At 42.8% G+C, this 280,133-nt stretch overlaps 8 protein-coding genes across 13 annotated transcripts; 3 read left to right on the plus strand and 5 right to left on the minus strand.

Moving 5' to 3' along the window:
• Positions 1 to 12,101: 12,101 nt before the first annotated feature.
• On the minus strand, positions 12,102 to 13,757 carry sst1.2 (somatostatin 1, tandem duplicate 2). 2 transcript variants are annotated; one of them, XM_085795625.1, is made up of 4 exons: positions 13,616 to 13,757; positions 13,350 to 13,528; positions 12,351 to 12,569; positions 12,102 to 12,249 (listed from the first exon to the last, which is right to left on the minus strand). In XM_085795625.1, exons 2-3 carry the CDS (start codon positions 13,524 to 13,526, stop codon positions 12,363 to 12,365), a joined length of 384 nt encoding a protein of 127 aa, XP_085651751.1. In that variant the 5' UTR covers positions 13,527 to 13,528; positions 13,616 to 13,757; the 3' UTR covers positions 12,102 to 12,249; positions 12,351 to 12,362. The 2 variants fall into 2 exon arrangements, with proteins under 2 accessions (XP_085651751.1, XP_085651752.1); XM_085795626.1 differs by lacking the exon at positions 13,616 to 13,757 and having other exon boundaries at positions 12,118 to 12,249; positions 13,350 to 13,531.
• Positions 13,758 to 21,670: 7,913 nt separating this feature from the next.
• col4a3 (collagen, type IV, alpha 3) lies at positions 21,671 to 60,004 on the minus strand. The gene is made up of 52 exons (XM_085795627.1): positions 59,660 to 60,004; positions 55,010 to 55,066; positions 52,675 to 52,764; positions 52,109 to 52,153; positions 51,721 to 51,765; positions 50,517 to 50,579; positions 48,569 to 48,622; positions 48,397 to 48,423; positions 48,067 to 48,141; positions 47,745 to 47,807; positions 47,616 to 47,651; positions 46,531 to 46,578; positions 45,691 to 45,765; positions 45,045 to 45,089; positions 44,879 to 44,941; positions 44,736 to 44,780; positions 44,437 to 44,490; positions 43,322 to 43,363; positions 42,864 to 42,945; positions 42,678 to 42,713; positions 42,322 to 42,486; positions 42,150 to 42,242; positions 39,712 to 39,807; positions 39,439 to 39,509; positions 38,373 to 38,561; positions 38,117 to 38,285; positions 37,947 to 38,039; positions 37,326 to 37,430; positions 37,112 to 37,206; positions 36,604 to 36,754; positions 36,137 to 36,250; positions 35,865 to 36,032; positions 33,385 to 33,474; positions 33,140 to 33,274; positions 32,513 to 32,611; positions 32,334 to 32,423; positions 30,926 to 31,065; positions 30,347 to 30,473; positions 29,219 to 29,299; positions 28,644 to 28,745; positions 28,493 to 28,540; positions 28,227 to 28,412; positions 27,478 to 27,608; positions 26,818 to 26,890; positions 26,580 to 26,651; positions 26,351 to 26,476; positions 26,178 to 26,276; positions 25,160 to 25,372; positions 24,382 to 24,559; positions 24,163 to 24,277; positions 23,754 to 23,926; positions 21,671 to 23,115 (listed from the first exon to the last, which is right to left on the minus strand). Exons 1-52 carry the CDS (start codon positions 59,747 to 59,749, stop codon positions 23,034 to 23,036), a joined length of 5,004 nt encoding a protein of 1,667 aa, XP_085651753.1. The 5' UTR covers positions 59,750 to 60,004; the 3' UTR covers positions 21,671 to 23,033.
• Positions 60,005 to 61,403: 1,399 nt separating this feature from the next.
• On the plus strand, positions 61,404 to 118,859 carry col4a4 (collagen, type IV, alpha 4). Its single transcript, XM_085795628.1, has 47 exons — positions 61,404 to 61,542; positions 66,080 to 66,237; positions 66,997 to 67,039; positions 87,592 to 87,663; positions 91,574 to 91,708; positions 91,826 to 91,870; positions 92,046 to 92,162; positions 93,074 to 93,142; positions 94,142 to 94,177; positions 94,260 to 94,322; positions 94,476 to 94,511; positions 94,794 to 94,835; positions 95,001 to 95,081; positions 95,201 to 95,245; positions 95,380 to 95,442; positions 95,778 to 95,822; positions 97,165 to 97,218; positions 97,355 to 97,415; positions 97,564 to 97,668; positions 97,782 to 97,937; positions 98,077 to 98,166; positions 98,331 to 98,491; positions 98,596 to 98,668; positions 98,779 to 98,885; positions 100,892 to 101,075; positions 101,189 to 101,257; positions 101,346 to 101,453; positions 101,547 to 101,615; positions 102,439 to 102,588; positions 105,215 to 105,376; positions 105,520 to 105,687; positions 105,766 to 105,909; positions 106,182 to 106,289; positions 108,041 to 108,219; positions 108,355 to 108,418; positions 108,532 to 108,606; positions 108,713 to 108,820; positions 109,058 to 109,165; positions 110,230 to 110,301; positions 111,583 to 111,711; positions 111,819 to 111,926; positions 112,004 to 112,159; positions 112,319 to 112,567; positions 112,657 to 112,773; positions 114,353 to 114,541; positions 115,488 to 115,771; positions 117,524 to 118,859. Exons 2-47 carry the CDS (start codon positions 66,179 to 66,181, stop codon positions 117,779 to 117,781), a joined length of 5,016 nt encoding a protein of 1,671 aa, XP_085651754.1. The 5' UTR covers positions 61,404 to 61,542; positions 66,080 to 66,178; the 3' UTR covers positions 117,782 to 118,859.
• Positions 118,860 to 122,557: 3,698 nt separating this feature from the next.
• LOC146976117 (exocyst complex component 3-like protein 2) lies at positions 122,558 to 176,307 on the minus strand. Of its 2 annotated transcripts, none has more exons than XM_085795629.1 (15): positions 175,847 to 176,307; positions 141,251 to 141,769; positions 140,364 to 140,602; positions 129,783 to 130,033; positions 129,396 to 129,662; positions 129,114 to 129,232; positions 128,846 to 128,960; positions 128,479 to 128,589; positions 127,912 to 128,012; positions 127,101 to 127,217; positions 126,809 to 126,944; positions 125,984 to 126,106; positions 125,545 to 125,700; positions 125,328 to 125,449; positions 122,558 to 123,892 (listed from the first exon to the last, which is right to left on the minus strand). In XM_085795629.1, exons 1-15 carry the CDS (start codon positions 175,903 to 175,905, stop codon positions 123,601 to 123,603), a joined length of 2,727 nt encoding a protein of 908 aa, XP_085651755.1. In that variant the 5' UTR covers positions 175,906 to 176,307; the 3' UTR covers positions 122,558 to 123,600. The 2 variants fall into 2 exon arrangements, with proteins under 2 accessions (XP_085651755.1, XP_085651756.1); XM_085795630.1 differs by lacking the exon at positions 175,847 to 176,307 and adding an exon at positions 162,541 to 162,733.
• A 1,910-nt stretch (positions 176,308 to 178,217) lies between these two features.
• Positions 178,218 to 184,246, minus strand: LOC146976118 (claudin-1-like). Its single transcript, XM_085795633.1, has 6 exons — positions 184,064 to 184,246; positions 182,455 to 182,710; positions 181,633 to 181,797; positions 179,365 to 179,443; positions 179,117 to 179,230; positions 178,218 to 178,597 (listed from the first exon to the last, which is right to left on the minus strand). Exons 2-6 carry the CDS (start codon positions 182,669 to 182,671, stop codon positions 178,501 to 178,503), a joined length of 672 nt encoding a protein of 223 aa, XP_085651759.1. The 5' UTR covers positions 182,672 to 182,710; positions 184,064 to 184,246; the 3' UTR covers positions 178,218 to 178,500.
• A 1,912-nt stretch (positions 184,247 to 186,158) lies between these two features.
• parlb (presenilin associated, rhomboid-like b) lies at positions 186,159 to 191,813 on the minus strand. Of its 2 annotated transcripts, none has more exons than XM_085795635.1 (10): positions 191,718 to 191,813; positions 190,560 to 190,776; positions 190,339 to 190,479; positions 189,368 to 189,416; positions 189,190 to 189,285; positions 188,925 to 189,074; positions 188,742 to 188,812; positions 188,118 to 188,219; positions 187,937 to 188,034; positions 186,159 to 187,150 (listed from the first exon to the last, which is right to left on the minus strand). In XM_085795635.1, the coding sequence occupies exons 1-10, from the start codon at positions 191,792 to 191,794 to the stop codon at positions 187,027 to 187,029; spliced, it is 1,125 nt and encodes a 374-aa protein (XP_085651761.1). In that variant the 5' UTR covers positions 191,795 to 191,813; the 3' UTR covers positions 186,159 to 187,026. The 2 variants fall into 2 exon arrangements, with proteins under 2 accessions (XP_085651761.1, XP_085651760.1); XM_085795634.1 differs by having other exon boundaries at positions 190,560 to 190,779.
• Positions 191,814 to 192,445: 632 nt separating this feature from the next.
• Positions 192,446 to 198,722, plus strand: LOC146976120 (nucleotidyltransferase MB21D2). Its single transcript, XM_085795636.1, has 2 exons — positions 192,446 to 192,827; positions 196,119 to 198,722. The coding sequence occupies exons 1-2, from the start codon at positions 192,575 to 192,577 to the stop codon at positions 197,381 to 197,383; spliced, it is 1,518 nt and encodes a 505-aa protein (XP_085651762.1). The 5' UTR covers positions 192,446 to 192,574; the 3' UTR covers positions 197,384 to 198,722.
• Positions 198,723 to 205,884: 7,162 nt separating this feature from the next.
• On the plus strand, positions 205,885 to 268,652 carry LOC146976121 (fibroblast growth factor 12-like). 3 transcript variants are annotated; one of them, XM_085795639.1, is made up of 5 exons: positions 205,885 to 206,376; positions 249,548 to 249,658; positions 263,422 to 263,525; positions 266,579 to 266,777; positions 268,334 to 268,652. In XM_085795639.1, the coding sequence occupies exons 1-5, from the start codon at positions 206,349 to 206,351 to the stop codon at positions 268,480 to 268,482; spliced, it is 591 nt and encodes a 196-aa protein (XP_085651765.1). In that variant the 5' UTR covers positions 205,885 to 206,348; the 3' UTR covers positions 268,483 to 268,652. The 3 variants fall into 3 exon arrangements, with proteins under 3 accessions (XP_085651765.1, XP_085651764.1, XP_085651763.1); XM_085795638.1 differs by lacking the exon at positions 205,885 to 206,376 and adding an exon at positions 227,747 to 228,026; XM_085795637.1 differs by lacking the exon at positions 205,885 to 206,376 and adding an exon at positions 243,485 to 244,969.
• Positions 268,653 to 280,133: the final 11,481 nt, after the last annotated feature.

The raw sequence follows: 280,133 nt of genomic DNA on the forward strand, positions 1-280,133 counted from the left end.
GAACATGATGACAGTGAGTGTTTTCTAGCACAAGTCAGTGCAGTCTGAAGAGAAGCTGCTGGTCAGTCAACAAAGTTTCATCAGGTCATACATACGTAGGTTTCAAACCAAACAGAGCCAAAGGCCCGAAGGAAAACCCTTTGAGATCATTCTGTACATTTTTTGGTCATTTTTGGTTGTTTTGTGTGTCTGTTGTTGTTTTGTGTCTCTTTTGTTGATTTTGTGTCTCTTTTGTGATTTTTGTGTTTCATGCCTCTTTTTTTGTATATCTGTGGTTGTTTTGCACATCTTTCTGAAAAGCGTCATAAACATGTTTAATAAATGTTTCCCCCTGTGTTGCTGTCTTCTGTCAGTAACAACGCTGCTGGTCACATCAAGATGGCGTCATTCCTACACACACACACACACACACACACACACACATACTTCTCACTGCTCACCTCCGCAGCTGCTCATTGTTTTTCCTCCCTATATTAAATAATCTAAAGAGAGAAATGAAACATGCATCTCCCTGGAGTTCAGCTCTGACATTACGTGACATTACTAATGTGAGGTTTGACTCACAGCTATTGACCCACAGAAGCTGCATGAGACAACTAAATAAACAGCACAGAGTTTCCTGCTGGATCTGCAGCTCTCAGGAGTCTGTCACGGAAGTATTTCACCATAATTGATGACATTAGTGATTATACAGGGCATAAACCAAAGGTATGTTTAACATAGGTTAGGCGGTGTTGAGACCTGTATTACTGTAAGAGAACACAGTCTGCAGCCTGGCTTTTGGTATACAGTCTGCACTGTGTACTTCTGTGGTTATGGTCTGTGGAGTCTGGTTGTAGTTAGAAAGGTCTGTTTATAGTCAGTAAATTCAGGTTCATTAGCAGGTGTCAGTAGAGTTTGCATCTGTTCGGGAAAGTTTGGATGACTCAGCAGAGTCTGGTTCTTGTTTTGCACAGTCATAGGTCTGTGTCTTTGTTTCTTTTGTAACAGAGCATCTGAAGACAAGGGTAGAAACTTTACTTTACTTTACTTTACTTACGTTACTCCTCAGAGTGTGGAACCCTATGGAACGTTCTGTGTTCCAAAGACAATGTTCCACAGCCTGTGTTTTAACTCGGCTCCCTGTCGAGCCCTGATCTGCAGTGATGCTGTAGACTCTGTGGGAGTCCCAGTAATGAAGCCTAACTCTCAGCAGTCACTCTGTTTGAACAATCTCCCACTGTTACACTGCAAACACTAATCACACCTCCGCTCCGAGCAAAACACACTAATACAACATACATCTCTTTAATGTGCTCTGGTTTTTACTACAAACTCCTTTACACATGGACATATTGCAGTCTCCACGACTCTGAAAATCATTCTGCTGGGTGGCGTCTGCTCTGTGCACTCATCAGCCAATCAGACAGACCTCTTGCTGATGGTGATAGAGGTCACAGAGAAGCTCTGTGATTGGCTTTTCCATCACACCAGACCCACGAGTCACAGGCTGCGGTGTCTGGTCGTCTCCCTGACTGATCAGGGAGATGTTCCATCAAAGTCGCTAAGAACATCCAGACTATGGTGAATTAGTGCGAATCCAAACCAAGCCCCGACCTGTTACATCAAGTGAGATCAGCTGGCTCCACTTGAAGCTAATTCAAGCCTCACCTGTAAGCCTCACCTGGTCCAAGCCAACACCAGTCGGGTGCCTAAAGCAAAGGAAACGCACGGACCGAAGCTTCTCCACAGCGGAGTAAAGGCTCCTTATGGAGATTTATAATGAATAAGGAATGTACAACAAGAAAATGAAACTCTGCTACTGTTAACAGGGTAACAGGTCTGGGACCCAGGTGGAGCTAATCTTAGCCACGTTAATGGAACTGAACTCTAACTAAAATAAGCGAGACTCGGCCATTTAAGCCAGATTTGAGCTAAGCGAGCTTGACCCCCCAGGTGAATCACCTTCTGACAGTCGTCTCTCACATGAGTCAACCTATTATCTTCATCATGAGCTAATACTCAAACTTTCCATTTAGTACGTTTTCTACTATAGCAAAGCATTCTGGGAGAGCAGTGCATGGTAGAACCCCAGCACGAACAGCTCAGTTGATAGATAGGTAATCAAGTGGCAGGTTAAGACATGGACCTCATGCTCAACCCTGTCTGTTGTGGTTTATTGACATTGGCACAGTGAGCATCCTAGCAAGAAGGCTGTGGGTTTGATTCCCAGGTCTGGGGGCTTTCGGTGTGGAGTTCACATGTTCTCCCTGTGTCTGCATGGGTTCTCTCTGGGTTCTCCAGCTTCCTCCCACTGTCCAAACACATGCACGGTAGGTGGTTTGCCCCTTCAAGATCCTGCATGGATTAGCAGTGCAGCCGATTGAAGGGTGGATCTTGACTTTCACTCAGGCTGAGCTGTTTGGCTGAGCAACATGGGTAAAACTGTTGCAGAGTGAACACTTTGGAAGTGAGATGAGGTATTAGTCCCTGAGGAGGAAAAGAACTGCAGGTGTGGAGGTGAACCAGGTGAGGGAAGCCACGCCCACACACACAGACACACACACACACACACGGGGGAGGGGGGAAACAGCAACACTAGGTGAGAGAAAACAATATGATGTGTGACTTTTGTTTTGAGATCCAGGAAACCGACTCCTCTCAAATCTGGAAAAATGACATACTGGTGGTGACATCTCACACCACCCTGACCCAAAAACTACACCCGTCATCACCATTTGTCTCCCTGTATCCTAGCAACAGTTGAGGTCCATCTCCCGCTGCTGTCGGTAAAGACCATTTACCCTCTCAGGACTCTGTGGTCCTCCATGTGGTCCACGGGTACAGGACCTCAGCTGTCTGTTGGGTAACTGCGGAGGACAGGACACATTTCACACCTGTCAAACTTTGTTACCACGGAAACCATTCAGAAACTTGTTGGATTATAGCAACTGTTTGTGACAGCTGCTTGGTTCAGCCTGTTGGTCAGTGTTAGAGGATGACAAAGAGACAGTCTGTAAAAACAATCTGTGCCTTTCTAAATAAACCTGAGACATCCCAGTGTCCTGGTCTACAGGTCGGTGACTGATCATGTGGACTAGTTCAGCTCCTCAGGGGACATTTCATGTCTTCTTCTGAACTGTCACTTAAAGTCATTATATCATCATTGATCTTCCTTCAGGCATTGAATTCATAAGACCTGGAGGATTCTGTCACCCCTCACCTGGCCACCAGAGGTCACGACAGTCCCCCCGTCCTCCAGACTCACCTGACGTTCAACCTGCGCACCTCTTTCCTCTCATCACATCCACCTGCAGAGTGACTGCAGTCTCTGTGAGGGTGCTGTGGTCATTCTGCTGTCACCATATGCTCATCTACAGTCGGTGTATCATTGGTCTGCAGCACTTGACTGGACACACTAATGAAATGTCTTCCTTTCAGTCAGGTGCCCTCTGCTCTATCTGTCAATCAATGACCATCAGTGTCCTGGGTCTTCTGCATTTAGTCTGTCAACCATTTCCACCATGCTATCTCCCTCTCCCTTTCATTAATGGCAGCAGCTTTGCCTTTTTTTCAGTGATAATATCTTTAGATTCTTCATATGACGGCTCCATCAGCCGCGTTTGTTCAGCCACTGAAAAGAAAGGTGCTCTTACTTTCCACTCTGTGACTCTTTTCATTCATCCATTCATTTGAGCTTCTCATAAACCCCATTGGTCCATACACAAAGCATGACTGTGCAAGTCTGTGTTGAGTCAGCCTCGATTAGATAAGTCTGGACTGCGTTGGTGGAATGACTTGAGGCTTCATTAGGAGATTGTGCTAGTTTAAGTCTCAGGTGAGCTTGGCTTTGGGTAGTGTTGTACTAAATGACTTTTAGTCATTTAGAAATGCACACAGTTACTCCAAAAAGACAGTTGACAGTCTACATCTACTATGACAACTATGTGCTGCCGTGTGCAGGAGATCACTGCTGCTGCAAAGACGTTGTTGGTACTGGAACGGATACGTTTCTCAGGTCAGGAGGTTGAAGAAGTGACGACCTAGACTGAGTGTAACTTGGGCACATGTGAAGCAGTGTATACAAGAAGCAGAATATCAAGTTGGTTGGTTACAGTAAATCAATTGGACAAGAATCCAAAAAGACATCTGGAGCATTAAAAGACAGAACAGCTGCAGCAAAGACAAGAAGGCCACTTGCACTATTTCATCATCACGTTGTACAGTATCCACCACTGGTAGTCAAGGCTGATGAGGCCTCATCAGAAAGGTCTGGGAACTACAGTACATCTATATTATCATTTAGATGTATAATATCCTGCTGTTAAAAATGTATTGTGTTTTTTTCAGTCAGTGTTCAGCTGACCTGAAGTACACTAAAGGTTGTGGTGCTCCTTTCAGATTGGTACAAAACTTCCTTTGTGTGGGATAATGAAGCAATGATGATTCTCATCACAATGTTCAGCTCAAAGATGAGGTTGCTAAGCTTTAAGACAGCGTGTGTCTCTGTGTTGTTTAACTGTTAACATGTAGTTCTGTATCTGTAGCTCTTTGTTGAACTGAGATACACTCTGGTGACCGAGCTCTGTCCTTTTAGCTGAAATACAGTGACTCTGTTATAATTGAGCCTTGGAGTCATGTGGACAACAGATACATTTTAAAAACCAAAACACATCAGTGTAGTCCAATCCTGAGAGTGTTGACATTGCGGGAGTTGGGGAGCCATGGTAACAAATTACTAGGCCAGGCCAGGAACATTGGTGGGGTGAGAAAGACACTACAGATCTTAAAAGCAGCGCCTGACACTGGACTGCCAGCAGATCAACAAGGAGAGATCTGCAGAGCTCAGGTAGAGGTAGAGGTTGACAATGTCTTTGGAAGACTGAGAGTAAGAAGGTGGTGTGGCCTCATCAAAACAGGGGGAGGGATTAGACTCTCAGACTCAGCATTTAGCCACATTTTGGTTACCTTGATTCTTAGAGAATCCTCTGTTTAGTTGTTCTTTAAATGTGTCCCTGTTTCAATGGTTTTACATTGAAACAAGGAGTAATGTGTGTATATGCGTAACAATTACAATATTGTTTTACACCCTAATTTGTACACAGATGTGCACAATTTATACAACAACCAAAGAGCAGAGTGCAACTGGTACCAGGCACAGGAAAAGGACCATACGTTCTTCATCCACTGATCCTGAGTGTAGACTGGTTCTCATATTCATGTTCAGTGAGACACACACATTGATGGAGACCACACAGGCTTCAGGTCTGACCAGGTCTGGTTAGAACCAGGTTGTGGTTCAGTGTTTTTTGAAGTGATACATCAACATGTGGAATTGAACTACCAACCTGCAGCTGTTCCCAGTATCTCTTCAGGCTTCACATGCAAATATAGTGTGTGTGTGTGTGTGTGTGTCCTCGTTACTTCCCCTCCATTAACTGAAACTCGACTGAACCCACATCAGCTCATTTACATCACACAGCAGATCAGTGATCTAGATCCTCCTCATGTTTCATCCTCCCTTTTCCTCTTCACCCCTTTATTCCTGCCACCTCAACATCTTTCCTAATGTCCCATCTTTTCTCCTTGCCTCATCTCCTATCTCCTCTTCTCATTGTACATGTCTCCTTGTGTCCTCCTCTCTTCATGTTATCTCTTCTTTCCTTTCCTTGTTTTATGTCCACTCTTTCCTCCCTGACTCTTATCCTTATTTCCTTCCCCTCTTCTCTCCTCCTTCCTGTGGGGAGGACATTTTCTCTGTGTCCGTCTAAACAGTTCTCCCAGAATCCCGCTGGGCAGTGGCAGGGGGTCACATGGTGTGTGCTGACCTGCTAATCATGTGGATGAGGTGAATCAGTGCGAGTCGGTGTGTGATGTGTGGTGTGTGTGTTTGTGATGGACACTCACCTGCTGAGTCTCTGCTCATTGATTAGTCCAGACTGACAGACACATTCACCTCCAGCCGTGCGTTTGATTGGTCGACCCACAGCGAAGCGTTTTATTGGATGGCTCCTCAGTGGGGAGTCTGCATGACGCAGGGCCTCCCGCTGCCCCCCCCTCCCTTGACTTGACCTTTGAACCCATTAAAGGTTCGTTTCACATATATTTACATGCTAATGATGTGGACCAGGAGAGGACAGAGTGACCGAGAACAAACATCATGTCAAAGAGTCTGTTGACAAGATGAGCTCTCACGTCTTTCACGTCGGAGTTTCTGCTTCTTAGCATCATTTTCACCCACCGTCTCACAGAGATAATGACTATCATCATCTTTATGTGTAGAGTTATGAAGGGTTTTACACAGGGCAGCAAAAGAGGATAAAAAGGTCATATCAGCTACATAACATCAATGATGAAGGCGTACAGAGTAGGTGAAATTATGTTTTGAAACAGGTACGAGTGTCACAACACAAAACAACAAGACAAAAACATCTTCGAGCCCTTCTGATATGAAAATACACTAACACACAGAGGTTGACAGCTCACTGCTCAGAGAAAAGATGAGTATGTGTCAGTCTGATTAGTCAATACAATATGTGACTGTTTAGCTCTCTTTTTTTTTCAATATATTTGGCGTTTTTGCCCTTTTTATTTGATAGCACACAGTATAGATAGACAGGAAAGGGGGAGGCAGACAGAGGGGGAATGACATGCAGGAAAGGTCTGCCCGACGCGGGATTCGAACCGCGGACGTCTGCGTTGAGGACTGTAAGCCTCTACATGGGGCGGCCGCCTTAACCACTGCGCCACGCACCGCCCCGTGACTGTTTAGCTCTCTTGACCATAAGGTCATGGGTTTGATTCCCATGTAGAGATCACCCCCAGCAGCAGTGGGTTTCTGGCTATGCCGAGTGAAGACGCTGCCATTAGCATCTACAATGCGATATTAGTAACATAAAGCTTTCAGCTATAGCTAGCAAAACTGACTTGGTTATTCACATCTACTTTAATATATGGATGTTGCATGAATGTTTCATGCTCTCCAGTCAAAACACAAAGGAAAACTCACACAAGCACTTAGGAGCAGTGACCCATTACTCTATAAATGTGTTAAAGTAGCAAATACAGCAGTAATCTTAATACTGTGATTATTTCTCTGACAATAATTGTACCAAGAAAATCTATAATTGTGACATCCCTATTCCAAAGCTGTTTAATTAAGGTGAAAATGGAGCATTTTTAAGGTGAAAATCTTGCATAGTTCCTCTTTAACACTCTGCCATAGAGTTTACCTTGCATTGTTGATGCTAACAGTGTTAACAGCGTCTTCCCTTTGCACAGCAAGAAGTCGATTCACCGGTCAAAACCACCACTCACTCCTCCTCAGCTCCGCCCTCTCGTTCATATATGGTTTCTTCTTATGCCTTCAATTGAATATTGCAGATGGAAATAAAACGAGCTTGAAATAAATGTGGCGTTCGGAAACAAAAGTCTCCAGAAATAAATTCATGTGGTATTTGAAGAACAGAGCGACCTAACGGTGTATCGTCTTGAAATTTCCGACCAAGTAGCGGACTTTACTTTCACTTTTGTCGATGAATATTAAATAAAAAAATAATAAATAAATAAATAAATGTTACATTTATTTATATGAAATCCAGATTTTTTTTCATTTAAGGATTCATTTCATGTTTTTAATTATTTATTTATTTAATATTGATTAAAAATAGCATTCCATACTTCTTTCAGGTGTTCAACCTGAGCTGAGTCAGTAACTAATCATCATCATCGTCATCATCATCATCATTGTCATTCTTGTCAGTCTGCTCCATCAGTCTGAGTGTCTCTCAACTGTTTACTTCCTGTCAGACAGTGTGAAGCAGCACTAACAGGATTTAGTGTGGCAGCAGCAGATATCAGACCATCTTCAACTTTTACATTCACTCCTTACATTCAGTCAGTCACACACATACACCCTCACACACAGTTTCACCCCATGAGAATGCAGATAGCGGATATACCTGAGGTGGAGGAGGGTGCTCTGTGTTCATCACAGGTTAAATGATCTTTACATACAGAAAAAAAGCAATATTACTTAAATAAATACATGTGGGACCTCTAGGTTAAAGTACACAAACCACATCACCAAGAAAATTAAGTTGTTAACGGATCCATTCAGAGCTCAGACAGTGGAAAAGTGTTGAGAATCATCTGACCATGATTTCTGGTTGAGTAAACACTGACACAATCTGGCTGCTGCTGTTTTTCTTTCTTTCTGTTCCTCTGTTCTTTTAGTCAAATGGACAGTTAATTAACTCTGCCTATGCTGGTCCAGTGGTTTCATATCTGGTTGCTGGCTTCTTTGTCGCTTAGCTTGATGTTTCTTCTTCTTCTTCTTCTTCTTCTTCCTCTTCTTCTTCCACACGACTTTCACCTGGAGAACCATGTTTCTCATGTAACACTGATGCTCTGACACATGTGCACAGCCTTTTCAACTCCAATTCCCTTTGGTCTTCAACCACCTGTCCCTCATGAAAACCATGGGCAGAATGTGCTTTCCTAGCTCCTAGCCTAGCCATGTTAGCTAGTGCCATACCTTGTAAAAGCAATGATCTTGCCTTAGGGTTATTCAACATCGACCTGCTTTCCAACAGTGATTCCTACTTGACAACCTAATGATGGATTATAAATTTGATTTTCTGTGTTTGAGGAAGCCCTGGCAACAACTGAACCAGGGTTGGTTTACACCCTTCTCTCATAGGAGCAAGGATCTCCCCACAATCTACAATGAAAGTGGTAAGCAGACCTATATCTTCTATACCTCTGCTGTCAGTCTCAGGCCATAAAAATCAATAGTCTAACTCCTACTTGCAACTGTTTACCAACCACCTTAAATTCTGAAATTTATTGATTATTATTCAGCTAATAACTCTCTTACAAGGGAGTTCATGCCATGCCTTGACAGCACCAGTATACAGCAATTCATAGACAATCCTATACTCGCTCCAAAGCTTGTGTGTTGCTCTGTTGCTGCACCTTTTGACTCTATGGCGATCTGACTTCTCCATGTGTGACCACAAACCTGTGTGTTTTAATTTATTTAATATCTGGACTAAACCCACATTATGCAAGCAGTTTTTTTCTACCTGCTTGCTGTTGATAATCTCCCAAGGAAAGATAATTTGTCAACCTTGGATGAGCTAGTCTCACTCTACAATGATGACCTATAAGATGAACCCTCAGCTCTGAAACGTCCTTCTACAACACATTTCACATTCACTCCAATTATTCAGTTTTTTATGCCGTGTACCTATAGGTATTTGACAATTTTGTGTTTTATGCCTTGTGCTTATGTTTTTACTGAGCGTTGTAAGGTGTACGCGTTATTGGTGCCTTTAAAAGCACCTACAGTATAATAAAATATATTATTATTATTAACACGATGTAGAGGAAGGTTCAGCCTCCTCCTCATCACCTGTTGTTAATCGTCTATAGAGCAGAGCTGACAAACATGACGACTCTGTGCCTTGCTGAACGGCTTCTCAGCAGGAATCATTCATCACGGGGAGACTGTAACCAACCAGCTGACAGAGTGAGATAACACACACACACACACACACACACACACACACACACACACACACTGCTATACCTGATAAGAGTTCAATCTGTTTTCAATCATTTTCAATTTATTTCAGTTTCAGCTACAGAAGCTGTCAGTGCTGTTTACTGTTTACTCCCTGTTCTTATTAAAACTTGTTTATTATTTATTTTCATATTCCAATGTTTCAGAGCCCTGACATTTTTAAACTGAAGACTTTGACTCAGACTAGAAATCATCGTCATCTGTGTTGTTGATCTGAGTTCTAATATATTTGTTTAATAACAATAGAAACACATTTGTGTGATTTATACTGTTTTGCGAAATGCGCGTTATTGGTCCAGTTGTACACATGGAATAAATCACACAGACACACACAGTCGCACACGCACGGATGCACAAATGAAATAATGAAAACACATAAACACATGAAACAGAAATCTGGGAGTAAATTAAAACACAAACACCTGCTGAGTGTGTTTAGTTTTTAATTTCTTGCAAAACAAATACACCATCCCTCTTCTGCTTCTTCCTCTGAGACTCACCACAAGACCACCCACCCCTACCTAACAATTACCACAACACACAAACTTGCAACATCAAATTTAATATGAGGGTCGTTTACAGTTTTTTTTATGATCATAACTGTTAATGCACAACATACAAACAACACAGAGTTGCCAAAACAGTTTGAGCGCTTAAGCACAACTTTGAAAACAGGGCCTCGTTTTTCAAAACACTTCACTCAATTAGCAGAACACCTCAGATCTTTTGTGAGATGAACCACTCTTTTCCACTGATGGAAATGAAACACTAATTTATAAAACAAAATAAAGCAACATACACAACATATTTCGTTCTATGGAAACACACTTGTTGCATATGACTTAATGATGTATGAACCAGTTACACACTGCTGTGCTTTACCTAAAACACTTCTCAGTGATTAGAGTACTGTAAGTACTGTAAGTACTGTAAGTGAGGTACACATAGAATCCAAATATACTCTAAATTCACCAAACAGGTACACAAGACCAATGTTGCAGCCTGATGAAAATATTATTTTATTTCTCTCCATAAACCCAAATCAGTCAACATGTAAACCAAACATGCCCCAGTTTTATTGACTGGATCTTCCAACTCCTGGGCAGAGTAGACATTGGTGTGCTAAGACAAGATAAGAAAGGATAATCTTTATTTGTTCCACAATGGGGAAATTTGTGAGTATTATGTTTAATCATTTCATTGATGAAGAGCGTTTTGAAATACTATGTATTTAACATTGTAAAAACACCAGGTGTGTCCCCCTAGCTCCGCCAAAGAAATTGTTTTGAGGGAGTTTTTCCCCTTTCTCTTCTTTTCGAATGGTGGTTTAGAGGATGAGCTCATTGAAGCAAAGTCTTCCTCATCCACAAAATCAAAAGAAATGTCCCCTCTCTCTTCTGTTGGTGTGGGCAGCTAATCTGGGTCATCGTCACTCAGATCTGCATCTGAGTCCTGAGGATTTTCTGGCACAAGGGTCAGAAAAGTGTGTGGTCTTGCACTGTAGAATGTTTTTGTGTTCATCTCTAATGTCTAAAACAGAAAGAAAACAATTCGTATTACAAACTATGTGCTATTAGAGTGCTTGTGATATGGTAATACACAAACATGTCAATTTGTTACTATGGAATGAATCGTAAAACTAGTATTGATATTAATTCTACACATTTATTCTTGATACTTGTCAGAAATGTGGCAGCAGTGAATACTCATACTGACAAAATATTTTTCATCAAATTTGAATAAAATTGAATATATAATGCTATAGTGACAGTGAATCAGGTTAAGACAGTGATAACAGGTTGAGTTAAGCTCAGTGCATTATTCAGTGAGATATAGTAACTCAACTGTGCTTTACCACACACATAACCTTATTACTGTAAGGTGATGCCCTGAGTTGATCAGAGTCAGTGTCAGGCTCTTTTCACATTATTATGGACTTACAAAACAGTGATGGTTGGGGCGGTGTTTAGCTCAGCAGCCGCCCCAGGTGTTGAGACTACAATCCTCACTAAAGAATTAATCCCCCTGGGTCATTTTAATAGATGTAATGTAACAATGCTCAGAGTCAGTTTTCTGAAGAAGTAAAATAGCATTTGTCAGAGTTAAATGTTGTTTAGTGATCTTTGATTTCCATTACTACTGAAACAGGCGATGTAGCAGTCTCTCCTTTAAGTCCCTGATTGTACCCCTGCCCACACGCACACACCCCCACACACAGCACTGTTTAACGTGTTCAGCCAATATTTGCTCTCTCTCCATTAAAGGTTAATTTGAGTCAACCTTCTCTGTCTGATCAAACACTGAAACCTGCTGTGGTTTCCACACACACACACACACACACACACACACACACACACACACACACACACACACACACACACACACACATCATCACTTCCACTGCTCCCAGTACCCCAGTCATGCATGCTGGAGGGAGGAGAGAGCGTGAACACTGGGTCCTTCTTGAAGTCAAACAATCACTAATCAGTAATTACTATCATTAACCAAGTAAGGATGGACAGAGGCGGAACCACAAATTTTGATTTCTCTCTTTAATCATTAATTACATTAATTATTCAGGTATACTGCAGTCAGACAGCCACTGATTGGTCCGTCGAGCGGCTCAGGTGAAGGTCAGGTCATCAGGGATTGGTTACTAAGCCCAGCGAATGTGGGACCTCGGCCTGGAATTTAAAAAAAGAAGAAGAGATAAACAAGAACAGGTTAAAAAAAACATAATATAAGTCATGTGGGTGTGGATTACAGTAAATAGACACTTAGATACCTGGACAGGACATTAACAGGAAGTGAAGCCTTTCCAGTAGAAGTTCTTGCACCCAGCTTTGCGTTCACGGGGGGGCAGGTTGTTTGTGGCATCAATGGACCGCTCCAGGTTCATCCTTCCTCCAGTTGATGTGGAAACCACCTCAGCTTCCCTCTGGGCATCGGCTTCAGGCAGAGACATCTGGGCCAGCAGGTCCTCCACTGCACGTTTACTCCACTCCTGGACAGAGCAGAACCAGATTAAAGAGGTCACAACCACACTGCAGGTGTTCACAACTACAGAGCTATGTTGTGAGGTTGTGTTTTCTAGAGTTCCAACAGTTACAAACCACCTTTGTGCAATTTATGCAAATACTTTTTCTGGAGTTTGAACACATCTCTGCCCCCTTGTGGCTGGAGGCCAGAAAATATACACATGGACTGTGGATGCTTCTCTCCACACTGGCCACAACAAATTTGCTCCACACTGAAAAACTTCACATAGGTTTCTCTGGTTTTTGCATCTTCTGACAAACATCTGCACACAGCTGCTTAACCACATCGGTCTATGTGTTTCACGCATGGAGCTAAAGCCAAATCTGCTTAATGTCTGTATTCAGGCATCAAAGGAACTACAAAAATGAGGACCAAGAGTTTATACATTAGAGGAAAATCTTAAAATCTAGTTAGATGTCCAGACTGATCCCATTCTACAGCAACCTGCTTACCTCGGCTTAGCAGAGAGAGAAATAAACTGGGAACAACTAACTAGAACAATATCCTCCTAGGAGAGGTTTCAAGCTCATGATCAACATGTTGTAGAAAAACTGAATGTAAATATTTGTGCTGAGTTATGGACTGCAAAAGGTTTTGCTCAGGATTTAAAGAAGTTACTGTTTGTAGCCCAGAAATGTTCAGCAAATGTTCAACACATTGACTGAACAGAACCAAGACAACCTTTGTCAAACTGTCCAACTGCTTCGTACTACTACAGCAAAATCAAACCACAGGTCTTTCTCACCTGTGACAGGAGTCCTGCACCACGAGCTCTTTGCAGCAGCCGGTGATGACGCAGCTCCAGGTCCAGGTCTTGGTTCTGGAACTGGTCCAGGTCTCTGTCAGGCTGAGAGGAAACGCTTGGACTGCACAAAACCAACACCACGAGAACAAAGATGGCAGGACAACGAACACACTGCATACCTGCCAAAAAAAACAGAGAAGGAGAAACTTGTACACCTGAGGATGGAGATTCAGTAGAAGAGCAGAGAGAGAAGATAAAGTTCCTACTGTCTGCTGGTCTGATGTGGTCTGCTGGTCCTGATCCTGATCCTGGTTCTGGGGTTGTCTCTGGTCCTGGTCCTCTGGGTGCTGCTGTTTTGAAGCCTGAATCTCCTCCTCCACCAGGTCACGAGGTGCAGTGTGTGTGATTGACAGCCGGCGGGCTGCAAGGTGATGAAGGAACGCTGACATTCAAGTTAAACAAACGTCCATTAGTCCTTATTGACTTTAAATGGAGCCTGAGCAATAAAACAATAAAACTATCAGCAGCAGCAGCGTCTTCCCGCTGCCGGCATTCATCTACAGCAAATACAACGCCAGAATGTTGGGCTGAAGAGGAGAGGAATTAACGGAGCATTCAGAGGATTAGCAGACTTCATTAGCACTTGCTGATATCTCCATTAAACAAAGAGGCAGCAGCAGAGAGTCGCCCACTCAACATTTAGTTAGAACAAATACAACTTCATACTGAAGAAAAACACTTATCATATATTGGTTTAAAATGTTCTGCTGCGGAGAGACTGAGTGGAAACGACATCAGGGAATCCCAAAAGTCCTCAGTCACACAGCAATGACTTGACCAACACAATGTAGAGAGAGAAGTCAAACTTCTCTAAGTAGCTACAGTACCACCGGAGATTGATCACCATGAGATTCAGCTCATCTACATTCACCTCTCTCCTACAAATTTAACTTATATTCAGATGGTCTAAAGCATCACATAGATGGAGATATGATAAGCAGATGTAAAACTACACTGAGATGGTTTTGGTTCTTAAAAACACTAATATAGCTTCTAACAGATCAACACGTCAAAGTGTAAAATTCTGAGCTTTAAGGTGTTCGCACAAATAAAATGAAGGCATTGAAAACACTGCCATAAATTAACTCAGATTTAAAGATAGAAAGTTATGTATGCTATATAATGTAGAATTGGCCTATTTTGACCTGGGTTTGATTTTCCTGCTTATATGTCTGAAGATGATGACAACACACACACACACACTGGTTAATTGCTGATTAATTTATGACACTGTTTTCGCAGATTCATCAGGTTGAATGCCTGATATTTAATCAGATTTCACATTTCATGGTTCATCCTCCTCACTCTCTTTTTAAATGCTGTTTATTTTTCTTCTCTCTCAGCTTGCTGCTTTTTTTATGTCTCATGTACTGTGTAAATAAACTAATAACTATCACACTGGGTCTAGATGAAATCCACCAAACGAAATGAATTTTCTATCACTGGACAACTACACAACAGAAATAAACAACACAAACACATTAAAGGTCCCCTGTAGTTCATGATCAGCAGCTATGCTCTGCTGCCTGCTGTGCTTTCCCTGCTGTTACTACATTTACTGAAGGGAAAGATCTGAATATTATTCCACCACTGTACTGAAATCATGTGATGAGTGAAGGAAGCCCATGGGATACAGCTGAAAGCCAAAGGAAAAGCACAAACTTTTGCAGATTGTGTGTGGCTCCCCTCTTTGAGGCACCATCCCTGCATCACTTAAGACTGTGGTTATCAAACCTCTCCTAAGAGAAACCTAGACACCGCTGCTCTCAGTAATTACAGGCCAATCTCAAACCGCCCATAGGCGAGCTAATTGAAAAAGTACTTTTTGCCTTTATTTCCCCCAGAGGGGATTATTTCAGTACTCTTCTCTCTGGTTTACCAAATCAGACCGTTAGACAGCTACAGCTTAGTCAGATGCTGCTCCTTGGGTTCTTAGTATAACTAAGAAAAAAGAACATGTTACTTCAGTTCTCAGGCCTTTGACAGACTTAAAAGTTTGACTCTATGACTCACTAAAGTGATCTGGGCCCTAAATATATTGTATAGGAGCTCAATATGTCTCTAAGTTAGTGGAGCCCAAAGTTTAAACCAATCAGGTCAAAGCAGAGTTCAACCATTATGTTGCCCCCTGCTGGAAACCAACTGGAACCAGCTCCCACTGGAGATCAAACCTATAACTGGCTTTAAAGTTAAAAAAAACAACAAAAAAAACCAATTCTCCTCCTTCTTCACTCAGTCTCTTACGCCTTAATTAGGTATGATCTATTTCATAATCTGTGTTTCATATTGTTTTTATAAAACACAGATTTACGAGCCTCTGGTTCTTGATGTATTCTACGGCACAATTTGGCTCCTGACTCATATAGTCAACTTCAAATTTACATGAATTTTATTTTGGGGGGGATTTTATTAAAGGTGATTAAATTAATTGCATTGAATATATCTAATGTGTAATTTCAGTAATAGAAAAATGTTTTGTATCTGTCCCAATATTCTGGTGAACCCTGTTATAAAACTACATAAAAATCTGTTAAAAATAATGAACATGTGACCTGCACTCAGTGATAATTTAGGACAGTAAGGGACGTCAAACTTCTTCTCTCATTATTTTGTGCAAAATGTTGAAGATACACCACAGCAGATTAATTATTTGTCACATCTGTTAATACAGTATTGTAGTTGATCTCTCAATCAATTAAAAAAAATTAAAATAAAAAGACACAGTTAAAATGTGTAAAATTCAGTTACCACAGCAGAGTTTACTATACAAAACAGTATTCAGTAAGTATTTCTCAATATTATACATTATTTGATATTAAATTATCAATAAAGCTGTCATAATACAAACACGTTTGTAAAACAAATTGCAATATGAGTACACTGATTTCATTTGAGAAACTGGACATTGCTGCAAACTAGCCCTTGATGATTTTACCTCTTCTCTGTGAGGAGGGAACTTGATTAATCATTCAATCATTTTAATAATCCCATCCTGTCTAATACTGGACCCAGTCCAGCACAAAGATCCAACAGAACGGCTGTAGAGAATCTAAACCAGTTTATTATCTGCACTTCATCATGAACCAGAACACGATTTATGGAGCGGAGCCTGGGAGCTAGTTGAGGCAAAAAAAACTTGATAGCTGCATTGCTTTACTCATGTAACAAGCTTCACTCAATTTCACATGTCCTCTCAATTTCACTGCAGCAATTTTACCAGCAAAAATATATGAAATCTAAAGTCCTACATGCGGATATATACACAGTAAATTAATAATGTATGTAATAATAATGCATATACAGTATGTGTGGTAAATTGAATATGTGAGGGCATTTAATATCTGTAATTTGGCTTCAATTCACAACTCACACTACGATGAGACAGTTTATGAGAATGCTTTTCATTGGCTTCAGCTCAGCGTCTAATAAAATCATTCTGGACAATCTACTGTAATCAGTAAACCACTGGACTTGGGCCTCTCCAACTCCATCTGCACTTGGGTCAAGGGCTTCCTCACAAATTGCCCACGTTGTCAAACTACCACCCTTAGCATCAGCATATGTCAGTGCTGTATGATGACTCTACTCACTGTACACCTATACCACTTGTACAGTACACCACGGTCCACTTGAGCAACACCATCATCAAGTTCGCTGACGACTCAACAGTCATCAAGCTCACCTCAGGGGGCACGAGTCAGCATACAGGAAGGAGATCCGGAGACTGGCAATGTGGAGTGCAGCTTGACACGAACCACCACAAAACCAGCAGAACTTCAAAAGGGAACTTTCTGAGAGTGTTTAACTATTGATGTTTCAAACGAATCCGCTAGGGACATGGGGGGGGGGGGGCTTTTATGAGATCTTGCAAACCTTGTTCACATGTCTGGGTCAGTTAGGCCCATGGTAATATAGATACTTCATTGACTGACTATCAGTGCGGCCGCCTTCCTGGATGGGTACCCGCTTTTGCATCCAGTGCATTCACTTCTATTGACGAAGGAGGTGTACAGGTATACACAGGTAAAATAATCATAACTCACTGAATCTTCAACCAATTTTCATGCAGTTTGGTTTGTTAGAAATGGCAGACATGTAGTTATGATACATGATGCTTTTGTGCATTAAAAATATGGGCTTCCATACCAAAATACTTTATGCTTCTTGGGAGCTTGTTTGAACTCATTCATGCTTTCTGTTGATTCTGTGATCAAAATCAGATCCATTTAGGTGCACATGTATATTATTGGAAAACATGTCACCATAGTAAGCACCATACATCTTTAAGTAGCCTTTAGCGACAAGCTTTTAGTGGCCTCGACCAACCAAAAACAAAGATCTGCCTGCTACAGGAAGCTGAAGCTGGATGAGGAGCGGCTGCTACACACTGACACTCAGTTTGATGGCTTAAATGGACTGAATCCGCATGAAAAGTTGACCAACTGACAATCATTTGATAAGTCACACTGTGATTCACAGTGAGACTCACTTTCAAGTTATTGCAGTTGTAGTTGATGAAAACACATGTTCCACTTACATACAAACAGAAAAGAAACATACAAAGAGTTAAATACACCAGGGTCTGTAAGGTCCACAGCTGGATGACAACATCCAACAGCACAAAGCCAGAGGTTAAAAGTGTGAGTGTGTCAATCTACTCTCTGAGCAGTGTGGTTTCCTCAGATCTGTTTGTTTTTGATGCAGCTGAACTGAAACAGCAGTTCACAGTCGGCCCCTGGTCCTGTGCCCAAACTGGCGTTTGCTCCATTTGATGTATTTACTGGTATTTTATGAGACACTTTGTCTGATCTCTCAGAGTTGTGTCTTACAGATCAGTGTTTCATGTTACCTTAGTTTATTATGTTTTCATTTTTATAAATTTGACTGTATCTGACACTTCTTATTCTGATCATTGTGTTATGTCTGCATGTCATTGTTGCTCTGCATGTGTCATATCTCAACACTGTGTTCTGCTACTTGCACAGTGTATATTGTCGCTCTTTCTTTATGAACGTGTAATTGTGGACTTTGGTTGCTTCTGGCAGAAACAAAGAAAATGTTTGAATATTAATAATCAGTGTGATTGATTTCCCATCTGTGAGTTCAGATGATTAATCTTTGTTTCTGAGCTTTGGAGATAAAACTGATTTGACTTCTTCCTCATCTTCGTCTTCTGCGAATACTAATAAACAACACATTAGCGGCAGCTGGTTGCCGCGGTAACACATTAACAGCAGGCAGCCGCCACTAAGGAGCTGCTGGCATGAACACACACACAGACACACACACTCTCTCATGATGGGAAAGTGATGACATCACTCTTCCTCTCTGTGATGCGTACAGTTTTTCTTTCCACACTGAGTGAAATCACAAGCTGAAAATAACAAGAAAATGTAATTAACGATCAAGATCAGACATGACTGAGACAGTGACTAACACCATCCAAGTTTGATATTTTATAATAGGCTATTTATCAAACACATAGATCTTATATGTATGTGTGTGTGTATGTGTGTGTGTGTGTGTGCATATATTACATTTTATGGTACATAATGTGACTAAAGATATTATTCACTTGTGTAGAAATCCCACTTCACAGTCTGATGTACTATGTTAACTCTAGTGAGAGCTGATGCTCATGCATCAGACCAAAAACAAACAAAAAAACAAAAACAAATGCAAGAAGAATTGTGTTTTCCGGGATGAACTAGAATCACAGCATAGTCTGCAATGAAACTGGTGGAGTCTGTGTATATCATTGTGGTGTGAAGTGGTAAAACATTTGCTCGCAGTTGTTTTTCTGGGCTTTTAGGTCTGTTAAGCCTCTGCAGTGAATACTGAGGGTGCAGTGAAACAGAAGGTAAGTGATACTCAGTCACTTAACTTATTTAAAATGTTTTGTACAATGTAAAATAATCTTGTACGATTAGTTAAAAGTTAAACACGGGTTCCCTACATTGAAAACTAGGCCTGAAGATCAACTTCCTGAAATCTTGATCAGGCCTTAAGCCCTGCCCACCAACTACTTACTCCAAGGTGAGAGCTGAGAGCCTCAAGATGATTGGAGGAAACATCAGGGACACTCAGTTAGCCTAGTTAGCAACCCTGATTTGTTTATGTTTTTTATTAGCAGTGGGTTACACAGTGTTTGGTTGGGATTGGCAGAGCTGGGTCCAGTTCCCTGGCCTGGGGTCATTCTGGGTGGAGTTTGCATGTGTGAGGAATCAAACCTTAACGCTGAATCTGGTCTGCTGGTTCCATTCTGGCCGGTTCGTACTGTTAAGAATCAAAACTGGACCCCAAAATGAGTTGAGCAACGAACAGATAGAGAGTGAAAGCAGAGACCAGTCTTAAAGCAGATATCAGTGGAATATTTTTGTTAATATAAGTCCTAAATAGTCCTATTTTCCGTCAGCAATCACTTACATGAAGTATTTCAGCCTAAACACGAGTCTCTCCGTCACTCTGCTCTGCTGTAACCCGAGGAGAAAATTTTCCTTGTGGGATACAAGTGTTATCCAATGAGGGGAGAGAACGGCATGAAGGGCTGTGTGTGCAGCCAAGGGATGCGCGTGAATGTGGTGACGTAGCACGAGGACCAATTGATGCCTGACAAGGGCGGGGGCTGCTAACTCATGGTGCGTTCAAGGAAACTCGTACTTTGTGTTTTTCCTTCCTGTGAAGTCATACCAGTTCGATCTGGTACGAGTTCACGGGTCGGAAGTTACGAGTGGCCGTTATAGGGAACTTTCACAGACAACAGGACGGTAAAAACACGAGCTACGGGTTACCTGGAACGCTACCAAGTCGTAGTTGTGACTTGAAGCTGTAACTTACGGTTTCAAAAGCCTGCCTTGAACACAGCATTAGCCGAAACGGCCGTGCCGATGATATCTGCTTTAAATACTGTGGCTTGGTGTTTTGTTGATGAGGCCGATGAGAGTCAGGTGTCTGATTGAGACCACAGACAGACACAGTGTCAGCGCACACACACACACACACACACACACACACACAGTGACATGACACCCTGCTGGTTTTCAGCAACACTCGGTCACGGTATTAACTGGTTATTTCTCTCCTCATGTCTTATATTATATAAAAAAAAAACATCTTATGGCTGTTAATCAAGTTAAAAAGCATGTAGGCAATCTACACAATAAGGTAATCAGCTGAATACACCTCCCCTCATCCTTCCCTTTCCATGTCTGGAGAACATGTGATGGCCTTCAGGTAATGTAAACAACAACATGAAGTGCTCTCCGTTTGGTTTATCTGTTCTGGTTGGCTGGAAGAAGACCCAAGCTAATTATACACTAATGAAAATATAATAATGAATGTAGTGAACCTACAAACTGATCCTTTGAGTGACATTTTTGACAAGGACTAAAGAGAAACCAATCTAACCTCTGTAAAACACATTTAATTAAACTCAACAAGGATCATTTTCACAAACAGAAAAAGGTTATCATCACGAGTTCAGAAAATGTAACAATAACAGCACGAGTATGTACATCTGAAAACAACAAGCACCTAACCCTTTAAACTGATTTGAACATAATGTGATCAGACTTTGTAAACACTTCATACATCTACGGTCTTTATTAGATTATTGTTTGATAACGAATCAATCAGATGTCACTTTATAACACAAGACAACAAATCCCAGCATGCATTGCTTTAAGAGGCATCCAATAAACAAGGCTCAGATTTTGTTGCTGTGCAGAAAAAAAAGTCTTGATCTTGTATTGCTGTGTTGTAGTCATTAACTAAAAGTTTCCTCTGGGCTCCTCCAGGTGGCTGTTAGAGGAAGTACAGCTTAGCAGGCTGCTGATTGGTTGCAGTCTTCTTCTTCTCCATCCTGTTCTTCTTCTCTGTGTTTCAGCATTGTCCTATTTTGGCAGAATGGGGGTACTGCAGCTCCAGTGATGGCAGTAGTACAAGTGATTTGAGAGTAGCAGTACAGCCGTTGGAGGCTGTAACCGGTCACAGATGTAGTACAAAGTAGTACAAACAGGGGGAGCACTAACAGGTGTATTACCAGTAGTAGTACTTACAGTATCAGCAGCAGTAGTACGACCAGTACCAGTGCTTTTAACAGTCGAAGCAGCAAAAGTAACAGAAATAGCAGTAGAAGGACTTTGAGGTTAGAACTATTAGTAGATGATAGTAGCAGTAGGAGAAGCAATAGAAGCAGAAATACCACCTGTTTCACTGTCTAATTTAATATCAGAACTCAATGCATGTATAATGTATAATACAGAAAGTTCCCCTGCACTGTAGCAGTAATAGTAGGTATAGTAACAATGGTAGTACACTACACATTAAACTACCCAAAACACTGTAGTAGGGGTGATCACAGCCTCATCAATACCATAAGAGCAGTGGTGGTAGAAGCAGGATAACATTTGTACTTGTACACACTCATTTATTAACACATCATGATTTTTCTGTTGAAAGGCACACATGCTCAGAATAAGTAGTTTTACTTAAAGAGTCATTGTACCGTTGGTACTTTGTTCGTTTTGTTGTTCACAGTGCAGTCAATTTTAAAGAGGATGCACAGGAGTGTTTGACATGAGGACAGAGTCACTTTTTGAAACAATCTTTGTCCATCAGTTACAGCTGTTCATACAAGTATTTGCAGTAGTAGTAGTAGCAGCTGTGTACTCACACCAGCACTAGTTAGGCTACTGAAGGTAACACACTTAGAGGTGTCAAGCCACAAAACAAAACTGGGTTTAGTAATGAATTATTGATGACTGATTAAGAGTTTAACTATTGATCAAAACGTCAATAGGAAAGCAATGTTTTCTCTATGTTGATACATCCATTATATATATATATTTTTTTTACTTTTGTTTTTGCACCGCTGTGCACCCAGCTCGGATATTTCCAGTGAGGAGTCAGACATTGTGACTTTAAGAGGTAACAAACCACCTAATTGACAAACTCGAAACTACAAGACGCTCGTTGACATAAAAACTACAACTTCAAAAATGCATTTCATCAACATTCAACTACAGAGCTCATGCCACACTGATGGGATATTGATTAAAGCATCTGAGTTGGAAAAAGTAGCACCCAAATGAAATCCAACATTAACATTAATACGGTCCATTCATTTTACAGTACCTATTTTAACAAGCTACTTCAAGTACTTAACATAACAACATAATCAGATGTAGGCTGTTTATCTGCTGTGAGCACATCATATCCAAGGGTTAGCATCAGGGCTAATTAGCTTGGGATAGTGTGGCAATAGGGCTGACTAACAGCTGTTCCGCCTGTTCTCCAGACACTGTGCAAAATGCAGCTAAATAACTCAGATGTGAGCTGGTAACAGTCAGATTACATGAGTTTCTGATTCTGGGTAAGTTTGGAGTGACATGTCTTATTGGCAAATTAAAGAACAATATACAAAAATGAAAACCGATTAGTCTTTGATTGGTCCATTCTTCAACACCAAGCTGTCCTGTGGCCACCCTATTGACTCAGTGCTGGTGTGAATAGACAGGACAGAGCAGCACTGTCGTCAGTAGTATTAATATCAGTAGTGTTAGCAGCAGCAGTATTTACAGTGGTAGTATCAGTAGTATGAGCTGCAGCTCTCCGGTCTGCTGGTCACAGCCTCTTCATACACACTTGACAGCGGCTGATCAAACTGCCTGGAAAGTCGCCACTGTCAGTCTGAGGCCTCGGTTTACTGCGAGATGAGAGACATAAACAGATATGTAACTAGATGTTCAGTCACCGAGTGCTGCAGTCAGAGTTACTGAGGAGAAAAGTCTGACACAGTGGGCTCCTAATATCCAACTGCTTCCAGTTCACAACTCAGAGACTAAGAAGACATTTTGTGTCTTTTTGTTAAACATAAAGTAGAGCACCACAATGTGTTTCACACCGTACATGAACATATCATTACAGGAGTACCTGAACATGTCGGTAAAGGAGTACTACACTTGAACATGCCGTTAAGGGAGTATTGTACCTGAACATGTCAACAAAGAATCATTGTACCCAAACGTAATAATAAGTTAATAAGTGGTTACCACCTTCAACAAACTGAAGTGTTCTGGTAAGCTTTGAACATACAGTAGAGCTGGTGAGCTCAATGCTGGCTGCCATGTCGTGCCACCATCTTTTCCATTCAGTGGCAGCGTGACCGTAAGGTAACCACAGAGACACCGACTCACGGAGAGAGATACCGGAGCGGTTGGCTCTGGGAGAAACGATTGAGGTTGGCATCACCAATTCCACAGCATAAAGAATACTATTCAATTGGAACCTCACCGCTACATGGAAGAAATTTCAACACAGTTTGTCTTTAAAGGAGTGTTGTACCTGAACATGTCGTTGGGGTTGAGAGCAGCGAGCCAGTAGCTGTAGGAGTCGGTGTAGTAGTTGCAGGTTCCTCTGCCGTGACACTCGATGAAGGGAATCTTCCTGAAGTGTTCCAGACAGGATCCAGGTGAGGCCAGGGGCTGACCCGACCCCTCTGCCCCAACTCCAGTTTCCTAGAGATCAACAGGGTCAAAGATCTAATTCTCAAACGCTTACATCATCATGGCTTACACTGATGGTGTGTCCTTATAAGCTAACAAGGGACGCTGTTGGTGTTGAAGCTCCAAATTCCAACTGAAGTTTTAATTCATTTGACAAGGTCGTTTAGAGACTCTCAGCTCTCACTAAGCATATTTGATTGAAAGATGGGAGTGGGCTGACACAAGGCAATCCAACAAGTTCAGCTCACCATGACAAAGGAGTATCCAAACCAGAGCCGATCCCACTGAGATGGACATTCAGGAATGACACTGGTCTGACTGTGGATGGCCATCACATTGGCTCTGGCCTCACATACAGTGCACCTGCAACAAAGCAACACACATACAGTACACAGCACCTGAAAACTGGAATCAAATAGTAACATGCATGCTCATGTTGGTGCATGTTGATGCTCATGCTGTTTTACCGGCTGATGTAACTCTCCAGTGCCTGTCCAGAGATGAATGGGACACTGCCTGGCAGTGTTGCATTAGTGGACAGCCAGTAAGAGTAGTCGTTGCGGGAGGCGTAGCGGCAGGTGCTGTCAGTGTTGCAGAACATAAAGGGCATGGTGGTGAACAGAGGGAGACAGCTGCCTAGTGTACCTGAAGAGAGAGACACGGACAGTCAGACAGTTTCAGGCAACAGTTAAAGACACAACATGAATGTGATGTGAGGTCGCTCTTTTATAAGTAGAGTAGGTCTGAACATTAGGAATATTGTACACTGCACTGCCTCACACCTTTGACAGTGATAGAACAAAAGAAATGCAATGACTCGGCTTCCTCCTACTCGTGCATCATTGACTTTTCCTTGATATTAATAGTTCAAACACATACAGTAGTATGCTATAGTATCAACACAATTCAAACGTGTTCATTTATACAATTTCATTTAAGCACTACACAGTGTTTTTTTTATTTTTATTTTTTTTTTTACATATGTTGGGTTTTTGTGTACTTGTGGTTTTCATAGTATCTGTATTTTTTTCTATATAAACCAGGGATGGAAACATTCGTTTCTATTTGATAAAATCATGATATTTTCCACTTTTTGTGGTTCTTATCTTATTTACTTATAATTTGTGTTTTGCATTATTCACCTGGGCAACTAAATTGTTTTAATTCTGACTTCAGATTTCATGTAAATAGTTCTTTATGCTGCTTTATATTGAAGTGGAGTAGAAAAGTTATGCTTCGTGTTACCCAGATCTTGTCCATGAGCTCGGTTGTTTCCGTTGATGAACAGCAGGGAGTATCCACTGTACACCTCGCTGGATCCTGCAGGGCATCTTGGGACCACAAGGTTTTGACTGTGTCTGGTGAAGAGGAAGCCATCTTTCTCTGGTGCGTCCACGCAGGGACCCCGCGGACCTCGGACACCTTTAGCACCAGACAGGCCAGGTGCACCTGCCAGACCTGTCAGCACAGGGTCAGCTCTGGATTAAAATCAGGTGATTCTCTGAGGACAGGAGGCTTGAGATCTGTGACTGATTAGCAGCCTTTAATAGTGTATTAAAAAAGGAAAAAAAAACACACGCACATTCGTGCCAAGAACTTTGGGCAGGTGCTGAGCCAAAGACGTCTTTGGCACAGCCTTTAATAGTGCAAATAGGCAAATGTTTGTGCAATTAAACTGAAAAATTAAAAACTCTTTACACCAGGGAACTTCAATGTCAAAAATGAAGAACCACAGATATTTGGTTTGGTCTGGTTTAACACAGAAAAAGTTCACAAACTATTTATCTACATTAATCTATCTGTCACTGGTCACTGAGACTCACTATTTTCTGTACCATTGACTGGACACTCAACTTAGTATTTGGTCTCAGTTGTATGTTGATGACTTAAAGCAGAAGTAAGTGGAATGTTTGTGTTAATATAAGTCTTAAATAGTTATATCTTCTGACAGCAATCACTTATATAGAGTGTTTGGTCTGAAACATGGGTCTGTCAGTCACTCTGCTCTGCTGTAAGCCGAGGAGAAAACTTTCCTTGTATCCTACAACCTTTATCCAATGAGGAGAGAGAACGGCATAAAGGGGCGGTCCTCTCTGTGTGCGCAGCCAAGAGATGCGCGTGAATGTGGTGACGTAGGGACGAGGACCAATAAATCCATGACGAGGGCGGGGGCTGCTAACTCCATCGGCTGACAAGAAGTTAGCCAAAACGACCGGATCGCTTACTTCTGCTTTAAAAGCTGACAGGACATCAGATTTCGTACCTTGTGCTCCAGGGAATCCTCTCTCTCCCTGATCCCCCTTCAATCCAGGGCGACCTCCTGGTCCTCTTTGGCCAGCCTGCCCATTTCTGCCCTTAAAACCTGCAGCCACAAAACACAACACTGTTTCTAAAACTGCTCACACTTGTAGCGTGAAAACTGAGATTGAAACGCACCTGGAGGTCCAGGTCTCCCACGCTGCCCTGGAGATCCCCTTGGTCCTGGGATTCCCGGATCTCCAGGTGGGCCTTTGTCTCCTGGAACCATGATCACCTTCCTGGTTACATCGTCCCCCCTAGGTCCTGCAAGGAACAGTACAGGGTTAGTAATATCACCAGTGGCAGTACGCTTTAAATTGTGGCAGTGCAATTAAAAGTTTGTCGGAGCAGAAGACCTCCATGTTACCTCTCCTCCCAGGTGGTCCTGAAGGTCCTCGCAGGCCAGTAAGACCTTGATATCCCTCATCTCCCTTCAAACCTGAAACCCACACAGAGAAAGTTTTATGGTAACCAAAACAACTGTGGTAAAAAGCAAAACTATGCGTCTACAGAGGCTGCTGGTCTCTGAAGACCATGGGCACTGACTGATGAAGGTATATGCAGCTGGCAGAAACAAATGTTTGTCAATTGACTGCAGTTCTTACCGACAGGTCCTGTGACACCAGTGTCTCCCATCGAGCCTTTGGTTCCAGGTAGGCCTGGGAATCCAGCATTACCCTGTAAACAACAACAATTGTATTATTCATACATTTTCTATACAGCTTACTCTGCACTTGGGTCACGGGTGAGCTGGAGCATATCTCAGCTGACCTTGGGCGAGAGGCGGGGTACACCCTGGGCAGGTCGCTAGTCTATCGCAGAGCTAACATATACAGACAGACTCCCATTCACACCTATGGGCAATTTAGAGTCGCCAATTAATCCTCTCAGCCATAACCCAAGCCCCACCCATCTGGATTCTCCATCCACCTTCCAGGATTTGGTTTCTCTGGTTTTACCAGAAATCTGCTGTATTTTTATCGGATCAAAAAAACTGTCGACCAATCAGAAGAGAGGATTATGACGTCTTCCGTTCTGATTGGCTGACACTGGCCTGTTGAGCTCCAGAGAGAAGCCTGAAAGAAATGTGTATTTTTAAAACCACAAATATATCTTCTGATGGCTCAACACACAAAACACTGAGTAATACAAGGAGAAATTGATTAAGCTAAGTTCTGAATTCACTATGTGTTCACAGTTTCACCATTTGCTTAAACTGACCAGACTGAGTTGAATTTGTCAGTGTAAATATAGGGTGTACTGACCGGCTTGCCTTGTGGACCAGGCTCACCAGGGAAGCCCGGTGGTCCTGAGGAACCTGTTGGTCCTTTAGAGCCCTTATCTCCTTTATTTCCAGGACCTGGAGGACCAGGAGGACCTCTGGTGCCTTGGGGACCTACAAAGACAGAGAGATGGACAGAAAGGTTCATTTAACATCTGTGTTGTTCTATGAATCTTTGGAGCCACATGTGATATCTGGTTGTGTGAAGATTATATTGTTTAATGAGTACATTTTTCCTGAGTCAGGTCCATAAGAACTAACTGGCAGGTCTGGAGGAGACCTACTGTTGAGTCTACAGCCATGCCAGCAGCTCTGTGAGACTTTGAACTATTTTTATGTCAAAAGCCAGATGAGGCAAATGGGAAATTGTTTTGAAGGTATTTGGTGCACCAGGTTCTGACATACTGTGTGCATGGGGTCAGAGATTTAACCTTGAGTCATTTAATCACATTCATTCAGGTGATCAATGTGGACATTACTCGGACCATCAGGTTTACCCCAACTCTACTCTACCTCTCAGGTTTCACGTGTGACCTAGGACGCATGTTCAATTTTAAGGGGCTACACCTCTCATGCACTCCTGGATTTATTGATTCCTCACACAGCGGATCCTATTCCACCAACTTTAGAAGAACATACTGTATGAATTGATCTATTCTAAACTTTTAGGGTTTAGGGATCAGCTACCCTGACCCTGGTGAGATGCTTCTCTGTCTGTTCAGCAGTAGTTACCTCTTGGCCCCTGTCCTCCTGAAAATCCATTTTCTCCTTTGCTTCCCTCGAAACACACTCCCTCCTGGCCAGGAAGACCGGGAGGACCAGAGGGTCCAGGAGGGCCAGAACAACCTGGGTTTCCTCCAGGACCAGTAGGACCAGGAGGTCCACAGGGACCAGGAGGACCTTTCTCTCCAACACATCCTGAGAAGAGAGAGAACATAGACGGTTTATTTCTTACTCCACAGTTCTAATTGAAAATGAAGTCGGAGCAGGGGGCTCACCCGTTGGACCTTTCTCCCCCTCTGGGCCCCGGGGTCCAATTCCAGGAGCTGAGGAAAGAAAAGTAGACTGTAGAATTTCATCCAATCTGAATGAGGCTGGTAGCTGGTTACTATCCAATCAGATTCGGTTTGATCCAGTCCAGTCTCTTACCCCCCATGGCTCCTTTCTCTCCAGGTGGTCCAGGTATCCCATCTTGTCCCTGGTTTCCTCTGGGACCTGCTGGGCCAGGATCTCCAGGAGCCCCCTTGTTACCTAAAAAACGCACAAGTAAGAGGATTTATCATTGTGTTTACATCAAAGGTCCTATTTAGACCTGCATCAACCCGCATCCCTAGTGATCTGATCACACTAATCAGCTCTAAGAATGTGCACACCTTGATTTAAAATGCATTTCGACCAACCACTTGCGACTGGACCTCACTATCTGCTTTATATCCTCTAGAGAAATGTCAGTAGAGGAGATGGTCCTCTAAAAGATGCTTGTAGAGAAGATGGTCCTCTAGCGGATGTCAGTAGAGTAGGTGGTCCTCTAGAGGACATTGGTAAAGTAGGAGGTCCTGGTTGGGACACATGTGGTTTGAATAATCTGATCTAAAATGCGCCCTCAATGCATCTTGGGTACATTCACTTGACCCAAGATGGATGTTAATACCAGGTCTGAACAGGGACAAAGTCGCACTACCTAATAACATTAACAACAGTAACTATAACACTTTTTCATGTACCTGGGAGTCCGGTGGGTCCTGGGGGGCCATTTTGTCCTGGAGGACCATCACTACCCTTTTCACCAGGAGATCCAGGTGGACCTGAGCAGACACGAACAGAAAGGAGTGATTTTCATTCAGCATGGAGATCATAATAATCTGCAGTCAAGTGTTTTAGTCAGTTTTTAGCTCAAATTTTGTGTGCATAGCCAGAAGAAAGAGTAAACTGACTGAATGTTTCCACCCAGTACTCTTTCTTTCTGACTATCCAGTCCCTGCCATTAAACCAAGGAGATCAACCCATTAAAAGATCCAGTCAAAGCTCAGACAATGAAAACCATAATGCTTGAAAAATTATGTTTGACACAAAGTGTTCATGATTGAAGTGGAAGAAATGTTGCCCAGTTCAGTCTTCTGCTCTGCAAAGACAAACTTACACTTTTTGGTTATTTTTCTATGTTTAGGAGGTCTGCTCGGTGTTTCCAGAAATGCCGTGAAACAAACAGGCTGTGCAGAAATGCCGTGAACCCTCGGTGTTTCCCACACATTCATTTATTCGTGGCGGCCCGCCACAAAAAAATTATGCCCGCCACAAATAGATTTTTCGACTTTTGGTTTGACCAATGCAATATCGTTCCGTTCATTCATCTCCGCACAGCGCTGTTTCTCCGTTATTGTTGTTCACACACACACAGAGAAGCGTGTATAGCCTGCTGGACATAACATGCAGTATAGGCTAAGTCTGTCAGGGTTAGGGATAGACCCAGTATTGAGAATTATTGTTCCCTGTCTGCCTATTTGTCTGTCTGTCTGTCTTTTGGCAGTTTGACTGCTCTAACATTACTATTGAATCGTTTTTTTTTTTTTTTTTTTTTTTTTTTACATTACTTTCAAATAAATCTTGGTAACTGTATCCATCACTGACTCACAAAGTCTGACTTCTGAATAATGTTAAAATCTACAGCATAAATCATTCTGTGGATGATTTACTATCTCTCTACAGAACACATGTCACACTATTCTGTTTCAAAAAAACCTGAGCTACAAACATGCAAAGATAAATTTAGGATGCATCAAAATTCACACTCAAGAACTGATTCTAGACAGCTGCAGCTGCAGATATAGGACACATAAACAGTAAAGAATCACCTCTGCATCCCGTAGACCCAGTGTCCCCTTTGGGGCCACAGGCACCACAGCTTCCTGGAGGACCAAAGTTCCCAGGATCTCCTGGTTTCCCCTTTACACCTGAAGCTCCTGGACAACCTGGATTTCCCTGTGAGGACAGAGCAGAGGACACTTCAGAGACCCTTTCAGGAGCATTTAAGTACAAAAGGTGTCTATGTAATCTATAAAAACAAAAGACAGCTATTTCTATTTAATAACTTGAATTATTATGTTTATTATTTATTTTATCCTTTTGGTGTTTAGTGTTCGAAAGATGAAAGAGATTAAAGAAAAATATGATAGAAAGAGGAAACAGAGCTGAATAAGAGAAAAAGAAACATTTAAGTGTGAAAAAACAAAACGGAAAATGTACAGTACATTTTATTAGAGACAAATGTGGCTGTGTAGGAGAGTTGACAGAAAAACAACTGAACTGATTCATTCTATCCAGAGAGAACTGATGGACTGAGGTGTGTTATATTTGATAAATGCTTTCATAAAAACAGGCATAAAAAGCAAGGAATAAAATGTTGTGGGTAAATAGTGTCATGAGTGAGATACCTTCTCTCCTTTACATCCTTTGGATCCTGGTCCAGGTGGACTTGGTTCTCCTTTGGCACCTTTAGGTCCTGCTGATCCTGGTTTTCCATCTGAACCACCATTCCCACAAGGACCTGGGGAACCTTTCTCACCTTTCACACCTGGGCGGAGAACACAATGAGATAGATAAAGAAAAACAGAGACAGAAGTATACTGTCTCTCTCAGACAGATTTAGTGTGAAACTGAAATTCTTGAAGTCTGTGTAGGTGCTAGCCAGCTAATCTCCCAGCTGTCCAGTTAACATACCAGCCTGCTCTCTGGCCTCGCTCAGAGGTACAAAGACTTCTGGATTTAACCTTCACAGATGTTTGTTACCTGGGATATCCCTTGTAAGGCAAAACCTGTCACAAAGCAACACCTCTTCCATTGGCTGATGACCTGTCTATTGCTTTGGCCTATACAGTCACAGTCAGCAGCCTCCCACAGGTCTGCATGCGCACTTGACTTGTGGCTTAACCACATCCTGGGTCTTATTCAGGGGAGTTTCTGTTTCTTGTGCTACAACAAGTTAGTCCTAGTGTCTTACTTTTGTCCACTTTTATATGCTGGACATCTCAGCCCCGTGTGTGGCACACACAGTCTTGAGTCACAATCTGGAACAGATGCTCCCCTGTGGGTTGGTGGATGCTAGATAAGATCAGTAAATAAATCTGCAAGAGAGGCTAGCGGATCATCTGATCTGCCCATGACCGCCTGCAGAGAAGCCAAACAAGAAGTGCCCAAAACAGAGACAGCAGTAGAACCAGTCACTGTGATATCTAAATCTCCCTGTCTGTGCAGAGAGCCAGCGTTAGCATTAAACTCTGACACTCTGTCATCCATTGCAAGTTACAAGCTAACAAACCACATAAACACATAAAAGAGGGTATCTGTTCTGATCCACCTGCTAGTCTCTGGTTCTGGACGCAACAGACTCCTAATCTGAGTCTGGGTCTGACTGAGGTTCAAAATAGTTCCTGAGTCTTTCTGATGTTTCGTCCTTGTTGTGTCAATTAATGGTTGCAAGTTTGGTAAGAGCTCAGTTGGCCCTCTAACCTATTCCTGAAAAGACACTATATGACCACAGCTCCTGATCATCCAAAAGATGCAACTGGTAGGACAGAATAAGACTGAATGTGTCGAGGACATGCTTCTATATGACTTTCGCGAGGTGTGGTCAGTCACAAAAACACACAGAACTTGACACTTCTCTGCTCCTTGTTAACGTGGAGCCAGCAGGGGGTGGGTGTAGCCAAGGCCTGAGTTTAAAACATGTCTGCAGAGGAACTTTAACCCCAAACCCCATGTCAACCTTGCAGATCATATTTGTGATGAGATGGAGAGACATTTTGTGTTGCGGATGGGAGTGGGTGAGGATAAGGAGGTTACCTGGAATCCCCATTTCTCCTGTGTTACCAGGGAGACCAGCAGGACCGGGGGGGCCTTTCTGCCCAGGTCTACTGGGGTCTCCAGGAGGTCCTGAAAACAGGTGTTGTGTCATCTTCAAGCTCCCAAATATGATCATCAAAATAAATAAACAGTGTTTCCAGGTACATAGCTGTATTCACCTATTGGACCAGGACTTCCAGGTTTGCCGTTGGTGCCATCTGGGCCTGGATATCCCGGGAAGCCCTTCTCTCCTTTAATCCCAGTGAAACCCATGGGCCCTAAGGGTGAGACAGAAGGCAGGCAGAGAGATAGACACACCTAGAGAATCTTAATGAAGAGGATCAACAGACATACTGATAGTGTCTTTTTATATCTGAAGCACCCCGACATTGATGTGTGATTAGTTCAAATACTTCTTCATGTGTTAACATCAGTGACATCAGTAAGTACAGTCTTATAATTCATATATTTTGGACAGGTCTTCCTGGGTGTAGTAGGCAATTACCAGGAAACAGTGACATCTCCATTAAGTTACTGCTTCCAGCTATGAGACAATTTAACATTTTAACCCCTGTAAAACCACAATATATTTTTTAAGAAAGAACATAAAACATTGAGTGCAGTGAGCTTTAGTGGTTAGCTTTGTACTCCGGTCTTTAGCAGGATGTAGCTTAATATGAAAGAGACAAAGGTTAAGAAATGTAAACTGACTAATATAAATAAAATATAAATAAAATGGGGACCGGAGTAAATCCCTGAGGAACACAGAGGATGTCCACTTAATAGAAAATAATAGAATCAGTTACCAGGACGCCCGGGGTCTCCTGGGTCTCCATATATCTCAACAAAAGTTGAGACTCCTTTTGGCCCAGGCATCCCTCTGTCCCCTGGAGGTCCCGTAGGTCCCTTGGAACCACCGATACCATCCCCTCCGACCTCACCTGACACACAGACAGACATATTTAGAATTAAAAAAGACGATGGATGGATGGATGGATGGATGGATGGATGGATGGATGGATGGATGGAGGGATGGAGGGATGAAAGAAACCTTTTGGTCCTGGTTGTCCTGTCTCTCCTGGTTTCCCATCATCCCCCGGCCACCCAGGAGGTCCTTGAGGGCCCGTGTTCCCTCTGAAACCTAAAACACATTCATGTTGGCTTTACCACCCTTGTAAGGACACTGCTTTAATTTACAATCAAAACTTGTTCTGAACAACATTTGTAGATTTTTTTTAGAGGATTCATGTTTGCAGCACCTCATTGTGTAGCATTAGCTCAGGCTGGGAACACACTGGATGCATAGTAAGAGTGACAGCTGGTGAGCCGGTGTCACCGAGCTACTGTGGAAAATCAAATGCACACCGACTGTCTCTGCTGCTGCAGCTCTGTCCCTACACAGAGTTTACAGGTAATTGGATTGTGTGGTTCATCTTGAGTATCAATTAATTTCTTATTCTTTTGACAGCAAATGTTAGTCAATTGTCACTGTCTCCACCTGCAGCTGCTACACTGGTTAAACACATTCAGATTCATCCTAGAAATAACTTTAAAGGAGTCATCACCCGGAAAACGCATTTTTCCTTGTTAAAACATGTATACTGGTGTTGGACCTCAGTGGAAACTTGCCTGAAAACCTGGGGTTTGAAAGTGGCTGAGTTTTTTCGTTTGGGCTCTTTGTTTAAGCCAGAGTAGCTCATGAGGCTGCACACAGCAAAATTACGAGATTTTGATTCTGCTCCTACGGTGACGTCACCGTGGAGACTGCTTTCATAAACACACCTCTCTTCCACCACCCCGACATCCGCCGCGCCGCCATTACGTATTGTTTTATTTCCCACTGTAGCGCTGTTATTTCGTCACTTTATTAAGTTTTAATAATTTTTCATGCGAGAAAGTAAGGGTTTAGATCCCCAATGTGCGGTTAGTTTATCCAAATGACGGCTGTTTAGAAGTTTTCTCCGCGTTGGGAGAAGTGAAGCTCCAGAGCGATCTGCAGCAAGCACCAGAGGAGCGGAGGAGTGACTGTCAGCAACCCGCCTGCAGCGCTCGTTTAGCCGGCCGAACGACATCGTCATGCCGCCGGAGGAAACGGTCGTTAATTTATTAAGTTTTAATAATTTTTCATGCGAGAAAGTAAGGGTTTAGATCCCCAATGTGCGGTTAGTTTATCCAAATGACGACTGTTTAGAAGTTTGCTCCGCGTTGGGAGAAGTGAGGTGCAGCCAGCTGCAGCGAGCACCAGAGGAGCGGAGGAGGAGTGACTCCTCAACCCGCCTGCAGTGCTTGTTTAGCCGGCCGATAACGACGTCGTCGTCGTGCCACCGGAGGAAAGGATTGGAGAGTGACTCGTCAGCAACCCGCCTGCAGCTGCTCGTTAACCGGTCAAACTACGTTGCCATGCCCGGGGAGGAAACGGTCGTTAATTAACTTACCCGCAGGTTTGTAGAGGTTTACCGCCGACTGGTTAAATTCTTTTAAGGAGATAAATGTTGGTCTCATTGATTAAATCTAACAATTGTAGCAGTCGTATTAGTTTGTTTGAATGAAAAGTGAAGCTTCACACAGAGCAGCAGCAGCTTTGCCCCGGGGCTCTGTAGCCTACGTACAGAAATCACCACATTTGCATCAATGAACCGATTAAATGTTGTTTTATTTTATGAAGTTATATAGCATGGTTACTGTACATGACAGAGCAGCATAGTATGCGGTTTCCAATACAGCCTGCATGTAGCCCACTGGGCTCCGTCCTTCCTGCGTCCAATCAATGCGCGCCTCATTACATATTAATACAATGAACATCCGGACCAGTCAAAACCTCGCGCTTACTCTCATGAGAGAAAGTTGCAGTATGAAAAAGTGTCAGAACAAGCTCTATGTTTGAATTAAAAAAAAAAAAAATGTTTCCAATAAGTTTTAAGAACTGATTCAAAGCCATTTAAGGGGGATTGGATACATAAAAAACCAGGTGATGACTCCTTTAAAACTTTGTTCTCTGTGTTGGCTAGGTGCTGCGTCTCAAGATCACGTGATGCTTGCACATCTCAGAGCCAGTGTGTCTGCTCTGCTCTAAACCATTAACATGGGCTCTGAATCAGAAATCTATACATCCCACAGCCGCCATGCTTATACTACCTAAGCTTCCGTTGCTGCTTCCTGTCTAATCCTCACTGGATTCAAGATTAATATAATGAATAATTCTGTTCTGTAAAACCATTAAAGGCAAACAGATAAATGCACTGCAAGATGAAATGTTATTGGCTTTTACCAGTCAGCAGCTTAGAAAATAGATGAATATATCAGAAAAAAACCTAAGACAGAAATTACTTCATTTGCAATTCATCCATCTTTTGGACTACAGTACAGTTTTCATGTGCTGATGAAAAATGTAATACATTTGCGTTGTTGTTTATTATGTCACTGCCCCTCCAGTTTTCCTTCCTTTCATTTTATTTTGTTCTGAAAAACATTTTTGTGAAAGAATATAGAAACAAATAATATAGCAGAAATATCATTGTCATCCTTCCTCACCTGGGCTTCCTGGCACCCCATCAGTCCCTTTCCGGCCCTTCAGTCCAACAGCCCCTACTGGTCCTGGACGTCCATTAAACCCTGGGGCCCCCAATGGTCCCTGAAGCCCAGGATATCCCACACCCGGCAACCCAGGGTTACCCTGTACCCCCTTTAAGCCGCGGACTCCTTCGGAACAGAGGCTGTGTTAGTTTGGGTTAGACTCTCTGTGGGACAGCACTTAGGGACTTGTTAAATGAATATAAATGAACAATCCTCCGCACAGTTGGTACCTGGGAATCCGATGACACCTGGCTGTCCTTGCTCTCCGTCAGCTCCGGGCTCTCCGGGGAAACAAATTCCCATCTGACCAACAGGGCCAGTTGGACCATCCAGACCACTATGACCTGCAAAGAAACTCCACTTCAGTTCAGTTAGCACATTTTCAGACTCTTGCATCAGAGTACGGAGTTCCTGAACTGTACTTGACCTTTCTAGAAACAGTTCTCAAGCTGTTTGTTGAAGGTTCAAGCTTAACAGGTACGGCAGCCAGTTAAGCTTTGCATACTGGGATGTGACTGAGTGAAATCAAAGCCAGAGAATGAACTGACTGACTGTGTCTGTCAAGCAACATTGACCAAATGACCAGCAGGTCAGCACTGTGTGCCGACCTGGACCAGAAGGAGAGCACATTTCACACCTGTTCCAACATCTGTCATCTTAAGATTATTTTAATGGATTCAAAACTTAAATGTGCTACCCTTGGGTCCTGGTGGTCCATCTTGTCCTGGACGTCCTGGAACTCCATCTTGTCCTTGAGATCCGGGGTTTCCTTGGCGTCCCACAGAGCCATCCTCTCCCCGAGGGCCGGGCTGACCCTGCTGGCCTGGGAAACCGGTTCCCCTGTCTCCCTGTGATCACAGAGACCAGCAGAACAGAAAAACAGTCGAAGAGATGATGACATCAGTTCACACTGCTCAACATGACTTCAACATCACAACACGAGGCAGAAAGTGGGGTGTTCTTATGAGGAATTCAGCTTCTTTCATAGAGAGTTACCAAAGCTCTGATATATCTGGATTTTTTCCAGTGGCAGCACGTCTCTCTGACTTTTTGTGTTTGTGGTTGATTGTCCTGCCAGAACTTTGAACACATGTATGAGATGATAAACAGCTGTGGGTGAAGATGATAACTCTACTCTCTCAAACCTGTTGGAACATTTACAGTCGTTTAATTCATGTCTTCCTGTTTGTATGAATCCATGCTACCTTTGGACCTGGCATCCCTGGTGGGCCCGATGGTCCCGCTCGTCCCTTGATACCAAAACTTGATAAACCTGGAGTCCCTCTAAGACCTTTGACACCTGAAAATGCACAAAGTACTTTTCATTATCTCTTTTTTGTTTTAAATAGTTTAATTCTGTGTTTCATATCATTTTCAGTTTTTCTCAATTGTTTTCTTCACCGCTGTTTCGACACTGACCTTTCACCCCTGGGAAGCCTGGGGGGCCCTGCACAGAGAATCCTGTATCTCCTTTTTCGCCCTTTGGACCAACAAATCCTGGGAAACCTGGAGGTCCTGTCCCACCTGAGAGCAGAAGAACACACAGGTGAATCAGGTGGTGCAGATGGAGCTGTTAACACAACAGACTGTCTCTACAGACACAGTCCCCACCACACATGAGTAGAAGCCCGTAGGTGATGATTAAGCAGGTTTTCTTTTGTATAAGTCTATATTTTGACTCTTAGGGAAACCATACAGGCTCGACCTTTAATGAGAAACATCTGTTTTGTAACAGATGTGTACTAGGACTACTACTGTTAAAACTGAAACACTGCATGTTAAACACTGGGAGTTTAAAGGTTTTCTCCTACGTCCTCTTCACAAAGCTGTTGTTTACAAAGGAAAAATTAAAACTCCTAACTATTTTCAGTTTACACACACATCTTCTCTTGTGCACACATTTTTTTCACAAAATGTTTTGTTCTGATCCTGATCACAGCGGGGAGCTGTTCTAAACACTGGGTGGTTTTTTTCAGTTTGACTTTCACAGATGATTCATTGTTTCTAAAATGAAAGTTGCAACAGGAAAACCCATCTCACCTTCAGGTCCTGGATTTCCAGATAAGCCATTATCTCCTTTCTGTCCTGGGTCTCCTGGATATGTTTTGATTTCACCTGGAGCACCTTTTTCACCTGAAACAACATGCAGACTGACTTTTAGCTCAGGTCTCCGGTCTGCTCTGAACCTGCACAGTCTCGCCTGGACTCACCTGGTTTTCCAGGGCCTCCTCTCTGTCCTGGGACTCCCACATTGCCCTGCCGTCCTGGAGGTCCTGGAGCACCAATACCAGGAGGTCCTGGAGGTCCTCTCTGTCCTGTCAGTCCTCTAGGACCAGTGCCCCCAATTGTGCCCCTGTCACCTTTGCGTCCCGGAGGCCCCTGGAGGACAGCATCGACAAACCACTGAGTCAAAGTTCAGCGACAGACTGACCCCCTCTCATACCCGAATGATGAATATTCACTCACAGGATTTCCTTTCAGCCCCAAAACACCTTTTGGTCCTGAAATTCCAGTAGGTCCGTCTCTCCCCTCAGAACCTGGTTTTCCTGGCTCCCCAGCGGATCCTTCCTCACCCTTCAGCCCCAGTCTGCGCATGACCCCCGGGTCACCTACAGGTCCTGGTTCCCCCGGGGCGCCAGGGAACCCAAAGGGGCCCTTGAGATAGACAGATATTTTTTGTTTATTTGAATCAGAAGCCTGATTAATCTGTTGGTTGCTTGTTGGGAGGAGGAGGAAGAAGAAGAAGAGGGGAAAAAAACTATATATGGAACAGACATGTAAACAGTCACACCAATGTCAATCAGAAAGACTCTCTTTAAAACACTATTTTGCCTGGACTATAATCTACCTGTATTCACAATTCACTTGTTCTCTCTCTCTCTCTCTCTCTCTCTCTCTCTCTCTCTCTCTCTCTCTCTCTCTCAGCCTCTCCCAGCAATCAGCTGACTTCAGGTGTTTGGCAACCAAATGTATCCCTGATCTCCATGCTCTCAATCAGCTAATCATGTTGTATGTGTCGTACTTTCAGATTTGTTCTGCTCTGTTTGTTGCAACCACGGTCTTCATATCCAGACTTCATCATCATCACATCCAGATCTCCAGCTTCTCCTCTTTGCATGATGTTTGCATCATGATGGAGTCAAATCACCAAAGACTGACATCACATCTCTCACTTTTCTTTTCTTGTTTTGCACATGGCAATAAAACTTTATTTGATAACACAAATGAGTTTCTCCTGGGCGAACTAGACTCTCCAGCTGCAGCTCTGAGACTCATCACTGTAGTGAATTCACAAGAACATACAGTACTTCACATTATTTACACAGTATATGGCATTTTAAGTACCAGTACATGTGTACCGGTTCTAAAGTCAGCTGAGATACTACCAAAAAATAAAGATTACATAAAGAAACACACTACGGGCCTTCTCTGTGAATCGGAGAACAGAGCCTTTAAAAATCTGACTGTACAACAGTTTGTGAGAAACCGACTGAAATGTAAAATGTTTAAAAATATTTGCTGGTGAGCTCACCGGTTGACCAGATGGTCCTCTGATACCTTTGAGCCCTGGGTTACCTTTACGTCCTGGAAAACCATCTGAACCTGGAAACAGAATGACATCACAGAGGCCGACAGGTTCACACTGAGTCTGGATCCAAATCCTGTTTTCTATGGCCTGGTTACTTTATTATAAGAACATTATTTGACTGTTTACAACTGTTGAGATTCAGTGAAAATTCAACTGTCAATCTGTCAATCACAGGGTCAATAGCTCAGATAATCACTACATCAGGTGAGTTCTTACCTGGCTCGCCATTTTTACCAGATTCTCCTGGTTTACCTGTGGGTCCGGGGGCGGCATAAATAAGAGGACAAACTGAGCACATGTCACCCGGCTCACCTGTGAAACACCAGTCAATTAGTAAATCAGTTAATTAGTTATCAAAAACATTATCCTAGAGATTCTTTTCTGATTAATTATCTAATTCCACTTTATCTTGTGCCTCTTATTTTACTGAGTTTTCCTCAGATTGTTTCTAAATATGCAACTCCCTCTCCTGTGCTGTTTAATCAGTTGTGTCTATATGGGAGTCAGTAACGTGATGCTAAATTTTTGTGTCCATATGGTTTAGTCAATTTTAAAAAGGTTGCAATTTAAAATAATAAATGTAGGCATACATTGAAGTGTGTGGGCACAGGTTTTTTTTCATATAATATCGAGTGAATGAAGCAGATGAAAGGTCAAGAGGTCACCAGGCTTATCAAGATCCATGATGAATCTATTCTAATAGAGACCAGCTAATATAATCAACTCTCATTTTTTGGGGATGCAATATAAAATTTCTGCTTTTAATCTATGTTAAGAGAATATATGAGAGAATATGGCAAACATATCTAAGTGGTATAACCATAAAAACTTGCTCCAAATAATTCAACTTGCATAAAAACACCAAAATTCCCAATAAAAGACCATATCAACTAGTTTTGGCACAATCTTACAGTAGAGTCAATTTTGTTAATTTGTAAAGAAGGCAATGTGATAGGACACGGTATCACAGAGAACGACCCCTGATTATCACAACTGCTGCATGACAAGAGAGCTCCTTAGAATTACTCATAAATTTATGTTTGTTGGGATTTGGTCAGGCTTAGTAAGTTCACAAAAACAGAAATAATTAGGAAACCTAAAAATGAATATTAACTTTGAGAAATTATGTTTGAAATACTAAGACCAAGGCCATGTGTCGATGGTAATGCCTGTCAAATTTGTTTTAAAATGAAATGGCAAATGGTGTAACCAGTTACACCATTTGACTCCTATTAAAAGCCTTTCTGTTAGAGGCCAATTTAGTCAAATATCAGTAGTTTATGATGGCAGGTTTGTTAGATATCAGTAGTTTATGATGTTAATTAAAGATGCATTGTACCAAAAATACTTTTGAACTTGTATGGTTGCTTTAAAATACCTATAAATCCAGTAATTCCTTTGAAAACTACTGGTTACACCAATTGACACAACCCAAAGTCAAGTGGTAACCAGTATTTTTTCATACAAAACTGACTATATACAGTAATTCAATATAATAATATACAGAATAATTCAATGCAACACATGTGTCTTAACAAATTTTACATAATTTGTCACACATTATTCAGAAAAAAACCTAGTGGTTTTAGGATATGTGCTGCTCAGTATTGCTGAAATGCATTAAAAAATAAATATGGGAACACAGCAAGAAATCTATTTTAATTTAATGTTACAGTACATTTAAATCCATCCAAATATTTTAAATGTTTCATTCTTTTCCGGGTCACATGATCATTTGACATTTTCAGGGGCATCTGTCTTACTTTTGTTAAAAAATGGTGAAAATTTAATTTCAAATTACATAAAACCTAGCCTGACAAACTAGACTATATCATTAAAATGTATAGTCTGGAAACGACTGGTAGACCTCGGCTCAATCCAGGGGGCGGGATGAAGGCTGTCTTTCAAACTGCCTCTGTAAGCAATACGGTAGCGCTACGACTAATCAGAGCAAAGAGCAGGATGACGTTAGCCTGACAAGCCAATTAAAATGTATGTCGTCATCGCGTTAAGCCCGCCCAACGACTCTCTAAACAGATCGAGCGCTGTGATTGGTGAACACAAATGGTGTTCGAGACTCAAAAAGTTCCTACATGGCTTGGGGCGGTGTTTAGCTCAGTTGGTAGAGCACCCGCCCCATGTGTTGAGGCGGCCCCGGTCCGAATCCCGCGTCAAGCGGCCCTATCCTGCGTGTCATTCCCTCCTCTCTGCCTCCCATTTCCTGTCTCTCTCTCAGCTGTCCATTAAAGGCAAAAAAGCCCCAAAAATATACTTAAAAAAAAAAAAAAAAAGTTCCTATGGCTCGTTTCTAGACCTACGGAGCAAATATATTTGCTGCCGCTAGGGTGCGTCTAGATTTCTAGGCTACATAAAACCAGCATGAATGCAAAATCTACATTTTAACAAATCCAATGGAAAACTTTTTATAAGTTGTTTATAGCTCATAATATAGCTCAATATAGCTAATAGCTCATCTTGCCAACCCTTATTTGTCACTGACCTATCCATTGTGTCTTCATTAAAAAGAAATTTTAATCCTAACAGGTGCTGTTGTACAGTATGAGTATAGAAACATGACAACAAATCAGACCAGAACATATACAGTCATCATGGCATGTTATCATCATAATGCCCCCCTCATGTTACCCACTCACCCGGCTGTCCATTCTGCCCTGTGGTCCCAGGAAGTCCATTGAGGCCTGGTGGACCTTTAGGTCCTGGAGGACCAACACCTCCCGCCTGGAAGTCTGTTAGACAGAACATTTGATGTATACATGCTCTATACATTTTTGTTTTTCTTTTTTAATAAAAAAAAAGTTTAATCACCTGGAACTCCTGGTTCTCCTGGTTCTCCTTCAGGTCCCGGAGCTCCTGGAACGCCAGACTTTCCTTGGGGCCCGTTGACTATGGGCCCGGGCTCTCCTAGGTCTCCTTTGGGTCCGGGATAACCAGGTGGCCCTTGGGGCCCTGGTGGCCCAACGATAACCACACCTTGAGAGAAGAATAAGAGATTTTATGTAAATTTATGCTGTCCCCAAAGAAAAAGAGAAACCAGCTAATGAAGTGCAAATGTCACATTTGACTAAATATTTCACAACACTGTGCAACCTGTTCACCATTGTTATTATTGATTTTATCTTTAGTAAAAAAACTCAGAGTGGGAGTGATGGGGTGAAATGTACCTGGCTCGCCTTGCAATCCAGGGAAACCAATGAGTCCTAAAAGAAGAAAGAAAGAAGAAGAAGTCCACTGCTGTGTTGAAAGGATCTGTCACATTACTGTACACTCTGTTACCACAGGTCACAGAGAAGATCTTAAGAAGTTAATGTAGACCCCCGGTGTTTTCAACTGATCAGTGTCTGTGGTACCTTCTTTTCCAGGGGCTCCTGGGGGTCCGGGGGGCCCAAGGTCACCACGCTGGCCCTTGAAGTATATGTTATTCAAGACAATCTGGTAAAACAAAAAACAAAATATATAGCTATCAGTTAAAAAAGGGCTGAGCTATAACGCAAAAATAAAATAAAATGGAGATAAATCGAACAGTAAAAGTGGCACAGTGGCAACCACAAACACAACACACATCCACTCGCTAGAGACACATCCACACATTAGATCATGTAAAAAAAAAAAAGGAAAAAGGAAACAAATAAATAAATAGACTTCGACTGTTGTAGCAGCATAAATATAAACACAGTCACAGTGTTATTACATGTTAACTTTTTGTTGTGTTTTGCTTTTTAGTGCAGACTTGTGGGGATGTCTGGGATAAAAACTGTGAAGAACTATTACTGTTCAATCACTGAGCTATAGAGAAAGTCAGACTCACCTCTCCTGGGGCACCTGGAGGACCACGTTCACCTTTCTCCCCCTGAAAACACGACAGAGCACAGTTTGTGTTGTCAGAGCAGGTTCAGATCTTTTCACAGTAGGAGAAACTACGGCATCTTGACACATGGGTTGGTTGTCACAGTGTCATATCTCCCACACAGGAGCGAGTTTGTCACTCACTGTTCCAAAGCTTTTAAGCTCTTGGCATGTGGTTTGAGTGACTGTCATCTCAGGTTTGCTCTTTTGCAACCCTAAAAGTGAAAAATCCAAACTGCACTATTTATTTGATAAAACTGTGATATGTAACCATTTTAAATGATGTTGCTTTTGCACTGGATATAAATGAGTAGAGGTGTATTTTGATACCTTAAGGTCCTGTATTGAAGATTGAAGTCTAGCTAGAAATACTAAAAGCATCACTCTCTGGGGTAAGCTGTCTCAGGCCTTTCAGGGCGAATAGCACAGGAAAGCATTACACTACACATGAAACAGCTTTTGTAGATTTCTTTGACATATTTTGTTCAGCAGGTCACAATATGACCAGGGGTGTGATGGCTATAATGATTAAAAATATATTTTTAATTTCAGCTCCATCTGGTTCTAAAGTGGCAATAAAATGGCTGAAATACACAGAATGACAGCATTTAATCAGAAAACATTAAATTGCATATTTTCAGACAGGAACGCAGTGCATGGAGTGCTTCTTGGGTGTTGCAGAAAAGTGTATCCCTCAGGTGCTCTTCAGTTGGGGAGATCCATAAAGAGTTGCAGACAGAAAACCGAGGCACTCGTGAGGGTACGACCAATTAAAATGCCTTTATTGGTACATGGCTAATCTATTAAAAGCGAGTCAACGCGTTTCAGCCAAACTGGCCTTCGTCAGGACAAAAGTTTGTCGCTTTTAATAGATTAGCCATGTACCAATAAAGGCATTTTAATTGGTCGTACCCTCACGAGTGCCTCGGTTTTCTGTCTGCAATTAAATTGCATATGTTTTTATAGGAATTGTCCAACAGGAGGAAGAAAGTAAAAAAGGAGTGAAAGCAAAAAGTGAGACAAGATGCCCTCCTTGCGTGTGTGTGCTACTGCAATAGAACTTAATACAAGACTCACCCTGGCTCCGTCGATACCTGGAGGACCGAGGTACCCACGATCCCCTGGGTCTCCCTGAAGACACACACAGGTTCAGTCAGACAGGATGTTTTTGTCAGTAGTTTATGAACACTACAGCAGAAACTGTCTGAGGATGTTTCAAGATGTCTACACATGTCGTCCATGTGACAGAGAAGAGAAATGTCAAGACAGCAAGAAGTTCAAGTTCTCTTTCACTGAGGCAACATTTTGTTATTACCATCTCTGTTAATTACCATTAACAGAAAGTTAAACAAGTCTCAGGCCCCAAGGTGAGTTACCTGGCCCCCCAGCTCTCCAACGAGTCCTTCCTTCCCCTGTTTACCCTGGAACACACACAGCAGTTAGAACACAATGAAGTGGTTTAGGTTTCTGCAGAATTTCAGATCATTACCAGTGAAAATGATCTCTTTCTCGCTCTCACCAGTGCTCCGGGGTCACCTTGCGCTCCCTTTTGCCCTTTCGGCCCCAGTCGACCGTGCAGACCCTGGGGGAAGACACAAATGCATCACTCGATCAAAAACATTAATCAACTACTGTTGTGAATGTGATATGAGACAGGGAGAGACTGAGAGACAGGTCTGACTTACAGGAAGTCCAAGACAACCTTTAGCTCCAACGTCACCTGGTTCTCCCTAAGATATCGTGAAAGACATTAGTGAGGATCAACAGAGAGGCTGACACAGACAGACAGACAGACAGACAGACAGACAGACAGACAGACAGACAGACAGACAGACAGACAGACAGACAGACAGGCAGACACAGACACAGACAGACAGACAGGCAGACAGACAGACAGACAGACAGACAGACAGACAGGCAGACACAGACACAGACAGACAGACAGGCAGACAGACAGACAGACAGACAGACACAGACACAGACACAGACAGACAGACAGACACAGGCAGACAGACAGACAGACAGACAGACAGACAGACAGACAGACAGACAGACAGACAGACAGACAGACAGACAGACAGACAGACAGACAGACAGACACACACAGACAGACAGACACACACACAGACAGACAGACAGACAGACAGACACACACACACACAGACAGACAGACAGACAGACAGACAGACAGACAGACAGACAGACAGACAGACAGACAGACAGACAGACAGACAGACAGACAGATAGATAGACAGACACAGGCAGACAGACAGACAGACAGACAGACAGACAGACAGACAGACAGACAGACAGACAGACAGACAGACAGACCTTCAGCTCTTTGGGTCCTTCAGCATAAAGTTTGATTCCTTTCTGTCCTGGAATCCCTGGAGGTCCACGATCACCCTAAAAACCAAGTACAGCTAATGATGATGACGATGAGGATGAGGATGATGAGGATGATGATGTTTAGTTTAGTTTATTTATTTGTTTCATTTATCGAAAAATTAAAACAAAACAACTCAAAAAAATAACAATACTGCAACTCCTGAATGAACGGGGGCAGAAAGAAGCAAACTTATGTTGTCTACCCCCTTTTTTTTTTAAAGAAATTCTTTCACAAATTAGATAACATGTTGATTATGTGCTAAGACATTTATTGTTTATTGTTTTTTCTCTCTCTCTTCTTCTTCTTCTTCTTTTTCTCATCATCTCATTCATTATTATTGTGTTGTATTATTCATTCATGTATGTATTTTTCCTTACTTCCTTATATTTACTGTTTAATCACTTACTTTTCTACTTATTTTTCATTACTGTTTAATTATTTCCTATGTTATTGTTTTTAAACTGTAACAAATTTGGTTTTTGAATATGTGGGTGAGGTTTTTATATAAGCCCTTTTGGGTTTCATACCTCCCCTTTGCACATCCCAGTCATGATGATTGTCCATGCTGTTTTAAATGATATTGTTCGTGCTGAATAAATAAATTAAAAAGAAAAAAAAAATTGTGACGATGATGATGATGATGATGATGATGATGATGATGATGATGATGATGATGATGAATGTCATGGTGAGGATGATGAGGGTGTTTCACAGTTTAAATAGGTTATATTTCTGCCTTCACATCACATTAACACATTCAGTTCTGAATCCCGTTAACTTACTGTCTGTCCCTGGGGACCCGGGATGACTGGACTGGGACCCTCCTGACCCTGAAACAAAACACAGTCTCATCAGGACCTGATATTGATAGACTGATCCAACAGCACATTGGTCACTCAAACATCAGGGGGAGTTGTGATGTGATTTTTGATGAATGAGATGATATTTAAATACAATCCCCTCTGTCCCCCCAAAGCCTTTTCAGATCACACGGTGATGGGTGAGGGCAAGATGGAAATTGGCACAGACAAAATACTAACTTGTCAACAAGTTACTTAGTTGTATGAACACTGTAACAACTTGTGAGCAAGATACAATTGAAGAGAAGCTCCAGTAAAAATACAGCAGATTTCTGGAAAAATAAAAATCCTACAAAGTTAGATGGTGGGTCTAAATGGGCGGAGACTGCTTTGTTATGATGTCACAAAGTCACATTTAAGTCCTGACAGCCAGTTACTGAATACAGGGTTTGTGCATTTGTCTGTGGAATGAGGTCTTGATGCTTTCACAGTATTAATATTGATAATAGTGAACCTAGACCTGCTTTGTAATTATTCTACACACAGACCTTTGTAAAGCTTGTTTTTCCCAAGTGCAGAGCCTGAAGGTTATTTCATGAATAGAGTTGTTCCGATCCTTATACTGAAACGTATCAGAAACACCTGATGATCTGCTACCACATAATTTATTAATTTCAATGTTTTTCAGATGCCAATTCTTCTTCTCTGCTCTAAAATAGTTGCCTACACAGAGGTGATGTCCGATAGTTTGGGAAGCATAGCGGGTTAGAGAAATATCAACAATTGGGGAAAATGTTCCAGTGGATAGCTCCGCCAGCAGAAAGTCAATACGCTCAGTCTATAAGGCTTTTGTAGGGAGGAGTAGGTCTTGTGTAAATCGATCATGTATCTGTTCAGGTTTTATCAGGGTTTAACCTGAGCCATACAACAATGACAGCACCATATCATATCAGCACATGGCAATAGTTCACACCTGTTGGTACCTGATTAGTACTCAGTATCAGCTGATACAGGTGTGGGTGTCAGGAAGTAAAACATAATGATCAGGCTGTCAGACTCCCACTTACCTTCTCTCCTTGCAACCCTGGTGCACCTGGCCTTCCCTAAGGAAAAAAAACAAACACCTGATGTCAATTCCTGGATGTGCTGATCATTACTGACATTTAAATAAAGTTTGTCTCAGATATGTAGCCTACAGGATTTCCAGAGGGTCCTGCTGGTCCTGGTAGTCCCTGTGGACCTGCAGCTCCGTTCGACCCCTGAAAAAAAAAACAGTAAATCAGAACACATCATTCATCAGCTAATCAGAGAGCACTGAGCACTAACTTGACTTTAATGAATTAATTTAAATAGAAAAGTATCATCTATACAGTTTTTATCATGTGAGTAAATTTGATATCTATCAGCCTGTACAGTCTACAGTGCTCAGCAGAAAAACGTGACACTAGTCATGGTTTCACTCCTTTTTACGCTCAAAAAACTGAGGACAATAAAATAAAATGTCTGACACTGACTGACCTCTAGTCCAGACGGTCCTTGTGGTCCTCTTGCTCCTTTAACTTCTGATTGAATGGAGTAGACCAGCGTGTCCCCCTAAAACCAGAAGTGAGCAGGAACAGTCAGAGGTCTAAAAATATGGTGTCCTGCTTGCTGAGGGCTCTGTGATGCTGTGTTGATACATGTGTTGATACATCTTAAAATGAGAGCAGGCCTTGTTGAAACATCAGCTTTGAGCATTGTACGTTATTTAAATTTGGGTGGATCAGTTTAAGAGAATAAATAATTTCCCATTCAACCTTCAACAATTTGTATGACAGTATGTGAAGAGGTTCAGGTGTGAACTCTTACCTTTGGACCTCGCAGTCCAGGCTGACCCTGAAAAACACAACATGCGATTAGCTTAGGATTTCTGCACTAATTAGCTTTGCCTCAGCCTGCTGTGATAAATCTAAATGACTGACAGGGAAAAACAGGAAGTCTTCACAACAGTCAATCGCTGCTTTGCACAGGTAGGACTTACTGGTGTGCCTGGAGGTCCTGGAACCCCAGGGTATCCTGGGTACCCAACATCCCCCTGAAAAACATCAATCAATCAATCAATCAATCAATCAATCAATCAATCAATCAATCAATCAATCAATCAACCAACCAATCAACCAATCAATCAATCAATCAATCAATCAATCAATCAATCAATCAATCAATCAATCAATCAATCAATCAACCAACCAACCAACCAACCAACCAAGCAACCAACCAACCAAGCAACCAAGCAACCAATCAACCAATCAATCAATCAATCAATCAATCAATCAATCAATCAATCAATCAATCAATCAATCAATCAATCAATCAGTGTGTCTGTGCTCGGTCTATCCTTTAAAGACTCTATCTACGCATCTTTATGCAGGCATAAATATCTGTCTGTCCATCATCAGATTATATTGTTATTGTTGATTAAGTAGCAGCCTGGGGAGTAAAAATCTTTCTGTAATGAGATATTAGATTATTAACTTTCAAATAATGTACCAGCAACAAGTGGCAGGAAGTCCTTATGGATTTACTTTTTTGGCAGTATATTAGTGTATTTTTTGTGGATTAGCATGATTTTGTTTTAACTGACAATAATAATGTAGATGAGGTAGGAACTCGCTGCTTTCAAGTGAACCAGATATGAGTTAAACATCCCATAGCAGCTGAGCTGAAGAAGCTGTATTGTGGATATTGTGATGAACTGGAGACTGGGGACACTAAGAAGTGTAGTCCCATGTTTTTTGTTTTTATTACAGAGACCTGGTTAAAGGACAACACTCCAGACTGTTGTGTGGATTTAACTGGTTTTACTGCTGTATGAGTGGACAGAGAGGGGAAAGAAGAAACATGTGAGGATGTTGAACTTTTGGCAGTTGGTCTTAGACCTTATTATTTCCGGTGGGACTTTTCTGTCCGCTATTGTTGTTCAGACCCAGCAGCAACCTGAGTATTTAATATCAGTGGATTTTAACCATGCCATGTTACCCTTTCAACTGACTGGCTTCACTCAGGATGTTGACTGTGCCACAAGTGAAAATAAGACACCTGATCTGATTTGTTGTATGCAAACATGAAGGAGGATTACACTGCTTCAGCTCTACCACTACTTGACAGATTAGATCTGTTTTTTCTTCAGCCTTTCTACAAAACTGAGATAGAGAGTCCCCACTTTCTCTCCCCTTTTTCCACATTTAACTCGCACATGGCCTAGCCCAAGGCCGCCTGTCTCCGGCTCCCTGATTGAACATCATATACATTTGATTGATAAATGTAATATTCAGATCATGCCAGTAGTCTGAATCAATGTTATTGTTTACCATAAGCTTGCACGTACTGCTTACGTCATCACGGTAGTAGAGGCGCAAACCGGATGTGATGTCTCAGGAGCAGGTTCTGTTATCCAGCAATAAAGCAACATACTGCGAAGCTCCGTTTCTTCATTCTAAACTAAGTAAACGATACTCATAAATACCACAATAAATATGAAGACATCGCTCACACACTTTGGTAATAAAAGTCTTCTGTTTTTCTTCACGCTGTTAGAGTGAGATTATATAAAAACGTCAGCCTCGCAGTGGTGTCTTGGAGACTGGACAACGGGGTAAAAAGTCTGAGACAAGAGTCTGGACTCACTCACTCAGGACTGTTGTTGAGAGACACATGCATCTCATTTTCCCATCAGACTGTCACTGTACACAACCTGTCTGTCTCTCTCTCCTCATCTTTCTATTATACAGGCAGAACAGCAGAAACCACCTGAATTTATCTATCTTTTTACTTCATTGATCAGCCAATCATTTTTTGAAATATTCAGTTTTTGTTCAATTATAGCACAAACCATTTGGACCCAGTCAAGAGGTATGGTGTAAGACCTCTGCAAGAAACCTGGTAGGCAGTATTCACAATGCCTTCAGTGAAATACAATGGTCATCCACCTTTGTCCCATTGCATCCTGGGAATCCTGGTCTGCCAATTGGTCCTTCATGTCCAGGAAGTCCCTGAAAAACAAGAAGTGTAATGTACCACACTAAGAAAAAATCGTTTTCCTCTCATTGGTAACTTCTACAACATGTTCCATACAGTTATTCGTGTCTTATTTTTAAACACTCCGTGTCTGAGTATTTTAACTTGTTTCTGATGCTGTTGAAGGACCAGTAGGATTTAGGACAGAAATGGCATCTAAAGCGACTTTAATGTGTATAGTCACAAGAAAATGTTTTTTAGATTATGAAACTCATAAGATTAGAATGGGTCATATCTACAGAGGAAGCTAGCCTGATGCATCAGCCGCTTATTTCATTACATTTCATATAGCGTCTGAACACGAGCCATAGGGATTCGTTTGCTTCCGGGAGGCGGTTGCTTACATTTGCTTCAACTAATCGCTGCTGCTTGGTGGTCACGTGTGCTATACACCGGTTAAGCTCATAGGTTAATCTTGAGCGCTTGAGTTCAACGTCATCGCCTTCACTTACCCGTCTGTTCGCTGATTGCAAACCGAAACGCATTGCTAGTGTCCTGACTACATGGTTGAGGCAAATGAAATTTGCCGGAACCAGTAGGCGGCGCTAGCCTGGCTAAGAGGAAGCAGGGCCTCATACACAAAACTTCCTTGTTGGACCACCATGTTTCTACAGTAGTCCACAATGAACAAACCATACACTAGCCTTAGATGGGGGCTTTGCATTTTATCTTACCTAAAGGTGAGGTATTGGGTTTATTGATATCTGAACTCAACACTAGATGGTACTAAATCTTACACACTGATCCTATAAAGATATTAGAAAATTCTATAAAAACAAACAAACAAACAATTATTTTAATGTACAAACTGGTAAGAATATTTTTCACTTGTTTTGCTTATACTGTAAAATAAACATTAGTTGCAGTTGAAATACGGAAATAATTTATATGTAACATGCCCTCATCGCCCCTGATGTGATCTGTGTATTCCTTTAAATAGTTACGTTTTTAAAAACCTGAGGTAAACTTTTTAAATGTGCTCTGAGGTAGAATTGCTTTGCTAAAGTAACAACATTGTGGAAATTATGGTGGCTGAAATATTTACTGAAACATAATGTATCAGGGCTTATTGCTTAAATTGTGAATTGTTGACTGTTATTGTGTAAATGTTCTTACCGGCAGTCCTGGAGGTCCTGGGAAACCAGGTTTCCCTGGAAGACCCTGGAGAACACAGAGAGGCAGACGATTACTACCTGATATTGACCTTTATTTGCTGTCTCCTTCTTCTATCACTGAGTGTGGGATGTCTGTTTACAGTCACGTTTTAAAGGTACCAGATTTGTCATTTGTTTACATTTCCCTAACATGCTGCTCTAGTCTGAGAAGATGCAGAAGAGGCTGAAACAGATCCAGATACAGACAGTTCCAGAATGACACTGAAGTCAACTTAAGATCTGAAATTATAAAATGAGAGAAATAAAAGCACCAGCGATGGACCAGTGGTTCACTGGGAAATTTAAAAAGGGGCAAGACATTGTTAAAAAATTAATAATTGTCGTCCTACCCGAGAGCCTTTCAGGCCTGGACTTCCTTGTGTTCCTCCATCACCCTGAGGATGGACAAAAGAGAAAAGGATCATCAGACTAAAGAATATGATCTGGTTTCACAAACATACGGTGGCCGCTTTAAAAAATCAGTGTAATTGTTGTAGTCTAGGGTTAGTGTATGTGTGTTACCAGGAAATTAAGAGGTGCTTGGCTGTGATGCTTCTTGGTATATACTGTATTTTTAGTCAGTGGATGTGTGGAGAATCTTAGGTCTGTTGGCAGAAACATGTACCACTGAGGTTTCATGTGATCTGTGTGATTTAATTAATGGTCATAATCCTTCACAGGAGAACTACTATTTTCATGATCAATACATCTGACAAGTATCTTCTTTAAGTATGCATCAACATCTTGTTTTGTCCGCCAGGCTGTGAAATATTATTTTGATCTGATGATGGGATTTACAGGAGTTTTAATGAACAGGAAATGACTGAACACTTGTGAGGTCACAGAGGCATTATTAAACATATGAATCTTAAGAGGTTACAAGTGAAATAATAATAACGATCAGGTGTTACTGTACCTTCTCCCCTTGTGGCCCCTGATGACCCTCGTTTCCGGGGTAACCAATCATTCCAGGAAGTCCATCTTCTCCAAAGTAACCAGGTTCACCCTGTAAGGGACAAAACATAAGTAAATGTAAAGCAAAGTTCAGAGGTGTATCAGAGATCCTGGCTGCAGCCCAGCTGCACTCAGGTGAACAGATGATGTTTCATGTTCAGCAGAGAGGAACCAGCTTTTCTTCTCCTGCTGCTGAACACACCTGAGATCACAGAGTCCACACCTGGGTGGTCTCCCAATCCACACCTGAGTCACATCAGACTGTAGCAGAGACACAAAGGCTTCAGACACCACTGCAGCTGAACGCAGATCTGAGGACAGTTTGCGTTTTACAGCAGAGTGAAGATAACAATAAAAGGAACACTGATGTAAAGATTATCTCTGTGCAATAAAATATATTCAGTTTGTTGACCACTGAGTCTACAGAGTGTGAAGAGCAGAGACAGAGGAGATAAGCTCACTCCGGCTCAGAAACATCTGGATCTTCTACAGCATATAATAAATTAAGTGTACTCAAGAGCTGAATATTAACTTCAGAGAGCTTAATTAATTTGTTATATGTTTAAGTTGTAACTGAACTAAAGTTCTCACCAAATACCTGCAAACCCACTAGACCCACATCCAGAAACCTGTACTACTGTATGAGACATGTTAAACATATCCAGTTTATCTACTTTCTCTGGCTTCAGTGAACCTTTTAAATACTGAACAGTGATCTATGGACTATGATTAATATTAATAATAATATATATATATATATATATACTGTATATAAATAAACAGTGTATGGATCATTGTTGGTGTAGTTTTTATCTCCAGTTCTGGTCACAGAGTCTCCTCATGTTGTTCTCAGCTGCAGTGGTGAAGAGGTGCATATGGCTTCATCACTGTCATGATCAAAGAGTGTGTTCAGGTCAGTGGACAAAGACTCAAACAGTAAAATCACACCCTGATCTATAAAAACATCTGCAGATCTTTGTTATTAAAGGTGTACAGAAATGGTCGTTTGTCCTGTTTGTCACGCCGAGTTTCCACGAGTTGCCGCACAAGTTTACCCGAGTAAGGAAAACAAATTTGATTGGTCGTTATCAAGCGAGCAGGATATTCAAAGCTTGCGTGTGTGTGTCTCAGACGTTTGATTGTGGCTGATGAATCGTGAGCAAGGTGACGCATAATCCGTGCGCCTGCATTATCCAATGCGAAAAAAAAAAAAAAACACACTTTCATCCCGGATTTACTCGTCTGATAGATGAGTTATTACACTAATTTTAAGACCCACAGTGGGATCAAATTCTATTTTCTTTTCTGTACACCTTTAATCACCCTATAATAAACTATTTTGTCCCTGTCAGGATCCTATGAGCTGATAAACCATAGTAACAAGAGAACCACCAGTGTGGGACTGAAAACACAGAAAGCTGATAACTGATCAGTCTTTCTCACTGAGTCTGTGTTTAGCAAACACGACTGATGGCTGTTCATAAGACTAAAGCTGTGACTGACAATCATTTTCAAGCATTTCCCTTTCCAACAGTTTCTATTTGTCTTTCTATTATTTACTATTCACTGTTCAGTATCAGCATGTTGTGTCACTGACTGTTACAACAGTGTTTTTGTGTGCAAAGGACAAATCCCCTAATACTGATAAGACTGAGCAGAGAAGTCAGGTAAATCGGAATCCCCCTCTCTGATTGTCTGCCCCCCCTCTATCATACATGTCCTGGACCTGTGCAGTGATAGCAGGTCACCACTGGAGGGCAGTAGACTGTAGCCACCAACTGATCCAGGGTCATGGAGGTCTGATGTTCTCAAAAACCAAGGGTGTCATTTCCAACAGGTGGGTGGGACATTTTCAGTCCTGCGGGGCAGAGGTGCGGGACCTGGGGGTCTGCTTTGGCCCAGGTGTTAACACCCTGTCCTAAGACCTGACAATTGTGAGTGCCGCCGCCAGCAGCTATGGATTACAGACATGAAATCAACAGAGACCTCTAACCCTCATGATCTAAAATGTGATTTTAGTGTTGGTGTGATAATGATTTTCATCATTCACTAGTACGGTCATATGTTTTTTTCTTCCATTAAACTACTTTTAATATGAAAATCCCTGCACTCATTTATCAAATATGTGCCAGATGAATGTGTGTTTATTGTACATGTCTACACATGACTGTGGCCAGTTGTCAGTTGTTTGTCACAACACAAACACACACAGTAGAAAACAGTCATGTACCACAGGACTGAAACACTTCAGCTCTGACTTCATTATGTCACCTGTCCCACCTGATCCTCCCACTCACCTTTTGACCTTTGACCCCATCACAGTGACATAATGACTTCCCACTGCAGTGACACACCTGCAGAGACAGGAAGGACTTTTTAAATTATTCTGATGATCCATGCAAATTTCAACAAAACACACATGATGAAAAAATACAATGAATAGTTAAAAAGAAGAAACAACTCTACAGAACTGACTCATTTATCAATGACATCCTCCTACAACAGTCAACTCTCAACTCATCCTGACTGATCAGACAGTCATTAACCAGTCAAATAGATTAAACCTTTATATGCTATATTGTGCATTCATAGACAATCATAAAGTCTTTTTTCCCTCTACAGGAAGATGTAAAATCATAATTTTTCAAAAAAGTTGATTTGAAAAAAAAAAAAGGAGCATCATTGTGCTGCAGCTCTGAGGGTTAGGGACTTTGATCCAGATCCTGATTCCCTCCAGTCTCAGGTCGGGTCCATATGTCAATATGTGTGATATTTGAGTCCATAGGTCATCATCTGGTCATCATCATCATCATCATCATCATCCTCACCACCATGATTGTCCATCAGACAGAGTATGAGTTTTAACCCAGACCCCTTGTTGAATCTTGCAGGGGTAACAGGGGTCTAATTTAGTCCAGACTTAACTTAAAGTCTGGTTTACACTGTTGTATTGTTGTTCAACATGTCTCCTCACGATGTCTTTATCTGACATATTTCTGAGGAGTTTAACCCAAACATCTCCATGTATCCTGCAGGTGTAACAGTGCTCTTCCTGAGATAAAGTGGACCAGCAGACAGAAGGCAGTCAGACAGACAGGCCGATGAAGGTCTGATGTTGTCTTATCTTCATTCCTGTCTCACATCCCGCAGGACGCCGGTACCAGGAGATGTCTCAACACGCCTTGCAGCGCGTTATCATGGTACTTGTTCCACATTCAGTCTTTAAGTTCAGGTGGTTCAGAGAGGGAGGAGCTGACCTGCAGACTCTCAGACCATAGATCTGACCCCAGAACGGTCCACACAGACTTCACTGTGAAGGCTCCAACATCAAACATTCATTCTCCTGTTTGTTCTTGATTCAGGTTGAACTAAAACTCCACAGGTCTCTGCATTATTCGAACGGTCCAGAATAGCAAACCCCTCAGGTGACAGATATGATTGCACCATCAACTCACAAATATTCTCATGGATGAAAAGTGCAGTGTTCACAGAGACCAGGTTCACATCCAGAGGGACACATCCAAAATCAGGTTCACATTCAGAGAGCAGGTTTACACACAGAGACCAGGTTCACATTCAGAGGTTCACACCAGGTTCACACACAGAGACCAGAGATGACTCTATCTTAAAATCATTTCCAGGACATTTCATGTGATGATGTTGCTCATACATCAGTGCAGCCTAACATACCTGCCTTAATCGCTTACATGTGTATTTAGGGTTCTAAGGGAACCCTATTGTTTTTGCTCAGGTTAATCATTATTTGTTGTCTGCCACTTGAGCTCAAATTCTTGTGAGCTGGAATGGGCTAGAAACATTAAACTTGGTCCAATGACTAGAAATGATGTGCATCATCTTCCCAAGAAATATGAGCCCAATTGACCAGATAGTGACGCTGTAAGTGAGGCTCAAAGATGTGGCTTTAGGAAGGCCACAGGGAACTGAAATACACATTTCTATTATAAATGAGCCAGATTGGTCAAAAAATATGGCTGCTATTGACCAAGATATCTTCGCAAGGGCGGGGCTTAAGAAATATTGGCCATAACTCCTTAACCCATTGCCCAATCATCACAAATCTTGGTAGATATATTCACAATGGGATTGGGAATATGCTTCCCAAAGCATTTTGAGCTCAACCTAACAACACCAAATTTGGTATTGGGGGACCAAGATACTAATTTCTGAGCAAGCAAATGAGCAAGATTGGTCGAAAAGAACTGGCCACGATCAACCAAAATATGTGTCACAACATTTTTGTGCATCGTCAGCACCAGAAGTGTCCACCAGAAGTGTCCAGTGTCCTGGAAAACCAATCATATACTAACAACGTAAAGGGACATGTGTGTTTAGTAAAAGACCCAACAAAATTACATTATCAGTTTTATATTTTTGCAACATCTGCCGATTTAATCTCAATTTGATGCTTTTTGCATATTGTGCAGTCCTACAATTAACAAGGACTGTGCCCATGGTGTATGGATGCATGATGCAACTTGTGTATGGATGCATGATGTAAACTTTGATTCTGTAAAACATCCAACCAGCACTGTGAAAACTGAGCCTATTCAAAATACCGTTGTCCAAAGCTTGCCAGATCAAATTATAAATATCTCCATAGACCAGTTTTTGTGTATGTGTGTTTGTTTTCCCCCACAAGTCATGGTAGAGTTGTTAATGTGCCTGCACGGGCTTGCCATTCCACATTTTGTCATAACTGTTCACTGTGTCTCTTCTTCCATATCTTTGAATTTGTTAACAGACTAAAACACTTGTTCTAGTTTTGATTCTACATGTGTCAGTCTTGGAAGAATCACATCTCAAGTCCTTACAACTTTTACAGTATTCAGAAGCTCAAGCTCCTTCACACTTTTAGAGTCTGGGCATTGACTTGGTCCTAAAGTTCTCGTGAAATTCTCCATTCTCGTGACATCTCTTCTATCAACATGACTTACAGCAGCAACGGACAATACACTTTGCCTCATCACGTTCTTCGTGCTGGGTGTGTGTGTGCGTGTGTGTGTGTGTGTGTGTGCGCATGTGCACGTGTGTATTTGGGTCAGTAATAACAGCAGCTCAGGACAAAAGGCTGAAACTGAAAACAGACGAACTAAAACAACAGACAGAGAGCAGACTGTCTGTCTGACTGCAGCAGTGGAGGAAGTTTCACACTGTGAAGTTCTACAAATCTGATCTCAGTAAAACTACAAGAGTAGTATATCACTGAGATGTACGTAAAGTATGACAAGTTCTCATGATGTCATTGTGTACAACATTAGTGGAGTCTAATTACTGTGAAGCTCCATCAATACAACAATTCATTGCAAATTATTTTCAGGAAACTAATAAGCTGAGAGGCGAAATGCAGTAGAAGTACAAAGTAAATACTTCTGTATGTCTAAACTCTACATGAGTAAATGTATTTAGTTATTTCCCAGCACTGTTCCGCAGTGTGCAGACAGACAGAGACACTGATTTTTATTTCCTGTCTCACATTCTTTCTACATTTTCTTATTTCCTCAGTAAACAGCAGAGATGTTTGGAACAACATGTACTGAGCATGCTCAGTAGCCTGCACTGCGGAAAGGTGAGACTGCACTCTGTCTTCACTCGGTTTTCAGATTAGAGGACAGTGGGACATAATGAAGACAGTGTGAAGACAGAGAGAAGTGAAGACTATCATGCCCACACTGTCCTCATTTCATCATCACTGTTGTGTCGTCAGTCCTTCCTAATTGTGTCCTGCATTCTGTCCTCACATCTTCTTCTCTCCCTCCTCACATCATCTTGTCTTTGTCCTCACACCATCTTCTCTCTTCCTCATGTCCTCACATCATCCTCAGTCTGTCTTCACATTGTCCTCACTTTATCTTCACATCAGCTTCCCCCTCTGTCCTGCAACAAAACATTTCCCTCACGAGGAGTCAGTCACAGATTCCACTGGACAAGGTGTGGTGTTTTTCATTGGAGCACAGCTGCAGCTGAAGACTTTTTTTTACTAGACTATAGACTATAAGTCTATGAAACATCCTCCCAAAAAACCCATCCAGCCAATTTCCTCATGGTCCGAGGTGGCTTTTTCCCTTTCAATACCAGGTACAGACAGCTCAGTCTGACAGTGTGCTTGAAGATGTCTCCAGGTGTTGTATATGTGAAAGCAGCAGCGTGAGGCCTGGAGCCGTGTCAAGTCTGATAATCAGGTGACGTCTGGAATACAAGTTTGAAAAGTTCAGGTGTTCAGGAGCAGGTGTGTTAGCTCCAACACACCTGCTCACAACATTTCCCATGATTCACAGCAAAGTGGTCATACCGACATCTCAGAAAAGTCCCTCTAGTACTTGTTGTAACATCAGAATTAATAATAATAATAACGGTCACGATAACAATAAGCTCCAGTAGGTGTGGCTAAGGTGTGTGAGCTGATGATGATGATGATGATGATGATGATGATGATGATGATGATGTTGAAGATGATGATGACAGTAATGATGGTGACACTGTCAGGCCTTTCAGTGGCACGCTCACAGTCTTTCTAACTTTGCTGTTAAAAACAATAAAAGAGAGCAAACACTACATTCACACACATCTGTCTGTTACTATGGAAACACACCCACACGCACACCCACACAAAATAAAGCATCAAACCTCTCCAGTGAAATCAGATCTTTACACACCACAAACCTCCACACAAAATACAGACTGGAATAAAGTTCACAATAAGAGCTCATTTAGGCTGAAGTCTCTCCACATCTTCATGTTTTCTTCTGTCAACAAAAACTGAATCTGGTCCAGGTGAAGAGTCAGTCTGTGCAGGTCAGTCTTATTATTCTATTAAACCTCTATTTACCCCTCTCTGTGTGTGTTTGAGTGCGTGCGTGCGTGAGAGTGTGTGTTTGTGTGTGTGTGCGCGCGTGCTTGTGTGTATGGCTCGAGGTGCGCTCACTCACCCTCTCGGCATGTCCCGGAGCGGCAGAGCAGCAGACCAACAGAACCAGCAGCGGGATGATCCTCCGCCTCGGGCCGCCCGGAGCCTCCATACATACGGACAGACGGCCACAGACTTCCCGCTGATCAAACTGACTCCAGGATGAACTCAGAGCGGCTCGGAGCGTAGGCCACTCCTCGGTTTGGCTCAGTTCGGCGCGGTTCGGCTCAGTCCACAGGGGGTCCGTGCAGCGTATCCTGTCCGTACAGAGCAACCTGCTGCAGGATGGAGAGTTGGTCCAGTGACAGAGTCAAAGCCACTACTTCCAACACAGGGACTTCTGGTCCTGCCCTTACAAAATAAAAGCCTGAAAACTTAACGCAGATCTGATAAGACTTGGTTTCCCTCTTCCACGGCTCAGTTCCTTTACTGACCTAGATAACTCAGTGCAAGTACAAAAAACAGCACTGAGAGGACTATAAAGTTTATGCCATGTCATACCATGAGGTAGCCTAGGCCACTTTAGTATAGGCTATACAGCCACATCACATTTTACTGAGGTCCTACTGTACTGCTCTACATCCACCTGACTGTTTACATGCCATTGATTTAACCACAAACACAGGACACATTATTACAGTGTTAGCTACTGTATGGATGAAAAAAAAAAATTCCAATAGGCTACCCTGAAGGCTTCATGGTTTAACACCATTCTGGAAAGGAGGTCATTTACTTTTGACAGTTTTTACTTTTGCTGATAATAATAATAAAGAAAAGAAAGGATGTAGCCTACTTTTTTTTGGCCGATCTGTTTTATTCATTTATTTATTTATTTATTTAAAAGGGACAATACACATCAATGAACATTCGTACGTGTGCACAAATGTAAATGCGTCAGAGTTAGCAATTTGCTAATTTGCATCCGTAGTCCCTTGGCAGGTAACACACAAACAGACAGAAATGCACAAGAATTATACAGTGGTTCACAACACACACTCACACCTATACATAAAATGCATTAGATATTGCATTAGAGCTGACAAAACCTTGAACTCAATATTTCAGTCAGGTTCATGGTCAAAACAACCTGAGCACAGATAAACCTGAGCTCCTGACTTTTGGATTTAGAAACAATTTTTCTTTGCTGATATTTTTTGCTAGATTTATTAATAAAAATGAAACAGAACAGCATTTGAGAAAATAATTGTTGAACTTCATTTGAACAAAATAACATGTCTCTACATGTTTTTTGTTCTACAGAGAAGAGATTATTATTGACAATAATTAAAGTAGCCTACTCCATTACAAACTCATCAACTCAAACAGCTGCAGCAGAAAGAGTAGCAGCCTGTCTATTTTTGAGCATCACTCTGTTTTTTTTTGTTTTATACTCTGATATGAACGCCGATGTCAGCTGCTTATATTCAGTGAAGAATGTGACCATATCCTACATCACTGTAAAACAGTAACCTGATTCATATTCCTAGACCTTTTTAATGCTCATGTTCTGATGTGGCTGATCTGTGCCTGTGATGTGAAGACTCGACCATCGTCATGGAGACCTACATGTTTAAAGCAATGAACTTCAGAGCAGCCTAAATATTATCACATCACATCATCACCGATGATCAATAGTTCTGATCAAATCATCAGCTGATAAAAATAGACTTAACTTCAATCAGCATTTCTTTCCCTCTCCACAGCTTTTATTGTGGAGGGTGGGCGCTTGGGACCGGAAGTGTGCGCGTGTGTCCCTGCAGGTGATTGCCGCCGTTTCGAAGGTGTCGGGTTGTGTGTGCAGCGCTGCGCTGCGGCTTCAGTTTAGCGGATAAAGTTGGGACTTTTCTGTCTGTGCGTCTGTGACATGAGAACTGACTGAGGCTCCAGACCGAGCGAGACCTTCAGGTAAGACTCACCTGTGCGCGGCTCACCTGAGCCGTTAGTCTGCTGTACGTGCTGTTTGATGCGGCTGCTGAATCTCTGATCATCGATTCCAATCTGCTGTGTAACCGTTAATTAACTGCTAACCGTGATCTAATGAGCTGCTGACGTCATTGACGAGTTAATTAATTAGTCAGTTAATGAGCCGCTGATGAAGCTGAGGGGGAGGAGAGAAGTAACGGAGTACTTTTACTCCACTACTATTCTCCAGCCTGGATCACTGGTGAGCTGCAGAGAGGATTATGGTCTGTGGTCGCGAGGAGCTTTGTTAATGTGTAGTACATTGGTTGATTCTTGATATTTAAAGAAAAGAAAAATCATAGTGAGTCAGAGTTTGTTCTGCAGCTGTAATAATGTTAATTTATCTTTGTGTTGTTTTTGTTTGTTTGTTGTGAAACATGAAACTGTAAAATACTGTGAAGAAAATGGCTGAGGTCTGACTGACTTGAAACACCTGCATCACAATCCAGCTGTTTGTTCACATTTTACAAACTGATTAAGGCTCTGTTCGAAGATCTTTATCATCAAAGTCAGTGCAGCTGTTGGACAGATGCAGAAGTTGCAGCCGGTGACACTCAGGAAACGGATGTGGACTTAAAAGTTTAAGTAGAGTCCAGGAGTAAACTCGTAAATTGTAATCACTTTGTCAGTTTTGGTCAGAACCAGTGTTTTACTTCTTCATAAGGAGTGATGCCTCACTGTAAAACCTGGATCTACCTGTAGGATTTATGACATCATCAGCAGCTTGGAGCCAATCAGGATGCAGTGTATAACTTTTGACAGTGGGATGTGGAAACTTGTAAGTAGGTCAGGAATCACTGACTAAAATCTTAACTCAAGTTCAGCTGCCAGAATCCAAGACTGATGTTGTGGATCACACTGCTGATAAGTTTATCTACTTCACTTTCATATACAGTACTACCAGGTGATGTTCTGCCCTCTGATTGGTGGAGATCAGCTTGTTTTACCTCAGTCATCATGCAAAATGATTCAGTGCAGATGACCAGGCACAGGTGAGAGAGTTCAGGATCCGAATCAGGAACAGGGACTTGATGAAGTGGGCAGCTGATGAAACAGGCCATTTTAAATAGCAGGAGAGCTGATGGTGACCAGGGATGGAGGGAAAGGTCTGAAGGTCTGGGACGTCTGGTAGCTGGATGGAGAATGGTGGGTCATGCACGTTTCAAGAGACCATGAAGGCAGTGAAAACAGAACGGATAGAAAGGACAGAACCATGACAGCAATCATGACCATCTGTTTTCAGTGATAATCAATATTCTCCTGAAAAACAGAACCTATCTATCATAAAGTGTCAGGTCGCTGTTAACGAGATCATACTCATGAACTTCATGAGATCATTGACTGTCACTGAACCTGCTTAATTACTGTCACAACTAATCTCTTCAACTCAATGCTGGATAGTTTGGCTAAACTGCCAGACAAACCCTTGTGCTGACCAAACAGCTGAACCTCAAGCATCTCAGTCTCTAGGTGGTCTTTTTGTGGTCTGAAAGTAAATGTACTGACCACAAGATTTAATCATGGGAGTCTATCTGATGGTGAACTAAATCATAGCATACTTTCTGACCAATGGGACAGTCTGTTCTCTGATCCACCGTCTTCTGTGACTCTATAGGACAAAAATAACCATTGATAATAGGTAGTTAGTGAAGTTAGTAGTCAACCAATGATGAACGATGATGATGAACCTTCTGTTCTGTGTTCATCACAAAAATCTCATGAATTGAACGTTTCGCTTGCTTCTCCTTTCATGTTTTCTGTCTTTTCATCATTACCAATTAATGACTGAATTCACTTTGAAACTTACAAAGGGAAAACTGGTCGAATTGACATTTGCAAAGGCATGAGCAGTCAGTGATCATACTAGTGATTGTCCCTCAACAACATCATCATCGTCCATTTGCATAATTCTTGCCTCTTCCCCTCTGCAGTGTGCAAGTGTCACACACACTGATGAGTGTGTGAATAGTAGAACAGTGCTGTATGAAATGTGTGCATTGGTGAATGTGGCTTCCAAAGCACTTGGAGTGTTTAGTAGGACAAGAGAAGCTCAGTTGCAAGTGCAAGTGCAGTCCATGTAGCATCCTCCTCCTCCTCCTGTCTCTTGTTAGGGCCACGGGGCCAACACACCAAGGCCTTGGCCTCTACAGCTATAAAATAGCTGCAGAACTGCTTCAGTCCTGCCACATCTCAAAGACCCGACCCGGTCTGATCCGCAGGTGTTGAAGCCTGGACCCAATGCAGCCCCGACCTCACGAGCATTCATTCTCGGACTGCAGCAAAAAAAAGAAAGAAAAAATAAGCCATTGGTCCGACGCGTCCCGAGTTATTAGCCTAAATGTTTTCAACCTGAACAGTGCGTCCTGTTGTGTTGTTCGGTCCAACCCGTTGAGAACTTGGACTGACACAAGGAAAGGAGGCTGTGGCCGGCGGCGGAGCACAAGAAGTCTAATCAGTGCTTGTAAATGAATGCTGCTCTGGATCCGACTCTTTCCTTCTATTCTTACTCTTTTAAACATAACCTATTATATATTTTCCATCTCTACTGAGCATAACATTTGTTCAAAATTAATTTAAAACCTGTCCCGTACACAGTAGACGCCTGTCTAAACAATAGCTGGGTCAGTTGTTTTGCCTCCAGCGAACGTCTTGACGTAGGCCATGAAGGGGTCTATGACTTTTCTCTACAGATTACGAATTGTGTCGCGAAAAACTGAGAACAATTTCTCATAGAGAATCAATGGGATGAGCAGTGTTGCCAACTTGGCGACATTCTCACTAAATCTGGCGACTTTCCAAACCCTCCTGGCGACTCGCGACAAATCTAGCGACTTTTGGATTTGTCACAAACCTTTCTGGTTTTAAGACTCCTGCATGAAAGCACGTATCACAGTGGGTGCTGCTGTGAGCCCCGCCCCCAACCCAGCTCCCAAAACAAGGAGCCGCCGCAGAGACAGAGACCCGCACCGCTCCACACCTCCTCCAACGCCGCCAATACAGATGTAGTGAAGAGGCAGAGACCAGTGGATCACTGCAGTCCAGTCACAGTGGTTAACGTTAGCTAGCGTACTAGTGTTAAATGTTAGCTTATATAACATTACCTGTCTCTATGTAACTTTCAAGCAAAATGTTAAACTGTGTGTGTGTGTTTTATGGGTACAGCAATGAAGAACATGCATTGCTGAATGTTAGCAGCAGGGGTTTGGACATGGAAGTGATTTGTGATGTCACACTAGCTGCCCCCATACATATAAGTCTCTGTCAAACACAACCACCACACCAACACACATGCGCACACCAACTAATTATTATAACTCTGTCTTGACTCTTGACCATAAGATCGTGGGTTTGACTCCCATGTTGACAGAGATGGTAACCCAGGCAGTAGCTCCCGTGGCCCTATCAAAATTTCCCAGAGGAAATCTTTTACTTATTTATACAATATAATGAAAAAACTGTTGATGGCGGACATAATGGGAAACACTGCATGTCTCCCAAACTTATCAGGCAGGTTTCCAGGATGTCAAGTAGCCTACTCACTTAAAGTAACAATTGCTGATGAGAACCGGTGTCAAAAAAAAAAAAAATTGATCACGGACTTCATGATCGATTACCATGGCAACGATCGAAGCTTCGAAGCTTCAACTTTTTTCTTCAGCCCTAATTTCTAAAGATGTCCCACAGCAATTATGACAAAATGTCTTCACTAGTTTGAGTGGAGAAGGCAGACAAGTGGTTAGGAGGTGATTCTAGTTTTGGCTTAAAATGAGCCAATTTATTTTTGTGTCTGACTAACATTAAAATATAAGATAGACAGATGTAGATGTGAGACTGGCCCCTTATAATGTAGCTGTGGATCAGTTTTTCTCTTGGTTCAGACCGAAGCACTGAAGCACAGGTTGATTTAGAAATGTTGTATAGACTCGGGCTCTCACGTCTCACACATTCATCTCAGTTGACTGATTCCAGCTGGATTATCCTCTCAGTATCAATACTGCTTTCTCTGATCCAAATAAAAATAAACACAGCGAAGACAGAAACTACTTCACCCACAGCTGTGACATCATCATCATCATCATCATCACTGGTACTTGTCTGTGAACTGGATTATCTGTAGTCATCTGGGCACGTGAAGGATCTAACAGCTGTTCTCAGACCAGGACCATGATGTGTGTCTGAGTGTCTCTGAGCTGCTGCTTTGTCTATGTCTCTTATTCGCTTGTGTAGTAGTCCATCCACCGCCTTGTTATCTCTTCATGGTCTATGTGTTTTGTGCCAGATGTTTGTCTGATGGCTGTTGTTTAGATGTTGTGCACTGTTTGCCATGACTCACATAAGCAGCTCTCAGACAAGTCCTGAACCTTCCTGAACTGAGTCCTGCTCCTCAGAGGATGAACCTTGACCCTTCAAACATGAAGTACGGCTCGGATTGTGGGCTCTGCTGTGTCTTCGGTCTCAGTGTGTCTTTGTGTGTCCACAGGACGACCACCAGCGTCGCACATCGGAGCGTCCTCATTGGCTGAGATCCAGCTGGAGGCGGAGTCAGTGACGGCTGTGTCGTGGCCAGGAATTCCTCTGCATGGGGGACAAGATGCTGCTGACTTCCTCCATCGCCCCCTGCAGCTACACCTGGCTCTGGTAAGTCGAAAATAAAAGGATGAATAGATGGTTAATGCAGTCGTTTTCAGCAGCTGGAGCAGAAACACATTTAGTTTTTCAAGTGACCAGAAACAAAATGAAAGGCTGGTTTGACAGTCAGAGACCGCCTCTGCTTGCATGGTAGCTATAAACCAAAATACACTCCTAGTCCCATGGCTCGAGTGTTGCCCACATTACAGCATGACTGTCAGACTGTACTTTCACATACGATACGATACGATACGATACGATACGATACGATACGATAAACTTTATTGTCCCGTTCAGGGAAATTTGTCTTGGACACTGTAGCTGCGCCATAAATGCCTTAATGGCCACAATGACAAAAACAAAAAACAAAAAGAACAATACACCTCAGCCATATTAATCCAACAGCATTGCACATATCCCATAACATAGCACATATTCCATAACATAACACATATTGCACACATCCCATAACATAACACATATTGCACACATCCCACAACATAGCACATACATACACCTCATGTGCTATGTTGTGGGATGTGTGCAATATGTGTTTTGTTATGGGATGTGCACATCTGGACAAAAACAGGGGGATAACAGTCAGAATCTACCCAGATGTGGAAGTATGTTTGCCCAACACAGCCCAAGGACCCATGAATATGTTAGGCTGGAAGATTCATTTTGCTGCTATGGGTGATGATGATTTATCAGTCAGAGCTACAGTCTGTTGGCCCAGTTTATAACTCGCCTGTATGTTTGCTCCTCCAGGTGCCTCCTGATGATGCTGATAGCTCCTCCAGCAGCTCTTGGGGTGAGTTCAGCTCTTGTGAAGGTGTTTTATGTGCTGCTAATGGGCTGTAGATTAAGTGTGATGTTGTTCAACAGTTTAAAGTTTAGATTCAATTGAAATTCATTGAGGTACAGTTACTAATCTTTCAGGGGATCAAAGGTCAAAGGTCAAAACCTCATAAAGTCTAAATTGTGTCTTATAGGCTACCCCATTAAATAAATCAGCAACGTACATTTTCATGTTTATTGTCAATTTTCAATGCAGGAAACTTTTCACATAGTGCACTTGTATAGTAAACCAGTGGTTTTCAAAGTGGGGGCCGCGGCCCCCTGGGGGGCCGCCAGGGGGCGCTAGGGGGGCCTCAGGAAATTGGAGGGAAGATAAGAAAAAAAAAGGAAAGACAAAAAAAAAAATTTTTCTAATTATTTTTTAATAAATATTTTAAATCTGATTATTTTTTTAAATCATAATTATAAAATATAATTTATAATAATGGAACATATAATTTGCCATAGTCATCTTTCTGATTGCCTACCAGTCAAAACATCGTTCACGACGCCATGACGTCATGTTTAGACCTGGCGGTTTGCGCCATTTATCAAGCTGCTTTGCTCCTCAAGCGAGCAAGCTAGCTCAAAATGGACAGGTTTTTGACAAAGAACAGGTCAACGGAACCGACCAACAGCCCTGCTGTGGAGGACACTGCTGCAAAAAAACCTAAGAACTCCTGGCCAATTAAAATCAGAAGGTACGATGCAGCGTACATTAAGTATGGCTTTACAGCGTACAGAAAAATGGCCATGATTGCCCGAAGTGTGTGCTCTGTCTGGAGACCCTCTCAAACGAGTGTTTAAAACCTTCGAAACTTCAGCGTCACTTGATGCAAAAACATCCGGCAGAGGCCGAAAAAACGGCAGACTTCTTCAGACGTAAAGAGGAGCATTTGGCCAGGCAATCTGCTGCATTCACACAGCAAGCCACCGTTCCCGAGCGGGCCCTGAAGCATCATTTTTTAGCTTCATACACATTGCTCGTGCAAAAAAACCTCACACAATCGGAGAGGATTTGCTTTTACCAGCTACCAAAGACATTGTCCGAGAATTGCTTGGCGAGGATGCTGCTAAAAAAATCGACGCTGTCCCACTCTCGGACAACACCGTCAGCCGACGGATTGGTGACATGGCGCAGGACGTATCTGCTCAGCTTTTGGAGCAGGTGAGAGCCAGCGAGTACTTCGCTCTTCAACTAGATGAGAGCACAGACATATCGAATGAGGCCCAACTGCTTGTGTACATTCGATTCATTTCCCAGGAGAGATTTGTCGAGGAAATACTGTTTTGTAAAGCACTTGAAAGAAGAACCACTGGGAAAGATATTTTTCAAGTTTTGGACGATTACATCGAGTCTAACGGATTGAACTGGGCCCGCTGTGTGGGGGTGTGTTCGGACGGAGCCGCGGCAATGACCGGCAAGATCAGTGGAGTGACCGCTCTCATTAAGCAGAAAGCCCCGCATGTAGTCGCCACACACTGCATGCTCCACCGTGAGGCACTTGTTGCAAAAAGGATGGATAACGAGTTGAATCAGGTACTACAGGAGGTTGTACAAGTGGTGAATTTTATTAAAGCCCGCCCCTTGAAACACAGACTGTTTACCCTGCTTTGTAATGAGATGGGCGCCCGTTTTGAGGGGCTGCTGCTTCACTCAAACGTGCGCTGGCTGTCACGGGGCGCAGTTTTGAACCGTGTCTATGAGCTGCGGAGGGAGGTTGGAGAGTTCCTCTCTTCTGAAAAGCATCAGCTGGCAGAGCGGTTCACTGATGCAACCTGGATCCGCAAACTTGCATACATGTCAGACATTTTTCTGCATCTAAATGTACTGAACCAAAGCATGCAAGGACGTGACACGTACATACTGCAGGTGCAAGACAAAGTGCGTGCTTTTTCCAAAAAGATTATGCTGTGGTCAAACAAGCTCCAGGAGGGAGTCACAGAGATGTTCCCACTACTTCACCAGGAGCTGCTGTCATGTGATGATTTGGGCTCCATCTCTCCATTGATCCAGTCCCACCTGGAGCACCTTCAAGGATATTTTAAAGACTATTTCCCTGACCTTGAAAACACACCTTTAAACTGGGTTAGGAACCCCCCTTTCCCCCGGTGTTGGTTCTAGTCTGGACATAAAGTCACAGGAGGAGCTGATTGAGATGACAAACTCAGGGATTTAAAACTAAAACAAACTTTGAGGCTCTTCCCCTGTCTAACTACTGGCTACATGTAAGAAAGGACTATCCCACCTTGGCTGACAGGGCACTGAAATGCCTTCTCCCTTTTGCAACAACTTATTGTGTGAGTCTGGCTTTTCAACTTTAAAGGTACTCAAAACTAAACATAGAGCACGTCTACATGTGGACAATGACATGCGTATGGCACTGACAGACATTAAGCCCAGGCTTGACAGACTGTGTAGGAGCCACCAAGCCCATCCTTCCCACTAGTGTGATCACTGTCTGTCACTTCCAACACACACACACACACACACACACACGCACACACAACACACACACACACACACACACACACACACACACACACACACACCACACACACACACACAACACAAGAGAGGTTTGGTTTCTTTTTTCTGTTTTTGTATCATCAAACAGTTTGTTGAAAGGTTTGTTATTCAGTGGGAATATAGTGTTGAACTTACAGAACCAAGTCAGTTTAATAGATTTTTTTTCTTTTTTGACTGAAAACTTTTGAAGACATAATGCAAGAAAGACAAAAAAAAATAACTCTTGCATATGTAAATATATTTTCTGAAGGGTAAAATGTATTGCAACATAGTGTCTATAATAAGAAAAACATTGTGGTGCAACAAAGATGCCCTGCCATACAAATCTTATTCTGTGTTGAAAACATGTTGTTAATATTATTCTCATGCTAAACAAATGTAATAATTACAGTATTGAATAGAGAATAAAAGTAACAAAAACGTTCTTAAAGTTGATGTGTGACATATTTTGTAGCATTGTTGGTGGGTTTGCAAAGGGGGTCCCCGGCCAGAAGCTAATGATTTTTGGGGGGCCTTGGCATGGAAAAGTTTGGGAACCCCTGTAGTAAACCACTACCTACTTGACCATAAATAATAGTAGTCCCAGGCATTTTAAGTTAAAGAGAACAAGACAAAAACCTAGAGTAAAATAAGTATATATATACTATATTTCTTAGGTTGTTTTCACACAGGCATTGTTTAGATCAGAACTTTGGGCCTGAGAGTGGTGTGTTTGGGTCACACAACAGTCACACCCTTGGCCCGCACCAGTGTGAAAACACCCTTATGAGAGAGATGGGCATGTGACTGCTCTGCCAGTAATTTGAATCTTGGCTTGGAGTCGGTGCCATTCATCTTTAAAAGTTTGGTGAACAGCATCAACTTTCCTTATTTTGGAGTAATCCATGCTGTCATCAGTCTCTCCTTTCTTATCTCTCTCTGGTGGATGTGGAACCTGTAATGTTCAGTAATAAATGGGACTAGTTAAGGCTGCGTAGTGATCTGTGATTGTAGGCTACAGGGACTGCAGTGTGAGCATGCGCAGTAGTAGTGTTTACGGAAGCAGTGGCGATTTCAGATCTGTACATGTTCCCGACTCGACTCTCATTAAAGTTCACAAACTGAGAACTATGACTGTTCATTGAACATTACATGGTGTCAGAAGTTAACCATGGCAAAGTTTCCACCGCCGGACAACTTCGACTTCACCCACCCGGAGCTGTGGCCTGAATGGAAGCAGAGGTTCCACAGGTACAGAAAAGCTACCAAGCTCGATAAAGAGGAAGAAGACGTGCAGGTCTGTACTCTGTTGTATTCGCTTGGAAGTGAAGTTGAACAAATTGTCAAAACCTTCGTCTACGCAAACGCTGAGGACGCTGATAAGTACGATGTCGTACTAGGACAATTAGACCGCTATTTTGTGCCTAAAGTCAATGTAATTCATGAGAGGGCACGGTTTCACCAGCGAGCACAGAAGCACGGAGAAAGTGTGGAAGAATACATCCGCAGTCTGCACGAGCTGGCCGAGAAATGTGATTTCGGAGACGTGAAAAACGAAAACATAAGAGACAGACTTGTGATAGGCGTCCTGGATAAAGACTTGTCACAGAAGTTGCAAATGATGTCGGATTTAACTCTGGACAAGGCATGCAGACAAGCCAGACAGTCGGAACAGATCAAAGGACAGATTTCAGAGCAGAGCGGAGCCACGGCGTTATGTGAGGTGACGCGCACACATAAAAGGGATTACTCTGTGCGGCCAAAAGGTGCATTCAAGCCAGAGAGGAGGGACCGCCAAGGAAACCACTGGTCGCCCAGGCAGCAACCTTCAGGTGCGATGAGCACAGCCCAAGGAAAGTGCTTGAGATACGGCAAGCAGCACGCCAGGGGCGATATATGCGCGGCCAGATGCGCGGATTGCCGCAAGTGCGGTAAGAGAGGCCATTATGCCGCTATGTGTCACACTCTTCAGGTCAGTGACGTGTTTACAGAGAAAAATGAAACAGAGAGATTTTTCCTGGGTGCTGTCACTGTAAAAGACACTAACACACCATGGCCAGTAACACTACAACTCCAGGACAGTGATGTTGAGTTTAAAATAGACAGTGGAGCTGACACAAGTGTTATTTCTCAACACACATATGGCACATTAAAGACAAAGCCCAAACTGGAGCATTCACAAGCCGTGTTGGATTGTCCAGGTGGCAGGCTCAAGAATAAGGGTAAATTCAAAACCTCCACTTACAGAAAAGGGACAAAATATTGCTTTGATGTACATGTTGTGGAAGTTCCTACAGTCAGTAACCTGCTTGGCAGAGAAGTGTCAGTGGCCATGGGCCTCATCCAAAGAGTGGAGAACGTGACTAGTGCACCCAGTGAGTCAGTGGGACTTCTGAGGACAACTCCAGTAAAAATAAAATTGAAAGATGGAGCAGTACCCTATTCTGTCACCACGGCTCGTCGGGTTTCTGTACCCCTACTCCCCAAGGTAAAAGAGGAGCTCAACAGAATGGTCAAATGTGGAGTTATCGAAGAGATAACCGAGCCAACGGCATGGTGTGCACCAATGGTTCCCGTGCCAAGAAAAAATGGACGTGTGAGAATATGTGTGGGACTTAACCGCCTTAATGAAGCTGTGGAGCGAGAAAAGTATATTTTACCTACCCTGGATGATATACTCCCCAAGCTGGCTGGTTCAAGTGTGTTTTCACTGCTCGATGCTGCAACAGGATTCTGGCAAATACCTTTAGACAGAGACAGTGCCAAACTTACAACTTTATTAACGCCATTCGGAAGGTATTTTTTCCACCGTTTCCGTTTGGTATCTCCACCGCTCCAGAAATCTTTCAGAGAGAGATGAACAATCTTCTTAAAGACCATGAAGGCACCGCAGCATATATGGACGACATTATAATCTATGGAGAGACACCTGAGGTGCATGACCAGCGCCTAAACAAAGTGCTGCAAACACTAAAAGAGGCTGGGCTGAAGCTCAATGAAGAAAAATGTAAACTGAGACAGACACAGATTAAGTTTTTGGGCCATGTTGTTGACAGGCGTGGTGTGAGGCCTGATATGGAAAAAGTGGAGGCCATAAGAAACATCCAGCCGCCACAGAACATCACAGAGCTGAAGCGGGTCATGGGCATGGTGCATTATCTGGGACGCTACCTGCCCAACCTAGCAGACGTCACACGCCCACTCAATGACCTTCTCAGGGCTGACAAAGCCTGGATGTGGAGCCCAGCACAGGAGCAGGCTTTCATAAAAGTCAAACAGCTCTTGACAGAAGCACCCACACTAGCCTTTTATGACATCAGCAAGCCAACAATTGTGAGTGCCGACGCCAGCAGCTATGGATTGGGTGCTGTTCTTCTTCAGAACCACGAGGGACAGCTACGGCCGGTAGCCTATTGTTCTCGCACCCTGACTGATGCTGAAACCAGGTATGCACAGATTGAAAAGGAGTGTTTGGTGGTTGTCTGGGCATGTGAAAAGTTCTCAAAATACCTGTATGGCCTGGATAACTTTACTGTGCATACGGACCATAAGCCATTGGTCCCGCTCTTCAACGTCAAAGACATCGATGCAGTGCCACTTCGCTGCCAACGATTACTCCTGAGAATGATGAAATTCAACGCAAAAGATGAGTATGTCCCGGGCAAACTGCTTGTAGTAGCAGACACACTATCACGCCACCCTTCTGCAGCACTACATCTGGACACAGTTGAACTGTTGGATGACATACATGCTCTGGAAGAGGACACACAGGCAGCATGGCCGATGTCTCGCTCACGTCTGGACGAGGTTAAAGAGCACACAAAGGCTGACACGGAGCTGCAGGTGGTGATGCAGTTTGTAAGTAAAGGCTGGCCAAAATATGCATCCAAAGTGCCAGACAGCATCAAACAGTACTATGCAGTAAAAGACTCTCTCACTACATGCCACAACTTGCTTCTTTACGGCGACAGAATCATCATTCCCAAAAGCCTGAGGTCAGAGATAGTGGAAAGGCTGCATGATGGTCACATGGGCATAGTCAAATGTCGCGAGCGCGCCAAACAGAGCATCTGGTGGCCGGGCATTGGTAAAGCCCTGCAAAAGTGGATTGAACACTGCAAGCACTGCCAAATAGCAAAACCTGCTCAAAACAGAGAGCCACTCATGACAACCCCGTTGCCGAACAGACCTTGGGAAAGAGTAGCTGCAGATATCTGTGAGGTGGACAAGAAAAATTACCTTGTGGTAACAGACTATTTTTCCAGATAGGGTTAGCCCCTGTCACAGAAAAACACGCTTGGGCACCGGTGGCCCGCCGATGGGCCGTCGGTGCCACCCTACCACCGGGCTTAACAAGTTTTCTGGGGGAAACCCTGGACTCCCATTCCCACACTTGAAGAAAAGCTTCTCCCACGGTGGCCGGACATGGCTCTGGTGAAAGAGGCAGACTCCAGAGCTAAGGCTGCCTATAAACACCACTATGACAGACGTCACTCCAGCCGCCCGTTGCCACCTCTCAGGCCAGGTGACTCTGTTGCTGTCAAACTCGACAGTCAGAAAGGATGGACGCTGTTGTTCTACATAAATACAACACCCCCAGATCCTACCTGATTCGCACCAACGATGACACTCTGCGCAGGAACAGGCGCCACTTGCGTCTACAGCCCTCACCTCTCTCTCAGCCTCAGCTCGAGGAGGAGGAGGAAACAGAGGAAACAGAGGAAAGAGACATGGCAGAAGGAAACAGTGAACAACGGCAGGATGAACCGACGACAATGCCAACACCAGCGGCTGTCACCACATCAAGAGGCAGAGTGGTGAAACAGCCATCTCACCGAAAGACTTTGTCACTTGAAATACCCTGCACTTACCCTGCATAAATACTTAGTCTAGGTTCATGTTATTGTGTTAATAAGACAGTAAAGCACTAAGAGAAAAGTTCATAATGAAAATGATACATTGTTATGATACAGAAGATTTATATTTATTTATTTCACAGAACAGAACCATGGTGATATGTGCTGATGGATGCTGATGTCAGTGATCAAATATTTCCAGAGCGATACCACACAATGTCAACACAATATTTTGCTTTATTTCCCACAGACAGTACATACGGTATTTACTTTTTAGTTTATTTTAACTTTTGTTTTTTAAGTTACTGTTTGAGGGCATTTTTCAACTTTATTTGATAGGACAGTGAGAGGAGAGAAAGGAAATCAGGGGGAGAGACTGGGGAATGACATGTAGTAAAGATCGTCGAACCCCCTCTTGGTGCAGACAATGCCCATAAGGGACGTGCTCTAACCACTTGACCACTGGGCACCCAACTTATTATCAGTATCATCTGACAAATGATTTGTGATTGAAGAGAAACTTTTATGCGTTTATCCTGGTGGTAGACAGACGGGGTGACATTTGAATGGTGAATTTGCCATGACACAGTTTGATGTGTATTACGTAACCAATACCTGCAATTTTGACACGTGGTCAGTGTCTGCACATATTCACACACACACACAAACACACACACACACACACACACACACACACACACACACACACACACACACACACACACACAGCACGATCAGCTGATTTGAAGTGCAGCCTCAGTGAGGAGATTTTTATCAGTGAGTGACACTTTCACAGGATGACAACAAGACAATCAGATTGTGGAGAAGAGCTCAACTCTGTTTTCGATGGATGCTGATGCGGGCCTCTGCAATGATGTTATTGATCCAATTGTGTCTCTCCAGACCATGGATTATTTCTTTGGTGAACATATGATCCAGAGGATGATTTTGATGTTTAACTGAGCTCAGCTCTTCTGAGAGAAACATTAGCATTGGCTTTGTGTCCAGAGCCGCAGATGTCATAGTCTTTATGTTTAATGTGCTGCTGCAAGTTTTCATTGGTTGTGTCAGTTGCTGTTTTGTTGCTTCCTGTCAAATTCTCATGGATGATAATATTTGTCTACAAATCGGTTTCTGTTAATTATTGACTGCTGGAGGAAGAGGTGTGATTGTACAATAACACAATCATCATCATCATCATCATCATCATCATCATCATCATCATCATCATCATCATCATCATCATCATCATCATCATCATCATCATCATCATCATCATCATCATCAACAACCTTTATTTAATCAGAGATACACCAAGAGGTGACAGGCATTTTGAATAACTCAGAGATTACAAATGCAAAAAGAAAACACGAAAACAAAACTAATTTCCTAGTGAAAACAATTTGAGCATAATGATTTCAACGATTTAAAGCATATTTCTAAACTGTGAATGCAATAAACACAGTGAATGCAATTGAATATATGGATACACTTCATGCTTAAGGGCTAACTATCTATCACCTCCCCTGGCCAGAATTTAAAATAGAGATGGTCATAGGGGTAAAGGAGTGCTTGTGCCTGTTGCTCTTAACAGGGGGGGAACTAAGTCTAAGGGCTTAAAGGTGGTGACAGCAGCATGTCTATATATCCCATCACCATGTATGTTCAATATCTATTTTTCTACTGTATGTGGGAAAGTAAAGTAGACTCTATTTTATTATTTAAGTTAAGTTATTTAAGTTTCACCCACAGCCTCAGTACAAGATTGTCCACATCAGCTTAAATGGTACAGAAAATTTGTCATCTATGCCTAATCTTTATGAAGCTGGGCTCTTGATTTCTGTGGCAAGCGCTAAACTGAGTCTTATACTTCACTTTATTGTTTAGTTTTTATACATTTTATGTACTTCTTGTTTTAATCAAGTAGTGAACTTTTCATGAATCAGTGTGACGGATGGCAGCAGAGTCACACTGACACCGTGTTCGTCTGCTACAGCCTCAAACTGCCAGGGACATAAACATCTGGTGTAGATCTCTTCTCTTCGGTTTGGGAGAACAACCTGTGTGTGCTGCAGGGTGTAAGAGAAAATTCACTGATGACTGACCTACAGGTGGGGGTAGAGAATCACCTGCCTGAGAATCTGTTGGTGTCCCACAGGGATCAGACCCAGGTCCTCTGGTCTTTATTTATTTATACCAGGGACTGACTGATGGAGAGGAGGGATGATGATGAACTGATCCAGGATGGACACATGATGTAGAGATGTCCCTGCAGAGGTTTAGAAAGATTGTCCTCTTGTCTAAACTTTTCCATCCTGCTGAGGTTGTCAGGTTCAGTCTGTCTGTGAATAGGCACAGCCAGCCAATCAACTGCACCGCTGTCTGTTCAGCCAATCGGTGTCAGTGTGGTGTCTCAGATAGAAGGATGATGGGGGGATGGCAGGAGGATGTAGGATTAATGGATGATAGTAGGGCAGATGGAGTGAAGATGGAGGATGCAGGGAGGACAGTGTGAGTGCGGACCGGTCCACAGCAGGGTCCTGACAGCAGAGAGAGCGGTGATGGAGGATAAATGGAGGACTGATGGAGGGAGGATGGTGTGAGCACAGACTTTCAGAACAAAGTCGTGACAGCAGATAGAGCGATAGCCACATTCCTGCTGCTGATAGCCACGCCTGACTGATAACCTCGTTTACACAACGCTGCAGGAATGTGGCTGCTACACAAACACTGCTGCATGCTGGGAAACTCACCGTCTGGGGCCCACAGAAAGAAAAAACATTCAGTATATCAACAGGGACCCTCAGTGTGGGACGTATGAGGGGACAGTGTCAGGTCCTTTTTAACAGGGGTTTCCTACCTGTCCCCCACAGCAGCATCCGTTAGTAGTGGAGGAACTGCTCAAATCCTTTACTTCGATAAAAACACCAATTTTTAATAGTTTAGTTTAGTTACTTTCATTGTCTCCCTTGGGAGAAATTTGTCTTGGACGCAAGATGGAAGACCACTCCAGATGGTAGACCACTACACTATTTTAGTTATTTAACCATGAAAAATCAAACATTTTTGCACATCTATTTCCTTGGCAGGTGCGTCGGAGGGTGACAATTAAGTCCAAATTCTTCTTTGTTAAGTTATTTAACCATGAAGTCCACCCAGATTCAAATCCCTTTTCAGTGGAACCCTACTCCAGATCCTAAACCACTACACTATTACTGGAACAAAAGAATGGAGCAAAACCACAGCAATATAGACAAACTCATTACAAGTATAGTACAGGTGTTAGTAAAACCCTGTTTTCAAAGAAGTTGGGGCACTATGGAACATAAACAGAAACCAAATGTGATGATTTACAAAACATTTAAAGCTCCCACTTTAATTGAGAGTAGCATAAAGACACATAAAATGTTAAATTTGATGTTGCAATACATGTTATAAAAGTGGACAGGGTCGTGTTTACTACTCTGCTGCATCAGCTCTTCTTTTAACAACTCTCTGTCAGTGTTTGAGACCGAGGAGACCAGTCGCTGTTGTGCAATAGAGCCTCAAAATGATATCACCATATTTCCAGGAAATTTGCATAAACGATATGTATGACAAGTCCCAGGGTGGGAAATTAGCACCCGCCACTGGCCAAATTCAGGTACATTTATGAAGTGGTGGGTGAATTTGATCAGCCCACAAGTCAAAGTGTTGGACACGAGATTTAGATTCAGTTCAGTTGTACAACTGACCTATTGGGGCAGCAATGTGCCTGTGAGCCAGCTAGTCTGCCATGGAGGTTATTCCTTTTGAAAGTTATAGTACATATCTTCAATGGGGGGGGGTCAACATGAACTCAGCTGAACGGAAATGTGGCGTTGTCCCTAATTTCCACACACTCTGTCTGCACAGCGGTTGCAACCGATGGCGCTCACCCTTGCTAACTGAATGTGTTCCAGAGCAGAGCGGGGCCCAGAGTTGCTGGAGACGCGAGATCACAACAGGAACTACAAGCTAACGTGATAACAGCCATGTATAAAGTGAAATCAACATGTAAAAAACAGGTTACCTTTTTTTCTGAGGTTGAACAGTGGGTGTAACTAATGTTGACAAATTGGGGGTACATTGACAGTGAAAAGGGCTGCAATGAGGGCACTGTCCTGCTCAGCATGTTATGACTTAAGGATAAATCTACAGTAGTGCACTGCTGATTGGGTGGAGGTGAGCAAGTTTGCACACACATTAAACCTTATTTCACTGAAGCAAATTAAAAATGCATATAATGAACCTTTGATGGTACTATTAGCTTTTTGTAAGACAAATTACAAACCATAAAAAAGAAAAAACACCACCAAATGTGTAAATTTATTGCCACAAGGAGGCAGCGTTATAGTGCGATTATAGTCACAGAAGATGAGTTAAATGTGAGTACAGAAGTAGCCAACGTAGACAGTGCTTTCTCTGGAAATCTTTAGTAAAAGTTACATGCCAGTTAGTGAGAGCGATGGTCTCGAGACAGGAGTCGTGTAGCTTGAATTGTTGTCAACATACTGTAGTGCACAATCAGGCTGATAGTTCCATGATCACCTCAACAACACATTTTTGGTTGAAAAATCTTCACTGATGCTAGTGTAGCTGATTTTTGTCCTGAGTTTGTCCTGACATGCGTCATACGTGGCAAGCAGGGATGCTCTTTTTGACCTGGGATGTTGTACCTTCGTATTTCAGTCACTCTATTTGGATTGGCAATGTTTCCTTGACCAAATGATAGTGCCATAGTCATATTGCAACTAGTCAGTGCTCCAGGGATGGGCAGTTGAATCATTTGTTTACTTTTGGGCCCGCACATCACTGCTAGTGTCTCCTCCTCACGTGCCCTCATCGCCTAGTTGTGCTTGGCTGTGTGTTTTTGCTTCATGTGTTGAAACAAGTTGTGTTTCCACCATTAGTGGAAACTGTATTCTTGCATGTTTTTGCAAAGTGTTGCAGACAGAATCACTTTCATACTATTGAGGTTACTCCCTTTTAGGTACTAAATACTAAATTTGATGATAATGCAACATTTTTTTAACATAAAAATCGTGGACAGTATGACATGGCATCGCGCCTTGCATGGCAGCTTCCGCCGTCAGTGTGTGAATGTGTGTGTGAATGGGTGAATGTGATGTACTGTAAAGCGCTTTGGGTATCGTATCAGGGAGATGAGCCGGTTACTGCGGCTGCTCCTCTGACCTGTGAGAGTCCTGTGTAGAGGGTGTTCGGAGTCACCCAGGATGGCCTTCAGTTTACACCCCATCCTCCACTTAACCACAGCCTCCACCAGCTGATGAGCCTGTCTAGTCTGTTCCTGTCCCTGACCCTGATGTTGTTACCCCAGCAGACAATAGCAAAGAATGTAACACTTGCAATGATGGACTGACAGAACCTGCGCAGCATTACATTACAGATGTCAAAGGACCTGAGTCTTCTCAAAAAGAAGAGCCTGCTTCGTGTCTTTTTGTACACATCACTTGTGTGTACAGAGCAATCCGACCTGTCATCAAGATGTACTCCAAGGTACTTGTATGACTGAACCCACTCAATGTCCACCCCATCCACAGTCACGGGCCACAAGGATCTTTTGGACCTGCCAAAGTCATCATTTCATTCATCATTAATCATTTCTTTGGTCTTTGATGAATCAAGCAACACGTTGTTCTTGTTGCACCAGTCTGTGAACGCCCCCACCAGGTCCCTGTATTCATCTTCCTGTCCCTTCTTCACACATGCCACGATGGCCGTATCGCCAGAGTACTTCTGATCATGGCAAGATTCAGATTTAGATGTAAAATCCGCAGTGAACAGCTGTGAAGAAGTAATGATAAAGAAAGAAATACCCACAATTGTCACTGAAATAACTTGAAACTGAAAAAGTAAAGCACCAAAGGATATTTTCCCAGAAGCTTTGTGGACAGATGAGACAAAACTGGAGCTTTTTGGCAAGTCACATCAGCTCATTACAGATACAAAAATGAAGCATACAAAGAAAATATCTCTGTATCCTACCTACTTTGAAACATGGATCAGGCTTGGTTATGTTATGGGGATGCTTTGCTGCACTTGGCACAGGGTGTCTTAAATCTGTGCAGGGTACAATGAAATATCAAGACTACCAAGGCATTCTGGGGCAAAATGTGCTGCCCAGTGTCAGAAAGTGTCAGAAAGCCCAGTCCAAGTCGCAGGTCAGGGTCATCCAACAGGGTAATGACCCAAAACACACAGCTAAAAACACCCAAGAATGGTTAAGAACAAAACTCTGGACTATTCTGAAGTGGCCTTTCATGAGCCTTGATCTAAATCCTCTTGAACAGGATGACATTTGTCGGGAATTCCCACGGGTCACGTGATTCCCGTGGGATTCCCGCGGGATGGGAGTGAAAATTTTATTGATCCCGTGATTGGGACGGGACGGGAATAAAAATCAACGGGAGCGGGCAGGAGCGGGAACGCCATTAATAGACAGTGAATGACAAACACGTGAGGCCAATGTGTGTACATTTGTAGCCTATTTAATAATCGAAACAGAGCGCGACAGATGAACACACACAGAGCTGAGATGCGAAGCGCTTGTCCCCCGGCCGCCACAGAGTCGTTAATTAATGGTATAACACTGGATGCGCTGGTTGATAAGTTTCGTTTTTAATGAGGAGGAAATAAAGAACTCAGCTGTGATTGAAAAGCATGAGTCGAAAGTTGTAACTGTGTAGTGGAAAGGGCTGCAAAGTAGCTACCTAATGGTAACTGGTTGTGGAAACCCTGCTTAACATTGTTTTAACATTAAAAAATTTTAATTAAAAAAAATCATCATTCTGAAGGTGTGGCGGCTTTTATTTTGCCGTGGCGGTGCCCCACGATCAATTACATGTAGCGGAAACCCTGGTTCATATCAGAGTTAATATCATATAATATCGCTGCTCATCAATTGACCCCCCACCCCGTGCGCACGGACCTTTGCCACCTTGGTCGCAAAAAAACCCCAGGGAAAACCTTGACAACAATGGAGGGAGGTGGAGGAGATGAAGCAGTTAAGTGTGAGCTACAGAATAAAGTCAGGAATAATGAATAAAAAATAAAAACGGGAGTGGGATGGGAGTGGGAGTAATTTTGAGTGGGAGCGGGATGGGATTAGGAGTCATTCAACAGGAGTGGGACGGGATGGGATTTATTTTTTTACTCTGGCCCGGGATTGGGACGGGATGGGATTTTTTCTCTGGGAGTGGGATGGGACGGGAGTGAAAATCCACTCCCGTGTCATGCTCTATGTGCCTTCTCCAGGAGAAGGCACCCTTCAAACCTTAGACAGCTGGAGCAGTGTGCTCATGAGGAGTAGGGCAGATACCTGTCGAGGTGCAAAAGTCTCATTGAGAGTCACACAAATCGCTTGACTGCAGTGATTCCCTCAAAACGTTGTGCAACAAAATATTAAGTTAAAGGGATATTTCAACATTTTGGCAAATTTGCCTATTGCCATAATTCCTATAGTCATAGCAGTAGGTTCATTACCTTTATTCTCGGTGCAAGCTATTTTGAGATCAGCGGGGGAGAGACGGAAGTGCATGGTATTTCCACGTTTCCCTCATCCAACTAAATACACAATCCAACAACTCCAAAACACTCTCATGGACAACCTGAACATTCGCCATGCTATGAAATAATAATAGTTGTATTCAGGGAAAATGCGTAACCGAAACTACATTTCAGTCACTAGCCGCTGCTTTCAAAAGCAAGTAATTCTGAGTATTTCATGTGTGGTAATGTTTCATAATACGTAATTATTTAATAGCGTAATGAATGTGCAGGTCACTACTTGTCCATGAGAGGGTTTTGGAGTTGAATTCTGTTGAACCACAGTTAATTAATTTTCACTAAAATCTTATTCATTATTACTTTTGTCAGTTTCAGGTTATTGTATTATTGTTATTATTAGGGTCCCCCCCCCCCCCGCACAATAAGCGTTTAAATTTAAAATCTTTAAAAATTCGGTACATGCTACAGTTTTGCAACTTTCAACTTTCACCAAAATGTCGCCCCAATACTGCTAAAACTTTTGTCCACTTAGGCTACCTTTATACGGAAACGATCTGAACAGAAAACGCAAAAGTGGCGTCGCATCTTCACTTCCGCGTTTAGATTAGCGTTTTTGGGGTGGAAATCAGCGTGCATACGGTGACGCAAAAGTCTGTGTAATTCAATGTTGTATGCACTTCAGGCGCCTAGGTGGCAGTGTGCCGCACAACAGTCCGCACGCCTATGTATTCTTCTTCTTCCTCTTGATTTTTGGCAGGCTGTACGCCGGCCGTCGTTATGCTGCCCTCCATGCCCACTACAGGTCATTGCAATTGGAGCAGAGGTTTTGCGTTTTCACCCTTTACATGGGGGACGCAACGGCGGAGCGTTTTTAAGATTTCCACTCTGGAAAACGCTGTCGCCGTCTAAACGAAAGGCAGAGCCGATGATATTTTGCTGTTTTCATCCGCGAGCGTTGTCGTGTAAACGGGGCCTTAAACAAATTATGAAGTCCATCACTCTTTTTTTTAAACTGTAAAACTTATAAAACCTATCTCCTCCCATTGTCACCAAACTTACTAGAGAGCATCTCCACACTGTCCTACACAAAACTTGTTTCTCAGATGTTTGATTAATCAAAAATTGAGCCTACAGTGCATGAAAACTTTTGACTGTAAACATGTACTACCCAATTCTTGCTAAATACATTTTCAATCTTCCTGAAAAAAATTGAGAATATTTTGGAGTCATGGTTGACAAAGTTTGGCAAATATCAGAAATTTATCTCAAAAACTGAATTTTCAAATCAGATTTTCTCTCATGAAGCAAAACACTTATCATTAAAAACAAATCACCAACATTCCCATGCTGTCTATATGCAATTGATGTATTATCAGATTTTTGTTTAGATGTTCACATTTTGACCATTTTTGAAATCTGCCTTGACAACTGCTGCCTGGCCTGTGACTCCCTGAGTCTAGTTGAGAAACCACACAGCGGGTCTCACTTCCAGACAATTAGCTCAGTGAGTTAGGAGTTGGTTCTTGGTGTCAGAGAATGTGGGTTCAAGACCTGACAATTGAAGCTTTGCGGACATAAAATCGATCAAAATCGAAGCTTCGACGGCCCGGGGGTGTGCACGATCGGAACGTCTGACGGGGGGGGTATTTTAGAGTTATGGTAGATGATGTTTGACGAATATCAGAATTTTACCTCAAAAACTGAATTTTTGACAGCATTTTGAATTGTGAACATGTGAACTTTACAGTCAATGCAAGAAGGGCATTTTTAAATACCAGTTATTTACTTCTTTCTTTCTTTCTTTCTTCTTCTTCTTCTTCTTCTTCTTCTGAGGAAATCATAATTCCCATGGGTGAAAACTCCCATACCAGATTACCTCAGCTGTAAACTCAAGCCAATAGTCCTGATGGTGGCGCTACAGTAAGCATCTAAAGTTCAAAACTTTGAAAATTCATAACAAATCAACCATACGTGCTACAGAATCACAACTTTGATCAAACTGTAGCCTCAATGTTGAAGAAACTTCTGTATATTTAAACCTATTAAAGATTATGAAGTCCATCACATTTTTACAGTGGTTTCAAATATGCCTGCACGACAGTGAATGGCTTACTCAACCTGTGAAGCCACTATTGAACTGCCACTTGCCAATTAGCTCAGCCAGACTTTGGTTCCAGAAGTTGTGGGGTCGAGCCTCAACTGGTGCAAAATGAACATTATAAGGTCAACTGTCTTGTCTTCCTATATTCTCCCGTTTGTTGCTCAGAATTGCCTAAATTTGCCAAAAATAGCCCGGACCTGACCCATCGCTGCGCAGCAGCTATAATTGTAGTTATTCTCTCTAACAAAAGGGTACTAACAATTTTGTCCATGTTTGTCAATGTAACAGAGGTGCACTCACTCACCCATAAAGCGCTAGTGCTAACCAACTTGCCAAGCGGTTGTCAACCTCTTGGTGAAGCAGTTAGCATCGTCGCCTGCCATGCAGGAGACTAGGGTTCGAACCCCACCTAGGGCAGGCCGTGAGAAACACAACACAGAGGGCCAGATATGATCATCGGCTACATCAACATTGATGATGCCTTCACAAATGTAGGCTACAGGTTACTCATGTCATGCACACTAATGCGCCCCTTACCGTCATGGCTGCTGGCTTTTGAACTGTGAAATCCCACAATTCTTTGAGCTTTCATGTTGTGAAACATTACTCTTAAACTGATGCACTATTTGCCAGCAGAGTTTACTTCAGAAAGGGTCAGCCTCTCTGTGATAAGGTGAACTTTTTATACCGAATCATGTTACTAACCTGTTGCCAGGTAGCCTCATTAACCGTCACATTATCCACCTGCTGTTTTCTTTTACCAGTCTGTAGTTGTCACTGTCTAAACTTAAAATGTGTTGCTGGCTGCATCAAATTCAAAATTAGCAAGTTCTTTTCAAAAACATAATCACATTTCTAAACAACTGATGTATGTGTCTTTGTGCTGTTTTCAACTGAATATGAGGTTTAAATGTTTTGTAAATCATCATATTTCTTCTTTATCTTTGTTTTACACAGCATCCCAATGTTTTTTTCTTTAATAGGTGTGTGCTTTATTGTTGGGCTGGTATTAATGATAATGTGTGTGATCGCATGATGCACATGAACATGTGTTTGGCTCCAACTGCAGCACAAATTTATATCTGATGAACGGAGGCTGCTTCTCGTGTCCTCATTCAAATGGTTCAAAGAGTGTGTGGGTCAGGAAAAATGAAGCATGATTGTCACTGACGTTATCTGATAAACACACACACACACACACATACACACACACCATCACCATCAGCTGTCTGCTTCCCGAGAATCTCAGAGATGCTTGTCTTTCCCTGCAGCGTGTTTACATTCCTCACTGTCTGAAAACACAAAATACACCACAAACACACAATCGCACTCCGCTGCAGTCTGAACATTCATACATATGTTTTCAGACACTGACCCAGTCTGCTCCCACAGCGCCCCCCACAACACACCCCAGGGCTTTATGTCCACAAACCACATGAAGATGTGGCTGGAAAACCTCCCATCAGCCCTCCACTGTCCCTGCAGCACAGCAGGTCCAATGTACCAGGACCAGGATCACATCACTAAACTGTTATAGTAGTAGCCTACCAAACCCTTGACTCTCTCAGTGAGCTGTGCCAGGGAAGCTGAATAGGCTTAGAACTAGCCCTCTATCTTTTGCCCATTATGCACTTTGAGAATAAAGTTGAAATGTTGAGAATAAAGCTGAAATACAATGTCGAGAGTGAAGTCAAAATTTCCTCCATCAAATTAGGAGTTTAGTACGACTGACAATAGCACGCATCCTTGGAGTGTATTCTCGACACTGTATTTCGACTTTGTTTTCTTGACATTTTAACTTTATTCTCTAAGTGCATAATAAAAAAAAATACTCCTCTCATTTTTTTCATGAGTGGCCCTAATACTCTTCCGTAGTTGAACCCTTGGTAGTGGCCAATAGGGATCCAAATAAATAGATACATAATTTGAGTTATTTCCTCAGATAGGCAGGACTTCTCTTACCTCTTGATCCCTCACTGCAGTTTCAGAGGTCCAGCTCGAACAAACCTGTGATGACTCTGTCTTCATCTTGATGACCTCCTTCACAGCTGTAATATCAGAGCATCTAGGTCATATTACTGCTGATTAGATGAACTGAATACAAACATGATCACTCACATCTTTTAAGAAAAAGAAATGGCTCAGACTCTTTTTGAGTGAATCTGTGTTAAAGCAGAAGTAAGCGATCCGGTCGTTTTCGCTAATGCTGCGTTCCAGGCAGGCTTTTGAAATCGTAAATTACAGCTTCAAGTCACAACTTACGACTTTGTAGCGTTCCAGGCAACCCACTCGTGTTTTTCCGACCTGTTTTACCTGTGAAAGTCACTATAACGGCCACTCGTAACTTCCGACCTGTGAACTCGTACCAGATCAAACTGGTACAACTTAACAGGTCGGAAAAACAGGAGTTACGAGTTTCCTTGAACGCACCATAACAGTCCTCGTCCCTGCGTCGCCACATTCACGGCGTCCCTTGGCTGCACACACAGCCCTGCATGCCGTTCTCTCTCCTCATTGGATAAAAACTGTAGGATACGATAAATGTTTTCTCCTCGGCTCAGAGCAGAGCAGAGGGACTGAGAGACCCGTGTTTCGGTCCAAACACTCTATGTAAGTGATTGCTGTCGGAAGATATAACTATTTAAGACTTATATTAACACAAATATATCACTTACTTCTGCTTTAAGGGCACCTAGATATTTATAGTTTGGCACCACCTCGATGTCCCTGATGGGGTAGATGTTTTATCAGTCAGTGGTGGCAAGTATACTGTTTTATGCTGCAGTCTGCTGTGGAGGCAGTATTAGACACAAGGATGCAAGGCGACTGGACAAACTAGTAAAAAAAAAAAAAGGTGGCTCTGTGATTGAAGCCAGGTTAGACAAACTGGGGGATGTGGTGGAGAGATTCACACTGAAGATGTGAGAGGGCATTCTGAACAATGCAGATCATCCACTTCATAAAACCTTGATGGACCAAAAAAAACCAGCAGTGGTAGATGGCTCCTCTCTCTTCGATGCAGGACAGAGAGATATAGAAGTTCCTTTGTACCAACAGCCATTAGGCTTTTTAAATCTCATGCAAATGGTAGATGATCTGACAGACAAATTCATTTCCCTGGGGATTAATTATTATTCTTGTTCTTATTCTTATTCTTATTCTTATTCTTGAGTGAGTGTGAGTACTCGCCAACAGTCTACACCAAGGCCCGACTCAAGGAGAGGGCAATGATCTACAGTATAATGTCGGTGTCACAGATCCAGATGATTGTTAACCTTGGATGAGTTGAATAGGAGCTCCTGAACAACACCAGTATCTGGCCATGGGGGAACACCAGTCCCAGCCAGGTGATGGTGGGAACAAATACACCTGCCAACACACACTCGGCTGTTTCAGACTGAAGCGACGTCATGTTGACGTCAGGTGTCGTTGATGCAGAGATGTCCTGAGAATGTGATGCTGATTTTTGGTATGATGTCACCCTAATGTTTATGTTCTCTCTTGGTTTCCAGGGCGACCACTCAGAGCCGTGCGCTGGGCGGGATTGCTCCACCTGTCAGTGTTTCCCAGCCAAAGGAGCGAGGGTGAGACTCCGCCCACTAACACACAGCAGTCAATCAGAGCCCAGCTGCAGCATGACATCATCACAGCTGTAGGCAGTTTCCTCAGTTAACAGACATGTGACACCTTTACTGTCCCAAACCACACACACAAACACAGTGTGTAATAAGGAGCTGTTGGATGGAGGAGTGCTAGTGTGGAATGTGTTGGAGTCAAATTAGCTGTGTCTTGCCTTAAACTGAGTCAGCAGATTACACACACACACACACACACACACACACACACACACACACACACACACACACACACACACACACACACCTCCCTAAACCCTAAACATGTGTTTCCAGAAAGATGAACAGGCGGCGCAGTGAACAGACAACAATACAACATGTTTGTGTACATGGTGCGGTCCACATGTTTCTAGAAAGTCCCAGTGTGGTCCAGATGTTTCTGTCTCCAGTATAGTCCAGATGTGTCTGCAACAAGCACAGTATGGTAGATGCTCATGTGTACACAATGTGGTTCAGATGTATCTGCACACAGTTACAGTGTAGTCCAGATGTTTTTGCTACAGTAACAGAATGGTCCAGATGTTAATGTGTACATGGTGTGGTCCAGGTGTATCTGCCACAGTTACAGTGTAGTCCAGATGTTTTTGCTACAGTAACAGAATGGTCCAGATGTTAATGTGTACATGGTGTGGTCCAGGTGTATCTGCCACAGTTACAGTGTAGTCCAGATGTTTTTGCTACAGTAACAGAATGGTCCAGTGTGTACATGGTGTGGTCCAGGTGTATCTGCCACAGTCACAGTGTGGTCCAGATGTTTCAGCTACAGTAAGAGTAGGATCCAGATGTTGTTGTTTTTTGGTCCAGATGTATCTGCCCATTGCCACAGTGGGGTCAGGATATTTGTGTATGTTGTGGTGGTCCAGATGTTTCTGCCACAGTCTCAGTATGGCTTGATGGGTCCAGATGTTTGAACTTGTGTCTTTTTAGTGAAAAATTCAGGAGCCAATCAAACGGCTCATAAAACATCCCATGACAGTCTGTTGTTATTATGGTCAGCTGATTGCGTAAATAACAATAACGATTATCTGACTGACTGTTGCTCAGACCACAAACAGAAACCTGTGTGTGTGTGTATGTGTGTGTCTGTCGGCGTGTGGGTGTGTTTCAGTGTGTATCTGTGTTACTGTGTGTGTTTGTACAGCTGGGGGCAGCAGACAGGCAGAGAGGATTGTGGGAAGGCGTCTGTCTCAGTGATTTCATAGTTCAGTAGTTTCAGAGAAAGAAGGACAGAGAGAGGACTATCAGAGATCACAGCTGTCACATCCCATCACACACACACTCACTACACATCACACACACACTCCCACACATTAATACCCTCACACTTCACATCACTGATTTTCACACACACACACACACACACACACACACACACACACACACACACACACACACACACACACACACACACACACACACACACACACACACACACACCACATCTCAATCAACAATCAGATTCATCAGTAATGTTCAGTACCAGGGTCTGCCACCTGATACACTTCATTGATTATCTAGAATCAATTAATTACTCATTTGATCGCAGGTTTGCTCAGGTAACAGTCAGATCCTGAATGTGATTAAAACCAAGAGAGAACAGTTGTGTGAAACATTTCTGTAGTGAAAACACAACGATCAGAATCAGAACTGTTTGTTCATGTTAAACTATTGAATGTTCTCAGATCCAGTGTCCGTCGGGTCCCACAGAGAAATCAGCTGTTTCTGAATTCATCCCAGGAGTTTCACAGACTTGCCAGTTTTTTCTGAATTGCTAAAATACTAATTCCTGTTGTGTGAATCAGTTGCTCAGTTGTCTATTCATTCCCCGAATCGAACATCCTTTTGGCAAAACCATAAACAATCCTCACACCATTTGTATTTATGAAAACACTATTTGTAAATCTCAGTGATTCCTTTTGCAAAACTCTAAACACAACTGTCATGCAATAAGACACAGTCGTCACTGTGATGCACTTGTGATCCATAATGCATAAATACAAGTGACAAAACTTAAACACAAATAAAACACATGTCATCTGTCAAACACAACGACTCAAAATTGATCAAACTTGTTTCTCATGATGTGAAAACCAATATAAACCACTTCAGAATGCAAGAAGACAAGAGTGATTATTTCTGATGGCATTCAGACTGCTGTCATAGACGATGTCTTTGTGCATGGCATGACAGAAAGGACAAAGAGTCCAACCAAACATCAGTAGATTCTGTGTCCATGCTACAGTAATCCAGAGATTTTAGACAAGACAACAGGTAGAGTGTACTTGACTGTACTGTTTTATCAATGAAAGTTACTGTATATAAAAATGATCAGTGACACATTATAGATATTTTACACATTCACTTTTTGTAGAATTGCATGACTGCCATACTGGAGTGCAGGACACCTGCACTACGTGAAGTGTAAACAGGACAAATGTAGCATGTGATGTTGATGAAGTGCTGTGGCCTGACCCAGCTCAAAGACCGGATGGAGCTCAATGACTCTGTGATCAATTGTGTACACACATACACAGTACATTTTCTACCCTTTACATTGCATTAGGCTGTAGACTTTCTGCACTGATCAATTTCAGGATGATGATGAAAATATTTTTTCACAGTACCTATTACTAAAGTTTATGTTTGATAAATGCAGAGTAAATGACGGAAAATGCATGTGCTATAGTGTAATAGTGTAATGTGATCAGCAAACGAGCTACATGCCCTGAACACTTTGTTTGCCTTTTTTTGATGCAGTGTGTGTAATGACTGCTCAGCAGTGTTTATATTTTGACCAATTACTTCAAGATCTGGCAACATTGCTACAGGTAAAAACTATTTTGAAGCGATGGTATGGTTTTTGCAAAAAGAATCAGAGGTTTGGTGAATGTAGTTTGAGAAAAGAGTTTTTAGAATTCTGAGAAAAGGACAGGTGGATTTGAAAAATTTGTTTCAACAATTGTGAAAAACTTTATGAGATGTGTAAAAGTGATGCCAGCACCATGCAACATTATAAAACAGTTCACCTGTTTCCTCGTATGTAAAATGTTCTCTTCAGTATGAACTCATTTTTGCCAGAGCTCCAGCTTTCTCACAGTGCCTGAATGTGGTCTATGGTACAAAAGAAATAGCCCACATAAAAACATATTCTTAGAATAAATGTAATGTAAAATGTATATTCTGTTAACTACATAGAGGTCCAAAATATTTCTTTTTTTGTTTGTTTTTTCAATTTTATGATTTTGTTGTAATTTATTTTGGCATCTTGCAGCCCCCAGTTCAGTTGAGTGACAGCTTCACAATCTCCCTCCTTTACAACACCTGTCACCTGTTGTAGTAACTGTATAATATTCTTTGATTGTCACACAACCTCCTCTCATGTTACGGAAAAAAATGAGAGAAACAACTTCATTTTAGTCCATTCATGTTGTTAGTTAAACTATCTTGTCCAGACTTAAACAAGTGATTTAGATCAGTTTTTGAATCAGATACAGTTTCCATGGGACAGAGACTGAGTGTGTGTCTGTGTGTGTGTGTGTGAGTGTGTGTGTGTGTGAGTGTGTGTGTGTGTGTGTGTGTGTGTGTGTGGTTGAGTGCGTGTGTTGTTGTTGTTGTGTCACACTGCCCTCGTGTGGTCAGAGAACGACACTACATCACTGCAGTGACGAACATTCTGAATACATGAACAGTATAAACAGACTGTACAGTAGTTGTGTGCTCCATCATTGTCTTCCCATTGTGTGTTTGACAGTTTTATTAGGTTCCATCAAGTTCTTTAGAATTACTAGAAGATTCTACCAGATTCTACAACATGTCCATGTCTAACATGTTCTGTAACTGTGCTGTTTGTGCTCTGCAGGGTTCTCCAGGTGGTTTAGGGAAGCAGGGCAATCAGGGACCCCCAGGATTCCCAGGTGCTCAGGGCCCTCCAGGAGAAAAGGGTCTGAGAGGAGATGAGGGGCCGCCAGGAGTTGCAGGACTGAAAGGAGACTTGGTGAATAAACCTGGTTCTGTTGGTTCTGGTCTGAATTAACAGTGTCTGTTTTTATGTTTTGTTGCTGTTCTCACTGGTCCTGTGCAGAACCCTGTGACTGTTGGTTTGTTCTTTCAGGGAAATGTCGGCGTTCTCGGTTTTCCGGGTTTAGAGGGAGTCCCGGTAAGAAACCCCGCCTCTTCAGTCTGCCATCTTGACTGATTTGTCCAATCCAAAATTTGCATACTTTTTCTACCTTGTTTAGCTACGTTCTTGTTGAATGCTACTGTTACAACCAAATTTCCCATGTGTGGTATCAATAAATAGTCCTGTGTCTGATCTGTGTTTGTGTTTTCAGGGACACCCAGGGCCTGCAGGAGGACCTGGTTTTCCAGGTCTTGATGGATGTAATGGTACCAGAGGGCAGAGAGGAGATCCTGGATATCCCGGAGAAGATGGGCGTAATGGAGGACCGGTCAGTGAGACTGATTAGTCAGTAACACTGATTAGAACTGTTTGTGTCTTAAAATTATCTTGAAATTAAAACATAGCTGCAAACATCAATCATCAGGGTCTGAGCAGTACTACAGTTTCCCTGAGCTGTTAAGACCCTGACAGTTCTAACTGCAGTTGTGTCTGTTTCACTTTAAAACAGTCAAAATGTTGGAGTGAAACTCCTAATCACTCTACTGGTCCTATATTTGAGAATCCTCAGATATTTGGAGACTTTGAATCCAACACTAAAAAGAAAGCAATTTGCAAAGACAACAAAAAGTCAGCAAGATGATTAATAACACTGTGGCAGTGATGCTTTTAGGTATTGAATGTATAGAGTCCATGGGACCCTCAGATGGTGATTTGAGACGGCCCCTTTCAAGTGGACAATCACTGTTGCAAGGTTTCAGTGTCCAATGTGCAAAACTCTCCCGCTTGAAAAGACAGCATATCTCAGGAAGACCTTGAACGAATTCCACTCATTCCACTTTTGCTCTCTTCCTTTTTTTGTAAGTTTGATGCAGTGTTTGGTCAATAATCATAGCTACACTTTTAGGGGAGGAAAAAAATAAGCTTAAGGAGAACAAATATTGTAGTGATATTATTCCCTAGTGTCCCTAGCACTAGTCATTGAGGGACTATAGACCCTTTCAGAGAGTATAAACAAAGACAGGTGTTACCAAGAATACTAATTAAGGCTCCATTCCATTTAGTGTACCAGAGCGTTTTCTAATGAGCCACACCTGTCTTTGTTTATACTCTCTGAAAGGGTCTATAGGCTTCTGTTATTTTTATGTGTCATGTGGTGTAAGTGTATGGATGTATTGTAGTACTATGTAAAATGTAGTACTGTATTCTGTAATCGCCATGGTAAATGTGTTTTTTCTACAGGGTTTTCCAGGACCAAAGGGATTTCCAGGAGATCCATCAACCTACTTCGTACAGTACCCAGGAGTACCCGTAAGTTCACCTGTTGTGGACCAGGACTAGAGACTTGACTCTGACACATTGGACACGGCTGATTATTGTATTAAATGACTAATGTGATGAATCAGTGACAACTGCCTGTCTCAGTTCCTCCTGGTAAAGTATTAAAGCAATATCACACGAGAGGGAGTGCTGTTGTACTGTATATCAGCACGGGTGTGATTCGGTTGTAGGCACGAGATAATGCCGCAGATAATCACCCCGTCTACCGTCGTAGACTAGCTCTGGTTATACTCTATATCAGCACTCATGGAATGTCTCTTGTTCAATCGAATTGCTCGATCGGAAACCGGTCGTAACCAACTGCTGTATAAAAAGAAATAATCAACAGGCCAAGTCCTTAAGAGCCTCAGTGACTTTACATAACACAGAGAAACTCACAGAGATTGAGACAGTACTGATGATCAGTTTAGGGGCAAGACCATTTTGCCTTTTGTGTCATAAAGTTTGAATCACAAAGTCGATTCAACTAAAATTGCTCATAGGTGTGAATGTGAGTGTGTGTGAAGTTGTTTGGTGTGTCAGCTGGGTTTTGGAAGACGTGAAAATCATAAACTATTCACTTTTTAATAAAAATGGGCAATACTTTTTTTTAAGTATATTTTGGGGCATTTTGCTAGTTGAGAGAGACAGGAAATGGGGTGGCAGAGAGAGGGGGAATGACACACAGCAAATGGCCACCATATTCTGGATTCGAACTGGAGCCGGCTGCAGAGAGGACTGTAGCCCCTGTATATGGGGTGCCTGCTCAACCCACTGAGCTATATGGCCCCCTGAAAAAACATTTTAAGATGCATCATGTATCAGTTTACCAGATACATGATGCTGCTGTTCTTTTTAAATGCTTTGTCTTTATGTAAAGCACATTGAGATGCCTCTATAAATAAAAATGCCTAGCCTTGCCTATAGATTGCCAATGTACAACACAGGTTATTGATAACATCAGTGCGTGTGTGTCTTTGTGTCTCACAGGGAGAAGGTGGATATTCTGGATTTCCTGGACTACAGGTGAGAACAAACACAAAACAAACAACAACATCTTGTGACAAATGAGTCAGTCACATCACTGACAGTGTGTGTCTGTGTGCAGGGTGAGCAGGGTCTCCCTGGTCCAGCGGGAGATGTGGGTGCAACAGGACTGGACGGGTCTGACGTGAGTCAATTGCTAGTCTTATTATTATTATCACATATGACATGTAATTCATATGCATGTAAGTGAAGTACAAGCAACTGTCATAATTATATGCTATTGTTGTGGTCGTTGTTGTTACATCCAATGATAACATATATCTGTGTATCTGTAAAGGGTCAGCCTGGTCTGCCTGGTTCCAGGGGTCCACCTGTAAGTTTCATATTACTGTACATATCTAGATCTTCATTCATAAGCAGTTTTTTTTTTCTGATGTCAAGGCAGCGTAAATGTGTGCACTAACTTCCTCCGACTCATACTCTGTTGTTGTTTCTTAATGTCACACACTTTGTTTTATGTCTGCTGGATTCAAATGGCAGCCCTTCTCTTTATTTACCCATTGTCATGGTGTATTTTGACTTGTTGCCATGGTGAATTGTAGTGTCTGAACTTCACAGATGATGTTTTTTTTTTATTCTTCACATACACATTCAGGGAGAAAAAGGTCGATCTCTGCCCGGACAGAAAGGAGATGAGGTACAGGTGTTTTTTTCTTCTGGCCACGCCCCTTTCGTGCAATGCTCTCCTTTTGACAGCAACTTAAATTATCACTTAGAGGGCGGGGCCTGAGAGTCTGAGAGTTTAATTTTTACAGATAGATATCTAGTGACAGTGGCTTGGTGTGATCTGTGTCATCCACAGGGGGATCAGGGCCCCCAGGGACCCCCAGGGCCATTTGAGTACGTCAATCCTCCAGAAGACCTGTACATCAAAGGAGACAAAGTGGGTGTTACCTCAGCCTGTTACAGTCAGTCACAATACAGCTTCTCACGTGGTTCTCATAAGGTTCTGCTACAGTCGGGTTGGGTTCTAAACAACGGGGGGTTCTGTTGGTTCCTCAGGGTCATCAAGGGCTCAAAGGAACCTGCGGAGCTCAGGGGCAGCCGGTAAGTCTGACCAAACATCTGTAACACCTGTCTGGAGGAACATGGCTTCAGTTGGACACTATTTATCTCTCTCTCTCTCTGCATGTGTGTGTGTGTGTGTGTGTGTGTGTGTGTGTGTGTATGGGGACGTTCAGGGCCTAGACTCTCTTACAGGTATCAAAGGAGAGAAAGGTGTTCCGGGGTTCCCTGGACCCAGAGTAAGTAATTACCTGTCTATCTCTATTGTAATTATTATCAGTATTGATCAGTCCCAGTCAAATGAAATGTAGTATACTTCTATTTTAAAGGAGATGTTCATTTAGAGGAATTAGCCAGTAGAGTGATTCCTGGTATCCCTGCCTACTGTCATGAAAATGATTTCTTGACAAGAGTGGAGACCCAGGGTTTATCTTTGCCTCAGCTAACCGTGACAAGATGAATGCTGAACCTTGAGTGACAGATTTACACAAACAGAGCAGAGTTAATCTGATCCTTTACATGGCTAATGAAACATGATGTCCATGTAAACATGTGATGTGTTCATGTGTTTTAGGGCTCTACTGGCGACCCTGGTCTGTTCGGAGAGAGAGGATTCAAGGTGAGTCAATATAGCACAGTGTAACAATATAAAAACTGAAAAATAAAAATAAAGAAACATACTAAAGGCATTTTGAGATTTTAGTGGGGAAGCAGAGGGAGGGGGAATGACATGCAGAAAAGGGCAGCCCGATGCAGGATTTGAACTGGAGCCACCTGCAGTGAGGACTGTAGCCTCTACACATGGGGGCTGCTCATCCTATAGTACTGCACCACTCAGCGCCGCATTTTGGGCTGATTATTCTTTAGAGAACTCAGTGGGATCATCAAATCAGTGTTTCACAAGATTTTGTCCTGATGCTGAATTATCCACAGAGGTGTGGTGTCCTCTCTAAAACAACCAGACCAGGTGATTATAAACAGCAAAACACTGAATAAACCTGTTTCACATTACAAGTCCTTGGGTCTCCAGTGCTCTCTGGTGAACACAGGAGGAGGCTTTGAAAGGGGCTGTGACCTCAGCTGTGGCATATGTGTATGCGTGATCTAAGGTGACCCTGCCTGTCAATGTTCTCAAAATCCTGTTTCTTTTTTTGTGGGCTTTTCTTTGTGGGGAAGTTCCCCTCTGAAAATATATTACATTGCTGCGTCCTGGATTCAGCGCCAGCATTGGTGATTATGATTGGACTTAAGAAACACATAAAAGCCAGAGTCTTTTCCTCAATAGCAGAATGGTAATGGAGCCAGTGCTGACACCGTGCTTTGGAGATAATGTAAGTCTCTGAATAAAAGTGTGCGCCAAACCATCCATCCATCCATCCATCCATCCATCCATCCATCCATCCATCCATCCATCCATCCATCCATCCAGCCAGCCTTGAGGCATTCCCAGATGAGATGAGATATACAATCTCTCCGGTATATTGTTGGTCTACCCCGAGGCCTCCTACCAGCCCAAAATATTCTCTGTTCATTGGGAAGAAGCAGCTCTTCTACTTAGTGCCCTCTCTGAATGTCCAAACTCCCCACCCTATTTCTAAGGCTGAGTTCAAAAGCCCTGTGGAGGAAACTCATTAATTTTGTTACTACCCAAACATGATGACCAACCTGAAGAGGGTTGGAACAAGGATGACCTGGTGAATAGAGAGTTTTGCCCTCGGCCTTGGTTTCCTCTCTTTACCACAACAGTCCAGTACAACACTCGCTTTACTGGTAATACAGATCTGAGCCGCCTGTCAGTCTCCCTCTCAATCTTATCCTCAGGATACTTAAACCCCTTCACTCAGAGCAGAGACTTCATCCCAAACCACAGAGAGCACTCCACCATTTTCTCCACCTGTCAGCCAATCCGAAATCAGGATTATTCTTGTTCTAAGGGTTTATTTGTGTTTATGTGGTTTCAGGGGATTCAAGGAAGCCCAGGTCTCCCAGGTCTGATCGGACGAGAAGGTCCTAAGGTCAGTCAGTTTGTCAATCATGTATGTTTCTGTGTATCTTCTGTAATGAATTGATGCATGATCAGTGTTGGAGGGCGTCTGAGCACCTGCTTAATTGATTGATTATATAGTGTGTCATGAATCTATTGGTTCCCAGGGCGTGATGGGAAATCCAGGGCCTAAGGGTTTTCCTCAAGTGATAGACATCACACACACAGGTATGGATATGAACACACTGATCAGCAGCACCTTGACGATTGATCACCAGATTCTGTTCCTGTCTCCTTGGTATCATGTCATCACTGTATGAGGTCATCAACAATTTATGTTGTTACCACTGGTGATGATGTCACCCAACTGTCCCAGGTGACGTTGGAGACCCTGGCTTCCCTGGACTGAGTGGCCCTCCAGGAGACATGGGGGTGATGGGAGTGCATGGTCCCCCAGGAGCCTCAGGCAGCTCCATACCTGGTAAGTACCTGCAGCCCATGAGCAAGGCAGCATCATGAGTACTGACAGTGACAGTGAGGGTGAAATGTGTTGAGGTGGCATGAGATGAATAAAATTCTCTGATGGTTCCTCAGGACCAGCTGGTGATGCAGGTAAGAGTGGAGCTCAAGGATGCAAGGGGGAAAAAGGAGACCCTGGTGAGCTCTATAAAAAAGAAACCACACCAGGAGAACCTGGAAAACCGGGACGTCCTGGATTTAGAGGACCAAAAGGAGAACCAGGAAGTCCAGGTACAACAAAATCTTGTTCACTCTTTACTTTCCGACACACATGGTGATGTCATTATCTAAAGGTGTATCATATTGATAATCTTAATTAGCACAGATCACTTAACTCTGTTGCCTTATGACTGCTTCTTTCTCTCATCAGGTTATTACTGTCTTCCTGGAGCCCCAGGAGAAACTGGAGATCCAGGTCAACAAGGACCCCCAGGGTCTCAGGGATACCCAGGATTTAAAGGTAATTATCTGGACTTATTGATTCTTGATTATTGTCTATTGAGGGATCTGTTTTATGGAGAGAAATAACCTTCAGTTTTCCTCCTGGATGTGAGGTTTAGTGGAAAGATCCGACGCTCAGAGAAACTCCACAACCTGACTTCAGCTCTCTGTTTGTGTGTTTAGGCTCTAATGGAGGGTGCGAATGTGGCCCTCCTATAATACTACCTGGCGATCCTGGCCCTGCTGGTGACACGGGGAGTCCAGGGCATTCAGGAATGCCGGGGGCCCCAGGGCTTAGCGGGGAGAAAGGTTTACCTGGAGATACTGGAGACAGCGGAAAATCGGTGAGTTACAAAACCACTGAGTCAGTATCAATAACCCAGAGGTGTTTGTTGTTCTTTTTGTGCTGCGATTTATCCGTTTTATTGATTATTGGTCGTGTTTTCAGGGCCTGGGTGGATTTCCAGGTGTCAAAGGATTAAAGGGTCAGAAGGGAGATTTCATTGTGGTGGATATTATGGGTGAGTTTATCACCTGCATGCATCCTGTCTCACCTGTCCTGAGCTCTGGACACTGTACAGCACTTAGGTCACTGTCATGTCATTGCATCAGTATCTCTGTTTGTCTCCAGGGGAGAAGGGAGACAGGGGCCCGACCGGCCTTCCAGGCAGACAAGGATTCTCAGGGAGAATAGGACGTATAGGGCCTCCAGGTGCCTCTGGAAACCCTGGTCCTCAGGTGAGTCAGTTGCTCCCAACACACTGGTCCAGAGACAATGCACTAAAGATCAGTGGTTCACTCTTTTGCAGCGCATAGTCCACTTGAAAATCTTTAAAATGTTGGCGACCCACATCCGACCCTAACAATACAGATGGGAGAGACCACCTGTCGATTCAACACCAGTCTCTCAACTCCTCTTAACTCTTTGTGTTGCAAACTGTTGTTATCCATTTTGATGCACCAGACAAGAGTGTTCCTCCTGGTTTGCATTTCCTTTTGTTGCATTTATTATCCATGATGTATTTCTTTCTTTTTTTTACTTGACAAAACAAGTCGGTTACTCTGACTGTGGCAGGACAGGCACATTGAATTAAAAGGCCAAACAAGAAAAAATGAAGTCACGTTTTCTAATACAAGTTGTCAAAATAATAACCAAACCAAAAGAGAGGGTGACTCTCTCAGCCGCCCATGTCTTAACACTCACACACCTGATTTGCAAATCAATGATGTGCCGATCAGCTGTCTGAAATGACACTTTCCAAAAAAGACCACGTCACAACATAAACTAATAAATAAGTAATCTCATCATTCTAATAAGTACACGTGCATCTCAATAAATTAGAATATCATGGAAAAGTTAATCTATTTCAATATTTCAGTTCAAAATGATATAGCTCCATGACACATAGACTGAAATATTTCATGTCTTTATTTTGTTTAATTGTAATGATTATGGCTTATATTCAATGAAAACCCCAAATTCTGTATCTCAAAAAATTTGAATATTATATCAGAACAATTTCAAAAAATATTGTTAATACAGAATTGTTGGTCTTTTGGAAAGTATGTTCATTTATATGCACTCAATACTTCTCCTTTTGCTTGAATTACTGCATCGTTTCGGCATGGCATGGAGGCAAACAGCCTGTGGCACTGCTGAGGCCTTGATAGCGGCCTTAGCTCTGCATTTTTGGGCCTAGTGTGTCAAGCCATTCCTGGATCAGAGACAACGTCAGAGGTGTCTTACCTGGGCTAAGGAGAAGAAGAACTGGACTATTGCCCAGTGGTACAAAGTCCTCTTTTCAGATGAAAGTAAGTTTTGCATTACATTTGAAAACCATGGACCCAGAGTCTGGAGGAAGGTAGAGCAAGGCAAGGCAATTTTATTTGTATGGCCCATTTTGTCCACAGTTTGTCTCAAAGGGCTTAGACCCTCACATCGACTGAGGAAAAACTCCCAAGAAAACCCTTAACAGGGAATTATTTGGAGAAACCTCAGGGTGAGCAAGAGAGGAGGGATCCCTCACCCAGGGTGGACAGACGTGCTATAGATGTTGTATACGGGGTAGACAAGAAGTGGTGGAGAGGCACAGAATCCAAGTTGCTCAAAGTACAGAATTTTGGGTTTTCATTAAATATAATCCATAATCATTACAATTAAATGAAATAAAGACATGGAATATTTCAGTCTGTGTGTCATGGATCTATATCAGGTATTAGTTTCACTTTTTGAATTGAACGATTGAAATAAATGAACTTTTCCATGATATTCTAATTTATTGAGATGCACCTAGACAGTATATATTTTTAGCAAATAATCATATTATAGTTTTGGCTCCAACACCAGGTTTTTGGACGCAGTCTTTTAACACACACTGAGGTGGTAGCACGTGTGTAGTATTTTGCAGTTTACAGTTTGTTTGTTTTTTTTAATGTTTTTGGTGATCACTTCATTTTAAAACATTTAGAAATATTCTTTAGAAGTCATGCTTTGCAAGACATTGAAAAGAGACACCCCATCTAACTGCAGGACTAGAACCATCAGGTTTTCTTCAGTATCACATGAGTTAGGGATGGATCTGTGTAAATACAGTATATGGGGGTCATTTACTCTGGGTTTTGCTTGTTCAAATTGTTGTTTTCATGAACTCTGAAGCCTATTGGGGATGCTACTGCACAGCTGGCTGCACCTCTGGCTGAGTCATGTTCCTGGTGCTGCATGTCTGATTCCTGCATCTGTCTAGGGTGACAGTTTTGGCGGCTTTCCTGGAGACAGAGGCTTCCCAGGATCAATAGGGCCAAAGGGATTATCAGGACCTTCAGGCTCTCCAGGAGCAAATCTAGTCGGAGCGATAGGACAGCGTGGGCGCCCTGGGGAGCCAGGATTGACAGGACCCGAGGGTCCCCCTGGGTTGAAAGGAGCTCCTGGTTAGAATCAATCTGAAGTTATTGTTTAATTAATACTTAAAATTTGTGAAATTTATTTTACTTATTGACCTCTCCCACTTCATGTTTGATGTGTGCTCATCCTAACCCTACAGGTGACACTCTGCCCTGTGTACCCAGAAACCCAGGCCCCCCAGGAGAGAAGGGAGACACTGGGAATGCAGGTAAATACCACCCGTAACATCTGCCAGTCTCTTCACCTGTCTGACCACCTGTGTGTCTGACTTGCTGTTCACCTGTTTGTTTGTCTAGGTTACCCAGGACTCCCTGGTCCTACAGGTTTTCGTGGGATCACTGGACGTGATGGAATTAAAGGAGACAAAGGAGAATCTGGACGTCCTGGAACAGATGGACGAGAAGGTACCAGAGCACACCTCATATGTGTCACACCTCTTGATGTCTGTATGTTGTCTATAACAGTATCTTTACATACGTCACCTCCTGCTCCTACAGGCCCTCCAGGATTTGTTGGTGACAATGGAGCAGAAGGAGAAGAGGGCAAGAGTTATGGAGGAGATCCAGGTACAGTAACTGACAACATCTGGATCCAGTCATCAAAGAGTTCTGGAGTAAATTGTTTGTGGTGATCTCAAGGTTTACCATTACTTGTATTAAATCCCACAACTGTGAAAGGAACCAAAGATCACAACTAACTCGGTAACACTTTACAATAACCCTAACCCTATAAGTCAGAGGGAAATAAAGGCAAAAATCTGTTAAAATTATTTGAGAATGGGCTCTCCTCTCATCTCTCAGATGTGTCTGGGGTTGGAGAAAGAAAACAGGAGGAAGGTCCTGAAGCAGGCCTTTGTTGCCAGATGAGCTTTTCATACAGGGATGTGGATGAGTGAACTCAACATCCTCCATATCCACAAACAACTTCATGGACCCTATCTGATGCGAATAGGCACAAATTAGTACAAAACAAATATTTTGCCCTCCCCTATTACCCTTATCTTGAAAAAGAGGTGGGGGGGAACTGTAATTAGTTTATTGGATGTTACATCCAAAACACTCAATTAAAATAAAACATGATGGATTAAGAGACCCTTTTGAACCAAGCACCTATTGACTCATTTTCTTGCCCTCAAAATAGCAAAAAAAAAAGAAAAAAAGAAAAAGGCATGGACATGCCTCAAATACATTTGCACCACACACTAAAGGCTCACAATTCACTGATCATACAGTTGTAGTTACTCGTATGTGAACACGAAGATCATGTGTAACAGAAGTTGTTCCTACACGCATGATTAAAAAGTTTATCTTCTGAGAACTTCTTCAGATATGAACATGTGAATGTAGAACAGACACTGACTCATCAGCTCTCTAAATGTGTGATCTCCAGGCTCTCCAGGGAATCGCGGGTTTCCTGGGCTCAAAGGCCCATCAGGGAACTCTGATGTTGGACCCTCAGGTCCTCTTGGCTTCCCGGGATCAGTGGGCTCTCCAGGACCAAAAGGAGTACCTGGTCCTCCTGGCATAGACGGACTTCCAGGTGAATGAATAGACCTGTGATGTAGAGTGATCAATCAATCAATCAATCAAAAAAAAAAAGATAAGGAAAGAGTGATGAAGATAAAAGGATAAAATAAAAAATAGGATTTTATAAATCAAAGACAATATAATACAACATGCTAAAATAGAGGAGATGTTTGGAAGTGAGTAAAACCAAAAAAATAAAGGTAGAAATAAAATAAATAACCAGGGAAAGGAACAAGATATCAAAAGGAAAACAATACAGAAAATAATGATTGAATAAAAGGACAAACCAGTTCAAGAACTTAAGATATATAAATAAACAGGAAGATAATTAAATTAAATTAAATATAAATATAGACCAAAAAGATTTGTCTTCAGTTTGCTTTTAAAAATATCAACATTTTCTGCTGCCCTCAGAAGCATCATTTTGGGTTTTTGTTTCAACCGTGGGTTTAATTCAAAGGCCACAACAGGAGGGTTCCCAAAGATTCATAGGAAAAAAAGCAAATCTAATAAATGGTTTAATGTACAGTACGTGCTCGGTTTAATAGACTGACTTTGTCATGTTTCCGCATCACAAATCTAGAAACTGTGAGAAGAGTGAATGATGACTGAAAGGACGTTTTTCATCTTAAAGCAGAAGTAAGCGATCCGGTCATTTTGGCTAACTTCGTTAGTTAGCAGCCCCCGCCCTCATCATGGATCTGTTGGTCCTCGTCCCTACGTCACCACATTCCCGCGCATCCCTTGGCTGCACACACAGCCCTTCATGCCGTTCTCTCTCCTCATTGGATAAAGCTTGTAGGATACAAGGAAGTATACAAGACGTTTTCTCCTCGGCTTACAGCAGAGCAGAGTGACTGACAGACCCGTGTTTCGGACCAAACACTCTATGTAAGTGATTGCTGTCGGAAGATATAACTATTTAAGACTTATATTAACACAAATATTCCGCTTACTTCTGCTTTAACTATGGCACAAACTACCAGACATTTCTCATTTTTGTTACTTATTGCATGATTGACATTTAAGGGGGATTGACTGATTTCCAAACATGTATGAATATGTTATGTTAGTATAGAGTTTGACTATGTGACCCGTTCAGCAGCTTTAGAGTAGCAATGACATAACCACAGGCTGTAGAAGTGGCTGACCACCACTTCTGGATAATGAGCCACCAGGAATATATCAATATCAATAGGGAGTGGCACTGTGGTCTAGTGGTTAGCAACAAGAAGGCCCGGGGCCTTTCTGAGTCAAGTTTGCATGTTCACTGTGTCTGTGTGGCTATCCTCTGGGTTCTCCAGCTTCCTCCACACCTTGCACATGAGGGCGACTCGTGCCTCTGTATGAATGTGAGTGTGTGTGAGTGGTGTTTGTCTACAACCTGTTCAGGGTATACCACGCCCTCGCCGTCTTCCAGTTGGGATTGGCTCCAGCCCCTGCAACCCTGCACAGAAAAGCAGTATACCAATAGAGACTTAAAAACTGGTATAATATGACTTTGTTTCAGATCTTTCTCAACATAAACTCTGTAGACAGAAGTACTGGACCACCTACACATTATACTTCCAGGAGCTTTCTAAATTTATTGGCATTAATATGGAGTTGGTGCCCTCTTTGCAGTTGTAAAAGCTTCCATTCTTCAGGGAAGGCTCAAAGATTTTGCAGTGCATCTGTGGGAACTTTTGTCACGGCCATCCAGAGGAGTACTTTTGAGGTCCGATACTGAAGTTGGACGAGAGCCTGGCTGTATTCTAATTCATTTAAGAGCAGCAGGAGGAAAAGGCTCACACACTGATCAAAAATGGCAAAGTCCACCTGAGATTGACGGATGCAACAAACATTTAATGGTCCATCAAACACTAAAAAAGTGCAACCATGGTGATAAAATAAAATAAAGAAACAAAAATTCAAATTCATCCCAGAGGTGTTCACTGGGGTTGATGTAACCTGGTTCCTTATCATTTGTCCAGTTAACCAAGTGGGGGGTGCTTTAATTTCGTAGACCAGGTGCAAGTGAAGCGCAGTGCAGGTGCACCGTGCCAACGGGGCATGTCCAGGCACACTGTGCACCGTGCATCCTGGCGCAGGTACTCCTCTTTCCCACCTCCGTCCCTCCTACCGGCACAAGTGGGAAAGAGGGAGTGGAGACGACGTGAGTGGGTTTACCACAGTCTACTTAGATCAAATGAGCTCCTCTCCTCACCTTTAAATGTGCTGCAAGCAAGGCACACTGCAAATTTGTCATGAACAAAGGACAACCCTCCAGGTAACACTGTCTGCACCTTTGCAGACACACCAAATCCGGCGACGGATGTCAAGTCGACAGATCCCATTGATTGAGTCATAAACAGGAACTGTGTTATGGGAAACTTGGTGTTATTCCCTCACACACCTGTACAATTGTCCAGGTGCAACCTGTTAACCATCTTAAAAACATGTCAGACAATTAATGAAGGATCAGGGTAAAAAATTAACAACGTAAAATATACAAGTAAAAGGAAGAAATAAGGGGTTGACTGTGACCTAACTGATTTCAGTATGATGATTTGATTTAATCTGATTTGCCACATTGATTTCTGCTGCTTCTCCTCTGCTCTGCTGTGATACAACCTTGTGTGTTTAATGTGTTTGTCCAGGAATCCAGGGTTTGACAGGAGTCCCTGGAGCAAAGGGCCAGAGAGGGCAGGATGGAGCACCAGGTGCCCCTGGTTCCCCAGGCCCCAAACCTGAACGTTGTGACCCAGGAAAACCTGGTTCCAGTGGCCCCAGTGGCCTTCAGGGAGCCATTGGTATCCCAGGTAAATTATTTACTACTTTACTTTACGAAATGTTACATTACATTTTTAAGAGCAGTAATTGGTTATAGTATTTCTTCAGAAAAGTATTAAAGAAAGTTTCAGAATCGCATATTAATCTATGATTACATTATGTTTCATTTTAGGTTGTCTTGGGGAGAAAGGTGACATTGGAGTGCCAGGTCCTCCAGGTACTGGCCCTCAAGGCCCTGTGGGGAAATCGGGTTCTTCCGGTGTTCCAGGATACCCTGGGTCCCAGGGCCGTCCTGGCCCCGAAGGAGACTCTGGACTGCCTGGGTATAATGGTCAGAAAGGTGAGCTCCTCGCAGTAACACACCGGTGTTTAAATGTGATGTCATGACACAGATTCTGTGAAAGAGTCTCTGTTTCAGGTTTGTTGGGACCCCAAGGCCCGCAAGGAGGGCCAGGAGATCCAGGACGGACTGGAACCCCGGGAACTCCAGGGTTGAAAGGGGAGAGAGGGCTCAATGGACAAGATGGAGGTCCAGGATGTGGAGGGCCAAAAGGAGAGAAAGGTCCTGCAGTCCTGCTATAGTACTGTTATCCCTGCTGTAGTACTGTAATCCCTACTGTAGTGCAGTAATCCCTGCTATAGTAGGCTACTGCAATCCTGTACTGCAATCTCAGTTCAGTAGTATTGTTTTGACCAGGTGTACATAATGAGATTAAAACATGGGTATTTTTATGTTCATTTGTCTCATGCCAATGAAACAAATGAACATGTTATTCACTGTGATACAGCTCTCACTTCAAATGTGTTAAAAACTCTCTCATGTTTCCCCTGCAGGATGTCAAGGGCCTCAGGGGCCTCAAGGAGACAGTATCAGTGTCCCCATCAAAGGAGGCCCAGGAAAACCAGGACCTCCAGGCATCACTGGCTTCCCTGGACCACGAGGTAAGAGCCATACTGTATCATTACTCCAAAACCTGTCAAAACAAAGTGCAGTGTAGGTCTTTGATTCACCCACATGACCTGCAGCTGCTGCTGAATACAGCGCACACAGGTTGAAAAAAATATAGTATCAAAGGAAAGTGGTGCTTTGACAGGAAGATAACATACTGAACATGTTCTACATTATGTCGTCTTCTAAAAGTGTCAAAACAGTTTTTATTTTCTGGTTGGCCCGGGCACAGCAGCACATTGCTCATGTTCCTGACACTGACAATGCTCGACCTGCTAACTCACACAACCCTATGTCCAATTTTGAGTTTGGTTCCAAACCCATGACCCTGAAGTGGAATTGGGTTAAGTCTCCAACACACAGTGTCTGCATTGATGCAGGGTAACAGACCAGACTCTCTCTCAAGGTGTCTGACTAAACAAAAATGGTACTTCTCTCTATACAGGTAAAAGCCAGAGTAGGGACATTATGTTTTTGGGTTGTCTGTCCATCCATCTGTTCCAGCCTCATAAACATGACATCTCAGTAACGCCTTAATGAAATTTCTTGTACTCTAAGATTAGCTGGTTTCTTGTTTTTGTGGACAAAGTTAACAGTGGTCGCATGTTGTTAATGCAATATTTAAGGAACGCCCAGAGGGATTACATCTGACACACTGTGACCTCAAAAACTGCCCATAACTCCCGAATTAAGCCACTAATTATAACACACTTTAACTCAAACATCTATAAGGATAAAATAAAGTAAGGACATTTTGTATTTAACTTGGCTTGTTGATGAAGGGAACAACCACAAGCCTTTGATTTGATTTTTTTTTTTTTGACCTGGTTCCTTAATAATTAGTGAACAATTTAAAAAACAAAAATCTCCAACTCCAACTCCAAAACACTCTCGTGGACAAGTTGTGACCTGCACATTCACCACGCTATGAGATAATAACGGAACGTTACGAGACAGAGTTGTTTTCGAAGCAAATGCAGAGACTGCTTGCCGGAAAACTGCCCCTGACAGGAGCGTGCATCAGCTATTTTGCATGAATTTACCTCGAAAACAACTCCGTCTCGTAATGTTCCGGGGAATGTGCAGGTCACAACTTGTTACTTAACTTAAAGCTGTCCATGGGTGACAGTTGACTAAGCATCTGTTTGCCACAAGCCGGCATGTGCCAACGTCTCGGTACTACACATGCCCATTGCCCAGTCAGGTATGGGCAAGATGGTGATGGCAGAACAGCCCACTTCAAAACCACTCTTCAGAAACTTATGGGTGACATCACAGAGGTGAAGATGAGTTGAGTCAAATAAGGCAGAGATAAGTCAGGTTGTATCTAGTTGAATAAGGACATGTGAATGAGTTAAAATGAAGTAAAGCTGATGTAAGTGAAGTCAGGCCAATTCCCAGAAAGTCAAGTTCAGTCCAGTCTAGTACTGAGTATGGGTTTGCCATACATACAGTAGTAGTACCCTTGTTTTCTTCCTTTCATTTTGAACTGTGATAGTTTGTCTTGCTGCCTGGACAGATGATTTTACTTGAAGTCATTTTCTTCTCAGAGTCAGTGTGTTTTTCTGTTGCATTATAGCGAAATGTTTTTGCAGAGCAGATATGTAAAAGACAAACTGGCAGGAGAAGGTGAGAGCTTTTTTTGTGTTGGGATCTAGGCAAAGTCCTGGAGACAGGACACACCAGTTGTATAACATATATGTTGTTGATGAAGTTTTCAACATCAAACACCTCTTTTCAACAGGAAATAAGGGTGAGCAAGGTGCTCCAGGTAAGCCAGGGTGTTCAGGCAGCAATGGACCCCCAGGCAATGTAGGACCCCCTGGAGGCCCAGGTGCCTGTGGTATGGTGGGACCCCCCGGACCACCTGGACGTCAAGGGCCTCCAGGATTCATTGGCTTTCCTGGGCCAACTGGGGATCAGGTAAGGTTAAAATAAAGTGTTCATAGGTCAGATATAGTGATGAAAGGATATCCGAGAATGTTAACAGAAGTTTGTATTTTGATTGTTGAAATATTAAATTGTTAAATTATTGATCAAGTTTGTTTGTTGTTTCAGGGTGACCTAGGATGTCCGGGGAAAAATGGAGAGCCTGGTCGCCAAGGGTGTACAGGACAGAAAGGTACTGACCACCATGACTCAGCAGAATGTTTGACACCTTTCATACATGACATAAAAGAGACCAAAGATTTTACTCCTGCAGCTTCCTGTATCAAGTTTGTGTTTGTGTTTCAGGTGATAAAGGAGAACCTATTGGTTATCCTGGCCTACCTGGAAACAGGGGGCCTCCTGGAAACGCCGGACCCCCAGGTGATCTCATATTATTCAGAACAACATGTTTTGTAATGAAGATAATGACAAAATATGAAATCAGTGCTTCAACTATCAGGGCACCTTAAATGTTTCTCTCATTCAGGACCTCCTGGACCTCAAGGAGATCCTGGAAGACTTGGTTTCCCTGGGGCTCCAGGACATACAGGATGCAAAGGAGATCGAGGCCCCCATGGAGTACCAGGTCCAACAGGTAAACAGATTCTCCTGGACCTCATCATTGTTTTACCTTCACTCTGAGTTGTGAGACCTACTCAAACAAAACCGGTAAAGAACAGGATCCGTTGAGTCCGTCTTGGAGCAGAATGGTACATAGACCAGTATCTCAGGTCACTGTCACAATGTCAGATTGTTTCAGACTGATTGAGTTTTATACAGTCAACTTGCCTCTGATCCTACATCTGTCTTCTCTCTATCCGGTTTATTTCAGGTGTGATTGGTCCCTCGGGTCCAGGAGGTCGTCCAGGTTGTCCAGGTCTTCCTGGTGAAGCAGGTGCTGATGGTCCTCCAGGACCACAGGGCTGCACAGGACTCCAAGGTCAGAACCTCAATCCAGATCTGCTGTCATGGGTACATGGTAGTTTTTTTTATAGAGGTTTAGATAATCTTTTATTCAGTGGTGAAGGGCTGTCCCCCGGTGTCTGATCTGGATCAAGAGACCCCATTACTGTCAGGATCATATGACAAAGAGCAGAAAACACTCTCTGTGTCAACCTTAGCTGTTCACATGGAAGGTGAGAAAAAAATTAACTTAAAGCAGAAGTAAGCGGAATTTTTGTGTTAATATAAGTCTTAAATAGTTATATCTTCCGACCGCAATCACTTACATAGAGTGTTTGGTCTGAAACACGGGTCTGTCAGTCACTCTGCTCTGCTGTAAGCCGAGGAGAAAACTTTCCTTGTATCCTACAACCTTTATCCAGTGAGGAGAGAGAACGGCATGAAGGGCTGTGTGTGCAGCCAAGGGATGCGCGTGAATGTGGTGACATAGGGACGAGGACCAATAGATCCATGACGAGGGCGGGGTCTGCTAACTCCATCGGCTGACAAGAAGTTAGCCAAAACGACCGGATCGCTTTCTTCTGCTTTAAGTCCTGACTCCACCCTCACTCTCCACACAGTTAACCAATCGCTGAGTAAGGAGGCTATGATGACAGATGGTGTTGACGGTACTGAAAGTTACAAAAAAATTTAACTTAAAAAGACTTACTAAGGGATATAAAATGATTTGGATTTGTCAAGCAGATTTTGAACTGTATTTGGATCCTGTAAAATGCTAGCCCTGTTACCAGTGTTAGCCTAGTAACACTGGTTGAAACCAGGTCTAAGTGCAAAGTCGATGAGGTGTCGTAGTCTGGACTGATCTGACACAAGGTGGAGTCAACATGGAAATCTAGTAGCTAGCCTGAGTTAGCAAAGAGCTTGACACTAACATGACATCCTCTGGTCAGCTCTCTGAAACACAGAGACAAAAAAAAATGAAAATGAATAACAGAAAGTGAATCCCGAACCAGGAGGTATACATTTTAATATTACAATTGCTGTAATTGTTGACAAATTACAAGGTACAGTTTGCCGTTTACATTTTTTTTTTTGCATCAGGTCCTCCTGGACCACTGGGACTGCATGGACTGGACGGACTGAAAGGAGTGAAAGGGGACATGGGGACTAGAGGTAAATTCTATTGTCACATCTTGTCTATTGTCCACAGATACACAGCCACCTGATGTCATGTGAGCACGGTGGAGTTCAGCAACCTGACAACAAAAACAAATTCTGTGGGTCAGGTTCAGGTTCATGTGTTGTGTAAAACTTAACATTCAATTTGCATTGGATGATTTTCTAGATGTAATTGAATACAACGGTGATGGTTTCTGTCTGTCTTTCCCTGATCCTGGTGATGAAAAAAAAGAGACATACGTAAAGAAACATAAGCATTCAGATTACCAATATTGTTTCAAGAAGTTTAGCAAGATTTCATTTTTAAATTAAATAGGATAAATTGCCATGCAAGCAGACACATGTGCAAAACGCTTTGACAAAACACCTTTATGAATCCAACATAACTACAGAACTAACCAAAACATGAATTCCAGTTGAAACATTTTGTAGGATAAGGAAGGTAAAGCAGTCCGATAGTGGATAGTCATTATTATGACCACTAATGGTGAAGAAAAATGCCTTTGCACAGTGGACAAAGTGCGGCGGTCTGGAGGTCAATGTATTGGGTTATGTACCTCCTGTTAGGTCCTGTGTTGAAAATGCAGGAATTTAAGCTTAAATTGTGTTCATGTGATAACAACAGTGTTCCGGTAAGCTCTGAATTTGCCGTTCATATCATTCATATATAGTATACATCGAGCGGGCAAGCTCTGTGCTGGCTGCCATGTCGTGTCGCCATGGTTTACGTTCAGTGGCAGCGTGACGGTAGGAAACCACGGAAACTCAGCGGAGACACCGGAGCTGTCGGCTCAGGTCGAGGTGGCGTCTGTGAAAAGTCACCGCGGTAACGCAGTGAGGAGGAATGGAGCGCTACACTGATGCTGCATTCACGTGCAGTCGGGCAGACGGCCGTCGGTAACAAACCAGATGTCATTTTAGTCACAGAAGTCGAGAGAAAGCCGGTAAAACGTGGGTCAGGTAAACAATACGACATTGACATGACAACATATTGTCACGTGTATTGTTTTGCCTCGTGCTGATGGACCACTTGTTTACATAGAGGCTTGTTTATGCGTGCAGCGGCAGCGGCTGTCGCCCGTCACCGTCTGCCCAATTTCACGTGAATGCAACATGAAAAAAACGAGTTGCTTGCGATCTACAACCGCACCGCTAGATGGGAGTAATTCTTACACAATGTACCTTTAAAGCTCTAGTATGTAATGTTCTTTTGGACTCAAAAAGAAAAGAACATAAACAGATTCCCTTAAATACTGGTCCCTTTTTATTTTTTAGGTCTGGGTGTGCAAGGTCCTCCAGGTCTCCAAGGTCTTCCAGGGGATAAGGGTCCTCCAGGTCCTCCAGGCCCCTCAGGTCCATCTCAGCCTGGACAACCAGGACCAAGAGGTCCCCCGGGACCCAAAGGTCTGTGATACATTCAGAACAACAGGGATGTTAACATCAGTGATCCATCTGAAGACCAAACCTTCGCTCTGACTCTGTCAGTAATGTGTCTTCTTGTGCCTTAACAGGACCTCCAGGTAGTTTTGGACCTCCAGGTGAAACTGGCCCCAACTGTCAAAATCCAGTCCCAGGCCCTTGTGGAGATCCCGGTTGTACTGGTCCAGATGGAGAGCCAGGTCAGAAGTGGAAATTTAGGGATAATAAACTTAAAGAGATCACGCCATATGACTTCTGACGTGTGTTGCTGTATTAGGATTTCCTGGAGTCATGGGGGATCCAGGTCTAAACCCTCCAGTACCTGGGGATGATGGCGATAACGGGGACTCAGGATGCCGGGGTCAGGTTGGCCCAAAGGGATCTCCAGGGCCCTCAGGGCTACCAGGCAACCCCGGAGAATGTGGACTCAAAGGTCAGACCCTCTTCACGTATCTGAAATACCTGGCAGACCTTCAGTCAGAGAGACAGGTCATTCTACAATAACACTGGGTGGTGAGTGTTTGAGTGGCTTCCACCTCTAATGGTGTGTGCATGTGTATGTTTGTGTGTGTGTTCGTGTGTGCGAGATCAGGTATTATGGGGTCACCAGGTCTGATGGGATTACCTGGTAGTAAGGGTCCTAGAGGTTGTACCGGCCAGAGTGGGCCTCCAGGACCAAAAGGACTTCGAGGACCAAAGGGACCAAAGGGAGAGAGAGGCAGAGTTTACCCCTGCCCCACCTACCCCCCCTCACAACCTGGCCCCCCAGGACCACCTGGCCCTCCAGGTAACGATGGAGAGGCTGGCCTCGAAGGAGAAAGTGGCCTGAAGGGAATCAAAGGTGAGCAACATAAGGTGGACCAGGTCCTAAGAGAATCAAATCTAGCATCAGTTCATCAGGTGATTATTAAAATGGTTGGTGTGTCCAAGGTATGAGGGGGGATCCTGGGTCTGAGGGACCAATAGGCTTTGTTGGACCCCCTGGTAGAGATGGAAACGGAGGACAGCCAGGCCTACCAGGGGAGCAAGGAGTAGATGGAGCAAAAGGTGAGAAACCCAATTGTCTTCGCTAATCTGATTGTGAACATCTTACACTTTCCACAGTATTTACCCAGGTCAGTTGTAATTCACTTAAGGAAGACTGTTCTCCCCAAGACCATATTTGCCAACTCAGGACTCCAGCTGCTTGCTACTGAGGAGGTGTTGGCCTAATTATGTTCCTCAAGTCTCTGTTACATCTTAACAAAATTAAATTGTGAAAATCTATTTAAGTAGAGTCTGCAGGCTCAAATTCTCCACCATCACATTACTTTGCATGGCTTCATGTGGACCTGGAATGTGTGCAGGACTTGGAATATGACTAGTGGCACATACAGTAAATTTTACAGGAACACAAGTACAGACACAGATCATTGTACTTTTTTTTAGCTGCATCCTTGACATAGAGCAGAAACAACAGAATCTGGTCAACTCAAATTGGGTTGTCTGACAATAAAAACACTGCTCTGACGAAAGTTCAAACTGGAGGTAAACTCAGGCAGCAGTGACAGAGACTCTCTCAGCTCTCTTTACTGTAATCCGATGTTGATACAAAATCCCGTGCTGTCAATAGCCAATCAGAATGACAGCCCATGGTGCATCGTGGATTTATTACTAAAACATGAACAATGATGGACTACCAACCTGACAAAGAGAAAAACCGTCCAGGGAATTTGATCCTATTTGTAGTGAATTTATCTCATATTGTGTCTTACCAGTAATCATCCTGATAATGCAAGATTTAGACCAGGGTTTTTGGGGTGAATCACTTTATATTTTCCAAAGATAGCAATGCACCTGCAGTGCGACTGACACACACCTCATTTTGAGACAAACATACCAATTTGTGTATTTGGACAGGATACTAGCTAGCAACTGGGTCAGCTTGAAGTTAGCGGAAAAACGTATGTACTGCTATGTACAATGGAGACCCAACAACAGATTTCTTGCGCCTAGGGCCCCTAGGGAGATTACTAATCTAGTCATCACTGGATGAGAGGGCTCACAATTGAACTTTTTCTCTTTCTGGCCACTTCATATGATGAAAAAAAATGTCTCAGAGACAAATGAGTATCAGCAGCCACAAGGTACCACAAATCACAGTGTACTATCTATTCAACAATTTGTTGAGATGTTACGCACAATTGTGTAACATTTGTGGATTTGTGATGGATAGATAGATAGATGGATGGATGGATGGATGGATGGATGGATGGATGGATGGATAGATAGATAGATAGATAGATAGATAGATAGATAGATAGATAGATAGATAGATAGATAGATAGATAGATAGATAGATAGATAGATAGATAGATAGATAGATAGATAGATAGATAGATAGATAGATAGATAGATAGATAGATAGATAGATAGATAGATAGATAGATAGATAGATAGAATACTTTATTAATCCCCAGGGGGAAATTTAAAATGTCACAAGCAGCAGCAAAGGGAAAATACATGACAATGGAGATAAAACAACACAGATCAAGAAACACTGAAACAAAATACATAAAAACACATGTATTAAAACACAATAATAAATTGTTATTGATGTAACTTCCTGTTGTGGTCTTTGACTCAGGTGATCCTGGTCCAGTTGGTGATCGTGGTTATCCTGGAGAATCTAGGACCTTGAACTCGGGCTTCCTGTTGGTGAAGCACAGCCAATCAAAGATAGTTCCCACCTGTCCATTTAATATGAGGCCCCTGTGGGACGGATACAGTCTGCTGTACCTGGAGGGTCAGGAGAAGGCTCACACTCAGGACCTGGGTAGGTATACACACATACATTCATAAAGACATAAAGTCTGATTCTGGTCTCATTCAACTAAAATTTGTTATTAGCAGTTAAGTATAACAAATAATTCAGTGCCATCACCACAATCTCACTCCAGACATGATCCCTGTCCATGATCTTTCAGGACTTAGGAACTTACTCAGATGCTGATGATCAGTTAACTACTTGTACCTGAGCTTTGACCCAGTCAGCAGATGTTCCTTCTTCAGCCCCCCTCCTGTAATCCCCTAACAGACTTTCATGCTTGGCCTCAGGAATGGCCACCAGTGTTCCTGCTCTAGGCACAGATTATGTGATCTTTGGGTCTTTACAAATCCCTATCAAGCTGGGAGCCTCTCAATTGTTAAATAATATGGTATACCTGTATGTTGAAAGTGCAGAATAAGTTCATTTGATCCCATGATCATATCAAAGTACAACCATCAAGAAACATTTAAGAATGGTTATAACGGTTATTAATCTGCTCCAGATCCACCAATCATGTGTAGACTCGATGGGCAAACTCTGAAGACCCCCCAGGATCTCCCTCCGACTGTTTTCAGTCTGTTTTCAGCCGCCTCACACAATCTTTCCAAAAGAGGCTGAGCAGTGTGGTCCCCTGATAGTTGAAGCCTACCTTCTGGTCCTCAGGAACTAGGAAGAGTCAACCAAGACAGTTCCACAGTGTCCAGAGCTGAGGTTTAAACTCATCCACACCAGGTGTCGTGCTGAGTCTTCTAAAGAGGACATGTCAGTCAGTTCAGGATGTTCTCAAAGTGTTCCTGTTCCCTGAACAATCTCACACATCCACAGTAACACATTGCTTCATCAGAGCTGTTTCAAAGATCGTTGTTTTGGTAAAGTCAGCTTTTATAAATATTTGTTGCTGAGTCTCTTTTTAATCATATTTGATTAATATTTGCTCTGATGCTGTCTCTAGGTCTGGCGGGGTCGTGTATGCGAGTCTTTTCCACTATGCCCTTCTCCTCCTGTAACATGGGAGCCTGCTCTTATGCCAGTCGTAATGATAAATCCTATTGGCTGTCAACAACTGCGGCAGTACCCAGCATACCTGTGGTCGGACCTTCCATTGAAGATCACATCAGTCGCTGTGTGGTGTGTGAAGCTCCCTCTGCCCCTGTTGCACTGCACAGCCAGACTGCCAACCAACCAGACTGCCCCCCTGATTGGACGAGCCTGTGGACCGGATACTCCTTCCTCATGGTGGGTACTGCAGTACTGAGAGTGCAGCTGACTGCAGTACTACTACTGCTGCTTATCATACTAATAACTTTACTGCTATAGTCTACTTGCCAACAATGAGTACCCGGAAATGTTGAGTACCCCAATGTTTTATGTTAGAAATATATAGTATGGGTCTCCAGTATTCAGAAACTGCCGGATGCTAACTTATATATATTGGGCAATTAGCACAATTGACATAATTAGCATAAATTACCATAGTTTCCTATATGGGCAATATTTCAGCAAAATTGACTTGGCTGATCTGGGCAATATTGGAGTGGTTTTAGGGGTTATTGATGATGCTGAATCCATTTCTGACATTTTCAAAATTCAAAATGGCTGTCTAAACCGGAAGGGACCAGATTGAAATCCATCAAAATTGGCCCACTGGCGGTTAAAATCTGGTCACTACCGGTTTAGACAGCCATTTTGAATTTTGAAAATGTCAGAAATGGATTCAGCATCATCAATAACCCCTAAAACCACTCCAATATTGCCCAGATCAGCCAAGTCAATTTTGCGGAAATATTGCCCATATAGGAAACTATGGTAATTTATGCTAATTATGTCAATTGTGCTAATTGCCCAATATATATAAGTTAGCATCCGGCAGTTTCTGAATGCTGGGGACCCATACTATATATTTCTAACATAAAACTTTGGGGTACTCAACATTTCCGGGTTCACAATGGGGCCCTATGGGCTGGCAAGTAGACTACTACTACAAGCTGCTTTACTAAAAATACTGATACTACCGAAGTACTACTACTGCATTTACTTTTACCCACCTATCAGAAACTTTTATCCAATCCAGAAAGAATAAAGGAAAAAAACAACAACAACAACAACAACAACAAAAAACAGATATTAAAAATGAAACCACACCGCACCGCCCTGCTCCCACCCTGGGGTTCTCGGTCCTGGGGGACCAGCTGGAGGCCAAAGGGTTTTGGTTACAACATTACACTACTTTTTCCCCTTATTTATTTATTTAGTCTTCTCCTTCCCATTCATCCTTTCTTCTCTTTCTCTCTCATTCTCTCTTTAGTCAATACTGACTATGTTGCACCCTTGTATTATTTGATTATGTGTTCTCACCCTGTATTGCACTATATAAATATATATAATAAGAAGCTTTTATCCAAAGCAACTTACCAGTGAGGGACATCAGTAAAGCTTTTGTGAGGTAGAGATCTTAGACTTGGGGTGAATGGGTGAAGGAGATCAGCTTGCAAAGAAACCAGCAGACCAAGCAGCAAGGGAGGTGACGTCGGGCTAGAGCAGTTTAAATAGCGCGCTCTGAATGCAATTCCCCAATAGGGAGCGGGCACGGGGAGTCAGCTGAGCCATCAGCTCATCTGTTCGGTGTTGACAGCTACTATACGCCGTTGATGCTGATTAGAGCTTGACGTCGTGGCCTGCCAGAACTAACGCCACAGTACGTTTGATTATGGGCGGCACACCCAGCATTTCCACCACTAATAATAATAACAAAATAACGATACAAAACTATATTTTTATCGAAAATGGAGCCATTAACAAGTGTGGGTAACATAGATTCATCCACGTTAATATGAGACTTTTTTATAACCAAATACAAACTCCTTGTTGTCCCTTTAAGATAATCTTAAACTTAACTAAGGTTAAACTGACACCAGCAAGTGTAACAACATGTTCTAGAGGGGGATTTGTCCCTCACCTGGTGCTGATGGTGTCCTGTCTGTGTTACAGCATACAGGCGCAGGTGACGAGGGCGGTGGCCAGTCTCTGACATCATCAGGGAGCTGTCTGACAGACTTCAGGGCCCAGCCCTTTGTGGAGTGCCAGGGGCCTCGAGGAACCTGCCACTACTTTGCAAACATCTACAGCTTCTGGTTGACAAGAGTGGATACGAGCACCTCCACTTCCAACAAGCCCTCCACCACACTGACCGAGACCTGGCAGCAGAGGGAGAACATTGGGAGGTGCAACGTCTGCATGAGGAAGTGAGTAGGAGGAACACCGCCTCCTCCTGCAGGAGGGAGTGAAGAGACACCTCACTTCCTCCTGCAGGAGGGAGGAGCTCGTCCTCTTCCGAGGGCACGCACAAGACGAGACTTGTTAATTTGTCTCTGTTACTGAGAGACTGTCATGTTTAAGGTAACGCTGCCAATCAATCATTCAGTCAGCCAATCAATCATTCAATCAATCAATTAATCATGTTCATCTAAAGTTAGAGCAGTACAAATGATCTGAAGTGATTAATTTCATATAACCAAATGTCACAGATGTTTGAACTGAGGTTGTCTGATGTCACTGTTTAATTTTAGGCTTTCATGATGTTTGATCTCAGCTGAATGTCAAAGACTCATCAATAAATAGGTTCATAGATCTTAACATTTTTTTCCAAGTTTCCTCTGGATGAAATCGTTTCGTAAGAATAAACAGATTAACACGTACTGTAGAACCAAGTACTGGGAGACCTTCAGTATAACTAACCATGTCTCCCACTCACGCAGCAGATGTCGGACCCAGCAGGTGGACATCTGACCTGACAACACAATCAGACTGTTTATTACCTGCTTGTGTCCAACTAAGTATGAAAATGTTATTATTTTTTATCGAGTGCAGTGTACGCGCTGGTTTCCTCAGTGTTGTCTCTCTCTAGTAGGAGGCACCAAAGTCAGAAATATTTCAGTCTTACACAAACAAAAACCAGTGATTTGTTTCTCAGTATTTGTGGTTGAACTAGTCAAAGGAACCCTTATGATGGATAATCAATAATTTTATAGAGAACTTTGTTAATGTTGTAAAGACTCAGAAAACATTTGAGTTGTTCAGGAGCTGATAATTATTCAGTTGTAATCTGTATTTACGCCAACTTGTTGAATACACACATGTTCTCTGCACAAAATATTATTTATTTAGACTTTTGTCCAAACGTAAAAGTTGAAAAGTTCTTTTGGCCCCGTCCTGTTCTTCAACTACATGTAAGATCAGAGAAAGTGTTTTAGACCTGCAGTCAACAGCAGCACTGAACCAGCAGTCACCCAATCAATTTATGATAATAAACTTTATTTATACAGCACTTTTCTTGACAATGTCTTTTAATCCTCCATCTCAGTAGAAACTTGTATCGTTCAACCCCAGTTTGAACCCTGACGTGATGTTGTGATGAATTTATCAAAAGCCCTTTTCATTTGTTCCAAGTCGTATTTATTAGTCACCGTTGTCAGGTGAAAACCTTGTATCACCAAAATGTTAACAGAAAGTTACGAGGTATTTACACTACGGCAGCACAACAAAGTCACACGCGAGGTTGTGACAGCTGATTGGTTGGTGCGTTGGAGTGACGTTCTCATCAGAGGACATGGACTAACACCCAAGTGAAATTTAGCCCCGCCTCCAGCCCCGCCCACAGGCCAGACAGAAAACGCATTCTGATTGGCCAGCTGAGAGGCAGCGACTGCGTGAGACTGGTCAGTCAGTATTTTGTGAACATGTAGAGACAGACTCGTGTGAGAAGCTGTGAATATATTTGACATTAAACTTTGAAATGTGTTTTTGTTCCAGTTTTCTTCAGATCAGACGTTTGAGCTCCCCCCTCAGCTTCTTTTACAAAAAAAACCAAAAAAAAACTATGAGACGTCTGCAGTTTAACACAGAAATGATTCAACTGAAAGTTCATTTAACACTAAACAGATGAGTAGTGACAATCTGAACAGGATGAGCTGCACTGAACCAGAACCAGAACCAGGACAGGGTTGGAACCAGAAAGTGAACAGAGGTTTTCCTCCACATTCATCCTGTAAAAACTGTTTGTTTATTCTATGTGTTAGATGAAGTTCACGTGAAGATTTGTCTGGTCTCAGATGGTCACATCTTCTGAATTGTGTTAACCAAGTGGTCTGGTTAGCACAAGTAAACGAAATGAACTTATAAAAAAGTATTTTTCAGTCTAGCTTCTATATCTGATCCTTTTCAGTTTCCAGCACTAGTCCTTGTCCTGGTCCTAATCCTGGTTCTGATACTGTATCATCTCTCTGTGATTTGTAAATATGTTTGAACTCAACCGTTTTATATTTTTACTGTAAATGTCATCAGAGTATTTATTTAGCCTGAAATTAATGTTGGTGCTATTTGATGTTTCATTTGTTCGTTTTTATTTTATTTTGGTAAATGATGGTGTAGAGAAGCCCCGCCCCTCTCCATTCTCTGCTATAACAGTATGTATCGACAAAGGCAGACTGATTTATCAGGAAAACTATCCAAACAGACTATTTTTTGATCAAACTTTATTTAAAGAAGAAACTTGTTTCTAGTGGTTTTATTTAGACTTTTTCAGAAACACGAGCACTCCAACATTTAACATAAAACTCAGACAATTTAACTACATGGTCAACCCATGGTGCTTTAAGAGGAGGCATGTGTTTAATGCTAAAGACCAAACACTGGTTTATGCTGTTAAAATGTGGAGTTGAGTTTGGATGTAAATCCATGATAATCTGAGACAGGAACAGAAAATTAAGTGGGCGGGACTTCATTATTACCTGAGGAGGGTGAGGAGGGGGGGTGTCACTGTGTCCTCATTCTGTTTTTATTGTATTTAAATCTGTCTGTGATATTTTAATCTCTGTAGGAGGAAACTTCCCACTAACACTTGTGAAACATTTTACTCTGTGGACAGACGACTTCAATAAATCGCATCAAACTTTCACTTTGACTCTTTTACTGCAATTCCAACGAGTCAAACCAAAGTAAATACTTAAGTGGACAATGACAGTGAAAACAGCACTAGATTATACTATAAAGCTTCCATTTGTAAATTTAATATTGTTTCACAGCTAACATTAGCATTAGCAGCTATTTACCCACCAGTCTGGAAGAAATATTGTGATTCAACATCAAGTCCAGTCATCAAGAAATGCCAGTGTTATAACTCTTGTCTCTACCACTTCTTATTCTTCTACTGAGGTCCCATGATCTGTCTCACTGTAGCCTACAGTCTTTTGTTTAGAGGATTTATTATTATCACCTCTCATATTATAAAGTCATTGATGACTGAAACACTTGGGCCTGTTGTCAACAAAAAAACACCCTCAACAGAAGAGCAAACTTCCAAACAGACCCTCCCATTGATTATCTTTATAATCTTCTAAAAACCTGACCATGCTCTCAATGTAGAGCAGCTTGACTGGACATGGACAGGTACAGACGTTTGACCTGTAACAGTATGTCTGAGGTCAGAATCAAACCAGAGACATGGTGATTACTTTGAATACATCTTCATCCACAAATCGAATGTTGTCAAACTATGACTATAAACTAGCTCTTACTATTAACTTTCTTCGATCTCCTTCACAAATTGTAGGTGTAGCACTTAAAAGTTACACCGTGGGTCCGTTTTTTTAGTCATGTCCCGAATATGCAATGCAAATGTCAAAGTGCTAAAATTTACATTACATTATTCATATTATTCAAGTGTATTCATTATCCTATTTCTGTCCTCTGTGATATCAGGGGCTTTTCACCGTCCAGTGGTGAGCCTCTGTAAGCAGCCACAGTTTTTACACTGTGGAAAATAAAAGTAACCCTAGCTTCTTTCATCTGTTGGCTCATCAGGTTGCTGGCAGGAGTAGTGGGGGGAAATCAAAGCACAACAGTGAACTGATGCATTTTATTGTGATGTGAAAGCTGATTTCTGTACAGAAAGAGTCATTCATACTTCATACAGACATGAAGAACAGACAGATGTAGCTCTGATCGGAGAAAAATGAACTTCACACATCAAAACATTCCTTAATTCATTCACAAATGTGATCTCCAAATAAAAAATGGCAGATTTTTATGGGATGTGAAGGTTGGGAGGAATTAAAATGATGAATGAGTTCAATGATGGTGAATAATAAAAAAAAAAAAAATCATGATTTGTAAAATGAACAGCAGGAACTGAAAGTTGTTTCCTTAGCTAAAAAAATGCAAAACCATAACATGAAAATGTAAGGAAATGCAGAATAAATCAATAAAATATGAGACGATGTCTAATCCCAGCTAGCTCTGTGCCTCTAATGTTAACACAGTGAGCCCTCTCTCCTTTATCTAAACTTGAATCAACACCAGATACTCTGTAGTTAAAGTCTATTATTCTATCAGCAGAAAGAAATAATATATCTCTGTTTATATCTGAATCCCACTCATATAATGAACCTCATCACACCGAGGAGTTTGAGCTATACCCTATAATCACGGCTTTAAATACACAATCAGCAGACAGAGACTCTGATCTTTGTCTAGTACCTTTGATTAATACATGTCAACATGTGTGCAACAATAAAAAACTACCCAGTTTTGTCATGGAGCATCTCCAGATCCTGGGATTAGAAACTCATCTCCTCTGAAAACCTGATCCCTAAAGGTCCCCAAAACAAATCCTAAATTTCATTGTGAATTCAGTCCTCTTGTGATCTTTGTCCCAGAATGCACTTCAGTCCAGAGTCCACCTCAGCAGAGAACAGCTTTCCTTTTATTGATCCTCTATAAAGTGCCTTTCAGTTCAAAATCCAGGAATCCAGCAGTTTGCCCTGATGTCAGTCATGCAGCTGTACATGTTTAAGACTCTTTAATCTAATCTGAAAATAATGGAACTATGATTTAATACAAACATGAACTGTGATCCTGTTAAACGTGTTCAATCAACATCAAAACTGCAACAAATAAAATCTCTCAAGGATATGATTTTAAATCACATTACAGAAATTGTATACATCATTAAGGCCTGGTCACGGGTCAGTTCCTCACACACAGTCACTTTATTTAGATGGAATCACTGCTGTTGAATGTTACACATATACATCATAGTGTATATGACACAGTAAAAACAGCTCCACCTGAAGAGGCTACAACGATAACATCAGAGACCAGTCACAGGTGATATTATGTTACTGTAACATCAAATGGAAGTTTACAACCTCCGTTCGGTGGCTCTGTCACGGTTGTTTGCTGGAACTGATAAAATGAAAGTGTGTTACATGTTTTGATTGTCGGTGTCAGAGGCTGGTGACACACAACGTAAGCACTGGGTGGACTACTTCAGTTCAGCCTTGTGTGATCTACAACGGCTACAAAGGGCCACAGCGCCACAGACAGAATCCTTCTGAAGGATGTGGTGCCTGATTTGGGAAACAGCTTATGAGTCCATTACAATGAGTACTGTCACTATACATCTGGACAGCGCAACAAAGTGGTAAAGTCACAATATAATGGTCTGTATAGGCAGCATTAGTAAGTAACATGGCATGCCCCATTTGCAAATGGCCAAATAACATGTTGTCTCTATATAACCAAGCTGTTTAGTGAGGACAATAATGAATTTTGTTGTGACCAGGCCTAAATCCACCTGTAGAAAAATCACATGTGAACTTTGAACCCAAATGAATTATTTTCCATCCTCAGATTTCAAATTTTAATTGAAGAAATCCTAGATTCAGAGGTGAATTTCTGACTTCAGATCAGTTTGAGCTGATTCTCTTCTTGAGAGAGACAGAGTGTCAGAGGAGCCTATTCAGTCCAGTTCTGTCCTCATTTCTCTCTGTTATGTCCTTTAATCACCCTCTTTGTTTCATGCATTCCCTGCTGCTTCTTGGTAACGTGAAGAGAGAGGGAGAAAAGGTCTGATTGGTGGATGTTGTTGAAGCAGCAGCCCAACGCAAGAATCCAGTCAGTGTCAGTTTAGTGGATAATAATCATGACTAGAGTTAAATTAGAAATAAAAACCACCCTTAGTGTGTCAGGGGCGTCTTGGAAAAACTAAAATCTTGGCACCCAGATTGTCAGAGAACATCGTCTGGGTTTTCCTGAACAGGTGTTCTGGTTTTACGGCGGCGTGGTCGCAACGTGGTGAAGCAAGACGAGGCGGTGAGGGCGATGCGGCTCAGGCCCACGTTCAGACAGTGGACCTCAGAGGTGACCGGCACCTCGGAGAAGAGGGCGCGGTCCCGAGACAGCCGGGCCGGGCCGCTGCCGTCGCTGCTCTCGATGTCTTTGACGATGTTGATGATCTCCTGGCGCTCCGCCTGCCGAGTCATTCCCCGGATGTTCAAAATGGCCGACACGTGCTTCTTCCTGTACACAGAGAGCACGGATCATGAGAGAGATGCGGAGACTCGAGTGAGGAATGAACACAATCGTTTCAGCTAAGGTAAGCTCGGTTGGTCAATGGTCAATGACAGTGATGGCATTATGTTTCCACTGAACAAAGTTTGCACTGTTGCATTTCAAGAATAAAACATGAATAGCTGATTTCCATTCTAAAGTTATAAAGGAGGCTGTAACCTTCAGGATTAAAGGGATAGTTCACCCAAAATTCAAATTTCACTCATTATCTACTCACCCTCATGTCGACTAAGAGCTGTGAGAATATACAGAGTCCTCCGTGCCTTCTCGGAGTTACGGGGGTTACGTCCGCACAGCAGTGTTTGTCCATATAATGGTTGTGAATGGTGCTCACTTTTCTTCGTCCAAAAAGACACACCAAAAAACATCCAAACACCTCCATACTGCTTGTCTGTAATGTCCCTCTTGTATTGAAGCCCCGACATGAGAAATTGTTCTGAAAAAAATTAAATAAGTCTATATTTTAAGCTTGTTTGTAGCAGAAGCTCCCAGTGTCTCAGTTCACTGCTCTTCCTGCGTCCGTGCAAATCTCGCATGATTTGCACTGACCGGTGGAACAATTTCTCATGTCGGGGCTTCAATACAAGACGGACATTACAGACGAGTTTAGTTTAGTTTATTTATTTAGCACACAAATTTCAATGGTGCAAGGAGGGAACAGTAGGTTCCACCCCTATAACAAATTACAACCAGACAATTTTCAATGGCTAACAAATAACGAGCACTATGGAGGTATTTGGATGTTTTTTGGTGTGTCTTTTTGGACGAAGAAAAGTGAGCACCATTCACAACCATTATATGGACATGCAGTGCTGCGCGGACCCCCCCCCCCCCCCCATAACTCAGAGAAGGCACAGAGGACTGGAATTCTTCCAGCCCTTAGTCGACATGAGGGTGAGTAGATAATGAGTGAAATTTGAATTTTGGGTGAACTATCCCTTTAGTGAGGTAAGAGTTTGTTTATTAACACATGTCCTGCTAGCTGCAAGAACTTCTCTTGAATGCAGCCTGAAGAGTACTCTTGTGCTTCAGGTAACTTTAGCTCCATAACTGACTGTGTATCAGGCATCATCTCACAACTGTACCTGAACTATATTCCTATAAGATAAGAGATAAGACATTTCTTCTTTAACCACTTTAAACTTGAGCCATATCTAAATCAGTGTTCTTCTCTGTGCTTGTATCTCCGCCTGCATACCGAAGATGCAGATCACATATCAGGGAGTATTCTCGATTCACCCATTTTATCAAGGGTGCATCTGTACATGACTTGTGTGGACTTGAGACAGCAACTGTTTATTTCATAATATTTTCTGATGCTGATTTTACATCCATGTACGGCCAATGTCCATTAGGAAAGAGAAGGAGTAGGACAGGTTTGTACCTGACGTCTGGAAACTCTCTGACCAGAACTCCCACCTCCATCTGGATGGAGGGGACATCCTCCAGCTGGATAATCTCTGAGATGTGAGACAGAGCGCTGTCCAACCAGCTGGATGGAGACTCCTGGCATAGAGAGAGAGAGAGAGAGACGGTCAAGCGGACAGATGGACTGACTGAGGAGGTGAATGTCATCATGACCTTTGAGCCTGAACACTGACCAGGTCTTTGAAGAGGACTTTGATCTGTGTGCCTTCGTCTCTGAGCCGACCAGCCATCCTCTTCCTCATCTTCATTGAGGTGCAGATGATTCTTCCTCGCATGACCGAGCGAAGGTACTCCATCACCACCCGCCGGTGGACCTCCGCCACCAGCAGCTGAGGACGGAGACAGAGAGAAAGAAAGAAAGAAAGAAAGAAAGAAAGAAAGAAAGAAAGAAAGAAAGAAAGAAAGAAAGAAAGAAAGAAAGAAAGAAAGAAAGAAAGAAAGAAAGAAAAGGCAAGTGAGAGAAATGATCAGAGAATAACCTGCATCTGCTCTCAGTTATGGTTTCTCTTTGTTTAGGTGTGTGTGTGTGTGTGTGTGTGTGTGTGTGTGTGTGTGTGTGTGTGTGTGTGTGTGTTCAGGTGTGTGTGTGTGTGTTCAGGTGTGTGTGTGTACCTGGTATGGAGGACTGTCCATTCTGTGATACTTCTTGAAGTAATCTTTGATCAGAGCTTCGATCTGCTCGTACGGCTCTGTGTTGCTAAGCCACTTCCTCTTCACCAGCCGCTCAAAGAAAGGCTGAAACAATCGCACACGTATGCACACTTTATGATGATTTTCTTCCCAACTGTCACAGCTCAAATCAAAGACAATTGATAAAGCCAAACAAGCGTTCCTAAGTTTGGTCTCGGTTTACATCCAAAAACATCTTTTGTGCTAAATAAATAATCTCCAGTTACTATCCTCCCAAAGAAACTGAGCATTAGACCAGAGTTAACCCATACAAGTATCAGTATCAATACAATTAAAATATCAATACAGAGGAAGTGAAAACCAAGTAACTACATTTAGTGAAATGTGTTATTTTTGTGATTGATTGAAATGTTTTCATTGTGAAACTGAACGTGCACCTAAAACAGACCTGTGAGGTGAAATACAGCCAAAATAAGTAACCAAATACTAATCAAATATGATGTACTGTGTCTATTAAATCAAATCATTAACTTAACTAGGGTTAGGGTTAGGGTTAACCCAACTAAATGTTGACTTCCACGAACAGAACTGAACTTATGGGACTATGAATCAACAGTCTTTCTCTTCGTCATAGACTCCAAAAGGCTGAATAAACACTCTTTACAAAATAAAAAAATGATAAAAAATGATAAAAAATCTAATTGAACATGTAGAGACAGAGGAGGTGAAGTGACTGAACGATAAACACTGTTCACTAGCTTTAAGTGATTGACTGGTGTGTGTGTGTGTGTGTGTGTGTGTGCATACCCTGATGTGCAGGTAAAGCCGTTCAGACAGGACTCTGACTCCCTGCTGCACGACGTGGTCCAGAGCTTTGTTGGCTCGACGCAGAGAGTCCTCACTGACTGACGGGTCACACTGAGCACAGCGCTGCACGAAGCCTCTAAACACACACACACACACTCTGATGAGAAACTAGAAGTTCTTGCTCCTGATACTTTTATTTTCTCCACTGAGGAACCAGCTGATGAGATAAAGCTCTGGGAGCCTGTATGAAGCTGAGGCTCTGGTGCAGCAGCAGGTGTGAGTTTGTCTCTACCTGAAGGGAGGGCAGCAGTTGACCAGGGCGATGGTCTTGGACACATATCCATCCTCACTGTCTCCAAACATGCCGTTCTGCACCTTTTCATGGAACATCTCAACTTTCTTCTGGAAACTAAAAGACAACACAAGTCATGATCACTCTGTGTGTACAGGTGCATTTCCACTGCAGGAACTTCGGGGTAACTGCAGGAACCAACCCCCCACGGGGCCGTTTACAGGAACTTTTACGGGGCCAAACGGAGTCCCTGCCTGGGGGTAGGTACTCGGATCGGCCCTGGAGAAGTCCTGGTGGGGCTTGAGATTTACCCTGTGCTGATTGGTCAGACTCAAAGCACGATCATGGGACGCTAAGAGAAAGCCCCAAAATAAGATGCATTTTTATAACCCAATGTTACTAAAAACGGAAGAATGGCTGGAAAAAAGAGAGAATAACTCAGTAAAAGACGAGAGTAGCAGTAGGCCTGGTAAAAAAGAAAAAAAAGAAAAAAAGTGTGATAATACACGATCGCGGGATTACGTGATGTTCGAGACGGCAATTTTTTTTAGAAAGCGTCTATGCTGCCAGAAAACAACAACAACAAGAGCAGCAAAAAAAAAGCTGCACAACGATCTCGCAATGATCGAAACTGTTGCACGTCGTCGCCATAAGAGCCCGGTGGGTCCTGTCTGCAGTGGAGACACGGCCACCGAGAGGGCCGAGTGAGAGGACGGTTCCTGTAGAAGTTCCTACCCCCTCCTTTTACCAGGAACTCCTGCAGTGGAAACGAGGCTTATGTGTGTATGTGTGTACAGGTGTGTGTGTGTACCTGTAGAAGAAGTCAGCCAGTCCGTTGAGGCTGCACTGAGCCACTCTGGAGCCCAGACTCCTGTTGATGGAGGCAGACCGCTCCAAATCCACCTGCAGCCTCTGAAAAACAACACACACAGTCAGTGTAGTGACCTCTTTTAATGACAACAACAAATGGTGACTTTCATTTGAACACAACCTGTCTCAATATGCTCACAAAGCTGCACAACACTAATGAGACCAACACTTGATCCAAATATACAACTAGATCAATGGTGGCCACTAGAGGACAGCAGCTGGTTCCACTGGATCTCAGTGTGTGTGTGTGTGTGTGTGTGTGTGTGTGTGTGTGTGTTAGAGAGAGAGAGACCAGGAAGTGCTCACTGTTGACTTTGGCTGCAGTTGAAGGACACAATCAGAAAACAATCAGTGTACAGATGCAGTGGAATCCACCCTTATGTAACACACGTTGCTCTGATTCAATAACCTTTATTTAAACAGACAGGAAGCTGCTGGGTGGAGTCAGACATACACCTCACCCCCTCAGACCAGAGGGTGGCTTTGGGTGTGGGTTGGGGGTCTGTACCTGTATGACGGTCTTGGCCAGAGTGATCTGATACTCCTCGATGTGCAGAGTCTCCAGCCACCTCTTCTCCTCCTCATCCAGGACCTGACTCAGCTCTGTGGTCACGTTAGCCTGTAGAGAGACGAGCCAGGCATCAAAACAAACACACCTCAAGTTTAATATCACAATAGCAATCATGGATGCACTGTAAGATATTTTTTTGTTTGGTCCTAATAATTAATGGTAGAAAAGATAATTTATCAGGGAGGAAACACATAAAAAAACCAGCAATACAACAAATTTCAAGAACAGAGATTCCTCATCAATCCTACATGAAAAATGAGAGTGTGTCTATGTCCATGTGTGTGAATGTGTAGGTGTGTCTCACCCTGACAGAGTTGAGACAGTCCAGCTCCAGTCTGTCCACAGTCTCTGACGACAGCAGGGGACTGAGCTGAGAGCGGCAAAAAGGACTTGTGATACACACAGTCCCCAGGACATCTCTGTAACAAGACACATAGAAAACACAAAAACATGACGCACAGAAACACACATTTAGTACACAACCTTTCTCAGAAAAACCGGGGACCTCTGAAGGAACTCGACCTGTACCAGTCGGTCCTTCAGATGTCACAGACACTCGACTGGTGGTGTACCTGTCGTATATGTTGTGCAGCCAGTCCAGCAGAGAGTAGATGTCAGTGATTTCCATCTGGTTGTCAGTTATGGCTTCCAGTTGCCTGGCGACCGCCTGGTGGTAACTCTGCACATACACCTAGCGGATCATCAAAGGTTAAAGTTGGATGAATTTAGAAAGTCACCTGATTCATCCTCTGAGGATCATGAATGTTTGATGTGAACCGATCAAACAGTTGATGAGACAGACCACAGATGTTGTTCACATACACCAGCTGTTCCTGTGTCCAGATGTGTCTCACCTGGAAGGCCTGGAACTCTTCGGGGTAGATGGAGACCACATTCCTGTTGGCAGCCCCCAAGTCCTCCACCACACGAGCTCGCAGTCGGCTCAGGTATCCATCCAGCTCCCCGGCGGTGAACTCTGCTCTCTCAGGCAGAGAGGCCTCTGCTGCCTCCTCCACCGCCTCCCTCCACCTCTGCTTCAGCCGGCGAGGCCTCGGGCCCCCAGGAGCAGCTCCCTCTGTGACGGCCCAGTCTTTGTCTGCCTTTTCTTCCTGCTCCAGCACCTGCACACACACAGACACGTGAGGTCACGCACTGACACCTTTGACCACTATTGCAACCATGGCAGCAGCAGCAGCAGCAGCAGCAGCAGCAGCAGCAGCAGCAGCAGCAGCATCCCTCACCTGAACCACCAGGCCCAGGTTCGGCCCAGCTGTGGAGGACCTCAGAGACTCCCTGACCACGGCCCACAGCTCCTTCTGCAGCTCCTCGTACAGCAGCTCCACGTCCTTCGCCTTCCTCCGCCCGCCATCTTTGACGGAGCTGTCCTCCGGTTCAGTGGTGGACGACTCGTTACACTCCTGCTCCAGCTCCAGGATGTGAGAGTCGGCCAGGAGCAGGTCTCGCTTTTTCACCAGCTGCAGGATCTCCAGCACTGAAGCACACAGAGACACAAAGAGACTGGTTCAGACTGTATCTGTCCCTCTGACCTCACTAATGACTGTGTCTGGTCAGAGGTCAAAGTGACGTCCAGCACACGTTCTGTCTGTCTGTCTGCTGCTGTGGCTGCAGGCAGGACCAGTGCTGCGGATCTTAGTCTGGATATATGGACAGGATGGTGCAGAGACGGAGCCAGGGACATTACTTTAGTTTGCATAGTTAGATTTACAATGATACACTGAGTGGGACAACCCTCAGAAAGCAGGTTCTACCCATGAAAACAGGAAATATTTAGTTTGTGAAGCTTTTAATGGCTCTTGCTACATTTCTAACTGATACAGTCAACATGTTATATACCATACTGTAGAGGTAAGCTTCTCTGGGTTTGCCTGCTCTTTGTCTACTTTTTTGATTCTCTGTTTAAAATGAATTGAATTATCTCTACTGCACGTGATAATTAATATTAAAATATTGCAAATCACACTGTGTAAAGCTTCTTCCACTCGTGTTCTACAGTATGTGACGTGTCCTCAGTGGGATCTGCGGGTCACTGCTGAGACAGTGTCGACCTTAAAGGTCAGAGACTCCACAATGAAACTCTTCATTCTGACTGATTAGCATTAACAGCTGCTCATCAAGTCCCACGCACACACGCACACACACGCTCAAAGACACCCAGGCGTGTGTCCCTTCTGGCTTGACTGAGCTCTGAAGGACGGTTCGTTTGATTTGAACATCAAAGCAGCCTCAGGAGGACGGAGCTGGAGGTTCCCACAGAATCACTGATCAGGTTTTCTGTTTCAGCTCCTTTATATTCCACATATTAACAGGCTGAGCATGTTCAGACACACACATCACATCTGAGCTGATTTCAGATCAGCAAGGCCACGTTCAGTTCTTTGTACACTGAAGTACATGGATCACATGTGTGTAGGATTGTGCAGCATAGAGAAGGTTAAAGCTGAGGACAGATCTACACAAACAACAGCACCAGCTTTAGATGATGTTAGAGTAAACCTCTGGGTTCTGTTTGTTTTTGGTTGCATGATTTATGTGTATCTATGTTTATTGGAGTTTGGTGAGAAGTGAACAAACCTTCTTCCTCTGAGACCAAACTGACACAGACAAAACAAAGTGTTGTTGAGAACACTGTTCTCCTTGGGATGGTGACCACGGACTCTGACTGAAAGCTTCTCATGTTGCCAATAAGATCTGAGCTCATTTTAAGCAGAAACCATTTAAACAATTTACCTTGTATCTCTTAATGTAGGTTTGTCAGTTAAAGTTTAGAGTCCAGCCGGCTCCTTCCGCCACGGACCAGACACATGAGAGACCAGGAGACAAGGGAGGTAAACAGGGTGTTTCACTGAGGTCAGTGTTTCTGTGTGAGGTCATTCAGGGAGGATCCTCTTTCTGACCTTCAGAGCTGTGATGATGTCACACCAGCACTGCGATGACATCGTCCGAGCTCCTTCAGACCAACCTGACACAGACGGAGGAGCGTTCCTGTGACAGATTCTAACGTCAGCGCTGTGGTGCCAATCATCGTTAGCCACACACACCCCAGTCATAATTACAACCACATTCTGTTGACTTCAGTTTAAACCAGTGACACACTGGTTACTGGTGGCAGAGACAACTGGAGGAGCTGTGACTGGAAGAAAACCTGAGTTCGGGTTCAGGGTTGGAGGTTTATTCTGGAGGGATATCAGATATAAATAATAATGAAATCCTCAGGAAGTGGGAGTCACACTGAATCACATCAACGTGTTTCATATCCGGAGTTCAGACCATTTATCACTTAGTCACCTCACACGACATCAGCTCCTGTCTCCATGAGTGAATTACTGAGTCCCACCGACAGGAACGAAACTAGTCAAACCAGAAACAGACTGATGCTGATAAACAAAGAGGAAATGTGACTCAGTTTTTCATCACATTATAATACTGCAGCCACCAGATAATACACACTCTCAGGAAGTACACACACAAACACAGAGCGGGACAGGAAATGATGTCTTCTCCGACATCTACTGCTGCGTCAGAAAAGACCTTCGCCAAGGCTAACTCTTTCAAAGTAAAAGTTTGTGTGCGTGTGTGTGTTGGTGAAAAGACAGTGAGGATGTTGGACTTCCAGATGTTGATGTCTCCTTTGTCCGCCTCAATGTTGACACCGGAACACACACACACACACACACACACACACAGAACAATGTGAGCAGATGATCAGTTCAAGTTATTTGGTTGTTTAGTTCAGCTGGGATTAGCTGAACCAGTGTGATTGGGCTCAGACTGTTTCCTCTCGTACAGAGTCTACTTCCTGCCTCGTGTTCCTGTAAACTGTCCTGTTGACTCTCTCCGTAAAGATGAAACATGTCTGCGAGGTTCTTCAAAACAATGGCAGCAGCAGTTTATAAAAATACAAAGCTCTCATACTTTGTGATGAAGACAGTGAACAGGTTACATCGCCATGTGCACACTGACTGGTGTAAAACTCGTGGTGGAACAGTTGAACTCCACAGGTAACAAAAAGGTGCAGCAGATGTAAGACGGCCCTGGAGAGCAGGAAAAAAGCTGCTGAGTCAGTCAACTGTGTGTGTGCAGTTTAAGACGGTACCTATACAAGTGTGTTTCATGTGCACACTCAGCATGCGTGTGTATGAGAGAGGGTGAACAGTGGCAGTATTGTGGTAGTGTGTGTGCAGCCTGTAACCTGAGCTACGTGTTCACATTTTTCTTTTCTCAGAGAGCCACTGACTCCTCTGACGTCTCACGACTCGGCAGCTTCTCATCTGAACTGTGACGTCTCCCCACACCAGACCAGAGTGTCTCTCTCAGTCTCTGCAGAGGAGGACATGAGGGCATGATGAACCTCAAACTGATGTGAGATAAACACCGACCATTATTTAGTTGTCAGTCAGTGTTAGCACAGACCAGCCTCTTTGTTGCGGGCACAGCGATCAGGATCAAACAGGAACATATTCCTGTTAACCTCTTCTTCATCCACTGATACACTCCTCTATGAATGTTCAATAAAGTAAACAACACTACATAATCTGCTCTGGGCGGAGGATGTTGGAGCTGCAGCATGAGATCACCCTAGAACTGTACCAACTATGATGCTTCTGACCCACAGCAGTAGTTCAGCAGGCAGCACATGCTCAGGTGAGGTCAGAGCTGCTGCCTTTAGCTTCTTGATATTGGACATCTTCATTGTGTTTGTCCCTCCACATCTTCTCGTGGCCCCAAAGCTTTTACAGCCTGCAGCGTTTGTGTATCCTTCAGTATTGTTTTTATATATTTTTAAAGCTCTCTCAGGCAAATTACCATTGTATGTAGCAAATATGTTGGAATGGAACTCAGGTACTTACATGACCCGTTCGGCTGAACTACTGCTACTTAAAGTTCCTCGAGTCTATACGAGTATTGGCAAGACTGCTTTTTGTTATGATGCCCCTAGCTCTTGGAACGCGTTACAGCACATCCTAAGATTGGACGCGCTCCCTTCACTCACTGAGTTACGTACTTGGTCATGGATCTGTGTTTCCATGTGTAACTGTTTCAGATGACTGTCTTTCTTGTTTCTTGTTACAGTAACTGTACATTGTCATGTATCTGACTGTAACCACTGTCAATATTTTAATATATATTATTTTTTTTAATAATAATATCACAATCCATCCTCTTCCATAGAAATTCAGTGAATAACTAGAAAATGCAGGCAAATTATGACTGAAGATCACTGATAAATGGTTCACTTTGGAGTTTGTTAGAGATTCAAATAACCCCAGTGATGTAAATGGCAAAATACTGTGAAAAGTTTCCCATGGAGAATGACCATAAAAATACCAAACCCACCCATTTTAGGAGCCCGCTGATTCGTCATACTTGTCAAAAATGATCAAGATCAAAAATGATCCAACAGCTTCTTTTGTATCACACAATTTCTAACAGAAAATTGTGTCGTCAATCCCCCACTGTATAACACACAGTATATTAGACTCAAAGCGCTTGCCAAAGACAGAGTTGAGGGCCTTTTTGTGTGTATGCGTTTGTGTGTGTGTGTGTGTGTGTGTGTGTGTGTGTGTGTGTCTGTGTGTGTGTGTGTTGACAGAACAGAAGCCACTCTATATGTGCCAGATAAGTGATTATCAGTGGAGTGTGTAAGTGTCTGACAGGAAGTCATCGGCAGTAGACAGTTGGTCAGTGAAGGGCCTGCTAATGATTGACAAGTCCTGAGTGTGAGCCTCCTATTAACACACTGTGCTGAGCTACACTCGACAATATGCAACTAATATACAGTTTACACAACTCTAACCTGAGCGTGGTGAGTCCAGCCACCGTGTAGCCGTGGACTTCCTGTTTCATGTTTCACCTTCTGACTGAAACCTGCAGCGACTCGCCAACAAATCACCCGAAGGGCTGCTGCTGGTAACATGACCATGGATTAATGAAACACATACGCGCACAGACACACACACACACACACACACACACACACACACACACACACACATGTACACCTCAAACTCCTGCCTCGGTCTCTCTCTCTGTCTCTCTCTCTCTGTGTAAGGAACACTGAGCTTGTCTTTCATCGCTCTCTCCCTTGCTTCACTTCCAATCTAAACTCTCCCTTCAGACTGAATGAAGGTCAATCGGAGTCCAGCAACAAAAGCACCACTGAAGAAGTCACCTGAGCTCCACGGCCTGTATTCACAAAGTATCTTAAAGTCAAAGCATGGCTGATTTAGGAGAAACTCCTAAAAATACTGAGTGTCAGTCCTAACTTTAGGACCGTTCTGGAAACCTTCCACCAACCTGAATGACTTCAGAGATACACGTCAACGTGGAGGAGACAGTGAAGCAGTAACATCTGCTACCAAGTGAAACAAGCCAATCATTGCTACAGAGGAATAAAGCAGCTTCATGGCAGCGCCATACATGGAACCCATGGAAAAATAACTTAACCTTGAACTGGAGTAATGTTTGACCTTGGGGATCTATACTTGTGGGACTCAAGTAATGCAGCGGCTGTGTACTTTGTCCACCACTGGTTGATGTAATAACCATGCACGTCTAGCGCATGAGAGGAGCTGCTGTAGGAGAGCTGAAGAGGAAAGAAATGTCATGGGGCGGTGCATGGCGCAGTGGGTAGAGTGGCCGCCCCATGTAGAGGCTACAGTCCTCGCAGCAGGCGTCCCCGGTTCGAATCCCGCGTCGGGCAGACCTTTCCTGCGTGTCATTCCCCCTCTCTCTGCCTCCCCATTTCCTCTCTATCTCTACTGTCATCACTATCAAATAAAGCCGAAAAATATATTTTAAAAAATCATGTCATGCTGGTTGTTGGGACAGTTCTCTGGCTCTGCCATGGTCCTCTACGGTTATTTAGTCCTTGGTTGCTGCTTCTGTTCTGTTTCTCCTCAGGTAATGGTAGGTAGAGTTACCACCATATTGTTTCTGTGCTTGGTTTGGTTTGGTTTTCAGTTTATTTTGTGACATACAGCACCACTTCTCAGTTCTCACATCCACTCACCAACTGACTCCCCATACATTTTATTGACATATTTGGTTAAATAAATATAATTGATTCTTCATTTGAGCTTAGCTACTCCTTAGAGGTGGGTTGAAGGTTTATGTAAACGCCATCAGAAGACCGTGGTGTAGCTTAGCACACTGATCATTCAACCAGGAAATCAAAGCTACAGAAGCAACGTACCGAAGTTTTGTTCAGCTAAACAGTGACATGGACCTCACCGATGCTGGACACAGGAAACTGGTTGTTCCTGACAGTGTGAAGTGTGAGAAATACCATGAAAATTCCAGTTGTTACTTCAGAGTGTTACAACGGTCTGTCACACACACAGTCACACACTGATGGTGAGCAGTTTGTCAGAGTACAAAGACAATGAAACAAGATGGAGACAACAGAGACAACAAAATTTAATCCAAACAGAAGCTCAGACAAATATTTAATTTCATAACAACTCACTTCTGTACGTGGGCTGTCTGACCCACAACACAGCACAGTACACACACACACACAGCAAACTAATCTGCTGACGTAGTTCATCTGCAACTGAAAACAAGCCCTCATCTGACACGCAGACACACACACACTGGAGTTGACAGACCATCGTCAGGCACTGAGATGGTTATAAGAAGTCAGCGTCAGCTGAGTAAAAGGTAACTACTGAGCATCTGTGATACAATGCAAACTGTGTGTAACTGCCTCACATGTGACACACCACTTGGCAGAGCATGGTGAGGGAGGAACAACACGGTTGGTTGTCTCTGCATTTGGTTAATTTAAGTTAATTAAAGAGCTAAAACGTAAACAAAGAAGACAAAGAGAGAAGACAAGATTGAGGCCTTATGGTAGAGTGCAATCTACGAGGTATGTTTATTGGTGTAAGGGTGTAAGGGAGGGCAGAGGATGTTGTTATGATGCCATGTAAAGCCCTTTGAGACAAACTGTTCGTAAAAACGGGCTATACAAAATAAAATTGCCTTGCCTGGCCTTGCCTAATTGTGTAAATTGTATTAAGGGGTGGTCGGGGACTATAAATAAACCCTGTTTTTGAATACGATCTCGGGCCTCATGCTTACTACCTAGAGGAACTACACTGAACTGTGAAATCATCCACTCACCACTTTATTGGATTTATTGAAAATAATTGACATCATTACCTGACAGGGATTTCATCATATAGAAATAATGGTGTTAACCTTTGTGTGTATATGTATACAGCCTCCTGATAACCTTCACATGTACAGGAGGATGACGGGGCATGAACATTCATATTTTTGTGAATGCTGAACTCAACAAATCAGTTTATAAATGATGAAAGAGAATGTGAGTGAATGTGAAGTGAATGCTGTGCCCCCAGCATCCACAGTATGGTGCTGCACTACAGACAGAACAGATGCATTTACTGCTGCTGAGGACAGTTTGAATAAACATTTGGAGCATTTTTATCAACAATCAACAAAGATTAAGAATAATCACAAATTGTGAGGCCAGGGGCGTTGCAACAGGGCGGGCAACCCAGGCAATTGCCGACAGTCCCAAGCTGATGATCCCAAGCCAATATTGGTCCATATTAATGACAACATGATGTTGCCAATGGCTGTGTACAAAGAACATTGTTATTGTATGCGCTGCATAACTGCATACAATAAGTTAGTGCTGCCAATTTAAATTTCTTCCATTAGCAGTAGAATAATGCATTTGTTATCAATGCTAACAGTGATGCCAACATCAATTCTGCTGTCAGCAGAACAGCCTGTTCTGTTCACACTGTTACTAATTTGTTTTTGGAAGAGGAAGATATTATATATTGGTGGTGATGGTAGGTGGGGGTCGGGGATGAAGGGGCTCTTGCCTCAGGCCTTCATAGAGTCTAGAAACACCCATGCTCACAGCATTTTGTAAAAGACATCTAATTTTTTCACTTTCAGTATATGATTATACATTATTTAAGTTGTAAACTACTCAGTATTCTTTTCATCATTTTCATCGTTTAGTTTGAATGTAATTCCTTTCTGTGAGAACTGCGTTTGGCAGTGGCAGTAATTTAGGGCTGTTGATGGAGGTAATTTTATTTATTTTAACAGAACAGCGAACTAGTTATAAAAAAAAATGGAACAAATGAACATGAGCTCTTTAATTTTTGGAACCGAGGACAAAACTTTAACGAAATGAACTATGAATCTGAGCTAGTTCATTTTCAACATGAACTGGCACAGCACAGTGATGGGGCTTATCTTATTCCACCATTCACGCAGAACGCACTGTGGAGGTGGTTGGTTGTGTTGATGTTTGATGCGGTTGTGCCGCTGCATACCTGCATGCAGATGTGCGACTGAAGTGCATCTGAGGGGCTCATCTCTGGGCTCTTGCATGCATGCAGAGAAAACATGAACAGACCGTCAGAGTCAATCTGAGGTCAAACACTCACTAACCTTTAAGGAATTAAATTCAGCTTACACTTCTTGCAACCATCATGTTTTCTGGACTTTTGTTCAACGAGCTGGTTGTTTGATTAAAAGAGTGTTTTTGGATTGAACTTACAGTAATGATATGTTCTCATGTGAAATGGTTTCAAATGAAGACACAGCTTCTACACCGCAGGAGGTGCAGCTGAACCTGCAGCTGAGCCTACGGTGAAGTATCAACAGTCGAACAACGTGATCCAGAACCACTGAACCACAGACCAGGACCATGTAGGTGTATGTGTTTGTGTTATTGCCAAACAGAAGTAAAGGACTCAGGCTTATTTATACCTGCATCACTGTTATGTCCCATTTACACAACACACACACGCCCACGCACACACACACACACACACACACACACACACACACACACTCTCTCTCTGTCAACTCATCTGCTGACACGGTGGTTTATTACCAAGTGAAAACAAGCCTTTATCTGACATCCAGAACTTTCTGCTCATGCTAAAACTGAACTTAGATGCTGTGGTCGTATTCATGCCTGTGTGATCATCATCATACTTCAGACAGAAGGGTGTTCAAAGGACTCTGGCTCCTGGTCTGGCCCCAGTGGCTGGGGACCGAGCATACCATTTGACTGAGGCTCCAGATCACAGTGATAACAGCTGCTGACTGTCACAGTGAGAGCATCAAAAAGGACACACGTCAGGACTGAGGGCTTCACTTTACTCACAGCTGTGAAGGATTCTCCCCTGTTGAGTCTGACTCACTATGTTACACACAGTGAACAAAAGTGACACTTCTACATCAAGTCGATGCCAAAATTCTGTGATGGAACGATGTCCTACAAAACTGAGGTGCTCGATTCCTCCTGGAATCAGGATAAACAGGATAATAACACTACAAGTCCTGCTCTAACAACAAACTGAAAGGGAAGAAACAAGATCATGTGAAAGCAGCTGCAGGTTCATGAGTAACAACCGATCCACCATATTTAGTGGTTGAAGCAGATCATCAGGGAGAAGTTATTGATAACCAGAAGTCAACTCAAACCGAGTGTGTCAGTTGTTCACTACATATCGTAACAGCGTATGGTGAACATGGTCAAGTGTGGTTCAGTCTTTTGTTTAATAAGGGTGGAAACGAGTGCATCTCTAGAAACATGTATATGACAGAGAGTCTGTCATATACATTTACAACCAACCAGCTCGCAGTTCATCCATCATGGAGTCTGGTGTGTTTTGTTAGTTGCAGCCTGGAGCTGACACATAGTGAACTACCTCATATGAACATTGGTAAATTATGAAAAGTGAAAAGTGAGGTTTGGTCATGTTAACTGATAACATATGAGAACATAAATAATGATTAATTTGTTCTCATTTTGTTTATTTTCTTACAAGAAGAGCACTGTTACAGAAGGGTGTCGTTCATTGTAAGTGGTGTCGATAAAAATAGACATACCTTTACGATCTATTTATATCTACCATACACAATATGTTCTAATGAAACACAGTGGGAATAATAAAGCAGAGCAAGTGTTTCAACGTGTAAACAAGGGTGTGGAGGAACTGAGAGCGTGCACACACACACACAAACACACACACACACACACAAACACAAAGACACACACACATTCAAATCATTCATTAGAAAAGAGGAGAGTAAACAGGGTGCGATAAACAATAGACGCCCTTAAAAAATTTCCAGGACCAGCCCGATACTGGTACACACACACACACACACACACACACACACACACACACTGTGCAAATTCCTGGGAAATTACAGCATCTCAATGTGACCCAGTTGGCTGTGAGGTCACCTTCACTAACCTGAGGGGTGGAGGTGGAGGGGGGGCATTGGGGGCACTATAAGCAGACAGACCACTCCCCAGCCCCTCCTCTGTCCAGTTTACTGTCGGCATTGGAGTCTAAAATAGCTGGTGGACTGCCGACAGACAAAGATAAGATCATTCAGGCTGGTGTGAAAACAAACTGGACGACAGCGTTAACAGACGAAGGAAGAGAGAGTGTGTTTCTAGGAAGAGACACATCTCTGGTCTCTTCTATATAGCAAATGTAAATACTCTCTTTTCAGACTTAATTCAACTCCTCAGTGCCACCGCTGGATCTAGTCCAACTCCACTCTTGGTTCAGGACTCAGCTCCTCAGAACACCAAGGACACAAACGGAAGTGTCTCAAACCCCTGACAGTCATGAATGAAGAGTCAACACTACTTGTCATGTCGACAACCAGAGAAGAGGCACGAAGACACACTGTGCTGAGCTGGAGTTTCTTGTGGACAGGGATGGGGTGAGTAGACATAAAATCTCAACATAGACTACTACAGTCACTTGTTTCTTTTTTCTTACCTGACAGTGGCTCTCTGGGTTTGACCTCCTCCACCACCTCCTCCTGCACCAGCTGCTCCTCTGGGCCCTGAGACGAGTGGTCGGCCATGGACTCCCTCTTCAGCTTCCCCAGACCCACCATCTTCATGAAGGACAAGCGGCGGCTGGTGGAGTCGCACTCGCTCTCTGAACAGTTCAGCTCACCGTTGGTGAACGAATCCTTGTAGGAACTGAGGGTGTCGCGATATTTCCCTGCAAACCTGGGAGGGACATGAAGGGGGAAAGTATACACAGTCATCCTCTATCACATCATTAATCTAAACTTTAATTATGGGAAACCAACCTCATTCGTCGTTACCTTGAAATCATCCTCATGTCCCTCTCTGTCCAATCATTCCCTGTAGCTTTGTATATCAATATTGTTGCCTGATTGTTGCCAATATTGTTTCCCCCATCCTTCTCTTAACAGACCATAATTGCCCCTCTCAACCTCTTCTCTCTTTACCTCAACAGTGTCTAACCCCTTTTCCCCCTCTCACCTTGCCTCAAAAGTTTCTATCCCACTGTACCTAGCCTCGCGTGACGTCACCAGGTCCTTCAGAGAGGAGAAGAGCCTGGTGTCTGTTACTCAGATTTTTTTTCCTAGTGGATCCAGAAATCACCAAATTCACCAAAGTAAAAGTGTTCACCAACATAAAACTTGCAAAATAGACATTGTTATACAATAAAAGCAAAATGTTAACTTAATGGCTCGGGGACTTTCTTGTAAATTAAAATTCCTTAAATTAGCAAGTTTCACGGCATTTTATCAGCTTGGTGCTTTTATTTTGACGGAAATGCCTGTCTCTCTCGCCCTGGTTCCGTTTCCTTACCAAAACAGCGAGTCAACGGCCCCAGACTAACTGTACCTGAGCAGACTTCCTTCAGAGCTCCTCCTCCCCCTCTTCTTCTTCTCTGCAGGTGAAGGGGTTCCCTGCAGCGACCCCTGAGGGGAAGGGGTTGCACTTCCTTTGCTCTTCCCCGACCCTCTCAAGGTCTTCCCCAGCTTTCCCAGGGTCTTCAGTGGCGACTTAAACTTGAAGGCGCCTTTCACTGAACCTCCTCCTCCTCCTCCGCTTCCCTTTTTGCCCTCGTTGGCCTCATTCTCATCCTCCTCATCCTCAAACGGGTTGCGGTCCCTCGGCACATCTCCATCCAGGAGGGAGCTGCCGGGTGACCAGCGGTTGCCATGGGCGCTGCTGTCATGAAGGCTGTCGTCGTCATCATCGAAGGGGTTGTGATGGTGATGGTGGGGGGTGATGTTGAGGCTCATCCTTCGGAGGATCAAAGCGTTGTCTAGAGTTGGACCGCCGCCTTTCAGGCGCACTGGGAGGTTCTTAAGGATGGGCATGATGGAGCTGGGGGAGGGGGGGCAGGGAGAGAGGATCCTGGGGAGAGAGGGGAGGGAGATTTAGTTAACAATGTGTAAGTCAGGCAGCACAATTTAAGTGTGTTACAGAAAAGTAAAATGAGAGAGAACAAACTCCCAACATGAACGTCCCAACAGACGTTCATGTCTTCTTTGATTGACCACATTCAGAGATGGTCTAGGACATCATGTGTCCAAATTTGTTTTGCAGTGTGAGCGTTGTGTCCTGACCACACTGACGGAACATCCACTTTATTCAAGAACCACTTACTCTGTGTAAACATACTCTGAGATAGTATTTGGTTCTTAAAATCACAAATATATCAATCTTCCTCCTACAGTCATGCACATTAGATTGGCCAGTGACTCTAAATTCTGCAGGTGTGAATGCGAGTGTGTGAGGTTGTTCATCCCTATATGTTGTTGGCCCTGTGATAGACTGATGACCTGTTGGGTGTACCCCACCCATGCACTGGTAACTGGTGTAGAAGTACACAGAAAAATAAAACACAGAAAAGAAGGAAATATGGAGCTTAAAAAAACAAAGTTTGGTTAAATGTCAAAATTGAATTCATCCAGCGTTTTATTACACACTTCGACAAAATAAATCAATTAGATGATAACACTTCAGACATGTACCAATGAAATGACCTATGACCTTTATCCTTTACATGTCAGAGTGAAGTGACATCAATCTGCTGTCAGATACAGCTGAACCTTCCAGACGAACCTAAAGCATTAGCCTTACTTTGTTAGACACACTGTTGTCCTGTCATGAGCTTTTGGATTATTACGTAAAAAGGATCTAGGATGACGTGTGTTTTGCTATTTAAATGTGTACACAATGTATATGTGCAACTATGTGAGAACCATGAATGAAATAAATCAAAATGAAATGAAATGAAATGAAATTTAGATATACTTTAGCTTTTATTTTGAAAAGAGGAAGTGACTAGCAGCTGAGAGTATGACTCTAGACTGCTACTGTCGAAACGTTTGTACCTCACCACCTGTTCCATTAAAGCTACCTAAAGGTCATTTTGTGAGTGCTGGCCCTTCAACTTCTTCTATTAAAAATGATCTATGAATTAAAATAAATGGATCAAATAAATGTATATATGTTATATAATGAAACGTTTCCAGTAATGATTATACTGTGAATATCCCCTGATTTACTATTAATTTGAATTGTGGTGTGTATCAGTACTCAGCTTGTTTTTATAATGTGCTCCAATGCAGCATCTCTTCTACAATGAACAACCTGATGAGCGTGTTGCGTTCAGACACTGGTGTCAACCCATTTTTAGTCTTTGAGCTGCTGATAAGACTCCACCCTCACTGGGACAGTCACTTTATGACAGCCGCTCAGATACTGTAACACAGAGGTCGACACCGAGGCAAACAGTATAGTAACCATAGAAACACAACTGCCTTCTTCACTTTTTGAGAAATGTCCAAGGTTGGTTACAGGTTGGGGATGGAGGAGGTGGCAGTTTGTGATACAATCAAATGTTTTCAGCGTCTTACTATGGAAACTATTTCCAAGTGTCACTTTATAGTCCAACTATCTAGACCACTGGTTTGGTACGAGCTAACGTTAGATTAAGATTGGAGTCCATTGGAGACCCCAATGGAGTGAAGGTTCAGTCAGTTCACTTTGCAAACTCTTTGTTAAAGATCTGTCCCTGCATTAAAACCTAATACAGCAACAATATAAGTCACAATGAAGTAAATCCTAACAGTGCTGTGGTCTGTGGCTGACTCACATCACGCTGTTGCTTTGTGTCTCTAATGTGAACACACCCAAACGTTCCACATAATTGTGAAATGATACCCTAACATTGTTAATCCAATCCAGGTAAAGTTTAACTAGGAACATGTTTTAATATCTGACTTTGTGCCGTGTCAACAGACACAGCTCACTACTGATTGGCTGCCAGGCGTCTGTTCCTCAGCAACCACACTGACGCTCTTCTGGCAGATTCTTTGCTCAAGGATTCACTAATGACCCCTGAGTTCAAGGATCAGCTGAACCTCTCTGGTCTCCCATCTGACTCTGAAACTACAGTGACAAGTGAAGAATCTGCACTCTCATTGGCTGGCAGCAGGCCAGGGATTTCAGGGCAAGGCCATTTCGCTCACATAAATCATTTTGAGTTAATATTGTAGGCCTATGTGTGGCTTCTGTCATATCAATAGGTGTGACTGTGGACAGGAGCTGTCCTTGACTTCTATGAAGCTTGTGTAGTGAGTCAAGTATCACCTTCGTGTGAGGTCTGCAGTTGTCTGCCAGGTGTTGAACATGATGAAACTCTACAGTTTAACCTTCAATCATATATCAGAGTAATAGCCTGGAGGTAACCGTGGCAACAATGCTGACGCTAGACTGCAAACACACCATAAAACATGGAGGTCCCACTGTTCCTCAGTAAGCAGCTCCCACCCTGGTATAAAACGTCTGATGTCATATGGTCCCACAACCATAAACTATTAAGTAATAACTTATCAAACATTAACAGGAGGAGGTTTTACTGGGAAGAGATCAGTCAGTTCATTGTAATGATTCATGGAAAACGCTCCTCAGGCAGGAGTGAACTGTTTTAGATCAACACTGTTCCTCTTATCACAATGGCTCTGAATGTAAATACTGAGAACAGCATCTCTCTGTTTGATGACCTGCTGTCATGAGCAGCGTCTCTTAATGACTGTTTGGGAGGATTCATGTGAAACCATTAGTGGAGACAGGAAGTGGGCATCCTGACTGATGATTTCCCCAATTTGAATGTTGTGTTTACAAACTGCAACAAACAAACCTGCAGACTCTAATTAAAAAGAGGATTGAAAGTTGAAGGACTAAACATGTTTCAGTCTTTCTGAACCTTCAGGTTATTGTGAAACAAAGGTGTTGCTGATATCCTCTCACAACAACTATTTCTAAGACAATATTCCCACTAATACATCTTAAAACAAAGAAGGAAACATATGAGATAACTGCAGATGTAGTTGATATCTGCGTGTGAACATAGACGTTCTGACATTCGGACATCCTGACAAAGCTCTATGTGATCAAAACGTTGATCTTACAGCCTACAACAAACATTTGAGGAGCTACAACAGTGTGCGACTCTTTTTTTTAAAAGTTTGTTTGTTTGTCAGTCCTGCACCTGTAATACTTTGGATGTGCGTGTATCTTACTATTATATTTTCTTTTTAGGACATTTTAATACTTTGAGAAATATGTTTCAAAATGATCAGTGATTTGTGTATTTTCCTTTGATAACCAAGCAACAATTACAATATGATTTATTTTAACCAAATCCTGCAGCCCTAACTCAAAGTCCACACCATCAGCTCAGCTCCACTCCACTTTCCTTTCAAGTACAAGTGTTTCTTTCTAATAACTCATGTGTCCTGGTTTGTATCCCTTACGAAAGAAAAATATATTTACCAATATATTACTTGCAATATATTGTAATATATTGTAATATATTATTCTTCCATTACATTTTCCAATATATTATATATTGTAAATATATGGAAAAATATATTTATGGCACATATATTATACAATATATTATATATTGCAATATATGGAAAAATATATTGATGACACATATATTATACAACATATTATATATTGATGTAATATATTGCAATATATTGCAAAATATACAAAAAACTGCCCCTTTCAATATATTGAAAATATATTAACCTGAAATATAATATATGGGTTTATATATCCCAAAATATATGCAATTTTATATTTATAAATATCCACCATAATGTATTCAGATTTATATGATAAAATGTATTGATAATATATGAAAAGATATAGTGTCACATGTATGTTCAATATATGGTAGAATATATTTTAAATATATGTAAAATTATACATGAAATATATGTATGGCTATGTGTTCAATATATTGTGGAATATATTTAATATATGGAAAATTATATGGGAACAAAAACATGACATATGTGTTCAATATATTGTGGATGAATACTTAAATATGCAAACTGCAATATGTGCACAAAACCTTTATACCACATATTAACACAGACTGGGTAATTTATCAAAAGCAACCTTTATTTTCTTTTAATCAGGCACAGATACTGAACCCAGTTTGAGGTAGGGAGCTATACAGGCCTATTAAAACCCCAACCAGGGTTCCTACAGCTTAAGCCAAGTTAAATTTAAGACTTTTTTAAAAACCACTTGAAATTAAATTTAAGACCAACTTCATAATAAACACAAATGCAGAAAAAAAAAAGAAACACCTCACATCAATCACATAGGGTAGGGACAATTTTACCCACTTTCCTATGTGATCCAAGGTAAAGTGATGCTACATGAACATTGGATTGTGTCTCCTTTCCAGCTGTCCTTTCAAAATAAATGCATAAAAAGTCCGAAAAAAAAAAAAAAAAACACCACTGACTCGGAATCTGGTGGCTGTGAGAAATTTAGCGTTGACGGCCACCATAAAATACCACTTACCAAGTGTTAACATTTTTAAGACTTTTGAAAAATTGATTTAAGACATTTTAATGCCAATTAAGGCCTTGTTTTTAGATTAATGAATTCAATGCCTTTTAAAGACTTTTTAAGGATCCGTAAGAACCCTGCCAACAGGCCTGGCATATGGTCAGACAAAGGAAATGTGACTGACTCTACATTTCTGAACAGTGCAACATTTTTAAAGAATGCCATTGAACAGACAATACATATACTTTTGGAACTGTGGACAAGAAAATAAATAGCCAAAAGAAAATTGATGTAGCAGATAAAGCAGATGTATGTATGTAGCAGATGAAGAGATGTCCACCCTCCAATTGGTAGTAATCAGCTGGCTCCTTGGTGCATCTAGGGAAAAAGAGAGAAAAAAAAAGAGATTTTTTAAATATTATTTAAATTATCTGTATAAAATGCTCTGACGTCCTTTGCTTCATTCTAATGTTCAACCTAACATCAAACATCAGATCATTCACAGGGGGTTTGGAGGGGGTGTCAAAGAGTCAATCGATTAGTACTCCGCGATTATCAAATACTTTCGCTTGAAATGCCTATCCCTACTGGAGTCCAGACTCCACACCAGTAAAAACAAGATAATAGACCACTAGTTTAATGTTAGTATTCAGCTGTATAGTCAATGATTTCCCTCAACTCTATCACTCAGTCAGCCAGCATCTAGTCTGGGGCCGTTGACCCGCTGTTTTGGTAGGAAACGGATCCAGGGCGAGAGAGACAGACCTTTCCTTCAAAATAAAAGCACCAAGCTAATAAAATGCGGTAAAACTCTTTAATTTAAGGAATATAATTTACAAGAAAGTCCCCGAGCCATTAAATTGACATTTTGCTTTTATTGTATTACAAGTTAATGTTTATTCAGGGTACCCCCAGAATTTTGCAACTCAAATGTAAGACTTTTTAAGACCACATCTAATGAAATTTAAGACCAACCTCGCAACAGTCATTTTACGTTTGCCAACGCAGCATTCCATGATTTTTTGCAAGTAGATACAGTTATGTTGTTGCGATGTATCATGCAGATAGATAAAAAAATAAGACCTTTGTAGGGGTGTAACGATACACATAAATCACGGTTCGGTACGCACCTCGGTTTTGAGGTCTCGGTTCGGTTCATTTTCGGTAAGAGAACAAAATGCAAAACATAAATTTGCTTGTTGTTTATTAGGAATTTTTCTAAACCAAATTTACATGTTTTAGTCAAATGTAATTATTTTACTCACCTACTAATGCTATGTTGTAGGTACATTCTGTCCCTGATACAAATAAACTTATTAAACTAAACCAAGCCATTATACAAAATATGAAAAAAGGCTACTGTTGTAAAGTGCTGCCTAATAAGTTCAATAAATTATTCTCAAAATAACAAAACATACAGCCTTACAATGATTTTTTTTTTTTTTTTACATGTAAAGTGCAGCACTAACAGTTCGAGCCAGTGACGGACTGACCATAGGGCAATGTGGGCAAATGCCACAACGGCTGCCTGACGATGCAACCGTTCGGCCGCAAATAAATAAATAAATGAACGAATAACGCGGGTCATCATGAGGCACAGTGCGTAGTGTCAACACAGCAGCGACGTGCGCCTGCTCTGGGCGCATCTGCAGCAGATCCACATGTACTGGAGATTGTGCGCAACACAGACACAGAGAGAGAGACAGACAGACAGACAGACAGACAGACAGACAGACAGGCAGACAGACAGAGAGGAGATAGGAGCCACAGCCCCCCCACCTCCACCTCCACCTCCATTCCTCCCAAAAGCAGGAGGGTCTTCAAGCCTCTGTTTTCTCGCTAGCGGTAGCATTAGCAGTAGCATTAGCGATAGCCACGACGTAAACGGGCTGCACGTGTAGCTGCAGGCGGACTGTAAACACACACAACTTCTGTACCGAAACTCACTCGTTCACAGCGCTGTGCTGAACCGAACGCCCCGTACCGAATCGGTTCAATACAAATACATGTACCGTTACACCCCTAGACCTTTGAGAATGAAATTTAAGACTTGTAAACTAAATTTAAGACCTTTTCAAGGCCTTAATTTATAGTTATCAAATTTAAGACTTTTTCAAGTTTTTAAGACCCCGCCGGTACCCTGTTATTTTATAAGTTTTATGTTGGTGAATACTTTTATTTTGGTGAATTTGGTGATTTCGGTATCAGCTACAGACAGGAACCAGAATGCAGACTAATTGGGAGGTAACTGACACCAGGCTCTTCGCTTGTCTGAAGAGCCTGGTGATGCGAGGCTAGCCAGCATCAGTCCTGTGGAAATTTCAATTACTTCTGTATGGGATGGTGCTATACATTTAAAGCGATAGTTCACCCAAGATTGAAATTTCACTCATTATCTACTCACCCTCATGTCGACTAAGGGCTGGGAGAAGTTTCAGAGTCCTCCGTGGCTTCTCTGAGTTACAGGGGGTCTCGACGTAGCAGTGCATGTCAATATAACGGTTGCAAATGGATACCAACTGTCTTGGTAACAAAAAGACACACCAAAAAACATCCAAATACCTCCATGCTGCTCGTATGTAATGTTCGTCTTGTATTGAAGCCCCGAAATGCGAAATTGTCCCAAAAACAATGAAATAAGTCAATTTTTCAAGCTTGTTTTGTAGCGGAAGCTTCTCAAAGCTCCTCTTCCCGGTTCGTCATATTTGGACGAACTGGGAAGAGAACAGACCCTGGTTCGTCCAAATATGACGAACCGGGAAGAAGAGCTTCGAGAAGCTCGAAAAATTGACTTATTTCATTGATTTTTGGGACTTTTCGCATTTCGGGGCTTCAATACAAGACGAACATTACATACGAGCAGCATGGAGGTATTTGGATGTTTTTTGGTGTGTCTTTTTGTTATGAAGACAGTTGGTATCCATTTGCAACCGTTATATGGACATGCACTGCTACGTCGAGACCCCCTGTAAGAGAGAAGCCACTGAGGACTCTGAAACTCCTCCCAGCCCTTAGTCGACATGAGGGTGAGTAGATAATGAGTGCAATTTCAATTTTGGGTGAACTATCACTTTAAAAACTTGAACTGAAATTAATCTGAACTAGGTTTAATGAAAAAATTTAAGAAGCAAAATGCATTTGCCATAATTCTTGGTCTGTTTGCCTACCTGTTTGCATGTTGAAGTCTGTACCCCATCATCTTTTGCTCTATTGTCACTTCGGGTTTCTCCAGCACGATGATCTCATGGGTAGAGCACTGCTGTGGGTCCTTGGCTGTGTAAAATACAGATTGACATAACAAAGAGTATTCAGTCAATTAGAAACAGAGTAAAACATTAATTAATCAAGGACAAAAATATCTTTAGCTGTGTCACAGTATTAAGGATAGAATGATTTTTTTTTATTTTTTTTTGCGGCTGATCCTGATTATTATTACTCAAATAACACTATATTTAGAACTAATATCCTAATGAAAATGACTGCCACATATCTTTGACTTTAAAGTTTCTATTATTTTGTCCAACCTATGAAGGGTGAATTGAACTTATTACACCTGTGTGTTATAAACTGGATTCACTAATGATGGCTTATTTGCAGGCTATAATCATTTTCAGCTGGATGACTAATACTTCATCAACCGAGTATACACTAATATCAGTGATACTTTACTTTTATTAACAGGAGTGAGTATTAGTAACCATGCTAAGAGGCCACAGTCAGTGTAGTGTCTCATCTCCAGTAGTTTCTGTTACTAGCAGAGTTCATGTTGTTTTCTTCTGCAGCAGAGTGCGTTTTCTAAAGCAGTGGTTCTCACACACACACGCGCGCGCCGCGAGTAGCCGCGAAGCAGCGAGAAGCGGAGCCCTTTGATGTTAACGACTGTGTCACACCGGAGCCACGTCGCTCCGGTTCACAGCAGCAGCGGCGCGGCGCGCGAGCCGCGAGCTATGGCCGCGAGCGAGCCTGTCAAGCCGGGCAGGAAGTCGCACAAAGAAACAGCGGAAGAATCCGGTTAATTTTCAAAATAAAACACATTCCGAAGCCGGTTTACCGCCCCCCCCCCCCCCCCCCCGTTTGGGAACCACTGTTCTAAAGGAACTTTCACTTATGTTTACACAGTGTTCAAAACAGTGTCTTAAATAACTCAATAAACACCCATGAAAAAATATTTTTTCCAGCAGATATCTTTGTTACAACATGACTGAGCTAATTGGAGTAGTTTCATGTTGTGTCCGACAACGGGAGGGTTTTAACAGCTGACGTCCTGGTGTTAGCTTAGCTGCTGCTGTTAGCTGTCTGCAGCAGCTAAGCTAACGGCTACGATAGCCATGACTAGTTGCAGAGGCGTGCACACAGAAGTGGTGGTGTTTGTTCGGTAATTCGTTTTGTAGATTTAACAAACATCAGATTAGTCAGGGCGGTTTTGGCAGCCCGGAGCCTCCACATTTGGTGCCTACACCGGTGGCTAATGCTACCAGTTAGCCGCTAACGCTACCAGTTAGCCGCTCGCTAGAATGCTACTACGGTTGTTGAAAGCCGGATAGCTCATGTGCTAATGGCGATTAGCTTTTCTCTCTTTTCTTTCTAACCCTTTTCTCTGTAACACGTTAATGAAGCCATGTACCGGCTGAAACATCCTCCTCACCGTTGGTTAGAACAAGGAGAATAAGAAAAAAAAAACCCTCCATGGTGACATGTCGAGACATGTCCAGGACTTCACATCCGTTAACGTTACACAGCCCCCCTCCCTCTCACCAGAGCCTGCCTCGTTTGAATCCCTGACACCAACAACGCCACAATAATAACAGAGAAATTATCTTACCTGGTATTTTTTGCAGGATTTAAATTCACTCAAGCTCTCGCTAGGACCAGGTTCCAGCCGACTGTTTGTCCATTTATCCGTATCGTAAAAATAATCCACATGACTGGTCATTCTTGAACGACTGAAGTGCGTCGCGGCGGTTCCCGTTTCACAGCAGCAGTAACGGTTATTTTCAAATTTGGCGCCGGAAAAGGCGCGCACAGCTGTCATTGGCCAAGAGCCATTATGTCAGGCAGATCAACCAATCATGTTCAAATGCTCACGATGAGACAGCCAATGGATTGTGGTTCATTGTGGTAACATTTTATTTTTATTTGATCAGAGGACACAGAGGAGGAGAACTATGCAGGATATTTACTTTAATTGAATTTTTACCTTCAGCTTCGGACTAATTGTGATGTTAGATAAATTACTTAACTTGTTAGGGGGGGGGGGGGGGGGGTTATAAATATACACATATACTATACTATATACTATATTTTTTAAATGTTTTACACACACATATATATATATATATATATGTGTGTGTGTGTGTGTGTGTGTATGTTGTATAAAATATAAACATTTAAAAAATATAGTGCCTTTTTGGCCTTGATCTCAATATATTTTTCAATATATACACATATATGATCCATGCATATATATGAAAATATATAAAACATTAAAAAAAAATATAGTGCCTTTTTGGCCTTGATTTCAATATATTTTTCAATATATACACATATATGATCCATGCATATATATATAAATATATAAAATATTTAAAAATATAGTGCCTTTTTGGTCTTTATTTCAATATATTTCTCAATATATACACATATATGATCCATGCATATATTGCAATATATTGGAAAATATAAAAATTAAATCCCATATATGGGAATATATTGCCTAATATATCACATGATATTTTCTAATATATTGCAATATATTTTTCTTTCGTAAGGGATAATAGAGGTGAAGTCATTGATCTTTATCTTCATTACTCAATAATATAATTGTTCTCTCATTTGATTGTTTAAGTAATTCAGAGTCTTCAGTTTTGTTTAAAAACCAAACCAGGGGTGGAAAGTAAGTGAATGCTTTTACTGCAATACTGAAGTACAGGTACATTACACAACTTAATTATCTTAATTTAATTTTTCATAACATTAGATCATATGACAGTGTTTTATGTTGTTATTATAATAGTATCATGTCAACACTGATTCTGACTCCTCCCATCTCTGTTCACTATTGTAAAAGAAACCAGGAAAGTTTTCACTTCATGTCTCAAACTGGATAAAAGGTGAAAAGAGAAACTTTGACTGTGGATGTGTGTGTGTGTGTGTGTGTGTGTGTGTGTGTGTGTGTGTGTTTGTGTGTGTGAAGTGGAATGGGAGCGGATGTTGTTCATGCTGTTGGTTTCCAGTCTCACCAGCACAGGACACACCGCTGCAGTCAGAAATAGACACACACACACGCCTTCCATAAGAGCAAGCATAAAGGAAAAACACACACACACACACACATACACATGAAACTAAGGAAAACACACAAATACACACTGGTGCTCAGCATGAAGGGGCAAAGTGGGAAGTGATTCAGTAGTGTTGGTTCCATAAATACCCAGCAGCCCCGGCGGCAGGTTCAGGAAACCCACACGGAGCCTGGTGGCGCTCACACACAATCTGTTTTCTTCAAGAGGGTCCCAGGGCATCGCGGAAGCTGCTGGACACAAACAATTGGAGCGGAAAGGACAGCGATAGTGTGACAGAGTGAGGTGAGGACTCCTGGGTCTCTGTAACTCAACAGTCTGTGGTGCAATGGAAAGGCTCAACTTCAAGACCAACAAGGATCAGATAGGACTGAAGACAGAACATAAGGACATCTGAGTCTAGACAATGGCTGCATTTAAATGCCTCTGCACATAAAGGGTGTTATGGGTAAATGGTGGTCATAAGGGGACCCATACACACAGCTGCTGAATCGGTCCATGTGCTATGACCATGAGACAAAGAGAAAACTTCATGTCTGTAGGAAAGGAAAAGAAAAAACACATGTTCAGATGTATCGGTATCCTGTTGCCCCGTCAGTGTTTCAGGTCAAAAGGTCTCTCCATCAGTGACACGTTCAGTCTGTGGAGGAATATAAAAAAGTTTTCTTAGGGGCGCCGTTTAGCTCACTGGGTTGAGCAGGAGACTTATGCAGAGGCTTCAGCCTTCGCTGCAGCCGGTTCAGTTTCCCCGGTGGCCCTTTGCTGCATGTCATTTCCTCTCTCTCTGCCTCCCCATTTCCCATCTCTCTCAACTGTCCTATCAACTAAAGGGAAAAAGCCCCAAAAACGTAGTATCCGAACAGGCTTATCTTAGATTGCTGAGCTGTGAAAGTATTATAAAGCCTGTCAGTCCCAGTACAAAACACCAATCATATAATCTAATTATGCCAGGCGCATGTTAGATGATCTGATTGGCTGAGTACATCTGCAGCAGGTGTGAGCAACATGTAGATGCTTGGAGCTAATGAGATACAACAGAGCTCACGTTTTCTTTTAGCTAGCTCACACTTCTCGCAGGACAGCCGAATCAAAGTGTAAAACAGTCTTCAGAACCTGCATGTGTGTCGTCCTCCCTCACATGGTTACATGTTCGACACAACATGAATGTCACATTAAGAGGTTAAGAGGTTGTGACCTTTCAACGTCACAACACGCAAACAGGAAACAAGGAAGAGAAGCAGATATCCAATCAGAAGGAGGCCCAGCCCACAGCCTTGACCTCGAGCATGAGTGGAGAGAGAGTGTGTGAGTGTGTGAGTGTGTGAGTGTGAGTGTGAGTGTGTGTCTGTGTGTGTGTGTGTGTCTTTCATGACTAATGAGTGTATAGATAATCAGCTGATGTATGTCTGCTGGAGGAAACAGTGAGAACAGTCAGGACGTTTAAAAATACAAACAGGAATCATTTAATAAAAGGAGCTGACAGCTGATCACTGACTTCCAGCTCACACTTTATCACTCTGTTCTGTTTGAGTCTAATTCATGACTCCATGATAATCTGTTATACAACCGGTTGAGAGCACACACTGTACAACATGATGGACGATTTCCCTGCATGTGCAGTTGTCACAGAGATAAAAAAAAAAACAAATGGTGATGGTGAAGGACAAACGTAACTAAATAATAAATAGCATACAAACACTCTCAACCCCCAAACACTCAAACAACGTGGACTGCACGTATATTGCACTACCCTGGCCTAATTGACCAAAGTGTTTCACAGAACCCTAAACAGAGAGGTTTTTTTTTATATTTCTTCCATATTCACACAGTGAGACTGGAGAGGATTGAACTAGCAGCCATCTACTACATAAGCCACAAAAGAAACACAATATAAAGAGGTAGTTGACTTCAGTCCAGTTGTTGGTGGTCATGGGTCTCCATCTACAGTATGTTTAGGATGAGGATGATGGTTATTGTTGAATATCTAAACTCTATTCTTCTTCCCAGTCCTGTTAAAGCACATCTGACAGTGCCAGTGTAAATGTGAACTCTAATATGGTTTGATCAGTCATTCTGAAAATTACCCTTAAAGGGTGCAACAATTATCATGTACTGCCAGACACCCATCTTATTAACCAAAGCTGTGATCGGCCTCCTAGCATTTTGGTGATTCCACTTCCATCACGGCACTTTTCCACAGAAGTGAACAAGGCAGCAGCTATGTTTCCACACGGAGACAACACACATGCACAGGAATGGTGAGTGGTGTAATGGTAATGTGATGAACTCCTTTTCTCTGCCAGTAAACCAGAAGTTGCTACAGAGCTGCAGACTGAGGTCAGTGATGAACAGTCACAGCTCATCACTCAGCTCTTCTCTCTATGAGGTCCCATAACTTAAAGGAAGGACTGACGTGACATGTCTCTGTTAATGGTCGTCACATTACATAAAGTGGCACTGATTTGGTACGTCACTTTTCTGAACATTATCCTGCTGGTCTGACCTCTGGATTAGAGGAGGACAAATTTTCCGATGGGAACCCTGTGATGGGAGTAATTCAACTACTCATCAACACACCCACAACAAAACCACTGCTGAGTGCTGACAGGACAGGGAAAACACTCGATGGAAGAACATACTTGTCATTCTCTTGTCTTTTTTATTATCCTCTGTCTGCTCTGGCGGCTGGTTGGTTGCCGGCCGCCACCCGACCAGTTGTGCTGTGTTTACATGAACACTTGGTGCAGCTGCGAAAAACAATACTATCAACAACAATGGATTTGGATTCAGGAAAGACAGTGTTGCAATGGAGGGTGAAGGACAGTGATCTTTGAATTTTATTGTCAACACTCTTGGGGAAGCCAGGAGTTTTAAACAAGTTCTTGAGGATGAAAAGTGACGGCATTAACAGACGTACACAGTTTGCAACACATGTAAAATTCTCATCAACTAAGAGAGTCAGGGACAAGTGGCCTGCTGGGAGACATGCAAAAAAATAACATATTTCACAAAATGCAAAGAGCCAGAGGCCATGGAGTCGTGGCTTGCCAACAAAGTTGCTCACATGTGCAGCTACAGTAAACCCTTTACTGTTGTAGAGAGACAGGATTGTATCAATGCTGCAAAAGAACTTGCTATAAATATGGGGGCACTGTCTAGGTGGGAGATGTCCTGTCTGCTGCATTCTGGATTGAGGAGAAATATGAATAAGCAGAGAAAACAGTAACAGAAGAGCTTCAAGTTCTCACGGCATCTCTTAATTTAAGACTACGGGATAGGACAGGACAGCAGTATTTTTGTGGGAGTGGGATGGGGCCGGAGTAGGCTAACTATCAACTCCTGTGTCACCAGTGAGTGAAACCTTAATGGGACAAACTTTTAACTGCAGGCGGCTCCACTGGAGCACTGAGATACTCCACAGCTGTGGATATGTGAAATGTGTAGGTTTACACACACACACATGCTCATAAACACGCTCACTGATGGACACAGCCACAACAGAACCACTGCTGAGAAACAGAGCTACCACTTCATCAACAGCAGCATGGTGCTGCTGTCACGGCCATACAGGTGCTAACAAAACACTGTATGTTAAAACTATTCCAGCTGCTCATAAGTAGTGTTTGAATTCTTGAGTTTTGTGAGGTGACAGTGACTTTGACCTTTGCCAACCAAAATCTAATAGTCAAGTGACTGTTTAAATTTACTTTGAAGAGTTTCTGCGAAGGTTGCTGAGAGCGAGGGACAAAGTTAAAACAATCATGGGTCTTAATTCTCCTGTGTTTTTAGTCAGGTAAAACTAGGTGTCATTGCCACTTGACACAAGCTGTTTAAAGACATTAGATGTCCTCTATCAGAAAGTGGTGAGACAGTCCTAGCCAGTGAGCATGCTTGCTTCAGTAGGCCAGTAGATAGAGGCAAAGCCTCTGGAGATAGTTGTTGATGGAATAAAGTAAGCCCAAACAGCTGCTAATGCTAGCATTAGCTATGCAGCAATAGCAAAACTTACTCATAGCTACACTGCAGTGTAATAAACGGATAGAGGACACAGACACAGTTGACATCAAATCAGCTGTTTTCCAAACAGAATAAGTCACCTCTTAAACAAACTCGCCAGGGACTTTATTAATCAAATATCAAAAATAAAAACACAGAGTAAAGACATCCAGTAACACTTCTACTCCTTTAATCACAAAGCACTAGCTACTCCAGCAGATTTAGTGGCAGGTTGGTAGAGTGACACCTGAGCAGTCAATAAACTGAAACGTTCAGCCCCACACTGATGAGTCACACTCTTCAGACTGACTGCTTCCAGTCAAGAACCAGCAGAGTAGATGATTGATCAAAGCTGACCTGCTCTGATAAAGAAGAACTTAAATGGCTCCAAAGTCCCATCAGCCACCTCTGCATCAGGTCTGGTCTAGATGGAGTTGGTCCATTATGACTGATTATCTGTTTTGTGTAATCACAGCCCAGACGGCTGAGTCAGAGCAGCAGTCAGGAGGAGGACTGAGAGGATGATGTCCATAGTGTGCATTCAAATATATTTTAATGGGACATACAGAAACACTGTATCTTTTTGAGAGGAGAGATGCAAGAAAAACCCAGGCACATGCTAGGGAGAACAACTGAAACTGAAACTATCCTTCATAACAGGAAGCAGAGTAGCATTGGAGGTAAAAAGAGTGTCAGTTAGTTTTAATGAACAGAGTAAAGGTCGCTAAATAGTGGCTTCATATGAGCAGCCTATCCACACAGTTAATAATAGTCCTAGTAGTTTTAAGGAAGATTTGGGGCCCATACCTGAGTCCTTTCATCCATCCATCCATCCATCCATCCATCCATCCATACTGGTCCAACAGACAACAGTCTGTATAATACACTAAGAAATCTGTCTTCTTTAATCTATTTCATTGTATTTTTGTACATTGAATTGTGAACATTTGTAAACTGACCAAGACCAAGAAAGATGTTTAATTTCAAAAGGAAAATACAAGTTTTGTATGATGAAAGGAGCAGGGGACAGAGGGAACACAGCCATCTAAAGCAGATTAAATCAAAGCAGGGCTGTGTTACCTCTGTTTACCTCTGGAACATCACAGATCCACCATCATGACTGATCACAGAGCTTTCTCTCTTTTCTATCTGGTAGATGTTGGTCAGAGTTTCTTCTTCACATATGGAGAAAGTTAAAAGGGTTTTGCAGGTATTTAACATTCAGGACACGCAGAGGACAGACTGCACCATCACATCCTGTAATAATACAGCTGGTTGCATAAGTTTGCTTGCAGGCTGATGACAGATATTGAGGAATGATGAGGGCACCACCAGAATATCTGAGCAGGTCCTGACTGACAGACTGATCAATCTCAATCTGCAGAACTCCACTGTGGATTCAAATGATTTAAGGGCCGATCATCAAATCACTGGTTATCACATAATCCAGCTATGATTTCAGATATGAGCCTGCTCTGAGCGCAGTCAGTTACCTACACTGCATCTGTCTTTCATTAAGTTAAAACTGCTGCCTTAGCAGAATGTGTGGGGGAGAACAGCTGCTCAGAAAAATGTAATATTATCTCTCCCCTAAAGAGGGGGTGTGGCTGCAGTGGAGACAGGAAGCAGTGAAACACTTGAGCAGCAGTACCCTAATGAAGGTTGTTGAGTCTGAGAGAGTTCACATCTGCCATGGTCATGGAGAACACTTAGTTCACATAAAGCTCAACTTTGTTCATTTAAATAGACTTGAAGTCAAGTTTGTATCTGTCACAGCTCCACATGGGTCCATGTCTACGGGTCGGTGACAAGCGCAATTCAGAAATTAAATTAAAAATTGTTTTAAAAGCATGCATCAGACTTGTTAAAATGTACATTTGAACCATTTTTAACAAAAGTAAACTGAATGCCCCTAAAATGTCGTCAGATGATGTAACAAAAGAATGATGAAAGTATTTGTATCCACCTACAGCGGATTTAAGTGTACTTATAAAAAATATATTTTCTTCTGAAAATATTTAATTGAAATACATTTTGGGAATACTGAGCAGGACATATCCTAAAAACACACCTTTTTTTTTCCAAAATAATGTGTGATAAATTATGTAAAATATGTCAAGAAACATATTCTTGCATTACAAAAGTGAATTGAGTTACACCACTTGACATTGGGTTGCATCACGTCATTGACCCCTACACAAGAAAGGAAAAGCAGAAGTTGAGAGCCTGAGTTAAGGTTCCCTTACAATAAAAATAGTGGAAGTTAAATGTTGACCTGACTTTAGTTTAGTTAGTTTTCTCCTTATCTTAAAGAATCACTTCAAGTCAGGATCTGAACAGGAGGATAGTGTAGTTGTGCCCTCTTTTATTGTTGCTGCCTCCCCTTTGCTAATGCTAGCACCAAACAGTTTCAATGGAAAAAGTTGCATTTTAAGGCTGTAAAATGTGCATCAATGATATAAAATTACATATTTTTACCATAACTATGGAAAAAAGAGAGATTCTGCAACGCCCTTAAGTAACTCCCTCCACTAAGGAGAAATCAAACTCGAAGCATCAAAGTAGAAAACCTACTGATAGTTTTACTTGTCTTCATCCAGATCCAGATCTGATAATCCAGGTCTGATTGGATCCTGATTAAACAAATCTGATGACTTATACATCACATCCTCATTCACAAAGACTTCACCTGCTTCACCTGACCTCTCACCTGTCTGACCAGCTGGTCCACTGATGCTTACGTCTGGTTTTTAAAATCGGCCTGTTGGTGACAGAGCAGGATGCCTTCATGTCTGTCAGGTTCAGCTGGATCAGAATCCACTTAAACACTATTAAGTTAACAAAGGTGACGACCTGCAGCTCCACCCTGAACTTGAGCTAGTGTTGATTCTTGATGGAAATTGATTTTGGAAAAGCAGATTTTTATAACTAATTCCCCACAAACTACTTGAACCAGACCCTGGACCTCTTGATCCAGAACACTGAGCTGAACTGGCTCCAGAGATCTGATGACTCCGCTGTTCAACAAGCTGCGATCAGCTGATTGTTTCTCTAGAGAAGAGCCTCCACATTGTACAGAAACACAAAGAGTGACATGTTTTTTTTGTCACAAACAATCTTTGGCAGACTCAGATAATGAGGATAACCAACAAGCTAAAACATTGGGAGATCAAAATTGGACCTAGGTCCAATCTCAGTCCTCGAGAAAGTCTAACTTAACTGATTTTGACAGGAATAATCAGCTGTATTCAACTCAACAATGACAAAAATCAACCTTACAACAGTTTAGATTTTTCTTTGGTTGAACATCATTACCCACAATCTCTCAGTCTGTACTGTGTCACATTTTGGAGAAATAGCTATACTACGACTACTGGTGTTTAGTTTGGCATGTTGAAAGTTTGTATATTCATTGTAGTTGAGTTGGAATTAGGGCCATGTATCCTGTCAGTTAGTTATAAAGTGAGGGTGTGTCTGTTTTATTCCACTAAAACTTTGACCAGTGTCTAATCATGTGTGTGTGTGTTAGCGAAAGAGTGACAGACAACATCAGTTTTTGTCTGAGAATATAATATATATATATATATATATATATATATATATATATATTATTACATATTATACATATTTACAACTGCTATTTGAACATGTTCACTTGAGCTTTTTGGGAACATCTCACTATTTTCTCACATTTTTACTAATTTGTATTACAGTCTGTACAGATCTATGTGATGAGCAATACAGGGTTAGAGGCTTGAGGTTTTCGGTCTGACAAGAAACATATTCAGGTTCAGGTCCAGTACAGTCCCCAGGACCCAGAACCACAAGGTGGAGGAGGACCCTGCAGAGCTGACAAAGGACCAGAGTTGTGCAGAATTACAATAAATTTGGGACTAATTAATAGAAACACAGGAGAACTCTAAGCACCAAGTCCACAGAGTAACTCCTGCAGCTTGTAAGAAAAACTCTGTGTCCATTATTAAGACACATATTGGCTTTAGTGAAGACAACACTGAACGAAGAAAAGTCAGCAACTAAAGATAATACCATCAATCTGTTTCAGCACTTGCAAGGCAATGAACAGTGCAAGGCTCAAAAAGAGATAGAGACTGACAATACAAAAATGTATTTTCTACTTTTTACATTAAAACTGAAATGTGACAAGTGTATTGTGATATACTGAAATATTCAATTAGTAACCATAAATATCTAATTTGTGTTTGTCTCATTCAATCATTTTTAAAATAACGAAGATTAGAGTACTCTTTCATTAGAAAAAATATCCAGCTAGAATAGTTGAGCATGTTATAGTAAAAACCTTGTCAGTGAACTAAGGGCTAAAAACAGAAAAAAAAAAAAAATCTTTCTTTAAATGTAATTGAATTAAAATGTTCAGTTAGTCATGATATGGATTTGATTGATTTTCAAATCGCCCAGTACTATATAACAGAAAACCCTGGGTTAGAGCAGCTGCTTACTTTTCCTGTTCTGTCACCTCTTGTAGTGGAAAATGCCACAACAAAACAAGAAGCCACAGTCTGAGGAGCTTTAAAAATAGTTAGCATGTTGCTATATGACAGTTAAAAGAGGCGCTGTGCAACAGCTCCTCTCTCACAGGACATGACTGGTTGAACTGTGATGGTTTGACCACAATTAATAGTATGGAGGTGATGAATTCTCACTTCTCACTTCTCCCTTGCCCCCCTCATCTTAGAATGAATTCTGAATTGTGTTCCACCTGTTGGTCTTAATTGAGGTGAGGGGCAGGGAGCATTACATTCACTCCTTATTTTACTCTCTAAAATTAGAGAGGTGAAGTAATAAAGAAAAGTTGAGAAAGTGGGGAAAAAAAGATGTTGGATGGACAGACTCTTGAGCATTTAAAGTCCAGCTGCAGTCGGTGTCAGTGAATGCAGCACTGCAGTGTGACTGCCTAGGCTTGAATGAAGCCACATGCCAGAGATGCATGAGCTGCAAGACAACACAAACTCTTTGTGGACACAAACAAATCAGTTGAGGTCAGTCAACAATCTGAGGATGACTCCTGTTATTCAGACAGCACCCAGAGTTTATCACGTGTTAACATTTCTAACTGCAGCTTCTCTTCTCATCATCACTTCACCACATCTCACACCTGCATGGAATTCAATCAATATCCGATATCTGAAGTCTAACTCCTCCTCCTCTTCCTCCCCATGATCTCCTCTGCCATTATGTGACTCAGGACAATTACATGTGTTCCCTTGTGTCTGACCTTCAGCAGCATTCACAGACCAGCACTGGGTAAATCAGCAATAGATATGCAACTTTACTAAATTTAGCATCTGATATACTGTACAGTATAACCGAATTCTGATCAAATTTGAGGGTTTAACGGTTACCAGAATCACAGTGTCAATGACTCTGCTTCTGACCTCCCCTGTCCTTCACACCTGAACACACCTGAGCCCAGTCCTGCAGCAGATCTAACTTCCACACAAGACAGCAAATCTAATCAGGTAGCCATACTCAGACACATCTGAGGGTTTCTAGCCTTCATGAATCAGTCAGATCAGCTGATTCATAGAGAAGTTTGATTAATCAAATGTTAATTATCCCTCCAAAGTCAAAAGCCAAGAAAAAAACACATCAAAATCTTCAGTTTCAGCTTTTTCATGTGTAAATATTTCTGTTATCAGTTTTTAGTTGGTAATATGTTAGTGAGGTTTGAAGTGAGACCTGAACCAACTTGGACTTTAGAAACTCACTTTGACATGTTATAGAGTTGTTATATCGGCGGATTAAGCAGTTGAAGAAGTAACCTATAGACTACATTCTCCAACAGACCAACAATTAACGATATATTTGATCAATCTGCTTTTATGACTGAAAAATATCAAATTTGTGCTGTGTTTTACACTTTAACTTTCTACGTTTAACTTCTTTACTTTTTTATTTTATTTTATCTTGACCTCATAAAACTCCAAATGTGTGCAGGTGTGCACCGAGTTAAAACAGTTGACTTACTGCACGGAGTCATGGTGGCGGAGCAGCGGATCAAACCGTCACGAGAAACCGGGCTGAAGCGTCAGACGCGGCGGGGAGAGTCGGACCGTCACGGAGCAGAGCAGAGTGTCGATCAGTCCCTCTCTCTCTCTCTCTCTCTGGCAGGGAGGCGCCGGGTGGACCGCTCATGCTGCCTTCAGGCGCAGTCGGAAATGTCGACATCAAGAAGGGAGCGGCGCATTACAGAGTTGATGATTTGAATTCAGAGAGATTTTGATGGAACATATGAAACGTGAACTTTCTCAAAAACAAACAAAAAAAGATCTGTTTTTGTAACTTGAGATTATTTCTGCCTTTTTATTAATGATTGAAATAAATACAAGTTGAAGGCTTTGATAACTTTTTTTTTTTGTAAAATGACTGTACAAAAAAAGGTATTCAGGTATGGACTGGAGCATGGTCCAACAAACTTTTCACAATTTTGATTTATGGTGAACTGAAATATCTGAAGGTCTGCGCCAAAACAGTAGGCTAAGATGTGAAAAACTTTATCAGGAACACCTGTGCTCCTGCTCATCGGGGTAATTATCCAGTCAGCCAATCATGCGGCGGCAGCAGATCCAGGTAAGGAGCTTCGGTTAATGTTCACATCAAATATCAAAATGAGCACAACTGTGACCACAGTGACTGTGACATGTTGTTGGTCTGAGTGATTCTCAAACTGCTGAGCTGCATCTTCAGCTACAACAATCCCAGACTGGACCAACAACAAAAGCAGCAGCTCTGGGTTGATGAGAGGGGTTAGAGGAGGAGGAGGCTTCAGTCACTCAGATAACCACTCTTTACAACTGTGCTGATAAGAACAGCTCCAGACTGAACGACACCCTCCGCTTGTGTTTTTACTGTAATGAGAAGAAAAAGGACTAAAGGTTCAGAGGTCATGACTGTGTGGAGCATGCCCTTCATCACTGACACTGCAGCAGCTTTCTCCACAGTCTGTCTGGACAGCATTACTGTGATGGGCTAAACTGTGGGAATGTTGTTTTACTACGGGCAAAAATGTTTCCTGTTTCACTCACATCCACATGGGGCAGTTTTGTCAGGTTTATGTTACAGTAAGGCTCTGTAACCTTCTATAACTGGACATCTGGGAGTGTTTCATAGCTCTGATACCCTGGCCATGCTCCAGAAGAAAAACCAGAGCCCCTCCTGGGTCCAGGGCCTGGTCCACAACTTTCTGATGGTTGTGTTTTCTTTCTTTTTTCTGCCAATCCTTTAAATCTATCACTTCTCATTCACAGGGAACTTAACTTATTAATGTGTGTGTGTGTGTGTGTGTGTGTGTGTGTGTGTGTGTGTGTGTGTGTGTGTGTGTGTGTGTGTTGACCTGTGTTGAAAGTAGAGTTAATGAGTATTGTGTCAGCTCTTTTGAGTATTGTGTCAGCTCTTTTGTGAGATGTGTGTTTACCAGCTGAATGACTGGTGACTCTCAGCCACAGGAATGTACACACACACACACACACACACACTAACACTAACCCTTGTCACCTTGCCCTGAGTCACACACGACCCTGAACTGGAAAAAATCTTGAAATAAATAACCAAATAATCAAAAAACAAACATGGCAATAAAAGTGCTATTTCTGTATTTTTACATTTATTGGGGCAAGAGGGTAACCCTCTCAGGGTGCTATTACTTTTCTCTACCAATTTCTTTTTTTTTTTTGCGACATAAGTCAGAAAAAGAACAAATTATTGGACTTTTTCAAACGACTACTGCTCTGACATACTTTCACCTAGAGACTCCATTTACACTTTAAAATACAGACACACGTCTTACATATTCATGTATTGTTCCATGTTTTGATAGGTGTTATACTTCTCGATCAATCAGTGTTCAATGACGATGATCATTTTTGGAGACATTTGAGATGGGTGTTTGTTGCATAGAATGTTTGGGCTAGAGCAGGTGACATCATCAGCTAGAGTGGGAGTTGTTGTCTAAAATTGTCTGACATGTTTCTTCTTACACGCTGCACCCGGCCTCAAATTACTTTCTACACACATGATTTTTTTTCCACAGTTGTAGACAACCTTGTCCTCTCTCTCAGAAATGCACTAAAAAAAACAGAGACTTACACAAAGTTTGAACTGTGAGCCTCTGAGCGTGGCCAGATACCTTCCTTCTGCCCATCGACTCCAATACAAAGATTTTCTGAGACAAGCAGAAGTTTTTAACTTGCAACGGTTTCCAAAATATTTACTTAAACCCAAATATGAGACCAGCACCGAGGCAGAAAATCACCCTTTTTCTCTACGTTTCTGTTGAGAAAAAGGCAAGCCGGAGCTTTGCCTTTTTACTTTTGCCGACATTAGACATAGTGGTTTCTGACATTATTGTCATGAAGCACTGAGCAACAACTGGCTTCTTTTGAACAAACTTTGGCCGGCCCCCACTGCCACTACTGCTCCAAGTGGCAGGCAGAAAAATTAATACATTTGAAATACATAAATATATGAAGAGGTGCAAAAACAAATAGAGAAATAGCATTTTTATCAGAGGGAGGGAAAAGTGCATTTAACACTCAAAGGGACTGAGGAGACCTGCTTCAGGTCCTGGATTGTGGATTAACATGACAAGAGACACTCAGGCTGCGTGACTGTGTCTGAGGGACAGTGATGGTCATTGAACTGTTTTATGCTGCAGTCTGCTGGAGCAGTAGCAGGTCTGACCTGACCCAAGGAGACTAGACAACACAGTTAAAAGACTGGGACTGTCACTGTGGCAGGAGTCTGGACTCACTCAGGACTGTTGTTGAGAGACACATGCAGTGTAACATACTGAACATCTGAGACAACATCAACCACCCTCTACAACAGTGTCAGGTCAAAGATGTAACTGAATACAACAGTGTATAACATGAAGCCTCCACAGAACAATATTGATCTGAAGCTCAGTTCACCTTCACACAAACTGATATGGCAACAACAAACAACAGATGTGACAAGAGAGGGAGATCCTTTCTTACTTCTCTGAAGGTATCAGAATTCATGTTGATTTCAAATGTGCCGGGATGTGCGTGGGCTTGTGGCCACAGTCCAGCCCTTCATCTATCTTATCTCTTGTCAAATCTCTGCCCCACACACATGCACGCACAAACACATGCACACAACCCCCCCCCCCCCACACACACACACACACACACACACACACTGTTGTCTCCAGCAGAATCCTCCAGGGTCAGAGACTCACCACAGTTACTCAACTCTGAGCCCGTTGAGTAACTCTAGAAAAAACACTTCTAAATCTAAACCATTTCATGCTGTAAGAGGTTTGTTGTCCTAATGTTCCCATGGACAGATGAAGAGACAACAGACCCTGGGACACTGACATGTAACAAGCCCCCAACCTTCCTACATCAGAGCAAGCTCTTTCAGATCGGAGACAACAAGATTGTTCTGCGGTTGTGTGTCCTTGTTCAGATATTCATCCACAAACCCAAGGGACCAAACTGCATACTGAGAACTGATGGTTCTGTAACAACCTGGTCACCTGTTTGCCTGTTCTGTTTCCTCTGTTTCAACCACAAACATGTTTCTAAAGAGTAAACCAGAACCCAAATAAATACAAAGTTAAAGTCGATATAAAACTTGATTTAAATGCCCAATTCAAATGTGTGACAAACAATAACACAACATTACAGTAATACTAGAAATCTGGTTGAAAGTATTTCTGGCATTGTGTACTTGACTTTCAGTGCCACATTACAGTAAAAGGTGCAGATGATCTCAGTCTCCATATTGTGAATGATTTCAATAACCACAAAAGGCAGAACTCACTGCTGACTGTCTGTGACCCTTGACTATGAAAAGAGAAAACTTAGATACATGCTGAGTAGAGAGTTGTGTAGCTGAATCAGCAGCTGTAAAATTATCAAAAGTGGGTATGTGTTGGGTCAGTGGGTCAGAAAAAGAGAAGTCTGGTTTTGCTGCTGTCACTGGTTTAATTAAGTTTCGTATTCAGGGTGCTCACAGACAGAATCAAAACACAAAGCTCTGCTGTTTGCTTTCAGCTCTGTGGTGCAGGCTGCGCTCTACACTACACACCACTCTTCACGTGGGTCTAAAATAACAGCTGTTATTTTTCTAAGAGGACACAAAAGGACAAACCCCAGTCATCTGGTGAGACTGCAGGTTTCCAGTCTTTCACCTGACTCATGTTTGATTAAGAGCTGTGAAAGTTTTGTTTTGTTTCTGTGAGATGCAGGAAAAGAGAAAAGATTATGATGTAAATCACTCTGTCCACAGAACTGATAAAGAGTGTTTACTCTGCTATTTCTCAATCCACTTCTCCTCTTTTCTTTATTTTCCTCTTAACCACACACTCCTCACATTCTCTCTCCCCCACACACATCCCCAAGAGGCAAAGGTACAACATCAGACACTAATGTGACTGGTTCAGTAAACTGCAGAGGAGTCTCATTGGTTCAAGTTCTGTGCTGTTACATGTTTAACTTAACTAAAAACAAACAAACAAAAACAAAAGAAGATTTCTTCTTCTCATCCTTAGCAGTGCTTTAAGTGGAGCCGTGGTGAGAAGTGCTGGTTCAGTGGTGGTTGTCTATGATGCCATATGCTGAGCAGAGGTGCCTGTCCTTGGTACTGGTGCATACCAGCCCATTTAAAGGAAAGCATCACGTATATCCCTTCTCCACCAAGATGAACCTGGTGCTAGTTCTGGGCTGGTGCTGGAGCTGGTTTGCTTTTCCATGGGCCAGAGAGCCACAGTAGAGCCACATCATGACATCACCTCATCATGCATCTCAATTTTCCAAGCAATGCTTATCAGTACTCAATTACAGTAATTTAATTTCATAAAATTTTGATTGTTTTCAGGCAAGAAAGTTAAGGCCATGAAGCCTCTAATATGTTGTCAGTTTATCTATCTAGATGATGCCTGTTTACCCTGGCTGCCTAGCACCCACCATGTCCAGCCGATCAGTGCGTCGTTGTCTCGGTAGTGTTGTCTCTGTGTCTGTGGTGCTTTACTGTCTGATAAAAAAAGAAGCTTTTGGAAGATGAAATTTGATCTGACTTGAAATATCTTTGTTATTGCTGATGGAGACCAATAAGCTGAATAAATACATGATTTATTTAAGAACTGCTCTGCCTGTGAGCTCCTGCACAAACACATTTCAATGATAACTGAACATTCCAATAATAAATGAACATAGGCAGTGTGCCTCCTTTCAAATTAGTAGTAATAGAGTAGATTATTGTATATTACAGGATATGAAGTGTTTATTACGATACATTTACTGCTTCGTAAATGTGGTTTGTGGAGATGTGAGTTGAGATGAATAAGTCACAGTACAGTCCAGTACAGGAGTGTCCTGAGCTGAGCTGATGTTTCTCTCATTGGTTACGATGACTAGTTGTGATTCTGTACATGGCAGCACATTTTAACGTTTAGATATAGCCTACTACTGTATGCAACAGTTGCCCAGACTGACCAGAACCAAATCTGGGACAAAACTCTGCAATGAACTCACCCTCGGAAAACTTATGAAAACAGGGATCAGGGCGTAGTAGATTCACTGATCCAGATCAGACTCTGTGTCTGGCTTTTGAATATTGTTACAGTTGTGTTCTGTTGTTGTTGTTGTTGTTGTTGTTGTTGTTGTTGCTGTTGTTGCAGTTTTCTGTCTGGTATTACAATTCTTTTTGATGGGATTGGATGTTGTCTTACTAAAACAGGAAGCAGGCTCTGACTGCATTGCTCCCGGCATGATAACTTCCACCCAGCATGCACAGGGCTCACCCTGGCAGGATTTCTCACTAAGTAGCAGCACTGTGATTCAGGGTTTGGACCAGACTTGTACTGACTGAGCGGGTAGTATTGATGACCTGAACTCACCCTTATTGTATCAGTCTGTCAGCACACGAACAGGCACGCACACATCGACATGCACATGCATACACACACACACATAGGTTTTAAGAGGAAGTTGTCAGTCAGTACACACACCCAGCTGAGGAAACAGTCAGTGGTAACAGGAGATACTTTTATGTACAGGTCAGGAATTCAGTCACTGTAAGCGCCATTTATCATTGACAGTTTGTTTTGTGGTCATATGGTATTAGTTGTTGGTTTGGAGTGAGGAAGTGTTTCAGTGTAGTTTCAGGTAACGCTGTTCAACATCAATGCACATTCCTTCTGCCTTATCAAAAGACACCAAAAGTTCCTTCAAATAAATAGAGATAGTTTACACGTAGTTGTAGTTGAGAGGCTTTCCATAAGCGCTCGACCCTTTCAGAACCAATAGTGTCATTTATCCATGGGGAGGACTTGATCACGGGGGCTCGCCTGGTTATAATAGGGGCCATCTCATCTAGGGCTGAAAGGCAGTGTTCATTAAAAGAGTGGACCATTGTGTCAATGTCACTGTCCACAGCAGAGAAAAAATAGAAAGCAGTAGAGAACTTTCCAGGCTGATGATGCTGAACAGATGGCTTAAAGATACATGTACTGCTCAATCACTGAACTTTATTGACAACTTCAACATCTTTTGGGAATGCAGGCACCTCTTTAAGGCAGATGGATTTAGCCTTAACAAGTCAGGAGTACAGCTGCTAAGTGCCAACATCTTTTACTTTTTGCGTCAGGCACTAGCAGTCCCTGTCAAGGACAAGAGACAAGACAATCCAAAACAACAGATAAGACGGCGCTCTGGTGAGGGCGCTGAGTTAAGGATTGACAACGGAGGACAGCAGAACCAGCAACGTCATCATCTGCACCTCAGCAACTGGATTATACACCAGCCCCAGCAACATCATCATCTTCACCCCAACAAGTGGATTATACACCAGCCCCAACAGCGTCATCATCTGCACCCCAACAAGTGGATTATACACCAGCCCCAGCAACATCATCATCTTCACCCCAACAAGTGGATTATACACCAGCCCCAACAGCGTCATCATCTGCACCCCAACAAGTGGATTATCCACCAGCCCCATCAGCACAACACGAGGAGTCTCCCTTAGCCCCAAAAGCCCCAAAGGGGGAGTCTCCCCAACAGACTCCCAACATTCAACCCCCCGGACTCCATCCAGCCCCCAACTATCTTCATCTAGTCTTGACTCCTCATTTCTGGATTTCCCTGACAGGATGAAGAGCTTCATCACTACTGGAATCCAACTAACACCACGCCAGGGTCTCATATTTTCCCCCATTAACCCCCCACATCGTCCACCCCCTCGCATTCCACCGCGTCAGAAATAACCCTCAACCAGAAACAACCAAAAGTCACAGAGCCCCCCCACCTCCTCTGAATCATCATATCATTGAGTCTGAATGATATGTGCCAGGTCCAGGCTGCAATACTGATATCAAGAATGTTCTTTCCCAGTAAAAGTCAGGGCCCTATGGAGTTCAGGCATCTTTCTCAATCCCTGTGGTGACGGATAATAGAAAAGTGATCAAACTGGTGAGAAATAAAAAGGGTTCAATTAAATCTACCAATCTAGTGAGTATAGCTTGTCAACCCTCGAAACTCACCAGTGTCTCCTGTTATCTCCACAAGGTTAGCTCTACTTAATATCAGATCACTAGCCAACAAATCCTTGTTAGTAAATGACACCATTATGACCTATAATCTAGACCAGCCTTTCTCAAAGTTAGACTTCTTACTTCTTAGTGAAACATGGCTGACTGAATGTAGCTGTGCTACCATTCTCAATGAGGCTGCACCAACAAATTTCAGTTTTATGAATAAGTGTCGAAGTGGTGAGAAAGGCGAGGGAGTTGCTGCCATTTTAAAATCTGTATTTCAGTGCAAGGAAACTATATTTGGTGATTTTAGCTCTTTTGAATATCTCTGTTTTTTAGTAAAGGGGGATCCAAAAGTTCTCTTCCTAATTATTTACAGACCACCAAGATACCCAGGAAAATTCTTTGATGAGTTTGCCGAACTGCTGTCAGTTATCTGCACTGACTACAACTTTTTTTTATCATAACAGGGGATTTTAACATTCACATAGACAATAACATGGACACAAATGCCAAAGAACTTTGCTCTCTTCTTGACACTTTTGGCCTCTCCCAACTTGTGAAAGGGCCCACACACACCCGAGGCCACACTCTGGATCTGGTTATCTGTAGAGGTGTTGACATTACTTCTGTTGATATCAAGGACTTGGCTCTTTCTGATCATTTCTGTGTGTTCTTTGACTTACAGATAACTCCGAACATGCAGTTACCCTCTGTATCTGTTAGGAAAAGGTTCATAAATGAGAAGTTTATGGAGGCTATAGTCATGTCACCAACTGTGAGTGCAGAGACAGTTGATGAACTCCTGGATAATTTCAACTGCAAAATCTCAAATGTCATTGATACCATTGCACCTATTAAAACTAAGATGACCTTTACCAGACAGAGAACACCATGGAGGAACACTTTGATGGTAAAGGCTCTGAAAACAGAATGCAGGAAAGCTGAGCGTAAATGGAGAAAAACTAAACTTCAAATCCACCATGACCTCTACAAACAAAGTCTTTGTAATTTTAACCATGGACTATTCAAGGCTAGACAACAACACTTTACTGAAATGATTAATAAGAACATCAACAACACTTGTGCTCTGTTTGCTATGGTTGATAAGCTTACAACCCCCCCAAAAGAGATAGCTTCAGAACTCTTTTCCACAGAAAAATGCAATGAATTTGCTTACTTCTTCAATGAAAAAATCAAATCCATAAGGCTAAATATCAACACAAATCAGCAAAATAATACAATGATGCAATCCCCACCTAGGAATAAATCAACTGTAATGTCAGAGTTTAATACAGTTGACCAAAAAACCTTAGAAGAAACAGTTCAGTATCTTAAAACATCAACATGACTTTTTTAAAACTATTATAAGCTCTGTCCAAACAGATCTGCAGCAAATAATAAATTGCTCACTTCAATCAGGCACATTTCCTAAACCCCTGAAAGTAGCTGCCATCAAGCCACTCTTAAAAAAGAGAACATTGGATACTGCCATTTTAACCAACTACAGACCCATCTCAAATCTTCCCTTTACAGCCAAGATCGTTGAGAAAGTGGTTTTTAATCAACTCAGCATCTTCTTGAACTCCAGTGGACTTTTTGACAAATTTCAATCAGGCTTCCGACCTCACCACAGTACAGAAACAGCTCTTATTAGAGTGTTAAATGACATAAGGTTGAACACTGACTCAGGCAAGGTGTCAGTTCTGGTCCTATTGGATCTCAGTGCTGCGTTTGACACTGTGGATCACAGTATACTGCTGGACAGGTTGGAAACCTGGGCAGGACTCAGCGGGACAGTCCTAAAATGGTTCAGGTCCTATAGGAACTGAGTTATTTTGTGACCATTGGTAGTTATTAATCCGATCGAGTGGCTATGACATGTGGAGTTCCTCAGGGGTCAGTCCTTGGACCCCTTCTGTTCAACCTATGCTGCCTTTGGGTCAAATTCTACAGAATTCTAATGTCAACTATCATAGTTATGCAGATGACACACAGATATCTCGCACTGTCTCCAGATGACTGCAGTCCAATAGAGTCATTATGTCACTGTTTGGAGCAAGTCAAAAATTGGATGAGCCAAAATTTCCTTCAGTTAAATCAAGAAAAAACTGAGGTAATTGTTGTTGGAAATAAAGAGAAGAGGGTTGCTGTCAGTAAACACCTTGAGTCACTGTCTTTAGAAACTAAAGACCAAGTCCGAAACCTTGGCGTGCTGATAGACTCAGATCTGACCTTCAACAGCCATATCAAATCAGTCACCAAATCAGCCTTTTATCAACTTAAGAACATATCCAGAATTAAGGGTTTTATGTCCCAAACTGATCAGGAGAAGCTGATTCACGCTTTTATCTCCAGTAGACTAGACTACTGTAACGGTCTTCTGACTGGTCTCCCCCAAAAAAGCATCAAACAGCTGCAGCTCATTCAGAACGCTGCAGCTCGAGTTTTAACCAGAACAAAGAGATCAGATCACATCACCCCAGTTCTTAAGACCTTACATTGGCTCCCAGTCAGCTACAGAATAGATTTTAAAGTTCTGCTACTTGTGACAGTTGAGGTACCTGTCACTATGCCCCCAATTGATCATGCACCCTGGCTACTTGGCCAAGGGGGTGTCCCTTTGGCCAAGTGGCAAGCGCGCATGACTCTTACCCAGGAAGTGTGGGTTCAATCCCCGCCCGGGCCCTCTTCACCTTGCCACATACTGGTTTACAAATCACTGAATGGTTTAGGTCCAGAATATATGAATGACATGTTAGTAGAGTATAAACCCAGTAGAGCTCTGAGATCCACAGACAGGTCAGATAGTGGAGCTCAGAGTTCAACCCAGACATGGTGAAGCAGCGTTTAGCTGTTATGCTGCACACAAGTGGAACTGAAATCAGCCCCAACTGTAAGCACTTTTAAATCCAGGTTAAAAACATTTCTCTTTTCACGTGCTTATAGCTGAGAACTTAAAACTTTATCTATTTTCTTTTATTTTACTTTTATTTGCTCTTGCTTTTAACTCTATTTTTAGTGTTTAGTGTGTGTGAGGACGAGGCAGTCAAAGACCATGATGCTAAGCTGATTGCCCTTCTAAACCACTGTCGACAAGTCAAACTGTGGCTCAGTGTCAAGAAAATTAAGTCTAAAGCAAAGGTGTGTTTCCATGGCCACATATTATCAGCCAAGGGTGTCAAAGTTTGCCCAGAGAAAATTGGAGTTGTTTTGGACATGCCAACCCAATCTGACGTCATGGGTGTGCAAAGACTTATCGGATTTGTCACTTACTGTAACTGGCCTACCTGGCCTTACCCTAAGTTTCTTCTGCAGCTATCTGAAGTATGCAAGCCTCTGCCAAGGACACAGTGTGGCACTGGCTGCCAAAGCATGAGGCAGCTGTCAGGGAGATAAAACGGCTGGTGACAATGACGACGGTGCTGCGACACTATGATTTGTCAAAACCCATCACAGTGCAGAGCGACTCCAGCCAGCATGGCTTGGGCTGCTGTCTGATGCAGGCGGGACAGCCGATTGCCTTTGCTTCAAGGGCACTCACATCTACGGAGCAAAACTATGCGCAGATAGAGAAGGAATGCCTCAGCATAGTGTATGCCTGCCAGCGTTTCCATCATTATCTGTATGGACGAAACGAGGGCTCAACAGACACCCAGGTGCTATGCATGTGAAGCATACAGTCTGCAGTGTGGTGGACGAGCAGCTGGTAATTGATCACATAAATATAGCAGACTACCTCAATGTCACTGCTACGGACACAGCAACACACAGATGATGACAGTCAGCTGCAAGCTGTGAAGGTTACTATCTTGAGAGGTTGGCAAGCTGTCAGGGATGAAACTGATGAAACTGAGCAGGCTGTCAGAGACTAATGGCGTGTTAAAGAAGAGTTAAGTGTGCAAAATGGAGTGTTGTTTAGAGTACAGAGAGTGGTGATCCCCAAGTCACTACATGCTGAAATGCTTACCAGATTACACTGCAGTCATATCGGGGCCGAGGCCTCATAGACAAGCATGGGAGACCATATACTGGCCTGGAATGCGGGATGCAGGGTGCACTACATGCAACGAGTATGCCGAACAGCAAAAAGAGACAATCACAGAGCCATGAACTACCCACACGCCCCTGGCAGATCGGGAGCCGAGATTTGTTTCAACACAGTGGCCTGAAGAGAAGATCTGATATTGGTTGATCACTACTCAGATTTCTGAGACAACAATAAAACAATGCAAGACTCAATTTGTGCTGTGTTGGCAACGGGACAGGGTCATGTCAGACAACTACCCGCAGTTTGCCCATGCTCAGTCCTGCCATTTTTCTGTGGCAGCAGTCAAAAATAATCAAATAATCTATCCAACTATCTATCCATCTTCATAAAAAATGGACAGCAGTCCCGCCCAGCTTGATCGGCTCCACTGGTGAAAGTGGACAAATCTGAAAGCAGGAGACATAATCATAGTTGATGACAGTGCACCAAGGAGTTCCTGGTTGATGGGAAAAGTTAAAAGGACAGTTTTTGACTCAAAGGGACTTGTCAGACATGCTTTTCTGAGAACAAAATCCAGTATTTTGGAAAGACCAATAGATGTCTGTTGCTTGAAATGGATGAGCAGGTTCATATACTGTGTGATGTGTTAAAAGCATGGGATCCAAGCTGCATACCAAATTTGAGTAAAAGTTGAGTTACTGTAAGATAAATATGTATTTAGCAATTGAGACAACTTTTACCATGGTAACTGTATGCTTTGTCACACACAACAACAACATCAACCTTTAAAATGCAGTATCACATTTATTTTTGTTTCATGTGAGAACTCATTGAAAACACTAACATCTGGGCCAGTATTCAGAAAGCATTTTACAGCTGATGTCAGCGCAAAAACTCAAGAACTGAACTGAAACTGAAGTCATTCAGCATGATGGATGGTTTCCAGAACATGGTGACATCATGGAGCGACAGCAGCTCTTTGTGATCTGCTCTCAGTGAGTCAGGAGTCCTCTCCACGAACTTCTCCTACACTTAGCTGCTTCTTTTTGGTGCTGAGTGGTTTTGTCAATGACTCTCAGTCAGAGAAATGAGTCCTAAAGTTAAGACTGACACGCTCTAAATCAATAAGTCAAGAGCTGCTTTAGCTTTAAGCTGCTTTGGGAATACAAACCCTGAATTTGTGATTTTCAACAGCAGCACAGACAGACGTCGCACAGTTCCAGACTTTATAAAGTCTTATGAGAAATAATTTTACCCTGAATATAAATTAATGTATACAAATGATTAAGGTTGTTAATGTTATCAAGAGAAAATATGATATTTGAAACACTGCCAAAAAGCACAGTTGGGACTTCAGGAACTCCTTTTACATTCTTTCTCAGCCTCAAACTAAGTGGAGCATTGTGAGACCTGCTTCTTGTGGAGGCCAGCAGACAATAAAGAAGTTATTTGGATTTATTATTATTACCTGGGCTGTTTGTACAACTGGCACACTTTCCATTATAAAAAGTATACTGGAGAGTTTTGAAACAGAGGGAGAAGAGAGAGTGGGAGAGGAAAAGACACTGATGTGAGAGGGACAGGTGCACACATGTGACCAAATACAGGATAAAAGTAAGGCTGGGGTTATTACCGACAGTGTAACTTACTGAATCCATGGAAACATTTTACTTCCTCTCTATAGATCTTTTCAGACTTTAAAGGTTTAGTGTGACACTAGAGACAGACACAGAAAAAGAGAGAGAGAGAGAGAGAGAGAGAGAGATTGACAAGGCGGTTCTTACCTTCTTTTGCAGAATGAAAAAATAATCCACGACTTCTCACGACTGTGACATTTCTGCATCCATACAGTATGTGTGTGTGTGTGTGTGTGTGTGTGTGTGTGTGTGTGTGTGTACGCACGTTGGAGTGTCTGTGTGCACGTTAGTGTCTGTGTATGCGTGTGTGCAACAGTGTGTGTGTGTGTATGTCAGTAAGTCCGGGTCAGCAGCTCTTGTGCTGGTTGTTTAATCTCCACAGTGAGTTCTACTGGGCTCTGTTATGATTCACTCAGGCCTGATGTTCCTCTACAGGGTTTTACTGTTCTCAGGTCAGCTCTGCTCTGTTTCTCTGCAGCCCTTTACTCTCCTGCTCTCCTCTGCTCTGACGTTGTGCTCACCAGGTTCTAGTGAGTTCTACTGTTCCTCTGTCTGCTGGTGTTGTGTCCACTTCCACTTGCTCCTTGTTGAGCTCTCTGGGAGCTCTGGGAGCTGTTTCCTGTTTGTTTTATTTTCTAGCTGGAGCGGGAAATGGTCATCTTTTCCTCTTCCTCCGACCACCTCCCCTTTCAGCCCCCAGCCACACACAAAACGCACACTCGGGCACACACACACACACACACACACACACACACACACACACACACACACACACACACACACACCACACCCTTGACTTAATGATTGGTCCAGTTGCCGGAACCACAAACTGTACACACTGATTACGGATGGATTATGACACAACCGGCCCCTGGACACAGACATGTGAAAGCCCCCCACGCCCCCCTCACGGGCCCTAGTCCCCAGACTGAAACAATGACATTGACATGACATTGTTTGTCGTCGTCTTGTGTTGCTCTGTTGTTGTTTCACTGATTTCATCAAGATATGATTAACTTTCCTTCAGAGTAGTAATTTTAAACACAGGCCCTTGACCACCTATGAGTTTGCTCAGTGGCCCCCAATAGAGATTTAAGTTGGGCTGCCCTCCATGTTTGTTTTTCACTCAGAAGTTGTTCCTTCAGTAAACTACATATAGATCTCACACTGTTGTTTGTTTCCTTCTTTCTGTTCTATGTCATTTCACACTGTACAAAGCATAGAACATGGCTCATGATTACATGATTACATACTGTGTGTACTGTACATTAGTGCTGATTGCTCATTATTTTTTTTATTATGTCAGAGCTGGAAGCATATTCTTTTTGGCAACCAAAAACAACATGACACCAGCTCTGACTGTCACTGGTCCCCCTCTGTCCCCAGGACTTAATGTCTCAGTAACACTTCAACACACTTTCTTTAATTTGGGCACAAATGATTTTTAATTTTGAAGGACAAGGGTCAAAAGTCAACTGTTGTTTGTTTTTATAGCCATATTATGACAACATTTCACACAATTTCTGTGAAGAGTCTGAAGAGGAGGCAGTTTGGGTTCATTTATTAGCTCACCAAGCATATATGAAACTTGATTGAAAACATTTAATTACCTTTTGGGGCTCCATACAAATAGACATATAAATTTAAAACCTTTACTTGTTCCCACAGTAGCTGGATTGATGCCAAACTCAGCATCAGAAATGAATCTGACCTAGACAACTGACTGTTTGATCAGGTTTCAAAGCATCATCTTCAGCTTCAATGACAAAATTTCATGCTCTATGATTGGATATTTGTTGCTGCAATGAACCGTGGGAGCTGTAGGTGGCTTGTCTCTCCAGTCTCTATGTCTGCAGTGTCTTCAAGAACCAGATATTTTGTGATGCAGCTGTTCATCTTTTTAACAGATGTGCTAATGATGATAGATAGTGATCTGGTGCCGTCCAGTGGCACAGAGGTGAACTGCATCAAATATAATTCAAGATAACCCCAGTGTTCAGTAACAAACATTTAATGTAAATGAATTATTAATTTTAAGAAAATGTGAATATTTATACATAATAAGGGGACTAAACAAAAATATATAGTCAAAGACAGATGGACATATACAAATGTCTTTATAGGGAAAGTTTAGATCAACACTAATAAACAAGATAATGTTCTAATAACTGACCAATATTTTTTTCAACTTTTTATTTTATTTTGACATTAGCAACAAAACAACACACAACCATATATCCAACCACCACTTAAGATCAAGAACATAAAGAAATAACACATGCAAAACTAAACATAAACCAAACCAGAAGTCCAAGTGTGCCAGATGAGGTGAGAGACATAAAGCATTGGGATCATTCAAAGAAATGAAATGAAATTTTAATACAGTTGTAGAAACCATCCTTTTAGCATCCTGTGTTCTCATTAGAGCAGAGCTTGCAGTCTGGAGAGGATATGAGCGTCATCAGACTGAGCTGTTTGCGGCTGAGATTTTTGGAGGTGACATCCAATTTGTCCTTGAGTGTTGACCAGCAGACGTTGTCCACAGAGCAATCAAGTCAGTCAGAGGTTTACAGACAGAATTTAGGAGTAAATATACAGCAAATATATATATTTGATATAAAATAATACAAAATGATTGGGCAAAAAAATCATAATGACGTGCCTTAATTAAAAAAACTCACACTGTTTAAATTTTGTGTTTATAAAAAAAAGGTTTTGGTCCAAAATTGAGAGGATTCTTTAAACTCAACACGTTGCTGAATGACTATGATGCTTGTGTGTCTGAGCAGTGTCAGGGACGGTCACACGTAAGCTTTGGTGCTGCTGTTGTCTGAAGCCAGAGTTGCTCTGTAGATGCTGGGTCCCCGACTTGTTGTGGAGTAGTTGTATGAAAACTGGCTGCAGGAGCAAACAGTGCAGAGATGATAGTTAGAAGAAGGTAGAGCAACTCAACAGCACAACAGTTTAGACTTCCACCAAATCATATTTGATATCACACTGGCTGTCCTCAGTCTGTGAGGCGCCTGTCCGTCTGCTCTGATGACCCCACTGGGCTGTGAAAAGTTCTCCCACAGGTCAGTTCTGGTTTGTATCTGACTGAACATCTTTTTTTAAGTACTGCATATATTTTTGGGGCATGTTTTGCCTTTATTTGATAGTATAGTTGAGAGAGACAGGAAATGGGGAGGCAAAGATCGGGTGAATAACATGCAGTAAAGGGCTGCCTGATGTGGGATTCGAGTCTGGGCCGACTGCAGCGAGGACTGTTGCCTCTGCATATGGGGCGCTTGCAATACCCACTGCGCCACACAATGCCCATGACTGAACACCTTTTCAGCCAATCAGAATCCAGTATTCTGTGAAGCTGTCTGTATGATAAAGGTCACCTGTACTACATGTGTGGTGCTGTGGGTTTACCGTGCAGGACGGACATGGGGGGTCTTCCTGCAGGAGCAGCACAGCATCGATCCTCCCAGTATGGCCAGACAGGAGGCCCCCCAGCCCAGGTACAGACCAGTGCCAAGCTCAAACCTGCAGCACCAAAATACCCCGTTATCATCATCATCATCATCATCATCATCATCATCATCATCATCATCATCATCATCATCATCATCATCATCATCATCACTGACAATGATAGATGTATTATGTGTGTTACTGACCTGACTCCTCCAAGCGGGTCGTAGAAGTCGTTGATGACTCTGGCAGCATACCAGGACACAGCTGTCAGAGTGAAGACACCTGAGGAGAGGAGAGAACAGAACATGAACTGACTACAAAAACAATGATGATTTATTTATTTATTTATCTATTTATTTATTCATGGCTTCATCAGAGAACCAGCCAAGTCCAAAGACAGAGACTGAACCTGTAATAGTTACAAAAAAAGACCAAGAATAGAATAAATACTCTTTTACATAAACTGTAGCAGATGAATGAATGAATTGAATGAAGTCTAAACAAATAAATATATAGCTGCCAGTCAAATTTGCCTTTCTGTTCAGACTGAGGACACACACAACTGCAAGTAGTGACATCATCATGTGCACTTAGAGGGCACACACACAGTTGAGCAGACTGCTGAAACAGATCAATCACATCTCATCCACTAGTTGGCGCTACTGTCAGTAGTTGGATTTCCATGTGAGATGCTTTGATCTGTGGTTGTGTTTTTTAAAACTTATTTCAGGGCTGCAGCTCACTCTTTCCTCCAAGAGAGCAGTGTACATAGTTGTGTTGTTTCTGCGCTGTGCTGTGAATTAGTGTCTGCGCTAAGAAAAGCATCCAAGCAGGGAAAGGGGTGAAAACTAATGTGTTCACCTGAATGTTGTATGTTTTTTGTATGTTGTATTTTGTCTGTTGTTTGCATTAATACTTAGCCAATGAATACACTGCATATGCTGCCAAAACATTTGACCTGGGTCTGAATGTCTGAACCCTTTTCCAATGCAGACAAAAGGTCAGTGATTGTGGGTCTTAGTTTTGATACTAAGGAGGGGGGGCTAAAGAGCACAGCTCCTTCCTGTAGTTGTCCCTTCTGAATAAGAGGTTCGTTTGACACAGTGTTTAAAGCAGATAACAGCGGCACGGCCGTTTCGGCTAATGCTGTGTTCAAGGCAGGCTTTTGAAACCGTAAGTTACAGCTTCAAGTCACAACTACGACTTGGTAGCGTTCCAGGTAACCCGTAGCTCGTGTTTTTACCGTCCTGTTGTCTGTGAAAGTTCCCTATAACGGCCACTCGTAACTTCCGACCCGTGAACTCGTACCAGATCGAACTGGTATGACTTCACAGGAAGGAAAAACACAAAGTACGAGTTTCCTTGAACGCACCATGAGTTAGCAGCCCCCGCCCTTGTCAGGCATCAATTGGTCCTCGTGCTACATCACCACATTCACGCGCATCCCTTGGCTGCACACACAGCCCTTCATGCCGTTCTCTCCCCTCATTGGATAACACTTGTATCCCACAAGGAAAATTTTCTCCTCGGGTTACAGCAGAGCAGAGTGACGGAGAGACTCGTGTTTAGGCTGAAATACTTCATGTAAGTGATTGCTGACGGAAAATAGGACTATTTAGGACTTATATTAACAAAAACATTCCACTGATATCTGCTTTAACATCCACTTTGTGTCTGTGTCATTTGATAATGTTAACACAAAATAGGTCTCACATGGCATGTGTGTGTGATTCAGGTCAGTACTGTAGCTAGCTGATCAGATGACTTAATTTGTTGTAAATGTTCTGGGTCCTGTTTCATAAATGACATTCAATCCATAGACTGTAAAAAGAATGGACGTAGCGTCCGTGACGTCACCCATTGGTTTTGGGGAGTCGTTTTTGTGACTCAAATATGGCGGCCTGAACAGCGCCATGTTGGATTGGCCGGCCGAGAGCCCGCCCACTGGCCTCGAAGCAGCTGTCCACGGAGCTGCTCGGACCTGTCACTCAACGTTTCCTCGCCCTAATTGGCCAGAATTTTAACCTAATAACAGTAAAACGGTAGAGTTAAAAAAAAAATTCACCCCCCTCAGAGTGTGTGCGGGGGTAGAAACTATCGATTGAGACGAAAAAACGTTCTGACACCAGGCTTTTAACATGTTTACTGAGAATGTAAAGTCGGCGATTTTAACATGGGGGTCTATGGGGAATGCTCCCTTCTGACACCAGCCCCCAGAGGAATCCGAGGGGATTGCAGTTTTTTGAACGCGGAAGTGAGCTTCACTTCTCAGACCGACAACTGCCCCCTTGATTCAATCACAAGCATTACTCTGAGAGTATGACAGTCCTCTTCCATCAAGCATTTCTGAATGAATGAGAAAATGACCACATGGTAAAAGTCCCAGCACACATGTTACAGGTCTGATTAACTATATCTCTTTAATAACTCAATTTTGTATTTAAACTCTTTAAAGTCTTGCAGCCACATACCAGACAGGATGAACATGATTCCTCCACTCAGGGCGATCTGGTCTTTGGTGTGCTCTGAGGTTTGGCCAATCTTCGTGCACTTAAGTCCCAGCACAGAGACGATGATGGAGGCCAGACCGATCAGCAGTGACATGATCATGAGGGCCCTGCAGGCCTGGAGGTAAGCTGGAACAGAGCAGCATTGAAAACTCAAAAACATCCTTGTAAGGATTTGCTAAAAAATAAATAAATAAATAAAAGAAATACACACTTTTAATGAAGGAGAAGACAGAGACCATACTGTAATTATAAAATAATATCAGTCATTTTGGGCTGAAATGGCAACATGGCTGCTGAGAAACACTATTTCAATTGCAAAGTTCATAAATATTACTTTCACTTTAACTTGCCTTTCTTTAAGATGCTGCATAGTGTTAGAGCCCAGTGAAGATGCAAATGCAACTGCTCACACTGATCTGTGGCCTGTTGGTCACTGAACTGACTGTCTCCATCATCATCTTCATGTTTCTTCATACAGTACAACCATTTATTTATCAGTTACTACCACACATAACTGATGAGAGAAGTCTTTGTTGTAAAGTCATTATTCAAGTAGACTTCTTTTGCCAGTGATAAGTGGTGGCTATGCATTAATAAATTTAATGAGTAGAAACATTTACTAGATCTTGCCAAACAGCGAGCCTGCATCAGTGTATGTTATAACATGTTTGTATTTTTCCATTTCACATATAAAAACTACTTAAATAATAACAAAATAAGCCATTCATAAATCTTTTTTTAAGGGTTAACGCTGATGCAGCTGTTTGTGTGCTGAGTCCTCACCTGGCAGTCCCAGCACTGTCTTGAACTTGCTGCACTGGACTGATCCCATGGCAGTAGCAGCACAGCTCATCCACAGACCTTCAAACTGCCACTGGCTGGTGGTGAGTGACTCCATCTGACTCTTCATCCTCCACACCTGAGAGGACGTACAGCTGGACTGCAGACACCAGGACACCACCCCCAGAACCAGACCTACAATCTGCAGACCAACTGCCATGCTGCTGTTGCTTTATGTCTCCACTCACACCTGGAACACCTGGAAACACAGCAAGACATCATCAACAACAACCAGCTCAGAGAGAGGGGGCAGAGAGACCCCCTGACAGACATGTTGTGAGCTTCTCAAGTAATAGTGGATAACATGTTCGGAGACATGTGAGAACCACGAGTTCATCAGGCCAATTATTACTTGTGGAGTTCCTCAGGGTTCTATTCTCGGTCCTTTGCATTTCCGCTTGTTCAACGCTGCAATTAGCAAATATCTGCCATGACCTGTATCTTTGTGGACTTTTATATTGACATTACAAGAACAATAATTTCCACACAGAAGAACAATAGTATCCACCATATATTCTGTCGCAAATGGCAAAGCACATCAACTCAAGCACATCAACTCAAGCACGGCCTCTTCACACCCCATTACTTGATAATTGGTTGGGTTTACAAATCCAACAACGAGGCCACCTGTCCACCAGTTTATGGGATGCAGAATCAAACGGGGCTACTTTCTATGTAGTTTTAATTCAAGTAATTCAGTTTGACAACTGTGAGACAAGGCTGTCCCATTGTGAGATAGATAACTTGCACTCATAGATATAAGATTTTTCGGACAAATTGTTAGAACATGTCCCATCCAAGGTCTCGTTAATTTATTGCTGTTCCATTCAGAGGTCACTGACCAATAATGACACATTCCTAGTAAACATGGAATATATGGCATTGAAATCTGGCCAGCTTGTGATAAAGGAATGGCTTGTAGAGAATATGAAATTACATACTGGGATACTATATACTGTGGACATTACATGATAATTTCTCATTATGACATAGAAAAGTACAACGTTTTTTGGGGGGAATAATTTTAGTTTATCATCAGCCTCTCATTGTCTGATAATGTATTGTCTTCATTATAATATCCAAAAAAGCTTGAATGTTCCTATTTTAAGATGGATTTGTAGTTATAGGCACATAAAAAATAAAGATAATAAAATCAAAGTAAGTCATGTTACAATTATGGATTAATGTTACTTAAACAGATAAAACATTTTGCTGGATTTTCTTATCAGTATTTTTTAATGACTTCTAGCATTAGTCAGATTTGAACACTACAGCTTTAGACCCTTTTCTAACACAGTCAGTTACATTAAACCTTTGGTTGTCACTCTGCCCAAATGACCCCATTCACCTCACGTCCTGATATAAGTTGCATGTTTTCATACCAACAAAAATCTGAAATACCTTTCATGACAAGTTCATAACCTTTACTGTTTTAAGAGTAAGGAGTCCCACTTCAGGTTCTAACGTCCATGTTTCATCATCACCAAATAGGTCACTGTGCTGTGATCCGACACTTTGGTTTTTATTTGGCCTCTCTAACACAGCTTCTTACCGTCGGCTCAGATCAGCAGGTCAATGTGAAGTCTCTGTTGGATTCCAGTCTCTGCTTTTCCTTCTTCTCTCCTGCTGCTTTGTCGGGTTGCTTTCTGTGATGTGTGAACCTGGTCTGGTTCTCTGAGGTCTGTTGGTCTTCAGGGTCAGTGAACTCTGGGATTCCTGAATGTCGATACTGATGTGTGTTCAGTGACGGTTCAGCTTTTCCCAGAGTTTCACCTCAGGCTTTGTTGTTACGAACAGATGCCACTGAAACTGAATCTCACAAATTATTTTAAACAGCCCTGAAAATATCAGAGTATGACCAATAAATCAGCCAAGTAGAGATGAATCTGCTATCATCTTATTGCTCATAAACTAAGTAAAAGAGGACTCACAGAGAACAGATCTCTGACCAAGGAAAGCATCAAACCATACACACCAGACTCCAGACTTTTGTGTGATCCCAGGACAAACATGGCTGAAAACAGAAAATCTTTTTTACTGGGGGGGTTCCATCTCCTCAGCTCAGTGCCCTTCACTCATGAAGACATACTCAATTAGAGCTGCAGGGATATCAATTAATGAAGTGGCAGAAAACTAATTTAGAGCTGTTTGACAACTACAGCACTATCTTCTGATTCATAGGTTTTGCTAATCAGGTTTAGGATTAATAGGTGACCTGCCCAGTTGAAGAAGGCCTCTTCCAAAGGATAAGTGGTATAAATAATGAAAAACTTCTTTATATTATTTATGCACCTTGGAGTAAAACTGGAAGATAAATACTGTAGTTAAAATAAGAACAGTATATTATCGGGCCCGGTCTAAAAGTCACACACAGATCCACAGTGTACAGCAGCCAGTAAACTGTGCCATGTGTGTGTTGTCTAGCGTGCGCTGTTTGTGTGACAGTATGTGAACCTTAAACTGTTGCTGTGTTTATCACCTAATGTCATGTTTGCAGGTCACAGTGAAATCATCAAATGTCTAGTGAAAGTTTAAACTCACAGGCAAGATAAAGTAGAAACCCTTCACTTCAATTACCACTCACAAATTTCAAAGCTTGTTTGTCACATTTCTTTCCGGTGATGAACGTTGTTGTTCTGTTCCTCTGAGCTGTGAAAAAACATCGAAGTTACAGCTGTTTTTTTGTTTTGTTTTTTACCTTGGAGCTTCTCTCAACGGTTGGCTGTGGGCGGTGCTCAGCTCGAAAATAATTACACATTGTGTTTCTTTGCAAGCCAATCTGGATATAGCAACATCTGACTCGAGCCAATGACATTTGCTCGAATTTTAAATCAATGCCTGCCTGAAAACAGAATCATGAGTTTTCTCCATAAGACTGTTTCAGATGAGAGAAGAAGCTATACAGCAGCAGTGACATCTCATCTCACTGCAGGATAGTGGATCATGAACGGACTCACTGTATTTAATTATTACTATTATCATCATCATGATCATACCTGAATTTCTGCTGGGGGATAAAGTAGAGTGTATCTAACTATGTGATGCAACAAATGCCATCTACCAATTTCTTACATTGTTTTTTTTTTAATTAATTTTTAATGTTACTTATTGTGTGTGATTATTTTTTCTTATTTAACTTTTGTATCTTCAATATTCATATCACTTCACTGTGTTGTTATTGTAGTTTAAGTGTGTGTGCATTTATCTGTGGTTGTTTCTGCACTACAAGCACTATCAGCACTATCGTCTTACTTTACCTGACAAATTCTCTATTCCATTTGTCAGGTTGTTGAGCCACAGATTAACAGGAAAATCCAGCTCTAATCCAGCAACCCGGATGCTGTGAGGAAGGTCAGGTAACCAGATCTCAGTCCAGACAGAGTGTTTTTCGGTCAGTTCTGATTTGTGAGCTTCTTAACACTAGTAATCATTTAAATCTATTACATGTATCACACAGACTGTAGATCTAGTCAGTAGATGAGTAGCATAAAGAGTTCAAATCCTGTTCAATACACTGTATTACAGTGTAAATGGGGAGGAACCAGATCCAGGAGCAGAGAAGGAGCCTGCAGGAGACTGGAGCTCAGGTCCAGCACAGAGACAGATGAGAGCACAAACACCCACAGAGCAGAACATCATCTGAAGTAATGTGTGAATATTCAGATTTATAAACTCAGTTTTCTCCAAACACATTCCTGATTGGACGCAATACTGTTTTTTCTTCCCTCAGGAATATTCAAGAGTAGAACAACATTCAACCCATAACACAATTATACTGAACAGAGCAGCCTCATTATGACAACAGTGAAGAGTGGAGGCATCAGCATCAGTCGCCATCAGAATCAGCAGCTTTGACTCTTTTACTTCGGTGAAAACCAACAAATATAAATAAGCAGAACTGAAGACGTTTAGAAAAGAAGTGAAACTGTCATAGAGAAGTGACACACTGCAACTCCTCCTCGTTCTCCTCTATCTGGTTTAACTCTTAAAACAACATGTGCTGGATACGTTCTTTACATGAAAATCAGCTCTACAGAACAGATCCATCACTGGCCTATAGAAAACATGCATGTTTCATTAGAGCACTCATTAATCAACAACAAACATGTAAAACAGTGTCTGGATCATTTTGAAACCGCTGCTCTGAGCTGAGCTCGGTCTCTTTCAGAAGCTGTTTGGACTTGTTGGGTTGTACAGTCTTAAGATACTGGACCTGGCACTGGTCCAATTAATTTATGATCATTACTGATCCGATGATTTCATCTTTGTCTAAATAATGAATCTGTTTGGTGTCTATATAAAATTATTTGATAAATATGGATATGAATTATAGTTTTAAGTCCATCTGTTACGTGACACATCATGACTTCCACATGCTTCCTGTACAGTGCAGGGGTCCTGAGAGGAGCTTGCAGCTTCTGTCTCTTCTCTGCACGTCTGTACATTTTATACATCTTTACATTTATTTATTCTGGATTTCTTTCCCCTCCATCAGTCCCGGTGTGTTTCAGCAGCTCACATGGAGCCACCTCCGTTTCCTCCTCTTCCTGGTCCTCCTCGAGTCCTCAGGTTGTGCCAGAGGTTCACAAAAGGTTCTCGGTTCTTCCAGATCAACTCGTGACCGAACAGGATGTACCAGCTGGAGGGGGGGGGGGGGGAGGCACTCAGATTACTCACACATGAAAAATGAGAGAAGACATAAGAAATCTAAAATTGAGAGAGTAAACGATAAAGACAAGAGAAGACCATCCACTATGACATGTGAGCTCAGTATAAAGTCCATCTTGTCTCTCTCAGCTCACCATTCAACACTGCAACATGAATTATATTTTAATACTCTCATTAACGCTGGTCAATTCTTTCTAATCAATTTTAAACAATCAAACAGAAATAAAAGCCTGTCTGATGTAAACCAGCCCTGAACGAAGGTCTGGCTTTCTAACACAGAGGAAATAAAAGCTTCAGACACTGTTTGAGGAGAATTCATCCTTTTTTCTGTTTCATATGATTTACAGTAGGATTGATTGCTGTTGAGTCTGGTGGAAATGTCCATCACAGTTAACAATAACAGGAATAGCTGTTAAAATGTATATTATTTGGATGGAGGAGCACATTCAGAGGTCTGTGTCCACATTATTTTAGTATTATGAATGAACACAAATGTACTTGTCCACTGCCACTATCTGATTGAAATTGTAAGATATTTTAGGACCAAACAGGATTTGGTGATGCTGACCCTGGGTTGTAACATCTCTCAGATAAGCACTGTTTCAACACTTGAACTTACTTCGGTCATGTTTTTACACAATATATAAATATATTCATATAAATATCAATAGTCTCATAATGATAACATTGCTGATAGTCATGATGGGAAATGACAGTTGACAGGAAACTGCTGAGCTGAGCAATAAAAGCATCTCACACTCCAAACAGGGCTCCTCCTAAATGGGCAGCGTGATCGAAGAACTTCCATCCCAGCACCAAACCTGCCGTATCCATGGCGATGATGGCCTTCAGAGCCTGCACGGACATGTACACAGAGGGTCAGAGAGTAATGAGTGGGGAGCAGGTGAGTCAGGTGAACCATGTGGGTGGAGTCTTACATTGGAAGCAGTGAAGGTGAACATGGGGAGGAAGATGATGGCCAGTTTGGCTTCGGGCATCTTGGTACAAACGGCAGCCAAGACGGTCATGATGGCTCCAGACTGAAAACACACACATTACTCAGACTTGACTGTGTGGCCAGATCTGTCTCATCCTGTCTGACTTGCACACAGTAATAACCGTAGTTCCTACAGAGTATGAAACAAACTAAGACCTGAGACCAGCCAACCTCTGTGCTCTGTCACTTTTACATAAGGCTGTTTATTTACTTACTTGAGACCAAACTGTTTCCACTATCTCACAACAAATAGGAAAAGCCCTGAAAATAAACACAAATCATTGCTTGTTTAGCTCCAGCCATCCTCTCATGGACCCACTGAATTTGGAAATGAGTGCTCTAAACCTATTCTACATGTTTCTTCTACAGAAAGCGCACCTACTTACAAAGCACCAATTTATTCACCAAGCCCTTATTTGTAGGTTACCTATATTAAATTATGTATATCTTGGTCAGATTAATTGGTACGCACCAAACAGACATGGAATGAGCTCCAGGGCATTGTGAAAATGAATAGTTTCATAAGACACATTTTATAGAAAACAGAAAACAGATTGTTGCTTACTGCTCCTAGAGATGGGCCGAATCTTCCTGTGGACATCTTGCTCACATAACTAAAAAATGTTGAAACGACACCTGGACACACAGAGGGTGACATCAGTTAAGCTCACAATAAAAAAAACTGAGGGTGACATCAGTTAAACTCACAATAGAAACGTCCATGCCTGGAAACCTCCCAGTGACCTACCTGCAGACATGTAGACAGCCAGGAACTGCTCTCTGCCCAGCATGGAAACAGCGCTGGAGGAGAAGCTCCAGAGGACGTACATGTTGGCCGCCATGTGAAAGAGAGAGAAGTGACTGAATGTGGAGAGGATCATCGGAGAGCAGAGAGTCCCTGCAGGTGGACGACAAGCAACAGCTACTCTTCAAAGGCAACCACAGCAATCAAACTGCTGCTTTGACTTTCCAGCAGCACGTGAGTTTAAAATACTACAAGCAGGCGGACTCACTTGAAGCAGGGTTAGAGGTGAAGTATTTGATCATGGTGCGCTGCAGAGACGGTATTCTCCAACAGCAGAACACTATGGCATTAGCAGCAATGATCCCTGGGGAAAAAGGATGGGTGAAAACAGGGAAGTCAGGAATGATGCTGTGTGTGTGTGTGTGTCCTGGTGTCAGTCATCTCACCTGTGACTGTCCTCTGGCCCTCACTCAAGCTGTTCCACCATTGGTTGATCTGAAATACAAACAGCCAATCAGGGTTTAGGCAATAGGTACAGAGAGGTCAAATGGCTCCGCCCCCCTTTGGTCTAACATGGGGCCTTTCCCATTTCTCCACTTGGCTGAGTGCGCTTGGTTACGCAAGCACTTTGGTGATGTTTTGCTGGAGAAACGTACATTTGCACAGGCATGTATTGAGTGGCCAAGCGTAAAATTTAAAGCAATCGGGACATAGACACTAGCACAACTCCCACACACACAGCACAGCTACAGTTTTAATAAACAGTGCTGCTGGATCACAGTCTCATCTACTCCATCTATGCGCAAGATTCAAATCATAAATGTGTAAGCCCAACTCGGTAAGTAAAAAAAAACAAGATAAACACATAGGATTAAACAGAGTGTGATGAAAAATATTCACATGAGTTATCAATAGAGGAAATTCATAATTACGATTATGATGACAGGTCAGAAATGATCAGATGTAAAAGTAAACAAAACCTAAAGACAACAAACCTGAAATTAAAATTAATTAAAAACCTGAGATTAAAAAGTCATAATTATGAGAAATTCATGTTATTTAACTTTATTCAGTGGCATTTCCCAAACGTGGCTTGTGGCTCCCGGTGACGGCAGACTTCACCAGCTGGTGCATTGTGGGATTTATACTTGGCCAAATACCGCTCCAATGCGGTCTTAACCTAAGTGTGGGTAAAGTGCAAATCAATCGCGCTGCACTTTTGGTTGTTGGAGAAATGGGACACACTTGCGCAAGTTGTGAAGTGCCCAAGTGTGTAAGTGTGATCGAGTGTGCATATTGGGACAGGCCCATACTGTACGAGATGATGCATCAACAGTAAGAAGTGTGATCTACTTATTATATCAAATCAGCTTCATCACAGAGCTTTCCTCCCTTCTCTCTTGTCATAATTTCTCACCTCTTTGCGGATGTCTCCTCGTTTTTGAGGATGCAGCTTCTCCAGCCAATCAGCTCTGATCTCGTCGAAGAAGCTCTGGACTCGAAACTTGACAGACTCGTACTGCCAAATGGCCGCTGAGCCGAAGGAGCAGCCTGTAAACTGACATGGAGTTAACACCCGGCCGTCACGCCCCTCTGACCTGATGATGTTACTAAAACAAACAGGTGGGCATCACCTACCCCTACAGTGAAGACCAGCGGCCTGATGAGCCGGCCGAAGGCGCGGGGGGAGCTGGGTGAAGGCTCCTGGACATAGTGGGGGGTGGAGGTCCGCCGCTGGCTCACGGCCTCAGATAACTCCGAGTGGGAGGATCCCAGTTCCTCCTCCACTTTCTTGGATTCTGGTTTTCTGGAAACTTTCTTGAAGCCACATCTCTGCTGTAAGCTGTGAGGCCACCTCCTGGACAGAGAGAGAACTAACTTCAACCACTGTGACCACCTGAAGAAATCTGCACCCACCACACATGGAGAACTGACACCACACACAGACAAGAGAGTTTTTTTTTTTTTTTTTTTACACGCACAGTAGAAAAAGGTGAAAGTGTTTACACATTCCCATGCTCAGCAATATAGCCTGTAACAGATAATTTCGTGAAATGGTTTTATATTACCATATTCAACTACTGTATATGCTGTGCTACAGTTGTTTCTGCTCACAGTTACACTAAATCCACAGACGTTCTCTGTGGTGGCTATGAAATGTATTGTTTCAAGATGTGGAGCAGGTGCATGTCCTCTGGTCATTAAATGTATTAGATAGATAGATAGATAGATAGATAGATAGATAGATAGATAGATAGATAGATAGATAGATAGATAGATAGATAGATAGATAGATAGATAGATAGTTTATTAGTACAGACTCTGGGTCCAGTATTGTTTGTTTGTGCTTGCTTTTTGTCATTTGTTTATAAATACAAGGAGTTAAACACTATACTTAGTGTGGACTAACTAAACAAGATGATCCCTGTGTTATTTACCTTGCCAAACTAATAATAGAATGAAAAACACTACTGTGTGGGTTTTTACCACTACAGCTACAATGTCAATGTTTATACTGTTTAAAAACACAATGAAAACAAATCCTGAACTGAGACTCCCATCACCCATAAACACAGTCTTAAAAATAACTGATGCGATTACAGTCAGCTAGTCAGGTAGAAATTGACAGAGGTGGAAACACTCAGAAACAAACAAACTCTGCTCTGCTAATTGCCCTGGTAATGTTAGCCCGCTGGTTAAACACACTGTCTTTGACGCTAACGGAGCAAACTGCGGGGAACCGAGTCTGGTCACGACGCCTGGACAGGCTGCTTCTTCCCGGCTGGGCTCACTCACCTGCCGCCGTTCACGGAGCTCCGTAAAAGGTCTTCTCCGGTCAGTCTGAGCAGCGTAGCACAGCTCCTCCACGCCATGTTGGAGCCCGGTAACCCCGACCTTTCTCTACCCGCAGCAGGACGTTCATGTCCGGGTCAACGCCGCTCAGCTCCGGGGGGCGGGCGACACCTGGAGGACAGAGACCGACACTGCACAACTCCTGTAATCAAATAAAAGTCTGCATTAAAAACACATAATAAAACTTCCGTCTAGGACTTTCGCAGTAAAATACAGTGAAAGTGTATTAAATCTACTCTTATTGTTATTTTATTACTATTATTAGTTTTATATTAATATACGAGTTAAACATAGGCTACATTACACTATGTTTCAATCTCTTATTATACAACATAATATTGTTAACAAGCTAATTATTTATTCTTTTGTAATTTGTGACTACACTACACTCATACACATCCGGATAGCATCTTTCAATGTAAGCTATTTCTATCCCTCTGTAAATTGCCTGATGTGTAAATTGTGCTACACAAATACATTTGCCTTGCCTTATCATGTTTTCCTTTCCAGGAAACATTTGGAGAGATTATTTTTGAAATAAACTGGAATTTAGTTTGAAGCCTTAGAATAAAGCAGTACTGATTGATCGAACAAAAACAATTTATTTCGCTCAGTGGCAGTAACCCTCCCACACCCCACAAGAAGCAACGCTTTACTTTGAAGGTTGTGAGCACCGGAAGTGGAGCCTTTGTTTCCGGTGGTTGTGTTTGGTGTCGCCTGACTCGGCTCGGTTCGGTGCAGCCCGCAGAAGCAGCAGCAGGACCAGCAGTAGTAAGCCTGTGCGTGACCGCGGAGGAAAGATGGCGGCCCCTGCTCTCTCCGGTCGGGCTGGCTCGGCGGGCAGCCTCGGGAACAGCCCCACCATGGCCGCCGGACGGCTGCCGCACGGCGGCGGAGCCGGAGCCGGGCCCGAGCTCGACTTCAGGTCGGCGGCCCGCATGGAGGACCTGAACCGGCTCATCCAGGAGTTCAGCAAGCACGACCAGCGGGAGTACGACGACCAGCGGGCGCTGGAGATCCACACGGCCAAGGACTTCATCTTCTCTATGCTGGGTGAGGGAGGAAAAACACACACACGCGCACGCACGCATGCACGCACGCACACACAACGAAAACCGTTATTTAACGGGTTTACGGTAAACGGTGCCAGTTCCGTAATGCCCACTCTGATCCCTCAGACCTCACTTGTGTTATCTAATATCAGAGAGTCGGTGGAGACGCAGGTGCAGTCAGGTGTGGAGCTGGAGGATCAGTGCGTGATGCTTGATCTGAGCCGTGATTCAGGATGCGGTTGTTTGTTCCGTGAAGGTGTAGAGGCGGGTCTACCTGTGCAGCAGCATCTAGGCTTGACCTCATATGTGTTGTTTGTCAGATCATTTGACCTGTTAGGGTTTGAATCTCCATCCGCTTCACAGCCTTTCCCCAGGTTAGATGTGTAGCTACTACTGGGTTATTATAACGTAGCCTATAAAAACAGTCAGAACAAGCTGCTTTCAGGTACAGTGAGAAAATGAAATTTGGTCCAAGATGTCAGGTTGAATCAACAGATGAGTTCCTGAATTAAACCACTACAAGACAGTGACAATATCCCAGAGAAAGTGTCATTGCCGAAGATGTTATTGCACCAGCGGTAGTGAAAAACCTCAACATATTCAGTTTACTGTGATGTTAGACCTAGACACCTTTGAGGGCTTTAAGTAATGAAAAATTATATCAGTTAGGCCTATCTTTCACCACAGAGGTAAATGGCCAAAATCCACAACTCATGTTTCATATGAATAATGGATAACTTTGGATTGAGGTGTGCTGGAGGACCCTGCTAAATAATCAGCAGAGTTGATCTGGACGCAGCCAGAAGTTCAGTTATGGGCTGTACTGAAAGCAGCTCGGCCCCATGTTGCTGTATTAGGGGAGTTCAAAGATGGCTGCTGTCTTGTGACCTGATAAAATTCTGATAGTGGCAGAAATATAGCTTGACCGTATCATAATGTGGCCTTTGTTTACTCACCAACCAATTGGAGTGCAGAATGAAATGTCACATTCATTGTCTACCATTTTACCAGTAGGCCTACAGATGGATGATGCACGTTGATGACATGTCAAAGTCTGGATTGGATTCAGCAGCAGTTATCAACATCCAGTCTGCAATCAGCAAACTCAATGTTGTACCCAAGTAGACTCATGTAAGATCCATGTAACAGTACATGGCTTGTAACAAACCTACGGATTGTTGAGATCTCACTGTCTTTTGTTTCATTCTCATATTGTTGTGTTATGTCTGGAGGATGTGATTTGCAGGCCACGATCATAGAGATAGGATTTCTGTGTATTCACTGCTAATCTACTATTAAGTGATGCGATTCATTGATCCTCAATAATCATTGGTGCATCTCTGAAAGATCCAGTCAGACATCGTTGACCCCTCCTGCAGAGTTAATGATGTATGAGACTGTGTGTCCTGACAGAGTGAGGCCGCTCCACTACTTTCATAAAACATTATTAACAGCAGAGAGAAAGTGAAACAGAGTGAGAGGAAGAAGAAAAATGCAGGATGAACTGTGGGAATGTGAGATCTGATCAGTAAAACATTTCCTGTCAGGGTTTCTTTATATTGCTGGACCTCCTCCAAGATCTGGATTAAGACAGACACACACACAGACACACACACTCTCAACCACTCAACCAAACTCACCATCAGTGTGTGGACAGATCTGTCTCATCCTGTCTGACGTCCACACAGAAATAACTGGAGTCTCTAAAACATCCAGACAGGGAACAACAACTGGTCCGAATGTTTTCACAGCTTGTGTTTGTCATGTGGAGTTTATTTAGATCAGTGAAAAGAGTGACAGGGTAAAAAATGGCTTCATGGCTCTAACTTTGGTGAAATTGGAGCAGTGTAGGATTTATTGCTTTGTTAGAGTCTGCAGTCCCTGTGCTTAAGGACCCATATAGTTGTTTAATTGTGCCATCATTTGTCTCACGCCTTGACCTCAAATTGTGTGTCTTAAGTATCTCTAATAGTGATTCCACTATTGAATCAGCTGACAGCCAGGTGATACAGAATAGTTTTCTTGTCTTAAGTTTAACTAGATGTAGGAATCTCTTGCTGACCATAGATTTTTTTTTTATCAACAATTGCTCATTTGATCGGCCTCAAACATAAGTGAGGAAGTGCAGTGTCACCCAGTAGGGTTTTTGGATGAACAGGTTCAGAATTATATTATATTATTTTCAGTCAGTCAGGACTGGGTAAAGGCAGACATGAGGGCACTTACAGTTTGCACATACCAGGGTTGAGTTTACTGTTGTTGTCATACACAAAGTCATCTGAGCACAGGAAATTATGTCTTGCACTGGACACTTAATAGGTTTTATTGTGTAACCTCATATTTGCTGTTCTCTTGATTAATAAAACAAAATGTTTGGGGGTATGTGGAGCACAATTTTCCCTGAAACACTCATGGAGGTCAATGTTATGATAGGACAGATGATCTTTGTAAAACCTCAAATCAAATCAGATCAATATGTAGCTGTGTGGAACTTCTACAAAGTGTGTGAGGTTGATGTAACATGCACCATCTGCAATGCAACCAAAAATGATCAGTACATCATTGGGTTTGGTAGGTTTCTGTAATGGGTAAATTTGTGTGGCAGCAGTAGTCAAGTGACGGATAGTGCTCTTAAGAAAACAGCCAGAGGAATTAACACAGGCTGAGCCATTACCCACCACCCTACTACCAAACTCTAGAAAGGGAAGAGCATAAACTGCTGATGTTCCTAATCCCATCCATGCCATAAATGAAGATCTAATTGATGTAGCATTATAAGAAATTCCCTCTGGGTGTTCATCGTTGAGTCAAGGTGGGATCACTGTGACCTTTGACTTCAAAATCTAATCAGCTCATCCTTGAGTCCTAGTGAACAGACAACCTGAAAATAAAATTAGTCCAGCCCTGACTGTTGTGGCACAGAGGCATAAATATTTAAACTGGGTTTACACCACAAGAGAAAATGACAAGGCCTCAGGAACTAACTTACTCAGTAATAATTCAATAGTACGTTGATTAGACATTAGCCTATGTGTTGTGTTAGGTAGTTTTACAAAATGAAGAGATGTCTAGATAACAAAACCCAGGGACCACAGGTTCCGTGTCAACTGAAGCACTTCCTCAAATCTTCCATTCATGGCCTCTGATGAGTCTGTGAGCAGTTAGTAAGGTTAGAGAGTGGATCATCTGGGCCGAACATCGATGTAGATCATGCTCCACATTGCCCTGATGCTAAACCTAAAAAATGTCGTAACTTAATATGATGATCACTCTTATGTCTTCTGTAACTCAGGAATGGTCCAGAAGTTGGACCAGAAGCTCCCAGTGGCCAACGAGTACCTCCTCCTCTCGGGCGGGGTGCGGGAGGGTGTGGTGGACATGGACCTGGATGAGCTGAGCGTCTACGCCCGTGGCACAGACTACGACATGGACTTCACCCTGCTGGTCCCAGCACTCAAACTCCATGACCGCAACCAGCCGGTGACCCTGGATATGAGGCACTCAGCCCTGGGCCACTCCTGGCTCAGCCTGCGCCTGTTTGATGAAGTCACCATCAACAAGTGGAAGGACTGCTGCACCATCGTTGACCACATCAACGGGACCACCAACTACTTCTTCTCTCCGACGCTGGTGGCCGACTGGTTCTACCAGTCCATCTCCTTGGTGCTGCTGGAGGTGCAGAAGAAGCCGCAGAGAGGGATGCCCCGGGTGGAGAAGGTGGAGAGGAACGGCACCATCATCTCGGTCATCCTGGGCGTTGGGAGCAGTCGGATGCTGTACGACATCGTCCCTGTGGTGTCCTTTAAAGGCTGGCCGGCGGTTGCTCAGAGCTGGCTGATGGAGAACCATTTCTGGGATGGGAAGATCACGGAGGAGGAGGTGATCAGCGGCTTCTATCTTGTTCCCGCCTGCTCCTACAAAGGCCGCAAGGAGAACGAGTGGCGCCTGTCATTCGCCCGCAGCGAGGTGCAGCTGAAGAAGTGCATCTCCTCCAGCCTGATGCAGGCCTACCAGGCCTGTAAAGCTATAATCATCAAGCTACTGTCCCGCCCCAAAGCCATCAGCCCCTACCACCTGCGTAGTATCATGCTGTGGGCGTGTGACCGCCTCCCTGCCAACTACCTGGCGCAGGACGACTTCTCCGCCCACTTCCTGCTGGGCCTGATCGACGACCTGCAGCACTGCCTTGTCAACAAGATGTGTCCTAATTACTTCATTCCTCAGTGCAACATGCTGGAGCACCTGTCGGACGAGACGGCCATGCTGCACGCCCGCAAACTCTCCTCGGTGCGCTCCGACCCGGCCGAGCACCTCCGCACCACCATCGAACACGCCAAGGCCGCCAACAGGCTGACAGTGGAACTGCAGTGGCGAGGCAGTTCCAACAACCTGCCGTCGCCACAGTCCGACGCCGGCGGGGAGAATCAACCAGATGACCGGCTGGCCAAGAAGCTCCAGCAGCTCGTCACGGAGAATCCTGGGAAATCCATCTCGGTCTTCATCAACCCCGACGACGTCACGCGACCTCACTTCCGCATCGACGACAAATTCTTCTGAGACTGAGAAACGTTGTCCCAGACCTCCTCCTCCTCCTCCTCTTACTCCTCCTCCTCTTTCTCTCTGCCTTCCTCCTCCTCACCTGGTGCCCCTCCTCCTCTGAAACTTTATTTTTTACATTTTTTATGTTTCTCTGCCACAGAGTGAAGTGAGGTGATCGTCTAGTTGTGTCTGCCACAGTTTTTTATTTTTATTTTTCTATTCCCTCTCCCCTCTTCCCTCCTCTTTCACTGTGTGCCCTGTGTTTTTTTTACCTGCTGAATGCCTTTTAAATAGACAGCTGAATAGCAGCAGGTTGTTTTTAAAACTGAAGGACGAGATGAAATCCACCTTCAGATGGGATTCATGTTCCTATCTGACGGCAGTTTCATATGATTATCAGGGATTTCGGAAATGAGATCAGACCACCACCTCCTGAAAACATCACAGCAGCCTCTAATAACCTCTAATACCCAGGTAGCATGAAGGTAACATTTGATTTGCCTTGATTTATGTAAAATATGATGTAATCACTGGCCAGTCATTACCACTGCAGGAGCAAAAAATCATTAATACATTTTACGTATTAAAGAAGTTGAACTGTAACTGATGCACAAGTTACACTAAATATTCTGTAAAAAAATGTTTGGTCACAGAACATTGATCAGTGATTATCAAGCTTATTATTTATTTAATTTTTGCTCTTTTCTTCTCAGGAATTAAGACTTCTAGAATAATTAAGACATATTTCAAAATATTTAATACATATATAAAAACGTTTTCTCATAATTAAACCTGAGCAAATCATGTATTGTCATAGCCATGACCGTGATGCTAAGTTATAACTATTAATGTTATCTGAATGTTTCTCAATGAATGTTCCTCACAATAATTTTCTCAGGAGTCAGTGATGGCTGCTCCTCTCTTAATTAAATCGTAAGATTTATTCCAAGATATGATCTAATCACCAAAACTAAATTATAAGAGAATATCTTGTAATTTAAGTCAGTGATGACACACTGCTGAGATGGAAGGTTGCTGTTTTTGTCTGACGAGGCTGATCTGTGTGAGATTGTACACACTTTCAGGAGGTGGGGATGCCAAATGGTGCATATTGTCTCAGAGCCATGAGTGAAAATGATGAGTTCTGTTTGAAGGTGGATTTTGTCCCTCTGAAGAATGTCTTAGTCCTGCTGAGAGACGATGGTACTAACGTCTTAGAAACTAACTGTAAATAGAAGAAAGTTGACTGAACACTCATGTGTAGACAGAGGTGAAACAGAGACTGATGACGACGACGATGATGACGGTGTTGATGATGACATGTGGACAACTCTTTGTCTAACTTTGCACAGAATGTACAAAAAAAAAAAAAAACTACAAAAAAACCCACTTCTCCTCTCAATGGTGGACGTCGTGTTCGTCCTGGCTCTGAAATGATGTATCATTTCATTAGACAGTGTCACTTTACCGAGGAGCTGTCATACTGTGCATTTTAAATATGTGTGTTAACCAGTGGAAAAGCAGGATGTACACAGTGATACTGCAGTAATACCTGAGTTCTCAAACAGTTGAGTTGACGGCTTTGATCGTGGCCTGACTTCAGGTCCAGGACCTGCTAAAAGCACCGCTGGATGTCAGTGAACAGAAGGTTTAAAGTTCCCGTGTGGGGTTTGGGGACAGTTGTTAAAATCAGGTTCAAACTGACCTACAGACCAAATACACACCTTAATTGTTTTGCTGTTCACTCACAGAACCTCTCTGAAGGAAAACTGCTGATGTGATAGTTGGAGTCACATACAGACACATACAGGCTTGGGGCACATTGGAGACACGACATGGTGACAGTATGGTTCTCCAGCAGTTTAGTCTCAGTCAGAGCTGAGAGTGTGTGTCAGCTGCGTAACACTAAACCTAAAGCTAATGACTCACTGAAGGTAAAATACAGAGTTAGCTTTGAGCGTGCGTGTCTGTGTGTGTGCGAGAATGAGGTGTGAAAGCAGACGGTGTTTCTCTCCGGTGAATTTAAAATCCAGCCTGTCGGGGAACACATCGGACAGCGTCACTGTGTCCTCAGCCTGACTCTGCCACTGTTCAACACTCAGGTGAATCCGCTGCAGTGTGACCGTCATCTGTAGATTGTCACAGAGTCTCTCTTTACGTGATATCACTGGCATCTCTCTCCACTGACTCCCCTCACTCTCCTCCATGTTCTTTGTTTTGATCAGAAGTGATCGCACGTGTCAATATGCTTCACTGTTTTGTTTGACCTACTGTGTTTTTTTTTAACCTAACTTTTTTTTTTCTGAATATTTTTTATTATGTTTTGATCGGATGGAGATTCAACTCATCTCGACCAGCTCAGGATGTGAAACCATAGATGTTTAATTAATGAAGAGGTATCAGAAACGTTGCAACCTTTATTCTAATGGCGTGAAGCTCAGGGTGGGACGTCCCATCAGGCACACCATATATTTCGAGCGTCCTCATTCCTTGAAGAAATGGCGCCGAGAGTGAGTAGGACCGAGCACGTCTGCAGTCCTTCTGCCTGTTGTGAAGGTCCTCACCAGGAGCTTGCCGTCATATCCTCCTCCTGGTTGCATCCCACTGCCTCCCTGATCTCTCTCCAACAACTCCAACTGTCTCTGTGCAATCAATGCCACAGTTTAAAGCTCTGGACTCCAAAGAGCCCTCAGCAAAATTCAATGCAAGACTTCTGCTTCTGCTAGTGTAGGTTTAAACAGTAAAGATCAGATCAAAAGCAAGTATCTGGCTGGACCTAATATTTATTTAGTATCAGCTAGCTTCACTGTATATTCTCTCCTCTCTCTGCTCACATATACGGTACTGAATTCACAATAATCTATCAATCGTCTTCCCCTTATCCAAGGTGGCTGCAGGTCAAACACTTCCAGACTGGTCCCCTTCCCTAGAAGCATTTTCTAGTTTCCCAAGTCAACGTATAAGAGTCTACCCCAGGACCTGATGATCATCCAGTGGCAGCTGCCAGGGAGCCTCCTAACCAGATGCCTGCACCACCTTTCTTTTATAAAGGCAACAGAGCAAATAGTGAATATGTGGTCAAGTAGAAGCTGCTGACAAAATTCAGCTGGCCGACCAATGATGCCTTATTTTCTTTTTGATTACAATATATTTGTGTATGATTGTCATTGCCAAGGGGAAGAGAGAAAGATTGAGAGAGAGAGATGGAGAGAGCGCAGGAAGAGCCAGGTCAGATAATAATAATAATAATGATAATAGTAATCATCAGCATTATGATAATAATAATAATCATGATAATAATAACGTCCCAGCACCCCCAAAGCTCTGATCCCAGAATGCCCCTGGGGCTCGGTCCTTTGTCCAGCCAGAAAACTGCAACATGATACTTGGCAAACAGACATCTGTTGTTGTGTGCTTAGGGCTAAGCATCATGGGAGTTGTAGTTGGTCCTGAGCTGGTGGTGTTGAAGGTGAATCAGTCCCGGTTTCTGTATTTTTGTTGTAACCTTACCCAAGCATTTCCAGAAAAATGCCAAATAACCTACAGACATCTGACTGGCAATGTAATCTCCATATCCCCATCCTCAAGTGCAATTAGTGAAAACACACACACACACACACACACTCGCACTCACACACACACATACATACACATACATATCATGTAGCATTAAGACTAAAAGACACTAAGAGAAGTTGAAACTGGTTGTGAGACACAAACCAACCACAGGACACTAACAAACCAACTCACACACACATACATATACACACACACTCTCAGAGGTTTCTCACACCATAAAAGTGCCACACACTCCTGCTCGGTGGAAATGTGATCAGTGTGTTGTTCTTCTGGGCATCGTGACCTTTGACCTTACTCCTATCTCTGTTTGTTCAGAACCTTTCAACTGTGAGTTTATTTTCTCTGTATCTTGCTGCTCTGCTTTGTTCTGATGTTGGATTTCTTTATGCAATGTTGACTTGGATGGTTTCCCTTCAGATGGCAGCTCCTCCCCCCTCTGTGAAGGTTCTCCACTATATTTCACTGTACAGTAGAATCATCATAAAGTCTTTTAACCAGAGGCTCTGTGCTTGGTCACTTCTGTTCATAAAAACTCTGTCTTGTAATCAGTTGTCAGTAGCTCTGGACCACACACAGTAAAGTTGTGGTTCAGCAGTGATGAGATGACACGGGGAACATCTGCTTCCATGGTGGATAGTCACATTATCCTGCAGGATCTGCTCTGAGGCTCATGCTGATCAGCACAGGCCCAAGTTATGAATGACGACAGTGTCCCTGAGCAAGGCACTGGTCCCCACAGAGCCAACATTAACACAATTTTCAAAGAGGTTGAGAAGATGCTAATTCAAAGTCGGATTTTTCTAGTGTGCAAGAGCAACACATTTGAAGTTGTTTTCAGACAAGAGACTATAATTTGCACAAAATGATCCAGTATACACTTAGTTTATTTGTATGTATAGGTATAGGACTTGTGCACACAATATTATCTACCATCTTGTATAAAACAGGTTTGTGTGAACAGTATATAGATTTTGTGGCCACAGGATAATGACTTGTTTTCACAAAATAATTAACCTAAGGAAATGAAACATGCATACACAAGTAAAAAAAAATACTAGATTTGGATGTAATTAATTTACGCAATGCAAATATCAGGATCAAAACCCAGTCAAACCCACTGGGAGTCTATAAGCCAGTTCACTGATGTCCCCCTCACTGCCACCAGGGGACACTAGTGAGAGGCCACAGGTGAAGAGTGGGGTCCAGTCAGTGAGGAGGGAGCTGTGATCTGAAAGGCTACTGCTGGTACAAACACATTATCTCCTCCTGTCATGTGAACCACTGGTGTAAATAGCACTTGATAAAATAATTCAAACTGCTGTGTCATTGTTTCTCTGAGCCTCAGTTCAGTTCACTGTCAGTCCAGTTCAGCGTTGGGTCAGCTGGTGGTCTCAGCTGGACTGCTCTGTCTCTGTGACCAGCTGGTTGCCGATGCAGTCCAGTCAGGATTCGAACAGGTGTTCAGTCACAGTGTCAACAGCTCCACCAGAAGTCTTCACTGTGTTGTAGAGACGCTGGGTTTCTGAACATAAACGTACCAACATAATAAAAGCAATGAAACTACAGAGGACATATATATGACCAAAAGAAGAACAAACTGACCAGCCCTTATGAAGGCTGTTCCTGGGGACGTTGTATAGCTCAACTGGTAGAGCAGGCATCCCATAAACACAGGCTTTAGTCCTTGCTGCAGTGGCCCCGCCTGGTGGCCCTTTGCTGCGTGTCTTCCTCATCTTCCTCTGTCTGAGGCATCATCTGCTTTCATGGCTGCAGCTTTATGTTCCTCAGCCAAATGAATGAATAGCTACACAGTGAGTTTGACTCTGTTGTCTCTCTTATTGAACTCACTGATAAAGTCGACAAACAGAGGAACCAGGGTCACAACGGGCAACAAGGTCAAGTCACATCAGAAATCCTCTGTCCTCAGTCAATTAGGTTATTTATGAACTTTTTCATCACATCTTTTTACCGTGTCACTCATTTTACTCTACATTAGTGTGGCTGATAGAGCTGGTTGTATTGTATACTCTTTATTCACACCATCACGAGTGTGGACAGGCACGGTGTGGGCTCTAAGCTCGGTGGAGGGATACGCCTATGAGACGGTGACTCTGCTTTACTGCTTCCTGTTGTCTCAGCACCTGTCCTCCACCTGGTCCCTCTGTTCTGCTCCTCGTCATCATCAGACCAGTTGCCGCGCCAACAGGAAACCATTCATCGCTCTCCAAATATAAATGCAGCATATGCTGTGCACACACACACACACACACACATACAAAAACACACAAACACAGTGCAGTGTGTGCTGCTGGTCAGACAACAAACACATAGCTCCCTGGTTACCTGCTGGTCAGTGACAGATGCTCCGTCCACTGAACACAACAAAAATGATAATGAAATTGAATTGGATTGAACATTATAATAGTTTGATGGGTTTTAGATACTGAGACAGTGTTTAAACAACTAGCAATGTGTAAGAGCTGCACATATTTAAAAAAAACAATTAATCTTGAATTATCCCAAACATGATTTAATTCTAATCAAAGGATTTTCCTGTTTTGTGGTGACATGATACAGATACAGAATATAGAAGTTTCCAAAATAACACTGGATACATGTTTTATTCTCTTTTCTTTACAATGTTTACTAATCTCTATATTTAATCAGTGTTTCTTATTCTTTGTTATTATTGCACAAAGGAAATAGGTTATAATTAAGCCAGGACAAGAGGAAATAAGAGGAGGGAAACACACAGAGGTACATAAATATACAAATATTAACACATTAGTGTCAGAGGTTTAATGGAAAATATTAATGAATTTCTGAGCTTTTTTACTCTTGTGTTTGTGACCTCAGCAGAAAATTCATTTTTTTTAAGAGAAAATGTAAAAATGTAGGAACTGATTTGGCAGATTTCTGATTGTACACAAATAATATACAATGTAGTATGATAGGGATAAAGAAACATGAACATGGCTGCTATATTTCCCAGTCCAATCTGTATTGTATTAATTCTGTTATGTGATGATGAACCATCCTGCACTAAAAAGAACTTGACAGCTGTGGATATACTGAATATGGTCAGCCTTTTTGTTTTAAGTTGGTGATATGTGAGACATGTCTCCATTGTTTACTTGCAGATACAGTAGTAAATGTTAATATAAATTTCAAAAAAGAATAATGCACTGTAAATAATCTTCCCTGTACAAACTGACCTGGATTTTCTGAAACTGTCCCATAAACAGCCTGCAGCGTGAAAGTGTTGAAGGGAATAGGTTCCAAACCTGGATGCACAGTAACACATGATGCACCCCCCCCCCCCAATCTGCTCACACATTCATCACCTACATGTAATAAAAAAAATTGCATATTTTATTTATTGTGGTGTCTTGCATGGATGAATGTATTATAACTGCAAAAAGTCATGGTGGGTACCTACATTAATACTAGAGTGTTTGAGCCAATACATAGTAGCCTATAATAACTGTTTTTGTCATTGACCTGTATTCAACATGTGAGCTTAATTCAAGTAGCTACTGATAACGTTTTTCAGGGTGTGACGTTACCAGAGTCACCTCCTTGCAGCAGACTTAGTGCAGTGATCCATGAAAGCACCTTTTACAAATAGAAATGTAATTGAGTGGTGTGGCATGAAATATATTGAAAATAATGGGCTATTTGTTCAAAAATGTTTAATTTGTTCCGCTATTCCTCTCTGCCAAAACCTGGGGGTTTAGTTAGACTATGAGGGACTATTACTGGTCAGAAAATAAGTAAGACTGATTCAGGCTCAACAGAGCAGCTCTCATCCATGTCATGATGTCTTGTTTCCTCTCTTTATTCTTCGGCCTCAGATATCACACATCACGACTTTTTCTCGTTATAGGACACTGTAAGTTTTAGAGTCCCTTCACATCTGTATGTATTTATACTCCATTTACACATGTTAAAGTCAAGAGCTGTTCTGCTCTAATGTTTTTAGTTTAACTCATGGTGATGATACAAATGTCTGTTACAGACTCATGAGGAGCTTGAAAGATGCTGCTCTAATGAAAGACACTCTGCATTATGGTAGTTGTTGGATCCTGTGTTTCTGGAGGTTGACACATATTAGTGCAGATTTGTCCACTTCTGCAGATTAGATTTAATAAGACAGCTCCATCATAGACGAGGATCACTGAGCTACTGTGGGACTGATGTAGAGGGGTTTGTATTCTTGCACCAGAGGCCATAGCAGGATGGAGACCCTGCACCGTCGGGCCCTTACAGGAGTACCAGTGATCCAGATTTATCTTGGAGCAGGACGAAACAAGATAGCTACACAGTGATAGAGAACAGAGACGTCCCGATATATCAGATGGTCTGGACCCGACAGAGACCTGATCTCAGCATCATGGACTCGGTCTGGGAGACAGAAGAACTGAGGCAGGTTCTCCAAGATGCTGGAACAATCTGCCTGCATGACAAGAACCTGAAGAACTGTGAGCAGCAGGTTACTGAGGAGAACCGGAGCTGGTTTAGTGGCAAAGGAGCATAACACACACACACACACACACACACACACACACACACACACACACACACACACACACACACACACACACACACAGAGTTACAATGTTACTGATGATGCAAAGACTGGAGATGGTGTTGGAGTCCCCATTTGTGTGTGTCACAGGTTGCAGGTGACACATGCCCTGCAGTGATCCCCCCCCCCCCCTCCACACAGGGTCCCATCATAAATGATTTGAAGGCTGCCATCCTAACATAATAAACATGATCTTCATCTTTACCATCTTTACCATCATCATCGCCATCATCTTCATATGTCACCTTAAAAACACCCCCGGTGATGACGTCACTGTGCTGTCCTGGCTCGAGCTGCAGCAACACGGCGCGGGCAGCGAGTGAGCGAGAGAGAGAGAGAGAGAGAGAGAGAGAGAGAGAGAGAGAGAGAGAGAGAGAGAGAGAGATCAGCAGTAGCGCGCGGAGACGGCACAGGTGAACGCACGAGCCTGAACGTCCGCAGGAGCAAAAGAGACAGAAGGAGAAGAGGAGAGAACCGAGGAGGCTCCCAGAGAAAAAAAAAAAAACACCGCGGTTTGCTTCTGTTTTTATCCGCGTGGGTCGCTTCCTCCTGCTGCCTCCCTCCTTCCTCCCTCCTCCTCTTCATCCTCTACCTCCTCTTCCTCCTCTCTCCCGCCGATATCGATCAGTTGATCAGCGATCAGATTCTCTCCGGCTCGACGTTCGTTGACTCTACAGCTGACTCAGGAAGGAAGAAAGGAGGGATAGGATAGAAAGAACGGAAGGAAAGGAGAGCAAGGAAGGAAAGTAGGCAAGTGGATTTGTGACGGGGGCAAGAAGACCACACCAGCCGCACCGCACCGCACCGCACCGGGAGATGGAGGGCAAAGAGAAGGCACCGGCAGGTAGGATGGACGGAGGGAGGGAGGGTGGATGCTGATGGAGGGATGGGTGGAAGTTTCCTGAGAATAGAGGGATGTATGGGAGGAAGTTGGTGCCTTTTTTCCGTGGAGGGGAGGTGGGTGGAGGGGTGGAGATGTTGATGGGATGGAGCAATGATGGAAGGATGGATGGATGGATGGATGGAGGGAAGGAAGGAAAGAGGGAGTGATGCATGTTGGGTAGAAGTGTACTGCGGTATCCTGCTGCCCTGCCTGCCACTGCTGCTCACATCCTGAATGCAGCTGCACTGGAGCTTTTAGGTGTGGTTATTATGGGATGGGGTGCAGTGTGTGTACGTATGTGTGTGTGTGTGTGTGTGTGGCTCTGCTGTGTGTTTGTTTTTAACCATACGCCTGAAATGCTGAGAGCAGGCTGATGCAGCAAAACACAAAGGGAGACAGACAGGTGGGCTGAGGGAGAGACAGGGGATTAAGAGACAGAGACAGAGACAGGTGAGTAGACAGACAGACAGACAGCCAGACAACAGGCTGGACAAAGAGACAGGACGGTGTATAGGCAGACAGGTAAGACAAGGAGGTAAATCTGACAAAAGATTTGGACAGGGGGCAGTTAAGGACAGCGAGACAGGTACGAGGCAGAGGTGGAGAGACTGGTGAAAGCTCTGGCAGAGCGAGGAGGACAGGTACAGGTAGGATAGAGCTGAGAGACAGACAGGAAAGTTTGACTGTGATAAAAGGACTTTGAGAGAGACAGAGCAGCTGTGAGACAGACAGGAGGTCAGAGAGACAGGTGAGATTCTCCAAAGGTAGAAACAGTAGAGAGAGACAACAGCACAGGAAGACAGACAGGCAAGTCTGACACATGGTTACATTATTTTTTCCCATGATTTTACCCACGATTCACAGTCGGGCCTGGTCTGCACCAGTCAGCACTAGTTGGGAACGGTCAGCATGGCAGGTAGACGCAGAAATCTGTTAGTGTGTGATGGGGTACAGACTCAAATTGGCAAGTGTGTGAGGTGAACTGACCCCACCAAACTTCAGTCGCAGCAATTTAAACATGTTTGAATTTTTTGAGCCGACTACAGTCAGGTATGTGTGTACTGGTTACCGACCCAACTGCAAACACATGTCGCCAACAGCCAATGAACACAAAAAAACTGATAAACGCCTCTAGACAGGTGTGTCGGAGAGGACCGATGATTTTCTTCTTCCTGCTTTTATAGCTTGCTTCTTAAATATACATATCCTATATTGGCAGATACATTGATGAACTCTATTTATCTCATCGTTTAGCCTATTTATGTAGCCTACTAATAGGGTCTTGTTGTGTTTCCATGATGTCTTCTCAGGGTGTGTTCTGATTGGCCCATGTTGGCCCACTTAATCTATTTAAGATGCTCCCCCAGTCCACACCTGAATACTACCTGATTAAGGTCTCTTTGTGTAATCCCAAATAAAAATGAAGACAGTGTGCGGGAGCTTTAACTCTTTTAGTCAACAGCCAATGAAAAAGAGTGGGACACAGGAAATAGCGTCAGAAACCAACGTTGAGTCCTCCACAACTTGATCTATACCTGTTTTTTTTTTCTTTTTAATGGATTTCTCACAGCAGATAGCTGCGCAAACAACATGTCATGTCCTCCATGTTTGTTTACACTGCAGCTCACAGGCAATTCGCGGGCGGTTCGCTGCTGTATGTTGTTGGCAGGACGCTAATAAAGCGAGCTGCAAGTTAACTCAACTAACCGCATCTGTGAAAATCACTAAACATCTGCACTCCTTAAACTGTCAATCCCACAAGAGCTTTCACGAGGGTTTGGTGCATTCAGTTGGTTTCAAGTCCTTTCTAAATCGGCAATGACTGTGAAAATCGTATTGTGTGTTCCCAGCTTAAGAGACAGGTCAGTTTAGAGACATAAATGATAACAGAAAGACAGCAAAGAGTGCAGACAGACACATTGACAGGTGACACAGAGACAGACAGGACGGAGGTGCTAGTCAACACGGTTGTCATGGTACAGGTAGGAGGGTGGAGAGACACAACAGTGTGGTGAGACAGACAATAGATTTGGACAGAGTCTGTGATGCTGTTGTATGCAGTCCGCATTGACAGTGCTGTAACTGACCACAGTCATGTTGTCAATAAAGATTATTTGAATTTGAATATGGGGGACTGATGGGAGAGCAAACAGCAGGAGCGCAGAGAGAGACAATTCAGAGACTGTGAGACAGGTGATGCAGAGGGACTGGTAGAAGGGGGTAGAGAGAGAGACAGGAGGAAGACAGAAGAAAGAAGACAGGTTAGACAGGTGGGAGGCTGGGACAAACACAGACAAAGCAACGGTGGCAAAATGTCTGAGAGACAGACAGGGACAGGGCCGTCAAATTAGAAGATTTGAAAGCTGAGGGGCAGCAAACATCATATAGAGAGAGGTGGGAAACCTAGAGACAGGTGGTGCCAAGAGATGGATATTAGGGCTGAGAGGGAGACAAGTGGGACAGACAGTAGGACTGAGAGAAAGACAGGAGGGCCAAGCAACTGAACGAGAGACAGGTGGAGGCTGCATGGGAGATAGATATGAGGCCTGAGGACAAAGACAGGTGAGGCAGTAGAGAGGCAGATGGGAGGACAGATGTGATTCAAGTGTGTTTATTTGTGTTTGGGTGTGTCTGGAAGAGGCCTCCATGATGCTTTCTGGGAGTTCTAGTCTAGTTCTAGTTCTCTGGGCCTGGGTCCAGATGTTGAAGCTGATGTTGAAGCCAGGGGCCAGTCACCAGTAGAGGCAGCTGGTTTGATTCCTGCTGTCTGTGGTGTATGATATTGTCTCACCCTCATCATGTTGTTAGTTGACGTCACAGCAAAGTGTTGTCGTGTCTCTCATCTTTGTCACTGTCTCAGTGGAAACGGTTATTAGCAAACTGTGAGGGTGCACGTAAGCATCGAGCTAACCTCTGCATGTTGCTGTTGACAGCAGTAAAAACAAGACATCAAACAGAAATGTACAACACATACATCAACAGCGGCACCAGACTCATCAACTAGTTTTGACAGGAACTGAATCTGACCTCTGACCCCTCTGCAGTGCATAGACTGTACATGTGTAACCTGCTAATCTGTGCTGTTGCTGGCAGATGAAGGACTTAATAATTATGATTTTTGTTTGAATGATCCAATATATTGATTATTTTCAAATTCCCCTACTCCACATCCTAGCCAGTGTAGGTCACAGGACTGTGGTCAGGATGGATACAGACCCACACAGGTCACAGACTGATCTGAGATCTGTTTCATGTTCGTTGTTATCTCCAGCTGAGAGATGTGAGTTGGTGGGAGTAGAGTGAAGAGTGTGTAGATTCTACTGTATCCGGTCTGAACAGCTGTGCACATCTGTCTGCAGCTGTCAGCCTGATGAGTCAGTGACAGATTTTACAGTGGATGTTGTCACTCAGCTGATGCAGCTGTTTGAGTTCATTTAAAGCTCCATATGTGTTTAATTTGAAGTGTTGATCCACAAGAAAATGTATTTGTGGTTTAAGAACCAAAGACCATCTCTTCTGACTGTCTGAGTGACCCAATAAAAATCCAGGAGATTTCAAATAAAACTGTGAAAGGTACCAAATCCTGCAAGGTTCGATTTGGTATAGTGGGCGTGGCTTGGAGCATGGCTAAGGATGGTTGTTGCTTTGTTGTGACATCACAAAGTCACAGTATTGTAAGTCCTGACAGCTGGTTCAAGGGGCTTGGTGTCTAAATACAGGCCGTGTGCATTTTTCTGTGGACTTAAGCTTTAATGCTTTCACAGTAATATAGAACTTAGAGCTGCTTTATAATCACACTACCCATGGACATCTACCTTTATACTATGGAGCTTTAACATCTTCCTTTATTATAAACACTTTAATATAAACATTTACCTTTGGAGCTTTAAAACATGTAGAGATTTTTAATTATTATTCCTGTCTAAAATACAGATCTGTCATGTTTTTTTTTTTTGTTTTTTTTTCATTTGCCAAAGAAAATAAAACCTTGATCCAAATTGTTAAAGGGACAACGAGGAGTTTTGGAAAAGCATGCGTTTTCACACTACATTTATGAGCCTTCGCGCGCACCGTAAAATTCTTTGACCGGCGCAAGACAGACTCATGTTTTCATTCATCAATAATTAAAGCAGATATCAGTGGAATGTTTTTGTTAATATAAGTCCTAAATAGTCCTATTTTCCGTCAGCAATCACTTACATGAAGTATTTCAGCCTAAACACGAGTCTCTCCGTCACTCTGCTCTGCTGTAACCCGAGGAGAAAATTTTCCTTGTGGGATACAAGTGTTATCCAATGAGGAGAGAGAACGGCATGAAGGGCTGTGTGTGCAGCCAAGGGATGCGCGTGAATGTGGTGACGTAGCACGAGGACCAATTGATGCCTGACAAGGGCGGGGGCTGCTAACTCATGGTGCGTTCAAGGAAACTCGTACTTTGTGTTTTTCCTTCCTGTGAAGTCATACCAGTTCGATCTGGTATGAGTTCACGGGTCGGAAGTTACGAGAGGTTCAAAGAGGTTCACATACCGTCGTAGTTCCGACCATAAACGGCGATTCGGCTGCGTTATTCTTATGACTCGCCACGAAGGAAACGCCACCACTAATAATAACAAAATAACGATAGAGACAGAACGATATATTTATCGAAAATGGGCCCATTAACAAGTGTGGGTAGCGGAGATTCATCCACATTAACGTGAGACTTTTTTATAACCGAATAGAAACTCCTCGTTGTCCCTTTAAAGGACAATTCCAGGCGAATTCAACTCGGGGGTGTATTTTCCTATCATTTTAGGTCTAAAAGAAGGAATCTGAAGATTTTCAGTTTAATCTCTCCCGTTTTGCGGTAGTTGCGTCTGTCCCCGCATCGCCACGGCAGCAATGAATGGGAGTGGATGTAAGTTCCGCTGTTTAGGCTGTTTCCAGCCCTCAAAGCCGCAATTTTTTTCCACAGACAGCGTCAGATGGCTACTCAAACATGCACCGAGAAGTTTATTTACTTCAAGCAAGCCGACATGTTTGTAAAACTAGATCTAATTCAAAGTCTCCCGGAGTCTCGCGCGAGCCCGAAGTTGCAGTGCTGGTGTATTCAGGCGCAGTGGGAGCTACCGCTTGTGTCATAAACACAGGAATATCAACTCTTTACTTGCTTCAAGTGTACATTTTTTTCCACAGACAGCGTCAGGTGGCTACTCAAACATGCGCCGAGAAGTTTTTTTTACTTGAAGCAAATCAAGAGTTGATATTCCTGTGTTTATGACACAAACGGTAGCTTTTCCCATTGCATGTGAACACACCGAGCACGGCAACTGGGTCTTGCACGAGACTCCGCGAGACTTTGAATTAGATCTAGTTTTACAAACATGTCGGCTTGCTTGAAGTAAATAAACTTCTCGGTGCATGTTTGAGTCGCCATCTGACGCTGTCTGTGGAAAAAAATTGCGGCTTTGAGGGCTCTAAACAGCCTAAACAGCGGAACTTACATCCACTCCCATTCATTGCTGCCGTGGCGATGCGGGGACAGACGCAACTACCGCAAAACGGGAGAGATTAAACTGAAAATCTTCAGATTCCTTCTTTTAGACCTAAAATGATAGGAAAATACACCCCCGAGTTGAATTCGCCTGGAATTGTCCTTTAACAGCTGAGCCAATTTGTGAGGGTTCACTTTGAAAGAAACAGAGGTACTCACTGGTTGTATGTGGAAGAAATCTAGATTCCCATGCTGAATTGGTTCGTACAACATTGATATTCACTTAATGTAACTGAATCCTTGTGGTCATTGTGGATTGAAATCAGATGAATCAGATCAGTGCTGATGACTACCTGTGGGCATTAGGTTTCATTTTATATACAGAGCTGAACTTAGCTAATAAATAATAAATGATAATGATCAGTGCCAGGGCTCATTTTAAGTGTTTTTATATACAGTTAAAATCCAAATATGATTTACCACAGTTCCACTCACACTCAGTCACAGATCTGTGTCTCTGTTGTTTCCATCACACATCTGATTACAAATAAATGTACACAGATGGTAGTGATGCATTATGTCAGTGGAGAACAGAGGAGGCTGACTGTGGATGTATGAGTGGATCTCCACACTCTGCAGAAAGGATATGTGTCAATTTCACCTTCCCCTCCAGAGGTTTGAGCAGATTTCTGTCTCTGATCCACATCAAACTCACGTGACTTGGTGTGAACGGCATCTCACTGTTGGTGTTAAAGCCTAGACCGGAGTGGTGTCCTTCGGCACGACACTGCTCCCTGTGTCTGCAGTGTCTCTGGACCGTGAGAGGAGGCCGAGTGGAAACTGTGCTGATGTCAGTGAAACGTCTGTGATTCTTTAAACTGAAGAGACGAGAGTTAAAAGCTGGAGTGAGTCAGCTCTCTGCTGTTCATGAGACAGCTCATAACATAAACGCTGTATAATACCACTGCAGCTGTGGCTCAGCACAAGCTCCAGCTTGAGCTCTGTTCAACGCACTGATAACCGCTCTCTGTGTCTCCTCACGTTCAGGTGGAGACGACTTCTCATGACTGTGCACTAAATATAAAGCGGCTGGTCAGATCAGCACATTGAGCTGTGGTGTTATAAACAGGACTTGCGTCACTGTTAAATCCTCTCTGCATCAGTTGGAGTCTTTTACTGTGGGGGTACAGGTTAACATTTCCTGTGCTATTTTCTATTTTTGCAGGTATCTGATTATCTTCTTGATTAATTGATGTATTTATAAAATGTCACAAAGCAGGAGAAGAACCTGTTGTAGTTAAAACTTCCTGCAGCCCAGTGACATCACATTTGTTGCTTTGTCCAAACAAAGAGTTGAGGGCGGCATCGTGGTGCAGTGGCCTCACGCTGGGGGCTCGCTGTGTGGAGTCTTCATGCTCTGGGTTTCCTCTTGCTTCAGGTTAATTAGTGACTCTTAATTGTCCATAGGTGTTAGCTAATGAACCATATTCAGTGTTTGTTTAACTTCAAAAGCGACCAGAAAGATGAACCAATTAAGATTAGAAAAGACAAGATAACTGCTGGGACCATGTTTGTCTTTGTCTAACATTCAGTGACTTCACTGGTGGTGTTAAAGTGGAGCAGAGGTCCTCCATGTCCATGCTCTGTTTCCTCACAGCTACACTTACAGTTTCCAGTGGGTCCTTTGGTGTTTACCTTCTACACAACACAGAGGCAAATCTGCTGTATTAGCCTTCTCTCATGGGGCCACGTGGGTTTACAGCCTTGGTACGTGTCTTACGTTGATCACTACCAGTCATATTATATATATAGTCATCTATATTGACATTAGATTGAATTACTGTGAACAAGATTGTCAGCGCAGCACAGCTGCATGTTGCTCCTGCACTTCAAGACGCTGTCATTAACTTTTAACCTGCAAAGGCAGCAGTGCCACGACATTAAAGCAGAAGTAAGCGGAATGTTTGTGTTAATATAAGTCTTAAATAATTATATCTTCCGACAGCAATCACTAACATAGAGTGTTTGGTCTGAAACACGGGTCTGTCAGTCACTCTGCTCTGCTGTAAGCCGAGGAGAAAACTTCTTGTATACTTCCTTGTATCCTACAAGCTTTATCCAATGAGGAGAGAGAACGGCATGAAGGGCTGTGTGTGCAGCCAAGGGATGCGCGTGAATGTGGTGACGTAGGGACGAGGACCAATAGATTCACGACGAGGGCGGGAAATGCTAACTCCATCGGCTGACAAGAAGTTAGCCAAAACAACCGGATCGCTTACTTCTGCTTTAAAACAATAGTTATTTGCAGTTACTCTATTGAACAACCCCAAAGCATGAGCAAACAGGCTGTGTCCGTTCGCATCAAAGAGATGCGGCGTGCGCTGATAAGAGAGAGAGGAGAGTAGGATTGTAGGTCTGTTTGTATACAGGGCTCATGTATATCTCCCAGAAACATCTCTTAAATGCATGTTAGAGCCTTGATATCCAGCAAATCGCCTAACAACCCTCCAATCGCCAATACACAAACACGATTTGTTTACTGATCGTCCCAGGCCTAGACCAGACCGTTTCCTGGTCAAGGTCACGTACCAGATGATGGCCTCACTAGAACTTTCTACTTCTGTGCACTTGACCTGCTGCTCATGAAGCATGATCATCTCTTAGAAGAAGTGTAAGGAAACATGCAGATGAAGCACAAGAAGAAGAATCTCCTCATTTTATACAGAAGGCACATCTGATTTCACAACTGTGACTGTGTGATAGCCAGTCAGCTGAGAACAATACTGACCAATAGTGTGGATCCTCTGCTGGAGGACATGATAGAGACAGTGTCCACTGTCTGATTAGTGATGACAGATCATAAATAAAGTGTCATGCTAAACATCTTTTTGTTATCTTTGATCTGTCTTGATGCCTTTGCTACATCACAGCTGCACCACTGTAGTTCAGGCTGCAGTCTTCAGTCGTCATTATCTCATCTGCAGCTGGTCCACAGAGCAGCTGGATGCTTTCGCTTCAGAGTCCAGTTTAAAACCCTGCTCTTAATGGTTTGACTCCACTTGACATCACACACCTTGTTCTCATCCAGCACATTTCTTGTCCCTCTTACTAGAAGGTGGAACCACTTACACAGATTTAAAACCAAGCTAAAGACACTTATTTATTCACTGATTTCCTCGTTGTCAAGTCTGTGACTCTGTCTCAATCCCTGCTTATATATTGTGTCTCTTTGTGTTTTAGTGTACATTATCCTTTGCAGCACTTTGTTTTTGCTGTAGAAATAAGCTTTGCTTTCTTCACACCAACAGTCAAGGTCACAGGAGGAGACTGCAGTTCTTCAAAAAGTTGTTTGTTAAAAAAAAAAAAAACCTGTTCACAAATAAGCAATTTTTCCTAAGGAATGAGTAGGAGTCTTATACACTCTGTCCTGAGCGTCTGCACAGATTTCATGTATTTGTCCCAGTGCAGGTCAAAGGCCAAGAAACACAGCTGTGCGTTAATAAATGTCTTTGATCCGCCAGTTTTTGTTCGCTGATACAAACAACAGTAAGGGAAGAAAAGCCTAGGTTTTCTCTCTAAATGTTTTGACTCGGTGCTGCATGAAAAATAGCCAATTGGTTTATTCTCCAGATGTGACACAGTGTGTGTGTGTGTGTGTGCGTGTGTGCGTGACAGCTTCAGTTTCAGTGTGTGTTTATTTACAGCAGACAAATAAGTGTGGTGTTATATTGATTCTGGGATCAGATCCACAACGTTCAGGACTGTAGTGACCTACTGCCCAGAGTAACCTGAGACACTGACTGGACACACACACACACAGTGTCCCAGAGGAGGTGTGTGTTTCTTGTCGATTTCTGTTTGTGTTTCCATTCATCAGCCAAATACTGTCTACTGTGTGTGTGTGTGTCTGATTCAGGATGATTTACCTGAAATCACATGATAACACACATTACATATTTACTTTTACAATAACAATAACACACAGCCACTTGAAGGGGGTGGTGTGGGGGGTCTGGGCTATACAGTAAGCATCCACAGTGTCAAAAGAGAACGCTCTTGAACGCACCTTCAATCTGGGTCTCAATTTGCTCACAACACACAAGGTATTAATTCAGTTTCATTCAGTATTCAGGTCAAGATATGAATGAATTTCTCAGAGAACAGATCCATGTTCCCTTGTGTAGCTGGCAGAGGCCCACAACAGAGAGGTGGGACTTGTACTTCATTTATTTTCACCAACAGTTTATAGGATGCAGATGGGTCAGTAAATACATGTCAGCCTTCAGGCTGATCAGAGGAGCTGTGGACTAACTGGGTCACAGCTTCATATTAAAAGATCTTTTTTTTAATGAATCAATATCCCATTATTCAAGATGTATCTGGTATTCAGAGAATCACATTTGTCAGCCCATCAGGAAACTAAGATGATCACCAAAATATGTAAAATGACACAAGTGAACTTTTATCATCTTCTTGATTCAGCGTCAGCATGATCCAACATCTGAACCAATCATCTCTCAGACCAGGCATTTTCCATCATAACCATGCCATCCCATCTGACCTTTAACGCCAAGAACCCCAAACATCAGTTAACACATGACGAGACCTCAGTTATCAGCCACACACACACAAATGGACTACACAATCCCCTCCTCCACTGTGTGAGAGAAGGACATCAACAGCAGGAGATGCTGAGCTCAGCACTGACAGGCTGTCGGGTGTGTGTTCGCGTGTGTGTGTGCCCCTCCCTTTTTTATGGCCTTTTGTTCTCTGCACTGGTTCAGTCTCAGTCTCCATCCATCCTAAGAGTCATGGAGTCAGGTTTTCTTTTAATTCAAACTTGACAGTGCATTTTTATAAAAAGATTGTTGCTCTTCTTCTTACATCATACAGGCAGTTATAGCAGTGGGTGCTTCAGCCACACAAGGAAGCTGAAAATGATTCTTTTAAAATTTAAATGTGTGTTTCTTTCCGTTTTACAGCAGCTCATCTATAAATCATTTTACACAAGAAGAACTGAAATAATCTGATTATTGACAAAAAATTTATAATTTTGATAATAGTAATAATTGATTGTCTGTGTCAGTATGTGTGAGTCAGTCTTTGTCAGTGTTTCTCAGAGTTAAATGAAGTATTATGTCTACATTATCATTCTATAATAATATTACTAATCTTATTCATAAAAATGAAGCTGCATGGAGATTGACTTACCTTTCTGTATTGTGTAAACAGATTTAGTGACAGTGACGTTCACCCTGTCTTTTATATTTCATTTCTTAGTTACATTTGCAAACATAATGTAATTCATCCATTTATTACATTCTTTTAATGTGATTTTAACGTGAAATTAGATCATTTCTGAGTGAGTGAGTCTGCTATAAATTTGAACATTAGCAAAATGCACAGTATTGTAATCCTGCAAGTATCAGGATTTAAATACCACGGAATGAAACTGGACCCCAAATGCAGTTCAGTGAATTAGTGGTGCTTTATTTACAAAAGTGTGCGCTCTAAAATATACAGTGAGGTGACAGACAGCAAACAAAGACAATGACAGGGATCCAGGACAGGTGAAGGAGTCCAGGTGAGGGAAGATGCTGAGGCTGGGAGAGGCAAGGCCAGGGACAGGAAGGTGGCAGGGCTGGGAAACAAAAACACAAAGTTAGTCCAAGACAACGGTATAACACAATCGAAAAATTTGCTAATATCCAGAGACAATCAAAAGTCAAAGCCACAAGAAGACCATAGTAATAGGGAATGAGGCCGAGAGCATTACCACGAGGGTTGAAACAATGAACTGGTGGGGAGTGGAAGTTAATGCCAGGCTATGAACTGCAAGGAGGTGGACGTGAGTGGGAATCATCAGGCACATGTGATGCAGGTGTGTAGGAGAGTGAGCAGGAGACCGGTTGCCCCGCCCAGCCCTGGAAATGACAGACAGGGAAAACAAGACAATACAAACACCGACTGTAGGGAGGGGGAAAACACAGAGAGAGACAAAAGCTTGGCCAAATCCTGACAGCAAGACCACATGATAGAAGTTTTTCCTGGATATGTCATATTTCTCATAGATATATATAAGAAGACTAGATGACTCACCCACCGCTGCTGCCCAATGACACAGCGTAGCCAGTACGATGGCCATCGTGGGACGAGCAACTCTCTCCCTCAGAGCATTAAGCCTATGGTGCATGTTCTGCTATAATGACCATAGCTTGCTCAGTTTTTGTCCGATTTCAAAACGGTTTGATTTTTTATGAACGTCTATGCAGTTATGATGCAGCATACTTAAAATCACGGATCATTTTAATCATGTACTTTTTTTTGGTAAAAGTAACATTATAGTGACATTATGCAAATAGTTAAAGTATAGCTACATACTGATTTATTTTTCACAGAGTTATGAATAGTTTTTTTTAGTGAAGATGACTGGATCACCTATCTACTGCACTGTAACTGCAGCCAGAGTCAGAGCAATTTGCCCGTTCAAATATGGCCGACTGTGAGCTACGCCTGCGTGTAGTCCGATCCAACCCCTTGATATTTCTAGTCTCTGTCCAGAGTCATGTTACTCAATTCCACATTCCTATTGGCTCCAGTGGGTGTTGTAACAGCCAATCAGAGAGTCTGATTCAGAGGCGTGGCCTGTCTTCCCCAGTCAAGAGAAGTTGGTTTAAGTCGATTGTAGTGACAGAAAACAGACAGTGAGATGATACTAGTCACAAGCTTTGCAGATGATTTTTTAAAGATCACCCAAAAAACAACCCTTACTGTAACACTGCTCCAGAGAACGAGCAGAACTCATAAACACATGAAGACAGAAACTTCATCAATAACCCAAAGAGACAAATGCAATTCATTCATATAAAAATGAGCGGGGCAAAAAGGGTTTGTTTTTAGTTTGTTTGTGTGGCACTAATCACATTATACTGTACAGATGTCTGAGTGACATATAACTTAGTGATAAAGAAAAGGGGTTTGAAAAGATTTGGGGCCCACAGGGTTACAACAGTTACACTTCTGCAAATGATAGATGAGAATAAAGAGGCTCTGTTTAGAAGGACTTGAGGCTGTGTTAGATGAGTACTTTACAAACCAGAGCCAGGTGTGGAGAGGACGAAGATTGTATAATCTAAACTCTGAGGCTTGTAATGAGTCTTTGACTCATCATATTGCTTTATCCACCAGTGCCCTTGATTTTCCATTATTCTCTTGTCCATTATAAATAATTGGTGCAGAGCTCAGCTGTATGACACACATATCTGAAAACACGCAGGCAGACAGCTGCTGTAAGATGGTGAAGGAATAGTAATACTGTATGTTTGAAGGTCATTATTACTTATGACAGATTATTTCAGTCACTGGCTGTAAAACATTAAATATGCTTAATATATTATTATTTATAGAAAGTAGAGGGTCAAATCACAGCTGTGTGATTTATCTGCTCACTATATACAGCGTTATCTGTCAGTCCCTCTGTTACGTGCTGATTGGTTTCCTGATTCAGGTGGTTGGTGTTGTAGTGTTGTTGGCTTCTCTTTAGGCCTGATGTTTATTTTAATAGGAACAGTAGCACAGTAGATTGACAGTAAAGCACCTCAGATAATGAATAGCATGGACAATCTTACTTTGACCAATGATCTACATTGCACATGTAGACCAGGCCACGTTAACTGTTGAACAGCTGGCCTGCTAACAGATGGAGCTAACAGCTGGAGCTCCGAAGCCTACGTCAGTTTTGTGTAGCCCCACATGAACCTGATCTCCACCTGAGCAGAACCACAACCACCGTCTCCTGCTGCTGCCCAAGAGTTACTCCATAGGCCCAGAGAGATGCGTGGCTGCAGGCAGAGGGACAGGAAGCTGGACGACCGCAACTGAGCTTTCAAATTAAAGTACATATAGCACCTCATCAATAAATAACAGCTGTATGGACAAACAGTCTATAAGCAAAAACTGTGATTGGTTGTGATACAGTTTGTGGAGGACATAGGAGAGCATAGCAACAGACAAACATCTAAAAGAGGAGTCAAAATATGAATCAAACTTCCAGTTAGGACTTTCAAAATAAAATCAGAGCGAGCTTGGATCGGATTGGACATGGTCGGATTCAGATCATGAGTCAGAACATGATCATTATATTGTTCCTCACTGGTTCACCTGCAGAGGACGGATCATAAAGGTTCAGTTCTAACAGCAGCAGCCTGGGTTTGACTCTCACCGTTTGCTGGTTTGCTGCATCATCCCCTCTCTCTCCCAATGTTATTAGAATAAAGGCGAACAAATACCTTGAAAAAAAAAAGATTGTCATATGATCTTTTTGTCAGATTAATTTGCGTCTGTGTGAGAAGTTTGAGTCTGTGCTGCTGTTCACCACAGAACCTGCAGTGCTCACCTCTCAGTGCTACATCATTAGCATGGAGCCTAATATCACTCATTATAATCGATGCTAGTGTTGGAACGTGGCTAATGGTTACAGTGATAAGTGATGATGTCGTCCAGATTCCCATAATGCAACCTTTGTTGACGGACAGGACGGTCTATAAAAATGAGGTGTGGTCCTTTAAGAGCATTGCCATGGAGACAGTGCGGATGGGCGAGAGAAAAAGCAAATGAGTGTGTGTGCCGGAGAGAGAGGAGGAGAGTGAACGAGTGAGCATACCCTTAAAGTGTATCGTCATGTGGAGAGAGAGTCGGCAGACCTCTCAGTTATTTATGAGGCTCTTCTGAAAATGGTCTCTCACACTCACACAGACACACACATATTGGCTGTGTTGTAGATCTAGGTTGATGAACCATAATGTTGTGCTGCTCTGTGGCTGCAGCACCATGGATGTCTCTGCTGCATTCACACTCCCGTTAGCTCCAGCTTCATCTCCATCCACACACACCGTCTGTGGAAGCACTTGCCACCTTGTCAGAATAAAAGTCCCCACCTGGAGCCTTTGACCTCTTTGTATGTGACAGGAAATTAAAGAGTCTGAAGAGCTGAAGTGAAACCTGAACGTCCAGGTTCTGACCCACAACCTCATTAAAAATCCCACTGACATTAATAGTACAAAGTACAAAGTAAACTCCAGGAACTCACTTTATTATTGATGAAATAAATGCTGGATGGGACATGGTGGAAGGGAAGCAAAGCTGTGAGCAGATCTCCTGTAACTTACCTGGTCGGTGGAAGAAAAAAACAAAACAGTGGTCGTTGCAGTTTCTTACTGTCATTCAATTTCAGGTTTAGACTCACCGCAGCAGTGTGTTGGTCTGTCTTTCTTGACACATGCCCACTCCCCTTGTCTGTCTGTGGCTCTCTGATGACGGCATAGCTTAGTATAGTGGTGTTCTCAAGGGTGGGGGTGGAGGTATAGTCTCTGGATGATGCTGCAACTCCTCAGTTTCCTTTACTCATATACTGTACACATTGTTGTGGAGTAGAGGTCAGCCATACACACATCCACACACAGCTGCAGTCCAGAGGAGACTCAGTCTATCAACAATGTTACTGTGGGACAGACTCAGGAGACTCTTGTAGTTTTACCTGCGGCACTAGTGTCCTGAGTGTTTTCCTGTAGGTACAGTGAAGGTAACACAGCAGTGCCCGACTCTATTTATAGCTGATGAAGTTCAAATCATGAGAAGCTTCATTTCCACCTTCAGTCCATCAAACATGTTCAAACTAAAATACTTCAGCAGTGTGTTCAGCCATGTTTGTCTGATGTGCGTGTGTGATGGCATAAACACAATCGGTGGAGAAACCTCCATGATCTGTCTGATGATCAGCAAGTCTGAGTTCTGTGTTTGGACTTGAATGCTGCACAAAAATTGATTTAATGTTAATTTATGTTCACATTTTTCCAGTGTGTGTGTTAGAGAGATAGGGAGCCTTCAGGTGAGAGTATAGAGTATATACACACATGCACTGTTTTGATGGGCTGTGAGGATTTTACTGTCCCACCCACACTGCTGCATAGCTGCTCCCTTGCTTTACACAAGCAAGCACACACACACACACACACACACACACACACACACACACACACACATACATACACACATATATTATATATATATATATATTGCAGTAATCCTATAAAAATTCTATACATGAAGTGAGCTGGACAAAACGAGAAGCAGTGATACAGGTACTTATGGGGATGGGGGCATCATCCCCTTCCCCTCTGTCACGCCCTGATGCTGTGTCCTCTGCTGCTGCCTGCCCCCTGCTGGTCAGACTAAGAACAGACTCTGCAGTGACACAGCTGCATCACACATCAGTATCTGTGTCCGAGTCCAGCTGCTGTCCTCTCACTAAGACACCATGTGATGGTCAGGTTCATGATGATGATGATGATGTCATGATGATGTATCATACAAATATATAATTATGAACGCAAACAGAATCACAAACATTCAAATAGACAATAAAGAAAAATAAAGTCAGGGAAGATTTTCACAAGAAAAAAAAGACTGTAAAGAATGTTGTGCATCATTAAAGCCCAGTTGGCTCCAACCCCCTTGACCCTGGCCTGCACACATGTGACGATGGATGGACGGATGGATCTTTTGAGTGTATGTACACATCATTTTTCACAGTGATCCAAGATACATTAAACATAGAAGAAAAATGACCATTCTCATGTAACTTCATTCATTACCATCTCAGGTTTTTCTCTGTGTTTACACAGAAATAAGACTGAAATTTGGCATTTCTTAAACAGAAATAACTGTGTTTGTCTTAAGCATCATTTAATGTCATTATTTATTATGAGTAATGTGGTGAACTGTTTCATCCTTAATATTAATAATGGGGCCTCATTAACAATCTCTCCTCCTAGTAAATTAAATTGAGGGTAAAACAGGTCTTTACATTCAGAGTGATTGTACTCTAAATGTGTGTTTGATCACTTGTGGTGCAAACTATGTTTTTATGCAAACTGATAAAGGGAGAGTCGTCATCCATTCACGGCTGATTGTGGGAGTGGAAATGAGGCTTATGCACATGTGCCCAATTTCTCAATGAGTGAATTATAGAAGAAAATGTGGTGCTTGATTCTGATGAAAAGAAAATATTTCTGCTTTTGTGTGTATCCTACTTCAAGAATCCAAACAGCTGTGTGACTCTGCAGGCTGCAGCTGTTTCTAACTGTCTGAATATTTATAACAACAACAACAACAACAACAACAACAACAACAACAACAACAACAACAACAACAACAACAACAATGGCTGGTAACTGAGCAGATACAGGTTTACATTTAGAGACCGTTTACGTTTTTCATCACATCTTTGGATATTTCTTATAGACAAATCTAGAGCATAACAATTAATCTACAAAGTATCAACAACTATTGTAGTGATGTAAACTCTGATAAAGGATGCACAGAGTCTGTCATACTGCAGAGAAGAAGCTCTAATGTACATCAGTGCACTAACTGCTGCTCAGGTATTGATCCTGATATCACATTTGAAATATTCATCATCACTTTACATCCATTAGCGCCATCACTGAGTGTGATAGAGCTCTGATGTGACAGCAGAGATGGGTCCATATCCCACTCTACTCTCATCCACTTTAGTTTATTACCTCCGCTCAGGAAGTCAGCTTGTCTGTTTGTTTGTTGTTTGTTGTCAGCAGTTTTTAATACTCAGCTGATTTGACCAAACTGTTCAGTGGCGAGTGTCAAAGTCCCATCCAGAGATAAACTGTTTTGGTGCTGAACTCAGATTTTTAAAGAGGAAGTATGCAAGATTTTCACCTTTATTAAACAGCTTCGGAGTATAATTGTAGTGGTTAAATTGGTTGTTATGGGGTGAATGGAGGCTCTCTGCCTTCCACCTACTGTAGGGTCTCTTGGCCAAAACAACAACCTTGTAAAATCAGCACCTCCGACCTGGTGTCCCTGATTTTTTCGTCTTGTGTGAAACATGGACTGCTTGGGACATGGACTGCCTTCTTGCCGGCCTTGTTTGAAAACAAATGCACATGGGGCGGGGGGTAGTGGTGAGTTTTTACGACAGTGAAATTATGTCCAACAAAAAGGGGCCAAAACAGGGAAAAAGTGACCAACTTGCAAAGTTCCCCTTTAAAAAAAAACATTGCCCTAAACATCATTTCCATTTGATTTTCTGAGAATAAACCCAGGATCTTAATGTATCAAAATCTGACTATTAATCTAATCTACATTAATCTATGAGTTTTAATTAAATTTGTACATTTTGATAATAATTTGGATCTAGTTTGTATCATTATTATAAGAGCTGAACAGACGTGTAAGATTGTTTTAGTTTGGCAGAGGTTTTTCTCCACTGGAGAACCTGCAAAGGACATTATTATTATTTATATCCACACAGGCCTTGGGTGGGACAACCCACCAATCTTGTAGTCCTGAGCCAGTAAGGAGGAGAGGAAGGAAAGAGCTTGTTATTTCCCAGGACACATTAACGACACAGGAAGAGTACAAGGTCAAGGTGACAGTGCAGGGGCAGGAGGGACACTCAATATTGATCAAGAGATATTTCAGTTACGATTCTGTGATTCTGAAATCAAACTTTTACATTACAAATGGATACTAAGGAAGTAAGTTTGTTTATTTGACCTGGTCAAGAGTTTATGAGATGTATGAACCGGCACACACAGCTTCTTCTTACATTTAACTTGTATCTTTTGTGCTGTTAGTAGTTAGCTGTAGTTATAGTTCCCAGGTGTCTTGAAGACATGTCTGTGACATGCTGTTATGGTCAAATTACCCCGAGGATCAAACATCACAGCTGTCTTTTCATCTGCTCAAAATGTCCCTGTTCAGAATGACTGGTTTCAGTGCCTGTCCATTTAAATGCAAATGAACCACTGCTCACCGTGCCCCGCCCCTTCTACCACAGGTAGGGGTGGTAATATGCAAATTCGAAAACTAATGACATCATAGGATGACGACTGAAGGAACAGCTCGCAAAACCACATGGATTTTAACCTCGGGAGCAAGCAAATTACAGATTTCTTTGTCAATTCTCACATTTTGGGGGCCCAAAGGCAAGCCAAACACACAAATATACAGCATGTTATCCCCAAAGAAGTTTAAATCAAAAGCAACTGGACTTGGTTTTGCTTGCTGCTTTTGCTGCTTGTTGCTTTTGATTTAAACTTCTTTGGGGATAACGATGACCTGGACAAATGAGAATATTCACAGGCATACAGTATGTTAAAGAGCCTTCAAAAAGTGATATTTCCATACTATGGAAATATCTACCCTACTACTACTTAACTACCCTTTCATTAACTGTGCAGCTCAGAGGCTACCAGCACTTTTAAGGTGGAATGATCAAAATACATCTTAAATGTCAATATGCCAGTTTTTATTAGGTCATCATGATATGCTCTATGCTTAAGTGATCATATTCAAGTGCTTTAAAGCAGAAGTAAGTGGTCCGGTCGTTTTCGCTAATGCTGCGTTCCAGGCAGGCTTTTGAAATCGTAAATTACAGCTTCAAGTCACAACTTACGACTTTGTAGCGTTTCAGGCAACCCACTCGTGTTTTTCCGACCTGTTTTACCGGTGAAAGTCACTATAACGGCCACTCATAACTTCCGACCGGTGAACTCGTACCAGATCGAACTGGTACCACTTCATGGTCGGAAAAATACGAGTTTCCTTGAACGCACCATAACAGTCCTCGTCCCTACGTCGCCACATTCACGGCGTTCCTTGGCTGCACACACAGCCCTGCATGCCGTTCTCTCTCCTCATTGGATAAAAACTGTAGGATACGATAAATGTTTTCTCCTCGGCTCAGAGCAGAGCAGAGTGACTGAGAGACCCGTGTTTCAGACCAAACACTCCATGTAAGTGATTGCTGTCGGAAGATATAACTATTTAAGACTTATATTAACACAAATATATCACTTACTTCTGCTTTAAATGTAGATAAGTATTAACCAGGTATCAGGCATCAGCTTGGCTATATTCAAAATATAAACCACCTTGTGCTGCTGTTACTGTTGAAATCTCCATTTATGAGATAAGAAACCTGATAACATGGCAGATGTTTGATGCCTGACAAGTCCAACTGCAGGGATTAACCCACCAATTCTCCATCAGAGCTGCAACACATTCACACACACTGACACACTCAGTGGTGACCAGCCAGCTCAGTTTGAACTTGTGTCTTTGCTCTTTGAACTTGTTTGTATGAAGTTTGTTCACATTGAACTGGTCGTGTTCAAACACGTTTTTCCCAACATGGCTTCCAGAGTTTGTAAATGTTAAACCTCAGCTTGGTGTTTCAGTGTGAAACTGGTAATAAGGTTCAGAGACTGAGCGGCAACAAAAGCAAGACAAACATCAGTCTTCTTCTCTCTTCACTCTGGATTCATGTTGGAGTGATACGTTTCTGGCTGCAGTCTACAGACCCAGGTCCTCACTGTGTGAACTCAGGATCTCTAACTGTGTAAGTCAGGTTGTTGGTCTCTGATATAAATAGTCATGTTCACCCTCCACGCCCTCATATTTACACTCTCAGAATAACCCCTCTCCTGTTACTGCAGGATCACATGTACACACAGACCTGAACCCAGAGCAGGACTCCGAGTCCACACCTCAGCACAGACCTGAACACAGACTTGATCCCAGATTAGGACTCCAGACCTAAACAAAGACCTGAACCCAGAGGACCAAGGGTGCCCAGACTCTGTACAGCAATAATAATAATAATGGCTTACATTTATATAGCGCCTTTTTAACGATACGTTTTACAGAAACCATTATTCACTCATACAGCATTCACGCCAGTGGTGGTAAGCTATGTCTGTAGACTGACTGACTGAAGTGTGGCTGCCATTGTGCGCCAAACGGTCCCTTTGACCACCACCAGACACACAGCCGACAGCATCATCTAATGCTGGTCTGTGCTGCACTGAGCTGTGGTCAATCTGTCCATCACTGAGAGGTGAGATTGAGTCATTAATGGCAGATCCAAGGTCAGTTTTCAGTTCACATCACTGACAGACACTGTGCAGTAGAGACATCAGGGGTTATGTAGTGTGTGACTGGAGGCTGTGTAGTGTGTGACTGGAGGTTGTGTAGTGTGTGACTGGAGGTTGTGTATTGTGTGACTGGAGGCTGTGTAGTGTGTGTGACTGGAGGCTGTGTAGTGTGTGACTGGAGGTTGTGTATTGTGTGACTGGAGGCTGTGTAGTGTGTGTGACTGGAGGTTGTGTAGTGTGTGTGACTGGAGGCTGTGTAGTGTGTGTGACTGGAGGCTGTGTAGTGTGTGTGACTGGAGGCTGTGTAGTGTGTGACTGGAGGCTGTGTAGTGTGTGCGACTGGAGGCTGTGTAGTGTGTGCGACTGGAGGCTGTGTAGTGTGTGACTGGAGGTTGTGTAGTGTGTGCGACTGGAGGCTGTGTAGTGTGTGCGACTGGAGGCTGTGTAGTGTGTGACTGGAGGCTGTGTAGTGTGTGACTGGAGGTTGTATAGTGTGTGACTGGAGGTTGTATAGTGTGTGCGACTGGAGGCTGTGCTGCAATAAATTTTATGTGGAGCATCAGGCGCTTGAACTATGTGAAATGATTCACGCTCATGACAGGAATATATTTTGTCTCAGCACTCTTATGACAACAGACACACGGTTGATATGCGCAGCTGCTGAATCAAAGCCAGGACTCTGTCTGATTAGAGGACCACCTCACCTGGACAGAGACACTCAGAGTCCAGGACGACCAGGTTTAGGGAGGAGTCCCCTCTGCTTCCTGCTGGTGTCTGTGTCTGTGTGGCTGTAGCTCCGTGTCAGTGACAGCAGCAGGGTGCTGTGTCGTCACATGGGCGTGAGCTCTCAGAGGTATGCGCACCAGAGGCTGGATTGACCCGTGTGAACCTCCTCTGACTGTTAAACTACCTCTCTGCTCGCTGAGGCGACTGCTCATTGATTATCTTCCTCACTGAGTGATTAACTGACTGATTGAGTGACTGATTAGTTAACTGCTGGAGGACTCTTCTTCTCCTCTGAGATTGGTCTTTGAGCTCAGTCAGGTTTGTGGGCACGATGACCCGTTACTGCAGCCTGTTCCGTCGCCTGCTGTCAGGGGACAGTAAAGGCGAGGAGGAAGACGAGGAGGAAGGCAGCGTTCACAAAGAGAGCAGCCAGCAGGGTGAGTCCACTCCGCACCGCCATGCTGGGCTTTACTTACCTCTGCTGATGCCCTAAAGGAAATCTACCTGCAACAGAGAGTACTCAAGATTTAATGATGTGTTAACTTAACATTGATACCAGCAACAACAGAGGCAGATACCAGCAGTATGGGCTGGTGTACTTTAACGTCAGAGTTAGTTTGACTTGTCTGCTTGTCTTTGATTTTTCAGTTGTCAAGTTGAATCTCTTCACACACAAAACCATGGCGTATAATCATGAAGTGAATACATGAATAACAGTGGTGACAGTGAGGTAACAAGAAATTGAATAGATTAAATGTCTCACACAGTATAAAGGTAGATGCTCATGTGTTCTGTGATTATAGCAGGTCTACTGTAGGTTCTATATTAATACTGAGGAAATATCAAAGCCTCAGTCCACAGAGAAACGCCTTAAAACCAGCCGTCAGGACTTCCTGTGACTTTGTGATGTCATAACAAAACACTTCACTTCTCTCAGCCACGACCCAAGCCCCACCCACCTGAACCCACCATTAAAGAGGAACCATGCTACATTTTACCTTAATTAAACAGCTTCAGAGTAATTGTGAAGGTTTAATATATGACTTGTAACTTGTTACAGGGAGAATGGAGGCTCTCTGCCTTTCACATAGTGTCACTTGGCCACCAACCAACCCTGCAAAATCAGTGCTACTGACCTGGTGTCGCAACTCTCGTCTATGCACAGACTTATGACAGATAAGACTACAAAAATATACACGTTGTAACATCGTATATATGATATGTAAGGGATAATGTATAGTTCGGAGGTTGTTATGGAGAAATAAACCCCGACAGGTTGTATGGAATTCAACCTGAAGGGGTTTATTTCTCCATAACAACCGACCAACTATACATTATCCCGCTTATTACATGGTTTACGAGTGAAATAATTAATTTGAAACATAATGTTGATCAAAATACGACTTTCATCGATTTAAAATTGCATAATTTAGTGAATCTGCAAGACCGGTCACTTCCGCTGTTTTGCTGAGCCTCCTCCCGGTCGTGCATTTGAAGCCTTTGATAATCAATAAGCGGATCGATGGATTACCATACACGTGTTACGATGTGTGTATTGTGTGTAGTCATATCTGTCATAAACAAGAGATTAACTTGTTACTTACTGTTTACGGGGTGCGTTTGTGTCGCGGAGCCGCGGTGCCACCGAGACGAGAGGAGAGCTGTGACACCGGGTCACAGGCTCTGATCGCAGGTTTGGTTTCCAGCTGCAGCAGCGATGTGAAAAGAGCCTCCACTCTCCCTGTAACAGGTTACAAGTCATTTATTTAACATCACTATTAGTCCGAAGCTGTTTAATGACGGTAAAAATGAAACATACGGTAAATATCATGCATAGTTTCTCTTTTCTGTGCTGCGCTGATCAGAGCGGCGTCCCTAGCAACGGTCTGTTATACTTGACAACGGTCATTATTCAGAAATAACAGAACGCAGCAATGGACCAATCAGAGAGCAGCATCCAATAGAGCCGTGTAAATAACGTTATCCACCGCCCCATGGATTGCTGTCTCGCCGGCTTCGTTAAAAACAATTGCACATGGCCGGGAGGAGGGTTAGCAAAACAGCGAAAAAGACCTGCATAGTTCCCCTTTAAACCTTTCATGATTTGGTTTTTCTGGGTGTTTACCTGAAAACTCACTCAGTGCGTGTGCTCAATGCACAGCTAAGTCGAGCTACAGTATGCTCAAAGCTCGAGTTGAGCATCTCATCAGAATTCTGTCCTTGTCCAAGTTTACATGCAAAGGGGGACATCATAGCGTGGTGAATGTGCAGGTCACAACTTGTCCACGAGATTGTTTTGGAGTTGTTGGATTGTGTATTTAGTTTGATGAGGGAAACGTGGAAATACTGTGCGCCTCCGTCTCTGCCTGGCCGGTCTCAAAACAGCTTGCACCAATAATTAAAGGTAATGAACCTACCCCTAAGACTATGGAGATTATGGCAATAGGCGAATTTGCCAAAATGTTGAAATATCCCTTTAAGAGATTAAAACAGACATGGGAGAGTTTAATTTAAAAGCAGTTTCACGATAAATCAGAATCAGCTGTGATGATCTGATGCCAAAGTTTTTGGTCACAATAAAATATACAGTATATGGACAATGCTAATGTAGCCTACAGTACACACAACTCCATAAGGACAGGTAGCCTGGATAAGCAGTGGAAAACAGTTTGTATCTGTTTTTAATGTTTCTGTGTGTTTTCACAGTGTGTAAATATTTCGAGCTCTGTGGTTGCTCAGTGAACACAATGGCTGGAACAAACTCAGTGTGTCTGTGTGCAGGTGCTGTGAGGCAACAGCAGACAACATGCAAATAATTGACAAGAACATGCAAATATACATGAATAGTTTATCCACAGTGTGTCCCAGTGCAGGGCGGTGACCTCTCCACAGTCAATTGTACAGAGGGACACAAATGTTGTGGAGGAGATTGGCTGTTCGCAGTAAAATCATCAGGCTACAAGTCATGAAACAAAGGCTCCTGTACTTTGATGGGAGTTTTATAGCAGCATGGAGCTGGATCAAATTATTATTTAATGTCAAGAAATGTTGCTATGCAGTCACTTGTCTTCCTGCTTGGTTGTGGACTCAGCTTTTGCTCAGGTTGGCTTGAAAGACACAGTGCTGCACTGTGCTTTCACAATACACTACACACTTCACACTGCACACATTACACACTACAGTACACTACAGAAGTGGACACTGTAAGAAGTTATTCTCAGGCTGTAGGTTTGTAAGTGTAGGTGTATACAGACTGTTGTAGGTGCTGAGCTCTGGTCCCCCTACCTCCACCGCCCCCTCCTCCTCTTCCTTCTCTTCCTCCTCTTCCTTCTCCTCTTCCTCCTCCTTCAGCTCATCATCATGTTATTAGTAGATTATAAATATCACTGTTAAAATCTCTGATCGGGTGTCTCAAACATTTATCAGCTCACAGCTGACCATGTCCCATGTCTCAAATGTCTCTTTACACACGCATGCGCGCTCGCTCGCTCACTCACGATTAGAATCAATGACTGGACTAACATTTGTAGATCTGCTGTGAAGAAGAGTGTGTTTAGTGGTTTACATGGTGTGTGAGTGTCCTCGATTCAAGTTCCAGAGGAAAAGACGCAGAGAGCAACATTTTTTACCTGTGACAGAAACAGAACGTTCAACTGTGTGTGACCTTGACAGTGATGTCTCAGTTATATTTACAGCGTCATGTATTTCTGTCTTAGCAGCTGTGGGTTTCCTCAGCTCTTTCAGCACCTCGTATATCCACCGTCCCGAGTGTATTAGACAGTGTCGACATCATGTGACTCTGCAGAAAGAAACACTTTGTCATCATCTCTTTTTTATTGTCTTCATCCATCATGTGAATGGGTTTCTTGCAACAGCATCAAATCTGCAGTAAGATGCCTACAAAACAAAAAGAAAATGGAGTTGTTTCTTTTTTGGTGAAATCACATATGCCTCTTACATTAACTGAAACAAGCGTTAAAGAGGAACTATGCAGGATTTTTAGCTTAACTATGCTACAGTTTCGCCTTAATTAAACAGCTTTGGGGAGAATGGAGGCTCTCTGCCTTCCTGCGTGTCTTGGCCTAAAAACCAACCTTGTAAGATCAGAGCCTCCAACCCGGTGTCCCAGCTCTCGTCTCTGGGGCACAGTGACACAAACGTGCCCTGTAACCTGTAATGTCTTGTCTATGACAGATAGGACTACACAAATTTAGATGTTACATCGTATATGATAAATAACGTGATGCACTGCTCTATTTCTCGCCGGCTTTGTTGAAAACAAATGCACATGGGTAAGCAAAACAGCGGAAAAGCGACCGGACTTGCATGACTTCTCTTTTAATTGTAGAAATTGTTATAACATATGAAACCGATGATTGCACTATTTTAAGTAATTGTTAGAAGCTACTAAGCTTAAGATAGACATTAATAGATGGGCCACAGCTTGTTTTAGGCATTCTGTCTCCAGACATGTCAGATCTTCAGGGAGTTGGAGATTCACCTTCATGTGAGGCTTCTTTCCCACTGTATAAAAATCGACACATTGTCAATCAGAATCTGATTTTTCTTTTCATCATCTGCAGCAACATTAGCACCGACATCTCTCTGCAAGCGGGATCTGGGTTTGATTCACCGGCCTGCCACCTGGGGCATTTCAGGGTGGAGTTTGCAGTTTGTTCTCCCTGTGTCTGTGTGGGTTCTTGAGACATGCACATTACTGTAGGTTGACTGGTGACTCTAATTTGCCTGTAGGTGTGTTTGTGATTGTGAATGTGTTGTTTGTCTCTATATGTGGCCCTGGTGTCCTGTCCAGGGTGTACCTCACACTCACCCTATGTCAACAGAGATTGGCTCCAGCTTCCCTGTGATGTAAGCAGTATAGACAATGGAATGATGGATGGATGGATGTTGCTTTGTCTTCATTATCAGGGCCAAACTTTTTGGAGAGCACAAACCTTGAAAGGTTCCCTCTGGTGTAATGTCCACCTGTTTTAATTACCTTCTTTTCATGATCTCAGCTAACTTGAAAGACAATGGTCACTGGTGGTTGGGACAGCCTTATCTTAATTTGCTAAACCCCAAAAGGTCCTTTGAAGTTTACTTATAGCTAAAATAGAAATAGCTGACATTTCCTTGAAAAGAACATTAGGTACTTTTACGTACATTAGGTACTTTGCTATTGTGGCAGAGGTTAGTACATCTCATACATCTCAGTCGCCATTGTGTGCAACAACCAGCTGTTAAATCATGAAACTCTCCAAAAAAAGAAACTGACTGTGGCTTAGCTATATTTAGCGAATAGGTCGAGAAGAGTCGAATAAGCAAAGATCAGCCTTGATGTAAACTGTAAAGTTTAGAGCCCAGTCTCATATGAAAGGCCCCGTCCCTGCCTCTCTGTCTCCCTCTGCTGATCACACTCTCATATCATCATCATCATCATCATCATCATCATCATCATCATCAGGCTCAGTGTTGTAATCACTGACAGCACAGCACACAGTAAATACAGAAGATACCGTCATGGATGGATTACCAAACAGGCCCGTTAGAGGTCAAGATGCCATGGAGAGACAAAATGATGTCGAGGTGTCCACAAAAAGACACAAAATGACAACAAACATCACAGCTGGGCTTTCAGTGTGGGGATGCAGCTGCTACAGGAGGATGGGGGTGTTTTACATGGTGTCATGTTGTGTCCATGAGTAAATCCTCTTACTATATGTGAGGCACTCATGTTCTATCAACTGTAAGAAAAAAAAACTCTGTGTGCATGTGTGCTTTAAGACACTGCTTTTTTTTTCAGATTCATGAATTTTACATTGGTTGAATCTCCTGAAATAGTGATTCATCATCAAACATTTAACACACACAAATGAATGGATGCTGTGATCACCATTGTTTTACATCTTAGACAGACAAATTATGTCAGATAGACCACGACTTTAAACTGTACTTCTAAAACAGTAGTATTAGTAGTAGTAGTAGTACTAGTAGTAGTGGTACTAGTAGTATGCGTTGCAGTCGTAGTACACAGTACAGGTCATATCATCAGTTTGTGAGCTGCAGTTGTCCTGATGTCCAGCAGATGGCGGCATGTCTCCAGTGTTGTGTTGCTGAGCTGCGTAAACTGGTTGCAGCTAATTGGTCCAGCACTGATTCAAACTGTATTCATCCCCCTGACAGAAACAGTTATGGCAGACACATCTGGATCACCTGTGGCTGACTGAACTGGTCACATCTGGAGGATGTTCAGTTTCTCACTGTCAGTGATACTGCGGTTTGTTGTGCCATTATATGGACAACACAAATGATACAACAAAAAATGATCAACAAATTAACTGAGAGAGTTTAATGGATGACAGTGATCATTAGATGCTGGTGTAGTCTGTGAGGGGAGTCATGAGGGAACACTCTGCTCTGTTTTCTGATTGATTTCTGGACTTTTCAACGTGAACAAACTAAGGACAGTGGGTTCACATCACACAGAGTGTTTGTGGATGCAGCTTGCCTGGCCGTGTGTCGCTAGTCTGCACTCTGAATTATAGATGAAACAATTTGTGAGGCTTTGCTTCTTTTCTATGCCACTGAACGGAGTATCAGAGAAAACGTGACAATGCACTGGCTTCTTTGTCAGTGTTCTGTGACGTATTATTACTGTAATTGGTTGCTGTAATTATCAATGACAGATTATTAATTGCAGCCCTGCAGTTCATTTATAGGACAAGAGATCATAGAGAATATTGATCTAATGAATCCTGTCTTTGCATTCCCCATCACAGCTGGATTATTCATTTGAATCATCTGTTCATATAGCTACACCATGCAATGTGAAATATTCTGAATTCCTCTGTACGGGGCTGTTTGAAAATAAGAGGAAGAAGAAGAGAAGAAAGAGGTAAAGGAAAAGAAAAGAAAAGACAAGAACAATACTGTTGTAATGTTCCTTTAAGGAGGATGCCACAGCATTTCAGTGATGGAGACACTAGCCCAGTCTCTCCAGATCCAGGACTTTTATACAACGTTTATATTGGTTCTGTGAGATGAGTCACGAGAAGAAACTGAAGGATTGTGATATTAAATATATTTTGAATATACAGCTCTGTATGTTTGGTGTTGAGAGGGTGATGCTGCCGATATGCAGCAAGTGTCTTTATTTGGTTTGAACATCCAGCCGCTGTCCTCTCCATCGCCCACACTACCGTTTGTTCCCATCTTTCTATGCTTTTTTTTTTTTTTTTGGTTTAGCTGCAGTGTGAGGATGTGTCAGTGTGTGTGTGTGTGTGTGTGTGTGTGTGTGTGTGTGGTGGGGGTGATGGGTAAAAGCATTCTTTCGTGGTGCGTGCTGAATAATTCTGAGAAATTAGTCTGGTGTTATTTATATTTGTCTTATTGCAAATAAACCACATGTGCATACTCAAACAAGTCTTACACACCAGCAGTCTTTATAAGAGTGGATAGTCCCACAGTGTGGACAGTTTTCATGTACAAGCATTTAATGAAATTAATTCCAAATATGTCCTGCTGCTCACTGTAGTTTTATCAAACAGGAAGAAAAGGATTAATCCACATTTGGCATACAAGTGTTGCGGTTTCCAGAAAAAGTGCTGTGGCAGCTGCGTTGGAATAGGCTGAGGTCAGATTTATTATTATTTCCTGTCATTACATTAAACAATAGTACATAACTTTATATCGAGTCAGAAATAGCTCCTGCCAGAGCAGCTGTAAACAGAGCTCAAAGAAACATCACCTGAGCCGTCAACACAGTCTGAGACAAACAGAGGAAGTAAAATTAGATTGTTCAGTAAAAACGCCGGGTTTGACAGCTTCTCACGGTGAAGGGAAGTCAGCTGTGACCACAGAGGTCTAAAAGAAACGACAATGATTGCTTCAAACGATTTAGAGAGAATATGACGAGCAGAATCAATGTGATGTGATGTGTGATTTTAGTCTTTGAAAACCTGTGTAAGACTCATCACAGAGCTCTGCTATGAGGAGGCAATCTGTCTTCTACCTTTGGCCAGACGAGCACACACACACACCTGTACTACACAATACTCTGTATACAGTGTGTCCTGTGTGTACTGAGTACTGTGCAGTTGGTCTGTGGTTATTTAATGGTTTCATGGTGGTTTAAGTGTCCTGCTGACATTCTGCTGCCCTCTGATGAAGCAGTTTGTCTATTGATTGGGAAACATACCTGAACTGTACACACACACACACACACACACACACACACACACACACACACACACACACACACACACTCCTGCTGGGTGTTAATGAGCCGTGAGATCGATTGTGGTGCTGCCACAGTGGATTTCCTGTCCCTCAGTGTGTGTATGTGTGTGAATTTGAGAGACGGTATATATAAGTTATCAAGCTGACATTGTTCACTATTCAGCAGAGACCAGGAAGCGATATTTTTTCCGACTATGGCCACGCCAAGACCCGCCTTACTCCGCCTCTGATTGGCTGTGCTCTGCAAGGCTATGCCTGTACCTGCATCTTACCTTAACCTTTTAACCACTCCCTTCTTCATTTGCCTAAACCCAACCGGCAGAGTAGAGGGCATCGTGATAAGCCAATCAGAGGCGGAGTAAGGCGGGTCTTGGCGTGGCCATAGTTGGAAAAAAAATTCTGCGACCAGGGTCATGTGCTACAGTGACGACACACAAGATCAGTATTTATGATCCAGTTTGGTTAAATATTCCCTTGAACCTGGTCGTCGCTTCAGCCCTCACGTCCTCACCTATCAAGATACACGATACAAGATTACTTAATTTGTCACATACAAATCATCAGCGTCAGCTTTGCAGCATGAAGTTCTTGATTAATCCTCTGTGGAGCAGGAACATCTGCAGCAGGAGTGGACAGACTGACTCAGAGTGAATGAGTGAATGATGGAGATGAAGATACTTCTCCTCGTCCTCCTCTCTGTCTCTGCTTTCAGTCCCAGTGTGCAGGTACGAGGACGCAAATACACGACAGTAATTAAAGACATTGACCTAGTTTTTTCTGCTGGGAGTGTAGGCCTACATTTAGCGTGGTGGTGCATTCACGTTCTCCACGTGTCGGTGAACGCACAGACACAGGGCCTGGTTACCGATGACGATGATGTTGATCCTCAGCTTTGGTTCAGTTCAGTGTATGAAACGTGCTGGACACGTTGGCCACGGGCCCAGAGAGAAACTGATTGGATGAGGAGGATTAGTCTTTTATAGCATCACACGTTCACATGTCACAAGACTGCAGACCTGAAATATTTGTTCCACACTCTAAACACTAATTCAGGGGACCTTTAGTCATTACTTAAATATTTTGTTGCGCAATAAAAAATCAAGTTCTGGGATGCTGTTAGACTTTTTACTTGTCATTGTTATTTTATTGAGCTGGGATGACACACAAATTGATTCAATATACTATCATGACTTGTCTGAGCTTTAAAATTTCAGTTAATCAATAAATAATTCAATTTTGAGTTCTGTTAATGTAAATCCTACAATTAAACGGCCCACAGTTTCACTCTCCTGCATCGTGTTGGCTGAAACTGCACTATGTAGGCTAACTTCCCTGCTCAGACCGGTCTCCCCCACACACCAGCGCCCTGTACTGGGCCGCACAGCCGCCCAGCCTCCCTCGAGCCTCTGGAGCTTTGCTCGGCACCAGTAGGCCTACCTACCGGCATTGACGATGCCGTCGCCGGTAATGACGGACGTGACGGCATCGGTACTGGTAATGCTGGCGGCGATGGCACCGACAACAAATTCACACTACACACTACACACTTCACACTTCACACTAACCCCTAACCCTAACAGTGCTATAAATTATTAAGCGTTTTATTGTGGCGTAAAAGCTAATTCACCATACTCAAAACATTGCTTTAAATTAATTATAAGATTAATAATAATAAGAAAAATATAGAAATTATAGGTTTCCCCATTTATTAAGACAGAATTTGGCGCAGCACTGCATGTCCATATGATACGGAGCTCACTTTTCTTCGTCCAAAAAGACACACCAAAAAACATCCAAATACCCAGTGTTGCTCTGGCGGAATCAAGCGCGATTTGCAGAGCCGTGAACTGGGTGTCAATGCAAATCGCGCGACATTTGGACGGACCAGGAAGAGCAACACTGGGAGCTTCCGCTACAAACAAGCTTATACTTAGCCTATTTAATTTTTTTCGGAACAATTTCTCATGTTGGGGCTTCAATACAAGAGGGACATTACAGACGAGCACTATGGAGGTATTTGGATGTTTTTTTGGTGTGTCTTTTTGAGAAAAAAGAAAGAAAGTGAAAGAAAAGTGAGCCCCGTTCGCAACCGTCACATGGACATGCAGTGCTGCACGGAGCCCCACTGTAACTCAGAGAAGGCACGGAGGACTCTGAAACTTCTCCCAGCCCTTAAGGGGGGTAAAGATTTTATAAATCTCAACCGATTTTCTATCTGTGAGAGACCCCACACATGAATCTGTGACTGAACAGTTTTGATCGTATTGTGTGTGGTGTGCTGCGATATTCCAAACACAGCAGACCACACACATTAAGATTTTTCAGAATCTACCCTCCTGTCAGAAAACTCAGAAAGAGATCCGCGGCATCACCAGCGATACCAGGGGTGTCGTTGTAGCTACTCTTTCGGGTCTATTTCCGGAATGGACAATGAGAGCGACGTATTTTTTTTTTTTTATGAAAGCGGGACACTTCAGCCTTTACAACGATCCCATCTGTGTGTGTCTGTGGCTCCGGACGGTGAGCAGTCAAGCGGCTGTCCAATAGGGACCCGTGCGCTGTCACATGACGGGCTGTGAGCGGCGGCCACATGATCGTTTAAACATGGCTGCTGTATTGCCGGCTGTTGCTGGCTATGAGAGCTACCGTCTTTGCTATCGGCTATCAGGAAACCTCCTGTGTATGCGTGAATGTCTGCGTGAACCTCATGTAATGCCAGGGCTGCACTGTGGCTCTCTGTGGGATTGCCGGTGTTGTGCGGAGAAGTTGCTTGTTGCCACGAGCAGCATGCAGAGCTCGGCAAGCAGGCGCTTCTCCGCACATCACCGGCTTTCCACACACAATAGCCTATGACTTTTGATTGAAACGGCCACGGTTGTCGGCCCCGATAATCGTAAATATTGAACATGATTAATACTTAGGATTATCGGCGCCGAACGTTTTCCGAGCCGATTGTCGGGGGAATTTTGACTCTTAACACACCATAAAAGAGAATCTTATAAGATAATCTTAAGAGCTTAAGATAATCGGGTGATGTCTGTCCGTGCCGGAAGGGGGAAAATCGGGGCAAAATCAGCCCAATTATCTTTATGTGTGTGGTAGGCATTAGTCGACATGAGGGTGAGTAGATAATGATAATGAAATTTGAATTTTGGGTGAACTATCCCTTTAACATGATTGGCAAAGGAGTAATAGAAAACACTCCAGCCACTTATGTTATATGTTCAGTCAGTCAGTCAGGGACATGTGGACTCACATGTGGCTGCCACACATCATATTCATGACTTTAATTATTGTTATCCTGAATTAAAGGACAGATCAGCATTTACATCAGATTTGATTTCAGTGGAACAGATCAGTGGGTTTCAACTGAGGTAAACTTTGACTTCAAGTCTTTGATTAAACAGCACATGATGTTGATCTCAGAGCCTGGAGTCTAGAGAGCTCCCATGTTCGATGTGAACCCAGGGTTTGGTGATGTAGTGAGGGTGAATGAATCTGATTCATCTGAGGCTCATGAAGCCTGTCAGTTGTTGACTGTGTCCTGGAGCTGTGAGTCGATGGACGACAGACTTCTCTGTGAGCAAAACTCCTATCCACTTTCTCCCTCTCTCCCCCACTCTCCTTCACTCTGTGGATGCCCAACACAGACTCCGCATGGTGATGGTGAAGATGATGATAATGATGATGACTTGTATTTGTTGTCAGTGACTCATCCTTTCTAGAGCTGATAATTGGATTGCATAATGAGCTCTTCACTGCTAATTGTCCTGTCCACCAGTCAAAACTCTGCCTCATCCTGTCACCTTTCACTGCAGTCATTCAGAAAGAGGGAGCAGAGGTGGAAAACTGTGAAGTTACCTGTAAAAACTTTTTACAGCTAACTATTAATTAAATAAAGTCAGAAAACAGTTGCGTTTTTCTCTGTCTTGCGTCTGCACTTATTATCCAAGAGATTAATGACTGTATGCACTCAAACATTATCAACATGAAACATTAGATTTCATGTTTTTGTTCTGGTTTTGTGATGCACAGCGGTGTGATTTTGTTTTGTCACCAACTTATTTAGAGGTTATATCTGGACTTTAATTTTACATTGGAGACACAAACGGTTGTTTGGTTTAGATCATTGTAGACTTTAAACTTGTAAAGAAATGGCCGTTTGTCCTGTTTGTCGCGCCGAGTTGTCACGAGCTGCAACACGAGTTTACCCGAGTAAGGAAAACGAATTTGATTGGTCGTTATCGAGTGGGCGGGATATTCAAAGCTTGGGGCGAGCCCGAGCTCCGTGTATGTGTATGTGTCTCAGACGTTTGAATGACGGATTACGGATCCAATATCAGTGGCTGATGAATCGTGTACAGGCTGACGTATAATCCGTGCGCCTGCATTATCCAATGCGGGAAAAAAAATACCACACTTTCATCCCGGATTTACTCAAAAATAGAATTTTGCACAAAGTTTGGCCTACATCGTCTGATAGATGAGTTATTACACTAATTTTATGACCCAGAGTGGGCTTAAATTCAATTTTATAACTCATCTATCAGACGATCCAAACTTTGTGTAAGATTCTATTTTCAAATAAATCCGGGATGAAAGTGTTTTTTTTTTTTTTTCCACATTGGATAATGTCACGCTGCTCACGATTCATCAGCCACTGATATTGGATCCGTCATCCGTCAATCAAACGTCTGAGGCTACATACACACACCATGCTCGGCCATGCTCGCCCCAAACATTGCATATCCTGCCTGCTCGATAACGACCAATCAAATCTGTTTTCCTTACTCGGGTAAACTTATGCAGCAACTCGTGAGAACTCCTAGAAGGAGGCGCGACAAACAGGAACACCTTTAATGACAATATTTTCAATATATAACACAGTTCCAAGCAGCTAGCACAAGTACAGGACATGTCCAAATAAACTTTTTGTTAGTTTGATGACAAATATGGTTCTAAAAGGTTCTGGTGCACTTGAATCTTGGTGGATCACTCTTATAATGAGAAAGAACCCTTCCATCAAAGAGGTGCCCATTGACGATCTCTTAAACAAAGAGTGAGCCAGTTAACTTTTTCTCTGTCTTGAAATGATGAAAAAATAAAGGTTTTGGTGGCTGGACCCTGGGAAACGTGGACATCTGGTCAGCCTACTTTCTTGCAAAGAAGATATTCCAGTGGCATTTTGACATTTCTTCGAAAATAACTAGCAGATTGAGTGATGATCAGAATAGTTGCATTCTGTTATTATTAATCAAAACACAACTCTGGAGTCAATATCTGTAGGCTAAAACCTTTTTGTTAAAACAGCTTTTTTATTGTCAGGCCTTGCTTCACCTGTCCACAGAGCTGGGATCGGTTTACTCAGGATTTTGTCATCCCACCTGAGGCCGTGGCTCAGTTTCCAACATTCACTGTGAGATCAGATGCGAGTGAATCATTTCAGCTCTGAAACAGCAGCAGCAGTCAAAATCAGATAGTGTTGATACCTGCAGGCTCAGGGCGTTGCATCACTCAGAGCTGATCTCAGAGCAGATCTCATGGTTATTCAGCCCTGACAACACGTTTGTGAGGCTCCTCTGCTGCTGTGAAGATGCAGCAGGCATAAAGATGGTTTTATGTAACCCTGCAGTCAAAGCCTCCAACAGGAAGTGTGTGGGGTGCAGCAGTGTCCCTATCTAGAGATTCAGAGGTCACAGGCTTTATTTTAACTGATTTAAACATGGATTGTGGTTTGATTAAAAAAGAAAAACTGGAAACAGGAGGGTATAGGAGCTATTTTACAGGAAACCCATCAGTTGATTTGTTTTTTTTTTTCATTACGTTCACAGCTTCACGTTGAAACCACAGAAGAATGTTAAATGTGTTCATCTGCAGTTTTAATGAGTGAGGAGAGAAAGAATTTAGGTGTGCAGTGACAAATTACTAAGTAACGCACTCCTCTTTTCTTCTGCAGTAATGAGTAGTGTAACTAATTACTTTTTCAAATTAAGTAAATCAGTTACAACTATTGCCATTCAAACAGGACTCGTTACTTTATGTGAATATAGCAGGCAACTTCAGAGGACCATACGGTTTATGACCATCACCTTTTGGTGTCTATGGTGGGCGTGGTCACAACAGGACCGGCCCACAAAACAGTGGTGCATTCCAGGTTTAGGTTATTGTCACAGAAATACAGATGTTACATTTCTCTCCTCGAGATAAAGACAGACAAGAATACAGTGGTAATCTGTCGTCTATGTGCGGTCATGAAAACTATGTCCACAGCGATTCTCTTCTGAGGCTCTGAACCAAACAGCACACAGCTACACAGCTAGTCACCTTGTTCAGAAGTAGTTTCAAAGTGTATCAATGGTGTTTTATTGTCCCACTGATAATGAGGAAAATGACAGTTGTCTCGTCCCACATTGTGCCACAGGAACACCAAAACAACTGCCTATCTGCACATTAATAAGAGAACTGAATAAAAAAGTAATGCATAAGTTACTTTGCCTAGTAACTAATTATGTCCAGGAAGTAGTAGTTTGTAAAGTAAATTACTTAATGAGAAATGAAACTATTAACGTGAACTACAATTTGTTGTTTTTTTGCCGTTATAAAATACACAAATGCGTTGCAACAGCTGATCAGCGCCACATCCACTGTGCTCTGTCTCAGCTGATCGTAACAGTAGATCGTCCAATGTTGAACTGTTCTTATACAAAGTGCAGACAAACACCAGGCTGAAGAGAGAGGGACAGCAGAGCTCCTCTGACAGGTGAACGGGCTGGAAATCACTGCGTCCTCTTTTTTTTTGCAGTGCTGTTGTTACAGGTGATGCACATTTATGTCCATGTAGGCTACATTTATTGGACTGCGCTGCGTAACTGGCTGATACTGTCAGTCCTCCAGTGTAACTTTTTGCTGTGAAATATGACTAAAGGGATGCGGAAGTCTGCAAGTGTCGACACGCCCCCACGAGTTGACGACATAAGGAGCTAATTTTAAAAAATTAACCGATCGTATTAATCAAAGTTCTTGTTATCAGTTAACAGTTAAACGGATAATCATGTGCATCTCCAGACTCTGCACATTTACACATGTGAAGAAGGCTGATCCTCTTGTCTGACTCCGCAGTGTTGTAGTGATGATTGAGATGATGGGGTTCAGTCACTGTAGCTGGAGAACGTCAGTGATGCTGCACCTCTCCTTCTCTGCTGTACATGTACTCCACTGGAGAAGGAGCGGTGTGGGAGTGGAAATGTGGCTCGTTTCAGCCCGAGGTCTCATATGGATTGTATGTGGATACAAGACGCTTAAAACATGAAGTTTAATGAATCCTGGTATTTTGTGAACCTGGACTTGATCCACAGTAAAAAAAGCAGGTATCAGAAGCAGCCATGCTGTGTTGTATTAGTTGTGTGTGAGGCTGTTGAGTGAAGGTAGCGCACTCTGATGTGGGAGCAACATGAAACATCAGGCAGAATATTTTTAGGAGCTTCTTCCACACCTCCACCTCCTGTCTCTCTATCACTCTCACTCCTGTCTTTGACTTTGCCTCTCTCTCTCTCTCTCTCTCTCTCTCTCTCTCTCTCTCTCTGTCACAGCTGCTCTCTTTTTCCTTCTCTCTCATGCTCTCCTCTCTCTTCTCTCTCTCTCTCTCTCTCAGCCTCTCATCATATTCAGCAGCTCTCAGGCTGGGAGAGCGAGGAGGAGGAGAGGATCAGGCAGGAGAAAACAGTAGAGTAAACTGGAGCAGAACAGAGTCAGTGTGTGTGTGTGTGTGTGTGTGTGTGTGATCAGCCAGTTTATCATCTCTTCTCTCTGCTGGATTTTCTCATCGTCTCTCTGGGATTATCGTGAATTTCTCTGGGTTTGTTGAGCATCATCGCTGTTCTCTTCTTTCAACTCCTTCTGATCACTGCTGATTCTCTGAAGACCTGGAGACGTCTCTGAAAGTTGCTGATGGCCTGATCTTGAAGACAGATCAACGGGCAACCCTGTTTCCAAGAACAATATATTCTGAGAGACATCAAGAGAGACCGTCACAGGAATTAAGTGAATCCAAGATGCTCCTGCAGTCATGTGTCATGTCCTTTGGAGAGTCTAAAACCTGCAGGGCGATCTTCTTTCTCTCATGCTCCGACCGTTTATAACCAGGATCGTACAAGTCTTCAGCTTCCATACGCCATTAGCTGAGAGTACTTACCCGTTGGTCAATAACTACAATGCAAAATCGATCTATTGATTTGTGAGTTGTTGTTAAGTCCCATATAAATGTTGTGCATGTCAGTCGCCGATCAACTTCTGTTTGCATGTTTGACTAAGCTTTAACTGGATGACACAATCTGGAGATGCAGGCATCGGATTTTCCATTTCTAATGATTATTGTGATGAGATCATTTTAAAGTTAAAATATATGTAAATATAAAATTTGCTGATCTTTCTTAAACCGAAGATAATGTGAAAGTTTCTGGTGATTGACTGAAGCTTTGTCTCCTCCTCTGGTGGGCTACATGATGTGAACCTACACTAATACGTCAACAAAGAAACAGAAACAGGAAATATCTGAAAGTTTCAGAGCATTCAATGTTTTGTCTATTGGAGAGAAATGACTCCTATTATGAGACTAAAGGGGACAAAACACATGAAACATTACTTAAATTGTTAAATTTTGCAGAGTTGAAAGATTCTTTGGGACTTTTTAAAACATGAACATGTGAATATCAGGCGCCGGCTGCTTTCCGAAGTGGATATTAAATGTTCTGGAGCAATTTCTGATCATGGAGCGACCATAGACATTTCTCAGGAAAACCATTTCACTCAGACACCAGGTGGCTTCCACCAGTCACTGACTGACATGTCCCTTTCTTTGAACTAACACGTAAACATCCTCAGACCTGGGACACAGAGCAGGAGCAGATATTTTGTCCTCAGTGGCCCCGCCCACCTCTCAGGGAGATGGCGGCGGCCATCGCCAGCTCCCTGATCCGACAGAAGCGCCAAGCTCGCGAGTCAAACAGTGACAAGGTTGCCACCAATAAGAGGCGCTCAAGTCCCACTAAAGACCCAAGGTCTCTGTGTGAGAGACACATCTTCAGCGTTTTCAGCAAGGTTCGCTTCTGCAGCGGAAAGAAAAGACCTGTACGCCGGAAACCAGGTGGGTCTACAGACTCAGAGCTGCTTGATAGACTGAATCTAATCTAATCTAGACTAAGTAAAGTTTTCTCCCCTTCATTCCAGTCATCCAATGATGTTACAAACCCACTCAGTGCTGTATGACAGTGTTCTGCTATAAAGGTCCATACAATATATAGGTATACAACCAAGTGTAGTGCAGCTCTAGGTTCCATATTAATATTGTGAAAGTATCAAAGCCTCAATTCAGACAAATGCACACCTGTATTCAGAATCAGAAGAGAGGATCAGAGCCTCCTCTCTTATGATTGGTTCACTGACCTGTTGTCATGAGAGCTCCAGAGAAAAGCTGTGAGAGGAGATGTAAAACCTAAGTTTTTGCTCTTAAAACCACAAACATATGTTCTTATGGATTAACATTTCAAATAAAACGCAGGAGAAGAAAGAAAATTTTAAACAGATCATGTGGCAACTGACTGAACCTTGTCTTTAGTTGCTCACTGCTGAGAACATTTAGTTCTACAAACTGTGAAGAACCATATACTCGATTTGACCTGATTCGCTCTTACTCATCTGCTGACACACTGAAGACCCACTGCTCTCAACATCTCCTCTACACCTAGAAACACAAAGAGACCAATGGGAGGTTGTAGGGATCACCAGATTGTTTTCTGTTAGTCAAAATTTAACATCAGCCTGGATGTGCAAAAATAAGAAATGTGACTAGGGTGCCAAAGACTTGTCAGTTTGTACATGGCCCAGTCCAAGCATCAACCGCCGGGGCAGAAAAAATGAAACCTACTTTTTAGTGAGAAAAACTGCAGTTCCTCTGTTGACCACGAGAGTCTGTAACACTCAGACTCCCATGTTAAAATGTCCAACTTTACAGCAGAAATCAACATGAAGTGAGTTTTGATCTCTCTACTTCTGCCTTCATGACCTGGTCACATTTCATCAAGGCTTGATGGTGCCGTGCCACAATCCAAAAGTAGTTCCAACATCTAAAGTGATGTTGTCAGCAGACTGAGGACCTGAAATATCAGGAGGGGCTTCAGGATCCTAACTGGAAAAAGCAGAAAAGTGCAGTGGGCGCCTTTTATCATTTACACAAACATGACGTCTTTGACGACCAGCCTACACCCCACCACTGCCACTTGACCGCCGCTTCATGTTCTCTTGGCAATCCAACAAGGCCTCTTGAAGGAATTGTTGTGCAGAGCTTCTGCTTGGTCAGCTCCTTTACAGTTCACAGTCCAGATACTTTTCACTTCCTCAACTTCATTGAAGATTTCCCACACAGTCAGTTATAAGAAATATCTACAGCTGGTGAAGTAATCACTGAATCACTGGGTGTGTTTAGTTCAACATCAGCATTTTCTCTTCCTTTGATGTTTCACCAGATTGTCATGCTGGTTTTCTTGATTCTGTTGCAAACAAGTGACGCTGCTCAGCGCAAATTACTCCATCACAAATACACAGGTTTTTCAGGTTTCTCTGCATGGTTTCACGAACTGTGGACAGAAATTAAGCACTTCTTGAAACCATGCATCCCAATTTCACTTTCAATATGTCATTGATTCACTTCTGATTGTCAGTGAGTCAACAAGAAACAGAAATTTGCTCTAGAGAGGAACAGGTCTCTTAACCAGTGCAGAATGACTGTGGCTCGGGAGGTAGACCGGTCATCCGGCTCTTCTTATCCACATTTCAAAGTGTCTTTGGGCAAGATACTGAACCCCAAACTGCCCGCGGTGTGTGAGTGTGTGGGGTAAAGTAAGTGCTGTGTATCTGGGGGATTAGTGTGGCTTGAATGGTCAATCAGACAAAAAGAGTGTGTTTTTTTTTTTTTTTACCAATCTGGTTACTGTTGCTGTTTTTTTTAACTGTTGAGTGTTTCCTGCTGCCACCAGCACGAGACTGTCTGATCCAGACGAGCAGCAATAAAACCATGTAAACCTTGTTGACCAAAACATATTTCCATTTCACTTTACATTTACTATACAAAACAACAGTGTTAATAATTGAAAATCAAAGGTAGAAGAATCAAATAAAAAATCCCAAATGAAAAATACATTGCTGTCTGCGTCAGAGCCTCTGTCACACGAACTTCACATGTAAAGTTCATGGGATTTTTCTGTAAGGGACAGTTTATATTGTATTTGAAAGCTGTTGAGCGGTTGAACCCGTCCTGCTGTCATCAGCTGAAACGTGGCTCTGGTTTGTTACTTCAAGGCTCTGTTTTAAAGGAAGTGTCATTTTCGTCTTAACTCGATTCAGGAAGCAGCATGTGATGAAGTGTTTTTGCCCCTGCAGCCTCACAAATGTGTTAAAACTCACAGCTCATCCTCAAACAGTGACACACACACTCATAAATATAGCTCCCTCCAGAAAAACACCTCTGCATCTGGATCAGTGATTAGTCTCACTTACATCATTACCAATTTCTCCTCAAACTAAATGTAAATACTGTAACATTACCAAATCACCCAAATGACTTTGATGTTTCCTTTAGTGTTTATTATTAACAGTGGATCAAATGATTACTAATTGTGTCTCTTCTGATATCTTTCAACCCACAGAGAGCTGTCACAATGTCACAAGCCTCTTTTAGTTCCAAGTGTTGGTTTTACGTGTTTTACATTTACTGCGCTGCAAAAGAGAACAGAATTGTAATACAGCTTCAATTGATATTGAATTGAAATATAGAATAAGGTTTTGTAATATCAAGGTAAGGAGTTAGATGAGTCAGATAAACCTCATAATCAGTTTTTCTTGCTCAGTTATTTGTTTACGTAATCCAGAAGTAAAATACTGCTCTTTAACATACAGTGGCCCTGAGAGCTTAGTGTAGTGGAAGTAACACGCATTCAAAGACACAAACGTGCTGCAAAAGTGATTCCAGGGGACACTAAAAGGTGATGAACCTGGCTGTAAATGTAAATGTTGAGTCCGTCTGTCTGTGTGTCTGTCTGTCTGCTCATCTATCAGTCTGTCTGTCAGTCAGTGTGAATGTTAAGTAGCACAGCAGCCTGCTCCACATTAGTCTCTCAGTATTTTGGTCTATTTCTGCCAGAGATGAGTCCTTCTGGCCCACATTGTCATCTGGAGCATCACTTCATCACTGTAGCTTTCATCATGTTTACATCGTCAGACCTTCAGCTGAAGTCGAAAGTCAAAATATTCATGGCTAGGAGGGGCTTCAGGAGGTTTTGCTAAGGAGTGATCTGAGAGTGTGGCTGTCGAAGGATGAATATGATGCTTCTGGGGTTTAAGTACTGAAATACTCACTGTGTAGTTTATGTTACCTCTGAATTATGATGATGACATGAGATATGGTCAGAAGATAAAGTTATGAAATGAGACCAGAGATGAGATGAAGTAGGAGTGATGATGATGAAGAGGTAAATTGAGAAATGAGATAAGAAATTATGGGATTTCATGATAAGATGAGGAGAGATGAGCTAAAATTACTCAACATGGGAGATATACGAGAGAAAAGGAGATGAGGTTGAATGAAATAAGGTAAAGAGCTGAGAAGACAATAAGATTACAGTAAAAGCAGAGGAGATTAAATACAGAGCAGGAGAGCTAAGATGACTTTGGAAAGGGTTTAACTTGAGAGATGAAATAAGAGAAGATGAGAATGGATGACATGAAAACACGAGTATGTAGAGATAGAAGAGTGGCTTAGCTAACATCATATATAAAATAGGCAGATTAGTAAATTGGATTAGATGAGATTTAGTGAGAAGATGCATATGATGAAGAAAAAGGTGGAGGAAGAGAAAGACAGATTAAATTTCAATTCAGACAAATTGAAATACTATGAAAAAATGAAATGAGAGATTTAGAGATAAAAAAAAAAGAAATGAGAAATAAAATTAAATTAGGGAAACAGAGATGTGAATAGGGGTTGAGAAGAGAAACGATAAGAAGAGGTGTTGAATAAATATAAAATGACTTGAGATAAAAAGATGAGAGAGGATGACATAAGGTGAAGTTAGATGAGATGAAAGATGACATGAGGTAAAATGAGGCTAAATTACATAAGAGGACACCAAAGGAAAGGACAAGAGGTGATAGAATGAGAGGCGATCATTTGAGATAACAGAAGAAGTGATTAGGTGAGGTGATATGTGTTGAGAGAAATGAGATGATGTGCAATAAATGTAGAAGAGATATGAAGAATTACTTGTAACCTAATACAAACTGTTAGATACACTAAAAGAAGTAGAAAGGGTGCTTTAACATCAAAGTAACCCAGAGGTTAAACCTACGTAAGAACACAGAAAAGCTCTGGAAGAGTGGTTTGGGGTGAATAGGTAAAGTGTCCATCGACAGCGGCAGCAGCAGCAGATGTAGCTGCTGGAGCAGAAACTAAAACCCTGCACTTGAATAATAAATGTGAGTGTGTTTAGAGTGTACAGATCGTGATGATGATTCAGTATCACTGATCCTAAACTACCTGCACAGGAAAGGCTGTCTTGTAAAAGCTGCTATGTGAGTATGAGTTTTGTGTGAGTCCGTCCCATGTTACCCTGACGTCTCAGTTTGTGTTTGCAGCATGATCCTGACGTGTGTGTTGTTGTTGTTGTTCCAGAGCCGCAGCTGAAGGGCATCGTGACACGTCTCTTCAGTGAGCAGGGTTTCTTCCTGCAGATGCAGCCGGATGGAACCATCAGTGGAAACAAGGACGAGAACAGTGACTACAGTGAGTCTCTGCCGTTGCTTCTACTCCACCATAGATGTTAACACCCTGTACATTAGGGCTGGGTATTGTTGAGAATCTCACGATTCGATTCGATTTCGATTCATTAGGTCACGATTCGATTCGATATCGATTCGATTCGATATTGATTGAAATGCTTCGATATCGATTCAGTATCAAGCAGAAATACACAAATAAGAGTACCAGATTTTTTTTTTTTTAATAATTATTTGTTTAGTTTCATGCCTTATGAACAGCCATAGTATAACTCAGCATAACAAAATATGACACTGCTTTAACACTGAACTACAGTGCAGCTAAATTTAAATTAGGCTATATGATACTTTCCTCTTGGAAAATAACTCATAACATTTTGAGTAATAAAACAATACAAAACAATATTATTAATAATAGTTGACTGCACAACTGAAAATATTGTAGCGACCCCGCAGTAATGTTCTTGTTATGATGTTTAAGTTCTGTGATTTCTGACTGACTGTCAATGTGTATGGTACGGGCAGGTGGGATGAGAAACTGAGGGGCTGGGGTGAGTGTGAGGAAGACAGAGTCCTGTCTGTGTGTAGGTGAGTGAGTGAGGAGGAGCAGAGGAAGAGGTGAGAGCAGCTGTCAGATAAGTTCAGGGTTTCCCGCAGCGCTTTCCTGTTAAGGCGGCCGCCTTAACAACAAAGAGCTGCCGCCTAAACTAACGTCTTAAAAAAAAAAAAAAAGTAGCGATATTCGCCGCCGCCGCCCCCCCCCCCCCCCGTCGGACGATGGCCGCATCCTCTCACACACATACACACCACAGAGAAGCACGCATGCATAACAGCAGCGCGTGTTGAAAGAGAAAGTTAATACGGCACGGCGCGGTGCGTCCCTCCCCCAACGATCGATCCCCGCTGCTGCTGCTACTCACTCCCATATTGTTATGGTTTGGTCTAGTGCGGCCCCCGTCCGTACAGCGCGAATCACACGAGAGTGTTGCTCGCAGCGCCCCCACTGGCCAGGGGCTTGAATCGATTCAGAAGATTGCTGAATCGATATTGAATTGCAGAGAAAAGAATTGCAATGCATTGCTGAATCGATATTTTTACCCAGCCCTACTGTACATGCTAACACACTGTGCAACCTGTATGCTAACACCCAACAGCTGTATACATACCGGTAGTCCCGTTTCCACTAAGGAAGATCCTGTTCAAATTTAAGAGGCAGGAACTTTACAGGAACATCTTTCACTCTGCTCTAGACCGCTGTATCTGCACTGCAGAGTACGACCTGTATAGGGCCCACCAGACTCTTGAGGCAACGTTGTGCAACAGTTTTGATTGTCGCGTAATCAAACACATTCATGTCAATCGCCACCATCCTCACACAAAAAAAGCCACAACCACTGCCACTGGTATATCCCTGCCTAAGAGATACAGGGAGAAGCTAAAATGGATAAACTGGGAAAAAGAGAAACAAAGAACCCACTGATTGACCAAATTAGGATCATATTTATTAATGAATCCAAATTTAAAAAACAATGTGGGGAGCTACCACGTAAATATCAACAGAACGAGAACTCCTCGGCATGAATAAAGTAACGATACTGAAAAAGAATCAATCACAACAAAGATTAATAATAGGGAGTCATAGGGAGTCAACGATGCAGCATACACACAACTAACACAACCCAACTGTGGTTCAGTCAACTCATATGGTGCCCTAGTTTGGTGGCGCAGCGCAGGTGGCGCAAGGTAGCGCAGCCGGTGTAATGCAAGTTTCGACCAGCGCAGCCTAGCGCAAAGTCAGATTGGCAGATTGGTAGATCGCGCTGTGCTGAGATAGGCGTGGCCTCGCAGCAGGGGGAGGCGTCACAGATTCAGCTTGGTGCAGTGGAAGTTTCGTGTGAAAATGTCCCACCGAGGGTGCGCTGAAAGCTCGCCACCTCCAACCAGGTCTAATCTCAGCGCAGGGCAGAGCGCAGCAGGTGCAGTGGAAGTTTGGCTGACTGATGTGCAGTGCACACACGTCACCAAGACCTCACAGGCAGGTTTCCACAGTTCCAGGCACATTTCAATGCAATAAATATCCACAATAACCACTATTTAATGCAACTAATGGAATCAACACATGAATTTGTATCTATATAGATTGTCCCGTCACATCTGACGTCAGATCAAAGCAGAGATCAAAGGCTGTCGGCACGCGTAATGGAAACTCCACCTGAATTAACACAGCAGGGACGAACTGGCACTGAAAAGCAGCTGTGGATGTCCCAAGAGCAGGACTGTCAGGGTGGATGACTGCATGTTGCTGCCGTGTTGAGATACGCACTGTGCCGTTGTGATGATCCGCTTTATTTATTTATTTACTTATTAATTCATTAGCGGTGAGCGACCGGTCATGAAAAACAAAACACAAATCATCATCTCTCTTAGCCCACCACAACATCCTAGGTGTCAGATAGTCAGTATATAGCCTATAGTCAGCATCTCTCATCACAGAAAACGAAAGAAAAAAAAAGAGACGGACAGACAGAGAGAGAGAGAGAGAGAGAGAGAGCGTCCTTTACGCTGATTCCATCCCGCATGGTGTTTGTTTATGTTGTGATTAGTGTACACCTCTCATCTGTCTTACACAGGGAATAATAAATTGAATTGAATAAATGTGAGTTTCTTTATTAGTTTATTAGTTGTTGTTTTTTACACTGGGCAGCGGTTCTCAGTGTATCAGATCAAACCTGATTAAGGATATTAGTAAACTCATTATTCGGCCACTCTGAGCTCGGACCTCCGGACCAAAACACCTGTTTCCTCCTGGGAGAGAGGTTCGGCCTCTGGCGTCGCTGTTTCCTCTGTCCATGTCAAAGTATAAAATGACAAACTTGCAGCGCGCATCGCCCGCGGCGCAGTTAAAGGTGAGGAGAGGAGCTCATTTGATTGGTGAAGATCCGAATCGGCCTTTCTCTCCTCCTGTCTCCCTCCCGCCCTCTCTCCTCCCCCTTTGCCGTTTGCGCCGGTAGGAGGGACAAGGGGAGGGCTTGCGCTGGCCTAAGTCGGACCGCGCTGCCCACCAAACTTGCGAAATGGACCTGGACACGCCTCGTTGGCGTGGCGAAGCTGCGCTGCACTTAGACTTCGCTCGGTCTAGGAAACTAGGGCCCTATAGTCTCTGCCCCCAGCTTTTATGTGGGGGGCCCAATGAGTGGAGTAGGTGCAGGAGGGGTGGTACCCGGGAGGGACAGCACACAGACACACAGACACTGCACAGCATAACAGTTGTGCAACAGTTTTGACTGAGCCATCAATGCCTGCACCTCGTCGTCTGTCCATTTATCATACATCATGTCTTCTTTAACTGCTTTTGTTGTTTTTTTCTGGCAGTGCAGACAGACACTTTCTACAACTGCTCTTCTGCAGGGTTTTAAAAATGCTGCTGATTTTGGCCAATTTGAGTATAGTGTACCCAATCAGCACCAGGTATACCTCAAGCCCCATCCAGAAGTTTTTCAGGGTCGCTTTTAGTATCTACCTACCTTGAGACAGGGACTCGTTTAGCCCCTGTAAAAGTTCTGCGAGATTATCCTTTGGGGGTGCTTCCTGCTATGAAGACATACACCAACAGCCCTGTAAAATTTCCTCCAGTGGAAACAGGGCTGGAAACGGGGCTCATGTTATTATTAACACTCATGCATGTACATGCTAACCCCCCTATGTTACACATGTTAAAGCAGAAGTAAGCGGAATGTTTGTGTTAATATAAGTCTTAAATAGTTATATCTTCCGACAGCAATCACTTATATAGAGTGTTTGGTCCGAAACACGGGTCTGTCAGTCATTCTGCTCTGCTGTAAGCCGAGGAGAAAACTTTCCTTGTATCCTACAACCTTTATCCAATGAGGAGAGAGAATGGCATAAAGGGGCGGTCCTCTCTGTGTGTGCAGCCAAGGGATGCACGTGCATGTGGTGACGTAGCTGGATGAGGGCGGGGACTGCTAACTCCATCGGCTGACAGGAAGTTAGCCAAAACGACCGGATTGCTTACTTCTGCTTTAACTCCCAATGTACATCCTCTCCTCTGCACATGCTACAGTTATATCTCACACAGGCTTCGCCCTCTACTGGACTCTATGGGTATATCTCTCCTCCAATCGCGTACGCGCGATGGCCCACTGAAATTTGCATGTACGTAGCCGGCCAGTATGGCGTGCCTACCTTTCCCGCCCTTTAGCGGGCTATATAAGCAGATGCACCGCCAGCTGCCCTCATTCCTTTTTACTTCAGCGTCGGCGAGTGCCCACTGTCACACTAGCTCCTAGGATGGAGTCGCCGCTTCAGGAACAACGCCTCTGCCGGCATCATCGCCCCGGCAGACCTACATCTTCTTTGCTTCGAGCGTCTCGGGAGGAAGCGCGCCAATCAGGCACCCCCCCGCCGGGCTGGGAGAGCAGCGACGGCAGGAGGAGGACGCCCGCTCCAGCGTACACCACCTCCACGCCGCCTGAGTTGAAAGCTTCGCCGCCCAGACCCGCCTCAGCCTCTGCTGCAGACTCGCCGCCGCTACGAGACGAGGAGGGATGAACTCTCCCCCCCCCCCTCTCCGACGGCTCGACGGTGTTTGGCGCCGCTTATATCAAGCTCAACTTCCCGTAAGTCATGACGACTGCAGCGGAGTGTGTCGGGGCTTCCCCTGCCCCCCCCCCCCACTGCCCCCGAAGCCGGCCGGTGAGCCGCCTCCGCGTGTGCAGGGCGAGACGGAGACTGTGTTCCCCGGTGTGCCCCCGCTCGAAGACGCCCTGGCTGCGCTCATTATCCCGCACTCAGCCGACTGGTCAGGACACAGAAAGCCACTAACCACCGCTGCTGCAGGATAAGGACACGCTGGAATATTTTGACAAGATATTCCAGCTGGGCGCGACAAACTAGCAGCAGCAGCAGCAACAACCTCTCGGTGTGCTGGGCGTTTAGCAGCGGGCGGCTTCACTCCCCGCGCGACGCCCCCCCTTCCCCTGACACTATGGAGTATCTCGGCCGGACCATCGGTCAGATGAACAAGACAGGGAGTTGCTACATGCTGCCGGAAAAAACGAGTGATTGTCACTGTCGGGCGTCGGCTCTCGCCACGTCTGGCTAGGGTCTCACCGCCCTCCCAGAAGGGACCGAGAGGATCTTCTGGCTGCACCGGTTCTGGTCTCTCTTTGGCTCCTCACTACGGTGTTGACGCAGCGGCTAAAGAGGCTGGAGGAGGAAAAGGCGCAGCTGAGCCGTCATCTACCGCTCGCTGTCGCCGCCAAGCAGAAGGGAGAGGTCAAGCTGCCCCGCCGCTACGCTCCGGCGAGGCGCGAGGGGATCGCCGCCAGCGAAGAGGCTTCTCTCGCGGCGGATCCCCCAGCTGACTCACAGCCAGCCCCAGCGGGCCCGCCGCAGCAGCGCCCGCACGGACCCCAGCGCGTCCCGTCCCGTGGCGGCTCGCAGCAACGCCCAGGCCGAAGCTTGTCCTGGGGCACACAGCGACCAAAGTGGCAGTTAACGGGAGGGACGGCACCGGCAGACTGCCTCGCCGCCCTCCTCATTGTTCATATGGTTCTGTATGTTCTGCTTGTGTTCACTGTTCTGTGGATGTGAAAAATGTTTATTAAAACATGTTACTCTCACTAAACTAACAGAGCAAAAATTCCCCCCCTCCCACCTCCACCATGCTCCCCGCTTGCCGCGCAGCCCCGGCCGGTGTAGTCACCGCTACACCGTCGGTCAGGCTGCCGGTGGCTTGTGTTACACCGTCACATCCCCGAAGCGGCCCGGCAAGCAAGGCCCCCCGGTCACGGTTTTTCACAAGCACACTCACACAAACACACCCTCTACCGTCCCCGTTTGTGGGAGACGCGGTAGAGTGGGGGGTGGTGGGGGCGGGGAGTGGAGCACCGTTGTCAACCGGGTAAAAGCTACCGTTGTCCCTCTCTATGAGCGCTACAAAACCGGCGAGGAGGCTGCACAAGAAAACATCGCTCCCCACTGGTTGTAGCGACCACACAGTTAGCCCGCGCGCATCCTGCTAGCCGACACCGTCGTCACTTCCACGGTGCGTCCGGCCTCAGCGTGACTTGTTTGACCGGCTGACGAGCGATGATTGTCACCCCGCCGAGCTAACGGCTACAGCGGTGACAAGCATCGTTTCGCAGCAGCACGGCAGGGCTGTGTTTTCCGGACAATGAGACGGCTGCCTCACGCTCGTTTAACCCACGCCGCTCCAGTGAAGCGGCCGGGCTAACACGAACTGTCTCCCCGGTAAACAGCAGTGGAGCGATGGTTGTCACCGCGAGCTAACGCTACAGCGGTGGACAAGCATCGTTCACAGCGCACGGGCAGGGCTGTGGTTTTCCGGACAATGAGACGGCTGCCTCATGCTACGTCTAACCCCCGCGCCGCTCCAGTGAAGCGGCGGGCTATACACGAACTGTTCTCCCCCGGTAAACAGCAGTGGAGCGGGCCAACGTGTCTGACCGCTCTGGTCCTGTGGCTGTTATTTCCACGGGCGGATCTAACAGCAGCCAGGGACGTCAATTGACGGTGAGGTGCCGGGCGGCGGTGGTGCGTTCAGGTGACACCACGCCGGCTCGGACAACAGAGATGCGTTCACGGACGGCCCCGCGAGCTCGGACAATGGGCTTGGTGCGGTTCAGTGGGACGACTCAGCCCTTTCACAGAGGGCCCCCCCCATGGGCCAAACTCCGTTTATGGCGGGTTTGGCGGCGGAGAGGGCCGAAAATTGTGTACCACAGCTTTCTAGAAGCTGCTCCACAGCTGTCTGCGCGTCCTCTCACGTGTTTTTTTACGAAGCATGGCAGAGCAGCAGCTGCGTACTGACTGAACTGGCTGGACAGGACCCTCAGACTAGGATATTCTCTCAGTTCTGTGGGCTCCCCCCAGCGTTCAGGGGCATACAAGAGATGAATCTATCCTCTCAACATGAGATAGAGTTCCTCGAGGGGGAAATTCAGGAACCTGCTATCAAAACAGGCCGTGTCAATTGTCCCTCTTCACGACAAGGAACGAGGTTTTTACTCCCCATACTTTTTGGTTCCCAAAAAGACAGGGGGCTACAGACCCATCCTGGACCTCCGTGCCCTGAAACACACGATTATCGGTCGCAAAACGTTCCGCATGCTAACCACAAGGAGGCTGCTAGTACTCGTCCAACCAGGCGATTGGTTCTCTACCATCGACTTGAAGGACGCTTTATTTTCACGTCGAGGTGGCACCAAAACACAGGAAGCTCCTGCGTTTTGCATTTCAGGGAACAGCCTACGAATACAACAGGCAGCCATTTGGCTATTCCCTGCCCCTAGTACGTTCAGCAAATGTGTGGACGCAGCGCTACAAACCGCTGCGCAGCCAGGGGATGAGGGTCTTCTTTTATCTGGACGACCTCATCGTGATGGCCAGGTCCAAACAAATGGGCCCATTTTTTTCACACAGTTTCAGTTGATACTTCACCTGACCAAGTTGGGTTTTGCCATCAACTGGAAGAAGAGCAACCCCAACCAACCAGCGGGCCGAATACTTGGGGATTGTGCTCGACTCTGTCAGCCTGAGAGCCACTCTGTCGGAGTCCAGACGGACAGCCCTACAGCAGGAGGTTCTCAAGCTGCAACAGGTTTCCACGTGTCACAGCCTTTGGCCGTCATGCAAGCACTGGGGCACATGGCAGCAGCTCACCCGGTGGTTCCACTAGGACTGCTGCACATGGGCGTCGCCTGCAGAGATGGTTCGCCAGCCTACGCTTAGACCTCAAGAGGCAGAAGTTTCGGCTGCTGACAGTCCCCCCAACAGTGCGGGGCAACCTGCAGTACTGGGGGTCCCCACGGGACATATTTGTTGACCGGAACACCACTAGGACGAGTGACCTCGTACACGTCGGTGTTCACGGACGCCTCCATGATGGGGTGGGGAGGCACCTGCCTGAGGAGGGCGATATGTGGTGTGTGGCCTCCGGTGGAGGACCGCCACATCAACCTCCTCGAGTTACAGGCATGTGTTCCTGGTTCTCCAACACTTCAGTCACCTGTTAAGGGGGAGACACGTGTTGGTGAGGACCGACAATCGCACCACAGTCGTTTACATCAACAGACAGGGCGGGTGTACATTCCGCTGCCTGTTTAGCGATGGCGGAGAACCCCTGTGGTCATGGGGGCTTCCAGAGCACCTACAATCTCTGAGAGCCCCCCACGTTCCAGGAATCGAGAACAGGGGGGCCGACCTCATGTCAAGGGGCGGCCCCCCTGGAAGAACGAGTGGAGACTGCAACCAGAAGTGGTACAGCAGATCTGGACACAGATTCGGGAGGACAACGGTGGACCCTGTTTTCCAACAGGTCGAAACAATCCCACTGCCCCCCATTGGTTCTCCCTGAGCCGCAAGACCATCCACCCTTGGGGTGGACGCAATTGCACACGGCTCCATGGCCAAGAGGGCTACTTTCTGCCTTCCCCCCCCTCCGTCTCATCCCCCCAGCTACTAGGAGAGAGTGAGAGTGGAGCGGCTGAGGGTCATTCTGGTGGCTCCCGACCGGCGGTCGGCTCTGTGGTACGCAGAGCTGACCACAATGATGGCGGCCCCACCATGGCCCATTCCCCAAATCCGGGGGGGGCGCTGTCACAGGAGGCAGGCGCGATACAGGCGCTGCCGATCCTGGGCCAGTCGCTTCAAGCCTGGGCCCTGAAAGGGACAGGTTAATGCGGACTGGGCAGACTGCGCAGATGGTGAAAACCATCCTAAGCGGTTAGGGCTGGATCTCACCCATTGCCTGTTACAAGGGCTAAAGTGGTTTAGGTTTTTCCAGCATTGGTGCGAAGAGAGGGAAGTGGACCCACTGACATGCTCAGTGGGAGACACTCTTTCCTTTCTACAGCTTTTGGTTGATAGAGGGCTGTCTCACGCGACTGTTAAGGTTTACGCTGCAGCCATCTCATCATGCCATGAAGGGTTGGGCGGAGGTCCAGTCTTCGCCCACCCTCTGGTAAAACGGTTCCTGCAGGGGTCAGAAGGCTACGACCAGTGGCACGCACTTCTGTACCACAGTGGAATTGCCTCTGGTACTCGAGCCCCTCACAAAGGACCCCTATGAGCCTTTGGAAACGCTCCTCCTTAAAGGTGTTGTCGTTTCAAGACAGCGTTGCTTCTTGCTCTGACGTCAGCCAAGAGAGTGAGCGAATTGTGTGCCCTGTCAGTCCACCCGAGTTGTTTACTCTTCGCGGGGGACCGCAGTGGTGCCATCCTTAAAACCGAACCCCTCCTTTCTTCCTAAGAAACATAAGGAGCTCATTTCGGTCCAAGAATCATCCAGTTGGAGGCTTTTCACCCTCCCCCTCATGAGGATTCGAGGGAGGTGAAACTGCATCTCCTATGCCCTGTGCGTGTGTTGACATACTATGTCGACCGAACAGCCACTGTCAGGATCACCGACCAGTTGTTTGTGTGTTATGGTGACGGGACGGCTGGCAGAGCCCTGTCCAAGAAACGCTTGGCGAGGTGGATGTGTTAAATGCATCCTCTCAGCCTACAGTCAAGCGGGGTCGAGAACCGCCCACTGTGGTCCGGGCGCACTCCACAAGAAGTGTGGCGACGACGTCTCGGCCCATGTTCAGTGGTGCGAGTGTTGAGGACATATGTACGGCGGCATCGTGGTCTTCACCCTGCCCGTTCATTAGGTTCTATCTCTTGGATGTATCAGGCTCCTTCTCCAGGTCTGTGCTCACTGTAGGGTCACAGGACATGTGAGAGGATGGATGTCAAGTGTTTTTAAATGCTTGATCCCACAGGGTGTCATGCACCTGCATTGGGACTGTGCTCTGCTAGGACACTGTCAATGAGGTGCGCAGGAGGTCTAGGGTTGAGACCCCTGCGAGGTTAGACCACAACTTCACCCAGCCTAGCCAGGTGCTGCTAACTGGGATGAAGTTGTACCCGTTTTCACTAATTCCATACGGTGGTTAAGATTAATAAAGTGGTGACTGGGTCTTGGTACCTAACCGGTTTAGCTGGGTGTGGTCAGTGGGCGGAGCCTCTCCCGCGGCAGGGAGTACATAAATCGGGGCTTCGCCTACTGTACCCATAGAGTCCAGTAGAGGGCGAAGCCTGTGTGAGATATAACGAAGGTTACGATATTGTAACCCTAGTTATATTAACACAGGCGGAGCCCTCTACTTAGGGCCCTGCCGCTCTTTCGCCTTACGCTGAAGTTTTGGTGGAATGAGGGCAGCTGGCGGTGCATCTGCTTATATAGCCCGCTAAAGGGCGGGAAAGGTAGGCACGCCATACTGGCCGGCTACGTACATGCAAATTTCAGTGGGCCATCGCGCGTACGCGATTGGAGGAGAGATATACCCATAGAGTCCAGTAGAGGGCTCCGCCTGTGTTAATATAACTAGGGTTACAATATCGTAACCTTCGTTCCATACCCCGGCAGCAACCCTTGTATATGCGCAGGACTCCAGACAAACTTTTTTTTACTAGGAGCACAGTGACCCCTCACTTCAAATTTTAGGGGCGTAAGCAGAAAATGAAGGTGTGTGAGGGGCGTAAATCAACTTGCAAGGCGAATATTCACATTTCCTTTTCATTCATGGTCCTCACACACATTGGCCTGCCACCTTGACAGATTCCAGATTTTTGAGTCGCCCCTTCCACATTTCACCAGTGTAAAAAAAAAGAAGGTAGATTTACTGGTTGCAAATAGACGAAAGATTTACTTGCGTTGTCTCAAATTTTAGGGGCAAAATGCCCCCATTTAGGGGCAGTCTGGAGCCCTGATGCAAATATGCTAACCCCGCAACACACTGTGTACATGTTACACCCTAACACTTTGGGCCGGATTTACTAAAGGTTTGCGTGTATTAAAACGTGTGCAAACGTGATTGCACGCGCAAACACATGTGGAACCTGATCTACTAACCGGACGCACCGAGGATTGCGTCTCTCACACGGGCAAAATAGCACGTGCGATCCATTTAGCGTGTTTGCCTTGATGAATATGTAAATATGGGCGTTTCAGCCAGAACGTGCAGAATACTGGGAGGAGTAGATGCAAATAGATTTATTTAGCGCGTGCAATGTGATTTACCAAACCAGGAAGAGATTGCGGTGGCTGTTTTTGCGTCTTATTCACCACGTCTGAAAACCATGTACTAACTGATAAACTTTGCCAAAAACGTATGCGTTTTAATTGATTTGATACCTGTCAGAGCCCCGTGATCTTACATCTCTGCATTTCCTCACGTCTGGGTCATTCTGTAATAGTTTTTCAGCCGTGTTAAAAGTCTTTTACGCGCCGTTACGCACGGGGCACGTCAGTCCTGCAGTGCGCTCCTCTCCTCTCCTCTCCTCTCCTCTCACCTGGCTGCTCAGCTCCGTGTCTCAGTCCCGGTCCCGGACTGAGACACGTCACCGCTGCCTTCACCCGTCTTTAATCCCTCTGGTCGGTGGTCAGAGTGTTTAGATCCGTGTGTCCCACCTGAGCTCTCTATTAATCCACTCGATCATGGGCGGCACACACACACACACATATTACAGGTGTGTGATTGTCGCTGCAGCTGCTGCCTGTTCGTCACTATATGATTTGTGTTTATTTATCTAAACAGAGCGCGAGAGAGATGAACACACGTGCTGTCATTGTATGCATCGGATCAAATGTCATTCTGTCCCTTCGTCCGTCCAGCTCTCTGTCCACTCTCTCCATGGCGGAAACGATTACACGCGCAAAACCCTCATTTACATATTGCGGTTTGCACGTCTTTTCATTTAGCGGGTTACTCTTAGTAGATCACCTGTTTTGCGTGCACTAACCAAACTCGCAATATTATAGCGGGTGCAAACAATATAGCGCCCGCTATCTGGGATCTTAGTAAATCCGGCCCTTAGTGTACACTTTATGTACATGTTGTTGCATTACAGGGAAACAACATGTCTTGTTTTAAAGCCTCATGTCAATCATTTACTCACATGTCCCTCATTTGAATGAAGGTCATATATAAATTGTGATTGAATAAGTTAAAGAGTTGTTGAGAAAAAATGAAATTCTTCATAGACCAGGCCATCTAATTTTGGTAATAAATTATTTCACCACCATAACTTTTAGCATTTTAACGGTTTAGTCTGATGATGGGCTATAGCTATATACAGCACTCTTCATCCGGCCTTTAAAAAGACGGTGGAGAGATGAACTGTTTCAAAGACTAAGATTTCTCTCATGAATAACGGCTGGTAGAATTAAACAGTCATATCATTATTAATTCACAGCATATCATGTGCGCTTGACAGTATTTGACAGCCAAAAAATTGGCTTCCATTTTAAATTATTCAGAAATCATTTGTTGAAAGGACACCTTCTAAACTGAAGGAGAGGCCAGATGGTTATTAGCAAACGACTGGGCTATATGTAGCCTATAACAAAACCCATTTGTCCTGATTCCCAGAAAACATGTTTGTCCCAAGCACAATTTCTATCTTCCCAGGGAAGGATAGCTAACATTAGCTAACAATATCTGCGCCCTTCACCTGTTCGCCTGTGCTAAGGCAGAACACCCTGTTGTTCCTTACTAGCTGTTTTATTAACTATCATAGAATTAAATCTGACAATTTACCTCAAGAGAAAACTTACCTGAAAAGTGGAAGAAGTAGCCGCCTTTCCCTCTTGTGCGTTGCAACTTGTTCATCTTCTAATCTTCTAATAAATGGCAGTTGGCAAACAAGGTTAAGGTGTGCTGCCACGTGATGCTTGTTACACTGTTCTGAGGCTGATGACAGAAAGAAGCATTTTCTTGGCTCAATATAAAGTATTGCTAAGCACACCTTACTTAGGATGTATAGTCAAATGCATTCAGGTCATGTTAAAAAGCTTTCTGCTTGGAGGGAAATAAGTTTGACGAAACATTTAATAAGGTGTGAACTTTCTTATCTTAACATGGGCGCCTGTATTGTGTATAGCACAGCAACATGACTGCCTGATATGAATTTCAATCCAAACGAAAAGTTGACTTGAATTGTGGATCTGAGTTGAGAATTGATAGTAAGTTCAGCCACAATTCATTCAGCAGCAGAAAGTATCAGTGTTTGATGACCAGCTGTAGATGTGTCTTTTTCCTGCTGGATCCTTCAGAGAAAGTGGATGAGCTCAGGATTACAGATCCTCCTGCCTCCTTTAAATCCTCTCCTCTGGTTTGAAAAAGAGAAAAAGAGGACAAGAAGAGGAGGAGGCGATGTTTTGGATTTCCCTCACACTCTCACTCAGATCATCTCTGTCTCTGAGTTAAATAAAGGAGGATTAACAGCAGCCATCGCCACAGGCCTCTTCCTCCTCCATCTCCTCCCCCTCATCCTCACCCACACTGCAGCTCTCTGTCCCCAAGGATTAAATCACCTCTCATCACCCCCCCCCCCCCCCTCTTTTATTCAGTGTCTTTATTTCTCTCAGTTTATCTGCTGGAAGCACAGTGTCACATCCACAAGGCTTTAACCACCGTTAAACACCAACAGGCTGAGTCTAAAGTGCTGCAGTGTGATGTTATTTTAAAACCCAAGATGAATTTGCTGTTGCTTATAGTGTATGACTTTTTTTTTGATCATTTGAGGGCACATGTTTTAACTCCTTTAACACTCATTCAGCTACATATGAAGCTTTGCATTAAGGTGTAATGCTTCATTCTGACCTCTTTCTATGTCTGCAGTAATCAACTGTCTCTTTCCCTCTCTCTCTTTCTGTGTGTGTCTATGTCTCTTGCCCCGCAGCTCTGTTTAACCTGATCCCAGTGGGTTTGAGAGTTGTGGCCATTCAGGGAGTGAAGGCTGGACTCTACGTGGCCATGAATGCAGAGGGATTCCTCTACACATCAGTAAGACAAACCAACCCTGTGGGAATGACTCCAAACAAGAAAACTTTTAATTTAAAACATTTTATGAACACCAGATAAAATGTTATTCATTCTAATATTATAATGTGCATTACACTTAGGTAGGTATTTCTTTTGCTAAATGACACCAGTTTTATTTACTGCCTTGCTTTCAGATGAAGTGATTTTACTGTGAAGCAATTTTAATGCTATTTAAAAAGGGCTTTTGCTGTGAAGAAGACAGAGGGCTTTCACTGTAAAGCTGTAGAAAATCATTTGAAACACTTGTGAAGTGGACCGATTGGAGTTTAGTAAGACTTAAAATGTAAATCATCTTATTTTTCCAAATAGTCCAGTCATGGTTCAGATGACTAGATGTCAGTGGGTGATCTGATTGAGTATTCCCGTCCACTCATGTGCTGCTGAAGTAAAATTAGCTGCCCATTATTTTTAGCTGTTCATACAACATAAAAGAATAAAAGACTGCAGCTCTAGCCTTAAAGTAAAAGTTCCTTTCATTTTCTCCATCATCACTGAACTGAGTCTGTGGACTTGAAGCACCTTTACTGTCTTGTTCAAGGACACTCATGAGTTATCTATATACAGTAGTCATGGTACAATAATATCCATTTTCAGACACAATTTGTTTGGAAAATCTTGATGGACAGTTGAGAAAACAATAATACTCATAAAAACCATAACCATAAGAGTTAATGATGATGACAATGGACAGGACAGGCCTGATCGGTCTGCCGTGTCGACAGAGCGCAGCCACAGTCATTGCATTGCTGCATTTCCTCACCAAGTCTGTCCACCATCCATTATTCAAGTATGTGCCTTCCATAAAATTTTAAAATGCAATTCTTCAGCTGCTGTGTGCACAGCATAAGAGAGGAGATGGAGTAATGGAAGCGGAGCGAAACAACAGGGATGATACAGTAGATATGTTTTCTCTGAGCTTCTCTGTCATGCGAGGACATCTGCTGTGTTGAGCTGAACATAAATAAATTGAAAGGCATCAAACAAAGGTAAAATGATGATCTGTTAAAGTACTATAAAGTCCGTGACAACATGTGTGTACTCCTTTAAAATAGTTGAATGGATGGCATCCATCGATCCATGATCAATGCAGACAGGCATGGTGCTGTACAGTAGCTAGGACTAATGCAGTATCGCAAACAAAGGCAGATAAATTATGTAACTGTAACAACCACTATGTCTTTTGTCTGATAAACTTTTCATCTTTTATCACTATTATTCCTGTTAATGGAGATCTATAGGGAGCGGAGGGAGGGGTTTTCACTGGGCTTTTTATATCAATATGTTATTTGAAATTTAAAAAAATTCATGAAATTAGTCCTGAGAGAATGATGATGTGAGCTGTTTTATGTAATTATGGTCTGGGATAACAATAAAAAGAAAAGAAAAGCTCACCATATGCAGATGACATCAAACTATATTACCTAAACTACCCCTCCTACATCTGTAGCGGTTTCTCAAATCAAGGTTCCAGACAAATTTTTCACCCAAGCGCCAAAGTTAATTTCATTTTTACCCACAAGCCCTCAGTGATTGGAGATGCATTGCATGTCACTGGGTTCAGTAGGCTCCTGTTAATCAGGACCAACTCAAGCCTTACACTTCAGATTTTCCTATCGAGATACCGTATGAACCCGCAGCCAGAGGCAGATGGAGGTGGAGCATTAGTTGTGATAAACTAGACTAACTTCTTCTTCTGTGCAGCTATACGTAAAACTTATCTGGAGTGAATCTATCCTGTCACAGAGCCAAGCTCCTTTTCTCAGACAGTTAAAAGTGAAGTTGTGGTGTGTGAGGCTCTTCTGTCTAAACACTTTTTATTTGAATTACAGCATGGTGATATGTGATGCAGGCAGCCTGCTGAGAGGCAAAAAAACCCCCAGCTTTCATCGTCTATTCCATCTGTTTCCTCCGCCTTCTTCTGGTTCCTCACCCTACTTCTTTCTCCATCTCCTCCTCTTCTTGTTCTTCTTCTTCTGGCTTCTGTGTTGTCATCAGTAGTTATGGTTATGCTACTTGCTAAAATTAACACAGCCCAGATAGCAGAATGTAATATTAAAGTTGTCAATCACTTTTTGACTCCATAAAACAAAACAGAAAATTTGTATTATATGTATATACCCAATTTACCCAATTCCTCTCCACAATCGGCCACAGAGCTCACACCTCCACCAAGGCCAAACAGTCCTAAACATGGCTGTTATTAGGCTATATGGAGCCAGAATACTATCAGGGTTGGGAAATACAAAGGAGATGCTGGCTCCTTGATAGCCATCTTTAGAAAGTGACGGAGGCCTGGAAGGACAAACTGAGGGACAGGTTAGAGAATTTTCTCCCCCTGCCCTGCAGTAACTACGGGTGTTCAATGTTGGAACAGGTGTTTGCTTTGTGTGTGTTTGTTCTGCTCTGATTGACTCTCATGGTCCTCCTTGCCCACCTGTTATATCCAGGGGGGCACACACACACACACACACACACACACACACACACACCAACATTCACACCTGTGATATCTGGAGAAAAGTGTAACATTTTAAAATTAATTTTCAAAACTTCTTAACACAGTCTGCAAGTCCACGTGAAACAAACTGTGAATCACTTTTCATTGCTTTCACACAAAATTAATTCAGTAACCACGGTAGTCCACCACCTGCAAAACACTAAACTTGTACAACACATTTTTCAAATGCTAACAAACTTCCTTCAAAACAGTTCAAAAACACAACCAAAACAGAATGATGAAAAAAACATTGTGCTTTTCTGCTGCAGCCACATTTAAATTTACAGAAAATCATATCAAAAATATTGACAGTAAAATGAAATACGAAAAAAATGTTGAAAATAAAAATGATATGAAAAATGAAAACGGCTGAGGAGCAAACATTCAAGCAGATATTGAATTTATAGGCATTTGTTGAGTATTGTTTAAATACTAATTGAAAAAGTTTAATTACACTAATTGCAATTCTGTTTTCTGTGTGTGTGTGTGTGTGTGTGTGTGTGTGTGTATGTGCCAGGATGTGTTCACAGCAGAGTGTAAGTTCAAAGAGTCAGTGTTTGAGAACTACTACGTCATCTACTCGTCCACGCTGTACCGGCAGCATGAGTCAGGCCGAGCCTGGTTCCTGGGCCTCAACAAGGACGGAGTCATCATGAAAGGAAACCGAGTGAAGAAAACCAAACCCTGCTCACACTTTGTCCCCAGGCCCATCGAAGGTGAGACAGACTCACCAGTGGACACAAACACCAGAAGTTATGTTACATGAAAATGCTAGGCCATGGTCAAGCACACTGAAACTATCAGCCTACCTCCATCCTGAGCTACATGATGGATTGTGCAGTGCAGAAAATCGAGATAGATAAAAATAACACATCTCTATCTGAACCTTAGGTCTATGTAACATTGCCAATAGCTTTTTGTTTCATAAACACGTTAAAATGCAGATATCAGGAGATTCCACTTTCTGTAACATTATCACAAAACCCAGAAGTATCAAATGTTATTTTTTAGAAATATTTCTTGACAAATTGTGACACTGGTTTAAAGTTTCAGAACACTAATTAAACATTTTCCAATTGTTAATTAAAGGTACAAATCTTAAGTAAATAAATACACAAATCATAGAAGGGAATTGTTGGATCTTCTTGAATCTAAATGTTTGAAGCTGTAACCAACCAGTCTGGCTAAAAAAAAAAAGATGATTCATTACTGTATAAGTGAAGTTATGAAATCAGCAAGGCATCATGTTGTACATAATTCTTAAGGGTTGCTGGTTGTTGTTGGTTAAAGCACACAAACAATATGTCAGTGAGAAGGGTGAAAGGTGTTTGTAGAGTTTGAAGGTCAGTGGAGGTGGAGATGAAGGTGGAGGTCGTCCTGCAGGAACTCCCTCTGAGTGTGAGGACACACTGAAGCTCTAATATCACAGATGGAGGTTTATTAGGAAACATGAAGCTCCGTCTCTGCTTTCAGCTGCTCTGCCTCCCCCCGCCACCTCCTCTTTATAATTTGTCCTTCAATCTCTCCACATCTCACTGCTCCTAGGTTTTCTTACTTTCCTCATTTTAACTCCCCCCTTTCCTTTCCTTCTCTCCTCTTCCTGTATAACACAAATACTGTGTCACACCTGAATATTACATAGGGAGAACTGAAGAATTCTGCCAAATTCTTAAATAGGTGAAATATCTACGTATATGGCATAAATTCATACATATACGAACAGAAATATGTCAATAAAATATGCAGATGTGTTTACAGGTTTATGTTACACAGGGTTGGGCGTATTTTCTTTCTTTCTATTTCTTTCCATTTGATGCATTTTCTATTAAAAATAATGCAAATAATGCATTATAAGGCATTAATCAGTTGCACAAACCTTTTGAATTTGTTTCCCCATTTATTTACCTTTGTATTCCCTTTGTACACCATTTAAATTAACATTTTATGTCTATGTTTGTTTTTTCTTCATTGCATTCCCTCTTATTTGATTCACACAAATCATGCAAATGACTGAAATATAAACACCTAGAAATGAATATATATGTAAACACACCTGTGCATTCATTTTGTAGTGAACATATCTGCATATGCACTACCACAAGTATATTCACTAGTGTATATTCAAAGTTTGCTCAGTCACTAGTTCATGATTTCAGCTTCTTATTACTGTTGTCTCTACCACTTTACGTCTACCTCTTAACGTACTACATGCTGTGACGTCACCATAACTCTGAGGTTTATAACATATGGTTTCTCCTCCTCCTCCCTGCAGTCTGTATGTATAAGGAGCCGTCACTGCACGAGCTCGAGGAGAAGCTGCAGAAATCCTCACGGAGCCCGACAATGAACAGCGAGGAGCGGGGAGGTCTGGAGGGTGAGGCGCAGCGACAGGAGGACTCCACAGAGCAGGACGGGTCATAGCCTGCAGCGCCCCCCCACAGGAGGAGGAGGAGGAGGAGGAGGAGGAGGAGGAGGAGGAAGAGGAGGCGAACTCCCATTTTAACACTCCCTCTGTTCAGCAACAACAGCAACTACAACCACACCAACTACAACAACCGCCACGACGACGATGGCGACAACAACGAAAACAACAACAACAAAAAAAAGAAGCTTAAAAAAAAAAAAAAAAAAAAAAACGGGAAAAAATCTTCTTGCTCGTATATTTTAAATCAAAAAGGGGGAGGGCTTGTTTGAAAACGAAAAAAAAAAATCAGGACGTTGATGATGATGATTTACATTTTATGCAAAAAGCCCTGCTGAAACGGCGCTGGGAGGCTAGCACACCTACTCTTCATCGCCACATTGTAATCATCATCATCACCACCATCATCATTTCTGTCACGATGATGACGAAGTGTTTTCCGAGTCGAGCGAGCGCTGAGAACTCCAAAGCTTTAAGCCATGTAGAAATCTTCACTTCCTTTCATTACTCAATGAATGCAAAAACTTTCGCACTTTCAACACGTTGCGCTTCTTCTTCTTTTCCGTGTCGTTCTGTCCATACAGAGAGAAGAGCTGTTTTTTTTTTCTGTTTCGTCTTCTTCAGCCGCCACATCCTGTTTGGTTTGTTTTCTGTGTGTCGGGTCGGGGAGTTGTGAGTTTGTGTTGCAGACACTGCCGATAAAAAGGGTCAGAAGGGAACAAGTGCTGAAAGTCTTCCTGCTCTGTTTCCTGTGGAGGAGGTCAGTCAGGTGATCTGGTTTATGACGGATCACATGACCTTCACGTTCCTGCTGATCATTTTACCAAATCAGTTTTAGATGACAGAGGAAGCACCGAAGCTTCTTTTCTCTGCTCTGATAATGGCTCTTAGACACTTTAGGTCCTTTTACTCAGTTTGAACCTTCATAAAAACATAACGACTGAGGTTTTTGGAAGCAGCCTCACAGGTCAGAGCAGCCTGTAGCCTGAGAAGCAAAACACAGGGCAAAAAACAGCTAAGTATTTGGGGCTGTACTTAAAGAGTACTGCTGTGACCTCTGTAAAAGAACTAAACGCAACTCAGTGTCTTGTGCTTTTATTATTTAGAATATTATTATATTATTAGAGTAACAGACACTGACTGAGTCACGCGGTGTTGTCCCACCTCATGACACCTGCACCAAGACAGAACCAAATACTTTGTCCTCAAACAGACGCTGTTGAGACAAACTGTCAGCGACTTCATCATGTCAAGTATATTTTATGTCAGGACTGTTGATGAAGCTGGGAGCAGACACCAGTTTAAACTCCCAACAGATAAAGTGACAAAACACTCCCAGTCCTTCAGACAGCTGACCTCTGATGTCCGCAGGCCTGTGAACGCACCACTCTTCAGAGCAGTGGCTGTTCAGTAACAGAGCAGCTCTTCAACACAGCGTATGACCACAGTGACACGACAGTGAAGTAAGCGCAGGCGGTGATGGGCTATCGTCTCCCTGCTGCAGGATGTTCACAGGAACAGAGTGAAAGTAGGAACTGGATCTGAGAACTGATGATTAGGAAAACGATCAGCAGGACAGTGAAGTACACAGAAGTGAAACCACCAACAGAGTGAAAAGCTTGTTCCTTTTTTCTGTCTCTGCGCTGCATTCAGGGTCTGATCAGATGACAACTTTAGTATTTCCCATTGTCAAGAAGTTGCAGGCAGAAATATTGCATGATGTATTTTCCAAAAGCCTAGCGACGCCCCCACTGCCGTTTGGGGGATTCAAATAATTTATTAAAACACTAACAGCTGTGTTGTGTAACTCTGATCCGGTCTGAACTGGACTGAGTCGACTCTGTTACCTGCCCCGTCCAAGCATCCCAGGGCCTCTGTGTGATCTGATGTGATACGACTGACAACACAGAATATATTCAGCAGCCTGAATCACACTGTTGTGACCACGGCCGTGTGTTTCCAGCTCAGCAGACTCCACCTGTTGGCCAATCATATGAAAGAGGCCACTCACCTGATGATGTCAACAGTGCTCTCTCCAGCTCCGTGATTGGTTCTCCCTATCAACAACTTGTTGACATTTTCTGGGGGGTTATTAGGCTTTCATTTTGAAATGAAAACTATTCATTATAAAACCCTAAACGTAACATTTGATAGCATGTAATGGACGGTGCAGCTGATTATTAGTCATTGATTGGTTTTGTTCATCAATAGGCACCTGGAGTCACACAAAAGTATATTTCTTTAAATCTTCACATTAATTAAAAATAGGATTTTTGACCTACTTAGACTAAAATGAAAAAATCAGTTTGGGTTTGAAAGGCAATTTGATTGATTATTGGCCTTTTTAACTATTAATGACCCAAACTGAATTACTGGCTGTTCTCTGTCACTGTGCTGATGTTTAAGGCCGACGAACTGGTGAGTCAGGTGAGTCCAGAGGTCTCAGACTTGTGGACCCCAGTCTACATGTTTGTAATAATCAGATCAAAAGGCTGTAAAGCTCCTAATCGTGAACCCTAGGATTTCTTGGCATCTAAGCTGCTGCAGGAGAAACAGCTGGAGGAAGTGGTGATATCACATGTTTGATTGAAGCTGCTGACTGACACATTTCAGGGAGATTTCATTTGAATAAAAGTGTGTGCAATATCTTGTTCAGTCAGGTCTGACATCGCTGTCCTCTCCAGGTCACAGCTCCTGGTCTCCATGGTAGTGTTTACCACAGTGATGTGCTCAGGTGTCGGCTGATGGGAGGTCGAGGTAACATCTTTAACACTGCCCTGTTTCGTTAAGACGAAAAGCACTGCCCTGGAAAACTGAAAGCTGTATCACTCTGAGCTCATCTGAACCTCATGAACTCCACATCTGAAAAAAACAAAACATCAGCGACTATCTCCTGTTTTCGGATGAAAACCCTGCAGAATAACTGGTTAATAACTTGAAGCAGTTGTGTTACTTGTCCTCTATAAATAATCTTCCTCCAAAACTTGGCTAATATTTTGGTTTCTACCCTTGTAGGAAATAATGAAATCATAATTGAGGAATCACAGCAGGCCTTCAATTGGAAAATCAAACATTAACCCATGTGGCATTTTGTTGCCTTGTTACCCAACAGTAGCTTGGTCAGGATGGACTATAGTGAGAAAAAAAAGCCACTAATGTTGGACAGATGATCTTCCTCCCTGGCAGCCACTGGCTTCTCTTCATTCCCAAAGGCACTAATAATTTATTTTAAAAAAACTGCAGTGTATCTCACAGCATTTCCCACGCTGCACAGGTGTCATGAAAAACAGATGTTCTTGTTTTTTTTCAGGGTGGAAAATTCAGCTGTTCAGACTGAGTCGCTGCACTGCCCCGTCCAACCTTTACTACGATTCCTCTTCTTGTATCTCAGACCCTTTACTCCTCTCAGACATTACCGGCTAGGTTTCCCAAAAACATCTTCACCATTTCTCAGTTCTCCAAGGTCAATAGGTCAACAGGCATTTTCACAGTCCTTAAAAACAATAACAATAATCCTTATTTCCTTCTCTAGAAGTTGGATATGAAAGATGATTTGTGCCACATTTTTCATTTCTTGAGTGTTTTACAAATCTCTGAGAAGAGATCCTGTCACAGTGGATGGGTCATTACAGCCTGCAGAGTCTGATCTCTGGGAAATCCGACAAAATTTGCATTTGGATCAGATGTTTTGAGATCATGAATTAGATGAATTACAAAAACAGTTACTAAAGTGAGTGCAGTCAACAGTTTGCAGGATTTCTGACTTGATGGAAGGAAAAAGAAGAACTTGAAATGTTGCAGAAACTTTAAATGGTAGCACATCTATGAAATCAGTTAGAGGCAATAATGAAATAATCTTAATGCAATAACTTAACTTAATATTTAGCTGACAACATGTAACCAATAGCTAGATAATGATTTAGAATCAAATAATATTTCCACTGCACTGCACATTCATGTTCAGATTTGAAGTAGTATCATTATTAGCGATGAAAAAAATCAAAGGACAAATGTGTTAATGAGCAACATGACACAAAAGAATATTAGAGAGTATTTTGGTATTTGAATGCAGCCTAGAGATTAAATCAATGCAAAGATCATTTTTGGGAAACTCAGTCGCCTCCCTTTAGCCGACATCAGCTGACAAGACGTAACCCGAACATGAGTTTGTCAAAGAGACACAGACACTGAATCAAAGTGACTGTTTGCATGTGGAACAAGAAGAATATGTACTGTTATCTCACTCAACTGCTGAACTGTGATGCATGCTCTGTTAAAGGTGACAAAGCAAGGGGGCAGAGTCTGGAGGAGCGCCCTCATGGAGGTCGACTTATGCCCAGGGAATTTTTTTTCTTTTTGAGTTTTGCATTTCTTTCGTTAAAGATGGACAGATGAGTGGAGGGACTGAAGGAGGGAAATGAATGAACCAATCACAATCCACCGCACTGCCTCTGAGAAAGTTTCCAGTTTGGGGTTTTGGGTCGGACTACGAGGATTGTAGAGACCAACAGGAACACTGGCTGATTCTCCCGTCTCTCTTCTGGGTGGAAGGGGCGTTAAATACCCGTGACGGGTGAATGCTCTCCTCTTCATGTTTCTGTACACCTGGACACAATCGGACCTCGCCACAGGAACGCTGCGACACAAGTATCCTCTCTTTATATCTCCTGTAAGCAGGTTTTAAACTCAGTGTAACACAGCCTCACTGCCTTCAGGTCACATCACCAAATCAAAATGTTCTTACAGGTTCAAACTCCTCTGAACGGGATCCTGATAGTGCCAAAACCCCAAATTAAACGGAAAGAAATTGATTCTGAGATTAACATTGCCGCTTTAATTTTTTGTCCCAAAAATCACTGCTGCTGCTGATAAAAATGTTTCTGTGATTTGAAAAAGAAAAATGGCCATCTAGCCTTGCAAACACTGTAAAGTAAAACTAAAAAATGTATGATGTTTGTGAAACAAAATCTACCGTAACAGCACTGTAGACATTATATTCACAAATGAGAAAAAAAAACTGTTGATTTTCAAAACAGAAGTAACAGAAGTAATCAGAAAGTGGCCTCATGTTGAATTTGGGGGTAAAAAAAAATCAAAAATTGACAATGATCCTGTCAAAGATGAGAGAAACATTTAAATGAAATATACAACTGTAAGGACTTGTCCATTGTTATTTCACATACCCTTAGTTGTAGAGAAGATTGGAGAATGTCTAAAAGTGTGTGTGCACATGAAAGTTCTCACTTTGACTCTTTTACTTTGTGTAATTTCATTGGTGATGTTCAGTGAAGTCTGAGCACAATTTTTCTTTGACATAGACTTTTTTTTTTTTCATTTCATAAGCACAAATTTGTTATCCCAAAAATGACCAACAACATTTCAACATCATCAATCAATCCATTAATCACAAAGACTTTAATCTCACAACCCGTGGAATGTAACGTTGATGATCACTTCTTTGTCAGAAATGATCACATGAATGGAAACGTGGTTTTGGCAGAAGGCTTGTATTTACAGCAAATTCATTGTTACCTGAAGGCAGCGTTAGTTTGTGAACCTGTTAGAAAGTGTAGAAAGTACACCTGTGATCTAATCTGTGATCACAGAGAGGACAGTAGGACAACTCCGACGTCTTGACATCCTAAATCATTTCATACCCAGTAACCTCCTGATAATATCTCTGGGTGTTTACCTTGTGGATTGAAAAGTTCAGAATATCAAGTTAAATCCAGTCCAGGCCTCGTGAGTTGACCTGCTGACCTCCCACTCTAACTTTCATCCAAAAACAAAAAGTGGCTCAGCCTGTACGGAGTGCTGTCGCTGTTGCATGGGGAAGTTTGCAGCACTGCCGACATCCACCGGCACAAAACGATGATGTCATTACCAAGCAACAGGGGCCCTCTGTCGATCGGTTGACCCTTCTGAGACGAAAGGAGTGCAGGGAGGAGGGGACAGTTGCCATGTTGAAATGTTTGTCTTTGTCAAAGCCTGAAATCTCTGGATCTTTTTTTTGTGTTTGCTGATGTTTGCACCTTTTCTGAGACACCTTCATATAAACGCATCATATATTAGAAAAATGTCATCGCAAATACGCAGCAGGATGAAAAATAATATTGAAAAATAAAAAAAGAACTATATAAAAGCTTCACTCTCTGCCTCGTTTTTTTTTTTTGTTTGTTTGTTTTTTTAATTATTATTCCTCTGAAATTAGAGTTGTTGTTTGTCTTTGCTGGACACATTCGCTGATGAACTCTAGTCCGTGACATTTAGTAATAGAAGCAGCTGGAGTTTCCCTCATATATGCCATACCGACTGGTGAGGCGATATATACGTACATGTACATTTATGTATGGGCGTGTACTATACTATGCTATATGAATGACCATGTTTAAGGTTAAAAAATGAATTAGAGTAAAGACAGAGCTACTGTTCTGTGAATCATCAAGATTGAACAGTTCATTATCAAAGGACAGTACATTCAGACATCTTCAGGTTGTGTAATTTCACTCATTGCTGATGTTTTGTAAGTCAGCTTTATAAGAACATTATTATAAAACCATGCAGTGTGTGTTGAAATGAGCTGCTGGTTCATTCTGCGGCTGAGATGAAAGCCCCGAAGCTGACTAATGTGGTTAAACTGACATACCTTCATAGGTACGCCACGTTTGTTCCCATGAGTGTAAAAATAATCCCATTGGCTCTTTAAGGAGGCGGGCAAACACCATATGGTCCTTACTGAGAGTTTGTCAGTGAGAGTTACACAGTGTGTTACTGTGGGTGGAGCTGAATTTTACAAACAAGGATTAGTATTTAGTTAAGGTGAAGGGGAATCCAGCACAGTGCAGACTGTGCTGCAGTGAACTTAAGAGTTACAGTCCTTACAGTCTCTTCTTCATGTAAAGCGAGGAGAAGAGATGACAACACTTTGTTTCACATAACATTTAGTTGACTACTGGTTGAAATATGATCAGTCAGTCAGTGACAGTGCAGGACTGGCCCCAACTGCTGTTGTCCAGCCAAACATAAAAGACTAACTTAAAAGATGTAATTTCCCAATTGGAGCCCCCCCCCCCCCCACCTCGATTCACTTCACTAAAGTTGAGTGGTGTTATTCCATGTTTCCTTTTTCATTGTGGATTGTGATATTTAATAGAGGAGCTGTGTTCACATTACTGTAACACAACAGAGAAGTGTCACCAGCCTTTTTCAGCCAAAAATCCCTGAGCTCAGCCTAACGTCAGGAGAAGTAGATACGGTAGTATTGTATCAAGTGATTACATTTACCTTTTTTTTTTTTTTTAGCATTTTGACAAGAACGACTGTAGCGCTGGCGCTGGCGCTTTTCTTCTTACGTGGGAGTCGTCTGATATGGCTTGGTAAAAACTTGCAGGACATATGGTTTTATTTATTTTAAGAGTATTGATTTACTTTTGGGTGGCGTGGTGGTGCTCTGGTTAGGATTACACATTAGGTTGATTAATGACTCCTAATTACCTGCAAGGTTGTTTGTCAGTAGTCTGTGACCCTCACCCTACAGTATGTCAGCTGGGATTGGCTCCAAAGACCCTGCATGGATAAGTGGTAAAGAAGATGGATGGCTGATTTACTTTTTACTGTATTATTATTTATCCACATTGTGGCAGAAGGTGGAACTGCAGCTTGAATAACAGAAATAAATTCCCGCACTTTTTACTCTATTTCACAGTGGATGTGAGCAGATGTTGTTGTTGTGTAGTAAAAAACTATGCATGTACCTGTGGTGCACACATCCCCTGTTATAGACTGGCTTTACTATTGTTGTTGAGATCTGTGGAAATGATCAACCCCTGATGTAGAGAAAGAGACTTGGGAATCTGTCCGATGTAACTCATGTGAAACTCATCCTATTAATATAAATGAGTTAAATCAACAACACAATCTACTGTATGTTTTTACCAAATCTACCATTACTGTGAGTATACATTTCCAGTTCATATACAGTAGATTAGACTGGAAACGCAGACTAAATAACCTTGACACATAATGAAGATAATGGAGTTACAGTAATGTTATGTTTCCTCTTTAAGATGACGAGGGGCTGAAGAACAGAGCAGAAAAAGGAGAATGGTCTTTATGGTCTGAGCTCTAGTCACGGTCTGAAGTGTTTTTGTGCTCTCAGCAGCTGCTTCCATAAAAGCTATATGTTATTCCTGAAGTGAAGTGAAAAACACGGAGTTGGACAGACAGGCTAAAAGCTTGCGGAGCATCCATCCACTCTGCTGCTGCTGTATAAATACACTCAGCAGCTGGTTTCCACTTTACACATGACTCTGTCTAATGTTCTGATGTCTTAAGTGCTACACAGCTTCATCCAACTTTAACAAGCAGCGGCACAAAAACACAACTCTCCTGGTTTAGCAGATAATTGTTTAGTGATAGGCTATAAAACATAGCTCATGAGAAGAGCTGGAGGAGAGATCTATCTATCTATCTATCTATCTATCTATCTATCTATCTATCTATCTATCTATCTATCTATCTATCTATCTATCTATCTATCTATCTATCTATCTATCTACTGTGATTGGGGCTTATTACCAGGGGTGATAAGTCTGCACACAGAGACAAGGTCGGTGAACTATTCCACTGGACACTCAACACTACAAAGTGATGATTTTGGACTTCAGGAAGCACAGAGCAGATCCCACCCCACTTTTCATAAATGGGGAGGAGGTGGAGAGGGTCTCGTCCATCTCTCAGGACCTCTCCTGGTCTACAAACACAACTGCGGTAGTCAAGACTGCACTTTTTAAGACTGCTCTGCAAAAACAAGCTGAAGGAGACTCTGCTGGTCTCATTCTACGGATCCACAGTGGAGAGCATGCTGGCTTATTGCATCACATCGCCCTCCAGAGGATCATCGAGGCGGCAGAGAAAATCACTGGCTGCCCCCTGCCTTCCTTGGAGGCTGTCGCAGAATCACAGTGCCTCAGTAAAGCCAGAAACATAACCAAGGAGGACAGCACATGCCCAAGTCACAAACTGTTTGCTCTCCTGCCATTGGGGAGACGCTACAGGAGTTTGAAAAGCAAAACAAACAGACTTAAAAATATTTTCTTACCCTGGGCGATTAGAAATTTAAATGCAAATTCATAATGCACATACATGCATATATCCACACTAAATTGACTGAGATACACTGTTGTTTAACTTGGCTTTTTTTTTTTTTTATGATGGCGCCAGTGGCAATGACGCAGGCAGGCATCAAGCTTGAGAGATGGTCAGTGGAAAATGTATTCTAACACCAGTAAACTGTTTATTTTACATCGCAGTCGGTGTCCTCTGGTTTGGATCCCTTCAGTGTCAGTGCTTCAGGAGGTTTTGTTCTGAGGCTGAGGAGTGTGGTTTCCTCTTCCAAACAAACCAGACCAGTCAGAGTTTTCCCAGCTGTAGCTACAGCAGACACAAGACTTCAGTGGTTAAGATAACAGATTTCCATCAGAATTAATGTGAACATTTCTGTAAAAGCACAACTCAACAACATGACTTTACATCATCACAATACAGTATAAACTAACAGGGGGGGGAGTCCTCCCTGCTGTTACACAGTAATACCACAAGGAGGTGATGTTACACTATGAATGAGTTCTCAGGTCTAACAACTATACAGTAAAATGAAGTTGTGCCTTCAGTTTTCCACACTCTGACAAAATACTTTCACTCAAACTCTGACTCTTCTTCCAAAATGAAACATATAAAACACCTCAAAACTGTTTTATCTGAGTTCAAAATCAAACTCTGTTTTCACATCATAAACACAGTCGATCAGAATAAAAGCTGATCACTGATCATTGATTACATAGAACTACTGGGGGGAAAAAGGCCAATTCAAGCACTTTATTGCCAAGTCCCGTTGGCAATAAAGTATTTAATCTTTGGATTCAGAACACAAAGAAAGAGAAGCAAAGGAATCTAGTAGGAATTCAGAAGTGATCAGATTATGATTGAGCTGTGTCTGTTGAGGCAGAGCAGGAGGTTTTGGTTCCTGCAGTGGTTTTCCTCTGTCTAATCTTATTTTTCTGGGTAATCAGCAGACTTGGCGCGCTCAACTCCAAAGAATAAAAAAAGTGCAGTTCAATGAATTAAAGTGTTCAACCTATAGTGAGTGCTGTCAAAACCTTTTTGTACTTTGCTAATCTTATTTTTCTCCCATCAGTGCAGCAGGGGAGAGGGTATCAAGTACTAAACACTCATGTAAAAGCCCTGCATTGAAAATGTTTTTCAAGTAGAAGTGATAATATTTAATCACAAAATATTTTTAAAGTAAAGATAGCTACTCCAACCAGAATCATCTCCAAATACATTGCCTCAAAGTTATTGACAGCAAACTCTATATTTAAGTTACGTAAGTTAAAAGGCCAATTCAAACATTTGGGTGTTTTGAATAGTTGAATTCATGCTGATGCCTTCATGATGCAGCTGCTGACAGGAGAAAACTGAAGAGGCCTCGGCATGTTTTTCCACTAATGCTATGATACGTAAGTTCATGTCTGTGTAATTTTTTTTTCCGTAACAGAGTTCGTGGTAAAACCTGATTTAATCTTCATATACTGGTAATTAAGAAGTTCAGTGTTTTCTAAAACCATAGGGTTAGAGACTGAAAAAACTCCAGATGTTCATCATTTTCCCATGAGAGAAAAGGAAATCATCTCAGAGAAAGGTTTACTGATAGTAAGTTGTGCACTTGAATGTGAGGCCACTTTATAACTCTGCTCTACTACTTGTGTTTAATAGTTGACTTAGATTGACGTTTATCTATTAGATTTAGTAATTAAAAAACATCTGGATGAGCTCAGTAAAATAACTCTCTGTTACAGTTGAAATCAACTTCAACAAAACACATGGCTCTACCAGATGAATCCATGTTTTTCCTTCTCTCTTTCCAAATGGCTCCTGGTGGCCTGGAAGGGTCCAATCCCACTAGAAACCTCTGGGGCGGGACACACTTTCTGTAGGCCCAAATAAAGTACAAATAGCCTAACTACAGTTTTCCTCAGTAGCTTGTGATTCTCATATCAGAAATCTCATTCTCTCTTTCAAACACACATGCATAAGTGTGAATTTACTCATCTATGTATAATATCACTATATTGATTGCATGTTTTGTCTATCTATTTTGAATCTATTGCCCATGTTACTTGCACTGCTTTCACATGTTTTAAACAGGCTTCATCCAACCCTTCATCAAAACCATACACACAAATCCAAAATTGCCACATATCTACTGAAAATGAAACACTGCAGTGAAAATATCAAAAAGGTCAACACTTTTGATTATAGCACATTTTTGGATAGATTTAAAGCTTTTTTCTATGTGTTCATACAGTCTTACTCTGACAGCATATACCAAAGTTGAGGAGGGCTGAAAAATGAACAGTAAACACCAATGCAATGTTGAAACAATATTTTCCCAACATGTTCCTGTTGTAACTGAAACTCATTTCGCCTTTTCACATTTTCTTCCTCCATCCTACATTTTCTGCACTTCTCTTTTTCTACAGGCTGTCAGGTTTAGATGTAAATACCAAGAAACTGAATGACTTTGTTAATGCCGACACGTGTGAACAAGGTTTTGATTGTTGTGGAGGCTTTTTTGCACAGGTAAGAGAAA

Source organism: Trachurus japonicus, chromosome 13 (assembly GCF_045865225.1).
Source record: "Trachurus japonicus isolate A0001 chromosome 13, Traja_1.0".
Taxonomy (NCBI): Eukaryota; Metazoa; Chordata; class Actinopteri; order Carangiformes; family Carangidae; genus Trachurus; species Trachurus japonicus.

Excerpts from the sequence above, each read along its gene's own strand:
- sst1.2 (XM_085795625.1), bottom strand. The coding sequence starts at position 13,526 with ATGCAGTGTGTTCGTTGTCCTGCCATCTTTGTTCTCGTGGTGTTGGTT. Across the intron at positions 12,570-13,349 it reads GTGCAGGACTCCTGTCACAG|GAGTGGAGTAAACGTGCAGT; the intron begins GTGAGAAAGACC and ends TGCTCTGTCCAG.
- LOC146976117 (XM_085795629.1), bottom strand. The coding sequence starts at position 175,905 with ATGCAGAAATGTCACAGTCGTGAGAAGTCGTGGATTATTTTTTCATTC. Across the intron at positions 128,590-128,845 it reads ACTGTCTCAACTCTGTCAGG|GCTAACGTGACCACAGAGCT; the intron begins GTGAGACACACC and ends GTCTCTCTACAG. Across the intron at positions 128,013-128,478 it reads TGGCCAAGACCGTCATACAG|AGGCTGCAGGTGGATTTGGA; the intron begins GTACAGACCCCC and ends GTTGTTTTTCAG.
- LOC146976118 (XM_085795633.1), bottom strand. The coding sequence starts at position 182,671 with ATGGCAGTTGGTCTGCAGATTGTAGGTCTGGTTCTGGGGGTGGTGTCC. Across the intron at positions 179,444-181,632 it reads AATCATGTTCATCCTGTCTG|GTGTCTTCACTCTGACAGCT; the intron begins GTATGTGGCTGC and ends TCCTCTCCTCAG. Across the intron at positions 179,231-179,364 it reads GACCCGCTTGGAGGAGTCAG|GTTTGAGCTTGGCACTGGTC; the intron begins GTCAGTAACACA and ends TTGGTGCTGCAG.
- parlb (XM_085795634.1), bottom strand. The coding sequence starts at position 191,794 with ATGGCGTGGAGGAGCTGTGCTACGCTGCTCAGACTGACCGGAGAAGAC. Across the intron at positions 189,417-190,338 it reads GAGGAGACATCCGCAAAGAG|ATCAACCAATGGTGGAACAG; the intron begins GTGAGAAATTAT and ends TTTGTATTTCAG. Across the intron at positions 189,075-189,189 it reads CACCTCTAACCCTGCTTCAA|GGACTCTCTGCTCTCCGATG; the intron begins GTGAGTCCGCCT and ends GTCCACCTGCAG.
- LOC146976121 (XM_085795637.1), top strand. The coding sequence starts at position 244,771 with ATGGCGGCGGCCATCGCCAGCTCCCTGATCCGACAGAAGCGCCAAGCT. Across the intron at positions 244,970-249,547 it reads ACCTGTACGCCGGAAACCAG|AGCCGCAGCTGAAGGGCATC; the intron begins GTGGGTCTACAG and ends TTGTTGTTCCAG. Across the intron at positions 263,526-266,578 it reads AGGGATTCCTCTACACATCA|GATGTGTTCACAGCAGAGTG; the intron begins GTAAGACAAACC and ends TGTATGTGCCAG.
- LOC146976120 (XM_085795636.1), top strand. The coding sequence starts at position 192,575 with ATGGCGGCCCCTGCTCTCTCCGGTCGGGCTGGCTCGGCGGGCAGCCTC. Across the intron at positions 192,828-196,118 it reads CTTCATCTTCTCTATGCTGG|GAATGGTCCAGAAGTTGGAC; the intron begins GTGAGGGAGGAA and ends TCTGTAACTCAG.
- col4a4 (XM_085795628.1), top strand. The coding sequence starts at position 66,179 with ATGGGGGACAAGATGCTGCTGACTTCCTCCATCGCCCCCTGCAGCTAC. Across the intron at positions 101,258-101,345 it reads GGGAGACACTGGGAATGCAG|GTTACCCAGGACTCCCTGGT; the intron begins GTAAATACCACC and ends TTGTTTGTCTAG. Across the intron at positions 102,589-105,214 it reads TGGCATAGACGGACTTCCAG|GAATCCAGGGTTTGACAGGA; the intron begins GTGAATGAATAG and ends GTGTTTGTCCAG.
- col4a3 (XM_085795627.1), bottom strand. The coding sequence starts at position 59,749 with ATGGAGGCTCCGGGCGGCCCGAGGCGGAGGATCATCCCGCTGCTGGTT. Across the intron at positions 48,424-48,568 it reads CAGGACCTCCAGGCACACCA|GGTCAGCCTGGACTGCGAGG; the intron begins GTAAGTCCTACC and ends TGTGTTTTTCAG. Across the intron at positions 36,755-37,111 it reads CAGGGATGCCAGGTCCAAAG|GGAGACAGGGGAACCGGTTT; the intron begins GTAGCATGGATT and ends CTGTGATCACAG.